The 229,687-nt window shown below is 40.9% G+C and overlaps 5 protein-coding genes and 1 pseudogene across 11 annotated transcripts; 2 read left to right on the plus strand and 4 right to left on the minus strand.

The window, feature by feature from the left end:
- Positions 1-3,042: 3,042 nt before the first annotated feature.
- LOC139161647 (LIM homeobox transcription factor 1-alpha-like) lies at positions 3,043-122,989 on the plus strand. Its single transcript, XM_070741066.1, has 9 exons — positions 3,043-3,218; positions 11,674-11,759; positions 29,545-29,731; positions 104,834-105,066; positions 108,179-108,336; positions 110,003-110,080; positions 112,232-112,367; positions 118,932-119,090; positions 120,909-122,989. Exons 1-9 carry the CDS (start codon positions 3,172-3,174, stop codon positions 121,061-121,063), a joined length of 1,239 nt encoding a protein of 412 aa, XP_070597167.1. The 5' UTR covers positions 3,043-3,171; the 3' UTR covers positions 121,064-122,989.
- CHCHD5 (coiled-coil-helix-coiled-coil-helix domain containing 5) lies at positions 103,431-143,524 on the minus strand. Of its 7 annotated transcripts, none has more exons than XR_011558143.1 (5): positions 143,445-143,524; positions 142,242-142,382; positions 141,860-142,011; positions 140,075-140,718; positions 139,218-139,392 (listed from the first exon to the last, which is right to left on the minus strand). XR_011558143.1 is itself a non-coding variant. In XM_070741070.1 (4 exons), coding segments are annotated over exons 1-3 (294 nt in total). In that variant the 5' UTR covers positions 143,447-143,524; the 3' UTR covers positions 103,431-103,502; position 141,860. The 7 variants fall into 7 exon arrangements, 4 of the variants coding, with proteins under 4 accessions (XP_070597171.1, XP_070597169.1, XP_070597168.1 ...); XR_011558142.1 differs by having other exon boundaries at positions 140,075-140,721; XR_011558144.1 differs by having other exon boundaries at positions 140,075-140,738.
- Positions 143,525-143,724: 200 nt separating this feature from the next.
- ATP13A1 (ATPase 13A1) lies at positions 143,725-195,813 on the plus strand. Its single transcript, XM_070741071.1, has 26 exons — positions 143,725-144,140; positions 148,883-148,972; positions 150,635-150,825; positions 153,715-153,787; positions 154,318-154,473; positions 156,586-156,655; positions 157,579-157,685; positions 162,828-162,957; positions 164,107-164,162; positions 164,768-164,894; positions 166,092-166,229; positions 170,614-170,734; positions 170,909-171,066; positions 173,365-173,540; positions 175,184-175,294; positions 178,373-178,498; positions 180,790-180,895; positions 181,336-181,535; positions 183,357-183,453; positions 187,635-187,819; positions 189,163-189,277; positions 190,574-190,770; positions 192,909-193,051; positions 193,279-193,390; positions 194,398-194,541; positions 195,398-195,813. The coding sequence occupies exons 1-26, from the start codon at positions 143,835-143,837 to the stop codon at positions 195,506-195,508; spliced, it is 3,546 nt and encodes a 1,181-aa protein (XP_070597172.1). The 5' UTR covers positions 143,725-143,834; the 3' UTR covers positions 195,509-195,813.
- LOC139163301 (U2 spliceosomal RNA) lies at positions 155,031-155,152 on the minus strand (annotated as a pseudogene).
- A 128-nt stretch (positions 195,814-195,941) lies between the features above and the next one.
- On the minus strand, positions 195,942-208,477 carry MVB12A (multivesicular body subunit 12A). Its single transcript, XM_070741072.1, has 9 exons — positions 208,255-208,477; positions 205,872-205,970; positions 205,685-205,781; positions 201,866-201,992; positions 201,659-201,775; positions 200,191-200,282; positions 198,002-198,063; positions 197,295-197,351; positions 195,942-197,095 (listed from the first exon to the last, which is right to left on the minus strand). Exons 1-9 carry the CDS (start codon positions 208,318-208,320, stop codon positions 197,033-197,035), a joined length of 780 nt encoding a protein of 259 aa, XP_070597173.1. The 5' UTR covers positions 208,321-208,477; the 3' UTR covers positions 195,942-197,032.
- A 941-nt stretch (positions 208,478-209,418) lies between these two features.
- On the minus strand, positions 209,419-227,660 carry DSN1 (DSN1 component of MIS12 kinetochore complex). The gene is made up of 12 exons (XM_070736794.1): positions 227,476-227,660; positions 225,867-225,903; positions 224,648-224,705; positions 222,833-223,033; positions 221,646-221,719; positions 220,625-220,697; positions 219,152-219,239; positions 217,139-217,195; positions 214,359-214,430; positions 213,353-213,500; positions 211,566-211,653; positions 209,419-209,884 (listed from the first exon to the last, which is right to left on the minus strand). The coding sequence occupies exons 1-12, from the start codon at positions 227,658-227,660 to the stop codon at positions 209,787-209,789; spliced, it is 1,179 nt and encodes a 392-aa protein (XP_070592895.1). The 3' UTR covers positions 209,419-209,786.
- Between the last annotated feature and the right edge of the window lie 2,027 nt (positions 227,661-229,687).

The following is a 229,687-nucleotide window of genomic DNA, read 5'->3' on the forward strand; positions in this document are numbered from 1 at the left end:
TTTTCCTTCTCCTTCTCTTTCTCCTCCTCCTCCTCCTTCTCCTCCTTCTCCATCTCCTCCTTCTCCATCTGCTTCTCCTCCTTCTCCTCCTTCTCCACCTTCTTCATCTCCTTCTCCTCCTCTTCCTTCTCCACATTCTCCTCCTCCTCTTTCTCCATATTCTCCATCTCCTTCTTCTCCTTCTCTATCTCCTCCTCCTCCATCTCCTTCTCCATCTCCTTCTTCATCTCCTTCTCCTCCTCCTCTTTCTCCATCTTCTCCATCTCCTTCTTCTCCTCCTTCTCCATCTCCTTCTCCATCTCCTTCTTCTCCTTCTCCATCTGCTGCTCCTCCTCCTCCTCCTTCATCTCCTCCTTCTCCTCCTCCATCTGCTGCGCCTCCTTCTCCTCCTCCTCTTTCTCCACCTTCTTCATCTCCTTCTCCTCCTCCTCATCTTTCTCCACCTTCTTCATCTCCTTCTCCTCCGTCTTCATCTCCTCCTCCTCTTTCTCCTTCTCTTCCTTCTCCTCCTTTTCCTTCTTTCTTTTATCCAATTCTTGGGTTTGTTGTTGTTTATGTAAACAAATTGTTGCAATTGCAATTGGGAAGAAACTCCACCCCCGTCAAAACAAGGACCTTGCACCTAATACTGTACTTCCATGCGTTTGCTTTCAACGCCTAATGGAAGTGCGGTTACAACCCACCTAACTAACCGCCAATTCCCCTTTAGGAACTCTGAACCCTAAGCGTGGTAGGAGGGGGTTTATTCCCAAGACCCCTAACACAAGCCTGAGTCCGACACCTGATTCCTTCTATTCTCGTCTCACCGAGGTGGAAGCGAGAGGGCTCCGCAACCCAACGCGGCCAGCGCTGCCTGTCCGCTTTTCGCGGGCTTCCAGAATGACAGGTAGCGTTATGGGTAGGGTGGAGTGGGGTGGGGAAGTACCACCGCCTGGAGGGGCTCCTAGACATCCCTTCTGGCACGCCACTTGTTTTGTCTGGAGAATTCGCGTTGAATTTTCTCGCCCCCCTTCCCCCCCGTGCAAGCTTTAGACAATAGTAGGGGGGAAGCCCTCGCCTCCCCACCTCATCTTCCCCCTCCCCCGCCTCCTTCTCCTCCTTCGCCTCCTCCTCTCCCCATTTCTCCGCCGCCGCTGAAGGCAGACGGGACCGGCTGAGGGGGAAAACAGCGTCAAAGCTCGGTAGGTTGCGAGTCGGGTGGAAAGAGGGAAGAGGGATGTTAAAGAGGTTCCAGAGGCAGAATGGTGGACTGGCTAGGCGGGAGCTTCCACCTTTGGCGGGTTAGTTAGGTTGTACCCGGACACCCATTAAGCTTTGTACCTCGCGATTTTTGGACCAACGCATCTTTTCTTTTATGCACACCGAGAGCATCCTGACCAAAGACAAATTCCTTATGCGTCCAATCCCACTTGGGCCACACACACACACACACAAATTCCATTCTATTGTAGTTCGAGGTTGGGACTGCGAATCCCGCCTAGTGGGAAGGTTGGCGAGCGGAGGGATGAGCAGCTTGTTCCGAAAAGCTCCCTTCTCTCTTCTCCGGGTTTCGAACCGCTGGAAGGACGGCTGACCGCGGGGGCGGGGGTGGTGGTCGGTGAGGTGGAGGCGCGAAGCGGGGACCATCAATCTAGTTTGTATGTTACAATCAGATGTAACTAATCATCACTCCGAGAGACACATACACACAGACGTGTAGAAGTGACTTATGGGCTCGAGAGATTCCCTCCCCCAAGGGAGTTGATTACCGTTAGAAACTTTACTTAATTATAAGGGGGGGGGGAGAGTCCCTGGATTTCAACCTGCCCCGGGAGAGTACCTACAAGCTGACGCCCTGTGAGTAAACTGGGTGGAGAAATTGCGCGTTTCCTCTCCTTTTCCTCGCTCGGGGTTTTTCCAAAGGTGCCAACCAGAGGGAAGGTTAACGGGAGGAGGGTGCGCAATAAATCTGCGGATTTTCCTTTCACAAGGCAGGGGATCGACCGGTCACTAGCTTGAGCGACTCAGGAAGAGGAGGGCGGGCGTCCTAACAGTTCGAGGTACCAACGGCTCTTCTTCTTTCGGACTCCGCGCAACACCCCGTTGCAAAGGGAGCAAGCCTAATTTGCTGGGGAAATAATACAAGGGGCGAACATTCCTTTCTGTTTTCCAGAAAGAAGTGGAGGGGGTCATTTGACCCCTGTGGAGAACATGACACCGCATTGAAGCCTGGGGGATTGCTCCGTGAGAGTCTAGCGCCCGTGGGGACGCACAATCTAGGGTAAATTCCCAGGCTTTCGTCGGAAGAACTCGCACTGCTGATGGGTAATAAATCAGGCGCACCTTTAAAAACAGGGTTTAAAACCAGGTTGCCCTGCCGTGCTAGAACCAATGGTTATCCGTTTTAGGGTTTTGCCGCCCTCCCATTCCCATCATCCCCATCCCGGGCGGGTCTTTATTTCTGCAAGATCGTTTTATTTAAAACGCGCGCGCCTTGAAACGCTCCTAATTGTTTGTTCTTTTTTTGGATGAAAGGTTGGGATTGAAATATTTGAATTGAGTGGGTTAGGGCAATGGAGGTGCATTTCCGGGGGCTTCCAAAAATCCCCCTGTTCGAACAAGTTCAGCAACAATCTCCACGCTAGAAATTAAAAGACCTCAAAAGTTTTCTAGTTGTACAAGGTGGACTTAGGGGAAAAGTGGACCGAGAGGAAAAAACAGAGAGGTACTTTTACCCCTGAGTTGGGAGGAAGGTACGTAGATTAGAAAGGTTGGTTGTTGGTCAGGGGAGAAATGAAGGGCGGCTTATAAATCTAATAAATTGAATTGAAATGGGGGGGGGAATCTAACCCCATTTGAGTGAGAAGAGAGGAAAAACTTTTTTTTCTTTTTCTTCAAATCCTTTCTTTCTAACCCCCGGGGTGGGGGAATGAAACACTTCAAAAGGAACTTTAACAAACTGGCGCATGGCGGGGGGGGGGGGGGTGTCTTCTTCTCTTTGTGGAGATCTGAGTGTTTGTGGTTCGATGCAGCCAAAAGCATCCGAAAGTAACCGTTATTCCGGGGGACCACAGGTTTGAAGGAGAACCGCGCAACTCAGCAAGGCGTCTCCTCGGCAGAAAGCCCTACTGACTTGCGAGGGTGAATTGGGGTAGGGACGCACGCCCTAAACCCGTCAAGACTGCAATTCAAATGCCGCCTTTAGGCAACGGTTGGCCCGTGCCGATGTTTTCAATGAGGTATGCATATATACTGCTCAAAAAAATAAAGGGAACACTCAAATAATACATCCTAGATCTGAATGAATGACATATTCTCATTGAATACTTTGTTCTGTACAAAGTTGAATGTGCACAACAGCAGGTGAAATTAATTGTCAATCAGCGTTGCTTCCTAAGTGGACAGTTTGATTTCACAGAAGTTCGATTTACTTGGACTTATATTGTGTTGTTTAAGTGTTCCCTTTATTTATTTTTTTGAGCAGTGTACATTTTGAGATGCTTCCTAAAGTGTGGGATGGTTGATCTATAGCTTGCCACACAAGTGTGTGCATCTATATATATCCATATTCATCTATCTCCATATCTATCTCCTTAATTCCATCTCCATATATCCATATTTATATATCGAGACATATCTACTGTATATCGGGGAGTGCTTAATTGTACTGCTTTGCGGCGTCTCCTCACACAACAATTTCGAGGAAGTTCCGGGAGAGCCCCGCTTTCGCGAGCTTTATTCTTCTCATATTTGCGAAATGGAAGCAGCTTTCATGGGAAATGGTTGATGGGCGCTTCACTGATTAAGGGCTTAAATAAGATCTCAACCCTATAAATCAGAACGCTTGTTTGTTGACTTTGCATAGGTAGTCGATTTGGCTGCGCGTTTCTCCCTGGCCATAAGCCCGTTGTTGCATGCCGCGAAGAAATGAGACCGCAACAACGCTTTCTAACATTTTGAACAATGATTCCCCTGTCCCACCACTATGCCTTCTTTCCCACATCTTTTGTAGGGCGGCTAAGACCCAAACAGATCCTTATTCGCACCAGGCTGTGCAGAGATCCTACCTTTGTTCTTCTCTGGGCACTTTTAACTGGGATTTAAAAGTGGCTGGGTACAAGTTTTCTAAGGCAAGTCAATTAGACCCTAGCCACACATATGGCAAATTGAGTAAAGATTCTCTCTGGAAATAAGAGCAAACGACTGGGCTGTTTTTATTGTAGAATAGAGAATGGAATGGAATGGAATGGAATGGAATGGAATAGAATAGAATAGAATAGAATAGAATAGAATAGAATTCTTTATTGGCCAAGTGTGATTGAACACACAAGGAATTTGTTTTGGTGCATAGGCTCTCAGTGTACATAAAAGTAAAGATACGTTCATCAAGAGGATAATAATAGTCCTGGTATTAATAAGCAATCAAATCATATTAGGAACCAGTCAATTAAAAAATGTAAGGATACAAGCAACAAAGTTACAGTCATATAGTCATTAGTGGGAGGAGAAGGGTGATGGGTACGAGGAGAAGATTAATAGTAGTGCAGACTTAGGGAATAGTTTGACGGTGTTGAGGGAATTATTTATTTAGCAGAGTGATGGCGTTTGGGGGGGGGGGTTTCTTGTGTCTAGTTGTTCTGATGTGCAGGGCTCAATAGCGTCGTTTTGAGGGTAGGAGTTGAAGCGGTTTGTGCCCAGGATGTGAGATGTCTGTAAATATTTTCACAGCCCTCTTTCTGACTCAGGCAGTATACAGGTCTTATTCCTTTCTTTAAAAAAAAGAAAAAAGAAAACATGCACCCAGATTTGATAGTGAATTAGGATGGAGGAGAGGGAGGAGGTCTTGCCACTCTTACATGCAAAGATCACTAAATATTCCCTTCCTCAGAGGTGGGGGATGAAAAACCAGTAGGAAATGTTCCTTGGGGATAGCGCAGTTCTTCCTACAGTTGTCTGAACATTTCTAGGGGCTATTTGATTATGATAAAGATGAATGAATTATTATTAATAATACAATTATGAATTGTATTCATGCTTGCATCAAAATGTTTCAGGAGTTCCCAAATTCTTTATTTTGCACACATACACAAACATACACATACGTGTGAGAGAGAGAGAGAGAGAGAGAGAGAATGTATATGTGTATGTAATGTGTGTGTGTGTGTGAAATAAAGCACACACACATACATACATACATACATACATACATACATACATACTGCTCAAAAAATAAAGGGAACACTCAAATAACACATCTAGATCTGAATGAATGAAATATTCTCATTGAATATTTCATTTGCACAACTATTCCATTTGCACAACAGCATGTGAAATTGATTGTCAATCAGCGGTGCTTCCTAAGTGGACAGTTTGATTTCACAGAAGTTTGATTTACTTGGAGTTATATTCTCTTGTTTAAGTGTTCCCTTTATTTTTTTTGAGCAGTGTATATTTATTATATATATAATAAAGCCAAGCTTCCAAAAATTCTCTTGAATGTTTGCATTTAAGCAATGCAAAATTCAAGAAAGATGGCCCTGTTAAATTTGCTGCAACCACAAAGCCAAATTTAGGACTCCACTACAGATGAGCCTGCTGGCCTTTCCAAGGAAAAAAGCTCAGAGGTGGCTATAAGCTCTTGCCTAAACTGATTGGGTCAGCAGTCATAAAAAGTTGGCTTGCAAGGAAGGCTGAATATAAAAGGTGATCTTGCAGTCCCATCAAAGCTTGCAGGAACTGTTTTTGCTAAACTAGAATGGGTGTTTCGGTTTAGAATGTAAATCCAGTTATTGTGATTGGTACAGTACGGTATTTTGGCTTAGTGCCATATGTATGATCCCACCCAATTGTGGTCTAGTCATCAAACCATAGTTAAGCAGACAAGATTTGGATAACATAAGCATCAGCCAGCGAAGCTGAAGGGAAATGGGATTTGGACAGAAAATATATTTTAGTATGAACTGGGAAAGAAAAGCAGTTTATACCATTTATTCGATTTTTTTAATGGGTTTTTTTTTTCATTTGGATAAACGCTTCTAATTAATTTTAACTTTAAATTAATTTTAAGATATTATTTGGACACGTTTATGTTTAGTCTTCCTTTAAATAGCTCAAACTATTTTATCGACTCAGCTTGTTAAAGCAGACTAGAAAACTCTCTGTCTGAACTATCAAGGAATTTCATTCCGAAGTAGGAATTTGAACTACGACTTCCCAACCTAACCCAACAAGGTCATCAGCTCTATTTTACATCAATTGCTCTGGCTCACCTACAAAATACGTCATATGAGTGAAGATAAGCTTAGGTATTTAAACAAATCCAATGATTTACCTTAAGTTAAAATGCTTTTGCATACATCTGTTTATTTGTAGTTTAAAATTTTTACAGGATCATTTATATCGGCCTGGCATTATTTTATATAATGCCTAATTTTTTTTCTTTTCTTTTCCTTTCTTTCTTTCTCCTCCTTTCCTTCTTTCCTCCTTCCCTTCTTTCTTTTCAAGCATCTTCAAGCGAGTTTTGAAATATAAATATTTAATGATAAGAACACCCTTAAATTTACTTTAGAAAGTCACCCAGATCAGAAACATGGAATAACCGCTTCACAACCAACTCGCATTTAACAAAATTGGGTTCCTACGTTTGAAACCGGAAGGTGCGAAGAGCCAAAACTCGCGGATTTTGCAATTGCGCTAAAATATTCATAGAATCTGTTTTAAAAAACAAACGCCGCACTTTAGCCATTTATCCACGAATGAAAAAATGAAAAAACAACACCCCACTCTCCTAACATTCCTTATCTGGCCACGTTTCTATTACTTTTCCACGGCATTCCAGAGAGTTGAATTCGTTGCTGTTATTGCTAGAAAGTATTTAGTCCAAATCTCTTGAAAAGATCTTAATTATTTATTTTTTAAATCTAAAAAAAAATAGAACGGATGTGATTGTCCACGGAGCCTTCCCAAACAGCCAAAAGCTTCGCCCTTTACGTGCTTCGGGCGCGTTCGAACCCTCGCGGCCCAAGTGAAATTCTCCGCCTTTGAAGAGAAAACTTCCGTTGGAACGTTTCTGCTCGCAGCGTTCCACCCACCTCTCCCCACTTCTGGATCGCCGGAGCCAAAAAAAAATCATTAAAGTGGCATAAAAGGCCAATTAATAAAATAAATAAAATAAATTAGGCAGCGGGGCATTTCTGGAAGATGTTGGCGATCAGGGCAGTGTTTGAAGGGACAAACCAGTCTTGGTTTTTCCTTTGTTTATTTATTTTATTACATTAGCTATCGCACTGATAAAAGACTCGGGAACGGGACCAAGTGATCGTAGAGAGTTGTGTTTAACGGGCTCACCATCAGTTGGAGACAGCAAGAGTTGAGGTCTTCACCCTAGCGTTCATATAATCGCCTCCAACCTCGAGTTTATCTACCCCACGCCCTTTTCTTTCTTTCTTTCTTTCTTTCTTTCTTTCTTTCTTTCTTTCTTTCTTTCTTTTTCTTTCTTTCTTCTCTCTTTTCTTTCTTTCTTTCCTTCCTCCCTCCCTTCTTCCTTCCTTCCTCAGTCTCTCCCTCTTTTTCTCTCTCTCGCCAATCAATTATTCAACTTATCTGCTGCCCCATTTAATCACCATGGTTAAAAATAATTTTTTAACATGTCCCTAAGCCTGTCTGCCTGGGAGTTCCAAAGATGCTTTTTAAAAAAGAAAATAAAAGCAACTGGACTTTTGTTTTTTTCTTTGAAGACGTTTCACTTCTCATCCCAAAATTTCTTCAAAGGGGGGGGAGGGACAAAGAAAAGTTCACTTGCATTTTTAAAAAGCACCTTTGGGACAACTATGGTGTGGAATGACAGAGAATCCCCATAGATGTTTGTCTGGCTGGGAGAAGGCTAACTGACTTATATATAGGTTTTCTCGAAGATAAATGCAGGAAACTGTAAGTAGGATGTTCTTGACAAATGTATCTTTTTCTTTTATGTACATGGAGAGAATATGCACTAGAGACTAATTCCTTGTGTGTCCAATCACTCTTGGCAAATAAAGAATTCTATTCTATTCTATTCTATTCTAATTATCCTATGCAGCTTCCCAGAAAAGCACACCTTTCATAAAAATAGGCTCCATTGAGTTAAACAGATATCCCCCACACACACAAAAAAAATAATGGGAATAAGATTACAGTTAGAATATATTACAATCACACACTTTCTCTCCTGGTTATTGGAACTGCAAGGATTCTGGAGCTGAGTTCACATAACTTACTAAGCCAGGACTGATTTCACCATGTTTACTAAATAAGCCATGTTAAAATGGGTTCACAAACCCCTGAACCACGAATAAGTTAACTGTGCTTTGATTTCATATTTCACTCTCAGATTCAAACATTGCGATCATGTTCTTGCTTTAGATTTGAGGTCAATTTCATTTGGATTAGTTATTGCCCAGAGGAATAACTTCAAATAATGAAAATGTTTCTATGAGTTCAAAGCCTCGCTGAAGAGGCTGCCTCGCTGGGTTCCTGGTTTCTTCACCCACCCTTTGCTTAATTTGTGTAGAGTGTGTCTGAATGGAGTCTGATGTGGGTACACTCAAGAATTCCCTTTAAATTGCTTGCCTGTGCAAAATGAAGCATTCCTGCATGAGCTACTCCACTGGTTTTGCCATTTTCCCACAAAGAGACACACCTAAAACAAGGAGCAAAGAATATTTGCTGAATGATTTTATTCTATTTACATTGTTATCTTACTATACAAGCCAAAAACTGGAAGTGCAAAGTGTATTTTAATTTATAGGATGCCCATAATTTGCCCTAATCAAGATCCACTATCAATATCAATGCTTTGTCCTAAAATGTTACAAAAAGCCAATGGCCTCAGAGCAGTGTGGCTGTGAGCATATACCAGCTCCTTCAGAACAGTTCAAAAGGGAAGTGAGAATCACATTGTTTGTGGTGTGTATGGTCTCTGAGGGCTCCATCCTTTTTTTCTCACCAACTAGCTACTTAAATTGGCATTAAGACAGCGGCACAACTCCAAAAAACTACTAGATGGCAGTAAAGTGGAAGAGATTTCACTGTCACTCAGTGGTGGTTCAGAGAGTTGCAGTCCAAATCTGTTAGCCATGGTATAATTCTTAGACAGGATGATTATTGCTTGTCAGGGTTAGGAACGATGGGCACTGTAGTACTACATATCTGGGGAGGTATTAATTCATAGAAAGGTAGACTTATTGTATTTGTAATTATACTTCCTATTATTATGATACTGTAATACTGTAATACACTTCTTATTACCTATTACTGTAATAAACCAACGTGGAATAAGCCTTGCTACAAGGCTCAAAGTCTACCAAGAAGTAGTGCTAACTACCCTGTTTTATGCCAGTGAGACTTGGGCTATATACAGGAGACATACTAGGCAATTGAACCACTTCCACATGACCAGCCTCGGTAGAATTCTGAGGATCCAGTGGCAGGATAAGGTGCCTGTCACTGAGGTCCTCTCCAGAGCAGACCTGCCATCAATTCCCATCCTGCTCATGAAAGCCCAGACACACTGGGCAGGCCAAGTTGCAAAGATGCCAGACCATTGCATCCCTAAACAGCTCCTCTCTGGTGAGCTGTCTAAGGAAAGTGATTGCATGGGGGACAAAGGAAGCATTACAAAGACACATTGAAAGCCTCCTTCAATCCCTTGATATTGACACCACCTCCTGGGAAACCTTGGCACAAGATCAACCAACATGGCACATGCTGATCCACCAAGTCTGCCAGACATCTGAAACCAGAAGGACATTCATAGCAGAAGACAAGTGAGCGCTCTGCAAAGCCAATGACTATGGTGCCGACACATGTCTGCCCAACATGTGGCAGAACATTTTGTGCCCATATAGGCCTTACCAGCCACCTGCAGATACATCACATACAGCCCACAACCCATTAGATGTCAAGGTCCTCTTTGAACACGATGGATGAACATTATCATAATACTATGGCTCTGGAGATGGTAGTGAATATGTGAAGGAAAAATGTTGATATTCACAAAGAAACAAATAATAATAATTCTACAATGGCAAGAACTTGCTGGATACAGTTGAATTCTTTACGACTGCAAATCTGTGTTACGGCAATTATAATTATGATTTAACCTTAGGCTCAGTCCTAGAACATTACAAAAACAAGTAAAAGGAACAGCATTTCTTCTGGATAATCACAATCAGAATTCATTTGACACTGGAAACAAATGTTTACAGCTAGAAATTTCCCATTTGACTCTTTAAAAAACTAATGAAGATCTCATTTTAATATCTCCCAGGTAACGATGTAACATATCTTTCACTCTATCTTCTGCAGACATGTTTTTAAAAGTGAGGATATTTGTTTATTATAGAGTGGGGGGACCCTAAATAGTTATGAAATAAGAATTGTATGGATTTTACCTTGACCATGAGCAGATTAATTGAACTCACTCATCACTCTAAATCACTGACTATGATTTGTTTCATAACTATAATTGCCTAGATTCACATAACATCCTAACTTCAGAGAACCTAAAAAAACCCACCAAGATCACATTACTGTTTAGTACAATACCAGAAGTTGCTCTTTCTCTTTATTTTATAGCAATAAAAAAATAACACCATTGTTTTCGTGACAACTTCAGAGAACTATTGAGAGACAGTGTTGCCAACTGATCAGAGAAAGTGTGGGACTGTTCCTAGGCTTTTAAGTATAGCATGTGATTTCTCTAACATGAATAAGATTCATAAACTCATGGAGATGAAAAAGGCAATCGAGGTTAGTTAGTAAAACAGCTTTATGCAAGAAATTATTTCACAAAGATTGGAACTACAGCCTGAAGATGGTGAATGTGATTTCGCCGAAACGTCGCATAGACATGCAAAACATTACACAGGGCAAAACCCGAACTCAGAACAATCTACATACATATACCCGTGAAAATTTACGAAAACATATATATATATATATATATATATATATATATATATATATTATATATATATATATATATATATTTTAATTTATTTATGAATTGTTTGCTGACCCATCTCACTTCAGTATGACATTTGTCCAGCTTCTGCTTCAAATCATCCAGCAAAGAGAAACTCATTACTTTCTTTGGAAATTTGTCCCACTGCTAAGTTGCTTTTACTGTTGAAAAACCTATTTAAGGTTCACCTGACGGAGAGGCGGAATCATCACCCATCTTGTATTGTGATAGCATCCACAGATTGCTGTAAACCAGGGGTCCCCAAACTTGGCAACTTTAAGATTTGTGAACTTCAACTTCCAGAATTCTCCAGCCAGATTTGCTGGCTGGAGAATTCTGGGAATTGAAGTCCACAAGTCTTAAAGTTGCCAAGTTTGAAGACCTCTGCCTTAGACCTTTCAAGATAGGAGGATGATATGTTGCCTGTAGATTGTCTATCCCTGATGTAATTGCTGGAGATACATACAAGTTATGAGGCAAGAAAACAAATGATGATAGTCCCGTTCCAAAATCCAAAACAGTCTTGAAGTAACTAGATTGTTTACCTCATTTGGAGTTTCCTAGCTGGCAGATTGAAGATAGATTCATGGAAAATGAACACTATCTCCTATCTGAGTACAGCATAAGACCATGGAAAAGATAAATGCCTCTCCTTATCACTCCTCTTTTGATGACTAGTTTCTCTTTGACAGGCCCATCTTCTGCTGCCAGGCCTGGAGGATGAAGACTGAAGAAGCCCCCTCTTGTCTGCAGCAGGCCATGCCAGTCTTGGGATATGGTAAGTTCCTAGTTTTGGGGAAATGTGTTGAGCTCCAAAGCTCATTGCTTGATAGTGAGATTGTACAGAGTACACCCTCGCAGTGGTTTTCAACCTTTCCTAATGCTGCGACCCTTTAATACAGTTCCTCATGTTGTGGTAACCTCCAACCATAAGTCTAGCTCCAATTCTCCCAACAGAGCTTTAAGATGATTGGCAGGAAGGTCAGAGGGACACCCCTACTGTAAACACCTGATTGGTCAGATTTTAAAAATATGTTCCAAGGCGCCAGAATAGAAGCTTTAGTTCCTAACACCATGGGAAATTTATATTTTCTATGGTCTTAGGCGACCCCTGTAAAACAGTCATTCAACTCCCAAAGGGTCCCGACTCCCAGGTTGAGAACCATTGCTCTAAGGTCTTCTAGTCCCTGTTGGTTACACACTAATTTGTTCCAGTTTACCATACCTTTGGGGATCTCTGATTTAACTCCCTATATTCTACTCAACAAATTATGTCAGTCCATACATAATTGTACAACTCTGTACAATCCTGCCCTCACTGTGAGCTGAGAATGGAATTCTATACTTTCTATGTTTGTGTAACATATTGAATGGGTGAATTAAAGAATTCACGAGATAAAGACTACATTCATATAATGTAGGGGTTGCCACAGAGAAGAAGGAGTAAAATTATTCTCCAAAGCACCTGAGGGTAGAACAAGAAGCAATGGATGGAAACTAATCAAGAAGCAACTTAGAACTAAGGAGAAATTTCTTGACAGTCAGAACAATTAATCAGTGGAACAGCTTGCCTCCAGAAGTTGTGAATGCTCCAACACTGGAAGTTTTTTAAAAGATGTTGGATAACCATTTGTCTGAAGTGGTGTAGACCTAAGCAGGGGGTTGGACTAGAAGATCTCCAAGGTCCCTTCCAACTCTGTTATTCTATTCTACTCTACTCTATTATATTCTATTCTACTCTACTCTACTCTATTCTATCACATTAAGCTTGGTTACTATTAACCTTGATTATATGTTAGTTGGGCATGATGCACAAATTCAACTGTTTATGATTCAATATCTGGTGCAACTGCCCCAAATAGTTAAATTCAGTTAGCTAGGTTGTGTGAATGCCAATAGTGTGGCTTAATGGAACAATATTTTCCGAAAGTCATATGATTCTAATGTGGGCCATGTCACCTTCTCGGAGTGGAATAGCTTTCCTCTCCTCAAATGAAGTAGAGGGATCTCATTTCCAAGACAGAAGTCCACACCAACTGGTGTTTGTTGTCCCATTTCTAAGTCTTTTCCTTCAGGAATGGAGAGAATAGGACCCATCCCTTGTATTTCACTTCAAAGGACAAAACATCTTTGAAGTGGCAAAGAGAAGGACCAGGAGAGACATGATAGCAGTGTTCCAATATTTGAGGGGCTGCCACACAGAGGAGGGGGTCAGACTGTTTTCCAAGGCACCAGGAGGCCAGCCAAGGAATAATGGATGGACCAGGGAGAGATTCAATCTGGAAATAAGGAGACACTTTCTGACAGTGAGAGCGATCAACCAGTGGAACAGCTTGCCTGCAGAGGTTGTGGGAACTCTGACACTTGAGACTTTCAAGAGGAGATTTGATTTCCATTTGTCTGAAATAGTGTAGGGACTGCTGCTTGGACGGGGTTGGGGGGTTGGATTAGATGACCTACAAGGTCCCTTCCAACTCTAGTAGTAATCTAATCTAATCTACAGCTGAACAGTTTTTTCTCTGCATCTCGACATAGGTCGATGCCAGGTTAGTCAAATTAGAGAACAAACTCTGACTTCATCTTCTTCAGGATAATAAATATGGGGGGGAAATTAAAGCCAGAGGCAAATCTCCCTAAAAATAACTTTTCATGCCAATGAGAAGTTTAACATTTTCACATCACTATTAGTAAAGCAGACCCAAAGCCAGTGTTCCCTCTAATTTTTTTTTTTTGGGGGGGGGCGGAAAAGTATAGTGTCTAAGTGGCAGTCCCTTCGGGACTGGGCGGCACAGAAATAATAAATAAATGAATGAATGAATGAATGAATGAATGAATGAATGCATGAATGAATGAACAAACAAACAAACAAACAAACAAACAAACAAACAAACAAAAAACCCACCCTGTTTTGCCTCAGAGAATTTCAAAATAAAATACTGTACTGTGTGTCTATAATAGTGAGCTCATAATAGGGCAACTCTATCAATATCAAAATGCCACTTAAATAGTTGAGCTAGTTTCAAACTAGATTTTGATTTTCTTTCTCTCTTCCTTACTCCCATTCTTTTTCTTTTTTTTCCTTCCTCTCTTTTTTCTATCTGTTTCTCTCTCTTCCTCTCTCTCTCCTTCCCTCTCACTCTTTCCCTCTCGGCTTCTGGGCAGGTTTGGAAAACTCTGAGTTGATGATGATTTTTAAGTGAGCGATTGCTCACTGCTCAGCTTAGAGGGAACTATGCCCAAAGCTGGATATAGGGATACAAAAATAATAAGCCAAATACTTTTAAACGCCAAAGGCTCTTTGTTGGACACAAGATAGAGCTTAGTTAAAATGGAGAGCATTGTTTATTAAAAAGCTTCCATACTATCCAATGTTTTGATTTTGAATAGTTTACCAAACCTAAGCAATTACGGTTTAATTAAGGATAAAAGTGTAGAATATACCAATAAGCAAGCAAGCAAAAAAACCCACCAAAAAACAAAACACTCAATCATTCAGCCCCATGTCATCGCTTCTTTAAAAAAGCAATATTTCATCTTTCTGTATAAAAGCCCTGTTTTCACTGCTCTTCAGAATAGTATCAGAGAGGAGGCCTTCCTTATCTCTAGAGATAAGCTGCTCCATAGACAAGTGTCAAACTCATCAAGAAGGCTCACCCCTGGGGTCCCTGATGTTGACATTCTTTCAGCCTGGCAAACTGGAATAGACCCTTTATCTGGGAGCTCACTAGGTGGGTAGATTTTGTATTAGAGTAGCCAATCTTGCAAATACCCTGATCCTAAGCCCCAAAGCCCCTATGAAGAAGATAACCTCGAATTGCACCTGGAAGCTAATTGACAACTTGTGCAAGTCCTCAGTATGGGGGATGCGGTGGCTCAGTGGCTGAGACGCTGAGCTTGTTGATCAAAAAGGTTGGCAGTTCAGTGGTTCGAATCCCTAGTGCCGCTAATGGAGTGGGCTACCGTTACTTTTTCCAGCTTCTGTCAACCTAACAGTTCGAAAGCAGGTAAAATTGCAGGTAGAAAAATAAGTAGTGGGAAGGTAACAGCATTCTGTACACCTTCAGCATATAGTCATGCTGGTCACACGACCATGGAATCATCATCAGACAACACTGGCTCTTGGCTTAGAAATGGAGATGAGCACTGCCCCCTAGAGCTGGAAACGACTAGCACATATGTGTGAGGGGAACCTTTATATTTACCTTTACTAGTCCTCAGTAGTGTTACAGAAGAGAAACAAGCCATGCTTGTTAGTACTGGAGCTCCAGACCACTGAAGTTTCTTGTTGACCTTCAAGGATGGTCTGTGTAGAATAAATTGCAGCAGCCCATACCTGAGGTGACAAGGCTACAAATGGCCTTCAGACCCTTATCTGTAAGGAGGATGACACTAGGCTTCCCTAAGCAGGGAAGCAAAACCCTTTCAAAAAAAGTTTGGATTTCTTCCAGAATCAAGAGGCTTCTAGATTTGCTCTATTTTGCCATGGATAAATTAAAACCTTGTTTCTCCATCCAATGGACTGCAATGACTGTCCACCAACCCTAAATCTTGCAAGTCAACCAAAGGATATCTTGCTTATACCAGTTAATGCCACCAATAGCCATCAACTAGAGTTGTCAAGGTTTGAACCCTTCAGCAAGTATAGTCTGCAGCTGCAATCCTGCCACTTTCTCAATAACTTACTTCCCCTAAATCTACAGGCCAATACTTGATCAGAATAATCAGGTCAAGTAATAGCTTTTTGAAGAGGAGACATGCCACTTTCATTTCAAGGTAGATAACATAATCTCCTTACCAAAGAATGCAACGATCTCCATCCACATCCACTCTCCCATCATTTTCCTGGAAGTCTTTACCATTTAGTTTGGGACAGGGATCCAATACAATGATGGGGGAGCTAAGCTACCCACTTTCTCAGGGATCCTCAGGTTCAAACCAATCTAGATGACACCACAATGTAACATAAAGCAACTCTGTCATGGCAATCTAGATGACATCACAATGTAACATAATGTAATTCTGTTGTGACAGTTGGACTTGCCTAGCCAGCATGCAAATCCATGTAAGGGTGAGTTTAATTTTCCAGAGGTCTCACAAGCCCTTCCCATTTCCCCCACTAACAACTACATTTCAAGTATGAGAAAGTGAATACTTGTTTTTTCCTCATTCAAGCCTTCCATTCTGGAATTCTCTTCCTACCTTCAAAAAGTAAAATTCTTCTTCCAATTGAGCACACCTCCAGGAGACTTCATGTACACTGAGAGCATATGCACCAAAGACAAATTCCTTGTGTGTCCAATCACACTTGGCCAATAAAGAATTCTATTCTATTCTATTCTATTCCTATCCTATCCTATCTTATCCTATCCTATTCCTATGCTATGCTATGCTATTCTATCCTATCCTATCCTATTCTATCCAATCCTATTCTATCCTATCCTATCCTATTCTATCCTATCCCATCCTATTCTATTCTATCCTATCCTAGTCTATTCTATTCTTGTGATTTCTTTGGCAGCAATTTGGAAGTGGTTTGTCATTTCCTTTTTTGAGATTTCACTCCAACACACAACCACAAACACATTTTCCAATCCTTCCTACCCTTCTCATTATTTGGTTCACACCAGGGGTGAGTTCTATTTACCTTCCCTACCAACTCGCATCTATGTCATGTCCCCGCTTTCATGGAGTGGTGACCGGAGGACCGGTTTGGAGGTGTGGCCAGCAGAGGCAAATTCCCACCATCGGTTCAGGCAAACTGGTCTGGATCTGCTGCAACCCACCACTGGTTCACACATATGTATACATTGTCGTAGCATATATTATTATCCTTTTGAACTTGAACATATCGTTAGCCACTTCAGTGTTATTTCATCTTAATCAAAGAGGCTACATAATCTTACCGAATAAACAGTAGGGCGTCTCAAGTACTAAAATTATACTTAACAAGATTTACCACTGTAAATTCCAAAAACATATAGTTGATTGAAAAAGCATACAGAGGAAGAAACCTCTGTAGTGGAAATTCCAAAGGTAGCAGACTGCTGATAGTACAAATTTGTTGTTTTATTTGTACTTTTTTCCCAATTAAAAATTTGTACTATCAGCAGTCTGCTACTTTTTGAATTTCCATTACAGAGGTTTCTTCCTCTGTATGCTTTTTCAATCAAGTATATGTTTTTTTTTTAATTTACAGTGGTAAATCTTGTTTAAGTATAATTTGGAATAATTATGGAAACTGACTTGCTAATATCCAATTTATATTACATACGGTTAGAGAAGTAATGCACCAAATATTATGATTGCTTTTTCTCTATTTTTTTAAAGCTTTTTAAAATAAATACCCACATTGTGTTAGTACTGTTCTTGGGAAACATGAGGACTAGAGACTTTAAGCAAAATATTAATTTAACTTTGGAACCTGTTTATTTATTTATTTATTTATTTATTAATCAGATTTGTATGCCGCCGCTCTACGCAGACTCGGAGACTGTTGTTGATGAGCATCCTCCCCTTCATATGTGAATATGCATGTGGACATTAATGAATCCACAGAAGGAAGTCTTGCTCCGAACTATGTTATATCCATAGTATATTAGTGCACAGTGAAGGGTGCAAGGGTACAGCAGATACCAAGAAGAGACAGAATAGATGGCAGGAGAGTATGCCTAGAAAGATTATTTATTCTTTACCTGGAAGATCATGAACAGCTAGCTGGAGAATTCTGGGAGTTAAACTCCACAAATCTTAAGGTTGCCAAGTTTGGGGACTCCCTGCAAGTGGCTGTCCAGTCTCTTCTTAAAAGCCTCCAGAGATCGTCCCTGCCAAAATGAGCCAATTTGGTTAAGGTGTTATTACAACAGAGGTCAGGAATGGGTTTCAACTAGGTAGGCATTACAGTAGAAATATTATAATAATAATAATAATAATAATAATAATAATAATAATAATAATAATAGCAACAACAACAATATTATTATTATTTTTATTATGTCAGTACAACACAGCAAACAAGATCACTATGCTGGATTTCGTATTTCATCACCAGTCGGGCGCTTCCCAAGCACCTAGGACTGCGTGATGTAGCGGCGAATTATGTTTGCCGATCCCAGTAAAGCGGCCTTTTGCAATTGACAGATGGAGATTTTGTCAATTCCAATGGTTTTCAAATGTCCGCTGAGATCCTTTGGCACTGCGCCCAGCGTGCCAAGTACCACTGGGACCACTTTCACGGGCTTATGCCAGAGTCATTGCAGCTCGATTTTTAGATCTTCGTATTTCACTAATTTCTCTAGCTGCTTGTCCTCAATTCTGCTGTCTCCTGGGATTGCGATGTCGATGATCCATACTTTCTTTTTCTCCACGATCACAATGTCTGGTGTGTTATGCTTCAGAATTCGGTCAGTCTGAAGTCGGAAGTCCCACAATAGTTTTGCTTGCTCATTTTCAACCACTTTTTCGGGCTTATGATCCCACCAGTTCTTTGCCACTGGTAAATGGTAGTTCCGGCACAAGTTCCAGTGGATCATCTGTGCCATGTTATTATTATTATGATTGTTATGATTGTTATGATTGTTATGATTATTATGATTGTTATGATTGTTATGATTGTTATGATTGTTATGATTATTATGATTATTATGATTATTATGATTATTATGATTATTATGATTATTATGATTATTATGATTATTATGATTATTATGATTATTATGATTATTATGATTATTATGATTATTATGATTATTATGATTATTATGATTATTATGATTATTATGATTATTATGATTATTATGATTATTATGATTATTATGATTATTATGATTATTATGATTATATTTGTATGCCGCCCCTCTCCGTAGACTCAGGGTGGCTCACATTAGCTTCCTTCTAGACTGGGTGTACAAGTAGGTAGGATTGTTGCAAAGTGAACCACAGTTCTGCTTTAAGAACTATGTAAAGACATCTTTTGTTCTACAATCATTCCTGACCCTTCAGGGATAAAGACCTCTTTCTCTTTTGCATGTAGCTCTTTTGCAATGCAAATTGCCCCGCAGAGTTAATACATCTGGTCAGCCTATGCTTTATTCAATAAGGTTTTACTCCTAGGTAAGTCTGAACAGGATCACAGTCTGCACAACACTACTGGATTGCCTCTGTAAGCACTGATGAGGTCTGGGGGAAAATATATCCCACTCAGTAACTCTCAAATAAACAATCTGGAAGCAAATAATATGTGGAAGGGAGTACAGAGACCATTGAAATGGTATCTCTGGGACAATTATGCCAGAGAGTTTCTACTTACGCAGCAAACCTCGGCATTTTGCTGTTAAATAAACAGGAATAACACTGCACAAGAGAGGATTATTTTCACAAAGCCCAAACCATCTCCATTTCTTTATGACTTTTAATTTCAGTCTGAGTGCAGGCATGATCAGGCTGTGGATGCAGGGAGAAAAACAGATCTTGGTGGGGAGAAAAACAGATCTTGGTTAGGAGGAAAAAAGCCACCTCCCTTTGCCCTCATTGTGGGTCTGGGTGTGTATTAAATCTGCCAAAGATTGGAAGAGAAATATATCGCGGTTACAATATCTGTGAAGAGTGAAGCTCCAAGGAATTGCAAGGCTGATTCTGATAAAACCTTTGTTATTTAGTTATGCTCGCTGCTGCTTGGTTCACTTACTCTGAATTAACTCGGATGGTGGTGGTGGGAAAAATAGGCTTTACGTGTATGAAGAAATCAGAGAGCATGATTGTCATGCCAAAGAGAAGAGGGGTCTCCTACCTTTAATAAGCAGGTAGAGGAGGAAAGTTTGAAAGGTGTTGCTTCTCCTGAGAATTATACCTTATCCATAGCAATAACTTTGCCATCACATCTCTGCCACTCTTGATGCCTCTCCCTTCCAAAGTAAAGGCTTTTTTGATGAATGTGGCAACTGGGGACTTGCTTCTCTTGTTTCAGGAAGGCACGTGGCAATAATGAGATTTGCTATTCTTTTGATAAAGCCTATAGGCGTACTCCGTGCATCGCTTTTAAACTGCAGGGGTAGATTAACCCAGCTTTCCTCAATGCGCCCTCCTTCAAATGCTTTGGGAGAAGATATCCTGGCCTTGATGTCTTGTCATGTCACGATACGCTGGCTAGGAATTCTGGGAAACTATGACCATCAACACATCAGATCGCGCGAGACTTGCTCTTGTGCACCTACCACAATCTTACCTAATCCATCTCTGTCAAATGTGCATCACAGTTCCAAACGTCTAAAACGATCTAAGATTACACGATCCTTACTAAGCAATAGCCGTGGACATGTTCAGAAACACTTGGAGGTTTGAATGAAAGCTGGCAATTGGCCACCGAAGGGACAGCACAGCAATATAAACCCACTTGGCTTTAAGACTATTTTTTCACTGTGTTAAAGGGGGGAAATAAAGATTGTGGAGCATTCTTGCTGCAAGTTTCATTTGCCAGTAATTACCATCAAAGACAACAAAAAATTTCATTTATTCAAGTTACCCATACATAAGCTAACAGCAGAATGTGCTTATTTGTGTAGTACAAACACAATAAAAAAGAAATGAGAGCTGCAATGATGTGTGCCAAGGAAAATGTTCCAAGTCAGATTCAGACATGCTCTTTCTTATGGTCCCTATCCCCAAATACTTTTCTAGTTTCTATTAAATTTTGCCTTCTCCTAAACTTTGCAAATTCCTTTTTTCCTTTTCATTTGCCCGCCATTATTTTGATGATAATATGCATGTAGCTTGAAATGAAAGGTTTGGGGAAGTTACAATTGTTGGCCCATATATATTTTGCATCATCAGGCTGAAGTTTCCAAGCTTCGTGCTGATGGTGGATGTGATTTCACCGAAACGTCGCATAAACATGCAAAATATTACACAGGGCAAAACCCGAACTCAGAACAATCTACATACATATACCCGTGAAAATTTACGAAAACATATATATATATAACAGAATGAGCACTAAATCAGAAAATCTTATTTCTAAATATATATAGATATATAGATCAGAAGTAGCATCTTTAAGGTTGAAGATGCATATTGAATAGATAATAATAACAACAACAATAATAATAACAACAATAACAACAATAACAACAACAATAACAACAATAACAATAATAACAATAACAATAATAATAATTTATTAGCTTTGTATGTCCCCCCTCTCCGAGGACTCGGGGCATTTTGGAAGTTGTTTCTTATGTTGCAGTGAAAGGCAATCAAAATAAATATTCATCTGAAATACTGTACCTTCACATGTAGAATTTAAAAATATGTTATAAAAGGCTATAAAAATATGCCTTTTTATGCCAGTAATTCAAATGCTAACGGATGGGAAGGTGTCTTTAATTCTTCTTTCACTGAGGTTGGTAATTGATAATGTACCTGTTTAATGTGTCCCTTAGATTAATATATATGTGTAATACGCTTAAACCAGATATTTGCACAGTAAAGAATTATCTTTTCTTTCCATATTCTTTCATGGATTCCCTCGTCTTTTTTATTTGATTGGAGTTCTGATCAATAGCAATAAACAATTAAATAAGTCAATTGTAGGGGTGGGGAGTTGTGTGATCATGGAATAAAAATTGAACTGTTTCCTCTTTATTGAATACCAGGTGCTTCCTTTTTGGATCAAGACAAATTAAATATTAAGTGAAACACCCCTCTTGGTTCTTTTATCCTTATTTTTCTTCCAAAATAAAAAATAAGCTATTTCAAGACAATCATGTCTGTGACCCAGTAATCCTCAAGGTGTGACTTGTAACTCAATAATTCATGTCTACATTGGCATAATTAATGCTGAATAAAGACCTATACTGTATATTGTTGAAGTAAGTCTTGTAAGCCAGGTAACCCATTCAATTTTAATTTACAACTTTTTTTCAGCAAGGAAAGAAATAGGCTAATAGATTTTTCCTGTATAAGTTCTGGCTGCAAAGTTTGTTTTTTCTCAGTTCTGCATATACTATGACCACACTTACTAGTAAAGTATTTTTAATATATTAAAATTAGTATTGGTTTACACATTGTACTGTCTTGGTTTGTTTTGACTAGACTTGAATGAATAAACTACTGTGCTTGTGTAATGCTGAAGTTTGAAGTTGACCATCAAGGATTAGCACATGAGCATAAGGGAAAGGAGGCAAACCAATCATTTAATTAATATCCTCTGCCGTGTGAAGCTATATTATATTTCTCTTTAAATTATTCAATTTGTACTAAGGCCATTTGATATAGTAGTACTTTGATATCAGTTTAGATATTTTCCTCTGGAAAACACAATTAGCTTTGTTTGGTTTTGGCTTTTCTGTATTTTTTCTGCTTTCTGAATTTATATTCTCATCTATGAATTACCATTTACATTATGCAAATGTTCCCTTCTGTATCTATGTTGCATTTCCTCTCTTTTAGAGATGGGCATGCAAGAGACTATCTCGAGGTCACGGGGGGACACAATTTTATTCCTGCTCTGAGTATGGAAATGGTTGAAACCTTTCATATATTTATTTATTTATATATACACACATACCTATATCTTAGAGGCAATAGCAGCCCAACTCACCAGAACGACTATAGGAAGCATACAGCCTAGAGTGCCAGTTTGGTATAGTAGTTAAGATGCCAGCCCAGATACCAGGAGACTGAGAGTTCTAGTTCCACTTTAAACATGGCAGCAAACTGGGTGACTTTGGGCCAGTCACGCACTCTCAGCCCGAACCACCTCACAGGTTTACTGTTGTGAGGAAAATAGGAGGAGGGAGAAACATTGGATGTGTTAACTGCCTTGAGTTACTTATAAAGTAATAAAAGCTGGATAAAAAATTAATAGATATAAATAAATACAGAGGATAAAACCCCACCCCAAGACAGCTGCATTTAAATAAATATCCAATAATGTAGGAATAACATAGCATCTATCTGGGGTTGAAAAATAATTCCATTTCTAGTCAGTAAAATTGTTACTAAACAAATCCAGATAATGGGGATCATGTAATCTCCCATCCCAAAATCCATGGAACTTGTAACTCTTCAATGCCAAGATCATCCAACTCTCTGGGGACATGCTGTTCCATAGGGCGAGCATAATGAAATAGAAGCTGCTCAGAGTCCATTTGGAGTGAGCAGCATATACATGCAATCAATCAATCAATCAATCAATCAATCAATAAGGCATGGTTTATAGATCCCGCAAGATGACACTTGCCTAATAGTCAGGGTAGACCTGGAACGTGCCTGCTGGCTTTAATGGGACAAGCAAGACAATCAGAGATGGGTAGCCCCACAAGTAACTTAGCCCTCAGCTACAGAGAGCTTTATAGGACATATGCAGCATTTTGAAATGGGTTTGGAATGATACCAGGAGTTAGTGCAGCTTCCTGAATTAGGAATAAAGACAGATACCCTCGGGGAGAGGGAATCTCACAAATAAGCTGGTCCTGTGCCATTGAGGGCTTTAAAGCTAATTACCAACCCCTTCAATCACCCCTGCAAATAAACTGAAAGCCTGCACAGCTTATCCAAGCAGTGATGTAATATGGTTGAACTGTAGGGTACCCAAAACTATGTATTCCACCAACTTCTGGACGATCTTCGAGGGTACTCCTACATATAATGCCTTGCAGTAATCCAACTGGGAAATGGCCAAGGAATGAGTAACCATGAGCATAGCTTCTCAGGAATGGGATCAGGTGGAGCACAAGATGAATCTGTGTGAATTGCTCACTAGCTCTGTCCTGAGAAGGGCAACCTTGACAAGAATCCAAGATGGTATCTCACGTAAACCAGAGAGAACACACACACACACAAAATCCAGAATCAATCAATTTTGCTGGGGTTTATTCTTCACCATGCCTTAATATTGTGGCACACATTTGCACTACTGAGGAGCCAGCAACTGGTAGAGGTGATCCAGGGCTGCTTGACACTTCAGGCCCCATGCAGCCAAATTGTGATCAATCTTTATTACAAATCTAATTTATCTCTCTTCTCAGTGGATTTTCAGTCACGGCCAGAGAGAATTATGTTGACTGGGTTAGACTTAAAAAAATATATATATATACATGTGCCAAATTCTTTCTGTGCCTGAGGCAGAAACCTCCTGAAGCATCTGTCTTTGGCTGTAGTGGTGTAAAGATAACAATATAAGAAATAATATGCTGCTCATATATAACACCAGGTGTTGCTCTACATCTAGCTAAAACTGAGTTCAGGCAGAAGAAATAAGAGCCAACAGCCAATTCTCTAAGCAGCCATGGAAAACATGTTTTGGTTGTAATTTATCAGCAAGATTCCATTATCAGCAGCCTCTCATTTGTTTCTAGACAAATTGAAGTTGAAATAAAACCTTTGAAGTCTGTTATTTAGTTATGAGAAATATTTCTGTACATGTCATCCTGTTGAACACTCCCAAAACATTTCACAAAACGATGAAATAGTTTTGAAATAAATAATTTAACCATGGAGTGATAAAACAGAATATACATCCCTATGGGTAATAGTACAGAAATTTGTGACAAATGAGACAAATAATCAGTGTGCAAATGGAAAAGAAGACTTTTCTTATGTTTGCCTCCTTATGAGAATTCCCAGGCTAGTTTATTTCTTTGTTTCAATGGGAAGGAAAGATAACTAAATTTTGTCACATCTAAAGGTTTAATTCTGCTCTTCTGTTTTAAAATAAGTCTGAATTCTGATTTATTTTTTAATTTACTCTAACATTTTGCTCCGTAAACTGTGGGTGTACTGACAATCCATTGGAAAAGCTCTAGATGTGCCTAATGAGAGTCAACTTCAGAATTTTAGAATACATTTTAATCTTGTCAATTTATTCAGTTGAACATATGCCTGCTATCAAAACTCTGGGTGGCAAGTCCCATCTTAAGAGGCAGTCCCAGCTTTCTGTCTCAAAGTGAAAAATTCCTTTCCTAAGACAATGCCTAGACTCAATTCAATGTCCTTCTTAAAACCAATGTTCTTTTTGTTTGGAACAATTATGCCTATCTTTTTTAAAAGGCCTCTTTTGCCCAGAAAACAAAATGTCTCAATTTTGATAAATATGGACAAATATGTTTTCTGCTTAACTGGCATACCACTTTTTTTGGCTTTATTCAAAGAATGAGTGAGCAGCGACTATCTTAAATTCAACATTTATTTAATGGCTCTGCTGTAATTCTGTGTTTTGTGATCTCTTTGTTAGTTGCCTCTAATTTTCCATGCACTTTCCCTTTGTACTTTGTTAATAAGTTCAATTGACTGGGGAAAACCAATAGATGAAGCGTCTGGCGACCAATGAAGCAATTGACCATTCAAGCAATTAACTTAGTTTTTTTTTAATTCATGCAACCCCAGCCAGGCATTTGCCTCAAATCTTCACCAGCAATCAGAAAACATTGCCCTGAAAAATGGATGCACCAGTTTCCTTTTTCCATGCTGAAAATCAGCAGCAAGGAGGCAAATAGGCTGATGCGTCTACACTACCTTTCTGTTTAAACCATGCAAAGTATAACATCCAACGTGGCCAGAAGCTTCGGTCTAAGCTGCTGGGCAGAGATATACATAATAAATAGAGCCTGCAAAATGGAATATTTTAAAAATGAAAATAAAAGCAAGGAAGACAAAAGCAAAAGATGTGTGCTTGATATATTTATTTTATTTATTTATTACTTAGATTTGTATGCCGCCCCTCTCCGAAGACTCGGGGCGGCTCACAACATGTAAAAACAAATCATAAGCAATCAGACAAATTTAAAATATTTAAATATTTAAAAAACCCATATACTAACAGTCATACACACAGACATACCATGCATAAATTAAACGTGCCCAGGGGGAGATGTTTCAGTTCCCCCATGCCTGACGGCAAAGGTGGGTTTTAAGGAGTTTACGGAAGGCAGGAAGAGTAGGGGCAGTTCTAATCTCCGGGGGGAGTTGGTTCCAGAGGGCCGGGGCCGCCACAGAGAAGGCTCTTCCCCTGGGGCCCGCCAACCGACATTGTTTAGTTGACGGGACCCGGAGAAGGCCCACTCTGTGGGACCTAATCGGTCGCTGGGATTCGTGCGGCAGGAGGCGGTCTCGGAGATATTCTGGTCCAATGCCATGAAGGGCTTTAAAGGTCATAACCAACACTTTGAATTGTGACCGGAAATTGATCGGCAGCCAATGCAGACTGCGGAGTGATGGTGAAACATGGGCATACCTAGGTAGGCCCATGACTGCTCTCGCAGCTGCATTTTGCACGATCTGAAGTTTCCGAACACTTTTCAAAGGTAGCCCCATGTAGAGAGCATTACAGTAGTCGAACCTCGAGGTGATGAGGGCATGAGTGACTGTGAGCAATGAGTCCCGGTCCAGATAGGGCCGCAACTGGTGCACCAGGCGAACCTGGGCAAACGCCCCCCTCGCCACAGCTGAAAGATGTTGTTCTAATGTGAGCTGTGGATCGAGGAGGACGCCCAAGTTGCGGACCCTCTCTGAGGGGGTCAACAATTCCCCCCCAGGGTGATGGACGGACAGATGGGATTGTCCTTGGGAGGCAGAACCCACAGCCACTCCGTCTTATCCGGGTTGAGCTTGAGTCTGTTGACACCCATCCAGGCCCCAACAGCCTCCAGGCACCGGCACATCACTTCCACCGCTTCGTTGACTGGGCATGGGGTGGAGATGTAAAGCTGGGTATCATCCGCATATTGATGATACCTCACCCCATGTCCTTGGATGATCTCGCCCAGCGGTTTCATGTAGATGTTGAATAGCAGGGGGGAGAGGACCGACCCCTGAGGCACCCCACAAGGGAGAAACCTAGGAGTCGACCTCTGGCCCCCCACTAACACCGACTGCGACCGGCCAGAGAGGTAGGAGGAGAACCACTGAAGAACAGTGCCTCCCACCCCCAGCCCCTCCAGCCGGTGCAGAAGGATACCATGGTCGATGGTATCGAAAGCCGCTGAGAGGTCAAGGAGCACCAGGACAGAGGATAAACCCCTGTCCCGGGCCCGCCAGAGATCATCCATCAACGCGACCAAAGCGGTTTCCGTGCTGTAACCGGGCCTGAAACCCGACTGCCGGGGACCTAGATAATCGGCTTCTTCCAAGGACCGCTGGAGCTGGAGTGCCACCACCTTCTCGACAACCTTCCCCATAAAGGGAAGGTTGGAGACTGGACGATAGTTGTTAAGTACGGCTGGGTCCAGGGAGGGCTTCTTGAGGAGGGGGCGCACAAGCGCTTCTTTATAGAGTGATGGAAAAACTCCCCTCCCCAAGGAAGCGTTGGTAATCTCCTGGGCCCAGCTCCGTGTCACCTCCCTGCTGGCCGAAACCAACCAGGAGGGACACGGATCCAGTAAACAGGTGGCAGAACTCACAGCTCCAATGGCCTTGTCCACTTCATCAGGTGTCACCAGATCAAACTCTTCCCAGACAGGTGGACAAGTACGTGCCCCAGTCACCTCGACTGACTCGTTGTCAGTCGACTCTGTTTTACAATTGGAGTCGAGGTCGGCTCGGATCCGAGCGACTTTATCAGCGAAAAACGTGTTAAACTCCTCGGCACTACTCTGTAAGGGCTCCCCAACTCCCCCCTGATTAAGAAGGGAGCGGGTCACCCTAAACAGAGCGGCCGGGCGGGATTCCGCTGATGCAATCAAGGCGGCATGGTACGCGCATCTTGCCGCCTTGAGCGCCACTTTGTAAGTCTTAATAAAAGCTCTTACAAGTGTTCGGTCAGATTCAGACCTACTCTTCCTCCATCGCTTCTCTAGACGTCTCTTCTGGCGTTTCAACTCCCGGAGCTCCTCGTTGAACCATGGAGCTCTACGGGGTCTAGCGCCTTGGAGAGGTCGCAAAGGCGCAATCCGGTCAAGAGCCTCCGCTGCGGCCTTGTTCCAGGCCTCCGCAAGAGACTCTGCCGAACTGTGGACAAGTGCCTCTGGTATAACCCCAAGCGCCGTCTGAAAGCCCTCAGGGTCCATCAGGCGTCTGGGGCGGAACATCTTAATTGGTTCCGCCTCCCTGCGGGGAAGGATTGGAGCCAGGAAGTCAAGCCGTAGTAGGAAATGGTCTGACCATGACAAAGGCAACGCATCTAAGCCCCTTAGTCTCAGACCATTACTCAGTTGCTCAGAAAGGAATACCATGTCAGGTGCGTGTCCTCCCTCGTGAGTCGGATATAATCCACTGAACTCGGCCTTGAAGCAGGAATGAAATCTGTTTGACAAAAGTTTTATGCTATTTTTTAGCTCCCTTCTAAAGCAAATGGTGGATAGTGTTGTTGTTTTTTTTAAACCCATGTGTACTGTTGTGAAGCCATTGAAGGGCTGGCATAGGTCAATTCACTGACAATCCTGATCGGATGATTCTGTATATCACACAGCCAATTCGAAATGAGCCTACCTTGCTTGTGTCAAAATATCAGACCCGGAAAGATTATCAATGAATTATCTTTTCAACCTGTAAATCCTGGAAACGGACTAGATTAACCTTCCCCACACTGCTATCCTCCAGATGTCGGATTTCAACCCCAGTCTCATTAGAGGGTGACATTTGAAATCTAGCACATCTGGAAAGCACCGAATTGTTGGAGAGCTAGATAGATGGAGGGCTGTGAGAAGATGAGCAGCAGTAATTTTTATAGTAACAATAGAGTCAGAAGGAATGAAGGGTAAGGATGATTATATTTTCTGAGTTTCGGGGTTTGTGAAGGATTTGGATTTAGATTGTTGTACTTCATTATATTGGAATGCTGACATTTATGGATGCTTGATTTGGGGATTGTTTAGAATTAATAAGTGAAACCTCTTTTTAAAAAGTAGGATTTGGACATGAAATAGAATCCTTGTGGATTTTGCTTCTTTGTTTATTCAATTTATGCCCACTCCAATTTCCAGATTCTCAAACTGGTTACGTGATTAAGTCCTTGGCTTTAGTGATCTCTCCATGACATCACCAGGAATCAAACTCAATTGAAAAGAGATTTTACTTATACCTAACCTAAAAATATTTATAATATATACTACTTAATAATAAATGCATACATAGGGCTGTATCAGAAGTTCATATCTTACAAGATCAAATCATCAAAAGTTTTTTCAAGTCTAATCCATACCATGCAAATAAAAAGAATTATGCAATTTACTTGCAGTTACACATAATTTACTTGCAGGGTACGAGTGAGTCCTTGGGACCTGTTGTTTGAGTCTTTGGGGCTTGAATGTTTTTATAAGACAGCCGATTGCAATCCTGTACATAGTAGAAGTAAATCCTACAGATTCCAATAACATGTGATTCTTAGAAGACAAGCATAGGATCACATAGTAATCATGGTAACATTCCCAGTTCAAAGGTAGAAAACAATCCCCTTCACATATTTCAATATCCAATCATGCTAATGGCTGTATTCTAAAGATCAGGGGGGGGGGGCTACAGTTCCCTATCCCTGTGCTGTATCCCAGACTTTCATCTTGAACTTTGTGGAATGTATTTGCTCATATATAAGTCTGCTGAGATTGTCAACAATTATCCTTCTTTTCTCCCAGTAGGCTCAGAATCAAAAATGCGGGAGGTTTGCGCTGGTTGCAACACCCCAATCTCAGATCGCTTCCTGCTGCGGGTGAATGAGCGTTCCTGGCATGAAGGCTGTGTGAAGTGTGCTGCTTGCCTCCAGCCTCTCTCAGGCACATGCTATTGTCGCAACAGGCAGCTCTACTGTAAGCATGACTATGAAAAGTAAGTGCCAGAAATTTGACTGTCTGAATGATTAGCTTAGTAAGAAATTCACCAACTGAGAGAAAAGGCAGGCTGTTTTCAAAAAATGATTGTGATGTATTTATATACGAATACATGTGGGTGTGTATCCATCTATCTATCTCTACCCATACAGACTTACTTAGAAGTGAGTTGACAGGTTTGCAAGTTTGCTTCAGTTGTCACCAGTATCATAGGAACAATTTCAATCTACTTTAGCTATTGGATGTCATAACAGAAACTTGCAGAGGTTGCGTTGTCATCAGCTGTCATGCACGCGGTTGTAATATCACAGGTGAACAGAGCAGCTTATTGATGGGTATAGATTGGACAACTAAAAATTTGAGAGGCAAAAACCACTTGGTCCCTTTGGTCATATTTGAAGAGATGTACAATGACATACTTTTGGTGTAAATGCCAGTGATTCTGTGGCATCTTTTTGGTCTGTTATGTATGATACAGTGTACGTTTTTGTTACAATCTTTTCTTATCTAAGGGCCATAGTTCTCTGAGGGATGAAGACTTCTAATGAGTTTATTGCTATGTGAACAGATTGTTAACAGTGTGTTGAAAGCCATTCTTGGATGGAATTTAATGAAATCTGTGTACTAGTTTTTCAGCGGCAAGCTAAATCTGAATTCTGCAGAAAATAGAAAAGCCCAATTTTTGAGACAAGTATATACTATGAGTAATAATAAACACTGTAAGAGTAAGCTTATTTTTGTGCTAATTTATTCTTCTGTGTTGAAGTTGAAGGAACTGTTTGGCAAATGAACAGGACTGCTTAGAGAGTTATTGATAGAACGTAACATGGGGTTCTCAAGTCAGTAGTGCAATACCACTACAGTTAGTATGAAGGCAGTAGTTGTTAAAATATCACAGTTGATATCTGAGCAGCTTGAGGCTAGAATTAGGAACAAAATATCAGACAAGATATTAAGGGTCCCCCCCCCACCCAGGAGATAAAAATATCTAAAAATTATAAATTATAAAGAAGGTGCAAAACAAACTGTACACGTATACAGTTCATACTTCTCATTCTGCTCCCTTTCAAGACAAATAATGAGTTCGTTATATTGTATTAATTTCATTGATTGTTATTGGCTTGAAGGCATGATGCTTGAGAAAAATCTTTTCCATAAAGGGAGTAGTGCCTGCTTCTTTAAACACTTTTCAAACCCCATAGCAGAACTCTTAACATAATCTGTGAAATATCTTTCAGAGCCAGATCTTTGCCTAACTTATGGTCACTAGCCAGGGTCATCTCTATCTTCAAAAAGAGGGAAGTTGAAAATTACAGACCAATGTCTTTATGTTGTGTCACCTGTCAAGTCATGGAATCAATCATAAACTAATCCATTACCCTTTAATTAGAAACTAATAACCTACTACTCTCTGACAAGCAGTTTGGCTTTAGAAAAAAATATTCTGCAATCTGCAGCTCTTACACTGCAAAAACATATGGACTTCACAGCTCGACTAGGGTAAGACAATAGACACCATTTATACAGACTTCTGTAAAGCCTTTAACTCAGTGATGCATGACAAACTATGACAAATCTTATGACATTTCCAGTTCCCTGAATAATTGGATAGCTTCACACAGGCAACAAGTAGTCAAAATAGGGAACACCCTATCAAACCCTGCACCTGTTAACAGCAATGTCCCCTAAGGTAGCATTCTAGGACCCACACTCTTTATACTTTACATAAATGACATTTGCGATCATATTATATGCAATTGCATTTTCTTCACTGATTATGTAAAACTATTCAACACCACTGACAATGCTGCTACCCTACAAAAAGATTTTGACTATGTGTCAGAATGGTCAAACAATTGACAACTCCAACTCTCAACTCAAAAATGATCTGTCTTACACATTTGCAAAAAAAAAAATCAGAACACAAAATACAAGCTGGGTGGATACAATCTCGTAGTTGATCCTCACTCTTTCAAGGACCTTGGAGGACTCATTTCAAATTATCTAAGTGCCAGAGCTCACTGTAATAACATTGCCAAAAAGGCACTATGAGTTGTTAAACTAATCTTGTGTAGCTTTTGCTCTGCTAATATTGAACTGCAAACTAGGGCATTCAAAACTTTTGCTAGACCAATTCTTGAATACAGCTCATCTGTCTGGAAATGTACTGCATATTAGATATTAATACAATTGAACGAGTTTAGAGATATTTCATGAGATGAGTACTCCACTCCTCTGCTCGCAACAGAATACCTTATTTATTTATTTATTTATTTATTATTTGGATTTGTATGCCGCCCCTCTCCGAAAACTCGGGGCGGCTCACAACAAGTGAAAAGACAATCCAATACATGATCCAATTAATTAAAAAATTATAAATTTAAGAAAAACCCCTATACTAACATGCACACACACAAGCATACCATATATAAATTCAACGTGCCCAGGGGAAGATGTTTAGTTTTCCCATGCCTGACGGCAAAGATGGGTTTTGAGGAGTTTACGGAAGGCAGGAAGAGTAGGGGCAGTTCTGATCTCCGGGGGGAGTTGGTTCCAGAGAGCCGGTGCCGCCACAGAGAAGGCTCTCCCCCTGGGGCCCGCCAACCGACATTGTTTAGTTGATGGGACCCGGAGGAGGCCCACTCTGTGGGACCTAATCGGTCGCTGGGATTCGTGCGGCAGAAGGCGGTCTCGGAGATATTCTGGTCCAGTGCCATGAAGGGCTTTAAAGGTCATAACCAACACTTTGAATTGTGACCGGAAACTGATCGGCAGCCAATGCAGACTGCGGAGTGATGGTGAAACATGGGCATACCTGGGTAAGCCCATGACTGCCCTCGCAGCTGCATTCTGCACGATCTGAAGTTTCCGAACACTTTTCAAAGGTAGCCCCATGTAGAGAGCATTACAGTAGTCGAACCTCGAGGTGATGAGGGCATGAGTGACTGTGAGCAATGAGTCCCGGTCCAGGTAGGGCCGCAACTGGTGCACCAGGCGAACCTGGGCAAACGCCCCCCTCGCCACAGCTGAAAGATGGTTCTCTAATGTGAGCTGTGGATCGAGGAGGACGCCCAAGTTGCGGACCCTCTCTGAGGGGGTCAGTAATTCCCCCCCAGGGTAATGGACGGACAGATGGGATTGTCCTTGGGAGGCAAAACCCACAGCCACTCCGTCTTATCCGGGTTGAGCTTGAGTCTGTTGACACCCATCCAGGCCCCAACAGCCTCCAGGCACCGGCACATCACTTCCACCGCTTCGTTGACTGGGCATGGGGTGGAGATGTAAAGCTGGGTATCATCGGCATATTGATGATACCTCATCCCATGTCCTTGGATGATCTCACCCAGCGGTTTCATGTAGATGTTAAATAGCAAGGGGGAGAGGACCGACCCCTGAGGCACTCCACAAGGGAGAGACCTCGGAGTCGACCTCTGACCCCCCACTAACACCGACTGCGACCGGCCAGAGAGGTAGGAGGAGAACCACTGAAGCACAGTGCCTCCCACCCCCAACCCCTCCAACCGGTGCAGAAGGATACCATGGTCGATGGTATCGAAAGCCGCTGAGAGATCGAGGAGCACCAGGACAGAGGATAAACCCCTGTCCCAGGCCCGCCAGAGATCATCCATCAACGCGACCAAAGCGGTTTCCGTGCTGTAACCGGGCCTGAAGCCCGACTGCTGGGGACCTAGATAATCGGCTTCTTCCAAGGACCGCTGGAGCTGGAGTGCCACCACCTTCTCGACAACCTTCCCCATGAAGGGAAGGTTGGAGAAGACTGGACGATAGTTGTTGAGTACGGCTGGGTCCAGGGAAGGCTTCTTGAGGAGGGGGTGCACAAGCGCTTCTTTATAGAGTGGTGGAAAAACTCCCCTCCCCAAGGAAGCGTTGGTAATCTCCTGGGCCCAGCTCCGTGTCACCTCCCTGCTGGCCGAGACCAACCAGAAGGGACACGGATCCAGTAGACAGGTGGCGGAACTCACAGCTCCAATGGCCTTGTCCACTTCATCAGGTGTCACCAGATCAAACTCTTCCCAGACAGGTGGACAAGTACGTGCCCCAGTCACCTTGACTGACTCATTGTCAGTCGACTCTGTTTTACAATTGGAGTCGAGGTCGGCCCGGATCTGAGCGACTTTATCAGCGAAAAACGTGTTAAACTCCTCGGCACTACTCTGCAAGGGCTCCCCAACTCCCCCCTGGTTAAGAAGGGAGCGGGTCACCCTAAACAGAGCGGCCGGGCGGGATTCCGCTGATGCAATCAAGGCGGCATGGTACGCGCATCTTGCCGCCTTGAGCGCCACTTTGTAAGTCTTAATAAAGGCTCTTACAAGTGTTCGATCAGATTCAGACCTACTCTTCCTCCATCGCTTCTCTAGACGTCTCTTTTGGCGTTTCAACTCCCGGAGCTCCTCGTTGAACCATGGGGCTCTACGGGGTCTAGCGCCACTGAGAGGTCGCAAAGGCGCAATCCGGTCGAGAGCCTCTGCAGCAGCCGTAATCCAGGCCTCCGCAAGAGACTCCGCCGAACTGTGGGTGAGTGCCTCTGGAATAACCCCAAGCGCCGTCTGAAAGCCCTCTGGGTCCATCAGGCGTCTGGGGCGGAACATCTTCATTGGTTCCGCCTCCCTGCGGGGAAGGATTGGAGCCAGGAAGTCAAGCCGTAATAGAAAATGGTCTGACCATGACAAAGGCACTGCTTCTAAGCCCCTTAGTCTCAAACCATTACTCAATTGCTCGGAAAGGAATACCATGTCAGGTGCGTGCCCCCCCTCATGAGTCGGACCCCGTACTACTTGAGTCAGGTCCATGGCTGTCATGGTGGCCATGAACTCCTGTGCCAACCCAGAGGTTTCGCCGAGTGACGGCAGGTTGAGGTCCCCCAAGACAATGAGTCTGGGGAACTCCACCGCCAACCCGGCTACCTCCTCGAGTAGCACAGGCAGGGCTTTTGACACGCAGCTGGGAGGCAGGTACGTGAGAAATAATCCCACCTGAACCCCTAAGTCCAACTTCATCAAGAGCGACTCGCAACCCGCAATTTCCGGAGCAATGAGTCCACGTAGGCAAAGGCTCTCCCTGGCTATAATAGCCACTCCTCCCCCCCTTCCCTGGGGTCGAGGTTGGTGCCATATCTGAAACCCAGCTGGGCAAATTTCAGAGAGAGGAACACCTCCCTCTGGGCCCAGCCAGGTTTCAGTAATACATGCCAGGTCGGCCTCCTCATCCAGGATCAGATCCCGGATGAGGAGAGCTTTATTGACCACCGACCTGGCATTAAGCAGCAGCAACCTGAGTCCAGGGCCAGAGTTACACTCATCACCAGTACCCAAGATTGGGCTCACAGAGCCGGAACAAGGGACCGTTATTAAGCAACGGTCTCTCGTTCCCCTGGAACGGCTAACTCTGTGACCCCCGCCATATCTGCCTCTCCCCAGCAACACAGGGATATTCCGGCCCTCTGCCACCCCAGAGATCAATGCCCCTTCCTCTCCTGTCTCCCGAGCGTCAGGTGGGCCAAATCTATCACTCATACTACTGTCGCTCATCCCATCCATACCATACTCCCACCCACCCCAACCATCACATTCATACCAATCATTCATTCCATGCACAACATTGAATCTGCTCCAATCATCCATTAATTAGAGACCCCCCCCCAATGTTAAAAAAGGATTAAATTAATAATAGATAAAAATGCTGATAAAATATGACATAGTATAAATACATATAAATAAAATAGAAAATTTCACAAGATTGATAATTAATAGTATAAAATAGTATAAAATGGTAAAAATGGTATAAAGTCAGTTCTTAATATTAATTATTAGCTAATCATCGGTTAATCAGTCGCCCCAGGTGTAGTGTCTTTGTAGGTCTTCAATATAACTTAGATCTTAAAAAGTCTTAAAAAGTTGCTGTTGCTTTTTTCCAGCCGGTCCACTAGGGGGCATGGATCTTCTGTAAAGTGCATAGAAGCCATAAAGCCAGGAAGGGGGGGGGGGGACAAACCAAGTTAGTCATTTGCAAAGTTAATATAAGCAATGTCCCTGGCCAATTGGCCATATTGGTCCCAAGCAACCAGTCCCATCCTTCACACTCTCCTCAGTGATTCCATCGTCCAGCAAGCCCATCTCCACAGTCTTTCCCACCCAATCTTCCCTTGGCACCAGCAGCTCTCACCCGCTGGTGCCATGCAGGAAGGGGGGGGCGGGAGGTTGTTCTTTCCAAATATACCCCGCCTGCAATTATCCTTCACTGGCAACAGGTCGCTCCATTTCCCCCGGTCTCTCCCCGCCTCGACGCCGGTCACTCTCACTCACCAGGTCGGGGGGGGGGGGGTCAGTTCATCATTAGCCCCACACACCACGCTCCACGTTCTTTAGCACCATCCACTTTCCTCCTTTCCTCCTTCTCCGATGTTTCTTAGCTTTTTCGCAAGGCACCGCCGCCATCTTCCGCGTCCCAGTCAGCCACCTCTCGACCCTGCGGTCCTTATGGTACCGGATTCAAAATTTTGGGCTTAGACAACTTAGAACTTCACTTCTTCGATCCGACCTAAGCATAGTACACAAAATTATCTGCTACGATGTCCTACCTGTCAATGAATACTTCAGCTTTAACCACAACAATACAAAATAGATGCAAACATATAGTAAACAGCTCCAAACTTGATTGCAGAAAATACAACTTCAGTAACAGAATGTTCATTGCCTGGAATGCACTACCTGATTCTGTGTTTCTTCCCCAAACCCCCAAAACTTTAACCTTAGACTGTGTACTGTTGATCTCACTCCATTCCTAAGAGGCCTTAAGGGCCATGCATAAGCACACCAGTATGCCTACCATCCGTTTCCTAATATTCCCTTTTATTTGTATTTATTCATGTATTCATAATCATGTTTATACTTATATCCATTATCTAATACATGCTTGATGAAATAAATAAATAACAATTTTTTAAAATTGCCTCCCTTTAGGGTTGAGTGAGAGGGGTTGGCTTAAGGCCACCCATCTGTATTCATGCCTACACCTGAACTAAAACTCAACAGTCTTCCAGTTTTTAGTCTGATACTTTAACCACTACATTAAACTGGCTCTGTAATTCTTCGCTGGTTACTGAATACATGGATTAGGTTTAGATCTACATAGTTTAGGTCAGTGCTTCCCAATCTTTTTCCTTTATTACCCACACTGCTTATTAAAGATTCCTTTTTACCCAATGTAAGTACAACTCTTTAAGTCAGTTTAAATAGCCCTGTTGTGATTGGGTAATAGGTTAATGCACCATTATCTAATGAAAAATTGCTTTTATCCAACTTGGGGTAATATGTCCATGTTTGGGAACTACTGGTTTAGAGGACTTTTGTTTCCAATTGCAATTGTGTTGATAATAGAAAACATGTCTAGTTGAAAGGCTTTTAGAACTTGGGTGAGACAATCTATTTGATCTCATAATAATAGAAATATTATGGTACATTGTTGATTTACCTTTAAACCCCAACCAACATCTTTTGTGAAAGCTTTAAAAAATTGTTTCATGTTTTATTATGTTTTCTAATGCTAGTTTAACTAGATTCTTTGCCTCAGATTCCCAACAACTTCACAATATTTTTTAAAAATTCAACTTTCTTTTCACTCAGCTAAAAGTACTTACTAAATCCCGGACATAAATTCCTCAGGCTTTTGTCTCTTTTCAAAAAAAAAAAAAAAAAAAAAGGTCCAGTGGTGTCTGTGTGTGCCTACATTACATTTACTCTGCAAATTTGCATTAGAAAAGTTGAAGATGAAAAGGGAAGTTTAACCTTTTCTCTACCAGTAGCTTCCCATTTTTCACAAATCACCCTCACCCCCAGCTGCTTTTAATTTTGCCCATGTCTTGGACTTCTGTCTACCTTGCAAACATGGCTCTAAATACCTGAACCAATAAAGGAAACAATAATTGAGTGGACTGCACTAACGTTCCTTTTGTGCCCATGCAAATCTTTTCCTTCTGAAAGTAATAAATAGGCAGGAAGAAAATAATTATTATTTTTATTTATATGCTGTCCAGTTCTCAGTTAGAGAAAAAAACCTCCACCTCTGGCTGCTTCATTACAACTAATTGCAAAGGATTATGCAAGTTTACTGCTGGTATAGCAATGTATGCAAAATGTGTACTTTTATCATTTTACATTCCCTCTCTGTTGTTTGGTGATATTAAATGCCAAATTTCTCTACTCAGGTCAAAAGAAAGAGAAAGGGAGTTCAAAGAAGATGTGACTTCTTTTGTAATAGCCTGCCCTAAAAAGCTTAAAGTGGTGTTAACTTATAAAATGCTGAATGAGTCTAAACTCTAGTCTAGAATAATCCAAGATTACACTATTTAGAATAAAAATGAGTATCAGCATTCTTTGTAAAATATAATTCTGGATATTCTCAGAACAAATATTGTGGTTAAACGTTGCTCAGCTCTTGTGTTTAGTATATTATATATTAACTGATCATGATACTTGAAGTTTCATGATAATAGTGTTGGGTTATTTAATAAATAATATATGAAAGATGAACAGACTGAACTATAAGGCAGAGTTAAACATGTCATAGGTTTGGAATCTTTGGGCTACCATAAGAGACCTAACTCCAGTGGATCCTTATCTAGCAACAATTTAGCATTCATTAGTTAACCATTTTTTTGTGTATAAGATATAAACAATATAAGATGTCTAGTGTTTTGAACTCAGCGAATGTTCCTGGTTCTTTGCACTTGACATAATAGTGGTGATTAATAGTTCAATGTACTTATTAGTTGTCGTGAAATCCCATGTAGCAGTGACATATAATGGCAAGTAATGTTTCATAGAATTTCATAGGGAATATGCAATAATACTAACTCTTAACTGATATCAAAAAAAACCATGCTGGACATCATCAGAGCTAAAGTTTAACTGTCTGTTTTGTGATGAAGCTATACCTTCTATATGCACATAAGGCTTCTTTTAATTTAAAAAGTTAAGTGTATGGAAGTCAGGCTTTTCCATGCACAAATATTCATTTTTGTTTGGAATCACAGATCTTTATTGTTAGTTTATTGAGCCGCCCCGAGTCTTTGGAGAGGGGCAGCATACAAATCTAATTTATTATTATTATTATTATTATTATTATTATTATTATTATTATTATTATTACGATTACGATTATTATTATTATTATTATTATTATTATTATTATTATTATTATTAGTTATGGAAACTTTGTAGGTCCCATATCAAAATTCATTTTCAACCAACTGTTCCATGTTGGTTTTTATTAACAGTGATAGCAGTTTGTTCAGTGATATTATTAATTGAATTGCTTTATCTGTAAATAAATGTATCCATTTATCTGTGCAGTGGATAAAAAGAAATTCATGTGAACAGTACAATTTAGAAAAGAAAAAGTACTTAAAGTAATATTAAATATGCATGCTTCAAAATCAGTTGTGTTAAGAATTGCAGTGACTAGAAGTGTTGGTGTCCTAAAGGCAAAACCAGATAAAAAAATATTTTAAAAAAACATGCAGAATTAAGTGCCTGTTAATTTGCACATCTATGTCAATTGACATTAAGATGCGAAGATTGCAAAATACAGCTTTCTCAGTTTTAAAATCTAATATTTAAAAAAATCTAATTGGGTCAAATAATTATTTTCTCAGTGCATTTTTCAGAAATTGGTATGAGTACGTACATGAAATAACTTTCAAGGACATAGAAGGAAACTCGTTTTTCTGAATACTGTACAGGAAGCCAATGTCAGGATATATTACATGCCTCATTGGGGCAGCCCTTGCAGTTACTTTTCTTTTCTTTTTATCCTATCCATTCCTGCATGGATTTGCTCTATTCTGTTGTTATCTAGTGGCCTTACTCTCTTGGTCCCCTGGGTATCAAATCCACTTTTTCATTAAGTCCTTAGTACATATTCACAGAAACAGTTGTGCAATTAAGCATTATTAGTGTCTGTATTTTATGGTCTTTCAGGGAGTCCCCTTCAACGTAGCATGTCAACCTGGAATTTTCCCTCTTCAGGTGACAATGTGCCTTGTTTTGTTTGAGCACTTTAAAATTATGTTAATCCGGCCAGCTGCCTTTGGAGGCTTTCCTGCTGAGGATAAGCCCTGGATGTTTGCCCTGAACATTTAGTGCACCCTCCTTGAACCCAAAGAATGCCAAGTGTGTACGTTTCTTCTTGCCCATCCCATCCCTTCACTCCCCTCCTTTTCCTGTCTTCCTATCAACGCTGTTGAGACTAAGCTTGTATTGCATGCTCCTAAGGGCAAGGACCTTTTTTCTTTGTTTACTGTCTAGAAAAACTGCCCTGGTTGAGAATGATTAAATAAAATTTCCTCCCTCGGTCCTCACACAGTCCTTTGCCAGCCAGTGAGAAGGATCAAACCGTATCGTAGATGTTTTTGTAAACATCCCTCCGCTTTCTCAAATGCATTATTATGGGCTCATAATGCAGGGCTTTTAGGCTGCAACTTCAAAAAACCAATGGGCTGCATGGTGCATCCTCCGCCCTGAATGTATTTCCTTCAACACTTTTCAGTGATAAGCTGGAAAAGAGCCTGCGGTAATTTGCTCACCCTGAACGTGCTTTGAAATGATTAACCAACACTCCAGATCCATTACATTCTGTTGCTGAGCCTGAAAGTACAAGGCTGGAGGAGAAGAGGTGGGAGGTTGCTATCTTCCAACATCAAGAGCTTTGATCATCGAGCTTCACGCTGGATGGGAGTACATTGACTGCAGGGGTTACATACCTTCAGCACTGTACCTTGGGGCTTCAACTACCAGCTTCAGAGTATGTTCCACAAGGCATGTTATCTGTCTGTTCTAGCAGTCAGGCCCTGTTCACTTATATAACTGTCTCTAAATTCCAGAGGGCACTAACTCTAGCACATTATAATGTTCTCCCCATGGCAGTTCTGGAGGGCTAATACAAAAAAGTCCCACATGAGCTGAGATTGTGCTTCTTGTGAACAAGAGGCCATTGAAACCACAGCTCATCTACCATTATATTGTACCTTCGACAGTGATACCTTGTCTTACGAACTTAGTTGGTTCCAGGACGAGGTTTGTAAGGTGAAAAGTTTGTAAGACGAAACAATGTTTCCCATAGGAATCACTGGAAAAGCGATTAATGCGTGCAAGTCCCAAATTCACGCCTTTTGCCAGCCGAAGCGCCCATTTTCACACTGGTGGGATTCCCCTGAGGCTCCCCTCCCTGGGAAACCCCACCTCCAGACTTCAGCGTTTTTGCAATGCTGCAGGGGAATCCCAGCATGGGAATCCCAGCATTGCAAAAATGGGCGCTTCGCTGGCAACAGAAGTCCGGAGGTGGGGTTTCCCAGCAAGGGGAGCCTCAGTGAAATCGCAGCATCGCAATCTACAATATTCTATTCAATACTCTCCCCATCTTTGTCCTTTGCATTTCTCTGAGTGCTAAATAGTAATACTGTGGTCCAGAATGCTTTAGCAAAATGATAAAAATGAAGCGAGAAAACCTTGGGGTCAATAGAGCAGAAGCAAGGGTCTATCTGAAAGTAGGAAATGCACTGCAAAAGCTGCATTTGTCCAGAGCGTCCACACAGAAATCAGTCCAGTTTCATCCGTTAGACCAGTGATGGCAAATCTTGTTTGGTTCTCGTGCCAACAGGATGTTTGTGCATGTGCTAGCATGCGCACATGTGCCCACATCCATTCCCTCCCCTCACGCATGTGCAACCCCCTGTGCTGCCCCTCCACATGCGTACAATCCCCCCCGTCCCTGCGCATGCACACAGGCCTCACTGAAGCATGGGACAGCAAAAAAATGGCCAAACGGATAAACAGGAAGTTCAGAAAAATGGACTTCCTGTTTCCCGTTGCACTATGTTTTGCACTCCAGAGCCTTCAGGGAAACTTGCTGAAGCCCCGGAGTGCGAAAAACAGCACAACAGGCAAACCAGAAGTCCATTTTCCAAACTTCCGGTTTGCCCGTTTGGACTTTTTTTTATACTGCTTTCCCTGAAGCATCTGGAGGGCGAAACAGCCTTCCCCAAGGCTGAAAATCAGCTGGCTAGCATGCACATGCATGCTGGAGCTGAATTAGGGCAACGCCTTGCATGCCCTTTGATATGGTTTCGTGTGCCACCTGTGGCACACATGCCATAGGTTCGCTATCATGGCCCTAGACTTTCTTCCAGATAAGTAGACATATAGGTCTATAAACTGAGGGGTGGATGCTGCATAGTGTAGCCCAGCTTTCTGATTATATTAAAAACCTAGTAGCATTAAAAGAGACTTTAAATTAGCCTCATTCAACTCTGAATTAGACAGAAAAAAGTTAGGAATGTTGTTGTAGCACTGAAACAACTTTCTCCTCAGCCTGCTATATTCCAGGTAAATTGAACTACTGATCGTACCACCCCCAGGAAACATAGCCAATCTTAGCTTCACTCTTAAGAAGGATATACTGTAATATATACCAAATCTTCAAAATGTTAATGACATAATGTAGAGGTGAATACAGATTTTTAAATTGTTGATGTTGTATTCTTTAAATGGAGGTAAAGATATTTCATCCTAGTGATGACATGAATCCCTGTTCAATCCGTTACCTAACTTGATGATTGATGATGGGCGACTTTAAAGCTCCTTATTCTCTTAAGGTAGTTCTTAATAGTTTATTAGAATTATCTCATTATTATGAGGCTTGGCAAAAGGCAAAAATCTGGTGGGATACAAAGAAACAGAGATAACCTTATTTTTACACTATTTTAAATATATTTGTACCTAGTAGTTATATTGTATTAGACAGTGATTATTTATATTGTTAATAATCACTGTCTAATACAATATAACTACTACCGTAGGTACAAATATATTTAAAATAGTGTAAAAATAAGGTTATCTCTGTTTCTTTGTATCCCACCAGATTTTTGCCTTTTGCCAAGCCTCATAATAATGAGATAGATAAACTCCTTCTATCCTCTTCTACCATTTCTCTCTTTTTTTTCTTCATAGTTCATTTCAAGTCATAATTTTAAAATTTCTATATATTTTTAAATGTTTTAGATGTGTTTTTACTTATTGTCTTACAACTGATATATCTAAGTATTTTATAAATAATGATAAAGTTAGTTTATTTTTATTTTTTTTTACTTATTATAAATATAAAGATGACTTCTACTTTGAGAGGAGCGATTGTTGCTCCACTAAATGTTACATGTAATGTATGTTTTGTCTGTCTTTGCAATTTAATAAAAAATATTTTTTTTAAAAAAAAAGAATTATCTTGCTCCTCCAGCCTTGTACTTTCAGGACAAGTTAATGATAGACGCTTGATGTGGTTATGACTGAAGGGAGACTGTAGATAAAAAGAAACTCAAGCACTCTAAAAACAAGAGTTATCTTGAAAAGATGTTTTGATGATCCTGGCTTCTCCCATCAGAATTAATATTATAAGGGGACTATAATTCTGGATTTATGTAGCCTTTCAGCTACATTTATGCAAAGCTCAAAGCTGTAAACACTGTTAGTTAACAATGCAGGAAGTCCTTGACTTAGGACCACAACAGACCCCCAAATTTATGTTGCTAAGTGAGACATTTGTTAAGTTTTGCTCCTTTTTTGACACTATTGTTACGTGAATCACTGCAGTTGTTAAATTAGTAATATGCTTGTGAAGTGAAACTGGTTTCCCAATTGACTTTGCTCATCTCAGAAGGTCATAAATGTGATCACAGGATCACTGGACACTACAAATATCATAAATACAGGTAATCCTCAACTTACAACAGTTCAAAGTTACAGCAGCACTAAAAAAATGTGACATATGACCCTTTTCCATAGTTACGACCTTTGCAACATCCCCCATGGTCATGTGATCAAAAGTTAGAGCCTTGGCAACTGATTCATATTTATGACTGTTTCAGTGTCCAACGGGGGTCATGTGATCCCCTTTTGCAACCTTTGGATAAGCAAAATCAACGGGGAAATCAGATTCACTTAACAACCGGGTTACTAACTTATCATCTGCAGTGATTCATTTAACAGGTGTAGCGAGAAAGGCTGTAAAATGGGGCAAAATCCACTTAACAAATCTCTCAATCACGACAGAAATATTGGGCTCAATTGTGGTCATAAATCGAGAATCACCTGTAGGAGGCCACAGCATCTGAATTTTAATCCCATGACCATGGGGATGCCCCCCAGGGCGACATGATCAAAGTGAGCGTGAAAAATGGTCATAAGTCACTTTTTTCAGCGCTGTTGTAATACTGAATGGTCACTAAATGAATTGTTGTAAATTGATGATTACTTGCAGTGAAACCAGTTTGTCCTCTAATAATTAGAATACTGAACTAAAGTATATAGAGACCTACTGTAGATACAAGACCATTTTTAGCAGTAGGTTTTGGGGGGGATCGGTTTATCCTTAATCCCAGGGTTAAGCAACATGGTTCTCTCCAGGTATTTTGAAAAAGAATTCCCATAACACATAATCAGTCATAGTTGATGGTGGGTGGATTTATTGTCTAGAACACCTGACTACAGGTTGCCTATGGCTGCCTAATTTTATTGCCAGGCTTGCTATGAGAAAAACATTAGACTTTTTTTCTGTTTTGAGCTTTTTCAGACCAAAGGTTGGAATGTGAGTATATTTAATAAATAAGTTATGAATGGGCATGGCGGGAGTTCAGAACTCTTGGCTATTTATTGGGTTTCATTTTAATCCATGCCTTACTCTTTGAAGGCATAATCTTCCCATGATCTTAAACACAAAACATTAATTAAAATCAGATTAAATATAAGCTATTTTAAATAAAAAATAAATTAGAGAGAATAAAAAAATTCACGATGCCATTAAGCAACAAGGATCGAGAGAACAGGAGGATTTTTTAAAAACCTGTTAAGAAGCAGCCACAAGAGAAATTAGTCATTTTATCTCTCAGAAAGGAATTCATAGGTTAGAGGCCAGTACTGATAAATGTCTCCATAGGTCTGTCCATTTTATTATTTTGAGCCATAGTTACTCTGACAATTATTTGAAAAGGTTGGCTTTTGGTTTGGTTTAAAAAAAAAAATCCAGTACACTTAACAGTAAATGGCATTAGTACAGTGTTCCCTTGACTTTCGCGGGGGATGCGTTCTGAGACCGCCCGTGAAAGTTGAATTTTTGGCTATGAACAGTATCACAAGCCATCCCTTAACACTGTAAACCCCTGAATTACCATTTCCCATTCCCTTAACAACTATTTAGATTATTACACACCATGTTTATTTATTAAAGTTTATTAAAAATATATTTATTAAAGGCGGACGAAGGTTTGGTGATGATATCTGATGTCATCGGGCGGGAAAAACCGTGGTATAGGGAGGGAAATGCGAAGTATTTTTTAATTAATATTTTTGAAAACCCGTGGTATAGACTTTTCGCGAAGTTCGAACCCGCGAAAATCGAGGGAACACTGTACTGAATTTGGACTGGGGTTAAATCTATCCCACCAACCCATCCCCTGTCCTATAGTCTCTCCTATATCTCCTATATCTTCTTTTCTATCTCTTCTATCCATTATATCTCCTCTATCTCTTGTATCTCTTTTATCTCTTATCTTTTCGGCTATTCTCTCTAGTTATATTTTACTCCTATATTTGTCTTCTATACTCTCTTTGATACATTCTACTTATATATATCCTCCATAACCTTCATTGTGCATTATTGTGTATTGGACAAAACAAATAAAAAATAAATAAAAACCCCTAAAATAGAATAATGTGTGAATCTGCCATCCATCTCCAAAGTATGATATGTTGTTTTGAAAAGAGAGGCCGAGGGCCCTCTATTGGCAAAAGGCCTGAGGAGAAAGGAAATGCAGAGACAGCACACCGGTCTCCTGAGAAGTTTGGAGGAAAACATTGGACATTACTCAGGAGACTTCTCTGACTCTTGGCAGGCTCCTTGAACAGTTCTCTTTTAACTGTCCAGGCTTATCTTCCCTTTCAGAAGAGAGAGCACAGTCTCCTCCTGAGGAATGACGCAAAGCTTTGGCAGCAGATCAGGACTGGGGTAATAAAAATACCAACATTTGCCCACTTCCTACAGATGTATAGTCAGAGGTCACAGGAGAGAAAGAGAGATGTACGAAGGCACAAACAGAGCTTTCATTACTTCTTCATTTAAAAGAGCTTTATAGGAAAGAACCTGGGCTTTTTACTACATCTTACATTGTAGACAGGTCAGCGATGGTGATGAAAGAAAAGGCAGAGGAGTGTCATGGGAAAGATTCCAATCCTGAACTGATGTTATGACTATAGATTTGAAGAAAGATCAAGAGGTACTGGATGGGGAGGTTGCTAGAGAGGATTCTGAAGGGCTATGTTTTGGTTGAGCCCTGTCATGCACTTGCCATCATCAATCCCTTTAGAATTGATGGATATCCAGCAGTAGATCCCAGATATGCAATTTTATTCTTTCTTTCCCATAGTGATTTCTGACAGTCTCAAAATGGGTGAGCAGTGCAGTCAGGCAGTAGGAAAAGCAAGTAGGATGCTTGGCTGTATTGCTGAGGTATAACAAGCAGGAAGAGGGAGATTGTGATCCCCTTATATAGAGCGCTGGTGAGACCACATTTGGAATACTGTGTTCAGTTCTGGAGACCTCACCTGCAAAAAGATATTGACAAAATTGAACGGGTCCAAAGACGGGCTACAAGAATGGTGGAAGGTCTTAAGCATAAAACGTATCAGGAAAGACTTAATGAACTCAATCTGCATAGTCTGGAGGACAGAAGGAAAAGGGGGGACATGATCGAAACATTTAAATATGTCAAAGGGTTAAATAAGGTCCAGGAGGGAAGTGTTTTAATAGGAAAGTGAACACAAGAACAAGGGGACACAATCTGAAGTTAGTTGGGGGAAAGATCAAAAGCAACATGAGAAAATATTATTTTACTGAAAGAGTAGTAGATCCTTGGAACAAATTTCCAGCAGACGTGGTTGGTAAATCCACAGTAACTGAATTTAAACATGCCTGGGATAAACATATATCCATCCTAAGATAAAATACAAAAAATAGTATAAGGGCAGACGAGATGGATCATGAGGTCTTTTTCTGCCGTCAGGCTTCTATGTTTCTAAAAACCAGAAAGTCCAAGTTGCATCTTGAAAAAAGCACCTTTGGGACTGTTTAATTCTACCACAGAAGCCATTTTACACCACCTCTCCCGTGTAAACATATCTGAATTCAAGACTTCAGTACAATAGGTTGGTTTGGTTATCACTAGTGATGGGCAAACCCAACGGTGTTCGGGTTCAGCAAGTTCGGACGAACTTTACGGAAAATTCGGCCAAACTCGAACCCGAACCTGAACAGGGAATCCCAGGGGGCAGAGCTGTGACGTCAGGTATACTGGCAGGTTGCTAAGGATGCCAAGGTGATCACTTCCTGGATTCCATGGAATCCAGGAAGTGATCACCTTGGCGTCCTTAGCAACCTGCCGGTGATGTCAACGCTCCACCCCCGGAATCTTTTCGTGGGAGGGATTCCCCAGCTCCTTCAAAGGGAGGTCTTCACGTAAAAATAAACATTGTTATTTTTATGAAAAAGGACGCTGCAGCGGCACTGCAAGCAAAAAGTGATCCTTTCACATAAAAATAAACATGTTTATTTTTACGTGAAAGGACTGCCCTTTGCTTGCAGCACCGCTGCGGTGTCCTTTCAGAGCCGCTGCCAGTGACGTCAAAGCTCCGAACGCCGAACGTGACCCCGAACTTTGCCCGAAGTTTCAAAAAATTTGGGGTTCGTGTTCAGCATACCGAACACCGCAAAATTTGGTACGGACCCAAATTGTGCGGGTTCGGATTGCCCATCACTAGTTATCACTTTATATTAATTAACTATATTTTCTGGGGACTTCCTCAGTTACCCAAAACAGATTCATCTATTCTTATTAGACACCGCAGGCCATCTCTGTTGGCCTTCAAAGGGTTTCTTGATGATGGTACTCCATGTGGTGAGTCTAATGCTTAGATGTTCATTTCGTAAAGGATGGAAATCTCCTCAGTTATATTCCAGGGAGATAAGCGGTGCATAGTTTGGACTTTAGTGATCTGTGCCCTTGTGAACTCTGCCTGAAAAAGATGAATTTTTCAGTACTTTCCCAAGGGAACCATATCATTTAAGTAAATAAAATAGGAGAAGCTGTCTCATCCCACTAGATGCAAAATAAATGATTGGAACAAACTAGGTTTGCCTATCCAAACATAAAACCGGACTTGTTCTCTAACAAGTGAGCAGATAGTCAGTTTTTATCCTACTCGGTACCATGATGGGGTCATCTTCTTAATACTGAAGGGGGCAGAGAAGCAAACCTTCTACGATTATTATTATTACTGTCATTTTGGTTACCTTCCTCTTTTATACACTGAAATAATGTATATCATTTTCAGAACTGGCTTAATTTTTTCCAGGGGTGGGCTGCTGGGGTCTGCAGGGGTTTCGGAAAACCTCTTGGTAAAATTCTGTGCATTTCGGAGAACCCCCAAATCACAGATGTCAGGGAGGGCAAAAAAACGGGCCTACCGGAAGTTAGGGAAGGCTGGAAATGGGCCTGTTTTGGAGCCTTCGGAGCCCGGGGAAGCTGCTCTCACCCTCCTGGAGGCTTGAGTAAAGCCACTGGAGCCTGGGGAGGGCAAAAACGCACCCCTCCATGATGCAGGAGGCTGACTAGGCCACACCCACCATGGCCACGCCCACCCAGGAACCAGGCAGAGAACCCCTTGCTAAAATTTTTGAAGCCCACCTCTGATTTTCTCCCAATTTGAAGGTCATGGCAGAGTATAGGAGTCCATTCAGAAGAAGACCTATAGCTCTGTTAGCATTTCGCAATTTCAGCCTCTGAGTCTTTCCCACGTCAGTTTTTGAGGTGGTGTAAAAGAAGCAGCCTCATCAATTGGAAGAGAGGCAGTAGAGGAAAATCCTCCTTGACGTTGGCACTAGTTTTTCTGGTTTTCAAGAAACAATCTTGAGGAATTGTCTACTTTGTAGTATGCTGTGCTAGCAGCTATTAAAGACATGGAATAGCCTAAAATCTGGAATTGAAAAAAAAAGAATATAAAAATAGCACTCTAGTTGGTAAATATACAATAATTGTAGCCAGAGACCTGAACATATACTAAAGCACTACCCCAAAAATTGACTTTGAGAATGACAGAGCAGATAGCCTCTATGCCTGGAGTGTTCTGCATTCTTCCTCCAAGCCATGTAAATTGGTGGCCAACACTAGGAGAAACAAAAGCGAATTCCACAGCTTAATGAAGCATAATTATTTTTTTCTGTCCTGTCTCCTCCTACATCCACCTTCATGGGAAGAGCCTATTTTTTGTAGTATGATAACAGGGTTGGTCTGTCTATCTATCTGTCTGTCTGTCTATCTTCTATCTAACTTTTTTCCACATTATGAATTATACTGAACTGTGTTTATGATTAGAGATTAAATAAGAAAAACAATGCAAGTTCCAAGAAATAGCAAGAAAAGGATAAAGAAAAAGAAAGTGAAGTAAATCAAGTTAAAATAGAGGACATATAGCACAATGGTGCAATATCGAGATCCGATGATAATGGGGAAAAATTATGGCTAATTAAATTATTATTATTTTTTAAAAAAACATGTTTTGGTTTCACCAGTATGAAAGAATATGAAGGGTTGCTGGACTGTACAAGAACAAATAACATACTGCCTCTTATTATGTGCCATTGTTTGAAAAAAAAATATTAAGTATATGCATACTTATTTTTATACATATTTGTTTAACAGCATCATACCTCCCACTTCAAATAAATTGAACTTCTGTCCCAGGATTCTCAGTCTTGAGAAATATACATATTGGAGAACGTCTGTTTTTAAAGTATAAAAATAAATACCACTGTCCCAAGAACCCCAAGAACATTGAAGAAAGCAGGGCATTTTTATTCCATTGGGGAAGATGTGAGGATAGAGATGATAAAACTTGATAAACTCTAAATTATTCAATTTTATTAAATAACACACCCCACTGAATTAAGTCAACTTTCAATTAACATGTAGAAGTTTGCATTGAAAAATAGTGACTTAACCTGTGAATGTTCTAAGATTGGAATCTCTCTACTTTCTGAACCCTTCCCAGTGCAAAATAGATTGGATTGGATTGGATTGGATTGGATTGGATTGGATTGGATTGGATTGGATTGGATTGGATTAGATTAGATTAGATTAGATTAGATTAGATTAGATTAGATTAGATTAGATTAGATTAGATTAGATTAGATTAGATTAGATTAGATTAGATTAGATTAGATTAGATTAGATTAGATTAGATTAGATTAGATTAGATTAGATTAGATTAGATTAGATTAGATTAGATTAGATTAGATTAGATTAGATTAGATTAGATTAGATTAGATTAGATTAGATTAGATTAGATTAGATTAGATTCTTGGCTTTCATTCAAGAGCTCAAGACTCCCTCTCCCAAATTCCTTCCACAACCATTCTATGAGTTAAGTTGGGCTGAGTGAGAGTAACTAAGTTTAAGGTCTGAAAATTGACTTAAATCCAGGCTTTCCCTCTCCTAAACCAATACCTTCACCTTTATACCACCTTGACCATGCATAGTGTATCTCAGTCTAATAAAAGGCAGGGCGAACCCAGCAGACCAGAGGTGGATTTCAGGAGTTTGTGACCAATTTTGAGTAGCTTGGAGAACTGATAAATGCCATCTCTGACTGGCCCTGCCCCCATCTATTCTCTGCCTCCCGAGTCCCAGCTGATCAGGAGGGAATGGACTGGGGGGGATGGAGATTTTACACTATCCTTTCCCTGCCACGCCCACCAGGCCACACTATGGCCACCAAGCCATGCCCACAGAACCGGTAGTAAAAGAAAAATGGAAACCCACCACTGCAATAGACTAGGGACACTGAGATTCAAAAAACAAATCATTAGTTTCTCTATTTATTTATTTTTATTTATTAAAAATTGTTTGTCACCCATCTCACCACGACATGACTCTGGGTGGCTTACCATGTTAAAAAGAATGAAACAATGCAAAAGACATGTACATCTGAATAAAAATAAGACACTATAAAAATACAAACGATCAACTATAACTAAACAACGGGGAAGGAGTAGGATGAGCGGGTGCGGGGGGAGGAGAGATCTCTTTAATCCATCAGTCATCTCCAGCATGACACCCTCATTAGAGTTCCAGGCCAACTGTCAGAGGGTCAGGAGGGTGGGAGCTGACCCCACTCAGAGATGCAAGTGGGAGGCGACGTAAGGCATTCCAAAGGGCAGGAGTAACAGCAGAGAAGGCTCTTTTTCTTCTGGACCCTGCTAGCCAGAGTTCCCTGGCTGTAACATGCCTCCCCTGTTGGCATAAGTAGGGGAGGGCAAATCCCATTAGCATGAGAGCATTCAGCAGGAATTGACTTTGTAGCAGCAGGGCTCTGCCTTCCAGCTGCCGTGGATGATGTGGTATCATATTGGGCACAACGGCATTAAATCATGGAGATAATTATGATTTTTCATGCCTTTCTAACTACATCTGCCGTGTACATAATGCCGGTGTATGCCAAGTAGATCCCTAAAATTGAAGCCCAGCAGTCAACTGTATCTATTTAAGCAAGAATATTGCTATGAGTGTTCCAGTTCCCCAAGCAGTGAGAAGTTCCAAGGGTAGTGCTTCTTTTTGTAAGGAGAAACCTCTAGAGACTCCTCCCCCTCCCACCTCCCATTCCAGTTCCAATATTTGGATATATTTACAATTATACAACTTGACTTCACACAGTTCAGCACTTCGATAAACCAGCTGATTCATTGCTTTGCATCTGCTCTCCAAAGAGATGCCCTCCACCGCCAGACAATTTCATTTTTAAAAATATCCTGGTTCAATTCTCTCTTGGCCATGTCCAACTCTTCCCCCCCCCTTTCTTTCATAGTTTGCAAAATTATCGCTTTCCACAGACTATATTTATGCCGTAATCATTCTGAGCTAAAGAAGTGAAGAGGATGGAGATGCCCTGATTTTTTTTAAGGAATGCAACCTAATAATCTGATCCCTTTAAGTCTTTCACCTTAACCTCAGCATCTTTCACAGTAATCCTATAATAAATATCCTCCATCCTGCAAATCGTAGAAGTAGTGAGTTCAGATGTTAAGTCAAAAGGTTCACACAAATGTTGGGAAATCCAATTTCCCAGCACGGCAGAATCCTGACCAGTGATTTGTATAGCAACTGTAAAGTAATCCATCACCCTTTCTGCCCAACAGTATTGAGGGCAGGCTTTATATCATCACAATGGTGCCTGGATGATGTCAGAAGAAGCTGTAAGTCACCAATGGAGAAATGTCCTTTGTGATCTATTTGCAGGGCAGAAATATTTTTGGAAGATGGTGTGATGCTCTAACTTAGGATTTTTTAGCAGAGGATTGATAGCTCTCCAAGAGGCTTTAGAATCAGCGGAACATTAAATGTTTGAAGATCCCCTCACTTATGTGTTTCCAGCCATGAACAAAATTTGCAGGTTGAAGAACAATTGAGATCTCCTTAAATATATATTTCAGGCTAATGCGGGCTTTTCAAAACTTACCTTCCTTCCTTCTCTCCTTGCTTCCTTCCTTCTTTCCTTCCATCTTTTCCTTCTATCCATCCATCCATGGACAAATCAGTAGTGTAAATGCTTGTCTCCTTAAGTCCGACGACAGTACCATATATCATAGCTATTTTCACTCTCAATCGTGAATTGGCTCTCTTTACACATCATAATTGTTTTAAATGTGATTTATTTTAAAAGTCTCATATCTAATGGTAAGCCATAAACTATGGCTTGTAGACTTCAGTGGCTGCATTTCCCATCATATACTAAATCACCATTTTAGCAGCCTATAGCTTAATGCTATAGTATATGAAATTAAGTGGCTTTTAAGGGACAAACGAGCGCTTAAGCATTTTTGCTTCAGGTACTCTTAGAATTAAATTACCTATAAGAGGTAATGTGCTGTAGTGGTTAGAATGTTTGACTCTCATGATGCAGGTTCAAATCTACCCAATTTACAAAGTTTGCTAGGTCTCTTCCCTCCCCACCTCCCATTTTCATTCTCTAGTCCAGTGTTTTTCAACCAGTGTGCCGTGGCACACTAGTGTGCCGTGAGACATGGTCAGGTGTGCCGCGAAGCTCAGAGAAAGAAAACAAGAGAGAGAGAAAGAAAGAGAGAGAAAGAGAAAGCAAGCAAGAGAGAAAGAAAACAAGAAAGCAAGCAAGAGAGAGAAAGAAAGAAAGAAAGAGAGAGAAAGAGAATGAGAAAGAAAGCAAGAGAGAGGGCAAGAGAGAGAAAGAAAGCAAGCAAGAGAGAGAGAAAGAGAGGGAGGGAAGGTGGGAGAGATAAAGACATAGAGGGAGGTAGGGAGGGAGAGAAAGAGCAAAAAAGAGGAAAGAAGGAAGAGAGAAAGAGGGATGGAGAGAGAGAAAAAGAGGAAGGGAGAGAAAGAGGGAGAAATAGAGCGAAAGGGAGTAAGAGAATTTTTTTGTCCAATCTTTTTTTAGCCCCCCCCCCTCAATGTGCCCCATGGTTTTGTAAATGTAAAAAATGTGCCGCGGCTCAAAAAAGGTTGAAAGTCACTGCTCTAGTCTACCTTTGTGAATTTTGTTGACAATAAAATGTTAAGAGGGAGAGCTGCATATGAGCTTGTTTCCTCCTTGGAGGAAAGGCAGGATATCATGGTAATAAATATATGATACTCAATCACGTAGATATTTTTTTTCCTGAGATTAATACAGAAACCCAAAGCAGCTGGAGGAAGCTGCAGTCTAGATCAAGAGTTTGCAAAGAGAGAGACACTTAACTTTTTCCTATTGGATCATTTTACTCAGCAAACTCACCCCAAGAAAAAAAACCCCAAACAACAGTTTCTCCATGGAAATGGTCTCCATTTAAAATCATTTTTTGCTCTGTGCAATACTGGTATTATAAATGCTCTCCATTAAATTATTATTATTATTTATTGGATTTGTATGCCGCCCCTCTCCACAGACTCGGGGCGGCTAACAACAGTGGTAAAACAACATAAACAATCCAATTAATAAAAACAACTAAAAAACCCTTATTATAAAAAACCAAACATACACACAAACATACCATGCATAACTTGTAATAGCCTAGGGGGAAAGGATAACTTAACTCCCCCATGCCTGGAGACAAAGGTGGGTCTTAAGTAATTTGCGAAAGACAAGGAGGGTGGGGGCCGTTCTAATCTCTGGGGGGAGTTGGTTCCAGAGGACCGGGGCCACCACAGAGATGGCTCTTCCACTGGGGCCCACCAAACGACATTGTTTGGTCGACGGGACCCGGAGAAGGCCAACTCTGTGGGGCCTTATCGGCCGCTGGGATTTGTGCGGTAGAAGGCGGTTCCAGATGTATTCTGGCCCAATGCCATGTAGGACTTTAAAGGTCATTACCAACACTTTGAATTGTGACCAGAAACCGATCGGCAGCCAGTGCAGGCCGCAGAGAGTTGCAGAAACGTGGGTGAATCTAGGAAGCCCCACGATGGCTCTTGTGGCCGCATTCTGCACGATCTGAAGTTTCCGAACACTTTTCAAAGGTAGCCCCATGTTGAGAGCGTTGCAGTAATCGAACCTCAAGGTGATGAGGGCATAAGTGACTGTGAGCAGTGACTCCCTGTCCAAATAGGGCCTCAACTGGTGCACCAGGCAAAACTCCCCTTAGGTTGGACTGCTTGTCCATCTAGGCCACTATGTCTTACTTCATCACCACCAGCTCTGTAGGACAGTAGGACAGATCTTCCTTATCACCTCTTCCCTGAACCTTCAAAATGGAAAGGCCACCTGGGCCCTTTTTTTTTTTTTGCCTACAAATCTTGCCATTCTGTGCTTGACCCAATTCCCTTCTGGCCCTTGATTCTACCAATTTGGGGAGTTGTCGGGGGTGGTTTCAAACAAATGAGTCTGCATTCCTTTTACAATGCTCCTATGGAGCTCCTCTAGATGCCTCTCAGCACTGCTCATGTGTCAGCCAGGATGATGTGTCAGCCAGGTTCGAGCCAAGTTCACCCCGGACGAGCAAATCATCTCCACATGGGACAGACAGGAGGGAAGGAGGCTCCTTGGCAGCAGAGGGCCGCCGTTCAGGTCCTTCCTGACAGCTCCTCGCCATCCCCCGCCTTTGCCTGCTCTTCCATAAAACCAGACTTCAAAGCCAAACAAGGGTGTCCAGGATGGAGGAGCTGTAAGGAGCTTTATCATAGGGCCAGGCAGGAAAGCCTCCTCCCCTTGTGAATGAGGATTTACAGGGCAGGTGCCCAAAGTCAGTGGCCAGGTTTGCTGGGGAGGGGGGGAGGAGAGCGGAGCAGGCCAAGGATTTAGGGGAGTGGGAATGCTGGGGTGGGGGTGGGCGGGTGGAGCACCAAAAAAAAAAACCCCTTGGAACTGCAGGACTGGAGCACAACATCCATCTTCTCCCTTAACATTTCATCTTTGCAGCAACAGGCTTTTCCTTCCCCCGCAGGCCAGCTGCAGCTGTCAACTTATCTCTCTCCCCCCACCAAAAATACACACACACATAAACGATTTCCTTCAACTTGTAAAGGAGGCTTTTAGCAAAAAGGTACTGGTTTTGGAGGAGTTTATTGAAGGAGTGGGGTTTATTGGTTAAGGAAGTGGACGGTAACAAAGCAAAGGCTTTGGAAAACCAACAAAAACTCATGCATTCAATTCTTCAACCAATTTCTTCAACTAGAGCTTTAAAAAAAAGACCTTGCATGAAATACTGGCCAGTATACACAATCTTTGGTCAAGCTTCTCAGATGCATTGGGCTAAAGTACCCTTAAAAGCAAGAGCACAGGCTGAGAGGTGTAAGTTGAAGATAACTGGAGATCATTGTGCTAGGGAAACTGGTCCAGATCATTCTGAACTATAGTCTATCCCATCCTAACTATAATTTATAATCACTAAGGATTTGAAATGGATGCTTGAAACCATCATTAAAAAGACACAACAAAGGATGTTCTACCTGCATCAACTCTGGAAGTTCAGACTATCCCAAGAGCTGTTGATACACAGAAATTGCTGCATTGTTACTTTGCACATACACTGAGCTTTTGCACCTAACACAAATTCCTTGTGTGTCAAATCACACTTGGGCAATAAACCTAGTTTAGTCTAGTCTAATCTATTCTACTCTGCTCTACTCTACACTACACTATTCTACTCTTCTCTACTCTACCCTTATCTGTTATTTGTACTTCTATAACTGTCTGATTTGATGTAGCAATCAAACAAGACAGATATGAACTCCAACAGGTACTTAAGATGGCAGAAAGAATAATTGCAACTAACCTGCCTTCTATAGCAGACCTATATATTGCATCAGTCAAGTAGGCTGAGGAGATATCTACAGACCCCTCAAATCATGGACATAAACTGTTTCAGCTCCTTTTCACAAGGTCTAGGGCATCATATGTCAAAACAACTAGACACAGGGACAGGTTTTTTCCCCCTTGTGCCATCACTCTGTTGATCACTTAATTCTCTCAATACTGCCTAATGACTATTAATTCTTGTAGAGTGATTGTAATATAGTGATCCCTCGATTTTCGTGGGGGTTGCGTTCCCAGACTGCCCACGAAAGTCAAATTTCTGCGAAGTAGAGATGCGGAAATAAAAACACAATTTTTGGCTATGGACAGCCAAAAACTACCCCTGCGCACCCTTTTCCAAGGCCGCGCAAGGAGCCGGGATTGAAGTTGGGGGCTGGGAGTGACGAAAGTGCGGAGGCCGGCAAAGATTGTTTTGAATGTCAGCCGCCCCCGCCCCCCCCCCCCAGCGCCTCTGGCCCTCTCGCCGCTACCACCCACCCACCCAATCCGCCCCTCTCACCGGCTTTCTTGGGGCACGGATCCTCCTGCAGCAGCAATGGCGGCTACGGCTTCTCGTCCTCCTCATTCGGCCGCTAGCCGCTCTGAGCGCTTTGAGAATGCCCGCCCCGCCCCTCTCGCAGTCGCTTAGCTGAGAGCACTTTTGTCCCAGCTGTCAGCGAAGGGGCTGCAGGAGAGGCGGGGCAGGCGTTCTCACAGAGAGAGAGCAACAGACAGAGCGAGATAGAAAGGAGAGAAGGAGAGTGAGAGTGAGAAAGAGAGAGAGAGAGAGCAAGAGGGGGGAGAGTGGAAGGTAGAGAGAGAGAGAGAGAAATGATAGAAAAACGGGGAGAAAAAAAGAGAAATGAGAAAATGATTGACGCAGAGAATGACAGGAAAGAGAGAGAGAAGTGACTCTTGGTGATGACGTATGACATCATCGGGTGGGAAAAACCGTGGTATAGAAAAAACCCGCGGAGTATTTTTTAATTAATATTTTTTGAAAAACAGTGGTATAGCCATTTCGCGAAGTTTGAACCCGCGAAAACTGAGGGATCACTGTATTACTATTTATCCTTATTGTCTTCTTTACTTGCTCCATTTATTAGGATGGTGATGATGATGATGATGATGATGATGATGATGATGATGATGATGCTATGCATGTATACTGGGTGCTTCTGTATCAGAGACAAAACTTGGCCAAATATAGCATTCAATTCTTTTTTTTTTTTTGTCATACAAATATAGTATTGTGTTGTAGTATGTTTAACATAATATAAGTATAAAGTAGAGATAGAAAAGATAAAAAAGACATTTGGACAGGAACAGTAGGCACAAAGGTGCACTTATGCCCGCCCCTTACAGACCTCTTAGAAAAGGGGAGAGGTCTATTGTAGATAATGTAAGGTTGAAGATTTTGGGATTGGGGGAAGAAACAACAGAGTCCGGTAGTGAATTCCAGGCATTGACCACTCTATTGCTGAAATCGTATTTTCTGCAGTCTAGTTTGGAGTGATTTACATTTAGTTTGTATCTATTGCATGCTCTTGTGTTGTTGTTCTTAAAGGTGAAGTAGTCGCTAACAGGGAGTACATTGTGATGTATGGTTTTATGAACAACAGTTAAATCAGTTCAGAGGCGGCGTAGCTGTAAATTTTCTAAACATAGTAATTGAAGTCTGGAGGAGTAAGGTAATTTGTTGAGTGAGGAGGAGTGGAGGACTCTTCTTGTGAAGTATTTCTGGACTTCTTCAATTGTATTAATGTCTGTTATGCAGTGTGGATTCCATACAGGTGAGCTGTATTCAAGAACTGGTCTGACAAATGTTTTGTATGCTCTGGTTAGTAGATCGGTGCTTCTAGAGAAGAAGCTGCATAGAATTAAGTTTGTGACTCTTAGTGCTTTTTTGGCAATGCTGTTGCAGGAGGCTCTGGCACTTAGGTCATTGGAAATGAGTACTCCAAGATTTTTGATTGAGTGAGGGTCTTCTGCAAGTTCAGTTTGTCCAAGTGTGTATTTAGTATTCAGATTCTTTTTATTCAATTTATTCAATTTAACAATTTAACTATTCAATTTAACTATCAGAAGCATTTATAAAGCAGTATTCTATATCCTGAACTAAGCTAACTAGAGGGGGGGGAGGGAATAAATCCTTTTATGGTCTCTAAATTTCAGCAGAACAGTATCATTTCATCACCACCATCATTTTTACACCAGCACAATAAGCTGCATCAGTCCAAATCCTCTTTTCCACTGGATAGAACTTGTAGCATCTTCTGAGCTAATCCATTTATTATGGCAATTTTCTCCAACAGTGTAGTTTCCAAAGGAGACTCCAAGACTATAATAGCTCAATTAGAGTTAATAATTAAATTTGGCTCTCTTAGTTTTGGCTTGAATAAAAACAATAGCCTCTTGTATGACACTAACTAATTATTGCCATTGTGAATGCTCATTGTGCATGCTTTATATGCTAACTGCACTTTGACTAAATTGTAACAGGGTGCTTTGCTATTCCCAGTGTACGTCTTTGCATTTGTTCTATAAGTTCCCATCGCTCATGCTGGCATCAGGGGGCGTGGGGCAGCAGGGTGGGGGTTGGCAGCATGGTGGGCTGCTGGGAGCGGGGCAGGGGGCAGCGCGGCAGGGTGGCAGGGACTGGCAGTGCAGCTCTTACCTTATTTTTCTGGTCGCTCATGACCAGCAGCTCTTATCTCCAATTTCTGGGGGGGGGGTTTGCTTCTGTGCATGCGCGGAAGCAAAAAATCCCAGAAATCGGGCGCGTATGCGTCTTCGCACAAGATTTGGCACAGAAGCAAAGAAACAGCAATTTTTACCCAAATCTCGCTGCTGCAAGGACATCAACACAAGATTTTGGCTGCTGCACATATGCAGCAGGCAAATCTAACTGCAACACCTAGAACGGCAGCTGCCCACCTGGAAATCAGGCGTGTGTGCATCTTCGCATGAGATTTCGCACAGGGGCACACTCCCAGTGCGTTCCGGTAGGGCTGAAATTGGTAGCCCACCCCTGTCGTCAGGCATTGAGTTGTGGGTGTGGGCACTCGCACATGCACGACAGTGTGCATGCACGCTCTTTCAGCACCCAAGGAAAAAAGGTTTGCCATCACTGGCCTAAGTCAGACACCTTCATTTTTCTCTCTTGAGCTGCCAGTGTTGTCCAAAAGCTTGTTAATTTTCTGCACTTAATCCACTAAAGTATATTTATCTTATTAATCATATGGATAGATTTAGCGAATTGAACAGAAAGGGTTTAAGGCTTTGGAAGTAAGGGTGCACAACACCCTACAAAAATAGCTTTCCGTATGCAACTCCCTTGTTGAAAAAGACAAAGGAAGAATTTGGGATCAATGCAGAACAGCTTTTAATGTTAAAAGGGCAGACAAATGTGGCATAATTAATGCTTGATATTAATTATTGCACCCTTCCTCCAGGAGCTTGGAGTCTGCCTTGATCATATTAGAATTGCAATAGCTCCCTGAAGAGATGGCAAAAGTTGAGAAAGAGGGACAGTCACGCATCACTTTTGGTTAATGAGCTTTCAGGACCAATGGGAATTAGAAGGGGAATACCATACAAGGACTCCACCACAACAAGGGAGAACCCATTTTGCTCCCCTCTCCCGTAAAACACCCTCAGAAGCAGAAAGGGGCAGACTATATTAAAGGAGACACCCCACATTTAAAGTGGTTCAGGAGTGAAATGCTACCGGTTTGGTCCAGTGTGGGCGTACCAGTAGCAGCAGTATCTGTTGATTCGGAGAACCAGTAGCAGTGGCAGCAGGAGGCTCCGCCCACCCACCCAGATGCCGCCATTTTCTTTTTTTTAACCCTCTACGCATGCGCAGAGAGTGAAAAAGTGCTCAAAGCGTGCATGAGGCATGCACTTCCAAACCAGTAGGGAAAGTAAGTAGATTTCACAGCTGAAGTGGTTCCTCTTAGAAAGGAAATAGAAAATGATTATAAGCATGTCTGCTGAATGGCCAAACCTCCTCACCTTAACAGTTTTGGGTTGCCAACTTCAACTCAGACACTTCCCAGCTGAGGGATTTCCTACTCCTCAATAAATGTGTAGATGTGAACAGGAATGGATGAGTAGGTAGGTATAAAACTCCAAAACAGAGGAGTATTCTTTAAATAACTTTTTAAAAAATAAACTTATATTAATTTATTTATTTATTTATTCGATTTTTATGCTGCCTTTCTCCTTAGACTCAGGGCGGCTTACAATATGTTAGCAATAGCACTTTTTAACAGAGCCAGCATATTGCCCCCACAATCCGGGTCCTCAATTGTCAAGAAACATTGCTAGCTTCTAAATATCACAAAATAACAGAATTGGAAGGGATCTTAGATGGTTTTCTAGCAGTGTTCCCTCTAATTTTTTTTGGGGGGTGGGCGGAAAAGTATAGTGTCTGAGCGGCAGTCCCTTCGGGACTGGGCGGCACAGAAATAATAAATAAATAAACAAACAAACAAACAAACAAACAAATAAAAAACCCACCCTGTTTTGCCTCAGAGAATTTCAAAATTAAATTCTGTACTGTGTGTCTATAAAAGTGAGCTCATAATAGGGCAACTCTATCAATATCAAAATGCCATTTAAATAGTTGAGCTGGTTTCAAACTAGATTTTGATTTTCTTTCTCTCTTCCTTACTCCCATTCTTTTTCTTTCTCTTTTCCTTCCTCTCTTTTTTCTATCTGTTTCTCTCTCTTCCTGTCTCTCTCTCCTTCCCTCTCACTCTTTCCCTCTCGGCTTCTGGGCAGGTTTGGAAAACTCTGAGTTGATGATGATTTTTAAGTGAGCGATTGCTCACTGCTTAGCTTAGAGGGAACTATGTTTTCTAGTCCAATTCCCTGCTCAAGCAGTAAACTCTGTACAATTTCAAACAAATGGTTGTCTAATCTCTTCTTATAAACCTCCAGTGACGGAGCACCCACAACTTCTGGAAGCAAGTTGCCCCACTGATTAATTGCTCTTAATGCCTGGAAATTTCTCCTTGGTTCTCTCCTTGATTAGTTTCCACCCATTGCTTCTTGACCTGCGTTCAGGTGCTTTGGAGAATAGGTTGACTCCCTCTTCTTTATGGCATCCCCTGAGATATTAAAATACCGCTATCATGTCACCCTGATATAACATGTTATATGTCACTCCTGTAAGCCATGCTTTTTATAACATGGGTTAATTCCCCAATCTGATTACTGTATTCGACTTTTTATGTCTCAAGAAACATCCCCATACAAAGAGCCACATGATATGTTGACATTCTACTACTCCTGCAGGAAACTGCCTCTGGACCCGATCTTGTTTAGTAAAAGTAAAGAGTAAGAAATAAAGCATTTTACGAGGAAGAGCAAGGTGTTGTTTGCCTCCTGGCTCAGCCAAGATGGGAGTGGAGGGGATCATTTCACAGCAACAGCACACTTCTTAATTGTACTCTGGGCCCATCTGAATGTGACATTTATACATTTGCCTTGATTATGAAGTTTGCCTTTTAATGTTCTGGGCTCTGTCAGTCTGCCAAACAGGGTGAACAAAGAGAGGGATAAAAGGATGTCTAATTAGCATCATTAATCATAAGCTTCATAGAGGGAGGGGAGATTTTTCCCCCTCCCCTTGAATACAGTGGTGATAGCAAAAGTTCCTGAGATATGAACAACAACCTGAATCGTTGTGATTAGATAAAAGAACTGACAGTAGAATTGGATGTATGTACCGGTTTAGCGGGCTATTTCTCTGCAGCTTTCATGTGTTCCTGAATGTAAAAAGCTGGAGGGCAGTCACTTGGCCATGATTTATTTGATTGATTGATTGATTTTATATGCCACCCATCTCTCTCTGCAAGATGAAGAGGAGGCAGAGAAAGAGGAGAAGGTAGAGGAGGGAGATGGAAATGTATACCTGTTATTCAAATTGATGTGTCCATCCCCAGAAATGCATCATGAAGATACCGTACTCACATTTCAAAGCATATTCTAATATTTCTATGAAACATTTTGTCAACCTGTCAATATTTCATTGCCAAGTAAATCAGAATCTTTCTGATGGTGATACGAATTTAATTTAATTTTAATTTCATTTATTGTATTTCTATGCCGCCCAACTCCTGAAGGACTCTGGGTGGCTTACAACAGGATATAGAAAGTAGATTTAAAAACATCATAAAAGATTTAAAAACAGTTTTAAAAATCCCATACATACATACATATCATTCAGGCCGGAATTCGTAACTACAAGATCAACATCCCCAAGCCTGCCAGAAAAGCCAGGTCTTTAATGCTTTCTGGGAGGTCAATAGAGTGGGGGCAGTCCAGGTATCAGGGGGTAGTTAGTTCCAGAGAGCCAGGGCAGCCAATGAGAAGGCCCTTCCCCAAGGGCCCACCAGCCAACACTGTTTAGTTGACGGGAGCTGGAGAAGACCAATTCTGTGGGATCTTACCGGTCGCTGGGAACTATGAGGTAGAAGGCGGTCTTGGAAATAACTTGGACCCAAACCATGTAGGGCTTTAAAGGTAATAACCAACACCTTGAATTGAGCCCAGAAACCAATAGGGAGCCAGAGCAGCTCATAGAGGATTGGGGTAATGTGAGTGTACCTAGGTGCACCCACAACCTCTCGCACAGCTGCATTCTGGACCAATTGTAGTCTCCAAACACTCTTCAGTTTGCTAAGAAATATTTTTATCAATTTAAGAAGTGTGGTAACTTTTTTGCCTAGAAGCAGATTGTAGATGAGACCCAACAGCAAGTAAATGGAATTCCACACGAATAATAGTATTCATTGCCTTCACCTTACAGTCACCGTTGCCATTATCCCATGCAGTATATTAAAATACAGTGAGTTTCCCATTCTCGGCTGCTGCAGGGAGAACACTATTCTGTTCTGCTGAGGATTCCATTGCCAGAGAAACACAAGTGATTCTTAATCTACATTGCTGCATATCAGCAAACAACTTTAAAATCTCTTTGGAGTCTCAGAAGGAGAAACAGAACTGGTCATTAAGGATGCCCAAAGGGCTACATTTAGTTGACCTATTTCATACACTTGACCTTAAACTCACTCAAGCTGTTTGTGGTACCCACTTTCAAAACAGAATATGCAGAATACAGAATAACTGAGTTGGAAAGGACCTCAAAGGTCTTTTAGACCAGTGTTTTTCAACCAGTGTGCCATGGCACACTAGTGTGCCGTGAGACGTGGTCAGGTGTGCCATGGGGAAATTAAACATGGGTCCCCAAACTACGGTGTGCATGCCAGATACGGCCCGCGAAGGCCATTTATCCGGCCTGCTGCCAGCCGCCTACATCTGAACATAAACATTCCCCTCACAATCCCTCCAGCTATCAGCGACAGGAAGAGTGGAGGCACAGGGAACGCTCACTGACCAATCACCTTCTAGGATTCATCCCGACCACTAGCGATGAACCAATAGCAGGCCGCCTCTCATCCACACCCAGGAACGCCCCCGCTCGGGCTGCCGCGCACTTGTCATTGTGTGGCCGTGGCGAGTAGTTGAAGCTGCTACTCCTCCCCGTGGTCCCGATTTCTAATCCTGGTCAGGACTGGAGATAAATTTTATTTCGGGTTGGTGGTGTGCAAAGTCCGCAAATCCCAAAGTTCCCAAGCGTGAAGACCCCTTTCTAAGCCAGCACCTTCCCTGACACTAAGCTGGCTCTTTATATGTAAAATTGGACAGAATCCAGCCAACCTTTTCTTGAACTTACTAAATAATACTCAGCCTCTTCCTTTAATGGGCTTTGAGTCACCTTTTCCACTAAGCGGGGCAAATCTATGGAAAGGAGAGGCCTACAAACAACTCCCCATTCAAGCGGTGGGTGAGCGGGAAGGCCCTCCACACTCCACAATATTTAATTCGAGGTTCACAATTTTTGAAATTGAATTCAATTGAAATCCATCTATGGCAGTTCCAGGAAGAACCGGCCCAGGGAAAGGGGTTCCCAGGCAAATCACTGAGAGAGGATTGTGACTGATACACTTGTATTTCGTTTTTGTGAAATGTTGGAGGCTAAAGTCAGAAGATGCTGCTTTTTCCTCGAGTTACTAAGGCTGCTCTCCTTAGAGATGGTCTTCCAGAACACAGTACAGTACAGTAAAAACTGAATGCTTCCAAATGGCCTTGGGGAATGATTATGTGCCTTCTCTTCTGAAACTGAGCTTTATTAATTTGTTTTATTGGTTTTGTTTACCATAATTTCTCTCTCTCTCTCTCTCTCTCTCTCTCTCTCTCTTTCTCACACACACACACACACTCTCTCTCTCTCTCTCTCTCACTCTCTCACTTTATTGAGATTTTGATATATTGTGCTTTGTACCCTGCTGTAAGATGTTGTGAGTTTATTATCATTCAGTGGCATAAAAGACAATACGACTAATTGATGCATTGATCCCAAATTGACTAATCCAGCATGCTGTAAATGCAATTCCTTTTATGGCAGACTTGGTTCACTTGTAATGCTACTTTTAGTGAAAGAAGGACCAGAACCTCCACCTGCAATCAGGATTTTGTTTTAATTTTTTTTAGCAAAGACTTGGGAAAAAATAAAAAGAAACATAACATTTTGCTACACAACATTTTGCTGAGTGATTAGATTCAGAAACTATGGCACATCGGGCTTGTATTGTTAGACTTATTAAACACTACAATGTATTTTATGCAGTTGTACAATTTGAATGTTAACTCAGATGTTTACCACAAGTTCGCAACCTGGCAAGGAGTGAATTGAACTCAGATCACCATTCATTCTTCTGGGTAACCTTGAGCCACTCAGTTTCTTCCATTAAATGTACCCCACAAGGTCAATAGGAGGAAAATGGAAGAAGGATATATATGTCTGCAGACATGTTTGGATAAAACTGGGATATTTTTTTTTAAAAAGAAGATTGTTTTTATTGTCACTAGTTATTTTATCACCCAAGGGCAGCCAGATTACATCTTTGCTGAAATTTAGATTCAATGGAAATCTGGGAAATAATCTGGAGAGTTCCCATTATTTACAGATCATATTTTAACATGGTGGCCAAATTTGGTTCCTCTTATCACCATTCCAGCAAGCCACAAAGAAGTGAAAACAAAATTTGCAAGGAAGAGAAAAATCTCATTGTTTCTGCATCTGAGGCAATAGCACTGCAATCCTATGTCCGCTACCTTGAAGAAGCCCTATTCTGGTTAGTGGATTTCCTTCAGAGTCGATATACATATGCATTGAAAAATGAAGAAATACAAGGCAACTGTCATGGATATAAACCATATAGATAAAAATTTTGCTCTGAATGCTTTTTGGAGTTGACATTCACTTGGCTCAAACACACACACACACACACACACACACACACACAGCCCCACCATAACACCTCAAATGCAGTTTCTTCTATGTGTTGCCTCCCGCACTTCTGACTGTACTGTTATGCTTTAGGCAAAATGAGTGGCACCTACTATCCATCAATGTCTTGTTGAAGGTTCTTTTTATCATATTTGTTTGCTGTGCTCTTTGCTGTGCAGTCACTTTGCATTAGCCTGTTTGCCAGAATACAAGGTAGGCGGTAATGCATTTAGGCAATTGTAAGCATTGAAGGTAATGATCGTGTGGGAGGGGACATTTTCTGCTTGCTTCAAAATCATCTTAATTACTTTACCTGTCTGTAGGTTGGTGCAAGAAAAATGTTAACAGTGAAGCATGAGACCTATCGCCTCTTCCCAAAGATTTGCCCTGATGGGGTAGCATGTCTTCATGTGCGCAGGGCAAGAAGCCAGTTTCTGTAGGGAGGAAAACTTGGTTTGGGAGATGAAGGTCATTTAGAAAGTGGATATAGAAAAAAAAGAGCAGCATTCCAATTTATCTAAAAAAGTAGATTAGTTATTTCATATTTTTATTCTAAATTAAACTACTATTCCAAGAATGTTATCTGTCTATCTGTCTGTCTGTCTGTCTATCTATCTATCTATATCTACCTACCTACCATCTATCTACCTATCTATATCTACCTACCTACCCACCTACCTGTCAACCACCCACCTACCTATCTAGCCAGCTAGATAGATAGCTATTTATCTAGCTAGCCAGCTAGCTATCATCTACTATCTATCTATCTATCTATCTATCTATCTATCTATCTATCTATCTATCTATCTATCTATCCATCCATCCATCCATCCATCTATCTATCTATCTATCTATCTATCTACCTGCCTATTTATTAGCTATATACCAATCTATATCTACCTACCTATCATCCATCCATCTATCCATCTAGCTAGCTAGCTAGCTAACAATCATCTATAACATGATTTATATAATCATGGATTAAAATGTTTCCTCTTCTCCTGTTCAGTTGTTTCAATTGCAATCAAATTTTTAAAACAATTCCAGTTTCAGAGTTGGACTGATGGGGATTTCACTACCTAAAAAGAAAATACAGAATGATGTTGTGTGTGTGTGTGTATGCCTTTCTCTGTGTGTGTATCCCTTAACCTTCAAAGCTATTAGAAAAGTTACTTGAGGAAACTGAAGATGAAGCTGTAGATACTTAAAAGAACCTCAGTTCCTAAAACCTGCCAGAAGCTCTCCTCAGAGAATAGTGATAATAAAAGAAATAACTTTACACTTAACATTGATCCTAGGCTCAGTGCTGTACATTTCTCAGATTAGGAACTTTGAATCTTCTTTCCTGAAAATCTGTCACTCAGGATAGGATGTCACTAAGAGAAGATAGACAACGTTAGATGTTGGACAACAAAATTCCAATTCAGCACACTGGCACATATAAAATAGGTGCAAACTTTCAAGATAGATAGACATTATCATTATGTAAACATTCAATGGGCTTTGAATATTATTTATTAATCATATTATCACCTCCTCTGCCTCTCAGGCATTCAAGGAAGTAAGACTATAAAAGTGCAATGGAGACTACATGAAAAATTCCAAAAACTTAAATATTCGAATAAAGATAGACTAAGGATTGTGTAGGAATAATAACCCTAATCCAACACAAATCCCCCAAATATAATCTGGAGAACCTATTTAATATCTCTATAGAAAGGGTTCTTATGATGAGTACAATCTGAAACAAAGTAGCTTCTTCTTCTATCACTCTATTAACCAAAACATACAAAACTTTCACCAGACTAATCCTTGAATACCGCTCATTTGTCTGGAACCCACAGCTCATTTCAGACATAAATACATTAGAAAGTGTCCAGAGATACTTTACAATGAAAACTTTTGCATCTCATTTGGAAATCAAGGAGCCGGGGTATGAAGGAAGAATGGAGAGGCACACACTGCAAAATGCTTGAAGTCCAATGTAATGTTTCCACGGTCTGTGTTGATTTGGGGAGCCATGTCATCTGCTGGTGTTGGTCCACTGTGCTTCATTAAGTCCATGGTCAACGCAGCCATCTACTGGGAGATTTTGGAGTGCTCCATGCTTCCATTCGCATATGAGCTTTATGAGAATTTTCCAGCAGGACATGTCACCTGCCCACCCTGCCCAAAGCACCAAAACGTGATTCAATGACTGTGGGATTACTGTCCTTGATTGGCCAGCAAATTCGCTTGACGTGAACCCCATAGAGAATCTGTGGGGCATTGCCAAGAAAAAGATGAGAGACATGACACGGAACAATGCAGAAGAGCTGAAGGCTACTATTGAAGCATCCTAGTCTTCCATAACACCTCAGCAGTGCCACAGGTTAATAGTGTCCATGCCACACTGCATTGAGGCAGTAATTGCTGCAAAGGGGGCCTAAACGAAGCACTGAGTACATATGCATTCTTATAATTTTTAGAAGTCTGATATTGTTCTATGTACAATCCTTTTTTTATTGATCTCAGGTAATGAGCTATACCTCATAATCATCACAGTCACGGCTTGAACTATCTTATCTTGCATGTTATGAATATCTCTCATATATTAATTTTCAACTTTTAAGTCACATTACTGAAATAAGTGAACGTTTGCACAATAGTCTAATTTTTCAAGTTTCACCTGTAACAGGTACAAACTCAAAGTAAACCGCTCAAAACTCGACTGTAGAAAATATGACTTCAGAAACAGAGTAGTTGATGCATGGAACTCACTACCATACTCTGTTGTTTCATCACCAAACCCCCAAAACTTTACCCTTAGACTATCCACTGTTGACCTCTCCTGATTCCTAGGAGGTCAGTAAGTGGTGTGCATAAGTGCGCCAGCATGCCTACCGTCCCTGTCCTAAATTTCTCTCTTATTAATATCATGTATATAAACATTGTTATATCTTTGATTACCACCAATACGTACTTGGCAAAACAAATAAATAAAATAAACTTCCGGTTTATCTGTTTGGATATATTTTTGTTGCACCAGGTGTGTCAGTGAGGCCTGTGTACTTGCATGGAACGGGAAGGGGGATTGTGTGCCTATGCAGGGGCAGCACAGGGGGTGCACATGGGTGGGGGGGGAGGGAATGGGTGTGGGCACATGTGCACTGGCTAGCACACACACACCAAGGGTGGGCAGCAGGCAGGACGGGGTGGAACACAGTTCCACCGGCGGAAATGAAGATGTGTGCGCAGCTCTAGCTGATCGGTGGCTGTCACTTCCTGGATTACTGGTCTCGTCTTGGCTCTCCTTTCCCCCCTGCTGCTGTGCCTGTGTCTGCGCTCCTTGCTTTTTTCCTCTTTCCTCCTTCCTGGCCTCGGATGATCTTCCCTCTCTCCTGCCCGGCTCCCCTCCAGCCTCACATGCCCCCCCCTGAGGTGCAAGCAGAAGGTGTGGGTTGAAGCGGCGCTGGCAGCGTTTATGCTTCTAGCAGCACCCATTCGCCTAGCTACCTAGCCTGAAGCGGGGGTGACCCAGGAAGGAGAGCATGGGAAACGCAAAGCAAATTGTCACCCCAGCGAGTGACACTGGTAAGGTTGTAAGTCAAGGACCACAAGGGTCTGTTCTGGGTCCTATTATTTTTAATATGTTTGTGAGTGACATAGGGGAAGGTTTGGTAGGGAAGGTTTGCCTATTTGCCGATGACTCTAAAGTGTGCAATAGGGTTGATATTCCTGGAGGCGTCTGTAATATGGTAAATGATTTAGCTTTACTAGATAAATGGTCAAAGCAATGGAAACTGCAGTTTAATGTTTCCAAATGTAAAATAATGCACTTGGGGAAAAGGAATCCTCAATCTGAGTATTGTATTGGCAGTTCTGTGATAGCAAATACTTCAGAAGAAAAGGATTTAGGGGTAGTGATTTCTGACAGTCTCAAAATGGGTGAACAGTGCAGTCAGGCAGTAGGGAAAGCAAGTAGGATGCTTGGCTGCATAGCTAGAGGTATAACAAGCAGGAAGAGGAAGATTATGATCCCGCTATATAGAATGCTGGTGAGACCACATTTGGAATACTGTGTTCAGTTCTGGAGACCTCACCTACAAAAAGATATTGACAAAATTGAACGGGTCCAAAGACGGGCTACAAGAATGGTGGAAGGTCTTAAGCATAAAACGTATCAGGAAAGACTTAATGAACTCAATCTGTATAGTCTGGAGGACAGAAGGAAAAGGGGGGACATGATCGAAACATTTAAATATATTAAAGGGTTAAATAAGGTCCAGGAGGGAAGTGTTTTTAATAGGAAAGTGAACACAAGGACAAGGGGACACAATCTGAAGTTAGTTGGGGGAAAGATCAAAAGCAACATGAGAAAATATTATTTTACTGAAAGAGTAGTAGGTCCTTGGAACAAACTTCCAGCAGACGTGGTAGATAAATCCACAGTAACTGAATTTAAACATGCCTGGGATAGACATATATCCATCCTAAGATAAAATACAGAAAATAGTATAAGGGCAGACTAGATGGACCATGAGGTCTTTTTCTGCCGTCAGACTTCTATGTTTCTATGTTTCTATGACTTAACAGTTCACTTGAACGATGACATCGTTCAAGCCACTCCCACCTGATCACAGGGCCGACAAGCCACTTCTACCCAGTCACATGACCATTAAGCCACACCCAGAAATAAGCCACACCCACAGTGTGGCAGTAAAGATTTTGGCTGCCCATTACTGACACACATACACCCTTTTGGCATGAGAACTATAAAAGGTTCTCCATCACTGGCCTAATGGATGAATCTGGACTGATTTCTGTGTGGTTATGTTTAAGACTGATGCAGCTTACTCTCTAGCAGACTGTTGTTCTTACTACATCATTCAGGAATTGCGATATAATATTTCCATATACGCATACTCCTTGACTCACAATTAGCCTGCCCATTACAGCTATCAGTTATAACAATTGTAATATACATAAGTGCACCTTTGTGCCTACTGTTCCTGTCCTAATGTCTTTTTTATCTTTTCTATCTCTACTTTATACTGTACTTATATTATGTTAAACATACTACAATACAATACTATATTTGTATGACAAATATATAAATAAATAAATAAATAAATAAAGCAAGTGATCACCCAATTCTTCACTTTCTGTTACAAAGTGAACATTGGTAATTAAGCAGACCCATTGTTTGTAAGAGGGGTGGGGGTGGTTTGGATAGAAAACCTAAAGTAAATTCAAGATTTTGGCAAAAAATGTGAGCATGCAATGACATGATGCTGCAGATAATTGTAATTGTAAATAATTGTAAAGGCAGGGCGGCTGCTGAATGCCCAAAGTCCAGTTATATGACCAGGGAGAAAGCAGTCAGAACTTGAGAAGCAACTTCATTCACTGTGTCTTTCTGTGCCTTTTCTTGCAAATTATTCTTGCCATCACAACCATATACTGTACTGTACATTTCCTATACTGCTGGTGCAAATACCAGTATGAACTGACAGAAACTGAACTAAAGTTCAGAACAGGTATTTAGTTTTCTTTTAAAGGTTAGGATATATAATCACATATATATGACATTTCGACAAGGTCCCACTCGTTAGGCTGGTGCTTTAGTCCTTGTGCCAGGTCGCCCTAGCACATTCAGATTCCTAGAGAAAAGTAAGAGAAATTATAAAAGTGACAAGGACTAAAACTTGCTGGAACTAGAAATGGACTAATGAAGTTCTTTCCTTATTGGAGCCAATACATTTTAGTAATAAGAATATTAGGTGGGGAAGCAAGGATGATATGAATGGAAAGGAAAGGAGTGGAGTGGAGTGGAATGGAATGGAATGGAATGGAATACAATAGAATAGAATCAGAGATGGAAGGGACCTTGGAGGTCTTTTAGTCCAACTCCCTGCTTGTAATTGTATTGTTTTGCATTGTACATTTTTTCATTACAGCACTTCAAAAACTCGAGTTTGTATCTAGTTTGTATCTACAATCCATATTGACCTGGTTCTTTCAGAGAGAGGTTCTCCCTATAATTTATTAGCTACTTTTTTTTTTAAGTAGACTTGCCAGGATTTCAACCCAGAGCATTTTTGCATGAAATTTATGTGATCTACCCTTGGACTTCGTTTCTACCAACTTTACGGATGATGGGTCCTGAGGGGTTAATTGCTCAGCATGACCCCGAAGTGAAAATAGGCAAGAAAGGTTCCAGAAATAACCAGAGATGCTGCCTTGTCTCAACATTCTCCAATCAAAGAAGTAAGAGCATCAGCTCACCATTGTTTTAAAAACCCTAACTCTTTTTATGTTACTTTATTTCAATTCACCTAATTATCATTTCAATTCTCCGAATAATACATAAGTAAAAAAGCAGGAAAACAAAAATTGCAATGTGTAGTAAAACCATAAAGGAAAAGTAAATTAAAAACTGCAATTAGTACAGAAAAAAAGCATGGGAAGGAGAGTTACTACCCAGCAAACTTTTTCACTGATTAACAATATTGTATTTTATTTGTGTTGTTATTTCAACTGTTTGTAGCTGTATTGGGTGACGCCTTTATATGAAGAATTTTAGAAATGTTAATACTGATAGTAAAATCAATCTAAAGTGTTCATGGTTAAAAACAAATGAAATGAACCTGCAAATGGATAATGTTATTATAAAGTCATTAAGAATGTATTACTGTACATTTACACAGGGAGTTTTTCTTATTGGGTGCTGAACCCAGGTCCAATCTTTTATGCATCTGTACAGATCTACGTTTCACTGAATTCTGCTGTATATATCATCATATAACTTGATATAATTGCCAATTTGAGGTTTACTCTGATACTGTCACTGAATTATTACTATTCTGGGACGTTTTCTTCCATCTTCATACATAGATTTTCCAAAAGAAAAATAGCTGAATTTTGCACTGATGAGGAAACTAGATGCAAAGCAATAAGGTTTATCTTAGGAATACTGCTGTCTTTCTATGCTGGGTCCATCTTTTTTGCAGCTAAAACCAAGTTCTTTCAATCATTGCACCTGTCTCATTTCATCAGCAAACAGTGACATATGTTTGTGTGTACCCACAGATACATATACCCAGGCTAACACACACTCACACACATATATAATGTGTCTATTGTTTTAGCAAGCCATTCTTTTCCTCCAGCTATCTTGCAAGATTTTTCTGGAATCTTTTTTTTTTTTAAATCATAATAATAAGAAATTAAAACTAAAAACAGTGGAGACTTTAATCTAAAACCCTCACTGGTTCTTTTATTTTCCAGTCAATATTGCTTTCTCTCTTTTTTTTGTGCATCATATCTAATCTCTCTTTCCACTCCCCTCGACTCCCCCTCCAAAGCAAAATTTAATTAAATAATTCTAATGAATGTTTAATGATGTTCTTTTGTCATTATTAAATCTGTAATATAGAAAAGAAGAAGCCAGAGTCTCACCACCCCTTTCTTCGTCTAATCTTCCCCTCTCTCACTGTCCTCTCTCTGACAACGGCTGGCATTCAGGACCGCAAACAGGAAATGAGAAAAGGAGAAACAGGATATTGAGTTTGAATACTATCTGGATCAGTAATATCACCCCTAGCTACTAAGGGAAAGGAGCCTTTCCTCATGCCGAGAATATTAATATAGCCCACCGGAGCTTGGCACGACACAGCTAAGAAATCAATAGGAATTGATTAGCTAAACCAGAAATGTTCATAACTTGAAAGATATTCTAGGCTAGCTTGGATGACCTCCGTAGCCGAGAGCTTGCAATGTGTGTATTTTGGTTAAGGAAAACAGGTAGAAAATCAACCCAGGAGAATTAGTGGGATCAATTTTTTTCTCCCTCACTGACTAAAATGGGAAATCAGTGAGACAATAATGACTGAAAAGGAGCGGGATTTTGAAACGCCATCTGTAAATAAAAAGTTTATTTTTAAACAAATTGGCTTGTTTTTTTATTGCCCTATAGAAAAGAGGAAGAGTTGCTTTGTATCTTGGAAGCATTATCAAGATACTCCAAAAGTAGATTATTTTAATATAGCTTCACACATCCCTCCCTTTGTCTTTTTAGATGTACTTCTGAACATGTAATGAAATTCAGCTGGAATCTAGATCAAACTCCAGTGGTATTAGTATTTTTCTCAGAAAAAGTAGAAACTTTGGGCAGCTCATAGGTAGTCAAAACGACCCAAAGTTTCTAGTTTGTTCTTCGAAAAATCCTAATAGCATTGGAGTTTGATCCAAATTCCAGCCCTATTTCATTACATATTCTGATAAAGTGAGTGATGTGAACACTAGACGGATTGCGGGCCATGGAGCAGGCATTAGGATTGGCTGATACACTGACAGATCTGTTTTGGATACGGTGGGTGGAAATGTGTGAAACAGACCAATAAGTTTAATACTGTATATTCCTATCATTCATCTTTGTCTCTAAAATACAAACCCAATGACCTTCTTCACTGAGGAAAGGGGGCAGAGAAAGTAAATGGTGACAATGGAACAATCTCATCTAAACACCTGAATCCATTCACATAGATCCAGTTTCAAATGGCGCTGTAATCTAGTTGTAAATACCCTTTAACATTCTCCCAGGGCTTTCAATACTTGTTAGTTGTTTTTTTAAGGGCCACAACCAAATATTTGTGCTTCAAGCATTATTGAATTTTACTGAATAATCTGACAAGTTTTTTCTGCAATCTACTTTCAGTGATTCTATTTTCAAATTATCCATACACAAACAGATATTCTGGATTTCTCTAGCCAAACAATATATCAGTTTCCTCATGCTAACATTATTCTCCTGCTCAGGATCCATGCCAAAAGTTCAAATCTGGGCAGCATGGTTGAAGACAAAGTGGCATAACCTCCCTCCATTCTTGACTCATGACCTCAAATTGGCTCCCTGCAGGTCTCCCAACTCTTAGGAGAATGATAATCTTTCTCTGGGCTGGAGGCATCTGCTGGAAGAGAATGTTGCTTTCAAGCAGTTATCTAATTCCGCTAGAAGAATAGAAGGACAATCACTCACTTGGTCCTGGCCAGCAAGGAAAATACTTTGCAATCAGTCATGACTGGTTCCATCCATCTCTAAAAGTCAGCCTGGGCACATTCACATGATTTTTATATACAATATAATTTTTAAAAGAAGTAGGACTTCCATTGCTTGGTCATAAGTACTGATACCTTCTTGGTTTCTTTTTGGACACTTCTCCAGGAATGTTATAGGCATGGATATATTGTGTTTGGATTGTGTGAGGGGATGGGAGAGAGGGAGATTGTAAAGTAAGAATTTCAGAAGCTATAGGAGAAAATGATTTATTATTATTATTATTAACATGTACACAACAATATAAAATCACAGCTGCCAATTCTTCAGGTAGTGTTGGCCTTCACACGCATCAAGTTCTTCCCAAGAATCTAGGATGTTATAATGTATTGAGGTAATATATGCACAGATCCAAACAGTTTGACCTTTGTAATTGGAAGATGGACATCTTGACAATGCACAGATTTTCCAAGGGCCAATCAGGTTTTTTGGTAGGCCACTCAGTATGCCAATAACCATTGGGAGCACTATGGCTAATTTATGCCAGAAACATTCAATTTTGATTTTCATATTTTGTTACTTTGTTTTCTATTCTAATCTCTTCTGGTATTGTCACATTGATTATCCACACTTTCATCTCTTTATTATCTAGCTAGCTAGCTAGCTATCTTTCCTCACCTTTTTTCCAAACAAGCAGTCAAGGAGGTTTTCAAAAGTTTGGAATAAAAACAGAATATAGCAATATGAAAAAATGTTAAAACTAACTATAAAATACAAAGTAAGTGCATTTGTTGGTTAAAAGTCTTTGAAAAGACATATCTTTGCTGATTTCTGAAACACTGGAAGAGTGGGAGCCCAATGTAACTTTCAAGAAGGGAAGAAAAATATTTGTAAGTGGAAGATTCTCACCTTATCAGTCAGAAAAGGAAATATCAGATAGCAAAAGTATTTATAAGAGGCCTCTCCTGGTACATTCAACAACTGGACAGAGATTCATGAGGGAAGAGATGGTTTCCTATAGTTAGGCCTTCAGCCATACAGGGCTTTAAAGGTTACTTCCAATAGTTTAAGGGTTAAACTGTAGCCGGTAAGCAGCTGGCAATCACATGAGTCTCTCAGGCCAGGTATCATATGATTCCAAGATCTTATGCCAGGTAGCAACCTAATTGCCACTTTTACATCAAGAGCAAATTCTGAATACTTTTCAAAAGGAGACCCGCATTGCAACCAAGCTGGGGAAGAATCCATCCAGAAGCTAATTATCACCTAGACTAGAAATCAAATAAATAAATAAATAAATAAATAAAGCTAATTGACTCAAACAGAGATGCAGCTAGCACACTAAAATGATGGTAGGAAGCCAGGGTGGGTTCTAACTTACCTCTCTGCTGCTTCGCTTCCTCCCATACCACGTGGCCACGCCTTGTGGGCACCATGCGCAGTGGCAACCCTTCCAAAAAAGCCAAAAACAAGGTGGCAGACTCATGCTTTCTGCGCATGTGCAGAAGAAAAGAAAACAGAAAAAATTACCCCTAAAAAATTCTTTTAAACCCCAACACACACACACACCTGAAAAAAAGATGGCAGCACTCACGGACCAGCACCAACCAAACTGGTTTCATGACATCATCATGGCATTACCAGCAGGTCGCTATCAGTTCAGTGAACCAGTCCAAAATGAGAGGAACCCACCTCTGGTATGAAGGCACTCTTTGCTCCAGCTGCAATCTAGTGAGAGGGCAAGATTTGCACTCCCAGATTGCAAATACAGTACTGTGTGCTTTTTTTGGAGGAAGTACAACTTGATCCAAACCAAGCTGAATTTTAACACTTTAATTTGATTTTGTAAGTGACAACTGCAGCTCAGTTTTGGCTGGATTTAATTTCTTTTTATTCTTCCGTTCACCCAACCCATTATTGGATTTAGAGAATGTGCAACAATAATGAGTACGTACTTATTTGAAATTGAATGATAAGAAGCAGTAGAGTTGAGCATCTACTGTTGAGTTGAGCATTAAAGGTAAAGGCAGAGGTGGGTTCCTAAACGTCTCAAAACATCGCTACAGAGTACTGCACACCAAGACAACTAGACACAAGAATAGTTTTTCCTCGAACGCCATCACCCTACTAAACAAATAATTCCCTCAACACTGTCAGACTTTCTACTAAATCTGCACTTCTATTCTACTAGTTTTTCTCATCATTTCTATCACCCATTTCCTCCCACGTTGACTGTATGACTGTAACTTGTTGCTTGTATCCTAAGATTTTTATTAACATTGTTTCTTCATTACTTATTTGACCCCTGTGACAATCATTAAGTGTTGTACCACATGATTCTTGACAAATGTACTTTTTTCTTTTATGTACGCTGAGAGCATATGCACCAAGACAAATTCCTTGTGTGTCCAATCACACTTGGTCAATAAAATTCTATTCTATTCTATTCTATCGGTTCAAACCAGTTCTATAGAACCGTTAGTAATTTGGCAGCCTGGGCCGCTGGAACTGGCAGTGACCCAGGTCTGCCATACTCCCAAGCCAGTTCTTTTGGCAGTGCCATAGGTGGCGCCATCTTGTTTTTTGCTTCTACGCAAACGCAGAAGCTTTTTTTAGTATTGGGCATGCAGATGTGTTGTGTCCCTGAGCGAACCGGTAGTAGCAGAATCCAGAACCCACCCCTGAGTAAAAGTAAAGGTTAAGTTTTCCCCTGTCCAGTTGTGTCTGACTCTAGGGTGTGGTGCTCATCTCCATTTCCTAACCAAAGGAGTCAGGGTTGACTGAAGGCACCTCCATGGTCATGTGGCCATCATGACTATATGCTGAGGCACACAAGTTCTCTTACCTTCCCACCAAAGTGATGTCTGTTTATTTACTTGCATTTGCATGTTTCAAACTGCATACCGCCTTCTGCCGCATGAATCCCAGCAACCGGTTAGGTCCCACAGAGCTGGCCTTCTCCGGGTCCCGTCGACTAAACAATGTCGTTTGGCAGGACCCAGGGGAAGAGCCTTCTCTGTGGTGGCCCCAACCTTCTGGAACCAGCTCCCCCCGGAAATTAGAACTGCCCCCACCCTCCTTGCCTTTCGGAAACTTCTTAAAACCCACCTCTGCCATCAGGCATGAGGGAACTGAGACATCTCCCCCGTGCCTATACAGTTTATACATGGTATGTTTGTGTGTATGTTTGCTTTTAATAATGGGTTTTTTAGTGTTTTTTAAGTTATTAGATTTGTTTTTACATTGTCTTTATTATTGCTGTGAGCCGCCCCAAGTCTACGGACAGGGGCGGCATACAAATCTAATAAAAATAGATAGATAGATAGATAGATAGATAGATAGATAGATAGATAGATAGATAGATAGATAGATAGATAGATAGATAGATAGATACCTCACTTCAAAACTCTGGATCACTCCCACCAGTAATTTCATGAGATTGTTGAACACCACAAGGTACAATATAAGATGTATTCTGAGAAGCACCATAATTTAACATCTTAAATGTTTAAGAATAATCCTTGAGCATCATTTCGCCGAGTCTACGGAGAGGGGTGGCATACAAATCTAATAAATAAATAAATGAATGAATGAATAAATAAAATAAAATAAAATAAAATAAAATAAAATAAAATAAAATAAAATAAAATAAAATAAAATAAAATAAAATAAAATAAAATAAAATAAAATAAAATAAAATAAAATAAAATAAAATAAAATAAAATAAAATAAAATAAAATAAAATAAAATAAAATAAAATAAAATAAAATAAAATAAAATAAAATAAAATAAAATAAAATAAAATAAAATAAAATAAAATAAAATAAAATAAAATAAAATAAAATAAAATAAAATAAAATAAAATAAAATAAAATAAAATAAATAAATTTCTGGGAAGTTCCCAAGGCTCAAGTCTGTCAAATGTGGGCCCAGGGCTCAGCTATGCCAGGCAATCTAGAATGCCAAGGTTATCCTAAGCTATGGAGAGATCCAGGAGAATGATCAGGGCTGTCCAGATAACCCTAATTTTGTGACTGCCTCATTGAACAACCAGTTGTAGTTACAACAATGATGAAAAAATAACATTGTGACTAATCCTCACATTTAGAAGCTTAACAGGTCTAGATAAGAATGGAAAGCTGAAATATGTTCATAAACACAGTCATTTAGCAAACACTTTGCTTAACTCAGCTGCTGGTTCTAACTGTGTCACTCAACCAGGACAACTTGTGTTTAGGCTATGCAGTATCTGGTGTAGAGCAGCCAACAAGGCAACCAACAATTTCAGAACTAAATCTCAGCTTGAAATGAAACCATCACCCTGATTGAAATGAACCCCCAAAATCACTATCATGCAGTTGTATCAGGTATTGTAAGGCCGCTATCACCAATTATTTTGCCTAGAAATGAAGAATGCCCTGTAAATATACAGATCTTCCAAGCCAAGGGAAAGTCTCTTTGGTGGAGGTTTTACTATATGCTGAAACTCTCTTTGGTATAACTGTTGCAAAATAATAATTGCATAATTATTGTGCAATAATTTGCACATTTCAAAGGGTGTGGGGTTTTTTTAAAGCATTTTAACTTTTGCTGGTGGCATCAGGGCCATCTATTTTAGTATTCATGGGGAATGTATTTAATTTTATAAAAATACTGTACAACAAAGCAATTTTATTAAAAGAAAAGTATTGCAAAATATCAAAATCCCACTCCCCTCTAGCTTTGATATTTAACTAATCAGATCAAATCCACAAGCAAAAGACACCTCTACCTAAACTGTAGGATATTTAAGGGACCTATAGCTTATTGTGCTAAGAAAGAGAAGAGAAAGAAAACAGAAGTGGAGAAAGTAACTTATTTTCCAACAATCATTCTGTGCATGCTAAGAGTTTGGGATTGCAACCATGTAATCGTCAATTCAATCAGATATAATGAAGCAGAGTTTCATTACATCGGGTAGAGTTCAAAGCCTACAAAATCTATTGTCTCAAGATAAAGTGATAGCCACCAGTTTGGACATCACAGAAGAAGACTGAAGTCTATTAATACCTGTGGGAAATTGTCATGCTCAAGTTGTTTTCTCAAATTTGCATTGTCTTTGTTTTAATGTGTGCTACCCCATTTCTGTGTCATATGCTTATTGTAATATATGCAGATTTGTAGGAATATTTTCTTTTATAGCTGCATTTTCCCCAACCATTTCTGAAATATCATTTGTTTTGGTATGCATTTTTTCCATTTGGAAATGGAATTTCCAAATGTAGTATTTTTGTAGATGACCAGGCTGAGTCCAAGGTAGGGGGAGGAGTCAAATGCATAATTAGTTTTGAGTTCCATTGGGCCCACAAGATATCTACATCTAGTCCACTTTGAATACTCTTGACTCTTACTGTTTTGACCTAGGCTTCCTGATAATAACAGGGCACAAACAGCTTCTCCCAAACCTCTTTTTATTGTGTAACGGCTGCTAATGGTTTTCATTAGCAGTCATCCTAAATTCAAATTTAAGAGCCGGGGTGGCGCAATAGTTAGAGTGCAGCACTGCAGGCTACTTCAGCTAAATGCTAGCTGTAGTTTAGCAATTCAAATCTCACCACCGACTCAGCATTCCATCCTTCCGAGGTGGGTAAAATGAGGACCCAGATTGTTGGGGGCAATAGGTTGATTCTGTAAACCACTTAGAGCAGGCTGTAAAAGTACTATGAAGCGGTATATAACTCTAAAAATGTTATAAGTAAAGTAAAGCAAGACTTTTCTTTGTAACGGCTGCTAATTATTGTCATTAGCATTTGGCATAAATCCAAGCAAAATCAAAAAATTCCACCAAAAAGTACTTCAGGAAAAGACAGATAACCCCCAGGAACCTTGCTCTTCCTTGGCAAGCTGCCAAAAAACAGTTTCCAAGAAACTTTTGCCAAGTTCAAACAAGAACAAAACAGAGGCTTGAATTGCAAAGACGAGATCTGGAAATGTACGGAGTTGCTTCCTGCAACTTGCCTGTCCATGCTCTTTTCTTATGTGGGAGGGGTCAATTATCCCCAAGCCTTACACCCAAGTAGTCCTTCTCCTCTGAAACCATTCTTGCCTTTTGGCAGCTCTGCGCATGTGCAAATTGAGAACAGTCTCCTCGTGTTCTTCTTCCTCACTCATGTCAGCTTCTGGAGGCTCTGGAGGCCTCTGGTACAGAGCCTTCTCCAGACTCCAGGCCTGGCCCCAGCCTTCTCGCTGTCCGACTCGGTTGCCAACTCTGTAGGCTGCTGGCGGACCACAACACTTACATACCATCAATTTGCCTTGACTGTAGAGATCCCGTTAGTATACAATAAACCTGTAGTTATTTGAATCTCTTTGCTTCCTGCTTTCTTGAGCTTGACAATTTTGCATGCATTGATTTAATTGTGAATTGTATCCCAACATTCAGGAATGGGTCAAAATTCAGGAATGGGTCCAGCAGGAAAATTCATTTCCCCATTCTTAATACCTACTGATCATCATGACTACTAGGGCTGCACAGCAATTTGGTCTCCAAACAATGCTTCACGACACGTGGTTGTACCAACCTTGCACCTGTCTGTAACCCCCTCAAGTAGTTGCATCAATCTCTGGATTTCTATAGTAATTAGAGAGAGCACCAAATACATGAAAAGGTACCAGTGTTTTAAGGCAAAAGCAGTCCTCGACTTACAACCATTCACTTAACTGTTTTGAATTACAGTGGTAGTGACAGTTCCAACCAGTTCTCGCCACTTATGACTGTCATTGTCATGCAATCAAAATTATGTGCTTGGCAAGCAGTGTGTATTTATAATTTATTTTATTTTATTTATTTGTCAAACATGTAGCAGTTTGTATAAATATAACATAAGTAAAAAGTAACGATAAAAGACAAACAATAGAACAGTAGGACAGGGACGGTGGGCACAGAGGTGCACTTATGCACACTCCTTACAGACCTTTCAGAAACGGGGAGACGTCGGCTGTAGACAGTCTAAGGATAAAGATTTTGGGGTTTGGGGAAGAAACCATAGAGTCAGGTGGTGCATTCCAGACATTGATCACTCTGTTGCTGAAGTCGTATATTCTGCAGACGGGATTGCAGTGGTTCACATTAGTTTGAATCAATTACGTGTTCATGTATTGCTGCAGTTGAAGGTGAAGCGGTCATTAACAGGAAGGACATTTTGGTATATGATTTTATGAACTACATTTAGATCAGATCGGAGGCGACGTAGTTGTAAACTGTCTAACCCCAGTATTTCAAGTCTATTTTCAATTATTGCTGTGTCCCAGGACGGTGTAGTTGCATTGCTTCTTTCACTATATTGCCATTATTGATTAATTGATTACCTGCCATCAAGTCAATGTCAGCTTTTAGTGAACATACTATATAGACAGATTTTCTCTATGATGATATGCCCCTGGTCTTTCAAACCTTCCAAGAGTACATTTGTCATTGTACTGTTTATTCTAAAACAGTCTTTCCTGTGTTACTACTATCAGAAATCTCAATCAGTGTAACCTCTCCAAGTATTCAGGTATTCAGACCAAATAAATCTCCAATTGATCCATAAGACATCAGAAAAAGCAATGCATAGACTAGACTAGACTAGACTAGACTAGACTAGAACAGAACAGAACAGAACAGAACAGAGTAGAATTCTTTATTACCAAAATTGGGGATATGAACACTATAACTGTCTGGAGATTCCTTGATGTGAAGATTATATTTCATGTTGCTTCTCAGGTCCTTTGAAATATTTTCCAGAGTTAGTTTTCCTAAGAATAGAATAGAATAGAATAGAATAGAATGGAATGGAATGGAACGGAACGGAACGGAATAGAATAGAATAGAATTCTTTATTAGCGAAATGTGGACATACTGTATAAGGAATTTGTCTTCTTGCATATGCTCTCAATGTACATAAAAGAAAAGATACATTTTTCAAGAATCATAAGGTACAAGACAATGATAGTCTGGGGACAAATGCCGTAAGCAATCAAATCATATTAGGAACCAGTCAATGTCAGTAAAGGTAGCCCTTGACCTATGACCACAATTGAGCTCAAAATTTATGTTGCCAAATGAGAAATTTGTTAAGTAAGTTTTGCCCCATTTTACGACTTTTCTTGCCACATTTGTTAAGTGAATCACTGCAGTTGTTAAGTTAATAACTCTGTTGTTATTCCCCATTGACTTTACTTCTCAGGAGGTCACACAAGGGGATCATATGACCCCAGGACACTGCAACAGTCATAAATAGGAGTCAGTTGCTAAGTGTTTGAATTTTGATCACATGACCTCTGGCATGCTACAAGGGACGTAAAGTGCGAAATACAGTCCTAAGTACTTTTTTCAGTGCTATTGTAAGTTTGAATGGTCACTAAATGAACTGTTGTAAGTTGAGAACTACCTGTAAATGTTTTGAGTAATTAATCAGGATAATAATAATAATTATTATTATTTATTAGATTTGTATGCCGCCCCTCTCCGCAGACTCAGGGGGGCTCACAGCAGTGATAAAAACAATATACAATAGCAAATCTAATATTAAAGTTTAAAATAACAATTTTACATTAAAAGCCTAAAAACCCCATTATGTTAAAAGCATACACACAAACATACCGTACATAAAACTACATAGGCAAGGGGAGATGTCTCAGTTCCCCCATGCCTGATGGCAGAGGTGGGTCTTGAGCAATTTACGAAAGGCAAGGAGGGTGGGGGCAATCCTAATGTATTTATTTATTTATTCATTCATTTGTCCAATACATAAATACATAGGAAGAAAATAGACATGTGATAATATAAAAGAGGGTGAAGGTGAACTTAGAGGAGAGGATATATGAAAGGAAGAGAATATATAAGATAGGTGAAAGAAAGGAAAGACAATTGGACAGGGGACGAAAGGCACACCAGTGCACTTATGTACGCCCCTTACTGGCCTCTTAGGAACCTGGAGAGGTCAATCGTGCAGAGTCTAAGGGAGAAGTGTTGGGGGTTAGGGGTTGACACAATTGAGTCCGGTAGTGAGTTCCAAGCTTCGATAACTCTATTGTTGAAATCATATTTTTTACAGTCGTATTACGTTTGAATCTGTTGCATGCTCTTGTGTTATTGCGGTTGAAGCTGAAGTAGTCATTGACTGGTAAGACATTGCAGCATATGATCTTGTGGGCAATGCTCAGATCGTGTTTTAGGCGTCGTAGTTCTAGGCTGGTTCCAGAGGGTCGGGGCCGCCACAGAGAAGGCTCTTCCCCTGGGTCCCGCCAGCCGACATTGTTTAGTCGACGGAACCCGGAGAAGGCCAACTCTGTGGGACCTAACCGGCCCCTGGGATTTGTGCTGCAGAAGGCGGTCTCGCAGATAATGCCAAGGGCATTTTTTAAAAAAAGAGGATCAGTTGGGAGCAAGGCAGCTTCTTTCCGAATTCTCCCGTCAAAAGGGATGCAGAATTGGAGGTTTCACCAAATCGTCCCTTCCCATTTGCCATCTTGGCCGGAACCTCTGGAAATCTCTCAACAGCCACAAAATCCACCAACCCAATATCCAAGGCTGGTGTGATTCTCTACAACCCAAGCTGTTGAAAGCTATAGAGGACAACAGCATCTCTGTCCTTAGCGGGAGAATAATTTACTCTCTTCACACCCACTTGGGGCAGAACATATTCAGCAGCCAGATTTTTGGAATGCCAAGCAGGATGAATTGTGAAATGTAAGGAGGAGGAAGTTGTCTGGTATGTTAAGAGTTTAACCTCCTCTTTAAAAAAGAAAAGAAAAGAAAACACACTACAACCCTGGAAGAATATTACTCAAATTCGGAGGGACCTCCTCCTCAAAATTTGGCCTAGTTTCCTGCTCCACACCCTTTTTATTTTATTTTATTTGGACCCACATCACGTTTCTGGCAATATACCAAAAGTGAGTGTGTTGGGGGCAGCAGGAATGCCCACACTCCTTTCCCCTCGCACACACACACATACACCGACACACATTTTCTGTGTTTGATATGACAGAAACCCTATGCATTCTGGGAGATTTTAATAAAGAAGACAGGCCTGTGAAATTTAATAAAAGAGTTCATCAGATTATACAGCGGTGGCACCATGCCACCGCACCAGCAATAATATCCACGCAGCGGGTGGGGGGTAGGTTAACCCCTTGAGGGGCAAGACTGTATTAAATCTTTCTCCAGCACCAAGCTAACGGTTCTTTAATATTTATGAATCTTAGCAGCTTTGGGAACACAAGACCGGCAGTTTGTGTGCATGAGGGAGTGGGGAGGTAGTTCCCCCCTCTTCTTTGAAGTGCCTATTTTATCTCTGAGATGATGGACTCGGATGCTCACTTATGGCATTTGCAAGCGAGCTCTGTCTTACTTTTGTTAGAGTTTAAGTAACAACGGACTGAGATTTGTCTGAAGGAATACATTTCCTGCCTCAGAGGCCCTGCCTTTTTTCATACCCAATATCTGAAATGCCTAGTAGTGGCTAGAGGATGGTAGTAAATCAGTGGGAAGCAAAAAGTACCCTTTAAATATTCACTGAAAATCTTTGCCCATTAAAAACAGAATAATGCAATTATTATAAATTTCTATCAGTCAGAGAATCTTTCCTCAATTTACTGGTTTTTTTTTCTTTTTAGAAAGGCAGATGGTTCCAGCAGAAGAACACTAGATACGATCTCCAAAAACTTGGAAAATGAACAATAGCTGTCCCAAGTATTTAAAATATGTAATGGGGTGGGTGGGGGGGGACAGCTGCTGATGGTGTACCAAAATAAAGACTCATAGATGATTTATTGAATAAATTGTATTAAGTATTAGCAGTAGCATTTAGACTTATATACCATTTCATAGTGCTTTTACAGCCCTCTCTAAGCAGTTTACAGAATCAGCCTATTGCCCCCAACAATCTGGGTCCTCATTTTAACCACCTCGGAAGGATGGAAGGCTGAGTGAACCTTGAGCCAGTGGTGTTATTTGAACTACTGAATTACAGCTAGCAGCTAGCTGAAGTAGCCTGCAGTGCTGCACTCTAACCACTGCACCACCCCGGCTCTTCTCATGCAAAAACCAATATTGAAATTGATTGCCATTTCCTTCTAAGCATTTCCTTGTTGGCATCCAATTTTGGAACATTCCTAAGAACTGTAATTGTTTCTCTGATGTTAACGAATTCTGACATGACAGTTTTCTTTTAGACTGTCTATGGATCTGTCTTTTAGACTGGCCTATAGGGCCTGACTTTTGGTACACCATCACACACACACACACACACATATCCCTTCATATGTCTGTAAAGAAGAGGGTTCCATATTGTCAACTATAAGACAAATCTCTAAGATGATATCATGTTCAGACTCACAAGCTATCCAAAAAATATAAGATGTGAAGAGTAGATAGATGTTCAGAAATTAGATAAAACTGCTTTGTGTGTGTGTGGGGGGGGTGAAGTAGTATTGCAACTCTCAATTTAAAAATTGAATGAGAAGCGAAATGTCTTCAAAGAAAAATCAGAAAGCCCAGTTGCCTCTTGAAAAAGCACTTTGGGACAACGGTGACCTGGATGACTGAGAATCTCCATGGACAACTCTCACTGATCAGGTGCATAAACCTGATGGGGCTGAAACAACTCTCACTGATCAGGTGCATAAACTTGATGGGACATCTAGAGGACCACTGTGTAGATTCTTTGTCTCTGTCTAAGGGGAATCCATGTGCTTCTATATATTGCTGAATTATAACTCCGAGCTTTTTAAATCCTAGACCTAGGCCATGTTGGCTAGGAGGTCTAGTTGAGCATGATCTACAGAGTCACCCCTTCATGATTCACAGTCTTGTTGTGATGAAAGGACTTGCGCACCTCCAAGAAACTATGAGCTAAGCCATGCAAGGCAACCCAAGACAGATAGGTCATAATGGAGAATTCTGATACTGGAGAAGGAAATGGCAACCCACTCCAGTATGTTGGCCAAGAAACCCTCGTGGGCAGTACCAAAAGGCTAAAATATGATGCAGATGATGAGCTCCTCAGGTCAGAAACTCCAAAAAATAGTGGAGGGCAGGGCTGGGTCTGGCATGCTATGGTCCAGGTTGTCGCAAAGAGTCAGACATGACTTAGCAACAGAACAACAACAAAGAATCATGGGTTCCTTACTTTGGTCTAAATAAGATCATCATAGCAGTTACTATAGTTCAAGTTCATTAGAATAGGTTGACAGAGAAATAAATGTTTGGGATAGGAGAAAAAACATCTCTAGTTTCCTGAAGGAGTCCCAGCAAAAAATCAGCTCCCAGTTAAAAAATAAATAATTGATTCATTAAAGTGGAGGGAAAATAAAAACCATTAAATTGTTGAGAAAATAGGAAAAATGCTTCCCCCACCCCATCTCTCATAGTGGGAAAATAAAGAGAAAATGGGCACAAATTAAATGACAGGGCTATTTTCCCCTACAAGTTACAGTCAAGATTACTACTTAATGGGTAAAGAAATAGGAAATAGAATACAAAAGAATAGGATTGATAGATTCATGAGAAATGTACTAGCAATAACTATAGTCGTATCTTAGTATGACTGCTTTTAAACTCATTGAATTAAGTACTCAACACATTTTGATGTGATTTTTTTGTCTTGGTACTCGTTGTTTGTTTGGTACTTGACGTGCAAGCTAGCACTTGTTGATGTCAGTTACCTTACGATTCACTAGCCTTTCCAGCCAAAACAAAGGGTCATGCATTGTTTGTTTGTTTGTTTGTTTGTTGATTGATTGATTGATTGATTGATGGATGGATTGATTGATTGATTGGATTTGTATGCCACCCCTCTCCAAGGACTTGGGGCGGCTCACAACATATCAAAACAATAAACAATATACATATCTAAAAAATCCAATTAATATAGCTAAAAAACTTTAAAAACTCTAATAACATTTTAAATCATTCATTCCCATTCACTTAGCAAGACATACTACACTCGTCGGCCAGTGGGCTAGGATTTAATGGCCCCAAGCCTGGCAGCACAGATAGGTCTTTAAATTTTTATGGAAGGTGAGGAGGGTGGGACAGTGTGAATCTCTGCGGGGAGCTGATTCCAGAGGGCCAGAACCACCACAGAGAAGGCTCTTCCCCTAGGTTCCGCCAAACAACATTGTCTATTTGACAGGACCCAGAGAAAGCCAACTCTATGGGACCTAACTGGTCACTGGGACTCGTGCAGTAAAAGGCAGTCCCGGAGTAATCTGGTCTGATGTCATGTAGGCATTAGTCACGTGATAGCTCTTGCCCTGTGCACATCCATTTGCAGTCTTATCTTAGTTTCTGTGATCATTTTGTATATTTTGTGCATTAAATTTACATTTTTCCTGGGAGAGGGGAATTGTTTGATGCATGCTATTTTTGGTACTCATTGTGCCTCCTAGAACCCATTAATGAGTACCAAAGTACTATTGTACTATCCAGGGTTGAATTTGTTACAGAATGCAGAGATTAACAATTTGAATGAACTGTTGCTTCCATGTCTCACTTGTTGGTTTCTCGTGGGTATCTAATCTGGACTGATCCATTAAGATTTGCATTGGCTGTCCTCAAGCTCATCTCTTATTTCTTCCAAGGGTCTCTTCTCTGGCAGTGGGGCTAAAATCATACAACATAGTCTAAAGCAGCATTTCTCAATCTGTTGCTATCCAGATTTATTAGAGTGAAACTCACAGAACATCTACATCATAACCAACAGCACAAGGTTGGGAATAAATGGCTAGAGAAAACTGAAATGTGGACAAAGGGACTGGAAGAAAAAAGTAGAAAGTGTTAACCCAGAAATGTGTTGCCCTGGGGCTCAGATTTATCACAAATGGCCTATTAAATTTAGGAAGTCGCTTTGGGTCTTACTAGCTGTATCTGTTTTGTTGTACAAGTTTAATTTTAACTGGTTTTTCCTTGGTCCTTTAGTTTCAATGTTGCTTGGGGCTTCTGTCCTGAAAATTAGGACAGATTCGCTAAGTTAAAGTGGTTCCATTGTTTACAATATATCTCAGTGAAAGTTGTATAGAAAGTTAGGAAGGATCCTAACAACGAGCAAGATTGTTAAAGGAACCATGGGCCCCACCTTAGAGAGGACAATTCAATATTAAAACTTATCTTAAAGGTTAAAAAATTCTAAGATGAGAGGACTGGGAAAATATTGGAACTTCAGAGAAGATTCTATAATAGAAAGTCAGAATTCAAACTCATTTTTTAATGCATCGTGTCGTTAAAGGGTTGTTCAGTCCAGCTCTTTGAAAGAAGACCACAAGAAAGTAATGCAGGGACTTCAAACCAGCTTATTTATATACTGCTCAAAAAAATAAAGAGAACACTCAAATAACACATCCTAGGTTTGAAGGAATGAAATATTCTCATTGAATACTTTGTTCTGTACAAAGTTGAATGTGCACAACAGCATGTGAAATTGATTGTCAATCAGTGTTGCTTCCTAAGTGGACAGTTTGATTTCACAAAAGTTTGATTTACTTGGAGGTATATTGTGTTGTTTAAATGTTCCCTTTATTTTTTTTGAGCAGTGTACTAAGCACATAAACAGCAGATTGAGTATATACACAAGTCCCCTGGTCCACTGTCTTTCTTTGTATTTCTAGTTCAATCCAGTAATTCTTTCTAAATTTGCCTCAATAAATGTGAATTATCATGTCCGATTTACCCATTTATTTTGGAGTTACATATTGGCTGCCTTAATGGGTTCTTATTCAACCAGATTGGATTTATTTGAGAGAAATGCTGATGTACTGTATACCTGAATGACAACTGATCACCGGAATCCAACAATCAAGAATCAAAAATGAAGGATACGCCCGTCTCTCAGCAGAGTTTGAGACCTGTCTACTCTCTTGATAGTGAAAAGAATCTGCCACAAAATGAATTTGGAATTTAGGCAGTTCTCGGGGTTCACAAAGACTATAGCAACCTTTTTTTCCTCAGGTGCCAAAAGAGTGTATGCACGCACTATCACGCATGCCCGAGTGCCCATACCCATAATTCAATGCCTGGGGAGGGCGAAAACAGTTACCTCCAACCCCTGGAGTTCCTCTGGAGGCTGGAAATGGCCTGTTTCCCAACTTCTGGTGGGCCCAGTAGGCTTGTGGTTTGCCCTCCCCAGGCTCCACGCTTCCCTGGAGCTGGGGGAGGGTAAAAACGCCCTCCCCCATCCAAAAATGCCCTCCAGAGCCTCTGTGCGAGCCAAAACCCAGCTGGCCAGCATACACATGCCAGCAGAAATGGCTCCGCGTGTCACCTGTGTCACCCATGCCAGAGGTTCACCATCATTGGACTATAGCAAGGAGATATCATTTGGGGGACAGGGGAATGGAACCAGACATAATCTGAATGGGAGATTCGCCTGTTAATCTTCTGGATCTTTCGGCAGAATAGCAATTTACAGTTTTAATAATACTGCCATATTTTCTTTAGCCAGGTTAAGTCAGTGGGAAGTGCAAACACCCTGTCCACCTTGGTTGATTTTGAAATAAAAAAATGTTATACAGTGTTCCCTCGATTTTCGCGGGTTTGAACTTCGCGGAAAGTCTATACCACAGTTTTTCAAAAATATTAATTAAAAAATACTTTGCGGGGTTTTCCCCTATACCACGGTTTTTCCCACCCTATGACATCATATGTCATCGTCAAACTTTTGTCTGCCTTTAATAAATATTTTTTTAATAAACTTTAATAAATAAACATGGTGAGTAATAATCTGAATGGTTGCTAAGGGAATGGAAAATTGCAATTTAGGGGTTTAAAGTGTTAAGGGAAGGCTTGTGATACTGATCATAGCCAAAAATAGTGTATTTACTTCCGCATCTCTACTTCGCAGAAATTCAACTTTCGCGGGCGGTCTCGGAACGCATCCCCCGCAAAAAGTGAGGGAACACTGTACTCCTAAGCCTAGAGCACCACCTGTGCCAAGGGTCCCATCTACTGGCTACATTGTTAAAGGGCCAGATGTTTTGCTCTTGTATACACTTTGAATTAGATGTTTTAATGTTCTCTAATGGTTTTAATTTTTTACTGTTTTTAGAACAGAACAGAACAGAATAGAATTTTATTGGCCATGTGTGATTGGACACACGAGGAATTTGTCCTGGTGCATATGCTCTCAGTGTACATAAAAGAAAAGATAGGTTCATCAAGAATCATAAGGTACAACACTTAATGATAGTCTAGGTACAAATAAGCAATCAAATCATATAGTAAATAGTTTGGCAGTGTTGAGGGACTAATTTGTTTAGCAGAGTGATGGCATTCAGGAAAAAAACTGTTCTTGTGTATAGATGTTCTGGTATGCAGTGCTCTATAGTGTCATTTCGAGGGTAGGAGTTGAAGCTGTTTTATTATTATTATTATTATTAAATTATTTTAACTATAATATATATTTTTATTTCTAAGCTGTCCGGAGTCATTTACTAAGATGGGTGGCTATAGAAATCAATCAATCAATCAATCAAATAGACAGATAGACAGACAGACAAGCAAGGTCACAGTTGTTTAGTACTTGGATGTGTGATAATCAGAAAATCCCATGCATATAGGCCAAAATGAAAAGTTTAACAAAAAAAATAGAAACACAATAGCAAACCATTTCTGTTCCAATAGCCAAGAGTTGTGTCCAAAGTGAGAAAAGTTTAGTTTCATTGTTATTTATTCAATATATTTTAAATTCTTTTAATAATTCTGGTGCTCATGAAGATTCAAAATGCTGTATAACAAAACCAATGGGAAACAGAATACAGATATTTCAATTATAGAGGGTATTCCTAAATAGTCTTTTCTAATTTGGTGGCCTGTAATCTTCTAGATAACTTATATAGAAACATGGAATTAAACATGCGCCTATAAAGAGTCCAAAACAATCTACTGTTTAAAGCATACGTTTAAATAAATCATCCTTGCTAGATGGCTACCTAGCCTTTTCTGGAATTCATCTACTGAAGGAGAACCCACCATCTTTCTAGATAACAAGTTCCATTATGAAGCTGCTCCTATGATTGTTGTTTTTCCCCTATCATTAAATTTTCTGTCATTCCTACTGTTTTTTCCCCTAACTTTCCTATCATTAAATCCTTCCACTTTAATCTGTTATTTTATACCTGGATTTAGGAAATGAGGGAGATGTTTCCTCTCAATTTTCTCTTCTCAAGGCTAAACATCCATCTTTCTTCAGAGGATTTATTTTCTATGGATATTTCTGAACTTATTCTGACTGAATCGAATCCTACTCAGCAAGTAGTTCTCAGAAATTGACACAATATCCAAGATAGGGTGAGATCAACATTGGTTAGGACTATTGTGAAACCAAAAGGAAATGTTCCTTTGGTCTACTGCAATACAAGGGAGTCAATCGTATTTCTTTAAGAGTTCTACTGCTACACACAATCTCAGTTTTCCAAATCCCGGTACTTTAGTAGCCTGATACCACCCATCACAAGGAGGAGATACCAACAGATGGGGAGAGAGGAATGTGAAAGTTTGCAAATAAAGTTTTATGGGGAAAAACCTTGAGAGGTACAACACCCATCCTCTGGTGTTTTGAACACATGCCAAAGTGCATACCCACTACTATAATTGGATGGACTCTTCATCCTCACAGGAGCTATCCCAGGTCCTGTAATTTTACATTTTAAACTGCTTTCTTTAATAAACTCTTATTGTTCAATAACAGGTTCTTGTATTATTATCTTCCAATGTCTATCTTCTGGCAGAGACAGAAAAAAGACTTGTTATAATTGAGTTTCAAGATGAAAAATATTAGCGTAATTATGACTTCCTAAGCAAAATAACCGGTAACTAATTCTAATTCTGTCCCAGAATGTTAGTTTGATTATAGAAACATGGAAACATAGAAGATTGATGGCAGAAAAAGACCTCATGGTCCATCTAGTCTGCTCTTATACCATTTCCTGTATTTTATCTTAGGATGGATATATGTTTATCCCAGGCATGTGTTATCACTGCAACGCATCAAAAAGATGGTATGAGCAAGTGAAGGCTTGATTGTCCAGTACCGAAACAAAAAGCTAGTGAACTCCATCACTAGCCAAAAGAATTGTTTTAACCAGGTACCCTGCTGATTTGTCAGGCTGATAATATCTAGACTATCCAGCCAGCACAGCCATTGGCCATAACAGCTGGATTCCTGGGATTGAGCCCCCTAATAGATCTGAGGAAAACTGGTTGGGAAATGTTGTTATGGGGCTTGTCTGTGTTACTTCACTGTGACATTAACAAGACAAGTTCGAGGGCTGGGGGTGGAGACTTTCCATTTGAAATCGTACTCCTCGCACTGCCATTGTTAGGAAGACTCTTGGAAATGAAAAGGCTTTATTGTTGTACTTCCAGGGTCCCTTCATTCCTTGCTCCTGGCCTGGCCTGCAATCTGGAAAGCGGCTTTAAACCTTCCACTTCAATATTTCAGGCAGCTGAGGACGGCTTTTGGAGCTCAGCGCTGAGTCAACAAACCCTCTCTTAAGCCAGGACTGCTTCATTTTGACTAAACCCTAACCAAACAAGGCGGCTTCATGAAGCACAGACTCAACAGCCTTTGAGGTGGCCTCAGGTCCAGCTTCATTAACACCTTTTAATCCCACTGGCCAATTTTATATTCTCTAAATTATCCTTCCCAGGCTCAAACGTGGGCTCCCCATGTGCTGTTGCAACAAGGCAAAGAACTCCACAAGAATGTCTTGCTCCTCCCAGGCACTTGAGAAAGTTTTTCCTATTTGGGTATGAGGAAAGGGGCCTGACTGGACCAGCTACTATAAGAGTTTGTGAGGGCCAGCACCAATAAATTAAAAGAAAAAGGAGGGGAAAGCACAAGAGTCCCAAAACAAAGCTTGCACGATTGATTTTTTTTTTAATGGAAGGGGAAAACAATCATTGAACCTGCTTTTCCGATACACAAAAAACTTTGGGCTGTTATAGTAGTCCAGCTCTTAACTGGATGAAGGTATCACACTGTTCTTTGTAGACACTGCCATAGACAATGAGGGAAAAGAGAGCCAAACTTCCTTTGAGCAAGTCATTGGCTATCCTCTTCTCTAGTGTTGGACTCCTCCGTTATTTAAAGCAGGGTTCTCCAACATTGGCAACTTTAAGTCTGGAGGATTCCAACTCCCAGACAGCTGGGGAAATCTGGGAATTGAAGTCCACCAGGCTTAATTGGAGACCCCTGATTTAAAGGAAAGGCATATCCCATGTAGAGTAAATCATAAAATGGATTATTTGAAATAATACTGCTGTCCTGAGCATCATACCTATTCACATCCAAAGGACTGGATTCTTCCTGTCTCTCATTCCACATTTGGAGGATTGTTAAGGAGTGTGCAGAACTCTTGAGTTATCAAGGGCATGCACAGAGGAAACATGGGATTCCAGCAGATATCCAGAAGATATGAGTAATTATTCATTCATACAAAACAGATACATTAAAGTGTATAAAATAGCGTTTACTTTAGAAATTGCACAGTCGAGTTAAGCAGTCCAGTCATACACATTCAAATCAGTCAATATCACCCAATACAACAATAATATTACAAGCCTGTCTTTGTTTTATACATCACACATACATTACAGCTTACAGCTTGAACACAGAGCTTAATACATCAGTCACAGTGAATCAGCAGAAAGAATAGAGTGAGCAGAGAGAGATAATCATGCTTTCTGGCTCCCTCTTATGGCCATTTGCAACACTATTTCTTAAAGCTATAGTACTTCAATACATACAGACATTCATTGTTAGCTTGTTTATATATTGCCAACCCAACGGTTTGTACATTGTACTAACATGGATGGTTTGTATTCTAACACAGATGAGGAAATAGCTTCTTCTGCTATGTCTCAAAGAGGATATAGAAGCTCAAAAAGTTATTCAATAAGCTGCAAATTTTTTATTTATTTATTTATTTATTTTGTCCAATACACAATAATACACAATGAAGGTTATATAGAGGATATAGTAGAGAAGAAATACGAGATATAGGAGAGACTATAGGACAGGGGACGGAAAGCACTCTAGTGCACTTATGTACGCCCCTTAGGAATCTGGAGAGGTCAACCGTGGATAGTCTAAGGGTAAAATGTTGGGGGTTAGGGGATGATACTACAGAGTCCAGTAATGAGTTCCACACTTCGACAACCCGATTACTAAAGTCATATTTTTTATAGTCAAGTTTGGAGCGGTTAATATTAAGCTTGAATCTGTTGTGTGCTCTTGTGTTGTTGTGGTTGAAGCTGAAGTAGTCTTTGTTAGGCAGGACATTGCAGCATACAATCTTGTGGGCAATATTTAGATCATGTTTAAGGCATCGTAGTTCTAAGCTTTCAAGATCCAGGATTGTAAGTCTAGTTTCGTAGGGTATTCTGTTTCGAGTGGAGGAGTGAAGGGCTCTTTTTGTGAAGTATCTTTGAACATTTTCCAGGGTGTTAATGTCCAAGATGCGATAGGGTTCCAAACAGATGAGCTGTATTCTAGGATGAGTCTGGTGAAAAGTTTTGTAAGCTCTGGTAAGTAGTGTGAGATTTCCAGAGCAGAAGCTATATAGGATTAGATTAACAAATCTTGAGGCCTTCTTAGTGATGTTGTTGCAGTGGGCTTTGGCACTTAGATCTTTAGTTATTAGTATTCCGAGGTCCTTGACCGAGGTCCTTGACCAGCTTCATATACAGTACCATGATGTTTTTTCTCATGAAATGCAGGATTCACACACAACATTAAGCTCACCAAAAGCCACCTTCTTATTCAACACTTTGTATCTGATAATCTGAATTTTCAGTTGAATGTGACTTCTTATACTCATGATAAAAAGTATTATAGATTATTACACTAAATATAGTTTAGCTAGAAACTAACTAAACTATATTTTAGCCTAGATTGCTCTGCAAGTCCAACTCCCGTGATTAATTTCTTGCCAATTTCGAAAGCCATGGTCAATTTATCTATGGGGGAAATGGATTATGCCAATGTGAGAAATATATGAAAATACTTAATATTGGCAAAAGTGTTATATCTTTCCACGAATCAATATTTGGGAATCTATATTCATCAGCATGAAACCTGAGCTCAAGATAAAATCTAGTGAATTCCAATTAAATCTTCCATGACAACAACTTTGTTTCTCTATTTTCTTATACTATTTTATGACAACAATGTCATCAGTGCCAGTGATGACCTGTGTCTGTCATGTTGTCCTGTCATTTTTGCACTGAACTGTGGACAATTGTATTATTTCACTTCACTGTTCTAAATGTTATAGCAACAAAAAAGGTGTGTTGAAGTTCCTAAGGAACCGTTAACACCTTTTGTCCAAATCCAGCATCAAACAATAACATAAGCAGGAGTCACAAAAAGAAAATGAAGTTGTAAGGATGCCTGTGCTTTTCATTGGAAATATTCCATTTATAAATTTGGTCATTTTAGATCTGCAGGGAAGCAGATTAAAAATGTGTTTTTATTACCTCTTATAAAAGGCTCCGACAAGGAGAAAAATAGTATAAATGTATGGAATGTGGAAAGAGCTTCAGATTGGGTAGAGAGATTTTTTTACAGAAAGGGAACCATACAGGATAAAAACTATATAAATGCTGGGAAGCATTTCAAACAGAGCAGTCAATTCACTTCTCATCAAAGATTCCATATAAAATGTTTAGAGCATAGAATGGTTTTAGAATTGGAATATGTTGGTTTCGGTTATGCTGCATTGTGATAGGTTCTGGGTATTTTGTTATTGGTTCTCTTGTTATCTTTTTTAGCCTATGTAAAGTCACCTAGCGCTACTGTGTATAACTTGTGTGGCGATATAAATCACTTAAATAATAATAACAGCAGCAGCAGCAGCAATAACCTCTCATAATTTCCTAGTGTCATTATTGTTAACTGTAGTTTTCCTCTCATAACTATTCATTCTATCCCTGGCTGGGCTGGGAAGTTGAAAAGTATCTTGGAGAAGTACCAGCAAATTGCATTGCCAAGAGAATTATATGGATATATCCAGGAAGTCACCAGAGGTCAAGCTCAACTTGGAGGGTTGACTGTACCCTGCTTTTGTTCTCTGGATGCTGGTGGTGAAAAGATGCAGCTGCTTTAAAGAGCTGCCAAACATATCTGGAAAGATCTTTAAAGATCTATTTCCATTCTGAAGCACCCTTTTTCTTTTAAATCCAAGGCTTCTACAGCCCTAATATACACTGCTCAAAAAAATAAAGGGAACACTTAACACAATATAACTCAAACCTCTGTGAAACAAAACTGTCCACTTAGGAAGCAACACTGACAATCAATTTCACATGCTGTTGTGCACATTCAGCTTTGTACAGAACAAAGTATTCAATGAGAATATTTCATTCATTCAGATCTAGGATGTGTTATTTGAGTGTTCCCTTTATTTTTTTTTGAGCAGTTTCCCATTTAATTTTATCCTACAAAAATCCTTTGAGGAAAGTAAAGCTGAATTTTGATGATTGCTGCAAAGTTGATTATGTGCTTTAATTGATATGACTAGATTTCCTATGGGTTTCACCATTACAGCATTTCTTTCTTTCTTTCTTTCTTTCTTCCTCCTTTCTTTCTTTCTTTCTTTCTTTCTTCTTTGTTTGTTTGTTTCTTTCTTTCTTTCTTCCTCCCTCCCTCCTTTCTTTCTTTCTTTCTTTCTTTCTTCCTCCCTTCTTTCTTTCTTTCTTCTTTCTTTCTTTCTTTCTTTCATGAAATTGCATTATTTCACTTCACTGTTCTAAATGTTATAGCAACAAAAAAGCTCTGTTGAAGTTCCTCAGGAACCGTTAACACCCTTTGTCCAAATCCAGCAGCAAGCAATAACAAAGTCACAAAAAGAAAACCTTGAATCACGTGATTACAAATTCTTCAGTCGGCTTGACCTGGGACTAAATCAGAGGATTTGGGACACACAGAACAACCCTTGCTGGATAATCCATTAGAGACATGTGTGGATCCCAGATTGTAATGCCACTTCCAATAATCATAGAAAAGCAATGTTTTAACAGCCCACAAAGTCTTAGCTCTGGATAGGCTAAAATGGCAGTTGTTCCATCTCGCAGGTAATACACAGACTCCCTAAGTTATCGTGTCTGTCAATCCGGCCCCAATAATATACCAGTTTTCAATCCACTGGTGGCTAACAGAGCAGCCGCCGGTTCCCATAGCAACCTAAACAATATTACCCAGGCTTAAACGGATTCGGACGATATTAAAAAAGCAGCCTCTTTAGGAATTCCTGGAGCTGAGAATTTTAATTTTGCGTAATGCGAGCTGACACTGTGTTTATGAGACACTCGCTGGCTGTTTTCTTCAATTAGTGCAAAATGGAGCGGATTTGTTTTCGAGGCTTAAGGGGGAAAACATTATTGAGTTATGGATAGATGCAGGTCACCCTGTCAGTGCCATCAATCCCATAAGATGTAAATTCAGGGGAGATTTCTAGCGAATGCCGAGGTTTTTTTAGTCCCACAAAGGTAACTACAGTGCCTCATTCGTACAAGGGGAAGAATAAGTCATGGACGGGCTGATTTCTGGGCAAACTTCAACTGTGAAGTAAGATAACTTCCCCAGTACTCCCTGAACTTGGTTGCTTTCTTTAAGATGTTTCATTACCAAAACATTGTCAGCCCTGCCCTATTGACTTTGCTTTTGGAAGCTGGCTGAGAAGGTTAGAAATAGTGATTACATGGCCCAGGCATAAATGCATGCCGGTTGCTAAGAACCCAAGTTTTAATCATGTGGTCATAGGGACGCTATAAAGGCTCGGTCGTAAGTCACTTTTTCAGTGCTGTTTTAACTTCACTAAGTGAATAGTTGCAAGTTGAGAACTACCTCAACTTACTGTACAGTCAAGAAGATATTTCACTGGTTTTGAAGCAGACAGAGTAGTAGCAAAGTGGCATTGTGATTAATCCTTTCCTTTCCTTCTTTTTTTCTTCAGAGTGCTCATTAAAACTGTTCCAGAATTTGCTGGTTCTCTGGTGGCAGCTTTCTGAAATGGAGACAGAATTTGTTTTTTAAAAAAAACACCTTATATATTTATTTGCATATAATATTTAATTAATTAGTGGTTTTACCTAATTTGTGTAGCCATGTATCTCACTGAAGAAGACTCTGGACAATGTACAAGAAAGCTGAAACAATCATGTACGTGTGCCGTATGATTTCTACCATGTTGGGAACATTTCCATAGTCAATAGCTGAGGGAGAGATGAGCCAGGTTTTTTTGTATAGTATACAGTGCCATGAAATCATTCCTGCAAAAATATGGATTACAAAATGGCAGTGAAGAGTTTTATGCATCTTACTACTGCCATCTAGTGATCACTTGGATTTTGCAGTTCAGTTGGCACAGGCATATGTAGCAGAAAATTTTTTCCTCTCCCTCTCTCTCTCTCTCTCTCTTTCTCTCTCTCTCTCTCTTTCTCTCTCTCTCTCTCCTCCTTCTATGTGTGTGTGTTTGTGTGTGTGTGTGTGTGTGTGTGTGTGTGTGAGAGAGAGAGAGAGAGAGAGATTTTGAGTTATTGTTGCCCCCTGACAACTGCCAAGCCCCTACAATTTTCTTACCAATACAGTATTACAAAACTGATTTACTCTTGCCTTCTTCCTAGGGCTGAGAATGAATGATTGACCAAAAATAACTCACCTGGCTTTGTTCTTAAAGCAGAACTAGAACTCACTGTCTCCTGATTTCTCGCCTTGTGTTTCAACCGCCACTCCAAGCTGGTTGTCATAACACTGTACTTTAATCAGTTTTATGTTTTGGCTTATTTAGTTTTAGCTGTTTTAATTTTTTTTACTTCAGTTTCTTTTATTTAAACAGGGTTTTTTTTGTTGTTATTTTGTTATTTGACTTGTGAGCCACTCAGAATCATATATGGGAGAGGAGCAACTATAGAAATTGAATTCAATAAGTAAGAACAATATTTATATCTGAGTAAGCAGTTGGCTTGTTCTTCCTTTGGCTTCATTCCTGCAGTTTATTATATTGCCATTTGTCCTTCCTGCCCCTACCCCACTTATGCTGGGGCAATCAGATTTGGGCTGCTGAACTCCAGAGAAGCAGTTGCATGGCCTACACGATCAACAAAGGATTGAAGAAAGTTCTATGTCCAAATCTGGTAGCCTTAAATGCTTAAATACAGGAAGCCAGCCCAGCTTAATAGATAGTCAGAGAATTCTATGCTCTTCATTTGAAGCTTTGATACCACAGTATTAAGCTTTCTGATTTGAAGAGTATATTTAGGTTGAAGTTTGCAGAGTTTGCGGAGAGGGGCGGCATATAAATCCAATAAACCATAAACCTAAACATCTCAAGTAGTGTACTCCAACCTCCTCCATGCACTTTGGACTTCAGTACCCCAAATTCCTCAGTCAATATGGAAGCTAGTTGCAATGTTTACCAATTTTAGTTCAGCACGTCTATAAAGGTATCAACTGAGAATAGTAGAAAACAGGTGTGATCCATGGATGTGATGAGAAAAGGTGGAGAATGATCTGTACCTTTTAGAATAATGCACAGGGACTTATGAAATAGTACTTTTCACCAACTGCTCCTTGTGGGAGGGGGGTGTTTTAAAGCAGAGCAGAAAAAACATTCAGTTTCAACTAGTTCCATCCTATACCAAAGGTTTATGTCCCAAAAATAGACATTCACTCCCTACTTACAGTCTGCTATGGCTTCTGACCTTAAGCATTTTCTAATTTTACTTAATTGGAAGAGATATCTAATTATGGATGTGAGCTTCATTTAAAAAAAGGTTCACCAAATAAGTCTCCATGGATAAGAATAACAATATCTCACTGGAAACAATCTGCTGTATGTTCTTGATTTCTTGGAATAGCATATTTCATAACATACCTTTTTTCTCTGCACCGCATGAACATTGAAGGCAGAAAGAGACACTTATAATGATTTCCCATTTATTCCTCAAAAGGCACATTGTAATGAACTTTTAAACACTGCCTCTTACCTCCACCAACAAAAGTGGACCTAGCAGTTCAGGCTTCTTACATATTTTTGGTTTCAATTTAAAAAAGCTAAATCAGGTGCAGCTTGAAAATATGTAAAAAATCTCATTAAAAAAGGTTTATTTGGAGCAATTAACTCTTTGGAGACAATTGATGAAGCTATGATTGCCAATTAATTTAGAAGCCAAAAGTGGTAGGCTGCACAAACAGATATATTGAGGTTAATTTTACCTACCAAAGTAAAATATACTGTATTTAAATGACGAGTTATTGCTGAGGAGAAAAGATAAAATTGTGTGATTCTGGCTTGAGGGTATTGGTTGAATGAGAAGAGATAGTGATTTGTTTTTGTTTTGTTTCTGTCCTGCAATGGTTTCTGAGCAGTTGGGATTACTTTATCTGAATCATGGCAAAGTGGAATTTCATCAATAGTATCTCTAAGAGGCACATATATTTTCCCAATCATTCAGTTATGTTCTGTTCAAAAATGGGTGTATCCATAACACTCCAAATGTCGCTGAACTACATTTCCCAGCATTCTTTTCATATTGGCCGATGCTACTATTATTTCTAGTTCATCCACATCTGAAGGACCACATGTTCCACCCACCAGTTTAATGTTTTCATCTTCACTAGCAAACTTGATGGAGAAGTCAGTTGGCAGATGCCCAGGAGATATGGATGGAAAAACAAGAGATTAGTTTAGACACAGAAATAAATCACTGACATTGAGCCTGGAAGTTGGTACTAACTTCAAAGAACTTCTCTGCCACTAAAACTCGTGAGATTATTGTCTGGACAATTTTATTTTTGAACAAAATTTGTCATCACTATTGCATCCAAAGTTCACTGCAAAGGAATGCTTACATGTTTGTGCTTCTTTTCTACAGCATTTTTATAGCTGCCCATCCTTCAGAGCTGAAAGATAATACATAATTCTCAACATTGTCCTCCAAATACTTTTATAAAGTTCTGATAGTTTGCATTGCCTACATTTAAGCAGGACTGCAATTGCAAAGATTTAAGGGTATGCATGAACAGGGATGTTACATTCATTTACACGTTCTTAAATCACATTCATGCTCTGAATCAACTTTTCTACTCTGAAACGGTACATATGACGTGTAGGAAGTCACCAGGGCTAACATACAATAGCCAGTAGCATTTATCTGCCACCTCTTGACTACTTGCAAACTAATATTTACCAACAGCTGACATGCAATAAGAGTGACATCCTTAGTTCTAAGAGTGCATTGTCCACTTTAGACCAAGTTTTATTTGTGATTAAAACATCTGTACACACTGTTGTTGTAAAAAAATATCATGAAACAGTTTATAATTAAATTCAAACAATTAGATATTGATAAAAGCATGTATTAAAATATTACGTAAAATATACCAAACCAAAATAAGTAGCAAAATAATAACAGAGTAAGAGCAGGTTGCTGTTGTTGCTATTGTTGTTGTTTGTAATGAAATGTGACTGCAGCATTTACCCTGGGAAAACTACTGAGTTCTGCAGCCAGATTTTGAAATAACATATGGAGAGAAAAATCCCAGCTTCAAAATGCGCCCACTTTCTCTTTTCCACCAAAAGTCTATTTTATCTTCTCATCCACATGCATTTATGATATTTCTGTTGTACTTCTTCTCCCCCAGATGTTCAGGGAAGGGTGGGTGGTTTTCTCTCCCCTCTCCACTTCATTCTCAGAAAACTCTGCAAGGTTTGGAGAGATGGTCTGGGTGACCATCTCTGGGTGAGTTTGCTGGCTGTATGGGAAATTGAATCACCCTGGCCGACGCTCTTTCCAAAAAGTGCTTTTTAATTTGCTCTGGCTGTGTCTGTTTGCCTGACTGTTCGCCTCACACCTATGTGCCTCCTCCTTTCTCAGCCGTAATAAATCCCAAAAAGAAAAAGAGCAGGCACCTTGTCTTCTCCCTCCCTCCCTCTCTCTCTCTCTCTCTCTCTCCCTCTCTCTCACACTCTCTTTCTCTCTCTCATTCTCTCTCCGTCAGAACAGTCCCAGCCTATTCAAGCAGAAGTGTAAATCCAAGCAGAGAGCATTAGGCAGGGGAATGAGCCCTCCCTGGTAAATCCTCCCCATTCCGCGCTCAGCAAGAGTTTGCTAGGAGGATTAACCCACGTCTTGTTCTCAATCCCGGTTTATGAGTTTCCCCGCTGGCTGGGAGGATCCTGTGTGTTTAAACAACAGGCTAATTAATCCTCATTTTATTACTTTCTCTTGTCAAGTGACTAAAGAGAAGCTGTCAGCTCGGTGAGCCGCCCCACTCGCGTTTGTTTAGCTCCCAAATTACTTCATCAGAACCATCTGCTGCATACGTCTTGGCTGGAGTTATTGATTTCTCTATTCAAATGCCTCGCTTATGCCAGGAGGCGAGGACATTAAAAGAAAATTTTAGGGTCATGGATCCAGGGTAGTGCTGCTTGTTATTTACGACAGGGAGGGAATGCCTCTCAAATTGACAGGTGGAGTTGTATGGACCGAATCGGTTTACAAACCGTTTGGGATTAGAGAAACCAGCAGGTTTTTCAGGAATTCTCCCATGCCAAAACTGAAAAAAAAGTAAAGTCTTTAAATTTGCAGGAAGAAGAAATAAAATACAATCTCTGAAAATACTTTGGAAAAGCACATTTTATCAATTATGGGTTATCTCCATTTTATTTTATTTTATTTTCAAGAGGCATGCCATACTTCTTTCTATTCAACATTGCTTTGGTTTTACTTTGCTTTTTAAAAAAATGCACATCCCATCTGAACCAAAGTTTTTGAATAACGACTAATTGCCACAATGATTTAAAATCCGTTTTAGTTTATTAAAGTTAAGTCTTGATTATTCAGACGGCAAGTTTCCGCATCATTTGTTGTTGCTGTTACTGCTCTTTCTAGTTCAAAGGTCCATTTTCAGGTGGCATTCTTTTCTGGCTGCAAAAGAAGGGAAGGAATCTATATAAATAAAAAATGTAAATATTCATTTCTTCAAAATCTTAAATCTCCGAAAGTTCTTCACCAATTGCTTTGAAATTTTAAAACAACATTGCATTCGAATATACATGTTTTTATATACCTATATTATATAGATGTCATACCTGTGACAGGTAAAAACATTCAGGTGCTTAAAACTTCACTGATTGCTTTGAAATTTTAACAAAATGTTGCATTTGAATACACACATACAATTTAGATCTACACACAGATTGCTTCTCACATAGACACTTATATGTTACATGTTCTAGAGCTGGAAAACCAGACAAACCTGGAGCCACAGCAATGCATGGTCAGATACAACTAGTTTTAAATAATTTTACAGTAAGACTCAACTACAAGTAATTGCAAGAAAATGTTCCAGGAATCTTTCAGGATGACAGGGTAGAAGGGAATTGCTATAGTAGACTAGATGCTGCCACCTAGCTGACATGTGTTCAATTTTTAAAAGCGAAGCCAAAGGAATTGCAGTGCATTGAGTAGTTCCTTAAAATAGTTGTCACTTCTAAATTTGCCCTGTTAACTGATTTCAGGCTGAGATATTACGTCTCCTTTCTTAGCTGCCTCAATATTTTACATATCTACCAACAATGATGCTTGTGCACTTTATGTTACAGTACAATCTGGGTGTTTTAACCTAAATGAGGTTGTAGAAGTTTTGCTGAATCAATCTAGCTGAATAGTGGAATGAATTGAAGCAGCTTAAGGGTGGAATGAATTGAACTGAACTGTGGAGAATGTATTTATTTTATTTATTTATTTATTTTGTCAAGTACGTGTTGGTGGTATACAAAGATTTAATATTATTTATATACATGATACTAGTAAAAGAGAAGCATTAGGACAGGGGACGGAAGGCACTCTGGTGCACTTATGCACACCCCTTAAATCTTCTCTGTTGAAGAATGTCCACAGAATCTCTACAGTTAAAGTAGAACGTGCAATTGCACTGAGGTTGTGATACACTATTTCAATATTTTGCCACCAAATGGGAGATTGTGTGTTTCCTTTGGGCCCTAGCTTGTCTGTTTGTGTAGCAGGGCCCATTGACAATCAGATGGGAAAGCTTGTATAAATTTGGGGGAAGGGAATGAGCTTTAACTTTAGTGCAGCTGATGTATCAACACAGAGTAAGCATGCAAACTAGAAATCTAAAAGTCTGCAGAGGAGAACGCGATGTACTGTAGCAACGTAGGTCACTTCAACAGCTTCGTGTCTTATTCTTAATTGTTTTGCCCCAATTTTTTCTCTCCCCCTCCCCTTTCCGTCAGGCTCTTCCAGACCAAATGCAGTGGCTGCCTCAAAGCTGTGGCTCCTTCCGAATTCATCATGCGGGTGCTGGAAAACGTCTACCACGTCCACTGCTTCTCCTGCTGTGAGTGCGAGCGGCGGTTGCAGCGGGGAGATGAGTTTGTGCTGAAGGAAGGGCAGCTGCTTTGCCGCAGTGACTATGAGAAAGAGAGAGAGATGCTAAGCGCCATCAGCCCGGCACCCACTGAGTCAGGTGAGAGAGGACTGAGTGACCATAGGGTTCTGCTCAATAGAGTTAAAAGAATGTCCCTCAACATGTACACAGATGGGACCAGTGATAGGCTACCAAAATTTTTACTACCATTGTGGCCGTGGCTTATGCATTTTGTTTCAACATCTTTCAGTGCAAATTGAGTGCTCTGGGGTGGAGCTCCAAATTTTGCTACCGGAACTGCGTTCCTGACCGTTCCCGTAGGAGCCCATCACTGACAGAGACCCTTTTCATCACTCAGTTCGGGTGTACCGGTAGCAGGGGTTGCCGGTGGTTTGGAGAAGGCTCACAAGGCTCCGCGCCACCAACCTGGATGTCACCATTTTCTTGTTTTTAACCCTCTGCACGTGTGCAAAGCATTCTGCATACACACAAGGGTGAAAAAGTAGGTGCGATGGTGGCACATGGGCAAAGTGTGCACTTCTGAACCAATAGGGAAGGTAAGTAGATTTCACCACTGCTCCAGGGATGGAAAGAGAGCAGTAGGATATGCTGGAAAGCTGTAAGAGTGCAAAAGGCTGCACATGTCGAAGTTGCTACACATTTATAAGAAGGACAGATCTGTACCTCCTTTCCCCATACATCTTTCTCCAGTTGCCCTGGATATTACGGTCATCATCTGTATTCCGGGGATGTTAAGGACCATCATGCTTTAGAACATTTGGATCTGGGCCAAGCATCGGAGTTTTTGTGGTTGGGCACCTGCTAAAACCTACATCTTTTCAGAGGACTCATTATTGACCCACGCCGAATTCTCATTTTTGGTTAGAGAAAATGCCTAGAATCAATGAACCGGCTCTGCTTCCCTGCAATCCAAAACTCCAATTAATTAAAGAAGAGAATAGAAAATGGCTATAATGGTCTGGGGGTGGGTGGGAAGGAGCACATATGGAATCCACATCCGAGGGCTTGCTAAAAAACCCATCTAATTATAAATTGTGCATCTTAGTAACTAACTGGATTTGAACAACAGGAAGCATATATGTTAAAAATCCTTTAGGCATACACATTAATAATAATAATAATTATTATTATTATTATTATTATTATTATTATTATTATTATTATTATTAATTGGATTTGTATGCCACCCCTCTCCATAGACTCGGGGCGGCTAACAACAATGATAAAAACAGCATGTGACAATCCAATAATAAAACAACTAAAAACCCTTATTATAAAACCAAACATACACACAGACATACCATGCATAACTTGTAATGGCCTAGGGGGAAGGAATATCTCAACTCCCCCATGCCTGGCGGTATAAATGAGTCTTCAGTAGTTTACGAAAGTCAGGGAGGGTGGGGGCAATTCTAATCTCCGGGGGGAGTTGGTTCCAGAGGGTCGGGGCCGCCACAGAGAAGGCTCTTCCCCTGGGGCCCACCAAATGACATTGTTTAGTCGACAGGACCCGGAGAAGGCCAACTCTGTGGGACCTTATCGGTCGCTGGGATTCGTGCGGTAGCAGGCGGTTCCGGAGGTAGGCTGGTCCAAAGCCATGTAGGGCTTTAAAGGTCATGACCAACACTTTGAATTGTGACCAGAAACTGATCGGCAGCCAATGCAAGCCAATAATAGCAAACATACAAATCTTCATTCCAATATAAGAGGAGTTTCTGTTCTTCTATTCTCGTGTGGAAGAAGTTGCAGGAGAAGGCAACGCAAATGAAGAATATTTAGCTCCATTCCTGCTTTGTCTTTATTCCTTTAACAATGGGGTGGGGGAAGCTGGGTTTGTGGAGTGTTTGGCCAAGTCATTTTCCAGGTTCCTGGCATCTCCTCCTTGTCATTACTTTTCTCTCCTGTTCACATGTTTACAGAAGCAAAGACAGGAAGGAGGAGGAAAAGAAGTAGCAATAGCAGATCCAAAAATTGAGCCTTAGCCTCTTTGGGGGGGCATGGCTTTGGCATATTAGATTAGATTAGATTTATTGGATTTATATGCCTCCCCTCTACGTAGACTCGGGGCGGCTCACAACAATGATAAACAATACATAGTAACAAATCTAATATTGAACAATCTAAATTACAGTTTTAGGTTAAAAAATCCAAAAGAAACCCCAATATATAAAAAACAAGCACAGTCGAATCATACACAGAAACTACATGGGCAAGGGGGAGATGTTTCAATTCCCCCATGCCTGACGGCAGAGGTGGGTTTTAAGGAATTTCCAAAAGGCAAGGAGGGTGGGGGCAATCCTAATCTCTGGGGGGAGCTGGTTCCAGAGGGTCGGAGCCACCACAGAGAAGGCTCTTCCTCTGGGTCCCGCCAGACGACATTGTTTAGTCGACGGGACCCGGAGAAGGCCCACCCTGTGGGACCTAACCGGTCGCTGGGATTCGTGCGGCAGAAGGCGGTCCCGGAGACATATGCCAAACCATGCCAGATCCTCATGCTGGGGTGCACAAATGTGCAACATTTATTTTATTTTGTCAAACAATTATAGGGTGATAATTTGTACATATAAAACATTAGATAAGTAATGATAAAAAGTAACAAAAGAAGACAATAGGACAGGGACGGTAGGCACAGTGGTGCGCTTATGCACGCCCCTTACAGACCTCTTAGAAAGGGGGAGAGGTCAATTGTAGATAGTCTAAGGCTAAAGGTTTGGAGGTTAGGAGTAGAAACCACAGAATCAGGTAGTGCATTCCAGGCGTTGTTTACTCTGTTGCTGAAGTCGTATTTTTTGCAGTCAAGTTTGGAGTGGTTGACATTTAGTTTAAATCGATTTCATGCTCGTGTGTTGTTGCGTTTGAAGGTGAAGTGGTCATTAACAGGTAGGACATTTTGGTATATGATGTCTCTGGCATCTTTTTACATTTTTTAAAATTTCAATCAGGGAAAGACATTCTCTCAATTTCTACATTCAAGACTCAATATTGTGGCAAAACCAGAGATAGGGTTAGAGTCTATTGTGTATTGTACTTAACAGAATCTGCTCCAAGAAGTGTTGTTTGGTAATATCCATTCAGAAAAGGCAAGTGGTTTGGTGAATAAAAAGATGGCTAACCATCCTTGGGTGTCTTGGAGTAGGTTTCTAGGGAAATAAGCTGGGGAATCCTTCATAATCTATGTTTTCTTTCATAGTGAAGAGTGAAGATGATGATGGGAGCCACCCACATGGCAAAGGAGGAGAAGAAGGCAAGGATCACAAGCGCTCCAAACGCCCACGCACCATCCTCACCACGCAGCAGCGACGGGCATTCAAGGCCTCCTTTGAAGTCTCCTCAAAGCCCTGCCGGAAGGTCGAGTTTCTTTCTTTCTTTAAAGCGATTCTGCCCCAACACCGAGTGGAGAGGTGACCTGTGGTCCTAAAAACATAAGCACTCTAATTTTGAAGTCACAGGTTACACAGCTTATTTCTGGGTGTGGCTTAATGGTCATGTGACTGGGTAGAAGTGGCTTGTCGGCCCTGTGATCAGGTGGGAGTGGCTTGAACGATGTCATCGTTCAAGTGAACTGTTAAGTCATAGAAACATAGAAACATAGAAGTCTGACGGCAGAAAAAGACCTCATGGTCCATCTAGTCTGCCCTTATACTATTTTCTGTATTTTATCTTAGGATGGATATATGTTTATCCCAGGCATGTTTAAATTCAGTTACTGTGGATTTATCTACCACGTCTGCTGGAAGTTTGTTCCAAGGATCTACTACTCTTTCAGTAAAATAATATTTTCTCATGTTGCTTTTGATCTTTCCCCCAACTAACTTCAGATTGTGTCCCCTTGTTCTTGTGTTCACTTTTCTATTAAAAACGCTTCCCTCCTGGACCTTATTTAACCCTTTAACATATTTAAATGTTTCGATCATGTCCCCCCCTTTTCCTTCTGTCCTCCACACTATACAGATTGAGTTCATTAAGTCTTTCCTGATACGTTTTATGCTTAAGACCTTCCACCATTCTTGTAGCCCGTCTTTGGACCCGTTCAATTTTGTCAATATCTTTTTGTAGGTGAGGTCTCCAGAACTGAACACAGTACTCCAAATGTGGTCTCACCAGCACTCTATATAGCGGGATCATAATCTCCCTCTTCCTGCTTGTTATACCTCTAGCTATGCAGCCAAGCATCCTACTTGCTTTCCCTACCGCCTGACTGCACTGTTCACCCATTTTGAGACTGTCTGAAATCACTACCCCTAAATCCTTCTGAAGTTTTTGCTAACACAGAACTGCCAATACAATAGGTTTTTAACAATAGCTAGCAGAACTTTTTCTGTAGCCTATTGCTTGGGAGAAAGAGAGAGCAGGATGTCAAGGAAAATAATTCTCATATACTTTAGGCTTTAAGTGCAGATGACCACTAAATGTTAATAAAAATACTAATATGTTGTTGCCATCCGGTGGTCTCCTGGCTCAGATATGATTGTCCTCATCTCTGGTCTCACCTAATCTTGAATCAATCCCACCTCCCATCACTGAATCCCTAACAGTTAAAACCGAGGGAATATAGTTCTCAAGAGAAAAAAGATTTTCCACCACCATAACGTGTTTCTTCTCAAAGAGGACATCAAGACTGCCTCCTCAGATTCACCACTGTGTCCATTTTCTGTTTTAAGAGCCGTGGTGGTGCAGTGGCTAGAAAGAAATCACTACTGCAGGCTACTTCTGCTGATTGCCAGCTGCCAACAGTTCGATTCTGACCGGCTCAAGGTTGACTCAATCTTCCATCCTTCCAAAGCCAGTAAAATTAGAACACAGATTGTTAGGCGCAATAGACTGACTGCGTAAACTGCTTAGAGAGCGCTGTAACGCATTGTGAAGCAGTGTATAAGTCTAAGTGCATTACCCTGTAAGTGAGGGGTCACAGAGCACAATTCACCCAAAGCCACCCTTTGTGCAGGGGGCTTCCTTATTAGGATATGAATTTAGCTTTTTTAACAACTCCTTTTCTGTTTTCCATACTGGGCAGGTGAGGGAAACATTAGCGGCTGAAACTGGTCTGACTGTCCGTGTAGTGCAAGTCTGGTTCCAGAACCAAAGAGCCAAGGTGAGTGATCATTTCTGACTTTTTGCATTTGAATGACAGTTTATCTCCAGCCAAACCAGGGAGACAAATTTCTGCTTAGCCTAACTTAGAACTAACTCATTTCCTAAACCTTCTTCAACAGCACAAATTCCAAAACAAACATGACTATTGATGAGAGTTTGGGGGGCCCTGGTTCAGCCAAGTACAAAATGAGAATTTATAGTTGTGGGTACCAACTTTATAAACAACCCTAGAGTCTATTTGTTTAACAGCAATTTCATCTGGGGAGGAATCACTAAGGGATAACATTTTATTTCCTGTTGTAAAGACTTTTTTAAAAACTTCCATGAATATTGAAGGCATTTTTAGCTATTCTATAGCAAAGGCACTCACGCCCATAGTTCCCTCTAAGCTGAGCAGTGAGCAATCGCTCACTTAAAAATCATCAACTCAGAGTTTTCCAAACCTGCCCAGAAGCCGAGAGGGGAAGAGTGAGAGGGAAGGAGAGAGAGAGAAACAGATAGAAAAGAGAGAGGAAGGAAAAGAGAAAGAAAAAGAATGGGAGTAAGGAAGAGAGAAAGAAAATCAAAATCTAGTTTGAAACTAGCTCAACTATTTAAGTGGCATTTTGATATTGATAGAGTTGCCCTATTATGAGCTCACTGTTACAGACACACAGTACAGTATTTTATTTTGAAATTCTCTGAGGCAAAACCAGGGTGGCTTTTTTATTTGTTTGTTTGTTTGTTTGTTTGTTTGTTTGTTTGTTTGTTTGTTTGTTTATTTATTATTTCTGTGCCGCCCAGTCCCGAAGGGACTGCCGCTCAGACACTATACTTTTCCGCCCACTCCCCCAAAAAATTAGAGGGAACACTGCTCACACCATCTCCCAGAATGAAAATAACAGAACACTAAAACATTTGCCAGTTTCTGCAGTTAGAATTGTTGTGACAGGCACAGCAGCAGGTCAGGGCACTCTTTGGCTGATCAGGTAGCCCTTGAAAGAGTGATGGTGTTTGCTGATGGTAAATCAGAAAAGATTTCCTGATCATGAGACCTATTAAGCGATGGAACTGCCAACCTCCTAGACCAGGGATGATGAACCGATGGCATGGGTACCACAGGTGGCATGTGAAGCCATATCTCCTGGCATGCAAGCTGTTGTCCTAGCTCAGCTCCATGTGTGTGCTGGCCAGCTGATTTTTGGCTTGCACAGAGGCTCTGGAAGCACGTTTTTGGCTTCCAGAGAGCCTCCAGGGGGTGGAGAAGGGCGTTTTTACCCTCCCCCAGTACCAGGGAAGCCTTTGGAGGCAGAGGAGGGTGAAACATGAGCCTACTGGGCCCACCAGAAGTTGGGAAACAGTCCATTTCTGGCCTCCAGAGGGCCTCAGGGGATGGGGGGAGCTGTTTTCCCCCTCCTCAGGCATTGAATTATGGGTGTGGGAACTCACGCATGTGTGATAGCAGGCGCGCACACTCTTGGCATCTGAGGAAAAAAAGGTTCGCCATCACTGTCCTGGACTGACAAGGGTCTCATCCCTGAAGGTTTTCAGGCAACACTTTACCTGGAGCAAGGGGGTGGGCTGCTACAGGTTCACCCAGATTCAGGCAGACCCATAGCTAACATTATAGCAGTTTAAACAAACCGCCAAATCACACCACTGGCTGGCCCTGCCCACCCCGCCCTTCCCCTCTCAGGAGTCTCCACGCAGCCCATTTTGGATATGAGGTAAGTGCAGGGCCGACATAAAGGCTCAGGGAGGGGGGGACATGGGCCTTCTGGAAGTTCCAGAAGTCCAAAAACAGGCTAATTTCCGGCTTCCGGAGCCCAGGGGAGGCAGTTTTTGGCTTCCCAGAGGCTCGAGGAAAAAATTCCTAAACTTTTTGGAGCCTCATTCTGCCTGGATTATCTCGATGATCTGAGGATCCCTTCTCTGGGCTTAAGGTTCTCCAAAATCCTTTCCAATCCTTCGATTCTAAGTCCTACATCCTGGGAGGTAATGAATCTGTAAAGTAGGGGCAAGTTAAAGTCCCCCCTTTCCACCCTCCATTGGTCGTCCTTTGTCTCCCAAAGTTCCCCTTTTTCCAATTTTGGAGGACATTCTGTCCTTCCTTTCCCCCCTTGCCCTTTGTTGTACACCCACCCAGATGCATCCAAACACCTCTTTGCAGATGAAAAAAATAGCCCGCAGGCAGCAGCAGCAACAGCAGCAGCAGCAACAGGAGCAAGAGCAGCTGGGAAATCCCCGCCTAGGGACAGGGAGGGGAAATGGACGCAGCAGCAGACAGAGCAATGAGGACAGTGAAGGTAAGAACCTCTCAAGAATAGCAGAGTTCCTATAGACAAGTTGGTCTTCTCTTTGGTCCCTGTTGGCTTTTCGTGGGTTCATTTGGAAACGAAACCATCTCAGTTTTCTATTCATCTGTTTCAAATATGCATTTTTCAATGAATTTTTTTTAAAAAAACCTGAATTTTAAAACATATTTTGTAATGGGAGCTGGGAGATATACAGTGGTACCTCTGCTTACGAACTTAATTCGTCCCGTGACCAGGTTCTTAAGCAGAAAAGTTTGTAAGAAGAAGCAATTTTTCCCATAGGAATCAATGTAAAAGCAAATAATGCATGCGATTGGGGAAACCACAGGGAGGGTGGAGGCACTGTTTCCTTCCAGGAGATTTCTAGAGAGGCCCCACGGAGGCTTCTCCCCACCTTTTCCAGCCCTGTTTCCTCCCAGGAGATTCCTAGAGGGGCCCCACAGAGGCTTTTCCCTGCCTTTTCTGGTTACAGTTTCGGAGGCTCGGGTTTGTAAGTGGAAAATGGTTCTTGAGAAGAGGCAAAAAAATCTTGAACACCTGGTTCTTATCTAGAAAAGTTCATAAATAGAGGTGTTTGTAGGTAAAGGTACCACTGTACCTGAACTTTAGACACAGGTCAGCTGAATCCGCAGGCGGGAGAGGGGTAGAGAAAACATAGAATGCATTTCATAAGGAACTTTCCCCTAGTTTTCTGAAGAGTATAAAGAGAAAATGGGAGAAATACTTTCAGTTTTGCAAGATTTTGCTTAATGTATAACCTTAGGATAAAGACAGTGCTGGTGGCTCCAGGTCATGCTTCTTGTATGGACTATTTGGAAAGGCTAAAACATTTGCTCCTAAAATCAACATTTTATAATAAGCTGTTGAGAAGGAGGGTTTTTTGAAAACTTTTTCATTTTGTATTTTCCAATCTGCCTATACACTTCCATACACATATACCGTACGTCATATCAAAACAAAAAAGTATACAGTACATTTCTACCCAATATATCATGACTATAAGCCACCCACATATCATGACTGTAAACCACCCTACCCAGGTTTCATGCTCTGGGGAATCCAGAGCATGATAACATGGTCTTTCGAGACTAAAGGATGCCAGTGCAAGCCACCCAGAGTCCTATTGAAGCTGGGTGGCAGATAAATACAAACAAACAAATAAATAAACAAATAAAACAAATAAATAAACAAATAAATAAACAAATAAATAAAACAAATGGAATAAATAAATAAACATCTTAGTTTTGCACCTACTGTATTTATATTGCTGTTTATCAGTCTGTTTTTCCCTCATTTCATCGCACTACCCTCCATCTTCTTCTCCTCATTCTACTGTCTCTTTCCTTCTCTCCCCCTTCCTACTTCCCTCCTCTCCTTCCCTTCCCTTCCTTTCCGTTTCTACTCTCTCTTTCTCCCTCTTAACCTTTCCATGAATGATCCTAATCATAGTTCACCTTATGTTTAACAGAATGATAGCATATACCCCTACATCTTTTAATTGCGAGAAGGGGTTTTGAATGGCAAATTTCATCACATTATTTGGAGAAGAGAGAAATCCCAAAGGGAGGTATTCCCAATCAGCCCATTAATCCATCTTCTAATCTATTTTTTTTAATTTATTCTTTGTCCAATATACAATACATATGGAAGAGAATAGACATTAAGTAATATATATAACAATAGAAAGTAAAAAGAAGAGAAGTAGATGGGAGGGAGAGAATATATATGATATAAGAGATAAGGAGAGAATATATATTATATATATATAAAGAGAGAGAGAGAGAGAGAGAGAGAGAGATAAGGAGAGAACATATATGATATATGAGATAAGGAAAGACAATTGGACAGGGGACGTTAGGCACATCGGTGCACTTATATACGTCCCTTACTGGCCTCTTAGGAACCTGGACAGGTCAATCGTGGAGAGTCTAAGGGAGGTGTTGGGGGTTGGGAGTTGACACTATTGAGGGCGGTAATGAGTTCCACGCTTCGACAACTCGATTGTTAAAGTCATATTTTTTACAGTCACGTTTGGAGCGGTTAATATTAAGTTTGAATCTGTTGTGTGCTCTTGTGTTGAGCCCAAGTATTCCTGCAAAGCTTCCTTTGGCTTTGGAGAAGTCCTTCACTTCTCTACTCTCAACAAAATACCTTATTCCAGCAGACTGGGATTAGAAAATTTACAACCACGTCGCCTCCAATCTGATATAAATGTAGTTCATAAAATCATATACCAAAATGTCCTTCCTGTTAATGACTACTTCACCTTCAACTGCAGCAATACACGAGATGTAAATATAAATCGCTCTAAACTTGACTGCAGAAAATACGACTATAGCAATGCCTGGAATGCACTATCTCTGACTCTGTGGTTTCTTCCCCAAACCCCCAAAACATTAACCTTAGAGTATTGACAGTTGACCTCACCCTGTTTTTAAGAAGGGCCACGCATAAGCGTACCACTGTGCCTACCGTCCCTGTCCTATTGCCCTCTTTTATCATTTTTACTTATGTTTATACAAACCACTACTATACTGTACATGTTTGACAAACAAACAAATAAAATCTACAGGGCTCCAGCCCCACTTAGTATTCAGATGTACATGTACAAAACCACAGCTTCCAGAATCTACTTAGAAAAATGCCACTGCTCTCACCCCTAAGTTCACAGTCTGTCTGAGAAAGTAGAACATGCTCACCCATACAACTGTGTTAACCATTCATCTCAAGCATGTAGCTGTGGTACAACGTTTGCACAATTCTATTTGTTATTAAGGTATCTAATATATCTGAATTTATAACCTGATGGCCACAATTGAGCACAGAATATATATTGCTGAGGGAGAAATTTGTGACGCTGGTGAGACCACATTTGGAATACTGTGTTCAGTTCTGGAGGCCTCACCTACAAAAAGATATTGACAAAATTGAACGGGTCCAAAGACGGGCTACAAGAATGGTGGAGGGTCTTAAGCATAAAACGTATCAGGAAAGACTTAATGAACTCAATCTGTATAGTCTGGAGGACAGAAGGAAAAGGGGGGACATGATCAAAACATTTAAATATATTAAAGGGTTAAATAAGGTCCAGGAGGGAAGTGTTTTTAATAGGAAAGTGAACACAAGAACAAGGGGACACAATCTGAAGTTAGTTGGGGGGAAGATCAAAAGCAACATGAGAAAATATTATTTTACTGAAAGAGTAGTAGATCCTTGGAACAAACTTCCAGCAGACGTGGTAGATAAATCCACAGTAACTGAATTTAAACATGCCTGGGATAAACATATATCCATCCTAAGATAAAATACAGAAAATAGTACAGTATAAGGGCAGACTAGATGGATCATGAGGTCTTTTTCTGCCATCAGACTTCTATGTTTCTAAGGGAGCTTTGTCCCATTTTCGACGTTTCATGCTGCGTTTGTTAAGTGAATCACTGCAGTTGTTCAATTAGTAACATGGTTGTTAAGTGAATCTGGCTTCCCCATTGACTTTGCTTGTCAGAGGGTCACAAAAGGAGATTGCATGGTATGTTTGTGTGTGCGTCTGTTAGTTTATGGGGTTCTTTTAAAGCTTGTATAAATTTTAAAGTTTTCTGATTATTTATGATTTGTTCTATTCTGTTGTGAGCCGCCCAGAGTCTTCGGAGAGGGGCGGCATACAAATCTAAATAATAAAATAAATAAATAAATAAACAAACTGTCATAATATGAACCATTTGTCAAGTATCCAAATACATGCAGTGATCATAAGTTTGAAAAATGGTCATTTTAACTTCGAATGGTCGCTAAATGAACTACCTGTATCTTTTTCTGAAGAGTTACCTATACTTTGGATAATTTTTTTTCCACTGAGACTTTGTCACCTGTTAAAATTCTGCCTGTTGAAGGCAGGGACAATATCTGAGGACTTAAATTGGATAAGAGACACTTTAGGCCCCAGAAGCATTATTTTAATCCACTTTCCACACACAGATAAAGAATGACATGCTAACATTTCATATTGGAGGATAAACGATATATCCTGAAAAGATGGGGTAAGGGAACCAGCACTATGCTTATTGGAAGCCAGCTGGGAAGATGGCGAATGGTGATCACATGACTCTCTGACCCTGAAACCCTCACAGTTACATGCTGGTTGCCAAGTGCCCGAATGTTGATCATGTGACTATAAAGATGCTGTGTTGGTTGAAGAACTTTTTTCACTTTTTTCGTTGTAACTCTGAACGGTCACTAAATGAATGATTGTAAGTCTGAAAAGCAAAGAGAAAAATTCTAGTCCACCGCCTCCTCCCTGTCATGAAACTTAACAACCTTTTTTCAGGGAGAGAATTTTAATATTCAAAAAAATGTCTTCATGGTTTGTGACAAACCAACAGGAGACAATGCTGGCTTGATAGTTCTTGCTCTTTAAAGAAGAGTAAAGTACTATAGCAAACATGATATAGGAGAACAACGCGTATCAACATGTGCAAAGTTTATACAGATCCACTAACCTCTAGTGATTGTGTAGAACTGGTTTATGCAATCAGATCCCTTTATTTCAATTAAACGATGTTTGCAATGACTGAACAGGACAGGGGCCAGCAATCTTAAACCCTCAAAGAGCCACAAAGACCCTAACCTGAAGCCCCCTGTTCAATTCTGGAGCCAACCAGAAATCTGGTCCCTCCATCATAGTCTCCTCCTAGTGCTGTCTACCTGTCCTAACCAAAAGCCCTATCAATTATTGAGTCAACCGGAAAATCCATCCCTTGCCATAGAGTCTCCTCCTGGAATGCCATGCTTCCCCCTCCCCAAAACCGGAAGCACATCTCAAAATTGTGGTGCCGACCAGTGACCAGGAGCTGCAGGCAGAGGGATGAAAAGGCAACATCCAGAGCTGCAGGTTGCTGAACCCTGGAAAAGAAGAACAAGAAGTTGATAGGCTTATGTGTCCATTTTAACTATCTTGGCTTCCAAACTTCCTGCAACCTGGGAATTATACAGGGCAGTGATGGTGAAACTATGGCACGGGGGCCACGGGTGGCATGCAGAGACATATCTGCTGGCACCCGAGCTCAGCTCCAATGTGCATGTGCATGCCAGCCAGCTGACTTTCAGCTCACCCAGAGGCTCTGGAAGGGCATTTTCGGCTTCCAGGAGAGTCTGCAGGGGAATGGGGGAGAGCATTTTTGCCTCTGGAGCCTGGGGAAGGTGAAAAACGGGCCTACCAGGCCCACCAAAATTTGGGAAGTGGGCTGTTTCAGTCCTCCAGAGGACCTCTGGATGGGTGGGGAAGGCCATTTTTGACATCCTTGTCATTGAATTATGGGTGTGGGCACTCACATATGCATGATAGAACATGCATACGTGCTTTCGGCACCCGAGGGAAAAAAGGTTCTCCATCATATTAATAGGGTGGTTTTGGTTTTGTATTGGTTATTCTGTTAGGGAGAGACCTATCATCTCCATAATTCCCCGGAAAATGCCATGACAGTTAGAATACATCAATATCAAATGCAGACAAGTTTTTACCGAACCCCTGTCCAAAGCTAAATTTGGTTTCTCAGCATTTAAGAGTTTTCGCTCACTCACGCCAAATTTTTATCTGAAACATGAAAGCCAGAAACACATTTAAGAATAAATAAAAATGAAATCCCTGCTATCAAGAGAGCAGTATAAAAGCAATTCCTGACTACGTGCAATACAGCCAGGTACCTTGGATAAGAAGTATTGAGTCAAATTGACTCAAGAGCTGAAAAACAAAGATGAATCGAATTATTATGAAATCTGGGAATAATTTTATATTTGGGTGGAAAGTAGAAGAGGTAATAGCTATAAATAAAAATGCTACTTTCCTAGAATTAACTTTATTTATAAAATTATGACACATAGTAATAATTTATCTCATATCTCATATATATTTTCTTCCTTTCATATATCTTCTCCTCTATTTTTACATATCATCTTTATATATATTACTTCATGTCTATTCTCTTCCATATGTATTGTGTATTGGACAAATGAATAAATAAAAATAAATAAATAAAATAAATAAATAAATTTGACCTTGGTTTTACTAAAAACTATAGAACAACCATATAATAACAGACCATATAAGTCCATAAAGAATGAATTGTTTAGACAACAGTTCAAGTCGGAGGGGGGGTTATGTTGTGTTATGTTGTGTTGCTTGTCTTATAAGACGTACATACAATACTTAAAAGAACAAATAAGTATGCTGTAGAAGGATGGATCATGTACTGTCTTATTTTAATGTTTATACAATTTTTTTAAAAAAAAATTTAAAAAAAAGTATTGAGCCATCATCTTGGTTATTATAACCTATATTCCGTTACATCCATAGTTTCTTCCATTTGTTTTCCTCCATTTGCTAGCTTAAGAAAGAAACACCAAGCACCGCGCATCTACCCAATAAGTCTCATCTCATCTTGGACAAAGTAGCTTCGATCGTTGTTCATTGTTCTCTATAAAAAGTATTATTGTTGTCAACATATTCCCCCAATGATGTTTTGCACCTTCTTTCCTATTGCTTCGGCAATTGCTCAACAGATAGTGCCAGTGTGCATGGAATAGATGGGCTCATGGTACCCTACTCCAGGATTGCCCAGCAGCAGTTGCTTCCTTTGGATCAGAACAGCTACAGCACAGACTTGTACCGGCAAGGACTCACCCCACCCCAGTTGCCAGGAGACCATCTTCATCCATACGGTGAGCTCATCTTCCGCATATCCCTTCAGTTTCTCCTTTTCAGATACCTCTGTATCAACTTGTTCTAATATAGCATTTAGCAATAGCACTTAGATTTATATACCACTTCCCAGTGCTTTACAGCCCTCTCTAAGCGGTTTACAGAGAATAAACATATTGCCCCCAAAAATCTGTGTCCTCATTTTACTGACCTTGGAAGGATGGAAGGCTGAGTCAACATTCAGCCTATTGAGATTCGATCTGCCAAACTGCTGGCAGCTGGTGATCAGCAGAAGTAGCTTGCATTACTGCACTCTAACCATTGCACCACCAAGGCCCTTGATATATTTGCAACATGCTTTTATATCATTGGACCAGAGTACCTCTGGAACCGCCTGCTACCGCACAAATCCCAGCAGCCGATAAGGTCCCACAGAGTTGGCCTTCTCCAGGTCCCGTCGATTAAACAATGTCGTCTGGCGGGCCCCTGGGGAAGAGCCTTCTCGGTGGCGGCCCCGGCCCTCTGGAATCAACTCCCCCCAGAGATTAGAACTGCTCCCACCCTCCTTGTCTTCCATAAACTACTTAAGACCCACCTATACCACCAGGAATGGGGGATTTGAGACATCTTTCCCCCAGGCTCATTATAATTTATGTTTGGTATGTATGTGCTGTTTGGTTTTTAATTATGATAGGGTTTTTAGTTATTTTTAATATTAGATTTGTGCCATTATAATATTGTTTTTATCGTTGTTGTGAGCCGCCCCGAGTCTTCGGAGAGGGGCGGCATACAAATCTAATAAATTGAATTGAATTGAATTGAATATCTTGCCCACACTATTTTAAATGTGGTTGCATGTCGCTCCACAACAGATAGGTAGCCATCAGTCTATTTTTCTATTTTTTCCTATAAGTCCCATTGGCTGTTTCTATTTTTCTCTCTCTCCCTTCAAAGGCTATCTATGAGCACCTATTGCTGCAGTGAATTGTAATGCATATGTCATACATCATCGTGTGCATGAATTCACCTGACATTGAAATTGGTGCTTTTGCAATGGTCTTGAAAATGAGAGGAAGAGGAGCAGAGGGAGGAGGCTATGCAGGGGTGGGCTACTGCCCGGACGGTGGGGGACGCAGTGGGGTACCAAAAATGGAGCTCCACCCCAGAGCACCCAATTTGAAAGATGTTGAAAGAAAATGCAGGGTGTCCTGCATAAGCCACGCCCATAGTGTGGTACTAAAAGTTTTGGTAGCCCTTCACTATGGCTTTTTCTAGGCAATCTTTTGCTCTGACTACTTCACCTCAATGGAGCGCGTCCATCAACAGTGTGATGTTGTAGCAGCTACCAACTTTCTCAGTGAAAGGGGGAATCTGGTTCCTTTCCTTTCCTTGAGCCATCACTAAGTTGGAGCAAAGAATTACAGGTCAAAAGACTCCATGACGCCATACTAATTGAAGAGTTAGAAGAATCTTGAGTGTGATTTTGTTTTCTGACCAATCAGGTTTTCTCTCCCAGAGAGGGGATTTCATTTTTTTCTAGCTTGAGAAGCTTCATCTTCATGACTTATGACTTTCCTCCTCATAAGAGAATTTAAATTCAAATAATATATATTATACTATTTGTTTATTGTTATAGTCATTATTGTTAATTGTACTTAAATAAGTAATTAATTATATTATTATTATTATTATTGTCTGTATGTGTTTGTTTAGTCTTGTTTTGTTTTTAAGGTTTGTTTATCTTTTTTGTATTTTTGTAAATGTGTATATATGTATTTTAAACTAATAATTTTTTTTCAAAGAAGAGAAGCTTCATCTTCCTTTCCTTTCCAATTTAGATTCAGAAGGTGTTTTCCATGACATGGACAGCGACACGATTGGCCATCTGGGCGACTGCCTGCTGTCTGCGGCTGAGACCAACCTCCTGCAAACTCGAGTGGGCAACCCTATCGACAGGCTGTACTCCATGCAAAACTCCTACTTCACCTCCTGACCCTTGGCTCTTCCACTTGGATATGAGCTGCGCTGGGTGTAGAAATGGGGCGAATGGCGTGGAGGGTCAAGATCAATCCATTGGGCAGAACTATTTGGACCCTGTAATACTAATAAGGCATGTGAGGCTGTCAGGCCTGTGCTCAATTATTCCTGGTCACTGAGAATTCAACCAGGGAGGACCTTGCCACACTGCCTTTCCCGTCCCTTCACCCAATGTCCTCTCAATGGGCAGTTTCATATTGTGTAGCTGTACGTCTAGCATCGTGTTCTTTGTGTTTAAACTGCAGGGCATTACACCTAATTGGTACACCAAGCACAAAAGCAGGTGGTCTAGCTTATGGTAAGGTTTCCGTGCTTTGGGGGTGCTTTTTCTCAACTTTTAGTGACATGGAAAATCCCCTTTTCTGGATTGTGCTAATGTACAGATTAGCCACAAAGAAAACAAGTCCCCCAAACTAATTATATCGTAAGTGTGACACATTAAAATGTCGATTAGGTCATATTAACTTTATGAGCTTGTTAACGAGAATGACGTTCCAAGCTCAAAATCCCAGCCTCCCCACGGAACTGCAAATTAGAGAGTTCTTCTTGGAAAATGAAACAGTTTATCGTTGTTATACATCATACCGAGTTCTATGGACCACCAAGAAGTGGTCTAGATTAAGGGCAGATAACATGGGGAGATATGGATGTCGTTTGACTCTAATTAGCTCCCCCCCCTCAAACCCCCCCCCCCCCCCACAGTCAGTGATTTGCTATGAAGAACATGATAAAATTTAAGAACTTCTAGAAGGCCGTAGATTTCCCCTCCTGAGATAGATGGAACACTTTGGTACTCAGCGTGTACTGTATAAAGATTGCTGCCCAAACTGCCTTTGAATATTTAAGGACCCTCCCATAAATCTCTCTTGCTACAAGTCAGCAATGCTTCATCCCTGAGCAAGTATCGGACTGTAGCCGTTTCTCATTTATCACTTTGATATACTTTCCGCAACACTGAAAACTATACCTCTGCACCCATCTTTCTTGTTCAGTTTTGCTGTGGTTACTAAGACTCACCAGCCAATGCTGTGTCTTCTTGATCCGAAAGAATTTTAGAACCTGGCACCAGTCAAAGACATTTTTGAAAGCTATGCACAATAGCTCAACTGTTCAGAATGGGCTCCTTAGGCTGATGCTAAGGACATTCTTCCTCTGAATATGACTGAAACTTCCTGATCTCTTGGTTGCTTCTCAGCCACAGATACTTTCCATTGACCATCTGACCCTAGCTGAAGACTTCGTGCAAGTTAGCCTCAGATACCCTTTCATTGGTAAAAGCAGCTCAGCAGACATCATGGAAATGCTTTTTTTTTTTTTTTGCCACTGTAGCATGCAATTCTGGATCATCATACCAACCACCCCCCCTCCAAGGACCCCCTTCTCTCCTGGACCTCTGAGCCACTTTTACATTCTGCAAATCTAATGAAGAGCGTGGAAGCATTTTTTTAAATTGCTGATGAGTTACCACACCGCAGGCTAACATAAAGCTTTGTAATATACCAGCAGGTAATCTGATATACAGCAAATGGGTCTAGCTGAAATGATTTTCTATAAAGCAGACTTCTGTCTTTTAGGTTGGCCACCAAGTTCAACGGTGCCCAGCCTAAGGGTCAATGGTGCACATAGCAATGTTACCCAGCAGCTCATTCAAAAGGAGATCCTAAGGATATAATTATATATGAAGGGCTGGGGTGGGGAAGATTGCTGTATGGATTTGTGGTTAAAAGGTTCTTTTCATTGTCCCCTGCCCTGTTTTCAACTTTTAACTCAAGTCACTTTCGACTAGTAAGAGGCTGCAGACATTACAATGAACAACTGTCCGGAAGGCATCACACTGTTTATCCCTGTCTTAAAATATTTAACAGGGCACTGGGCCAAGTCACAATTGTTTACTATTTCTTCTACTGTAGTTGATCTTACTGGACAGCTGAACAAAGCAAACCGACTGTTGTACCTTCATAGTCATTCAGTATGTGCCAGCATCCGTTTTGTACACAGGGAGAGTTACATCCGAGAGGAGGAAGGGAGACATACAGGTAATCCACACTGAATGATAAACGGCTCAGGCAACTCCACCATTAAGCGATGTGGTGGTTAAGTGAGACATCACGTGACTGCAAGATGCTTTTTCAAGAGGAAACAGGACTATCTGGTTTTTCTTTCAAGATGTTTTGGTTCTCATTCAAGGAGCGAAACATCTTCAAAGAAAAAAAGCAAAAAGTCCAGTTGCCTCTTGAAAAAAAAAAGCACCTTTGGGACAACCATGACCTGAATGACTGAGAATCTTCATACACGTGACTGGCAATTGATGATTCCACTGCTGGTGTCTCCATTGACCCTGCTTGTTGGGAACCTACCATGAACTGTGCAAATGGCGATCGCATGACCCCGAGGCACTGCAACGGTTGTAAATACCTGCCCGTTATGAACATCCTCATCCCAATCATGTGACTATAGGGCAGGGGTGTCAAATTTGGTCTCACGGAGGGTTGCATCAGGGTTGTGTTTGACCTTGAAAGCCAGGGATGGGCGTGGCCATGGTTGATGTGGCCAGCTTGATGCCACTCATGTCAGGGGGGGTGCACCCGTGGTGGCATGAGTGCTCTGCCATTGAAAATGAGCTTCCAAGCTTTGTTTCGGCTGAGACAGCCTCTTGCAACCTTCTGCCAGTGCTGGCAGGGCTAGGGAGGGCCACATGCAGCCCCCCTGAGCTCCATTTTCACTGGCACTGTGGACTGGTCCTTTGCTGTTTCCAGGGCAGCCCTATGAGCCAGATCTAAGCACCCCCTGGGAGCCAGATCCTGCCCCACGAGCCTTGAATTTGACACCCCTGCTATAGGGAAGCTGTGACTGTCTTAAGTGCAAAGACCAATTGTAAAATTACTTTTTCGGCACCATCATAACCTCAAATAGCCACTACACAGGGCAGTCACTGCTCAATAGCATCTGTATTATAAAGTCCATAGCGCTCCTTTCTGTTAAGCACATAGCCTGGCTTCGGATTAAAATGGCACACTGAATCACAGAAAACCCTAATTAGCTATCATTTGGCCTTCACACTTTAAAAAAAAATTTCTAGATGAAACTGCACCTATATAGTTCCTCCTTATTCCTTTAGAATCCCTAAAGCTATCCTGGGCTGTGCCTGGCAAATACAGGATGCAGGTAGCCACAATTGACCCTGGAAATTATGTTGCTAAGTGAAAGCTATTTGTTGAGTGGCTTTTGCTCCCATTTTACAACTTTTCTGGTCACATTTGTTAAGTGAATCACTGCAGTTGTTAAAATGAGTAACCCGGTTGTTAAGCGAATCTGGCTTCCGTGTAGATTTTGCTTGTCAGAAGGTCGCAAAAGAGGATAACCCTGCAATCGTCATAAATATGAATCCAGCCTCTGAATATAAATCGCATGGCCATGGGGAGGGAACAAGAGTCGTAAGTGTGAAAAATGGACATGTCGTACTGCCAACTCCTTTTTAAGAGCTCAGAATAACTGAGTTGATTATAAGAAGGATAGCAGCATAATGGTGTCCCCTGTCAATCTATCATGTCTAAATCAAAGATACTTCCCAGGGTAGGATTTAAGCCCCGTTTTTTCTTTCCATTCACGCTCCATTTTTTAATGTGTGAAGCTTATATTTTCAGAGGTTTGGCTGCAACAAACTGCTTGCAGAAGATTTACACAGAACTGACTGCTTGGCAGCATCCTTGCCCCACATTACACGGGCCATTACTGATAGTCCAGTAGTGGGCTGCTGCATGGATGATCCAGTACTCCATCCCGGTAGGAAAAATGGAGATGTGCATGCATTTTCATGTCCCTGACCCGTGCCTGCATGTGCCCGCACAAGATTCAGATTCTGTGTATGCACAGGAAGTGAAACCTCACTTGCGTGTGAGATTTTGCCAATTTGGGGCATTTTTTTGCTTCCATGCATGCGGAGAACCAAACTTGCACGCTCAATCTCTTGCGTGCAAGTGTCCTGGTGCAAGATTTTGCTTCCCATGTATACGCAGAAGCTGAATCTTGTGCCGGCGTGCACGCCTGCCAGACGCCCACACTGGTCACCGGGAGCACACTGGGAGCGCCAGCAATAGGGACCCTTTACTGTGGTATTCCTCGACTTACAACCACAATTGACCCCAACATTTCCTCGGTTAAACAAGACATTTGTTAAGTGAGTTTTTGGCCCATTTCCCAACTTTTCTTGCCCCGGTTGCTGAGTGAATCACTGTAATTATTAAGCTAGTAACAGACTTGTTTAAGGAATCTGGCTTCTCCACTGACTTTGCTTGACAGAAGGTCGCGAAAGGGCATCGTGTGACCCTAGGACATGGCAAAGGTCATAAATATGAATCAGTGGCCAAGCATCTGAATTGACCACAGGCAGACCACAACGGTTGTAAAGTTGAAAGATGGTCATAAGTCACTTTTCACAACGGGTTCTGTTGTAACTTTGAATGGTCACTAAATGGACTTTTGTAAGTCAAGGACTACCTGTATTTCTGGATAAAGCGCTTGTGATTTGCATCCTGTTAGAACTGGTTGGAATGGGAAAATCTCCCATACACAAATACAGGAATACAATGCTTAGTAAAGTTGAAAGGCCGTATCAGCTCAGCGGTTAAGGCAACAGGCTAGAAACTGAGATGTTGAGGTCAAGTCCTGCCTTCGGCATGAAGTTAGCTAGCAGATCTTGGACCAGGCCTTTTAGTCCTAGGAAAGAGGCAAGGACAAACCACTTCCAGAAAACTTGACACAAAAGCACTAACTGTACACAAAAGCACTACATATCAGAAAGACATCCTTCCCACAGAACTGAAAGCATGAAACTAGTGTGGTGTGCATGGAACAGCCAGATGAATCGTGCCCTCTGTGTGTTTATACAGCTGTAGCTTCCTCCAGAAATATTTGCACTAGATTTGGGTACAGTGAGTTTTGAAAAGGATTGCTGTCAAGCAAGCACAGAGTCATCAATGCTCTCCAGGTGTCATGCTTGTTGAAAAGAAGAGCCTCGCCTTTCCATGCCTGTTGTGATCCTCTGTTGTGTTGTGCTGATGTCTTTTGCATGTGCATTTGGAAATTAAAACAACAACAAAACCCACAAATGCCTTTCCTGCCTATGGTACACTGTTTGAATTTTCAGATCTTTGACATTCATGTTGAGGGGACGTTCCAAAAAAAGAGTTCCCGATACACAACTGGACATCAAGCAGTACTTTCATGCTAGCGTTGGCTGCTTTATGGAAATATGCACTATTTATCCTGGCAATTGGTTATAGAAAGAGACAACGGAACAATTTATAGTCTCCCAACTTCTATGGCAGTCTGTAGGGATCTGTTCCTTTTCAAAACAATTCCCCTTCTCCCTCTTCCCCTGTCAGGACCATCTCCCCAAAGTTTTTGCAAAGCACTTTTTCTGCTGGGATGTGAACAGTCCTGGACACTGTCTCCATTTCCTGACCACAGGTGACTATAGATTCTAAAGATTGGCCTAGAACAGTGTTTCCCAACCTTGGCAACTTGAAGATCTTTGGACTTCAGTTCTGGGAGTTGAAGTCCAGATATCTTCAAGTTTCCAAAATTGGGAAACACTGGCCTACAAAATACACTGGCCAATTTGTACCTTCACCTTGGAGCAGAATATCCATGTCACCCAAAAGGAATGTGTGTGTGTGGGGGGGGAGGATTAAAGATGTTTGAGAGCAGCAACTGCTACTACTAATCCAGAAGTTGCATTTTTTTTCCCTTTGGAAATTCTTCATATGAAATATTTGAAAATGTGATAATATCAGCACCCAAAGCATTTAAAAAGAGGTAAAACGCAAACCTGCATGATTATACCCGATTATGTGACTATATTATACATATATATACTGCTCAAAAAATAAAGGGAACACTCAACACATAGATCTGAATGAAGTACGGTGATACCTTGTCTTACGAACTTAATTGGTTCCGGGACGAGGTTCGTAAGGTGAAAAGTTTGTAAGACAAAACAATGTTTCCCATAGGAATCAATGGAAAAGCAATTAATGCATGCAAACCCAAAATTCACCCCTTTTGCCAGCCGAAGCGCCTGTTTTTGTGCTACTGGGATTCCCCTGAGGTTTCCCTCCATGGGAAACCCCACCTCCGGACTTCCCTGTTTTTGCGATGCTGCAGGGGAATCCCAGTAGAGGAATCCCAGCATCGCAAAAACGGGCGCTTCGCTGGCAATGGAAGTCCGGAGGTGGGGTTTCCCAGAGAGGGGAGCCTTAGTGAAATATCAGCATCACAAAAACACAGAAGTCCTCGAAACCCTACCTCCGGACTTCAGTGTTTTTGTGATGTTGCGATTTCGCAGGGGTTTCCCAATTAGGGGAGCCTTCGCCTGGCAACGGAAGTCCAGAGGCAGGGCATCCCAGCATTGGTGGCGGGTTTGTAAGGTGAAAATAGTTCGGAAGAAGAGGCAAAAAAATCTTGAACCCTGGGTTTGTATCTCCAAAAGCTCGTATGATGAGGTATCACTGTATTCTAATTGAATACTTTGTTCTGTACAAAGTTGAATGCACAACAGCATGTGAAATTGATTGTCAATCAGTGTTGCTTCCTAAGTGGACAGTTTGATTTCACAGTAGTTTGATTTACTTGGAGTCATATTGTGTTGTTTAAGTGTTCCCTTTATTTTTTTGAGCAATTTATACAGTTATATAAACATTGTATAAGGAAACAAGGCTGGAACAGTGACCATTAGCAAATAAGCAGAGGTATTTGGCCAGCAAGAGCAGCAGGCCTGAAATTTCTGAAATAAAAGTAAAAATCAGTGTGCCTTGTTAGAAGCCAACAGTTGAAGGCAGTATTTTCAGAAGATCAAAGCTGGTCATTTCACATCAGTTATTATTCCTTTATCACTTATTCCATGGCAGCTATGTTTCTGATTAATGTTTAGAAACAGAACAGCATGGGCAAGTCACTTAGTTAGCATCAGTTGAGTGGAGAGGTGGATAAATTCTGTTTTGACCATTCCGCTGTTTCCAAGACTACCATCTTGAAAATGGGAGGGCTTAAGAGGACCACAAATTACAACTATCTTACAATTTTGAGTCCTGTAAATCAGTGTTTCCCAACGTTGGCAACATGAAGATATTTGGACTTCAACTCCCAGAATTCCCCAGCCAGCGAATGCTGGCTGGGGAATTCTGGGAGTTGAAGTCCACATATCTTCAAGTTGCCAAGGTTGGGAAACACTGCTGTAAATAGCCCGTAGATAGTCCTTGAATTATGGCTGTAATGGAGCCTGCCCATCGTGGTTGTAAGTTGTGATGCTTGTAAAATGAGTCACCCATGTGACTGATCCAATTTAATGACCTTTTTGTGGTCATTAAGTGAACCAACGGTTCGCCATGGTCCAGTTTTGTCAAAAAAGCAGCATTTATTTCAATTTTTGGTACATGATGCAAAATGCGGGGCCAGTTACCATGCACCCAACATGCCCAACGTGTAGTCACATGACCAAGGGGGGCAACACTGGAACTTCAGAACCAGGTCATAAGTACCCTCAGAGAGGCCTACTGTAATTTCAAAAAAGGTTACTAAGCAACCAGTCGTTAAGTCAAAGGACTACCTGTAAACAGACTCAATTCCTGTTGGCAGAACATAGACATTGGAGATGTTCTAAGCCAGGGGTAGGGAACGTTGGCTCTTCTATGACTTGTGGACTTCAACTCCCAGAATTCTCTGAACTAGAATGATTGGCTCAGGAATCCTGGGAGTTGAAGTCCACAATTCTCTGAACTAGAATGATTGGCTCAACTCCCAGAATTCTCTGAACTAGAATGATTGGCTCAGGAATCCTGGGAGTTGAAGTCCACAATTCTCTGAACTAGAATGATTGGCTCAGGAATCCTGGGAGTTGAAGTCCACAAGTCATAGAAGAGCCAACGTTCCCTACCCCTGTTCTAAGCTGTACAGTTTCTCATCCCAGAATGCAGTTATAATCAAGAAGAATCATTGCAAACTGTTCCCTCACTCTAGAAAGAAGTGGGAAACATTAGCACAGGAATCCATAGAGCCGCTTTCAAAAACCCACAAGGACTTCCATGGAACATCAGAAAAGATCCCAAGATAGAACTTTTGCAACGACCATGAATCCTTCAGAATCCCTAGGCAACAACAAATCTGATTGGCAGAGAACACTGCCCATCATTATTAGACTGCACGGGGCACATCCATTTTTTACAAAGTTACAGCATCCTATGGAGCTCCTTGTCGTTCAATAAAACATCCATCCAGCTTTATGGGATCTTCTGACACTACTTCTTTGCATAGCCCCACATTCTCTTGAGCATCTCAAGTACAAAAAAATAAAAGTATCTTCTACTAATAGCACAATTTTAATTATTGTAGGAAGTGCAGTTCCTTTATGGATACTTATTTCCTTCAACACACAAACATAAGGAAGATTATATTTAAAAAATACAACAAGTAGCAATTCTATATCCAAATATTTCACTGATCTAGCAGTATGGTTTTTTATAAATGAAACTACGTGGCAAACCAGTAGGGCTACCAGCAACAGCAGTACCTTGTCATGTAGATTATTGTTTTGCATGATTTAATCCTTTGGAATCTTTAAACCTTCTTGATCCCATGCTGGGTTGCACAAACCACAAACTTTGTTTAAAAAGTAGTAGCCATCTGTATGGATTTGTAGGAATCTATAGACACAGAGACATGGTTTTATGAGCAAAGCAGTTCTGAGCTATGAAGACCTTTTATCTGGGTATGAAGCCTCAGTGTTCAGAGACCTGTTCTCTTTGGGTATGCTGTTCAGATCCGTCTCTCTCTCTCTCTCTGGGTATGTTCAAAGATCCGTCTTGTTCGGGACTTGCATTTATTTTTATAGAAATTTTCTTTGTGCACACAAGTATAAAGATTAACTTTACCATTTTAGTTACAATGGTAAGTGGTTAATATATAACACATAGTATACAGACAAATCATATCAAGTTTTTTTCTAACTAGATGAGTGTCTAATTAACTTTTTGTCCTAGACCAGTGATGGCAAGTCTATGGCACGGGTGCCACAAGTGGCATGTGGAGCCATATCTGCTGACACGCGAGCTGTTGCCCTAGCTCAGCTCTAACCTGCATGTGTGTGCTGGCCAGGTGATTTTTGGCTCACACAGAGGCTCTGGGAAGGCGTTTTTGGCTTCCAGAGAGTCTTCAGGGAGGTGGGGGAGAGCACTGATGCAGTGATGGCGAACCTATGGCACCTGTGTCTCACACAGAGGTTCTAGGAGGGTTTTTTTGCTTTCAGAGGGCCTCAGAGGGGAGGGGATTTTTTACCCTCCCCCAGCTCCAGGGAAGCCTTTGGAGCCTGGGGAGGGCAAAACATGAGCCTACTGGGCCACCAGAAGTTGGGAAACAGGCCGTTTCCAGCCTCCAGAGGACATCCGGGGGGTGGGGGAAGCTGTTTTCACCCTTCTCCAGGCATTGAATTATGGGTGTGGGCACTCGTGCATGTGCAATAGTGCACACGTACGCTCTTTCGGCACCTGAGGGGAAAAAGGTTCGCCATCACTGTCCTAGACAAACAGAAGAGTGTTTAATTACCTTAGATAAACTGAGAACTGAGTAAATAATCTTTACATTAAGCAGGATGGAGTCAATATTAACCAAAAGACAGCCATTCTACATTCTTTGACAAATATTGATAACAACCTACATGGATTATTATACATATTCCTCAAGGATGAATTGGACAACATAGCCTCATTTTACAGGAGCAAAGGGGGTGGTGAAGAGACACACCATGCAAAACAGTGCAGCATTAAGAAAAGAAGTTCATTGGTTAAATAATGTGTAAAGTAGCTATTAGAAAAATGCTGCAAACCTTTGTTTGTTATTGATTATTTGCACCATTCATGTTCTCACTCACTCTCTCGTAGCTATTGGCTATATATATATATATGCTGAATTTGAAAATTAAGGGAGACTAGGATAGATCTATATATATAATGTTTGTTTGGGGGGGACTTTTTGGGGAGGCAAGCTAGTTTGCATGTGTGTGTGCAGTTGTGTGTGCACTGCGCACACAAATGGAATGCAGTTCCCTACACTTGCCTCTGTGCGGATTCAAAGACATTCCCTTGCCAGCAAAGAGAACTTGGACACCAAAAGGCCTTGTGCTGATTTATGGACATTCTCAATAGCAAACAAGAAACGGTGTGTAAAATGAGGACATTTTTCCGCCTGAGGAATTAAGGCAAAGCTGACAAGTTGCTTGGCAGGAGATGGCAATTCAAGGCTGCAGTGGTTCAAGGCAATATCCCCATCCTGGTCTGAGGTTGTGGGATGGGAAGTTGACCCAGAGGAAGAGGGAGGACATAAAACAAGTCACTCTTCTGCACTAATGCCCATTAACACCACCGCCCATTTAGAAAATTTCATTATTAGCTTTCATGTGATTTATGTTCCTCCAGGCAGGAAATGAAGCAAGAGCCTAAGAAACCTGCACCTTCAGTATAGATTCCTTCCCCCCAAGTTTTCTACATACAGTATTGGAGGCTGCTTCTCAGAGGTTGGTCATGATATATGGGAATTGTATGCCTTTGAAACCAAGAAACCAGAACAAATGGGTTCCTGTTCCCCATCCCACCCCAAATGCCAAAGCCCCCAGCTAACCAATTCTTATTTCTGTGGTTGGCAACTACAGACTTTGCATTCTCCACAAATTTTAAGGACTTCAGTTTGGGGGGAGTTAACAATCATAGTCCTCGATTAATGATTAATGACTGCCCTGTTTAATGACTTGTTTATAGTTACAACTGAAAAAAAGGGATCAGTAAACAAGAGCTACCTATATTTCCTTCCCGGATAAGCAGCACTACAATAGAAGGCAGAAAAGGAGTAAGAAATACATACTTATTCAAAAAGAACAAACCGATTTCATGGCTCATTGCTTCAGTTCTCAAGCAACATCATGTAATCCAGTGTTTTTCAACCAGTGTGCCGTGGCACATTAGTGTGCCGCGAGTCATGGTCAGGGGTGCCGCGAAACTCAGCAAGAGAGAAAGAGAGAGAGAGAAAGAAAGCAAGAGAGAGAGAGAGAGAAAGAAAGAGAGAAAGAAAGAAAGAGAGAGAGAGAGAAAGAAAGAGAGAGAGAGAGAGAAAGCAAGAGAGAGGCAGGAAGGGAGAAAGAAAGAGGGATGGACAGAGAGGGAAAGGAAGGAAGAGAGAGAAAGAGGGAGAGAAATAGAGCGAAAGGAGGAAGAGAGAGATTTTTTTTGTCCAAACGTTTTTTAGCCCCCCCACTCCCCTCTGCTCAATGTGCCCCATGATTTTGTATATGTAAAAAATGTGCCGCAGATCAAAAAAGGTTGAAAATCACTGATGTAATCAGTCAGTGACCATTTGAATGAGGAATTATCTAAGTTTTGAGTGGCTGCCACAGGGGCGATGTAGTCGCATCACTCTTCCGGCAATGTTCAGTTGTTTGTTTACCCTCGGAATGGGGGAGTCCTTAGGAAAAGGCGTTCTGCATTGTGGGGCCCAAGACCTTGCTCTTTGTGCTTGGCCTGTGTGATCCACAGACCTAACCGTGTGTGATTTTTTTTTCTTCCTTGTGGGGATAAGTACAAGATTGTGTTGATGTTCCACCACCACCCTCTAACCTTGATGACCTTAAACATCAAATGACAACAATGATCAACTGAGTGGACTGTGATATGCTGATATGCGCCTGGGAGAAATTCTCTTATCGCATTGATGTTTGCCTGTGCTGCAGGGGGTGGCCACATTGAACGCTTGTAAGGCAGGAAACAAAAGTTGACTGTGAGTAGAATACTTGTGCCTTTGGTGTATTACTTTTCCTTAATAAAATATTGCATCATGAAATCGGTTCATTCTTTTTTGAATAACCCCATATAAGCCAAAAGCATCAGATAAGGAAAAATAACGAAACTACTTATATCTAGTTCTTCACATCTTTTTATCCTTGCAAATCATCCTTGCTTCCACAATATGTCTTTAAAACTTCATTCTTTGGGACAAATCCATTAATTCAAACCAACCACAAACGTTTTGCATTTGCCCCTTTCTCTTCACCTAGGTGTCTCCTGTATTTCTTTTGCAATTTGATCCTCATGCATTCTTGGTAAGTGAGTAACTTTGGTGGAAATATACAAGAAGCCTTTCCTAGGCAAAAGGGCTGAAATATCTTTAAGTCCTGAGAAATGAGATAATATTTGGAAAATGTTCAGGCAGGTGCATCCTTAATTCATAGTATAAGAAGATGGAGGAAATACACATACTCAGATTTTAAGTCTCTGTTAGACAGCCAAGCTGGATGAAGATAGTTTTAATCTTCCTGTGAAATTACCCTGTTTCCCCGATAGTAAGACACCCCCGATTGTAAGACGTATCGGGGGTTTCAGGGGGGTCGGCTAATATAAGCCATATCCCGAAAGTAAGACATATGTCTTACTTTCGGGGAAACACGGGGGTATTGCCGCCTCCCTCTCATCTAGCTGCGCACCGCCTCCTGCCCACTTCCGCGCGGCCCCCCCTCCATACATCACCGCGTCTGCCGCCTCCGTCTGATCCAAATGAGCGCCGCCTCCTGCCCACGCCTGCGCCGTCCCCCTCTCCATACGTCACCGTGTCTGCCACCTCCCTCTGATCTTAATGAGCGCCGCCTCCTGCCCACTTCCACGCCGCCCCCCCTCCATACGTCACCGCGTCTAAATGTTAATTTTATGGTTAAAACAAAAAATTCGACAATTTTTTTCCAATATAAGACATACCCCAAAAGTAAGACATAGTGGGGCTTTTGGGGATAAAAAGAAAGTAAGACACTGTCTTACTTTCGGGGAAACACGGTAATTTCCTGGTCCTTAGTGATGCTGACATTGATCCATAGTCCTTACTGCATCCAACAATTAGCTGCAACCCTGAGCCAATAACATGGCATCAGCTACTTTAAAAAACCTGCATGTACACTCGCTTCCCCAACTAAGATGCCTCTATACCAGCGTTTCCCAACCGGTGTGCCGCGGCGAGACATGGTCAGGTGTGCCGTGATGCTCCCCGCCCGATCTGCCCCCTCTCCTCCTCTGCCGCCCCCTGCCTTGGGGCGCGACTTCTCTCGCGGCGGCGGCGGCTTCAGCTCCTCGGGACAAAAGCGCTCCCAGCCAGGGGGCTGCGAGAGGGACGGGGCGGGGAAGGGAAGAGCGGGAGACCCCCAGACAGAACGGCTGAGGGGAAGGAAAGACAGAAGGAGGGAGGGATTGAGAAGCGAAGTCAGGGAGGGCTGAGAGAAAAGGGGAGCGGCGCGCGCGCGAGAGGGGGGGGGCGGGCATTACTGAAACGAACGGAGAAAGCCCTCTCTCGCAGCGAAAGCGCTCCCCGCCCCCCCCTCTCTCGCGCGCGCCGCTCCCCTTTTCTCTCAGCCCTCCCTGGCTTCGCTTCTCAATCCCTCCCTCCTTCTGTCTTTCCTTTCCCTCAGAAAAGGGGAGCGGCGCGCGCGCGAGGGGGGGGGGCGGGCATTACTGAAACGAACGGAGAAAGCCCTCTCTCGCAGCCCCCTGGCTGGGAGCGCTTTCGCTGCGAGAGAGGGCTTTCTCCGTTCGTTTCAGTAATGCCCGCCCCCCCCCCTCACGCGCGCGCCGCTCCCCTTTTCTCTCAGCCCTCCCTGGCTTCGCTTCTCAATCCCTCCCTCCTTCTGTCTTTCCTTCCCCTCAGCCGTTCTGTCTGGGGGCCTCCCGCTCTTCCCTTCCCCGCCTCCCAGACTTTGCCTTTGCCACCCCCCACCCCTTTTTGGGTTGGCAAGGAGTCCTTTGCCGCATCCCGCAGTTCGCTGCTCTTTCTCTCTCTCTCTTTCCCGTGAGGTGGGGGAAGGAAAAAAAAAAGCAAAAAAACCCTCAGGCTCGTCCCTTCAGCAGTGAGGGAGGGAAGTCAGAGGGCGAGGGAGCGAGGGAGCGCTCTTGTCCTCGGTGCCCTCTGCAGCGTGCCTTCCTTCTTCTTTGCCGCCGCTGAGGGACGGAGAGAAAGATAAAAAGGAAAGAGGGAGGGAGAGATAGAAAGAAAAGAGATAGAAAGGAAAGAGGGAGGGAGGAAAGAGGGAGGGATAGAAAGGAAAGAGGGAGGGAGAGATAGAAAGGAAAGAGGGAGGCAGACAGAGAGAGAGAGAAAGAGAGACATAGCAAGAAAGAGAGAGAAAAAGAAAGAGATAGCAAGAGAGAGAGAAAGAGATAGCAAGAGAGACAGAGAGACAGAGAAAGAGAGAGAAAGGGATAGAGAAAGAGAGAGAAAGAGACAGAGAGAGAGAAAGAAAGAGATAGCAAGAGAGACAGAGAAAGAGAGAGAGAGAGATAGAGAGACAGAGAGAGAGACAGAGAGAGAGAGAAAGAGAGAGAGAGAGAAAGAAAGACATAGCAAGAGAGATAGAAAGAGAGAGAATGAAAGAGATAGCAAGAGAGGCAGAGAGAGTAAGGGAGAGAGAAAGACATAGAGGGAGGGAAGGAGGGAGAGAGAAAGAGCAAAAAAGAGAGAAAGAAAGAAAGAGGGATGGAGAGAGAGAAAGGAAGGAAGGAAGAGAGAAAGAGGGAGGGAGAAATAGAGTGAAATGGAGGAAGAGATTTTTTTTTGTCCAAACTTTTCTTTAGCCCCTCCCCCCGCGCGGCCCCCCGCCCCCCCCCCCCCCCCCGTTCAGTGTTCCCCAGGATTTTGAAAATATGAATAATGTGCCGTGGCTCAAAAAAGGTTGGGAAACACTGCTCTATACTCACTACACTTTTTATACATTTATCCATGGATCAAGCAAATAATCCATATTTGTCATATTCTCTGTTAAATCATTCATCAAGCGTTCTATTTTTATCCATTTATGCTTTCGATAGTCCTCCACTTATGACCACCATTGAGTCCTAAATTTCTATTTCTAAGTGAGACAGTCATTAAGTGAGTTTTGCCACATTTTACAACCTTTCTTACGACAATTGTTAAGTGAATCACTACAGGTCTTAAGTTATTAACATGTATGGTAAGTGAATGTGGCTTCCCCATTGATTTTGCTTGTCAGTTGGTCAGAAAAGGGGAATCACATGACCCCTGTAACTATCATGAATAGGAGCCAGTTGCCAAGCATCCTGAGTTTTGATCATGGGACTATGGGATTCTGCAACGGTCATTAATGTGAAAAATGGTCATAAGTCATTTTTTTTCAGTGCTGTTGTAAGTTTGAACAGTCACTAAATGAACCGATGTAAGTTGAGGACTAGCTTAAAGAACATTTTTTCTATGCTTTTTCTTAATCAACAAGTGCACAATAAACCTTGTCAATTTTAGATTACTAAACTGCCCATATAAAAAGCCCTTTTCAATGTTGATTATTGTCTCTTGCAGTCTTTCGATCTGATTTCTGACAAGTATCTCCCCAGGAATCCATAATAAATTAATTTCACAGGAGTTTTACATTCACACTTGGTACATTTTCCTTTTTGCAAGAGAACAAAATTAACATGCCTCCAATTAACAGGCATGGATATAGATTTCATACACACGTTAAACAAGTTACATGGTCACTCCATAATCATGAACTATGAACATAATCATGAACTATGGTCACTATGGCCATCCCCATCTTTGAAAAGAGAAATCCCAGTCTAATAGAAAATTACAGACCAATCTCTCTATGCTGCGTCACATGCAAAGTCATGGAATCAATCATAAAACAATCCATTACCCCCCCCCCCCCCCCCCCCACCTAGAAACTAACAACCTACTTTCAAACAAGTATTTCAGTTTCAGGAAAAAATTATCCTGCAATCTACAACTACCACACTGCAAAAACATATGGACCTCAAAACTTGACCAGGGCAAAACAATAGACACAATTTTTATAGATTTCTGTAAAGCCTTCAACTCAGTGGTTCATGATAAACTACTTCTGAGACTGAAATCCTACGGCATCTCTGGACCTCTACATGACTGGATAACTGCATTCCTGTCAAACAGATAACAAGTGGTCAAAACAGGGAGCATCCTGTCTAATCCCGTTAACAGTGGTATACCTCAAGGCAGTGTACTAGGACCAACACTCTTTTCTACTCTATATAACCTTTGCGATCACATCACAAGCGACATAATCTCTTCACCGATCATGTAAAACTCTTCAACACCACCACCAACACTGCTACCCTCCCAAAAGACCTTGACTTATCAGAATGGTCAAAATCTTGGCAACTCCAAATCTCAACCAACAAATGCTCTGTCCTACACATTGGCAAAAATAATCAAAGCACCAAATACAAGGTGAATAAACAAGACCTTGCAGATAACCCTCACTCTGTCCAAGATCTTGTAATACTCATATCAAATGACCTAAGTGCCAAAGCCCACTGCAACAACATCACCAAAAAGGCTTCAAGAGTTGTTAATCTAATCTTACGAAGCTTCTTCTCCAGTAATATCACACTACTAACCAGAGCATACAAAACCTTCACCAGACCAATCCTTGAATACAGCTCATCTGTCTGGAATTCACACCATATATCAGACATACACATATTACAAAGTGTCCAGAGATATTTTACTAGAAGAACCCTCCACTCCTCTACTCACAACAGAATACCTTACACAACCAGACTTGAAATCCTGGGCTTAGAAAGCTAAGAACTACATTGCCTTCGGTACAGCCTAAGCATAACTCATAAAATTATATGCTACAATGTCCTTCCTGTTAAGGACTATTTCAGCTTCAACTACAACAATATACAAGCACACAACAAATACAAACTCAAAGTGAACCGCCCCACTGTAGAAAATACGATGTTAGCAAAAGTGGTTAATGCCTGGAACTCATTACCTGACTCTGTGGTTTTGTCACCAAACCCCGAAAACTTTAACCTTAGACTGCCCACTGTTGACCTCACCTCATTCGTAAGAGGTCAGTAAGAGGAGTGCATAAGCACACACTAGTGTGCACACTCTCCCTGTCCTAATGTTCCCTTTTATCCGTACCCATCTTATCTATATAAACAATGTTGTATCTATGTACCGTATATTACAAATACGCACTTGACTGAATGACTGACTAAATAAATAAATCACATTCACAATATAATATTTTTGCAATTATGCTATCACTATTTGCGGCTTTTCTATTTTCCAATATTTTATAGTGTTTGTCATCTTCCTTGTATCAAGCTTCTGATATAGCATTAATTTCAATTTCACTCTTCAACAAATCACCAGCATTCTTCTACAAAGGTCTAACATATGTCTTGCATTTAACTTCAATTTAATTCCAAACTATTCAGCACTTAAAATCTAAATCCATTCACTTTGCTCCTTGTTTTATTCTCCCAATCTACTTCAAATTATTATTTTTTATCAAAATCTACATTTCCTTCCCTCTTCTAATCATAATGCCTCCATAGCCTCTCTGACCACATTCTTTGCAGAATATAGTATCTTTGCAAAAATATCTGCCCTTCATCCTCAACTTTTCTCTCTCTTGCATTTTTTCTCATCCATTTTTCCAAAACTTCATTCCACTATACATTCATTTCTATACTCTTTATTAATGTAGCCCCATATATGTCTCTGCAATATCTCTTCCCTCCACTGTTCTATTTGCTCCCCCACCCTTCCTTACCCATTTTTTAAGATCTATTGTTGATTCTAGCAGAGAATGGTCTATTCACATTCAGTACCTCTCAATACCCCAATATCATTCACTAATTATTTCAATCTGCCATCATAAACAATCAAATCAATCATCCTTTTAGCTTTACAGTCATTTTTCCATGCATATGTAGATTGACATGCTTAAATCTTTTCTTTTCTAAAACAGCTCTCCTCAAATAGTCACCATGGCCTTTCAATATTAGGTCTTCATTTCATTATCCTTGCACATTTCTTCAAGTCTCCTTACAAATCATTTCATCTACCCTATCATGACAATTAAAAATATTGTGTAATTTCCCCTAAAACTCGTATTTCACTAGCTAAGTGATATAAGCAATGCACTGACACATATAATACTACAAACATCACTCCAATAGTATTCAAATTTATGAATATAAATCCAGAAAGAAGCTTTGGCTAGTTAAGACTGACAACTGTTGAACTTCATTATTGTAATGTTGCATTTGATGTCATTTTTCGTGTCACCTTTTACAACGCAGTCATAAAACAAAGAATCAAGAACGTTCTGGTGTTTAGAGAGTGCCCTCTACTGACTTCAAATAGAATTAAAATACAGTACTGTATTCATGTCTCCTCTTAATCAAATTTGTACTCTAGTGCAGTGTTTTTCAACCAGTGTGCCGTGGCACACTAGTGTACCGCGAGACATGGTCAGGTGTGCCGCGAAGAAGGAAGCTCAGGTTCTGGTCTCGCAACTTTTTGTTGAGAGAGTGAGAGTGAGAAAGAGAGAGAGAAAGAAAGAGAGAAAGAAAGAGAGAGAAAGAAAGAGAGAGAGAAAGAGAGAGTGAGTGAGAGAGAGGGAAAACAAGAGAGAGAAAGAAAAGAGAGAGAAAGCAAGAGTGAGAGAGAAAGAAGGCAAGAGAGAGAGAAAGAGAGAGAAAGAAAGCAAGAGAGAGAGAGAGAAAAGGAGAGGAAGGGAGAGAGAGAGAAATGAGCAAAAAGGGGAGGAAAAAAGAGAAATGAGAAAATGATTGAGGCAGATAATGAAAGGAAAGAGAGAGAAACAACAGAGAGAGAGAAGTGACTTGATTTAAAGCATATGATAAAAAGCACCCAAAGAATAAGAGAGAAAACCCCCCAGCCCTCACCTGTTTTTGGAAATGGTTCAAGAGTGTGTATACACACACACACACACACACACACATGGGTGGGGAGGAGACAGGGATGGAAAAAGAGAGGAGAGTGTCTTAGGGTGTCATTTTGGTTGGTGGTGTGCCCCAAGATTTTGTAAATGTAAAAAATGTGCCTCGGCTCAAAAAAGATTGAAAATCACTGCTCTAGTGACCGAGTGGCATGAACATGTATTTTTCTTAGTAACAATACAAAATAATATTTATCTGTATCTTCTTTGCAGATTTCTCTTTGCCTTTCCAATCTATATTCGGTGGTAGTATATGGTGACTCTCCATCTAAGAAATTAAGTCTGACTCTGTTTTAGATTTTTTTTTTCAGGTCAAACTTGGCTAGATGCTGCCCATTAGCTGGGCATAAACAGGATATCCAAGGCAAGTCTCACAGTACATGAGAGAAGATTACAATGCTTTCAGAGAATTTCCATGGCAAATTAAGATTATTTTTCCTTCTTCTGTTCATTAATCTGCCTGGATCACTCTGCCTTGAGCCATAGAACAATGCAATTCTGTCTCCGAAATTGGATCCGAGAAGATTATTCAGGATCTTTGCAATTTACTGTATGGTGCCTGCAAAAGTTCCGGCATAATAGAATATCCATCCCAGATACCTGGGTTTGTAAATTGAGATTCAATTTCAATGGGCCAAGCAGCCCATTTTGGATGGCTGCAGAAAAATGAATGATGCTGAAGGCTGGAAAAGATATCTTCATGATGGGTAGGAAGCTGGTGCTATTGCTTGTTGAATTTTTTAGTCATAATGCCACTTCAAGGAATTGCAAGGTTTCTGCTGAAGAAATCAAAAGGCTGGATTGTGAAAAAAGGAGAGAAAGAAAATATACCCAAAATAAAATACAGTATTACCCTTCTAAAATTCATTAGTAAGTTAGACCTCTCAGGGTCCAAAATGAGCATATTTCCGAAATGCAAGATAAACAAGCAAAGGATTGTCATAATCTTTCAGTCATTTTGCAAACTAGTTTGTCAAGTGGTCATTGCCTAATCATGATTAAACTACTAAGTACTTATTAAAGTACTTTAGATTTAGATTACTTTGGTACTTTAGTATTTCACAGTTCAAGTAGGTGACCTAATTGAGTTCACTAAGTATCTTCTAGGACACGGTGTCAAAATCAATGACATCACATGACATATCATGACTTTTTTGCTTTGTAGAGCAGGGATGGGCATGGCCTGTGCATAACGCATCTGGCCCATGGACCATCAGTTTGACAAGCCTGTTCTAGGGGGTATTTTACTTCAGATAGATTAGGTGATGTGAAAAAAACCTGAAAGATGGGAGGAAAGCGAAGAGGAGGATGGACCCACAACAGTAATGACTGCATTATTGGGTGATTTCAAGGAACAGGTTAGGGATAAAACATTGTGGAGGAAAAAAACTATTATTGTGGTCACTGGGAATCAAAAGCAACCTGATGGCACATAATCATCAATCAATAAATATAAAAAGTGCAATGTATGATTTTATCAATCTCTTATGCATTTGCCTAGTTGGTGAATGCAATGAAGTTCATCAGCTACTACTTTTCACCCTTTTTAAGAAATTTAATTCAGCAAAAATTTCCATGTTATGTGCAGAAATGAGAATAAGAGGACAATAAACGCTGATAGAAGTTCTTTTTTTGGCCCAACCACTACCTCTCAAGTTTCACAGGGATGCACTTTGGTCTTGGGGCAAGGGAACAATAATTGTTCAATTATATTTTGGACTCTTGGGACCCTTGTAGAGGAATAAGATATTGTTACTGATTGTGTCACATATATGTCAGTTATTTCAGCTTTTCTCACCACAACATGCCAAATGGCTGCTATAATGTGGGCAAGATATGCAATAAATGAATTGTAGATTTATACTATTTTATTTATGAATACATACATATACCAATGACCAATTTAGAGGTACCAACCTTATGTATTCAGTTTCACCTGGTCAGCGCAGAGGAGAAACTTCTGGAGTTGTTCAGAACATTTGACTGAAGAACTCGGATTTGTCCGAAGGCACTCCTCGAATGCAGCAAATGGCTCAGCACAATCCTGGCGAATCTTCTGAACAATTGGGCTACAATAAAAGCCCCATAGATTTATAATTTTTTTAAAAATGGACAAAGAACAGTGCAGGAACTTAGTAAAAATAATGGGTTACATTGTTCTCACAGCTAGCAAGCTGCAGTGGCTGCACACAGAAATGTTATGAAATCTACAGGCAGATAATGGAGTGAACGTTCCTCAATTCCTCAAAGCTGATTTCCCCACAAAGGCAAAACCGCACTCTAGCCCAAGGGAACTTACTGGGATGATGTACATTTGGCCATATCAAGTTTGAGTTGGTGACAGTCCTCCTGCCAGGAATAAGGGTTGGCAGTCACACACCGGCCGTACTGTTCTGTTTCTTTGTGGCAGTACCTCAAGGTTATTTCCAGAGCTGCCTGCCTGTTGAGAGGGAGACATGTTTAAAAAAAAAAAAACCTGAATGTATACTGTGCCTTTCCACCAAATAACAACAACAAAAGAAATGCAAGAATGTTTAGTATACCTTTAAAGCAATATGAAGAACACATGGAAGTGGCTATTTCTAACTGATTTAAACACTGTTCAGGAGCTATTTTACTCACCAAAAACTGTATAGAACAACTAGTTCCCCCTCGGTTGGTATTTCAAAATTTAATTTTCTCTTTTTCTCACTCGGGCTATTACACAGCTTTCTAAGGGCCGTGCATAAGTGCACCAAAGTGCCTTCCGACCCATCCCATTGTCTCTCTTATATCTCATATATATTCCCTTCTATCCCTATATCTTTCTTCTATTCTCTCATTGATTTATTTTATCCTATATTCTCTCTTCTTTCTCTAATTCTATTTCCTCAAAAGTGTCCTCTAAAGCAGTGTTTCCCAACCTTGGCAACTTGAAGATATTTGGACTTCAACTCACAGAATTCCCCAGTCAGCGAATGCTGGCTGGGGAATTCTGTGAGTTGAAGTCCAAATATCTTCAAGTTGCCAAGGTTGGGAAACACTGCTCTAAAGTGTCCTCTTCATTGTGTATTATTGTGTATTGGACTAACTAACTAACTAAATAAATAAACAAACAAACTTGCACAGTTTCCAAAGATAATGTACATATTATTGCGTACGTTTTCCCACATCACCGCCCACCATTTACTTCCAGGAGTTGTCAAGGTCACCAATTCAGACAGCTTTAAAAGGAGATCCAGCAAGGCTGCTACTTGTGATGATAACTGTATCATCGCCTGTAAAAGTAGCAAGTACTGGAAATCCGCAGCCAAATTGTCGCCGTCTGCCTCTCTCCTGGTTTCCCAAACCGATCAGGTTGGCACCTGCAGGCAACAAGTTACTGGGTTATGTGTATATTTAATCCGACGATAAGTGTTATAGATTGAAATCTCTGCGCAGATGCAAGTTAAAGACCGAAGAAGGGGGGGAAAAAGGTTTTCCCTTAGATCAGGAAAAAGGGCTTTGGGGAAAACACACTCACATGCCGCTAAACCACACTCGTTTCTTCCTTGTCCTCAATACACATGCTTCCTCCCCCTGCCGGACCTCCTCTGCGCATGTTCAAACGAAGCCACGGCGGGGCGGAGCTTTAAAACCCAGTCACCAGGACACAAGAAGAACGCCTCGCGGATTCGCGCACGCGCAGTGGGGATGCCGCCGCCGCCGTTTCGCGGAAGGCCACGTGTATAGCTCATTCATAAAGGGGCGTGAGGTTGGAAGCGTTGGAGCTGCGAAAGGGGCCACGCATGCGCAGCTTCACCGCCCAGGCCGGGAGCATGCTCGCTCAACGCGATTCATTGGTGTCTACCCCGGAAGTGGAAGGAAGCCAGCCCGAAGCGAGCCGGCGGCGGCGGCTGCTCCCGGAAGAAGGATGGTGGCAACGGCGGAGGCCGGTCCTGGGCCGGGGCCGGGAGACGAGTTGGTGCAAGACGTGATCCCTTACCGGAGGCGATCGAGTCTGCTATGGGGGACGGTGTTGCCCTTCTGCGTCCTGTACCCGCTCTGGCTGTGGGTTTGGGGGACCAGCGCCTTCGCCTGGGCTTGGGGCTCAGCCGCCGACACCGAGACCCCTGAAGCTGCGTTGCTTTTCCTCGCCGCCATTGGGGTCGTTCACCTTCTCACGGCTTTGGCCGGCCTGTGGAGCGTCAACGTCCACTGCTTGCTCTACTGCTGTTGGGTCAGTCCCGCGCCGGGGAAGGGAGCGGAATGATGGGTGGGCGAGTGGGCTGATCACATTTGCACAGATTGTAGTTGTTTTCTCTGCCTGGGAGCTTCCTAAGATCAGATCGGGGGAAGTGGGGAAAAGCAGTTTCCTCCACCCCTTTCGCAGGCTTTACAGGTGGTCCTCGTCTTACAATAACAGATAGAAACATAGAAGATTGGCGGCATCATGGTCCATGTAGTCTGCCCTTATACTATTTTCTGTATTTTATCTTAGGATGGATATTTGTTTATCCCAGGCCTGTTTAAATTCAGTTACTGTTCCCTTTAGTGACTATTCGAAGTTACAACGCACCACAAATAGTGACTTTATGGCCATTGCAGTGGTCCCATAATTTCCATTTGGATGCTTGACAGATGAACTCCAATTTTATTTTATTTGATTGATTGATTGGACTTATATGCCGCCCCTCTCAATGGATTCGGGCGGCTTATAACATTTCGATAAAACAGATACAATATATAATACATTTCTGAGCCAATTAATAGAATAGTTAATTTAAAAATTATCTTAAAACTGATCATTGAAATCGAACAATCACATGCATACTACTACATCCAACATATTTACTGGGCAGAGATTGGGGTCTAGTGATCCCAGACCTGACTGCATAAGTGCGTTTTCAGGTTCTTACGAAAGGCAAGGAGGGTGGGCCAGTGCGAATCTCTAGGGGGAGTTCATATTAGAATTGCCCCCACCCTCCTTGCCTTTCGTAAGCTGCTTAAAACCCACCTCTGCCGTCAGGCATGGGGGAATTGAGACCCTCTTCTCCCTAGGCCTTTACAATTCTATGCATGGTATGTATGTATGTATGTTTGGTTTTTTATATTAATGGGTTTTTAATTGTTCTAACATCAGACTACTATTGTACACTGCTTTATTGTTGCTGTTAGCCGCCCCGAGTCTCCGGAGAGGGGCGGCATACAAATCCAATAAATAAATAAATAAATAACAGAGGCCCGGGCCCCCCACAGAGAAGGCTCTTCGCCTAGGACCCACCCAACGACATTGTATAGTTGATGGGACCTGGAGAAGGCCAACTCTGTGGGACCTAACCGGATGCTGGGATTCGTGCAGTAGAAGGCGATCCCGCAGGTAATCTGATCCTATGCCATGTAGGGCTTTATAGGTCATAACCAACACTTTGAATTGGGTTCAGAAACCAATTGGCATCCAATGCAGTTTATTTATGACAGCTCAACTCGTATTTATGACGGTTGTAGTGTTCAGGAGTCACGGTGCCCTCTTTTGACAAGCAAAGTCAATGGGGAGAACCCAGAATCATTTAATAGCCAACCTTGCTCATTTAAAACTGAAGGGATTCGCTTAACAGGTAAAGGGCAAGAGAAGTGGTAAAATGGGATGAATTCAACTGAACAGTTTTTTCACAGAACAACCAAAATGTTGGGCTCGATTGTGGTCGTAAGTTGAGGATTACCTGTACTTTCTTGAAGAAGGTGTTGGTGCTGAGGTGTGTCTAGAGAGATTCCTTGCATGGGGGCTCTGGAACTCACTGATAAGATGGCCAAATTTTGCACTTTTCTCCTGACAGAGGTACCAGGAGTGAAGCCCATTCTTCAATCCAAATGCTGTTGAGACTGAGAGTACAGTTATAGCTGCAAGCCTCATGGAGTCAAAGGGATTTTACTTCTATATTGTGCTTCTACTTGAGGCTTTGTTGTGAAAACATACACTTGCTGAGGCACACACTTTTGTTAAGCTTGCTCTTGTTTAATGTCCTGACTGTAGTTTTAATGTGCTCAACTTATATGAATAGGTTTCGTTTTGCATGTAAAGGCAGATTATTCTACATGCATTGCTTATTTTGGAATCTAGGGATGTAAAAGAATGTGACAGAAAGTGGTCATTTGAATTTTAATGAATGTAATTGAATTGGAAGTAAAATCTGCTTGAGATTCTTTTCTTTAAACTCATTGATATGGACGGGATATTTTAGATTGCCTGTTTTCCTTTTTTAATGGTTGTGTTTTTTAAAAAGAATTGTTAGTTTTAGTCATTATAGTTTTATTTAACATATTTTTTGTAAACTAGCGTGGCTTTCTCCAGGGAAAATAGGCTTAAGCTTTCCCCTCTTCACAACAGTATTAATAACTTGGAAGTTATGGTGTTTCTTGATTGCCAAATGTTGTGAGCGTTTGCTTATAAAAAAAGAAGTGATTCTATTGAAGATTCTATTGTAGAATCTATTGAAGATTCTATTCTATTGTGTAAAAATAAAAGGGAAAATGTAACTGAGCATATCAGTCATTTCCTGGGTTGAACTTGATGATTACCTATTGAATGACAATTTCTCACCTTTATTCCTTTTTAAACTTCTCTACAATATTTATCTTTCATGAACAATTGAGTATTTCCCAAATTTCCATTCTTGGCAGACATAATATTTTTCTCTGGAAAACAAATTGAGTTTTCCAGGAGCCTGTCTGTATCAACATATACATTAGTATATTTCAGTGCCCAGTTTGGAAATTACAGAATAACTGATCAAACTGTCACAATACCATAGAGACTTAAAAATAGATTTCTAGCTTTTTTCTTTGGAAAATTAATATAAATATAAATGCTGCTTATGGTTCTGCTGTGTTAAAGCTTCATTGCAGTGAAGAAATTTGTACAAGATAGGATGCTAGTTCTTTGGCTAGAGGGTTGTCTAATTTCTGATAAAGATTAGATATTGTCAGACTATTGGATGGTCTACTGTTAGGAATCATGATAATAATTTGATTTTACCTGCCTGTTTAACAGGAGTCATGTGACATTACTGTAGTTTTGTATAGTTTTCATTGCTGTCTTTGAAAGAAGATGAAAAGTAATTCATGGGTATATATTCAGTTTGTTTTCCAAAATCAGAACAAAAATTGTGCATGACTGAAAAAGTATTATCAGTTGGAATGGACAATATTGGTTAAAATGAATTGGTATATTTCAACAGTAGAACAACAGACCAACTGGAATCATAATCTGAATTTAGTAACTGTTGGTGTCAGGGGTGTTTGCCTTTAACAAAGCATGTACCATAATAGAATATAGCTAACAATTATTTTGATCTTAGGACAGGTTGATTTAAAGACAGATAATGAAATTAGCTTTCTGCCTCTTATTGTCATTGTTCCTCAATTATTTTCTTACCTATAACCTCCTGCATTGTTTAGAACAATCTTTTGGACCTCCTGGACAAGGTCATAATTTTAAATCCCACAGACCCTACCTAATTCATAATTATAAGTCCTGCAGACCATTAATATGATTTTTTTTAAAAAGATAAATACATTTGTAAAATAATGATCAGAGAACTGCACCTATTTAATATAACAAAATTATACATGTTTACTTAATTATAATAACATTGTAAATGCTTATTTAATAATAACAAAATCTTTAAAGGTGTTTAAATTGTAACAAAATTATTAAAGTTAAAATTATAAAATTATTATAAAATTAGTAAAGTATTCCAGAGCTATAGCTGTAATCCCGTCCCTTTCCTTTCCTTTTTTTCTTCTTTCTTTCTTTCTTCTCCTTTCCTTTCCTCCTCTCCTCTCTCGCCTCTCCTCTCGTTTCCTTTCTTGTCTCTATCTCCTTTCTTTCTGTCTGTCTCTGTCTCTGTCTCTCTCTCCTGGCAGCAGGAGAAGGAAGAAAAAGTCTGGGAGGCTACGTAGCCCAGCGCCCCTCTTGTCTTTGGCTCTGGGACCTTCTGGGGCCAGGCAGCATCTTTTTTTGAACAGACAGTGCATGCGATAAAGTCATAGGCTAATACTTGATGGACTTCTTTTGAGGAGAGCGTTTCAGAAATGAGACACAACTTTAGAAACAGTTTCTCCCTGATGCTACTCACTTAGCCCAGGGATGCTGCCTTTGATGAACAAAAAGGAGGGAAACTACAGGACCTCTTTGCAAATAAATGGTGTAGTTAAATGAATCCTACAAAATGATTGCATTATTTAAATTTCTACTATACAAAGTGACACTTATAAGGTAATTGGTATGGTAATTGGTTACAGCTCAGTGGAAATAATCAATGAAAAATTGTGTGTATATATATATATATATTAATGAAATATTATAGTAAAAAAGAATCTACGGTACTTTAAATTTATGGTTAACATAATTGCAAAGTCATAATAGAAAGCAAAATTTTAAAAAAAATTGCAAGGATTTATCTTATTTTAGCATTGCTACTGTATGATCACATTCATATCACTTAGTTGCATCAAATTTTTGCTCTGTTGTAAATGACCCTTTTTTTCCCTAAACATGTACTGTTTTTTTCCCAACAGCATCTTTTTCCACTTTGTACACACAAAGATTACGTAACTGTCTAAAACTTTAAGGGCAACTGCACGTGGGCCAGTCTCGTATTAATATAATTTTAGTTGTCTTAAACATGATTAAATATAAATTTACAATTCACATTAAACTGAATATTGGATTCATTTAGTTTTTAGTGTAATTTTATTAGATTTATATGCCGCCCCTCTCCGAGGACTTGGGTGGCTAATTATTCCGACACACTAATGGCAACCTACCTGTTTCAAGTTTAGATCAAATCATATAATTAATACAAATGCAGCTTTATCCCAAACGGTGGATGTTTCTTCTCTCTTGTGGAAAAGATACTAAATATTGTTTAATTTGGTCCAAATTTTAAAGACTGATAGTTCAAACTATTTGTCTTTCAGGTGCGCAGTCCAAGGAAAGCCACCTTGGCTAAAGTTGTGCCAACTCCAAATAATGGCTCTGCAGAACTAGTACCACTCCAGCGAGATCAGGTGAGAAATTAAATCAAAGTGTTCAGTTGAGGATAGTTCCCTTTTCTCATCAATTTATTACGTCTTATCTAAGTTTGCTGATTATGACTTAGTACTTTGTGCAAAGAAAAAATTAAGGTATGGAAATATGGATTGATCTCAAACAGGATAGGAATGTGCAACTAATGGCTTGAATCCTGAATTGAATCCTCACAAAGAGAAAAGCTTATTTCAACCATCCTTTCTAATTTAAGGGAAGGAATACCTTACTATCCTACTTTCCCTTAAGTTTCCTTCCCATCTGCAGCACTTGTCTCAACAGATCACAATTGCAGTAACTATACTACTGGAATAATATTCTAGTGGTACCACGAGTTCTGAGTGGGAAGGATGTAAAATTTGACAGAAAATGTATCTTCCCACTTTTCCACTGATGCAGTGATGGCGAACCTATCGCATGGATGCCACAGGTGGCACGCGGAGCCATATCTGCTGGCACTCGAGCCGTTGCCCTAGCTCAGCTCTAACATGCATGTATGTGCCAGCCAGTTGATTTCTGTCTCACACAGAGGTTCTGGGAGGGTGTTTTTTGCTTTCAGAGAGCCTCAGAAGGGAGGGGATTTTTTACCCTCCCCCAACTCCAGGGAAGCCTTTGGAGTCTGGGGAGGGCGAAATATGAGCCTACTGGGCCCACTAGAATTTGGGAAACAGTCCATTTCCAGCCTCCCGGGGGCCAGGGGAAGCTTCTTTTCGCTCTCTCTAGGCATTGAATTATGGGTGTGGGCACTTGCGCATCCACGATAGCATGCGCCCATGCTCTTTCAGCACCCAAGGAAAAAAAGGTTTGCCATCACTACTCTAGCAGATACAAATGTTTGCTTTTACAAAAATTTAATTCATTTCTGACTAGCAGCTTTATTCTTTTTAAAGCTGCAAAGTCACTGCTGGGTGGTGTGCTGGGTTGTACAGGGTGCATTCCAAAAGTAATGTAATATTTTTTAAGTAATTTATTGAACAGATTTGCACAAACACTTCAAATTCTTCAAAGTACTGTCCTTGGGCCTCTACACCTTTCTTCCAGCAACTCTACCATGACCGATACGCGCCCTAGAAGGCATCTTCAGGGACCTCTCGCAAGGTCTTTGTCACGGCTGATTGGATCTCTTCTATGGACAAAAAACGGTTTTCCTTTAGGGCTGGGAACAAAAAGAAGTCTGCTGGGATGACGTCAGGACTATAGGAGGGGAGGGGCAGCGTTGGTGTTTGGCCAGGAACTCGTGGACTCATAGCACGTTGTGGCAAGGCGCATTTTTCGTCCATAGAACAGATCCAATCAGCTGTGACAAAGAACTTGCGAGAGGTCCCCGAAGACGCCTTCCAGGGCGCATACTGGTCATGGCATAGTCACTGGAAAAAATGTGTAGAAGCCCAAGGACAGTACTTTGAAGAATTTTAAGTGTTTATGCAAATCTGTTCAATAAATTACTTTTTTTAAAAAAAAATTGCATTATTTTTGTAACACACTCTGTATTTCTTGCTGTAGCCTTTATGTTTTCTTTGGCCTGTTGTAGCAGGGAAACAGTGGGCCGCTTCCTCATAGTGTGTCACACTTAATGGCAGAAATCTCCGAACTGACTCCATGTACACAGAAAGTTGATTTGTTAATTTGTGTGTCCCTTCCAGGGAGAAGATGGAGAGGAGATTCTTTCCTTTGAATTTCAAAAAATCAAATACTTTTATGAGCTAAGTGAAAGCAAAAAGTTCCTTCCTGTGGCATTTCCTGTGGAGCAACCATTGCAGTATTATCAAAATGCTCGTGGTTACCAGGAAGATAAAGAAATCAAAGCAGCAGAAAAAAAATATGGCACCAACAAGTAAGTAGGACAAAGGTGGGCTACAGTATTTATAATATTTATCATAAACTTCTTAATACGGGAATATCTAAGTCCTTGACCGTTGAATATTCAGCTTAATTAGCCTATAGCTCTTGACAGTGTGTTAGTGATATATTACCTAGCATTGATTGCCAGACGGATATGGAATAGAAGTTTCTAGTTAATAATTCATAATGGCAAAAAATAAATATTTTATTGCTTCTTACTGCACTTCTTTATTAAGTGATGTGCTTCCTTTCCACAGTTCTATCTGACTATCTATGTTAACGTATATGTCTGCCAAATAGGTTTTTTATCCCCCAACACTGACTTACAATTCTATCATTTGTAAATTAACTAAGATGAATATAGACACCTAGCACCTCCATAAGATTAATTGCTCTCTATCTTGCCAAGTTCAATTTTATTCCACTCTTATTCCATTGCATGAGGTGGGTCTACGACAACTTGCCACAGCCTACTTGTTGTGGTCAACTTGCTTTGACCAACTCGCCAGGGAACAACTCACGATGGCCAACTTGCCACGGGATAAGAGTTCCATTTAATATTGAAGAAATAGTGGAATAGAAAAGGGTGCCATGCAATGCAAAAGTTAAAATAATGTTTAATTATTTAAAATAATTATTTTAAATAATTTAATTATTTTAATTAAATAATTAAATTGAACTGTTGAATTGTCCCGCAGTGAGTTAGCCATGGCAAGTTGGCCAAAGCAAATTGTTCCATTCTGGCATGAGGTTGCACAAATCCCAAGCCCATTTTACTCATTTTCCTGCCTTTCCACATTCCCAATAGCCCTTCTTTCCATCCTGTATGTCTAGAAGAATTCATGGAAAAAAGTGCTTCACCTCATTCATTCATCCCTTTACAACAAGCTGTCTTATCCTACTTAAACAGCCACTGTGTTCAAGCATGCCTTTGTAATTTAAACAACAACAAAAAAACCTCTCAAAGGCATGGATCTGCTTTCCTTACCCGACTGTAAACACAATTTTTCCCATTATTCCCACTTCATAACTGTTCTGCCGGGCTCTCTGATAGGAGCCTCCCGAAAATTCAAGGATACAAATTTCAAACACACACACGTTTGAAAATTCAAAACAATGTTCTTTATCACAAAAGTCAAAATAAACTAAGCACTCTTTTTGTATTGCAAAGAGCACTCTTCCCAAAACAACCAGGTAGTCTGTACAATTTCCCTTAAGCAGTCATTAAGTACTTAGCCAGCAGCTGTGGAGAAACTTCACACCCCTTCTTCCAAGGAAGGGAGACACACACACACGCTGCTCTGCTTTGGTTTCAAAGGTGTGAAATAGCAACAAAGTCCAGCACACAAGATTCCTGACGAAAGTGCAACAGATATTCTTCCACAATGGCCAAACCCACATGCTGCTATTTATAGCAGCAGCCCTAATTACTGGAGCCCCACCCAAACACAGGTGGCCTCCCTTATTTCCTGTAATATGTTCTTACTTGGTCTCTTCTACGCATAATTCTGCGCTTGCGTGGGTCCAAAATGTCATCATCTGAAGCTATAGAAGATAAGGAAGATTGACTGCCTTGGCTGTATGCCAAGCCCTCCTCTGCTGAGTCACTCCCATCTTCTTCGAGGAAACTAAACTCTGAACTGATTCTGTCGGCAATAACACAGGCCTGTGACATGTTGACTTTTCCCCTGCATCCACCTCCCCATTCCCTGGGGCAGGAGCTGGGCCAGAGCCAACCACAACAATAACTGTAACTTTCTTGTCTTAAAAGAAAAAACAATAACCCTCAACAATAACCCTAGCTGTAACCCAGTTTTCCTAAACTTGGCACTTCCCCAGTATCCCGAATTACAACTGCTTTTGTTCTTACCCAGTGTGCCAAACATTGATGTGGACTGGAGATATGGTAGGATTTTCAGCCACAATGTATATGAAGGGATCAGATTAGCAAGGGCTGCAAAAACAAATCAGTAATGCAAGCACATCACCGAGTAGGAAGAATTCAGAACCTGTCATTGATATTGACAAAATTGAACGGGTCCAAAGACAGGCTACAAGAATGGTGGAAGGTCTTAAGCATAAAACGTATCAGGAAAGACTTAATGAACTCAATCTGTATAGTCTGGAGGACAGAAGGAAAAGGGGAGACATGATCGAAACATTTAAATATGTTAAAGGGTTAAATAAGGTCCAGGAGGGAAGTGTTTTTAATAGGAAAGTGAACACAAGAACAAGGGGACACAATCTGAAGTTAGTTGGGGGAAAGATCAAAGGCAACATGAGAAAATATTATTTTACTGAAAGTAGTAGATCCTTGGAACAAACTTCCAGCAGACGTGGTTGATAAATCCACAGTAACTGAATTTAAACATGCCTGGGATAAACATATATCCATCCTAAGATAAAATACTGAAAATAGTATAAGGGCAGACTAGATGGACCATGAGGTCTTTTTCTGCCGTCAGTCTTCTATGTTTCTATGTCATGAAAATTAAAACTGCAATTCTCCCCCCCCCCAAATATTCCAGTGTAATTATTTAATTAGTTATTAAGTAGTGATAATTATCTACTGAGGATGAAAATTGTGAGGTCTGACAATGACAACTGAGGAGCCATTTCGGTTAAATAGTGCCTGAAGCTTTAAAGTTCTGAGCTTTGATGAAGCCAAAGTGAAAATAGAAGAGAGCAAGAAATGGGTATGGAAAATGAAACCTTCAGGATCCAAAGCAGAGGTGGAGAATCTGTGACCGTCCTGACAATATTGTCATAATCTCCCAGAATACTGAAAGTTAAATGCAGCAGAACCAAAAGTTTTGCAGATTGAGTGGGCTCTAGAAAGGGTGAGTTGCTAAAGTGAACAAGATTTCTGCTTTTCACACAGGGCAGAAATGGTTGTGCCAGAATTCCTGGAACTCTTCAAAGAGAGAGCAACAGCTCCTTTCTTCGTCTTTCAGGTAACAAAAGCTGTTTTCCACGGCACAACATCGTGTATTTATTTTTTCATTTTTTGCTATTTGATTGTTTCTTAAATTGACAAAGAGATAAGCAAATGCTGCTGTCATTCAAAGCTGTTGTAAGCATTTTATTTATGCAATTGGCTAGCTAGTATGGACTTGTTTAGACGTCCTCAGCAAAGGAAGCGGAAATATTTATATATACACTGCTTGAAAAAATAAAGGGAACCCTTAAACAACACACTATAACTCCAAGTAAATCAAACTTCTGTGAAATCAAACTGTCCAGTTAGGAAGCAACACTGATTGACAATCAATTTCACATGCTGTGGTGCACATTCAACTTTGTACAGAACAAAGTATTCAATGAGAATATTTCATTCATTCAGATCTAGGATGTGTTATTTGAGTGTTCCCTTTATTTATTTTTTTGAGCAATACTGTATATAAATATTTCATTGTGGCTCCTAACTTCCCAAAAGTTGCCAAACAGCGTGATCTCTAAAATCCTTTGATTCTGTTTTTCACAGGTGTTCTGTGTGGGCCTGTGGTGCCTGGATGAATATTGGTATTATAGCGTCTTCACTCTTTCCATGCTGGTAGCTTTTGAAGCATCCCTTGTCCAGCAGCAAATGAGGAACATGTCTGAGATCCGAAAAATGGGTAACAAACCGTACATGATCCAGGTAAGCAAGGACAAAAGATGATGCGATTCAAGTAAAATGTGAAGGCTCCAGGGCTGCCTCCTCCCCTCTCCCCCCCCCCATTCTGATGAACAGATTCTAACAGATTCTAATGAACTGTTAGGTTCCAGAATGCTGGAGGTCCCGTTGCTCAGGGTGATGTGAATAATAGCTAGTTGCTGTACTTGCTAAGTGGACTTGCTAAGAAAGAGGAGCTGTCAGGAAAAGCCGAGTGATTGATATGTGGGACTTTCAATAAGATAGGAAACATAGAAAAATAGAAGACTGACGGCAGAAAAAGACCTCATGGTCCATCTAGTCTGCCCTTATACTATTTACTGTATTTTATCTTACAATGGATATATGTTTATCCCAGGCATGTTTAAATTCAGTTACTGTGGATTTACCAACCACATCTGCTGGAAGTTTGTTCCAAGCATCTACTACTCTTTCAGTAAAATAATATTTTCTCATGTTGCCTTTGATCTTTCCCCCAACTAACTTCAGATTGTGTCCCCTTGTTCTTGTGTTCACTTTCCTATTAAAAACACTTCCCTCCTGAACCTTATTTAACCCTTTAACATATTTAAATGTTTCGATTGCCGGAATGTTAGAAGCTAAAATATTAAACTGATAAGAACAAATACTGCACTTGATCTTAGCCAAAAGGCCGAGAAGCAATATATAGAAAGGTGCTTAATTATCAAGATATTTTTTCATTTGTCATCCAAATCTGTACATTTTTCTCCCCTTCCAGTATTCCCTGGCTTCTGAGACATCTCCATTTTTCTTGCCTTTGTAAATGTATTGGTTTCTTCTGGGAAAGCAATGACTAAATTTTGAATAAATCTAGGAACAGGCTAAATTTACAGAGAAAGTGTGTATTCGCTCCATCCATTTTTTTTATTCTTACATTATATTACTTTTATGAACAAGTTCTTTTGGTTAAAAGTACCATGAAAGTTACAGTTGTACATCTCCACCCCATGTCCAGTCAACGAAGCAGTGGAAGTGATGTGCCGGTGCCTGGAGGCTGTTGGGGCCTGGATGGGTGTCAACAAACTCAAACTCAACCCAGACAAGACGGAGTGGCTGTGGGTTTTGCCTCCCAAGGACAATTCTATCTGTCCGTCCATTACCCTGGGGGGGGGAATTATTGACCCCCTCAGAGAGGGTCCGCAACTTGGGCGTCCTCCTCGATCCACAGCTCACATTAGAAAAACACCTTTCAGCTGTGGCGAGGGGGGCGTTTGCCCAGGTTCGCCTGGTGCGCCAGTTGCGGCCCTATTTGGACCGGGAGTCATTGCTCACAGTCACTCATGCCCTCATCACCTCGAGGCTCGACTACTGTAACGCTCTCTACATGGGGCTACCTTTGAAAAGTGTTCGGAAACTTCAGATCGTGCAGAATGCAGCTGCGAGAGCAATTATGGGCTTCTCCAAGTATGCCCATATCACTCCAACACTCCGCAGTCTGCATTGGCTGCCGATCAGTTTCCGGTCACAATTCAAAGTGTTGGTTATGACCTATAAAGCCCTTCATGGCACCGGACCAGAATATCTTCGGGACTGCCTCCTGCTGCACGAATCCCAGCGACCGGTTAGGTCCCACAGAGTTGGCCTTCTCCGGGTCCCGTCGATTAAACAATGTCGTCTGGCGGGACCCGGGGAAGAGCCTTCTCTGTGGGGGCCCCGACCCTCTGGAACCAGCTCCCCCCTGAGATTAGGATTGCCCCCACCCTCCCTGCCTTTCGTAAACTCCTTAAGACCCACCTTTGCCGTCAGGCATGGGGGAACTAAAACACCTCCCCCTTGCCCATGTTGTTTTGTTGATTGATTGACTGTGTGCCTGTTTTTTATATACAGTATACTGTTTTTATGAGATTATTAATTTAAATTGTAACTAGATGGGTGGGCATTGGATTTGGTATTATGTACTGTACTGTTTTTTTTATTATTATTGTTGTGAGCCGCCCCGAGTTTGCGGAGAGGGGCGGCATATAAATCCAATAAACCTAACCTTAACCTAACATACATAGGTAGGTGTTTTGCTTCTCCAGAGCTACTTCAGCCCAAGAATCCAAAAGATTAGTTTGCTGCCTCTTTCTTTTTCAGGTTTACAGAAACAGGAAGTGGCGGCCAATTCCCAGTGATGAAATAATCCCAGGGGACATCGTTTCAGTCGGTAATGGAGGTCCCTTACCAGGGATGAAATTCAATATTTTTCCCTACTGGTTCTATGGGCATGGCTTGGTGGACGCGGCAGGGGAAGGATACTGCAAAATCCCCATTCCCACCCCATTTTGGGGCCAGTCGGAGGTGGTATTTGCCAGTTCTCCAGAGTCCAAACTATTCAAAATTTCTGCTACTGGTTCTACAGAACCTGTCAAAACCTGCTGGATTTCACTCCTCTTCCTTACTTGTTGCAAATAAAGTACTACCTACCTTCTTTCTATTTTAAAGGGTTTCTGGCTTTTGTCTATATTCAGATACTCCTATATATCAGTAAAACTGCCAGGTATTAAATGAAGATTAGGGCAGATAGAAGTCGGTCCAGAACTTGCTTGTAAAAATGTTGCTTGGGCCTCATTGAAGAGATTCAAAAGGCATATAACATACTAGCAAAACAGGATCGATGTGCCAGCAACTTTTTCTTGCTGTTCAGTGGGAAAATCATCCTTCATTCGTGCTGCCTAGACAGGCTGAGCTTTGCTAAGATGAGGAAAGAAGAACAGTTTGCAAGTATTTCACAAGTCTTAGAGCAGTGGTTCTCAACCTTTTTAATGCTGTGACCCCTTAATACAGTTCCTCATGTTGTGGTGATCCCCAACCATAAGTCTAGTGCCAGTTCTCCCAACAGAGCTTTAAGTTGATTGGCAGGAAGGTCAGAGGGATGCCCCCACTGTAAATGCCTGATTGGTCACCAGAATAGAAGCCTTAGTTCCTAACACCAGGGGAAATTTGTCGTTTCCCATAGTCTTAGGTGACCCCTGTGAAATGGTCGTTCGATCCCCAGGTTGAGAACCACGGTCTTAGGAGTAATCTAGATCCTGACTAAGTCCATCTTTTCTCCCAATTCCTTTCTGAGCATTCAACTTTTTATTCCAGGCCGCTCTCCCCATGAGAACCTTGTACCGTGTGACATGTTGCTGCTGCGAGGAAGGTGCATTGTAGACGAAGCCATGTTGACAGGAGAGTCAGTCCCTCAAATGAAGGTTTGTGTCAGGGTTCCAAGTAATAGACTCATAGGAAGCAAAACTCCAAGGCGGGTAGGTTCCTCAAAGAATAGTTTTATTGGATATATCATATTGACACGTATCTGATGAAAACTGTCTCTGAGGGCTCCTGTGGTTTTCACTTAATTAAAGGTAAAAGTTTTGTCATTTTCTCAAACAATCAGTCACATGGTCCAATCATGGAGCGGTCTGGTTGTCTGGGGACATCACCCCACCTTCCTCTCCCCAGGTGTGAGAATGTCCTTGGGTCCCAAGAGAAAGTATTTTGTTTTGGCTACAAAATCCCAGCTCTCTAAAATCCTCCCCTCCTTATCCCTCAGGATATGTTTTGGTCAGATCAGCTTCAGGGTTGACAGTTTGCCTATCAATGACTATAATTTGGTTGAGTAGTGTTGTCAGAAGGCCATGCTGTACAAGCTGTTTCCTTGACTTAGAAATGGAGTCAGGATAAAGGGGAAAGAATGAAGTCAGGTAGACTGCAAGAATCATTGTAAAAGTTAAGCGAGAGAAGAGACTAAATGATTTCGCATGAATGTAAAGTATGAATTGAAGGAAGATTATGAAGAAGTACCTTCTGATATTGGAAGAACCAACATTGCCAGTCGGTTGATTGGGTGGGGTGGGAGGAATGACAGGGTTACATTTTTTTCATGCAGAGAGAGGAATTATTAACACAAGGATAACTGCTAAATGTAATTACATTTAATTAGCCAAATGTAATTGAAATAATTGAGAATGCTGGATGATAGGATAAATGGGATGGTTGTAATGCACTATAGTAATAAATATTGGTATTTACATTTCTTACTCAGCAAAAAAAAAATTTAAAGAAAAGCATGCCCAACTACAAAAATTAAATACAGTGATCCCCCGGTTATTGCGTCCCCGACCATTGCGAACAGGGTAATTCGCGATTTTTCAACCCGGAAGTCAAAATACCATCTACGCATGCGTGCCGGGCACGCATGCGTAGATGGCAGCGGCTTCCCTGGGTCTTCCCCCTCTTGCTGGCATCAGCGAGGAGTTTCCCCACCGCCCACGCAAACTCCTCGCTGCCGCTCGCCCTGCCCACGCCGTTCGCTCCCCCCTCTTGCTGTCGGGAGGGCGAGAAGCCCTCCCCAGCACCCGCTCGCCCGCCCTTCGCCCTGGCGGAGAAATTCCAGCCCCCACCTGGTCCCGCCCGATCCTCCTCCCTGAGGCAGCTCGCCCTCCCATGGCCGCTTCCTCCACCCTCTATTGCAAGCCTCTCTCCTCCCATATTCTGCCCCCCTCCCAGCTTCCAAGCCGCATTCGCCTTCCTCCGCCACCACCAGCATCCAGCTCCCGGCCAAGCAGCCAGGAAAGCCGAGCCGGGCGTGGCGGGGAACATCGGCGCGGGAGGCAGGAGACGGCCGCCGTCACCGCCATACGCGGCTCGGCTTCCCTGGCTGCTGCTCCGGTCGCCCGATCGTCTCCTGCCTCCCGTGCCGATGTTCCCTGCCAAGCCTGGCTCGGATTCCCTGGCTGCTTGGCCGGGGGGGGGGGCTCGGCCGAAAGGAGCTGGAGACGCAGAGCTGAACACACCCCTTCATCCCCAAAGGCCGGCCTTTTTGTCTGGGAGGGAAGATGACGTGCCGGTGGCACAGGGGCGAGGGGCGGGAGGCAAATCGCTGCGTCTCCAGCCCCTTTTGGCCGAGCAGCCAGGGAAGCCGAACTGGGCTTGGCGGGGAACATCGGCACGGGAGGCAGCTTCTGCCGGACATGGGCAATGGGCGGGACAGAGAAGCGGGGAGAATCAGGAGGCTCCTTTGGCAGCTGGGGGCTGCCTGGCTTTGTTGTTTTGGCTGCAGCGGGTGCCAGGCAGCCTCCAGCCGCCAAAGGAACCTCCTGATTCTTCCCGCTTCTCTGTCCCGCCCATTGCCCGTGTCCGGCAGAAGCTGCTGCCTTATTGCTCTTTGCCGGCGGGATGCAAAGTGCTGGGGTGGGAGGGTGTCCTGACAGCCCCCCCACCCATATGCTTCGCCTCCCGCCGGGCAAGAGCGCTCGGGTGGCAACTTCTTCTAGATACGGGCGATGGGCGGGACAGAGAAGCGGGGAGAATCAGGAGGTTCCTTTGGCGGCTGGAGGCTGCCTGTCACCCGCTGCAGCCAAAACAACAAAGCAGGGCAGCCCCCAGCTGCCAAAGGAGCCTCCTGATTCTCCCCGCTTCTCTGTCCCGCCCATTGCCTGTATCTAGAAGAAGCTGCCACCCGAGCGCTCTTGCCCGGCGGGAGGTGAAGCATTGGGGTGGGGGGGCTGTCAGGACACTCCCCCACCCCAGCACTTTGCATCCCGCCGGCGAAGAGCAATCAGGTGACAGAAGGCAGCCGCTTGGGCCGAGAGGAGCCGGCCTTGATCCGCCAACGCGCGCTACGATCTTCCGGGCCAGCCAGGCTCAGCGGATCAAGGCCGGCTCCTCTCGGCCCAAGCGGCTGCCTTCCGTCACTGAGCCTGGCTGGCCCGGAAGATCGTAGCGCGCGTTGGCTGCAGCGGCGAGCGATTTCGCCGCCGGTGCAGCCAACGCGCGCTACGATCTTCCGGGCCAGCCAGGCTCAGCGGATCAAGGCCGGCTCCTCTCGGCCCAAGCGGCTGCCTTGATCCGCTGAGCCTGGCTCGCCCGGAAGATCGTAGCGCGCGTTGGCTGCAGCGGCGAGCGATTTCGCCGCCGGTGCAGCCAACGCGCGCTACGATCTTCCGGGCGAGCCAGGCTCAGTGACGGAAGGCAGCCGCTTGGGCCGAGAGGAGCCGGCCTTGATCCGCCAACGCGCGCTACGATCTTCCGGGCCAGCCAGGCTCAGCGGATCAAGGCCGACTCCTCTCAGCCCAAGCGGCTGCCTTCCGTCACTGAGCCTGGCTCGCCCGGAAGATCGTAGCGCGCGTTGGAGACAGGCTTTGAGTTTTGGCTGCGGGGCGAGGGAGTTAGGAAAGTCCTACTTCTCCCCCCGCAGCCAAAACTCAAAGCCTGTCTCCTGCTGCCCGGTTTAGCCAGGACACGAGCGGCGAAATGACTTGGAGGAATGGTTTCAGCTTCACATTCCTCCAAGTCATTTCGCCGCTCGTGTCCTGGCTAAACCGGGCAGCAGGAGACAGGCGGTGGGCTGGGAGCCGCAGGCGAAAGGAGCTCGGGCATTGTTCTCCGGACCCCGCCCGCAGCCTGGAGAGGGAAAGGGCCGCCGCGGGGCTGAGCGGGCGGGGTCCGGAGAACAATGCCTGGCGCCGCGCTCCGATGCCCGAGCTCCTTTCGCCTGCGGCTCCCAGCAGCACTTTGAATCCAGCAGCTTCTGCTGGATACGGGCGGTGGGTGGGACGAGCAGCGCGGAAGCCAGGGGCTGTGGCAGCTCGCCCCCCCATCGCCCGTATCCAGCAGAAGCGGCGGGATTCAAAGGGATTCAAGGCTAACTTCTGCGCTTGGCTTGAGGACTCAGCTCGGAAGCTGCACGGGTGTTTTAAAAGGTCTCCGCCGGCATGGGGGGCTTCCTACCACCTCCCGAACCCCCAACTCGGGTTTGGGGGGGTGCTAAGAAGCCCCCCATGCCGGCGGAGACCTTTTAAAACACCCGTGCAGCTTCCGAGCTGAGTCCTCAATCTTCGGCTCCTCGCTAGCGCTGCGGAAGTAAAAATACCATCTGCACATGCGCAGATGGTGTTTGTACTTCCGCAGCGCTACTTCGCGAAAACCCGCTCGTTGCGGGGGTTCCTGGAACGGAACCCTCGCAACGAGCGGGGGATCACTGTACATCTTTACAATGAGCCGGGGTGGCGCAGCAGGTAGAGTACTGTACTGCATGCCACTGAAGCTGACTTGTAGATCTGAAGGTCAGTGGTTCAAATCTCATCACCGGCTCAAGGTTGACTCAGCCTTCCATCCTTCCGAGGTGGGTAAAATGAGGACCCGGATTGTGGGGGCAATATGCTGGCTCTGTTAAAAAAGTGCTATTGCTAACATGTTGTAAGCCGCCCTGAGTCTAAGGAGAAGGGCGGCATAAAAATTGAATGAATGAATGAATAAATGAATAAATAAATAAACTCGCTGAAAAAGCATTACACACTGATCCTAAAAGCATCGCAATTTTGGCCGAAATAAAAACTATCAACCATGAAATAAATTTAATAACTCAACACCAACTTACCCAAAAATTAAAAATTGCGAAACAAGTTCATTTTGAATCTGCCAACAAATCAGGTTTGTGGTTGGCCCTTAAACTGGCCCTCCAAAAACTAGATAAGAACATGACACTTTGGGACATTTGAAAGCCACCAACATCGATAAAAGAAAATATGTTGGCATTTTGTTCCTTGTTTCTCACTGCAAATGAAATTAAAGTGAAAAACGGACTAAAACAGTTACTTCTCATCTTATACTTTTAAATATTCATACAGGATGGCATACATTTAGGAAAAATGTACAAAATACACAAAACTGACACGTTAGGAAAAAATGCAATTATTATTAAATATTATTTAATATTAAATATCAGAACACCCACCGCGTGTATTAAAAACTCTTCGTCTCCCCATCTTGGAAAACTCCATTCCTTGCAATTTTATAATGTTCTATATATTCAAATTTTACATCTGAAATTATTCAGTTTTAATATTTTATTGTATTGATGAAATCATGTAACCACTTCGTTCCTCTCTCCGAGGGAAGTGGGCATTTTAAAAGTTTGATGTATATAAATATAATAAAAGCTGATCAAAGAAAAGTTCAGACTCTGTATTGCAGCTTCCCCATGGAACTTAAAAATTATGCTTTCTCTAGATCAGGGCTGTCAAACTCCTGGCCCAAGGGCTGGATGTGTCACACGCTGCGCAGGCCACTCCCGGTTTAGCAAAGGGGGGGAAGTATTGATATGTCACATGACACTGCTGTGACACTGCGAGTTTGAAACCCCTGTTCTAGAACATAATCTAACTGATTTTGGGGGCAACTCTCATTTGAATGAGGATAATTCTTGTATTCTAGAAAATGCATTATTTGTGTGAGCAAAAATATAGATAAAGAGAATTCAGCAAAGATTGGCTGCTTACGTCTCTGCCTATCTCAGAAAAGTTTGTGTTACTTGCTTATTGGTAACGCTCAAGTTCTGTGTTGTCCTACAGGAGCCAGTTGAGGATTTGGATCCTGATCATGTCCTGGATATGCAAGCAGATTCCAGGTTGCATGTCATTTTCGGGGGAACAAAAGTTGTGCAGCATATCCCACCGCAAAAAGCCAGTACTGGCCTGAAACGTATGTAACAACTAAACTAGTGGGGACAAAATTGGGAGCAGGGCCTACAAAGGAAGAGAAAGAAGAAAAAATCAATACATTATAATCAATACATTATAATTTCCCTTAGTAAAATATTATTTTCTAGAATATTCTACTCATATAGTGCTTCTCACATCACTTTTGTTCGATTCTGAGAAATAGTGCAACATATTGACTGAATTTACTGATAAATATAGCTAGTGCAAGCAGTCTCTTTTCTGTAATTTATAACTTCTGTCTTTTTCATTTGATATATGATGACTTTTTAAATACAGTGATACCTTGTCTTACAAACTTAATTGGTTCCGGGATGAGGTTCTTAAGGTGAAAAGTTTGTAAGACGAAACAATGTTTCCCATAGGAATCAATGGAAAAGCGATTAATGCGTGCAAGCCCAAAACTCACCCCTTTTGCCAGCCGAAGCGACTGTTTTTGCGCTGCTGGGATTCCCCTGAGGCTCCCCTCCATGGGAAACCCCACCTTCAGACTTCCGTGATTTTGCGATGCTGCAGGGGAATCCCAGCATCGCAAAAACTAGCGCTTCGCTGGCAATGGAAGTCCGGAGGTGGGGTTTCCCAGCGAAGGGAGTATCAATGAAATCCCAGCAGCGCAAAATCACCTAAGTCCTCGAAACCCCACTTCCGGACCCCTGTGTTTTTGCGATGCTGCAATTTCACTGAGGCTCCCCTTGCTGGGAAACCCCACCTCCGGACTTCCGTTGCCAGCGAAGCGCCCGTTTTTGCGCTGCTGGGATTCCCCTGCAGCATCACAAAAACACGGAAGTCCAGAGGTGGGGTTTCCCAGCAAAGGGAGCTTCAGGAGAATCCCAGCAGCGCAAAAACGGGTGCTTCGCTGGCAACGGAAGTCCGGAGGCGGGGCATCCCAGCGGCGGCGGTGGGTTTATAAGGTGAAAATAGTTTGTAAGAAGAGGCAAAAAAATCTTAAACCCCGGGTTTGTATCTCGAAAAGTTTGTATGATGAGGCATTTGTAAGACGAGGTATCACTGTATATTGTAGTGTTCACATTTGCTGGGGATGGGGAAGGGTACACCTGAATTCCCCATTTAAGCTTTATAGAGATGATTTATAGAAATATACAATGGTGGGTTTTTTTTCTCCCTTCTGCAGCTGTTGATAACGGGTGTGTGGCCTATGTTCTGAGGACAGGCTTTCATACTTCTCAGGTAAGAACCTCTGTGCTTTTATGTGAAAGCAGTCATGCATCTTCATCCTGGGGTTCCAGCTCAAGAAGCAGAAGTTATAATTTGCAGCTCATGATTCATTCTTCCTGACTAACTTACAAATCTAAGACATATATCTCCACTACTCAAAGTCCTTTAAAAATAGAACTCGAAGTAAAGATGAAATTGTGACAATGTGATTGTTGCGGTTTATTTTAAGGAAAGCTAAATCATCTGAGCAAATATGGAACAGTTTTCATGTCTTCCATCTGCCTTGTACTATTTTGTTTCATTTGATGCTTTTTAAATTCCTAAACCTTTATAAAATGTTTCTTAAAACGTTACAGGTTTTAAGGGAGTGGTTTGCTGACAGGTTTTGATAGCCAAAGTACATTGGCTTTTTTTTTTTTTTTTGCATAATACTGAAGGGAAGGATGATGAACAGTTCCATGAGTTGCAGTTCAATATGTCTAGAGTACTCTAAAATGGGGAAATTTTCTCTGAGGATTTAGATACCAGTCACATCCCCCACTCCCCCCATTCGGTCAATAATTCATCAGAACTGTTTATTTCTCCTCCCCTTCTCTCTCTCTCTCTCTCTCTCTCAGGGGAAGCTCTTACGTACAATCCTCTTCGGGGTGAAACGGGTAACAGCCAACAACTTGGAAACTTTCATCTTCATTCTTTTCCTCCTTGTCTTTGCAATTGCTGCTGCAGCCTACGTATGGATCGAAGGTAAGTTTGGGCCTCTCTAATAAAGAAGAGAATATCGCATCAGTAGGAATGGCAAATGTGTTGATGAGCTACAAAAAGGGTTACTCAATTAAAATGGCTGCATTTTTAAAGGGAAAGATGTCTTATTGATTTGGTTGCTTTATTGAGGAATTGTTCTTTGCTGGATTCCACAGCATTCTAGAAGGAATGTGAAAAAAACAATATTCTTGATATATTTTGAGATTGATCAAGGGAAAATTTTCAATTGTTTATTCTTCAAAAGGTTCAATATCATGCAGATGTTATCCATGTTCTGCTTTGGGCCTACTGGGTCAGAGCAAAGAAGTCCCCACAAGCAAAGGATTCAATTCAAACACTTTTATACAGTTAAAGATGTGTTGCATTTTTAGGAGGATATTTTTATTATTTAGATATAGAAGCAGATTGTTCAGTTCATGTTGGCAGAGGCCCCACTCAAATAGACCAAGAGATAACAAAACAGAGCTGATTAGCCATTCTTCCTTGAGATAGATTTCACAAATCACACACATACCCTTACAGATCTCCAGGTTTCTTTTCTTTTTCATTCACTGGCATCTCTCCATGACTCTTAAAGGAGCCACAGCAGTTTCTCAGTACAGCAGTTCTGGAACTCCAGATCTGAGTCCTCCACTATAACGAATGTTGAAACTCCATGCCTCTTTACCCAGAACCCTCCCTTATATACAGACTAGGTGTGGTCAACTCTTTCCTAGAGCTATACTGATTAAACTTTCTTTCATAGACTCACTTTCTGAAATTTTTCCGATAAAGATATTCCTGTCAACGTCTTGACCTTCTGACCCGGGCATCTAATGGGGGCTCCTAACCCCCTATGTCTCCCTCCTCCTTGAGTCCTCAGGGTTTCTGCAGTCTCTGGAGGTTCCTCAGGTTCCAACTCTCCCTCACTCTTGCTCTCAGACTGAGTTGTCAAGAACACTGGTCTAGGGTGCCAAAACAGACTTGGTTCATCATCCTCAGAATCTATGACTAACCGACCCGGTCGTAGACAACTCAAAACAATCGGTAGATAGTCTGATCTATACATTAAAACTTTGAGGTCAGAAGACACTTGATTTCCCCTGGTGTACTTAGTTTCATTGTGCCCTTGCATGTGTTCTGGGGCTTAGCAATCTTAGTCATGATATGTAAATGTGTATCTCTGTTCCTCTTTCCAAGGCACTAAAGACCCCAGCAGGAACCGCTACAAGCTCTTTCTGGAATGTACTTTAATCCTAACCTCAGTTGTTCCCCCTGAACTTCCCATTGAGCTTTCCTTAGCCGTCAACACCTCACTCATCGCTCTTGCCAAATTATGTAAGTTCCAAGTCTCATGGGAGAATGAGGTTGAAAGTGTTAAAAGTTTAAAGACAATGATATTTGTGTTTCTGGCTGGGGCATTGTGGTTTGTGATACTACGGCCTTAAATGTAAAAAATGTGGTTTCTAAAACTATTAGCAAACTGTAAAGGGCTTTCAAGTATTTCCTTCACCGGATCAACAAAGCAACTGAAATCCTCCCTTGTAATCTCACATGAATTTAAGATGACATGAGGATTTTTCACTTTGCACACCTACTTCTTGCCCTAATGCAACCTCTCGAAAAAATTGACCTGACACTCCCAGAATTCCCACAAAGCATGGACAAACAGTTCCAGGAATAGTAATTTAACGCTAAATAGTGGGGGGAGTTTGTGAAACCATTTTGAACTCTTTGTAGTCCTGTAGAATTGTAACTGACAATGTGTCAAGTCCTATTAATAGAGATTCTAGTTAAATAAAGAACTATGCCACATTTTTACGGAGCATACTGAGACAGTGTTAATTAGCGAAAAATATATCAGTTTGGTTAGGGGCAGTGAAAGGCTATGAAAGTTTTTACTACCACACTGTGGGCGTGGCTTATGCGGGACGCTTTGTATTTTCTTTCAACATCTTTCAATGCAAATTAGGTACTCTGGGGTGGAGCTCCATTTTCTCTACCCCACTGCATTCATGTCCCGTCCTCCCCCGTCCCCCGTCCGGGAAGTAGCTTATCCCAGGTTAGGCGATAAATTAATTGTGATGTCTACTCAATGATTCTGAGTGGTCCTCCCCTGTTAAAAAAATACCACATGGTGTTGGTTGCTGCTATTGGATTATGCTCTCAGCTGCACACGTTTCTGGATGACACACACCTCCATTAGAAGAGATCTCCAAGTTCTCTCTTGTTGATGCTTATGACACTGCAGTTGCCAAAGATGTTGGCCTCTATGAATCCACTTTCAGGTAGATAGTGTGGCAATTGAGCATATGCCAAGCCAGGACATCCAAGGGAAGATGTCCAATTGAAGACCGCTCCTCAGATAAGCAGAACTAACAATCTGCAACCAACTACAAAGAAACCAAAGTAGATCACTCCCTTTGATCTCTGGCTTGATATTGCACAAATAGTTTCTCCTTATGGTCCTTGCAAAAGAACCTGTTTAAAGCATTAAATAAATTTGTAATAAGGATTAACAAACCCTGGAATGATTATAGAGAAAGTCTGTTTTATATAGAAGAAAAAACAGACTTATAAAGTTGACTTTATTCGATCAGGGATAAAAATAGATACAGTGATACCTCGTCTTACAAACTTAATTGGTTCCTGGATGAGCTTTGTAAGGTGAAAAGTTTGTAAGACGAAACAATGTTTCCCATAGGAATCAATGGAAAAGCAATTAATGTGTGCAAGCCCAAAACTCACCCTTTTTGCAAGCTAAAGCGCTCGTTTTGGCACTGCTGGGATTCCCCTGAGGCTCCCCTCCATGGGAAACCCCACCTCCGGACTTCCGTGTTTTTGTGGCGCTGCAAGGGAATCCCAGCAGGGGAATCTCAGCAGCGCAAAAACGGGCACTTCACTAGCAACAGAAGTCCGGAGGTGGGGTTTCCCAGCGAGGGGAGCATCAGCGAAATCGCAGCATCACAAAAACACGGAAGTCCTCGAAACCCCACCTCTGGACTTCCGTGTTTATGTGATGCTGCGATTTCGCTGAGGCTCCCCTCGCTGGGAAACCCCACCTCCGGACTTCTGTTGCTAGTGAAGTGCCCGTTTTTGCGCTGCTGGGGTTCCCCTGCTGGGATTCCCCTGCAGCATCGCAAAAACACGGAAGTACGGAGGTGGTGTTTCCTATGGAGGGGTGCCTCAGGGGAATCCCAGCAGTGCAAAAACGGGCGCTTCGCTGGCAACAGAAGTCCGGAGGCGGGGCATCCCAGTGGTGGCGGCTTGGGTTTGTAAGGTGAAAATAGTTTGGAAGAAGAGGCAAAAAAATCTTAAACCCCAGGTTTGTATCTTGAAACGTTTGTATGACGAGGGGTTTGTAAGACGAGGTCTCACTATATATTGTTATTCTGGTGGATTTTTTCCTGGTTTTAATAATACCTTACTGCATTTGCCTAAAATAAATATAGTGTAAAAGATTTTTCCAGTAAATAATTATGTAGTTCTAATTTTATGATACTTAAATTGGTTTTTACACTTGTTTTTCTTTTAACTAAAGTAAGAAGTTTAGATTTTTTTTAAAGGGAGAATTTATTTCTTTTTGCTATGTTTAACTTTGTTGGGGAGGGGGTTGCTGCTGCTAGCATAGTGGGATTATTTTATACTTGTGAAATATGGATATGCCTATAGAGTGGAGATATGGGATCTGTATTTGAAGGGTAGACGTTATGTAGAATATTGTGTATTGAGCTAGGTTTTTTATAAAGAGGAAATGGTCCCTTTTTGTTTTGTTAAATTTAGATTTTTAAATTTTGTTTACTTCAAAACACTGGGACAATTTTGGAGTGGCCAATCAAAGGTCTTGCCCTAACCCAGCTGGAAAGTTACAAGTATGATCTGTCATGTAAGACAGTGCAAGAACATAATTGAGCTGAAGTAGTTTTGTGAAGTGGAATGAGCCAGAATACTGAACTAATATGCCAGATTTATTAGCACATAGAGGGAAAGATTGGCTGAAAGCTGCTAAATGAGGCATTCCCTAAAGTGGGGAATTTTTCAACAAATATTGACTCAATACCTTCACTAAAAAGCCAGTCTTATTATTTTGTAATCTGTTTAAGCCTTAAATGAAACTCAGAATATATTGTAGGTTGCAAGGTCTAGGATTTTGGATATTTCTAAAGGATTAACAAAGTTTGAATACTGAAGTTGGAGAAGGTCACCATAATAATTCTCAATGGATGTCCTTAGACTGTTCCTGCTTAAATTATTTTATTATCCATTGGGATTTCTAGGTCATTGGGTTGAGTGAAAAATATATTTCCTTATTTATATGGCAAGAGAACCATAACTTTCTTCTCTGCTCCATTCCTTCTTTCATTTTGGGGGAATCAAAATCATACTGGCCATATTTTCAGGTTGTCTTATGTGGTAGCCTGGGTTCATTCAGATATACAGTAGTACCTCGTGATATGAACCCCTCGTCATACGAACTTTCCAAGATATGAACCCAGGGTTCGGAAATTTTTTGCCTCTTCTTACAAACTTTTTCCGCCTTATGAATCCGCCGCCCGAACGCCAAACCCGGAAGTTCGGCAAAAGTTCGGGTTTGGGTGGCCGCCGAGAAGCCCCGCCGCCCGGCTGTCGCCTTTTGAAACAGCCGGGGGGCTACTCAGCATTCTCCCGAACGCCGAACCCAGAAGTTCGGCAAGAGTTCGGGTTCGGCATTCAGGTTCGGGAGGACGCCGAGAAGCCCCGCCACCTGGCTGTCAGCTTTGCAAAAGAGCCGCAGAGCTGTCGGCCGGTCGGGAGGCTCAAACGGAGGTGGGGAATCCCAATAGACGTCCTTCCTGGAGTCCACATTTCGGCCGGCCAGGAAGGACGTCTCCGTGACATCAAACCTCCGCCCATGGAATTCCCTATTGAGAACGCTGAGAAGCACCCGGCTGTTTCAAAAGATGACAGCCAGGCGGCGGCGCCCAGTGGAGCGCCATTTTTGCGGGGGGGGGGGGGGGGGGTTCTTGCACGCATTAATTGATTTTGCATTGCTTCCTATGGGAAACATTGTTTTGTCTTAACGAACTTTTCGCCTTACGAACCTCCTCCGGGAACCAATTAAGTTCGTAAGACGAGGTATTACTGTATATACGATGGAGATATTTTTTAATTGGTAAATACAGTGGTACCTCTACTTACGAACTGAATTCGTTCCGTGACCAGGTTCTTAAGTAGAAAAGTTTGTAAGAAGAAGCAATTTTTTTCCATAGGAATCAATGTAAAAGCAAATAATGCGTGCGACTGGGGAGGGTGGAGGCCCTGTTTCCTCCCAGGAGATTCCTAGAGAGGTCCCACAGAGGCTTCTCCCCGCCTTTTCCGGCCCTGTTTCCTCCCAGGAGATTCCTAGAGAGGTCCCACAGAGGCTTCTCCCCGCCTTTTCCGGCCCTGTTTCCTCCCAGGAGATTCCTAGAGAGGTCCCACAGAGGCTTCTCCCTGCCTTTTCCGGTTACAGTTTTGGAGGCTCCGGTTTGTATTTGGAAAATGGTTCTCGAGAAGAGGCAAAAAAATCTTGAACACCCAGTTCTTATCTAGAAAAGTTCGTAAGTAGAGGCGTTCTTAGGTAGAGGTACCACTGCACTATATGAGTGAGGGCAGAGTGAATAGAGGGTATTTACAAGAAGTAAAGAAAAATCAGACTTTTTCAATTGCATGCTCACCCATTTCTGTCTTTTGTCTCTTGCAGATGTTTATTGCACAGAGCCATTCCGCATCCCCTTTGCGGGCAAGGTCCAGATTTGCTGCTTTGACAAAACTGGCACACTCACCAGTGACAACCTTGTGGTGAGAGGTGTGGCTGGGCTTAGGTAAATCCAGGCTGAGGGAAGCAAAATGGTTTGGAATTTTTTTCGGGGCCCATTGACTTATCCACAGTTTCCTTTTCGTAGTTTCCTGATCACAAAAGAGATACCCACAGGAATTAGTTGTATTTAAGTTGGGAGCCAATTGTTTGAGCCTGTGGCCTTTTGATCTTATTGTAGAGAGGGAAAAGAAGTGACACCTGTATCAGACATTCCAGTTGAGACTCATCGGGTCATTGCCACATGTCATTCCTTGATGCAGCTGGACGATGGAACACTGGTGGGTGACCCACTGGAGAAAGCCATGCTAACTGCTGTGGAGTGGACTCTGACCAAAGGTAGGCTGGATTAGCTCCTGAGCGCTCAAAAGCAGCTTTCCTTGCCCTCTGTTTTATAGGACCACAGGCGTTTTACAGAACCATGTAGTCGATTTTCTGAATTGCAAGGAACAGACTTTATTTGGACCATCTACTGAGAATGTGTCTTGAATACGCAGAATAGCTTTTCTCAAAAATTGGGTTATCTGCACTTTTGTTGTTGGAATTCGTTAATTTTAATCCTACATTATCAGCCCAAAGTAAATTCACTGGCCATATAAATAGTAGCTGGGAAACTCACAGTAGGTGGACTTTAAACTCTTCCTTTAAATAATGGTCCATCGAGTCATTTACTGCCTGGATTAGTGTCTGCAGTTGGACAAGGTTTTTCGGAATTGGATTGCCCTTGTCTTCTTCCTCGGGCTGGGAGAGTGTGGTTAGCTCAAGGTCACTCAAGCTGACATTGTGCCCAAGGAAGGATTAGAATTCACGATCTTGTGGTTTCTAAACAGTTGCAAGAAAAGTGGCAAGAAAAGCAAGCAGGAGAAACGATTGCTAGCTAAATGATGTACTGATGGGTCCTGTTAAAAGCAACTCCAAAAGCAGCTTTTCAAGATTTAAGAGTTTCCCACAAAAGTGCAGTTGATGTGCTGAGAATATCAGTGTCATGTTGCCTATTCAAACATCTGTTATAATAGCTTTTTGAGCTCAACATTAAATATTTCCTACTTTCCCTCTACAACTTTTTAATGAATACAAATATTTTAAACATCTCCTTAACTTTTATGTCACAAGATCCTTTCCCCTAGAATGTATTATTGTTAAAAACCAAATCAGATATAGAATTCTGATCCTAGTCATTTTAGACATAATTCACAGTTTATTACCAAAAAGAAAAAGAAAAAACCTTTCTCTATCTCTTTCCTTATGCAAAAAAACAAAAGTTCTTTGCAATGTAAGTGAACCAACACTTAGAATTACAGTGGTACCTCTACTTACAAACTTAATTCGTTCCGTGACCAGGTTCTTAAGTAGAAAAGTTTGTAAGAAGAAGCAAATATTGCATGCGGTTGGAGAAACCACAGGGAGGGTGGAGGCCCTGTTTCCTCCCAGGAGATTCCTAGAGAGGCCCCACAGAGACTTCTCCCCACCTTTTCCAGCTATGTTTCCTCCCAGGAGATTCCTAGAGAGGCCCCATGGAGACTTCTCCCTGCCTTTTCCAGTTATAGTTTCAGAGACTTGGATTTGTAAGTGGAAAATGGTTCTTGAGAAGAGGCAAAAAAATCTTAAACACCCAAGAAAAGTTTTTAAGTAGAGGTGTTTGTAGGTAGAGGTACTACTGTACATGCTTTTCCCAATATAAGTGTGTACATCGCAAAACTTTACACCTTTCATAACCAGTTCACCTTGGAAAATATTCAAATCACAAATTTCACAACATTCTCTATTATAATGGAGTTGGCAATATCAGTCTAGCAAAACCTGCTGATTGAAATGTCCTACTGATCATGCCCTTTTGCTGTGCATGTCCTTGAATGCCTCCACATTTGTCTGTTGTTTTGGTTGGGTTTTGTGCCTTTAAATCTTTGAATTCTAATGACTGCCTGGATTAGTGCCTGCAGTTGGCCAAGGTTTTTCGGAATCGGATTGCCCTTGTCTTCTTCCTCGGGCTGGGAGAGTGTGGTTAGCTCAAGGTCACTCAAGCTGACATTGTGCCCAAGGAAGGATTAGAATTCACGATCTTGTGGTTTCTAAACAGTTGCCTTAATCACTACACCAAACTGCAAATATTCTATGGATCCGCTGCCTGAATTCTTACCATTCTTGATTCTGGAAATTCTGCAGTACATTGAATTTATACACTGCTCAAAAAAATAAAGAGAACACTTAAAAAACAGAATATAACTTCAAGTAAATCAAACTTCGGTGAAATCAAACTGTCCACTTAGGAAGCAACACTGATTGTCAATTTCACATGCTGTTGGGCAAATGGAATAGTTGTGCAAATGAAATATTCAATGAGAATATTTCATTCAGATCTAGGTTGTGTTATTGGAGTGTTCCCTTTATTTTTTTTGAGCAGTATATTTGATGGGTCTAGGATGCCTAGTTTCTGGAAGCACCTCTGCTCCTGTAAAGAGATTACATGATAGGGTCCCATGGTTGAAGAAAGGAAGAAGGCGTTCTCCTGGCATTTAGATAAACGGTACAAACAAGGGCTCCTTTTGTCTCCAAACCCACCCAACCCGGAACCCAAAGGGAAGATTACCGCTTGCAATGTTGAACCCTTTCAGGATTTCCCGATCTCTTTGTTTTCAGATGAGAAAGTTTTCCCCCGAAGTATTAAAACTCAGGGACTGAAAATTCACCAGCGCTTTCATTTTGCCAGTGCCCTGAAAAGAATGTCGGTCTTGGCTTCCTATGAGAAAGTCGGTTCCACTGATCTGTGTTACATTGCAACTGTGAAAGGGGCCCCGGAGATGCTGCATAAAATGGTGAGCTCTTGTCTGCAAATTCCTTCCCTATGTGCATGTGGTGTTATTGTTTTTAAAGGTAAATGGTTTCAAAATATTTCACATGAAACAGTATATATATTTTCATAAACTTTTTTTCAAATTGTAAATATGAACATAATAGCTGGAACGGACCTTGGAGGTATTCTAGTTCATCTCCCTGGTCACTTGGCCACTGTCTCACCCGGTTTCAGCACTCTATCAAAACATCGCTCCTGCACATAAACTTAGTCTGGTTGACTCAGCTTTGTAGCAGTCATTTAAAAATGTCTCTGACCGATCGAAGAATTTGCCTGCTCCTCTTGGTCGCCCAAGATGCCTCTCCTTCTTCACCGTCCCTACAGGATGATTCTGGTCCAAAGACACCCCCAACAACAGTTCATCAGGCTGGATTTTCACAGGGCTCATCGGAGCCTGCTATTTTCCAGCCAGTCTCACCAGGGCAGTTCCAGATTTTCCTTTTCTGCATGGGAGATTCTTAATGGCTTTTCCATAGCTGCACAAAGAAGCTTTCATTTGTTGTGTGTGCCTAATTGTTGATGATATTTTAGTCGGTCAAACCAGATAGGGTTGGGAAAGAAAACTCCCAACTACACCATTGCCACATACAAGTGGTGAAATCTCTGTAATAACTTCAGAAAATCATAGCGTGCACATTTCACCTCTACCCATGCTTCCATTTGAATGGCCATCAGTTTTAATTCCAAGTCTTGTGAAAAAAAATTCAGAATAGGATGATGCAATATTATCGTAAATGGGGATGCAGTGAGAACAAAGTCTTGCCAGATTGGAATGTAATGCAAGTAAGTTAAGTGTTGCACTCAATGATCAGCTGTGCTGCAATACTCTGGAAAGGAGAATAAGATGGAGGCGGTGTTCTGTTGGTGGTTACTCCACAATATCTGATCTGCTATACTGACTCTTAACTTGATTTATCCATATGCTTTCCACTTCAGTTAAATACAACTTCCTTGACTACTGAGAGACTAATATTTCATAAAGTTGATAAAGCCTCTTCATAAAGCCAACTAAACTAGTACAGGGGTGAAATGCTCCCGGTTCACTCGTGCCTTTCAGTCGTCAGAAAGCCAATCATGAAGGGCGTGTGAGGCTCCACCCACCCATGTTGGAGTAACGTTTTGCAGAAGCTAGCCCACCCAGATAGCCAAAGCAGCTAACCAGCCTGCCTCAGACCAGGATATCAGGAACCTTTTATCTTGAAGATAATTGAAGACACAACAGAGTTTCTTAGGAAAATATTTACTTCTTTCATAGCAAACCTACACTAACTATTTATTTATGTATGTATGCATGCATGCATGCATGTATGTATGTATGTATTCGGGGTGGTTTTATACCGCCCTTCTCCTTAGACTCAGGGCGGCTTACAACATGTTAGCAATAGCACTTTTTAACAGAGCCACCATATTGCCCCCACAATCCGGATCCTCATTTTACCCACCTCGGAAGGATGGAAGGCTGAGTCAACTTTGAGCCGGTGATGAGATTTGACATGTGTGCCCTTTCTATCTCCACACCCTTCTATGTGAATGCAACTGTGAGTTGGCTTAATTATTTTTCTTTCAGCAGTATTTGTTGTAACGGTTGCTGTCTTTTTTGTGCAGTTCTCTCAGTGCCCAAGTACCTATGATGCTATTCACACAGAGATATCACGTGAGGGAGCCAGAGTCTTGGCCCTCGGCTACAAAGAGTTGGGGCACCTCACTCATCAGCAGGTAAGTTTCAAATCTTCCCCCACTGCTCATATGTGCCATAAGATACATTGGTGCTTTGGGACATATACGGTAATCAATGAACGATGCTGTGACTAACACAATAATCCCATTAGATTTATAGGTAATGGTTACATGCTCCCTTTTTAAAACGGGGTGTTCCTTCCATTTATGTCCACACTTTGGGCTGGGGCCGAGCAGCGGGAGCAACCAACTTAATTGAATTATTCCATTTTCTTCTTGGTAGCAAACCATACTCTGCATATTCTGAAGATCTCATTGAAGACTGACAGAAGAGTAAAGCCTGTCAGTGCCTCATATTTTTTTTAATGTGAAGCCTCCCTCTCCTCTCATTGGGGGAAAGAACTATAGAATTCTAAATAAGCAGAGGGAAGGCCGCCTCTCATTTATGAGGCAAATTTATAACGTGGTCTGCTTTTGAGGGACACGGGTGGTGGTGGCTTAGGCCACTAATTATTGCAGACCTTCCTAAAAGGTGAATTTCAGTGATGGGATTCAGACCATTCGGACCGGTTTGCGTGAACTGGTTGTTAAATTACATTAAATTAAATCCACCCCCACTATCAAAGTGGCAATGGAGTGGCTGGCTCCAGAGAAGGAGGAAGGCTGCTTTCCTCCTTCCCTTGTGCTGAAAACTCTGTTTCCTGTTTCTCTATTGCAGTGTAGCGCCAGGATCCACTTTGATAGCAGGGCAGTGGGGATCCCTGGCTGAATCAGGGTCAGGTTGGCTGTCACAGGAGGCTCGTCCCACATATGTAGCGGAGCTGGAGGACGGAGATGGCCAACCTGATCCCGGGTGAACCGGTTGTTAAATTATTTGACTTCCACCACTGACATGAAGCTGTACTCGAAAGGCGAATGGCACTGTGGCTGTAACAGATGCACAAGGCAACGGGGAAGGGTGAGGGAGTTAGAAAGAGACCAAGAGGGCAGAATAATAAACCGTAGAAATGTATTTATTCATTCATTCATTCATTTATTTATTTATTTATTGGATTTGTATCCCGCCCCTCTCCGTAGACTCGGGGCAGCTCACAGCAATAATAAACAATATATAACAAATCTAATAATTTAAAAGAAACACTAAAAGCCCCATTATTAAAAGCAAACATACACACAAACATACCATACATAACTGTATAGGCCCGGGGGAGATGTTTCAATTCCCCCATGCCTGACGGCAGAGGTGGGTTTTAAGGAGTTTACGAAAGGTGAGGAGGGTGGGGGCAGTTCTAATCTCTGGGGGGAGCTGGTTCCAGAGGGTCGGGGCCGCCACAGAGAAGGCTCTTCCTCTGGGTGCCGCCAAACGGCATTGTTTAGTTGACAGGACCTGGAGAAGGCCAACTCTGTGGGACCTAATCGGTCGCTGGGATTCGTGCAGCAGAAGGCGGTCCCGGAGATATTCTGGCCCGATGGCATGAAGGGCTTTATAGGTCATAACCAACACTTTGAATTGTGACCGGAAACTGATCGGCAACCAATGCAGACTGCGGAGTGTTGGTGTAACATGGGCATATTTAGGGAAGCCCATGATTGCTCTCGCAGCTGCATTCTGCACGATTTGAAGTTTCCGAAATGCAGGTAGCCTGGCCTTAGATAGCAAAGCCTTTCTTCGGCGATTGCAGTACTGTACAGAACTGTACAGAGCAGGGGGGACCCTCTGCTGTCGGTGGAGACCAGGCAATGAGCAAGCAATATTGAGAGCAGCAAGCAAAGAAAAAGCATGAATGGGGCAACTAGTGTGAATTAGAATACGATGAGTGTGTTCTGTGATGTGAATCCTTCTACATTTATTATTTATTTATTAATTAGATTTGTATGCTGCCCCTCTCCAAGGACTCGGAGCGGCTCACAACAAAAACAATACAAATCCAATACTAAAACAATTTAAAACCCTTAATATAAAAACAATCATACAGACCATGCGTAAAGTGGAAGCAACCCAGGGGAATCAATTTCCCCATGCCTGACAACAAAGATGAGTTTTGAGGAGTTTGCGAAGGGCAAGGAGGGTGGGGGCAGTCCTAATCTCCCGGGGGGGAGTTGATTCCAGTGGGTCGGGGCCGCCACAGAGAAGGCTCTTCCCCTGGGTCCCGCCAGAGGACATTGTTTCGTCGATGGGACCCAGAGGAGGCCAAAATGCAATGCACTGCAAAGTTTAAACTGAGAACTAAACCCCGAGGACAGAGGGTTTCCAGTGAATTTAAAGAGCAGAAGATAGACTGGAGAAAAGCAGGGATTGGAGGGAGGGAATGGGGCGATTGTGTTGGAATGGGTTGTTCTAGGAAAGGCAGAGGTTTTATTCATGCATAGGTTGTATTCATGCATTGTATTATGGCGTGGTTTGTGTTGAATAAAAAAAGCACATTGGTTATTGCATGGGATGCAATAGCCCCAAATCAATACAGTAGTCCCTCGCTATACCGCGCTTCACCTACTGCGGCTTCACTTCATCGCAGGTTTCTGAGGAAGCCGATCGGCAGATTTAAACAGCCCGCCGAACTCGATCGACAGGTTTTTTAAAAATATATATATATATCTAAAATTGTAAATACTGTATTTAAATACTGTATCTAAAATAAATACTGTGTGGGAAGGGTTTATAAACACTTAAAACAATGAAAACTTGCCAAACAATTACAATATAAATACTTAAATAAGTACTATCAGTCGATAAATTCCCCATCGCGGATTTCACCTATCGCGGCCAGGTCTGGAACGTAACACCAGCGATAGGTGAGGGACTACTGTAACCGATTTTAAATCAAGACTCACTTCGGTATATTATTAACTCAGGACAAACATGGCATAATAATCATGAAAGAATCATAAACCCCGGAAGTCATATAAAGATGTTGCAGTAAGAAGGAAAACAAACATTTAAATGTCATCTGGGTTCATTTCTTAAATAGACTTTATTATGTGACTTTTAGGAAGGTCTGCAATAATTTCCAAGTTATCATTTATGGGGAGGGCAGGGTTTGAGGTTGGGGGAGTGTTTGTTATATTACTGTAAAAATGCCTGAGGCTATAATCAGCTTTTGTGTTTCCTATCCAAAGGCACGAGAAATAAAACGGGAGGCCCTGGAATGTGACTTGAAGTTCACAGGCTTCATTGTGGTTTCCTGCCCTCTTAAAGTCGACTCGAAGCCGGTTATCCGTGATATACTGAACGCTTCCCATTATGTGAGTTGTGGCTGAGAAAGGAACCAAGCAGAGAGGCCAAGACGAAATTTTGAGCCAGTTTTACACAGTTTCACAAGCCTTCCTAATTCTTCATCCCCTCCTCACACATTTAATAATAATAATAATAATTTATTGGATTTGTATGCCGCCCCTCTCTGCAGACTCGGGGCGGCTAACAACAATAATAAACACAACATGTACAATCCAATAATAAAAAAAACAACTAAAAAGCCCTATAATAAAACCAAACATATAGACAAACATACCATGCATAACTTGTAATGGCCTAGGGGGAAGAGATATCTCAACTCTCCCATGCCGGGTGGTATAAATGAGTCTTGAGTAGTTTACAAAAGACAGGGTGGGGGCAATTCTAATCTCTGGGGGGAGTTGGTTCCAGAGGGCCGGAGCCGCCACAGAGAAGACTCTTCCCCTGGGGCCCGCCAACCGACATTGTTTAGTCGACGGGACCCGGAGAAGGCCAACTCTGTGGGACCTTATTGGTCGCTGGGATTCGTGCGGTAGCAGGCGGTTCCGGAGGTACTCTGGTCCATTGCCATGTAGGGCTTTAAAGGTCATGACCAACACATTTGTTGGATCTGCACTGCTCTTTTGTCACCTCCTCCAATCCAAAGGGTCGAAAACATAACTGTTGGTATCTTTTTGTCTCTGTGTTCTTAGATAAATTGGCTAGGGCAGCAGAATAAACGAACAGCTAAGCAAATAAACAACAACAACAACAACCTGCATGAGCAGATTAAAAAAACAAAACCCACCCAGTCAGGCATCCAGCTTCCCTTAGGAAACTGAGCAACCCTTGGAGAGCTCCCAGGCCTGCCTGGAGTAGCCCTGCCAGACTGTTTTGTTCTCAACATCTTTAGGAATACAGTGTTCCCTCGATTTCCACAGGGGATGCGTTCCAAGACCACCCGCGAAAGTCGAATTTCCGCGAAGTAGAGATGCGGAAGTAAATACACCATTTTTGGCTATGGACAGTATCACAAGCCTTCCCTTAACACTTTAAACCCCTAAATTACCATTTCCCATTCTCTTAACAACCATTTACTCACCATTATTACTGATACTCACCATTGAATAAGACACTTAGTGATCCTGATATTTATAAACATAATTATTTATTAACAATAATCATATTTTTTTTGTTATTTATTTGCAAAAATTATTAGTTTGGCGATGACGTATGACATTGTGTGGGGGAAAACCGTGGTAGAGGGGAAAAAACGCGAAGTATTTTTTAATTAATATTTTTTGAAAAACCGTGGTATAGGCTATTCGCGAAGTTCGAACCCGCGAAAATCGAGGGAACACTGTATTGCTACTATGGAAGGTGCACAGTTCTTTTGGATAGTGTAGTATTTCTCCTATTTGGAATGGAGGACAAAGGCAGCAAGGGCATTCTTCCTTCTTTATCCCATTGAACACGATAGGAGATAGGATGTCCTTAATTGAGAGAAACAGAGGATCAAAGCCATCTTTCCAAAATTGCTTGGAGAGGGGAAGAGGAAACATACTGATCAGCATCTTTAATTAGCACAGGCCAGTATCAGGGTTCTAACTTACCTCGCTGCCAGTTTGTTCTCTCCCACACCACGTGGCTGTGAGTGCCAGCATGTGCAATACCAAAATGTGCATTTTTTTTTTAAAAAAAGGCAAAAATAAGATGGCAGCGCATGTGCAGTGCCGGAAACTTAGCAAAAAAATAGCAAAAAATAGCAAAGAAAAAATAGAAAAAAATAGCAAAAAAAATGCCAAAAAACCCCCAATGGTGGCGTCCACAAACCAGACAGAATCGACTCCTTGATGTCACCAGGTGGTTTGCTACCAGTTCTATAGAACCGGTACAAACCAGGAGGAAGCCACCTCTGGCTAATATGCTGCTGTCAGGGTTCCAAATAGCATCCAAAATTAAATCAGAGTCTGAGTCAAAGTATTCCTCAAAGTCCCAATTTATTATCATAGTTCACCCATCTCCTTCAGTGCAGGTGCAGAGGTGCAAAGACAAAGGATGACATTTGCTTTCTAGAAATAATTTGTTATGACTACAGGCTAACAACCTCATACAATCCCCCCTCTCGTTTTCCCACAGTAGAAAATGCATAATAGAATAGTATAAAGTGTGGCAGGCCAAAGACTCCAAACAAAATGGCTTCAGCCTGTTTATGCATGTTTATCACAGACTGCTTTTTCAAGCAATGGTTTTAGAGCAGCTTCCCTGCATGTTGCCTGTAGTCAGGTGTGGCACAAACCTGCCCTTTAACCCCACTCTACAGGTAGTGATGATCACAGGTGACAGCCCACTGACCGCTTGCCACGTAGCCCAGGAGCTGCACTTCACCCAAAAGGAGCAGACGCTGATTTTGCAGCCATCTAGTAAAGGTAATATATGTATATAAATGTCTCTGGGAGGAAGAAGGGAGGGAGACAAGGCAAATGCTGCCGCCACTTTGCACAGAGCATGTGATCACTTTATGCAGCATTTGCTCTGTAGGACAATATGAGCCATCACCTAGCCTAGGGGTGTCAAACTGGCAGCCTGTGGACCAGATGTGTCAGGTGCAGGCCACGGCCACCCCAGCTCCACAAAGGGCAAAAACGTGATACATAACGTGATGGCAATGTGACAACAAGAGTTTGAGCCTCAGAGTCCATAAGTGCTATTTCGGTAGTTGCTGCTGCCTGTTGTTTCCTATGGCTTTCCACTGGATGATTACTTTTCAAGCTGTGTCCAGGAGAATTATTCCCTTGGTATCACAACACTATTATTTCCTGGATGAGTGCTCCCAAACAGACAAGCTTAATTCCCTTCTCTGCTCTAGGTTCCGGTTGGAAATGGCAGTCCATCGACGGCACTATTGTCCTCCCAATTGCCCCAGACTCCCTGCGGGAACTGACCAGCAACCACAACCTGTGCATCACAGGGGAAGGTCTTACTCATCTGCAAGCTACAGACTCGCAGCTGCTGCTTAAACTCATTCCACACATCCAGGTCTTTGCCCGTGTTGCACCCAAGCAGAAGGCAGGTGATTTTTTTTTAATCTTTAATGCCCAGCCCAACTTTTCCTCGGCTGATGGACACAAAGATCGTGGGGTGTTTATTCTATATGCCACGAAATACTGTAGTGGTAAGGTGTTAATTGTGCTCTGCAGTGGCAGTTGAGAAACCGGCCTTCCAGCTGGTGGTGGTGACTGCAATTCCCAATTTCATTTCAGCAGGTAGTCCTCTACTTACAACCACGATTGTGCCCCAGAATCCTGTGGATGAGACATCTGTTTTGCCCCATTTTATGGCCTTTCTCGGCCAAAGTTATCAAAGGAATCACTGCAGTTGATCAGTTAGTAACCCAGATGTTAAGTCAATCTGACTTTGCTTGTTAGAAAATCGCCAGAAGGGATCAATCGCATGACACAGCAATGGTCATCAATAGCAACCAGTTGCCAAGGGTCTGAATTTTGATCACATGACAATGGGGATGCTGCACAGGTCATAACCTGGCCGAGTCCACGGAGAGGGGCAGCATATAAATCCAATAGATAGATAGATAGATAGATAGATAGATAGATAGATAGATAGATAGATAGATAGATAGATAGATAGATAGATAGATAGATAGATAGATAGATAAACTGTGAAAACCAGTCATAAGGTGGGTTTTTTTCCAGGTGCCATTGTAACTTTGAACGATCACTTAAAGCACTTTTGTAAGTCAAGGACTATTTGTGTAGTTAAAACTAGCAGGGATAGGACTTGTATTTGAGCAAGACCCGGGACTTATTCCTGTAAATTCACAGTGTACTCCTTGGATTATTGCAAGATTTTAAAAGGAAAGAATGGAGTAGATGTTGGACAGAGAGATTCCAGAAACACCATGAATTTCTATCCAATGGACTGTTGTGTCAATAAATGAGGGAGAGATTTGATACACAGCGTTAAATACAATACAATTTCATGCAATAATTCATGCAAATGAAAACATTTCTTACCAGGATAATTTCTGTGTTCATTGTTGAAAAAATGAATGGAAGAACACATACCTATCTAAATACTTACGTATCGACTATCATACTGTTTTCTTTCAGGGTAAGCAGTGCTACATAGGAAGCAAAACAAATTGACTCAGTATGATATATCCCATGTATTTTATATAAGTTTGTTACAGCCACAAATTTTAAGCTAAGCAGAGCTGTGGCCTTAGTGGAAGTTGTTTTAAGATTTCAAGTTTGCTGACTTGGAATCAGACTCATCTGCACATCTCTGAAATGATTCAATTTACTAAGTGTATGTATTTATTTCCTGGCCGGTACTAACCCGGTGTAGGTCTTTCGTTTATTCATGACTGCTAGACTTCTTTTTTTTTTCATTCCATGAGATCAACTTTCAACTGGTCATTTAATGACTGACTGAAGTTATAACTTGCTTCCCCAGAGCTACCTATAACCTAATTTTGAAGTTAGGACAGCTACACACATTCTGCAGTCAAACAATTGCATTTTGGGCATTTGGGCAACTGAATCACCTTTATGTTTTGTTAGCGGCATTCCATGTTTCTATGACCACAGTTTGCAACTTTTTTGCCAGTTTCTAGCAACAAAAGTGCCCATTGGAGAAAATGACCTTTCTTAACAACCGCTACCAACCTCCCGCCCCCCCCCCAAAAAAACCCAGGTGTAGTCACATGGTACCTTGACTTATGACTGTGATTTCTTATAACCATAATTCTGAACTTAATTACAGTCATAAATTGAGAACTATCTGTAGAGTATTGCAAATGTTGAGAACCTGTGCCCTGGGCACGTTTTTGCAAATTTTCTTTGTTGATGCTTTATTTTCCCATTATAGGAATTTGTGATCACAACACTGAAGGGACTTGGCTATGTGACTCTGATGTGTGGGGATGGCACTAATGACGTGGGGGCTCTGAAGCATGCTGATGTGGGTGAGTGTAGATTCATTTAAAAAGTGTTATTTTGATGGAAACCGGGCCTGTTTGTTGTTTTAATTGCTTTAATTACCATGTTGGCCTTCTCCGGGTCCCGTCGACTAAACAATTTCATTTGGCGGGACCCAGGAGAAGAGCCTTCTCTGTGGCGGCCCCGACCCTCTGGAACCAGCTCCCCCCAGATATCAGAGTTGCCCCCACCCTCCTTGCCTTTCGCAAGCTCCTTAAAACCCACCTCTGTCGTCAGGCATGGGGGAATTGAATTTTTTTTCCCCTTCCCCCTAGGCTTATAGAATTTATATATGGTATGCTTGTTTGTATGATTGGTCTCTTAAATTGGGTTTTTTTAGATTATTTTTTAATATTAGATTTGTTAGAAACATAGAAGTCTGACGGCAGAAAAAGACCTCATGGTCCATCTAGTCTGCCCTTATACTATTTTCTGTATTTTATCTTAGGATGGATATATGTTTATCCCAGGCATGTTTAAATTCAGTTACTGTGGATTTATCTACCACAACTGCTGGAAGTTTGTTCCAAGGATCTACTACTCTTTCAGTAAAATAATATTTTCTCATGTTGCTTTTGATCTTTCCCCCAACTAACTTCAGATTGTGTCCCCTTGTTCTTGTGTTCACTTTCCTATTAAAAACACTTCCCTCCTGGACCTTATTTAACCCTTTAATATATTTAAATGTTTCAATCATGTCCCCCCTTTTCCTTCTGTCCTCCAGACTATACAGATTGAGTTCATTAAGTCTTTCCTGATACGTTTTATGCTTAAGACCTTCCACCATTCTTGTAGCCCGTCTTTGGACCCGTTCAATTTTGTCAATATCTTTTTGTAGGTGAGGTCTCCAGAACTGAACACAGTATTCCAAATGTGGTCTCACCATCATTCTATATAGTGGGATCATAATCTCCCTCTTCCTGCTTGTTATACCTCTAGCTATGCAGCCAAGCATCCTACTTGCTTTCCCTACCGCCTGACTGCACTGTTCACCCATTTTGAGACTGTCAGAAATCACTACCCCTAAATCCTTTTCTTTTGAAGTATTTGCCAACACTGAACTGCCAATACAATACTCAGATTGAGGATTCCTTTTCCCCAAGTGCATTATTTTACATTTGGAAACATTAAACTGCAGTTTCCATTGCTTAGACCATTTATCTAGTAAAGCTAAATCATTTACCATATTACAGACGCCTCCAGGAATATCAACCCTATTGCACACTTTAGAGTCATCGGCAAATAGGCAAACCTTCCCTACCAAACCTTCCCCTATGTCACTCACAAATATATTAAAAAGAATAGGACCCAGAACAGATCCTTGTGGCACACCGCTTGTAACCTGACTCTGCTCAGAATACTCGCCATTAACAATAACTCTCTGATGTCTACGCTTCAGCCAGCTGAAAATCCATTGAACTATCCAGGGATTAAGTCCAATCTTCACTAATTTATCTATCAGCTCTTTATGTGGAACCGTATCAAAGGCTTTGCTGAAGTCCAGGTAGGCAATATCCACGGCACCACCTTCATCCAACACCTTTGTGACATAGTCAAAGAAATCAATGAGATTAGTCTGACATGATTTGCCTTCAGTAAAGCCATGCTGATTTGGGTCTAATAAGTTATTGTTTTTTAGGTGCTGATTTATCCTCTTTTTGAGTAGAGTCTCCATCATTTTAACTACAACTGATGTCAAGCTAACTGGCCTGTAGTTACCAGCTTCTTCTCTACTGCCCTTCTTGTGAATAGGCACAACACTGGCCATTCTCCAATCCTCAGGAACTTCTCCTGTTAACAAGGATTGGTTAAACAAATCAGTCAGGGGGGTAGCAATGACAGATCTGAGTTCTTTAAGAACTCTGGGGTGGATGCCATCTGGACCCATTGCCTTATTTATCTTTAATCGTTCAAGTTCTTCTAAGACATCGGCTTCTAAGATCACTGGAGCTGAATCCGTACAGCTGGAAGCAATGCTATATCCCTCTATAGTATTATTTTGTAAGGAGTCTTTTGAGAAAACTGAACAGAAGTAGCTATTGAAATGGTCAGCGATCTCCTTATTCCCATTAATGCATGTATTATTCCCGGTACTAAGCTTCGTGATGCCGCAGTTTTTCTTCTTCTTATCATTAATATATCTGAAGAAGGTTTTATCCCCCTTCTTTACAGATTTGGCAATTTCTTCCTCTTTTGAGGCTTTAGCAGCATATATTATCTGTTTCGCCTCCTTCTGTCTCATTGTTACATTGCTTTCTTTATTGTTCGGAGAGGGGCGGCATACAAATCAAATCAAATCAAATAAATAAATAAATAAATAAAATAAGCCCTCTGAAAAATAAATCCTTCCCCAAAAATAAGCCCTCCCTGAAAATAAGCCCTGGTAGAAAATATTTAAATGCATGCACAGCTGGTCTCTGCCATTTCCTCCGGTTGGGGTCAGGTATACAGAGCTAGAAATCAGGTAAGACAGCAAGAGGAGCCCCATCTTGCTCCACGCGCCCCAAAATAATAAGACCTCCTCCCAAATAAGACCGAGCGCTTATTTTGGAGTTCAAAAAATATAAAAGTCTTATTTTCAGGGAAACATGGTATTAACTTTCTATGAATTGTAAAATGAATACTTTTTGGGGGGGGGGGGGTAATTCAGAATTGTATAATTTTGAAGTGATTCATGCACTCATTGGAGCCATGAGAAGCATTCAAAATGTGTTGCTGTAAATTGGATGTTATCTGCTGGCCAATTATAGTCTAAATTATTTAAGTGTTACTGTCTTTCAACTGATTGGATTACTTGATTAAACTCTTTAGAGTTTCTTCCCAACTAATTGTTATCGATATTTCTGCAAGGTGAATCAATTGGTTTGATTAAGTCCTGTCAGTGCAAAGTTAAACAAATCATCCTATTTAAATTTACTTATTTATTTAAACAGTAAATTTATTTACTGTATTATATTTATATTATATTTACACAACCAAAGCAAAGCTGTAGTTACGCTTCAAAATCTCTGTTAAAAAGATCAGTTTTTATAGGAGGTTCACCCAGAAAGTAATGCACCACATTTTTTTTCTTCAATATTTATTGACCACAATACAAACAAGAATAATGTTTCTTCTACACTCCCTATTTTTCCATCCAATCTCCGTCTCATTCTGTGACCTTCCTCCAGCGAGACACAAGGGCGTGTATGCCCTGTTGGTACCACTCCTTGTTCTGGTCACGAAGCCTTGGAGCTCTGCCGAACCGTCTTCTAATGACCTCACCCTCTTTGCCCAGTGACTAACCGTACTTCTGTCGACTGCAGATTCTCCATAAACTATACACAAACGTTTGTGAATGTCCCCAACAGTTTTTCTGCGTAGTGCGAAATTCAATGATGGCACGCTGCTTGTAACGTACATCATTTACAAACACCATTTTGAAACACTGCTGCAGCTACACTATCTATCTGAAGAAACACAAAATTTACACATGTAGTCCTGACAATTCAAATAATGTATATCTAAAGTTTTGCACTTGTACCATTACTGTAGACTGAGAAAAAAAATGTGGCACAGTGTTCCCTCAATTTTCGCGGGGATGCGTTCCGAGACTGCCCGCGAAAGTTGAATTTCCGCGAAGTAGAGATGCGGAAGTAAATACACTATTTTTGGCTATGAACAGTATCACAATCCTTCCCTTAACACTTTAAACCTCTAAAGTGCAATTTCCCATTCCTTTAACAACCATTTAGAACATTACTCACCATGTTTATTTATTAAAGTTTATTAAAAAAAAAAATTTATTAAAGTCAGATGAAAGTTTGGCGATGACATATGATGTCATTGGGCGGGAAAAACCATGGTATAGGGGAAAAAACCGCAAAGTATTTTTTAATTAATATTTTTGAAAAACCGTGGTATAGACTTTTCGCGAAGTTCGAACCCGCGAAAATCGAGGGAACACTGTACTTTACTTTCTGGGTGACCCTTGTATTTCGGCATTTAAAATAGTTGTGGGTTTTTTAAATTCCATAAATGAAAGCAGAAAGAATTATTATTAGCCACACTTCATGATCAGTGGTTTCTGACCCATTAAAACCTTCATACTTTGCCCCACTTTCATCTGCCCTGAAAACAGCTCACTGCAGCACATTTGTGTCATCAGGAATATGCTTCATTCTTGCAGGTGTGGCTCTACTAGCCAATGCCCCAGAGCGAATTCCCGAGCGCAGAAAAAAGCCTCGTGATGGAGTAACTGATGGAAGACCTCCTACCACTTCTGCTCTGGCTGGGAGCAACATGAGGCCCACCTCCCGAGCTGCCAAACACAGGCTCATGACTCTTAGGGAGGAACAGCTTGCTGTACAACGAGTAGGTTGTTAGATCTGTTTTACTTCTCTTGTCTCTCGCTGGTGGCCTCACTTATACTTCTGGGATATCCTTTCTTTTTGTGAACTGCCAAGGGGAAGAAAGGGGATAGTGGTGAGGGGAAATACAGAATTCCCATCTGCAAATCCTTATTTGGTGGAGGTAGAAACAGTACTCAAATAAATTGGAATTGTACGAATTCTAGCTCAGCACAGCTGGAATTTCTTAAATTCCCAGTGCTTTCGGATTAAACAGGGCTTATGCGCTTGTCTTTCCTTTTCCCGGAGAACAGCTTTTCCAAATTGGGGTTCCTTCTAGAGCAGGGGTGTCAAACTCGCGTCATCACATGACACATCATGACCTTCCCCCCCCTTCACTAGACCAAGTGTGGGCGTGATGAGCACATGACGCATCTGGCCCGTGGGCTGCCTGTTTGACAGCCCTGTTCTAGAGATAGAGGTAGTCCTCGATTTATGACTGGTTTTTTTTGTTTTGTTTAATGATGGTCTGGAATTGAAACAGCCTCTGAAAGGTTGCTTTTTGGCCCTCGCACAACATTGTATCACCAGTCCCGCAGTTACATGGTCGCGGTCTGGATGCTTGGCAACCTATTCGTATTTAAGGCCAATTGCAAGCGTGTGATTCTCGGTTGGCTTCCCCCCCAAAATTAATGGGGAAGCCAGCAGGGAAGTTTGCAAACTGTTGGCCCTTGCTATAAGGTCTCCCTGTTGTCCCCGAGGGCTGGCTGAAAGAGCTATCTGCCTAGGGGAGCTGAATTCCTATGTTGGGGTGCAGAAACAGAACTCAAATTCTGAAGATATTGCAACCTCCTGGAGAAATTCTTTGTGCATACAGAGGGGAGCTGAATTCTTTTAGCAGGCAGCTTCCAGAGGCAAGAGAAAGTCAAAGTAAAAGCAGAGAATGTAAAGGCAGGGCAGTAAAGTAAGGCGGCTGGGATGTCTTGAGGACAGGGGAAGTTCTGGGAGACCCAGCACAGCTCTATTTCGACTCTGGACAGAGTCTGGAAATCCTGCGTGAATTTTGGCAGGGGGAAAATTTCAGCTCCTGAACAAGAGCCTCCTGAAGCATCCCACCTTCCTTACTTGGGACTTGGCTTAATGAAGTAAGATAGCTTAACAACCACAATTGGGAGTGCCGAGACAGCGGTCATTGAGCAAAGCAGTCATGTGAGTATCTCGCTTAATGAATATTTAAGTATTAAGATTCCAATCCAGATTGTAAGTTGAGGACTGCTTGTTGTGCTATGGATAGCTTGATTGGAAGCCCGCTGTACATTGAACAAGGATGTTTCTCTCCCACCCACCCCCGCCTCTTGTTTCTGGCAGGAGAGGATCAGCCAGGTGCTAAAAGATTTGGAGGAGGATCAAGTACCCATTGTGAAGTTGGGTGATGCCAGTATTGCAGCTCCGTTCACCTCTAAGCTTTCCTCTATACAGTGCAGTAAGTATAGGAAGAAGAAAATGTATGCTTAGGATGGAATGTTGTGCATTTTAAAGGCGCACGCTTCATTTTTACAGCAGTGGCATATATACTGCTCAAAAAAATAAAGGGAACACTCCAATAACACATCCTAGATCTGAATGAATGAAATATTCTCATTGAATATTCCATTTGCACAACTATTCCATTTGCACAACAGCATGTGAAATTGACTGTCAATCAGTGTTGCTTCCTAAGTCGACAGTTTGATTTCATAGAAGTTTGATTTACTTGGAGTTATAGCCTGTTTTTTAAGTGTTCTCTTTACTTTTTTGAGCAGTGTATTTCATTTGGAAGTTTTTTATTATTATTATTTAAAGTTTATTGGTTAACAAAAGGTAAATGGGGGAAGGGAAAATGGGGTACATAAATTTAAAAAGGAATAGGAATAATTATTACATGATATTGTATTTTGACGTATATATCTTACTTTGTAACAACAATTCAATGTACACATTTATATCTTATTACTATAAATACTTCATTTTTCTATCTTATCTTATTATTTAAAAGGTAGTAGCAAGTAGTGATAAGGATAGTAAGAAAGATATTTATAGAAAGGTAGTTAGGAAGATGGGTTTACGATTTTATAAAGTATTTGTAAAATAATAAGGAAGGGAGAAAGGGAGGATCTGCCTAGATGACAGACATTATCAGGAAATACGACATGGTGTAATAATATGTTAATGGGTGTGTCAGTAATATATCAGTAATGAAAATAATAAAAAAAAGGGAAAGAAAAGAAAATATATTTATGTAAGTATTGGAAAAGAGAAAAGCTGTGATTCAGTTAGTATAGAATAAGGTAATTAGTTGGATTATATTGTTATCGCGTGAACGGTTGTTTAATTGAAGTTTGGAAGTTTTACAGCGAAAGTAGCTAGTGACCAGGGTGATTTTCTTTGTATGCTATAACCAGCAGAATCCTGCATGCTGAAGAAGACTTTTACTGTATCTCTTAAATCTAAGCTGTGCATCCCAACTTAGAAAACCTAGATTGAGAGAAAATTCATTCAATAGAGCAGACTTGGAAGGAACAGTGTTTTATTTATTTATTTATTAGAGTTAAAAGGGACCTTTTGCAGGTTATCAAGTCCAACCCCCTGCTTAAGCAGGACATCCTACCAGCCAAATGACAGTCCAATCTCCTCTTTTCACCTTCTCTGGAATTCCAGAGGTCTCTCTAGACTGAAGGGCAATGAGAAAAAAGCACAAAGTAAACAATCTTAAGCAGAAACCTTCTCTCCTCTTCTGCAGTCTGCCATGTGATCAAGCAGGGCCGTTGTACACTGGTCACCACGCTTCAGATGTTCAAGATCTTGGCATTGAATGCGCTCATCTTAGCCTACAGTCAGAGTGTCCTTTATTTGGAAGGGGTGAAGTTCAGTGACTTCCAGGCTACACTGCAAGGCTTGCTCCTGGCTGGCTGCTTTCTTTTCATCTCCCGATCCAAGGTATGACAGAAGAAAGATGCCTTGTTGCAGGTTGGAGGGGAAGAATTGTGGTCAATGGGCGAAGAGTCCATCTGCGATTAAATTTGTTAGAATTGAATAGACTACCACCCCCATGAGTGGGCAGTGAGCTGGCCATATAATTTGGTTCTGTGGCATGTAAGGATGTGCGCAAAACCAAAAGAAAATGCTGGTAACTGTTTTCACTTACCAAATCATTCATTCAAGTCATTGTTGCAGCCATCGCAATGTCCCCATCATCATGTGATCGCAGTTCGGGTGTTTGGCAACCGGTGCATAATTATGATGGTTGAAGCACCCCATGGTCACAAGGTTGCCATTTGCAAACCTCATAGCTGGCTTCTACCAAGCAAAATCAGGGAAAGTCAGCAAGCAGGAAGTCACAAGTCGTGTAATGTCACTCTTAAACATTGCAGCTGGAACTGGCAATAAGATGCCCTGGTCACCTATCATCACAATTATGTGCTGCTTAGAGATGCCAGGTCCTGTTGTAGTTGATAAGTGAGAACTATTTACTTTCCCCACACCACCCCAGCTAAGAAGCAGTAACCCCAAACCATATTTTAGGAACTGAAGTTTAGTTTCAGTGGAACAAAACTCAAAATATTCCGACTGTTTTTATCCTGGGGTAAAATTGGGTAGACATCTATGCTGAACCAAATTACAGAAAATTTGACCCAAGGAAATAGTTTTAAAAATAGCTTGGAAACATTAAACTAATTCACCTACCCCAATAGGAAACATTGTATATATGCATACTTCAACCACTGAAAAATAAATTTTAATTTAAAGTTTACTTTAAAATTTAGCATCAAAAAATGCCTGCTGCCCCTCTCAATAAAAGAATAGGACATTTTCTCTGAGATTTTGTTTGTTTGGATTTGTTTTAATTTTTTTTAAAAAGAATTTCATATAATTTTCATGGGCCCTAGATCAGGAAATAGATATGACATTTTCTTTGCCTTTTGTGGTGTGTATGTATCTTATCTGCCTCTAACATACCCTTATCAAAATTAAATGTATTGTTCATTGCTTATATTTTTGCTTGCACATACAGTGGGGAAAAAGTATTTAGTCATCCCTCAATTGTGCAAGATCTTCCACTTAAAAAGGGGATAACAAAGGCTATAGTACAAAGTATTGAGATGTTATTGCCCAAATACTTAACTTTCCACCATAATTTGCAAATAAATTTGTTCCAGATCAGACAGTGTGATTTTCTGGATATGTTTTCTCATTTTGTCTCTCATAGATGAGGTCTACCTATGATGTCAATTATAGACCACTCTCATCTTTTTAAGTGGGAGAACTTGCACAATTGATGTATGATTAAATATTTATTTTCCCCCACTATATCTGTTAAAACAAGAGACCACTGGCATTCATTAAGTTGCACCAATAACATTAATATAAAAGTAAGAAGATCACCACTGGTTCTGGCTGCAGCAATGACTTGATTGTATAAAGTTGGGGGATAAAACAGCACCATCACAATGCTTCAGTACAGTATATTTGAAACCAACACATTTTGTTTCACACTCAACAAAACTGCAAGTTTGCTCTGGTCTCGAAACCTTTCGAAACCCATCTTTTGCCTCATGCCAGGAGCATCCAAAACATATAATCCAAGGTTGATGGTTTCAACGTCATTTTCCACCCAACTGATTTTGGGCTAGAATCCCTCTCTCAGCTCTTGGAAGAAGGCAAGGGCAAACCAAAACCTTCCAAAAATCCTACGTGTCTAAGCCAAGGGTCTCCAACCTTGGCAACTTTAAGACTTGTGGACTTCAACTCCCAGAATTCTACAGCCAGCAAAGCTTTGAAGTCCACAAGTCTTACAGTTACCAAGTTTGGAGACCCCTGGTCAAAACTGGCTTTGAAAATTTATAAGAACTACTTAGTTTACAGCACTTCTGTGTGCAAAATGGATTGAAAATGACAAAGATGGGCTTCTCTTTTGATTTCTGTCTCTTAATTCTTCCAAGCAGTTGACAACCTTTTCTATGGGGCAGGGGGTAGGTGGGATGGCTCATTTTTCAAATGATTGCAGGATAAGTGAATAATAGTCAGACTACAAACTTCCTGTGGAATTCTAACCTTGACCTGTTTCTTATTTCCAGCCTCTGAAGACACTCTCCTCAGAGCGCCCACTCCCTAATATCTTCAATCTGTACACAGTTCTTACAGTGCTGCTCCAATTTATGGTCCATTTTGTCAGTCTGGTATATCTGTATCGAGGTGCACAAGCCCGCAGTGAGCCCAAGTGAGTGCTGCTTGGATTTAAATAATGAGGGTATAAAGTAATGAAGTAAAAATGCCGGAGTTGTACGGAAATATAGATGTTCTCCAAGATATGTGGCCTTCAGATCCCAGAATTTTCAGTGATGTTTTCATAATTGTGTGAGTGGGAAGTCAGGTCATCCAGAGGATACTCAAGCAGGGAAGGGCTGGGGGAAAAAAAATATTCAAGACTCTTTCTGTTTCTTTAAGGAAAGAAGACTTTGTGGATCTCTATAAGGAGTTTGAACCCAGTCTTGTGAACAGCACTGTTTACATCATGTCCATGGCCATGCAAATGGCTACATTTGCCATTAACTATAAGGTAAGATGTGCTTAGTTTTTACAATTTCATCATTGCTAATACCTATCTCCTGATTCATATAGTGCTAGGACTATATGAATCAGGACTATATTTCAGGTCTTGCATTGCAAGTGATATGCAAAGCTGTAGGTGCTATGAAACCAAATGTTAACAAGACATTAGAGGAAAAACTTCAAACACCTGACTATGCAGAACAAGGAGAAATATGACGATTGGTATAGATCGGAGTGTCAAACTCACAGCAGCATCACGTGACCTATCGGGACTTTTTTCCCCTTCAATAAACCTCACTTAGCATCATGTGTTTGCGAATGGGTGGGAAATTTGATAGCCCTGGTATAGATCATATGGCTGAGCCCATTTTGTAATTTGAATGTTGTTAATGGTTTTGACTGCCAATTTTAATTTGGGTGTTTTTTATTTTAGTGCATTTTAATTATTAGCCACCCAAAATCATATGTATAAGATGGGCAGCTATATAAATTAAACAGTAGGTATTTATAGAGACTGGAATAAAGCCCAGATTTCAGAATGTTGAGGTGCATTGCCCCATCTTAAGTGGGAGTAGAAGAATAAAGATTGTGTTGTAAGTAGATTAGATGGTCCTGGTGGCAGTTGCATACATAATGAACTTAAGCTTTTACAAAACTCCCACTTAATCATGAAAGGAGATCAAAGGTGCCATGTCCTTTTAGCAATTTCTCAGTCCTATTTGACTAAGATAGGTTGGATACAAACTTGCACTTTCACCTATAAGCAAAAATATTTGCTCCCATCTGTCATAAAGCTCACGGCGAAGATGAGACTGTTGTCACATGTAGCCACAGCATTATGACATGAAAATTATGACATGAAAATACCTGTTAGTATTGTAGAGTCTCTTGCCAAAGGAATTATATCTTAATCAGCAATAAAATAGATAAAAGTTTTTATTAGTATGCTGTTTCTTCTCCTAAATTAGTTATATGGTTTAGCCTTCTTTCCACACCTTGCTTTTATTTATCTAGGGCCACCCATTCATGGAAAGCCTAAGGGAAAACAAACCTCTGCTATGGAGCATCATTATTTCAGGATTAGCAATTGTCGCCCTTTTAACTGGCTCCTCCCCAGAGTTCAATGAACAGTTTGGACTTGTGGAAATCCCAACAGAGGTGAGTAAACAAGATTTTTGCTAAGCATATCCCCCAATATCCCTTTTTTCCCAGCTAGTTGTAAAAAATAAATAAGAAAAAAACGATACTGTTAACACAGGGTTTGAGAACTTCAAACTTTGTTGAACCTGGAGGTGTTTTAATGAGTACTTTGCTTTCAGCAAATGCAAAGTAGTCTCAGGGGACTAGAAGGTCCACTGTGTTATGATTCAGTAAACTACTCAGCCTGCTGCTTGGCTATAACCTATCTTAGAAAAAATGTTTATTTGATGCAGGGACTTGGGGGAATAAAAAAAATAATGGGTTTTTTTTGTTTTTGTTCAGGGCAAATGATAATTGAGGCAAGGAATCGTGTGTTTGCGGGGAAGAACTGAAAATTACCTAGACAAATATAGTAAGACCAAGTCTAGGCAGCCTTGTGTATTCCAGGTGATTTGGAATAGAAGCTGCAGGCCTATCAGTGTACTGAAAACAAGAACTATAGGTGCAATTGGAAACATTTAGAAATCTTACCTTGGTCCTTGGCTAATTATATTTTTAAAACTTGTGTTGATTTTCTGTGAAACTATTGGTAATAATTTTTAAAAATTAGCTGAATGAAAGTTGCAAGGTTATATGCTGCTTATAGTTACCAATAATGGATTTCTGTCTAGTAAATTTATGAGTGGGACAGATGACCAGCTTACTGAATTCCTTGCTTACTGGATTTTGGTATCACATAAGCAGCAAGATCAGCTTCCATCATTATTTCAAGACTACAGAACAGTTTTCATACCAGGATTGATACATGCTAGATTTGAATGCAATTGGGAAAATGTTCTTTTTTTGGTACAGCTTGTTTATTTTTCTATTTCAGTTTAAACTAGTGATCACTGGAGTTCTGGTGACCAACTTCTTCATTGCTCTGCTCATAGACTGGATTCTGCAGTTCCTGTTAGGCAGCACAAAGCTCAAAGTGCCTTCTTGAGACTCATTCTTCTCCCTTGGCAGATGTGAAGGACAGCCAGAAAGAGACGCCATCGAAATACAGCACTACGAAAGGAATATTTATTCTTTGATAGCTGTTTTATTCCAGTTGGGGACTGGCAAGCAGGTTTTTATTGTGTTAAGTCTGGAAACCACAACAAAAGTTGTGCAAGGGCCTACATTAATCTTCACAGGTCTGCCAAACAAAGCAGCAGTTGTTAACCTTTGTACTGCCTCTTCACTCCTCCTAGAAAGGTGGTCATGAGATTTGATAATAAAATGGCAATCAGTGCGTTTTGGAATATGCAGGAATGTTTTTCTTTGATTTAATATATTCTCAGTTCCCACCTCCCCTTATGAAATTTTGACATGATGGTCATATTTGCAATTCTTTAAACAGATTTCTGCCTAAATAAGGTTGCTATGGGGCAATATTTTTCACTTTTCATAAACATACTTTATTAGCAGAAATACATGTTTCAGAATGAAATAGTCAGAAATAAGTACAGAAATAACTTTGCTGGTAGAATAAGCCTTTTATTTTTAAACATTCAGAAAGAAAGTAGATATGCTTAGAAAAACTATGTACAGTGGTACCTCTACTTAAGAATGCCTCTACTTAAGAATTTTTCTAGATAAGAACCAGGTGTTCAAGATTTTTTTGCCTCTACTTAAGAACCTAAGCCTGGAAAAATTTCCCAGGAAATTTGAGAGCGGCACAAAGGCCTGGCCTGTTACCTGCCATTCCCCCTTTAATCCCAGCCATCTGGGCTGCCAGAGGAGCCTTTTGGTGGCACTTAAGGAGGCTTTGGCAGTCCAGAGCGAACAAAGCATTTTCCTTTCTCTGGGCGCTTGGACAGGGAATAAACTTCTGCCAGCGCCCAGAGGAAAGAAATGCTCCCTTCACTCTGGGCAGCTGAGGAGTCACCACAGCTAAGGAAAGGTACCAGCTACAAAGTGAGTGAGCGAGGAGAGGGGAGCCCTTCAGCATGGGAAGGAAGAGGCAGCAGGTAGCAGCAGCCAGTGTATGGGAGGCAGCCTTGCGCCAGGTGATTTGGAGGTGCGTGCTCCTCTTCGCCGCCTCAGTCCCTTTTATTTTTAAGCCTTAAAGTTTGGGATTTCTTTTTATTCACCTCACCTCCTTCCTTCGGCAGCGACTCTCCTCCTCTTCTTCCTCCTCCTCCTCCCACCCAAATTCCGACCTTTTGTCTTTTTCCTAATGGGTTTGCACGCATTATTTGCTTTTACATTGAATCCTATGGGAAAAATTGCTTCTACTTAAGAACGTTTCTACTTAAGAACCTGGTCACGGAAGGAATTAAGTTCTTAAGTAGAGGTACCAATGTAGTTCTACACGTACCTATAACAAAATATTGCATCAGCAGGATTATACCAGTTTCAGCTAGTAAAGCAGTGATACCCCAACAGCACAATCCCTTTGAGGCAGTCACTTCATCAGCTTAGTTGAATCAGCTTGACCACCATAAGCCCCGAGTGGAAAGAACTCTCAAGGAAACGACTGATGCTATGAAATGGTGGGTGGGAGTCTCGCAGCTGCAGTTCTTTCAACTACAAAGCTGTAGTCGTACTGTAGAAAAGCAAAAAAATAAGGGTACAAAAAAAGCAAGATCTTCATATTCAAAACCAGAAGGACTTGCAGCTCAGCTATAATACATGAACATGTTTGTAAGGAATTGACACATTTGATTTTGCTAGGCAAAATTGTTTAGCTGTGATCTGAATGGAACAAGGATCTGAGTCTGAATTAATCTTAAATTTTTGCTTACCTCTTTCTCAATGTCAGCAAGAGATTTGATGTGGAGGTTTTTAAATATAGAAAGTGCCTAGAAAATAAAAGCAAATATAACAATTAGCCAATTAATCTGGACTAATTTATAGAAATTATTTCCATCAATATTGATAAAACTGAAATTAAAATTCTTACTCCAAAACAGCTACATTAGTAACATTTAATCTAATTGAATTAGGTCAGAAGAATGTTGAGAAGTCTTCTGGTAAGTTTTTTAAAAAGTAAAAGTAACTTGACAGCCAGTATATTATCTATTTCATTAACCAGTCATTCTTTTAAAGTGTATTCACTGGATTTTTCCATATAATATACCACCTGTGTGCCAAGGCCATTTCTACAATGCTGGCTGGGAATACTGTAAGTGGTAGTTTCAAGTAAGTTGGAGAAAGCCAGACATTTATTAATCTGAGAATGGAACTCAAGACTATACCATTGGGGTGAGGAGTTATTTCCATATGTATCTGGAACGCCTTCAAGCTACTTCTACTTTGGAAATCTCATTCTAGAAGCTGACTCTATTCTGGACTGACATGGCCCAGAGACAATATTTTTTGCAACGTTTCATTTCCAGAATAATGAAGTTTGCATAAGGAAGTAATAGATATATGTTCCTAGAAAAATCTATACTTTTCATCTATTTTTGTCCTTTACACTGTTGCATGACTCTTAACAGAAAATACTTACAGTGGCACGAGTGACATTGTTCTCAAACTTAGGATGCAGAGTAAAGGGGACTCCATCTATGGCTAAGAAGGAAACAAACACTCCGGTTCAGATTGCCAAAAGGACAAGTAAGAATATTTTAAAGAGGCTGATTATTTACAGGTCATCAAGGCGACACGCAATGAATCATAATACAATAATAAAGGGTTTAAAATGTTATATAAAATGTAATAAAATATATTCAAACACCCACATTACCGAAACATCTTCATATAGATTTTTCTAAACCCAAGAAAAAGCAACACAGAAGGCTCTTTCTCCTGTACTGTACAAGAAATCACTCTGCAAAAGTAATGTTTTCAAGCCAATAATTAGAAAATGTGACACAATTCCCAGGATGGATATTCTAAGTGCAATAATAGATGGACAGTGTCGGAAGCTGCATCACTATTTGCAGCCTCATTTCAATAGAATTACAGAAAGCTGCAAAACAGACAACTAAAACAAGAGGTAGTCCTCAAATTATAGCCATTTAGTGACCATTCAGAGTTGCAATGGTACTGAAAAAAGTATCATGACCATTGTGGCATCCCTATGGTCACGTGATCAAAATCTGGATGCTTGGCAACTAATTCATATTTATGACAATTGCAGTATGCTGGGGTCGTATGATCACCTTTTGCAGCCTTCTGACAAGGTTCATGGAAAACCAGATTAATTTAATAACCCTGTCACTAACATAACAACTGCAGTGATTCACCTAACGACTATGACAAGAAAGGTTATAAAATGGGACAAAATTCTTAACACTTAACAACTTTCTCACCACAGAAATTTTGGTTAAGTCAAGAACTACTGTATTTTATAGGCCAAGAAAACAACTGGACAATTAGTGTAGGTTTTTTTCAATGTTCAATTACTATATCATGTTCCACTAATCAGGCTATCAACCTTAAAACTGACCTCTTATAAGCTAGACTACCTCAGAAAGGCTGAAGCTGGTGTCAGTATTGCTATGAGAAAAATCTGGGGGTAATACAAAATTAACAAGCACTATAAAGTTGATCTTTCAGAGTGCAACTTCTTCCAAAACACATTGCATCCCAGTCCCCATGATCATTCTGGCCTGCATTTAATTTTACTTTGTTCACTTTAATCTAGAACCTTATTAAATTTCAACAAATATAATGTAATATGACTAAAGACATTAAGCACATTAAAAGCATCTAATTCCAAATACATTTCCAGGTGCTTCATATGCCAAAGCATATATAAAAGCATGCCTGAGTCTATTCTTTTCTTGTTCACATTTTAGGCACGGTCCAGTGGCTTTCCAGAAGTAAATCTGAAGTAGAAGCATGGTGTACCAGCTGAAACAAGCCTAGATTGGGGCCAGATAACATTCTAAAATTTTTAAAATTTGTTTCCTGAAAAACTGCAGACTATCTTAAACAACCATAAGGACAATTTAGAGTGTTTTGGAATATTTTGAATCTAGAACAATAAATTTTACGCATTCCAATTATTAAATAAAACATCAAATAAAGATCTAGTCCTATAGTCTGATTCTTGATAGTCAGTATAATCCAGATAGGTTAAGAGCAGTGGTTCCCAACCTTTTGGCCATGTCCCACCCTACATTTATAGGCCGCCCTGAGTCCGCGAGAAGGGCAGCCTATAAATGTAATTAAGTAAGTAAGTAAATAGGTAAGTAAGTAAGTAAGTAAATAATAAACATCTCTAAAATCCTGATCCCCCCATATAATTCTTACTATTCAAAAAGTGAACTCCTACCCACATGAAAGAAGGCTGAAAGGCTTTAACTTGGTATAAACAAAGTTCCAACTGCCCTCATTAAAAATCAAATGAGCCCAATCTTAGGAACCATTGCTCTAGAGTTAAAAGGACTGGCCAATTTCAAAACTGCTTTCCTCCTGTAAGCAAACAACAGCATTTTCTTCCTGTGAAGATATATTAATCTTTAACCATGGCACCTGTTCTATCCTGAGAAATGTAAACAGAGCAGTCATATTACTGGGTTATATATAACAAAAGTTCACATTTCGCTTTAATTATAAAAAGACCTATGGGACGAATCGTGCCAAATTTCAAGAAAGAATAAATATACCCCCTGGATTAAGTTCAGTTCTATTATTCTTTCTCCTGTAAAAGCAGTATATGCTTCACCACCTTGAACAGAAGGTACTTACCTGAAATACCACAGGCATTTGACGTATCATATATAGATTCATTTTTCTTAATGGTAGCTTGCCTTTTGGAACCAATAGATAGTGTGTCTACACTGAAAGGATTAAAATGAAGAAACACATATAGTCTGTTAGTAGATTATGAACTGTATTGTTTCAATCATTCCTCAGAATTTTTATTAGCTTTCACAGGTGTTTGTAGAACCTCAAAAAACAAATCTTTGTTCTACCAGGATAAATCTACCCCTATAAGTAGCAAAATTCTGGTTCATTTTGTGCAATGTGCATTTGCCCACAAATAGTTATCAACAATTATTGATGTTAGGGGTTAACATTTTACGGAACATAATTTCATGGGTCAATTGACTGCTGCCACTTTTATACAACTAGTAAATATCTGAGCTTGCCCTTTTCTTCATCAGAGGTATGACATGAGGTTTAATGAATTTATTTTATGAGTAAGTTTCAGTAACTTTTAACCTACTACACCAAGTAAATTTATCCTTGCTTTTCTAAATAGAACGTCTAGTTTCTCTCTATTGTTCTCCACTGTTTAAGACAAATTCTAACATGGGTACTTCCAGAAGTAGACAAACAATGATTATTTATTTCTTCATCTAGCATTCTGAGGTGCAATAGCAACAATCCCAGGAAAAGTCTTAATGTTAAGGACTCTCATCCCAACATTGCTTCAGATCCTGTCTTTCTGATGCTGTTATCCAATCTATTTCTTTAGTCCTACAAACCCTACAAAATTATCTTGGTTCATATCTAGTCTGAATAATGGATAAACTATTGGAAGCAGCCAGCAGTATAGTTACATGGCATAATGTTTTTTGCATTTTGTATTAAGATACATTACTGAAAAAAACACGACAAAATATACCAAAATATATACAGGTAGTCCCCGACTTATGGCAGCTCGTCGTAAGCAGAGTTTGGTGTAAATTGGAATATTCCGATTTTCACGAATATTCCGACTTAAACGGCAGCAGCGGCTTCTTCAAGGAACCAACAGCCGGCGAAGCCTCCTGCTGTATGTTTGGGCGAGGGGATCTCCGTGATGGGCGGCCTCGGAGGCTGCCACAACACAGCCCCGAGAAGGACCGGCTGTTGGTCCCTTGAAGCAGGTCCTTCTCGGTGCTGCTTTGCTGTAGCCTCCGAGGCCGCCCACCGCAGAGATCCCCTCACCTGAATGGAGGCGGCAGCAGCCTCCGAGGCTGCCGCAACACAGCATCGAGGACCGGCTGTTGGTCCCTTGAAGCCGCCACCACCTCCGTTCGGGAGGGCATCTCCGCAGGGTCTGCGAAGCCGCCGCCCACCGTGGAGATCCCTTCGCCCGGAGGCGGCAGCAGTGGCTTCGAAACTGTCCCCGGTTCGTCGTAACGACGAAACGTCATACGTCGGGGACAACATGACCTGGGGACTACCTGTATGTTCTATTATATAATGAAAAATGATCAAAACTTACTTTGATGTTTCTAATGAAAGTTGGTTCATTTCTAGACTAAGGCTCCTTGGTTTGGGAAGGGGTTTAGGCTTGTTTATGTGTTCCTTTTTACACCAAAGGGCAAAACCACTTATTTCCCTAGGTGGGAGGAATACAAATAAAGATTGTTAAATCTTTCAAAGCTGTGACAATGTGTGTGAGAAGAGGACAGAGATACTAGCACCTCACCCAATGCGTATGTAATTTGGGATCACTTTGCTCTTGCTGCTTAGCATGATGTCACACACAGCTGTTTCTGCCACACCCATTGGTATCAGCTTGACACATAGCCTCCTCTTCTTGGAGACGGAGGTTTCTACAATAGGAGGCAAAAAAAATAAGGCTGCATTCAAAGGACATTGAAATGACAGGCATCCAGCCTTTGGAAGTAGGGAAATCACTCTATGCATCCAAGAAAGGACCATGTACAAGCTAAACGTAATTTTTTGATTGATAATGCTTGAACACAACCCCATTTAATGTAGAAAATCCATACATTATTCCATGAAGGCTATTTTACATAAACTTCCATGTCATTTCCAAATGTACATAAGTACATCAGATGTTCTAAATTAAGACAGAAAATCTTTTTGCAGTAGGAGAATGCATTTTAAAAATTAACAATATCCTGCAATGGTCATGGGAGCACAGTAGGAAAAAGTTTTGGTTTATTTTCTGATGGATTCAGTAAAATAGAGGCCTTCAACCTTTCTTACTTAGAGGTAGTCCTCGACATAACCATTTGTTTAGGTACCAAAATTATGATGGTGCTGAAAAAAGTTAATGTTTAATGTTTAACAAGATTTGTATGCCGCCCAACTCCAGTGGACTCTGGGTGGCTAACAACATATAAAAACAGTAGAAAAATTACAATATCAAAGTAAAATGTAGAAACAATCAATAAACCTACTAATAACATTCATACATTCAATCATTCATTGTCCCAGGCCCACCAGAAAAGCAGGGCTTTAATGGATTTCTGGAAGGCCAGTAGAGTAGGGATAGTGCGAATCTTCAGGGGCAGTTGATTCCAAAGGGTTGGAGCTGCCACAGAGAAGGCTATTCCTCATGGCCCTGCCAACTGATATTGTTTGGCAGATGGAACATGGAGAAGACCGACTCTGTGGGCCCTTATTGGCTATAGGGAAGTGTGAGGTAGTAGGCGATCCTGTAAATAGTCTCGTCCTAAGCCATGTAGGGCTTTAAAGGTGATAACCAACACCTTGAATTGTGTCCGGAGACCAACTGGTAGTCAATGCAGCTCTCGGAGAGTTGGAGTTATATGGGAGTACCTTGGTACATCTACTATGGCTCGTATGGCTGCATTTTGAACCAGCTGTAGTCTCCAAACACTCTTCAAGGGTAGCCCCATGTAGAGCGTGTTGCAATAGTCAAGACATGAGGTGATTGTTGTATTTATGACTGCTCCTCACACTTACAATTGTTGAAGCTCCCTGGGTCATATGAGCACAATGTGGACACTTGGAGACTGGATTGCACTTACAACAATTGCAACAATCCAGAGTTCATGTGATCACCTTTTGAAAACTTCCAGTCAGCTTCTGACAAGTAATATTAACTGGGAAGCTGGCAGGCAAGGTCAAAAATAATGGCCATGCGATACTTTGCTTAATGACCGTGATGATTTGCTTAATGACTGTGAAAAAGTCATAAAATTGGGTGGAGTCACCAGATGCCTCACTTACACTAATTAACAACAGATGGTCCAGATTTAAATGTGACCCTAAATTGAAGAGGATTTTTCAAATAATTTATAGGACTGCCTATAAAGTTTCTCTTTATAGGCAGTCCTATAAATTATTTGAAAAATCATATCAGATTATCTTGTGTTGCTGAATATGTGATTATGGGGATTTTTGTCAAAAGTATGTTTATGGTGCTTTAAGGGCCACCTAAGGTCCTGCAAACCCGCCCTTAATCAAAATAGCAAATTATTTTAAAATTTACTAATACAAACATCCAATGTAGAATATTTAAAGCACTAATTGTTTTCACATGATGTATGTACATTTCATGCATGTAAGTTTCTTTAATGACAAAGAGCAGCCAAACCTATTATAAAATGCTACACATATGGAAGATGCATGCATGCTTAGATGCACATCCACACACACACACACATACAACATTTGAAGATTCAAGGGCTCTTCCAATTGGCTTTATGGAAATGATTCAGGAACAGAACACAATGTATCTAGATATGAACTAGCAAACTTCATTTTCAAATACTATAGAATTTAGCATGTGAATTATAAAATACTCCTATAATAATAATTTTCCAATGACTAGTTTCATTTTTGGGGTAAGTTTTTTTGGGGGGGGGCTAGGAATCACTATAAATAAATTTTAACTACATAAATGGTTATGGTTATGGTTTGGTAAGCTTATGCATTTAATGAAATATAATTAATTTCCTTTTCCCCCTCTAAATTTAAATTAAAATAAATTACACATAACTATGTATGTTTAGTAAGTATTCAATTAGCATATGAAATACACGTTTTTGTATTTTTTGCATGCAAAATCAATCTTTTATATAAAAAAAAGAATATTAATGAACATTTGCCACAATAATGAAGTTTGAGAGTTTGTCCCAATCACAAAGTTACATTGGAACTAGATCTAAGCATTACATTCATTTGTACAATTCATCATTATAAAAGAAGAAAAAAATCCAGTGGCAACATACATGGCATTGGGCCAGATTACTTGCGGGACTGCCTTCTGCCACATGAATCCCAGAGACCGGTTAGGTCCCACAGAGTTGACCTTCTCCAGGCCCCATCAACCAGACCATATCGTTTGGTGGGACAAAGAGGAAGAGCCTTCTCTGTGGGGGCTCCGGCCCTCTGGAATCAGCTCCCCCCGGAGCTGCCCCACCCTCCTCGCCTTTTGTAAGAGTCTTAAGACTCACTTATGTCGCCAGGCTTGAGGTAATTAGATTTGGCCCCCTGGCCAATAAATGTGATGTATGACTATGATTTGATTTTGTTTGATTGATTTTTAATATATTGGGTTTTTAGTTTATGTAATTTTTAATTATTAGATTTGTCTTTTTATTTACTGTTTTATATTATATGCTGTGAGCCGCCCCGAGTCTTCGGAGAGGGGCGGCATACAATCCAATTAATAATAATAATGATGATGATGATGATGATGATGTTGCTTTATCACAACTGGGAATGGCAGAAAAAGGAAACTGAATTCATGACTCACACAGCTAGTTCTCAACTTATAATAGTAATTGGGACTGGAAATCTGTTCGTAAACTGTTAGAGCTGTAAATAAGGGCACCTTTATAACTAGTAAGTAACTGTCTGGCGTCTTTTAGGACTGTCATTAAGTAAACCCATTCTTATGAATGCTTTTTTTTTTTTTGCCAAAAACTGGCAAAAAACATTGTAAATCACAGTCATATTGCTGCAGAATGCCACAACCAATCATAAAGTTGACCCACCCAAAATGCCATCTAATGACTTCTGCAAAAGCACAACCATTAACAACTTCTGGGAGTGCTTTGGGGGCTTTAAAACATCAGCTGGGAGTGAATTATAAGCCATAAAGCACTCATTTGGTGGCCACTGTAACTTTTAACAGTCATAAAATGACTGGTCATAAATCGAGGATTACCTGTAATGGAATCAAACACAAACATGTACAGATGAGCACTTCTCACTTTAAGGAGCGGAAGTACAATAACAATCACAGCCATTATAGCATCTTTTATTAGAAAATGGAAATAACCCCCATTAGAGATTCTACAGTAGGTCACATTCATTTTTTCTTTCTGAGACTTCAATCATGATTTTCCATATTTATAATAATTATAACTTGCAATATTCAGTAGTTAGTGCTACAGGTTAGCTGTTATGATTGCACATGGATCTTCCCTAAGCTACATGCCACTGTTTAGGAGAAGACATGTCAGATTGCTATAGGTTTAGAACAAAAGAGAATAAAATGAGCCAAATAGCCAGGCACACTCACTGAGATCCAGAAACTCTTTAACATACGTATATCCAGAAGGTAGTGGCGTTTTTTCACTCAGGATTACCACATCATATAGTACATCCCCAGTTGGATTCTGGAAAGAAGCAGATTCCAAAATAGTCACCAACCACACTATCTGCACCAAGCCTCAATTTCAACCTTCTTAACAAAGTGTGCTTCTTACCAAAGAGTCTACGGATGCAGTAAAGCAGAGGTAATATCCATATTTTTGTGCAAATCCTTTTCCAAAGTTAGCAGGTGCTCCTTCCACAGTTGCTGTGATCTAAGAAAAATGAGAGGGTTGAGGGGGAGACTTTTATGAAGCAAGGCAAAAAAGCACAAGCAAGAATTCTCCCAATATAGGTAGTCCTCGAGTTACAAATGTCATGGAACCTTCCCATTCTATTCGTAACCCAAGAATTCATGGGAGTGAATCTCATACTTTGAACGTGATCATTCCCCTCCTTTCGCCCATGCATTCGCTAATTGAATGCATGGTTCGTGAAGTGCACATGAGGTGCAAAGATCTAGCAATCTGTCTCCTCTCCATCGTCTCAGCTGTGTGCACCCCTCCAGAGCTCCATTTGGGGCGTGTGTAGGCTTGGTCCGGCACTGCAGTGCAAAACGGAGCTTTGGGGGGGGGGGGCAGATCTTGTCAGCTAGGGAATTCCAGCCCCATGGTGGGATAGTCAACAAATAAATTTAACAAATAAAATAAAATGTGACAGAACCTATGAGGAAAGCCATTTTTGCAGGGTGAATAAAAATTGATGGTTTTTTAAAAAAAATTAAAAAGCAAGATTTTTTTAAATTTAAATCCAGATTCCAGATTCCCTCCATAAATTGCCTCATTTAGAGGGCATTAGAGTAGCCCTAATTGGATCCCATTACTAGATCCAATATTTATCAGGTAGTTGTTATATTACAGCAACTCATTCTTTGAGTTGAGCATTTGTTGGACATATCCCATCCAAATCCTAGCAGCTGCCATGCATGATTAAGGGTTTGCATAACACCCCTCGATCTATCTTTAGACACAGCAAACAACTGAATGCTGTAGGTGAGCTGACATTTCATTCCTGTTAAAAAAAAAAATCATCCAGCATTCTATGTAACACCGGAGAGAGTTAACCATGTGACACCTTATCCTGAAGGATCCAAAGGCTGCAACTCTCTATGACAGGAGTCTTCAAACTTGGCAACTTTAAGACTGTGGACTTCAACTATTTACGGGACGCATACCTCCGAGAGATCAATAAGATCACACAGAGTTGGCCTCCTCTGCAAACCCTCAACTAAGTAACGCAGGTTGGTGGGACCATGGGGGAGGGCCTTCTCTGTTGCCGCCCCGGCTCTATGGAATCAACTCCCACCCTACTGGCTTTACCGGCAGGCCTGGGGGCCATGAATTAACAACTATCATTGGCCAAATTGTATGAATGGTATGCATGCATGCTGACTGTATAGTTTAACTATGGGTTTTAATTAGGGTTTTATAGTTTAGATTGTACATTTGACTTTTTATTGTTTTTGTATTTTATATAGTTGTAAGCCGCACTGAGTCTTTCGGGACTGGGCGGCATAGAAGTCGAATGAATGAATGAATGAATCCACAAGTCTTAAAGTGGTCAAGTTGGGTGACCCTTGCTCTATGAGGACTGGGGCAATCCTTTCAGGATGGACCCAGCTCTTGTAGATAGCCAGGAATGCATAGTGTATATACTGTGTATGTGTGTGTGTGCGCAGATGATACATAAGAGGGAGAGAGAAATAAAAACCCATTAAAACGTCAAGCAGGATCAAGGGAGCAGTTTAAACTATGGGCCAAGATAAACTGACTAAAGTAACCACGGTTATTTCTGTCCCAGAAACCAGACTGAATTTTGGCTAACGGGAATGGAGCCATTACTAATCATGTTTATTATTTACCTTCATTCATCGGGAAAGCGATTCACGCAAATTTAGGGGGGGGGGGGGGTCCACCTTATTGCAGAGTTTGTACAGAGTTAGTTGAAGGCTTATAACCTTCAAGGTATAACAAATATTATTTGTTTAAAAACTGGCAGGCGGCTCAAGGAAACTTTTCCCTTTCTGTACCAAGTACTAAGAGGTCAGTGAGGGGCGTGCATAAGTGCCCCAGAGTGCCTTCCGTCCCCTGTCCTAATATTTCTCTTTTACTAGTATCATGTATATAAATATATATTTGTATACTACCAATACGTACGTGACCAAACAAATAAATTAAATAAATAAATAAGTAGTTATCAAAACCCGCGTTTCAGGGTCTGGAAATCTCCACTCGAGCTTCCAACTTCAATAACTCTTCCGTCTCCCCCCCCCCCGCAGCCCGTTTTTAAAGAAAGGAGGAAGGCAGAAATAAGGAAATAGGAAGCCAGAGCGGTGAGAAGGGCCCGCAAGGTAAAGACAGTAATTCGGAATTCGCTTCCTTCCTTCCTTTTGAGCCTCCCTTGAAGTAAAGAAAGACGGCGAGCCTCGTCGTCGCCCGAAGAGCGGTCGTCCTCAAGAGACGGGGCGCTACAAGGCAAGACCGAGGCTGCTTTTCTCACCGGAATCCAGCCAGCAACCGGCACATTAGACGAAGTCCAACCCAGCCCGGTGAGCGGAACCGTCATGCCAGCTTCTAAGACGGTTCGACCGTCTTCGGATACAGGAAACCGTTAAAGTACGAAAATGAAGGGGAAAAAACCGTCCGCGTAACAACAGCGTCCCCAGTCAAAGGAGCCGAAACAGAACGAAAAGTCCTCTCGAGTTGTTAGACCCGCCTCTCAGAACAAACGAGAGGCACCACGTTAATAATGGAGCCTGCTCCGATTGGCCGGCACTTCTGCGGGCCCACCCAATGAAAAGTTTGCGCTTGCTTTTGTTTGGTTTCTCTTCCTCACAAAACCGGGAGAACGTTGTGCGCACGCGCCACGGACGATCTTTGTGGGGAGGGCCCTTTTTCTTTTTTCAAAAAAATCCTATTACTCGCACTTTGGTCTCACTTTGAATTTAGGAAAGGCTCGTTAAAGCAGAAATTCTGGAGTAACATCTTTAATGTTACTGATCCGAATGCTAGAGGGAGGCACAAGTTTAAGGGAACCCCATTTAAATGTTTGATTTCTGCTTAACAAGCAAGACCTAGATCAGCGATGGCGAACCTATGGCACAGGTGTCAGAGGTGGCACATGGAGCCATATCTGCTGGCACATAAGGTCTTACCCTAGCTCAGCTCCAATGTGCATGTGTGTGCCAGCCAGGTGATTTTTGGTTCGCCCAGAGCTCTGGGAGGGCATGTTTGGCTTCCGGAGAGTCTCTGGAGGGATGGCGGAGGACATTTTTGCCTCTGGAGCCTGGGGAGGGTGAAAAACAGGCCTACCAGGCCCACCAAAGTTTGGGAAATGGGCTGTTTCAAGCCTACAAAGGGCTTCGGGTGGAGGGAACCATTTTTGCCATCCCTAGGCATTGAATTATGGGTGTGAGTACTTGCATATGCATAATAGCACACACACATACATTTTCGGCACCCGAGGTAAAAAAGGTTCACCATCACTGACCTAGATCATTATGGGTGACTTAAAAGAAAAGCTCTATAGGAAGATTATGCTCAGTCCGAATAAAGGATACTATATCCACACAGAAAATCCACTGAGAGGGACGGCATACAAATCTAATAAATTATTATTGATTATTAATTGGGGAAGCTTAAAACAGAATATCGTAAACCATGGTAGTGTAGCATCCTCCACTATTGTTTATTGCATATTAAATATACAAAACATGGATGCATAGATACCTACTCTTCTGAAATTCTTCCCCGTTCTCCCATGGAATTTCTGTTCCAGGGGTTGAAAGAATATACATGGAAACACAGAATGAAAAGCTGCTGTATCTGTTGTTTTCTTCCTCCTCACAACCCACCCACTACCATCGGTGGAGAGATCATCTTCTTGCTCTTTTCATCAGTAACAATGGCCAAGCCAATATTTAAGTTGCTATGGCCTACATAGATGTTTCCAAAGTCAGTTTTAGAAAGTCAGATGAAGAATGAGACAGTCTTGATGAAATGCTTCTTAGCAAAATGAAACTGAAACTTTCTTTAATCTTTTGGAGGTGGCGGCACAGATGTATTTGTCTGGAAAAGCTTAAGAAGTTTTCGGGCTGGTGATTTCTCTAATCTCAGGAAAGTTCTAGAGGCTGAAATAGAAAGAATGTTGTATTAATTCCAGATACTTATGCTATTAAATGAATGTTGGAGGAGAGCAAAATCATGGAACCTAACAAGATATTAAAAGTCTTAACATAGACTGCTGACCTTTATGATCATGTAATTTATTGCAGATGTTAAGGATAGTTGTTGGAAATGTGACATTTCTTTTGGAGAACGTAGCATTTTCTACTAATCAAAGAATACAGCAATGTTTACTATAATAGGGGAGATTTTCTGATATTTTGCAATAATTTATTATTTATTAATTAAATTTGTATGCTGCCCAACTTCCAAAGGACTCTGGGCGGCTTACAACAACAATAATATGTACTGATAGTATAGTAATGAATTTATTGGCAAACCTGTGACTATTGATAATATAAAATGTAAGACAGATACTGTACTTTTATCTTTTTCTTAGTTTGTATGCTTTGTTAGATATTGTTTAATTTGTTTTGTTTTGGTTTCTTTTTATTAATTTAAAGTTTTAATTATAAGGATGTTAAATAATAAAAATATTTAATAAAGCTTCCATACTTGTAGAAAGATATATGTCATTTTTGCAGTCTAAGTTAATTGTGGATTCAGACATAATAATAAACTATAGTTAAAACTACAAACAAGTTTCAAATTGTGATTTTGTTTTCTACGATGTATTTAGGCAGAAACTAAGCAACACATTGGGTTGGCGTTGCATGAATTGCTAAAAAATCTCTATAAATTGAGACACATATCTTCCAAACTGTTCCAAACAATGATATATCTAATGTAAAATCAGCCTGAAATGTATTTAACCTTTCTCATATAATGTTTTCCATTCCCAATGGATTTATTAAATCGCTTAATGTAACATACATTTCCAAGATTATATTATTATAATCTGAATCTGTTACTGTAACATACCTTTCTAATGTGCAGTGCAGCAGTTTCTTTTAATGGAGAGAAAAATCAATATGACCTGATTTGCATTAATATCAGCAATATTGGTATTTACAGGTGGATCCAGAGTAATCTTGCCACAAACCAAAAAACCTAATTCTGTTTTACAGAAAACAGAAATATAGTATAGGAAAATGAGATTTTCCTAATGCTCAAACCATTGTGACAATGTCTTATACAGTACTACTCTGTAAAGTTCCCCAATTATCCAAACAATTTTTCAGGGTAAAACAGTAAGTGTTCATGTGTTGTCAGCTTCCATTCTATAAGTCATGACAAAAAACTCCAATATTAATAAAGTTAATACAATTACATTCTATAAGTTTAACATTTTCCTTACTATTACAATAAAATAGAATTTAACTTCCAGTGCTTGGTGATGGGTACATTTAAAAATCTAAAACCTTATAACAATAGAGCTGAAAATCAGCTTGAGGATGGAAGAATAGAAAAAACTCACTTTCAACATTTGGGTTACCTGAAATTAGACTTCAGATAGATCAAATGTGTACATTACATATAACAAATAAACCCGTTTGTAATTTATATGCAATTATTTTTTGTTTTGTGCATTGAGTAATATGTATTAGGCAGGGTCTAATACATGGGAGTCATGCAGTGTAGAAATGTAATAAATATACAAAATAAATCTTTAATATGAATGAGGGGAGAAAGAACACCCAGAATTTGTTCCAGTTATACAAAAATAATAGCTACTTCATAACTTACCAAGTTGTGTCGATAGTTTCTGGAGATATAATGTAGTATCTTCCACATAGGTCTGACAAACTTTCACCATCTGACTGATTTCATCAAGCTGAAAAGAAATATAATTTAAAAGGTGACAATTCAGCAGAGATGATCTATTCTGACCTTTTAAATGACCAGTTCCCTCTATTATTCTAAATTAAATATTACTGTGGTGCATCATTCAGCAGATTCAAGCAAACAATGGGAAATGTTTAAGTTCCCTCCTTCTTAGACTCTTGGTAGCCTCCTTCCAGACTTTTATTCTAAACTCAGCAAGGTCTGATTGAAAGATTTATCTATTTTGTCTTGGAAGCTCATTATCACTTACAATCATCTGACTCCTTCACTCAATCAGAAGAGAAAGCAAGTTAAATTATCCTGCCATTCTTTATCTCAAGATTCTGAGTGGCTAATCTCCCATCCCTAGCTTTTTTCCCAAACTAGCAGGCACAGAAAAATCATACAATAACTCATTTAAATTGATATTCTCAAATATTTAAAACATTCAAGTAATCTGTGAAATGCACAGAATGAAAACAATGATAAAGAAACAGCACAATAGCAATACATAACTACTGAACGTGATCAGTAGTAAAAAAAAAAATTAAAAGCATAGAAAAAATGTTTTCGCTAGGAGTTTTGTTGTTGATTTCCCCCTTCCTTGTGCAATACCCCTTTTAATATCCTCTGTTATTAATGTACTTATCAATTTATTGTGCTACTTATACCAAGCTTAAAATACTATCTGTAATTCATGTTACAAAAAAAATCTCTAGAATCCTGCTTTCATTTCTTACGAAAACCCTCAATACTATAAAGGAGTAGAAAAATACACATATTTTTCATTTTAACGGGCATTCTAGATTCTTCCTCTCCACTCATTCTGTAGGTAAAGTCTAAACCAGGGGTCCTCAAACTTGGCAACTTTAAGACTTGTGGACTTCACTTCCCAGAATTCTCCAGCCAGCATTCTCGCACATCTGCTTATTTGTTTTGGCTTTTTTATTTCTTAGAAAAATAATGTTGGGTTTACTTTATAATTTGAGCTTTCCAATTTTATTGTTTGGCCTTGTACTCTCTCCTAGGCAATCATGACATAATTCCCAATTCTAGCACATTATTCACTTTGAGATTCTTTCATATCGAGAAATTCCTAATCATTATAAAAATCTCCAAGCCATGCTATCATTTAAGATAGCTTTATCTACATCCTCACTCTCTGTTCCTCATACCCAGGAAACATGTTGCCTCTTTCCCTGACAAGTGCACTGTCCAGTGCCTTTCTACTTCAACAATCTATGTTTGGTTATCATTTTACCTCTGTTATAAGGTTTTCAGTTTCTATGTTTTTAAAAAGCATGTACAACAGCAAGCTACCCACACGCATACTTTCTGGACATAACTTGATCCATCGGTTTCTTTGACAGAATCTATTGCTGGGAATTCTGGCCATCTGGATTATCAAGTCCTCCAACTAGGCATTACCACTTGCCTACTGTTTCAGGAAGGTGGAGAAGAGCAAAAATGTATATGTAGTACAAATGTTGCTTCAAGTGAATTGCTTCAAGTTCTTAGAGGACTGAGAACTGCTTTAAGTTCTCAGAGGAAAGAATTGCGGGCTTTCAATACCTGGCTCTTTCCCTCACTTAATTATTGCACCATTCCTAACTGTCTTTTTAAAATTAATGCTAGTTAATAACATTAATTTTTTAAAAGACAGTAGGGAATGACAAAACAATGGTACAATAACTGTTGTCATCACTCACCACTCCCTGTAGGCAATAAAAGACTTCTCCTTGACAATCCAGTATTTTCTGATAGTCTGGCTTGGCTTGAAGTACATGGGCTTGGGATGTCCCAAGATAGCTGCAAGATTCCTCTGGTGCTTGTTTCAGCTCGCATGACTCTAGCTGCCTTAAAAGATAAAAAGGAAGATCACAACCATCAGGAAATGGTCAGTAAATTCACTATTACAGGGTATGTGACGATCAGATTCTGGCCTAACCCTCATTTATTCATTCTGGGTTCCCACTCCTGCCTTTTTTCTCAGTTAGATGCCAGCCACCAATTCTCAACAATATCTGACTCAGCAACAGTCTTTTTTTTCACCTTTTTGGGGATGAGAAGGGAATCCTTCTCTACATGATAAAAAAAAAAAACAAATCCCTTTACTGGTACAATATTACTATCATGTTTGTTGTATGTTACCAATCCTGGTGTAACCCTTAAGAGACTTCAAATCCCAATGAACAATTATAAAGTTAATAAAATAAGGAAAAAATCTTTAAAAGCATTAACCAAATTATATATTTATCTTGACCCCTTAGTTAAAAATCTTTCACGACCCACAAAACTGGACCTGCCTCCTTATCTTCAACAATCCCCAATCTCTTGTCTTCCCCTTCTAGAAGTTTCCAGCTTCCCTTTCTAATGAGATGGTTAGCTATTTCTTAGCAGCTAGTCACTCAAAACAGTATCAACTATTGCTTCCCTCTTCAGTTCAACCACTGAAAAATGCAGCATCAACACATTTTTGATCAGTTCACATTTTACTATCCCTCACTCAAATTGTTAACTATTTTGAAATATTAAAAAACACCAGTTTTAATGTTTAGGGTTTACCTACTAATGACAATTAAAATGTGTGGGCCTGCCCATACTCCCTTTTTTCTGTTCTTGTCCATTAGATTACATTATATAAATCTTATAGCCTTTAACTTTGTAACCCTGCTTTCAGAATAATCTAAGGATAAAAATAGCCAATATTCTAACCTGGATATTTCTTCCATTTTTTTCTGGTAAGATAAAAGTAGCTCATCCCAAGCTTGATTCTCTGCTGAAAACCTGTTAAAAATATAGATTATAATTAGCTTCAGCACCAGAGACATTAGTGCTGTCATTTGCTGTCATTAACTTGAAGTAGCCTTAACTGAAAGGTCTCTTGAGAATTGTATATGGCACTACATGGTCCATCAATACTGTATACACTTGGTCTTCCATATTCTCCCGGGATGATCATAAATCAGTTCCATTCAGCTAAGACTAATAAAATTACGGTAACTCAATTTTGATGTGATGGAAACAGATAGAACTAGTCCTTAGTTTTAAACAAGTTTAGGAATCAGATTTATGCAAGTGCTTACATGATACATTATGCAATGTTCATGAGGTCTTGAGCATTATTATCTACTTTAATACAGGAAGTCTATCTTAAGATTTTATAACAATCTTGCCTATAATACATAACTACTCTGAAATGCTGGAGGGGTTATTATAATCAAAATGGAATTTTCTTCCATCTTTAAAAGTTCAGTCAGTTTTATAGTTTCTTAATGAACATGGTTCAGGGATGGATGATATATGGCTTATAAACCAAATACTGTAACCTCTTCTTGCTTCCAGTTTCATTCTGTTTTAATAGAGAAATAACAGACCTTAACCAATGAGGGTTTTTAAAGTAAATTTTTAGTAAATTAATAAATAAATACTAACAGGAAAGCATTCTTTAAAGCTTCTTTCCCTTGGAGGAACAGAAAATGACATCAAAGCATTAAAAGGCTCAATGAATGATTGAATAGGCTGAATTTATAAATAGAAAATGCTTATAAAGCACAAAAGCTTTTATTAGTCCATGTTAGACAAGCATTGCAATTACATTATAAAACATACTATATCAGATTTATTTTGGGGGGGGGGGGAGTACAGAAAACAGTGGGCTAATGTTACTTGGTACTTCACAAAAGAAAGAAAGAAAGAGAAAGAGAAAATAAACAGTGGGGTTCCAGAGAAAAAGGCACCATGGAAATTGCTGGGGAATTTTGGTTTCAATTACTCAAGTAAATTTTGTTCATTAAAAGCCTGAATAACCTGAATAACCTTCATGATTAACACCTCAGAGTCTTCAGTTATTTCAACCTATTGCAGCAGAGGTATGACTGCAATGAGGCAATACAAACATAATATTCAAGTTCTTCATGTCTTCTTCACTGGTTTCCGGTTTTTCCCCAGTCCCAATTCAAGATGGTTGCTTTAACTACAAAGCCATTTACAATTTAAAATCTGAAAATTCATCTCTTCCTACTCATAACATAATTTGAAAGACCTGCTCAGGAATGCCTTTCAACCCAGGGCCATGTTTGTCATCTCTTTTGGCACAAGGTAAATATTGTTATTTTCCCAGAATTTGTGTTTTAATCCTACTGTGATTCTTATTGCATTCTCTATTTAAAGTATTAATTTTATTTTGCAGATTTTGTTTTGTATTGTATTCTTGTAAAACATCTTTGGTTTTATTAATGGCTTCCAACTTACTGTTTTAACTTCAAATGTAATGTTAATTGCAAATTGTTTGGGGATTCCCTTTCATGGGAAGCTGTATATACATGTTTTAAATAAATACACATTTTTATTCTCTCTCATGTGGGCATATTATTGATATCTTAAGAGGAAGAGTCCATGGTTGTTTGCACTTGTTCCCGGCACAAATTGCACATTGTCACTCTACTTAAAGCCTTTAATCATGCATCAACATTATTATGCTAATGAGAACAAATATGCTTAAGGTTCATTCTCCTTTGCATGGTGATTAGTTCAGATATAATGCTGAATTATGTTTAACCATGAGAGAGAAAGAAGAATTTGAACCAGATGGGAAATAATGTTTTAGACTATAATCTGATGGCTAGGTTTAATACAGCACTTTAGGATTGTCACTATTTTAAGGAAGCTTCCCTTTAGAACAAACTAAGCAGTACTTAATGACAAAATGAAAAGACTTTCATTTTAGAACAAAGATAAATTACCGTAATCCTTTACCACTTTACTGTCCAGGAAAGGCAATCTTTCCCTAACTAGGAGTAATAATTTGTTCTTTGACCCCCCCCCCAAGGGTTATAAAAGTATGGCAGTGAAACAGTGATGTAACTGGAGGACATAGAATCTCCTTTTTTATGGCCACACTTCCTGTCGTAAAATATTACTACGCTAAAAAGGAGGAAAAAAGCGTTCCCTAGATACTTTCATCAAATTTATTCTCCCTTGAATATTACCAAGTTGGTCACTGCAGGGCGTATGTCAGTGATGGCAAACCTTTTTATTCCTCGGGTGCCGAAAGATCGTGAGGGCGTACTATCACACATGTGCGAGTGCCCACACTATAATTCAGTGCCTGGGGTGGGCGAAAACAGCTTCTCCCACCCCCCAGAGGCCCTCTGGAAGCCGGAAACAGCCTGTTTCCCAACTTCTGGTTTGCCCCATAGGCTCATGTTTTGCCCTTCCCAGGCTCCAATGTCTTCCCTGGAGCTGGTGGAGGGTAAAAATGCCCTCCCCCACCCCCCTGGAGGGTCTCTGGAAGCCAAAAATGTCCTCCAAGACCCTCTGTGTGAGCCAAAAATCAGATGGCCGGCACACACATGCATGTTGGAGCTCAGCTAGGGCAATGGCTTGTGTACCAGCAGATATGGCTCCGCATGCCACCTGTGGCACTCGTGCCATAGGTTCGCCATCACTGGCCTATATTATTACAGCACATTTGGGTTTGGAATCGATCTTACCTTGCAATGGCATCCTTTAAGGCAGTCACTTCATTGAATGCAGGATCTGACAGAGCACTAAAATAGAAGATGCAGTGATTTTAGACACTATTTATAGAAAACCACAAATTGTGGTTTCTGTTTTTTCTATAATATGCAATTCTTAGGCAACCTGCATACAACAAAGAGAATATGTGTAGCTTGGGGGTGAACTGTTGGGTTATTGTAACTCTCTAAGCTTTGTCATCTAGAAAGCAGATCTAAAGTTTTAGTGTTTGTGTGAGAATGTTACTGCTTCTATCACAATCTTAGCTAATCTTAGCTAAGAATCGTGAGTACTGACTTAATGGGTATGACTAAAGATTTCTTAATATATTTGTCCATTGAACCAGAAAGCAAAATTGATGAATGTCATGATTCTGGGTTTCCAGTCCGAGTCTCTGGAGAGGGGCGGCATACAAATTGAATTAATAATAATAATAATAATAATAATAATAATAATAATAATAATAATAATATTCTTTTAAGTTGCATATGTGTTTGTGTAGTGATGCTGCAGTGATTTTTTTGGATATTTCTGGATCTATAGACATGAAGAGTTCTATGACATCGAGGAAAGTCTTCTATTCTTAGGTCCTTGATATTGTGGAGGCTCTGTAGTGGAGCATTAATAAGAGTATTTCCTCCCATCTGCAAGATGTCCACGTTTCTGGTGAATTTTTTGGATGCATTTTAGGTTGAGAACTACCGGTAGTTATTTATGGGACTGTAGGATTCTTTATGCTTATGGCTTTCCATACATATTGTGTTCTGTTAATAACAGTGATTTGGTTTTATCTGCTGGGATGATAGTGATTTTTCCTGAAACAGCATTACCACTTTGAAGAGTGACTTTAGCAGGCAAAATGGGCAAAATATACAAATATCCCATGTACAGGTAGTCAACTTACGACCACAATTGAGCCCAAAAGTTGTGTTGCTAAGTGATTTGTTAAATGGGTTTGGCTCTACTTTACAACTTTTTGGCCACATTTGTTACGTGAATCGCAGCAATTATTAAATTAATCTTTCTTAAGTGAATCTGGTTACCCCATTGTCTTTGCTTGTCAGAAGAAAGCAAAAGGGAATCACATGACTGCAGGACACTGCAACCATCATAAATGCAAGTCAATTGTCAAGCTTCCAAATGTAAATCACATGACCATGGCGATGCTGCAACAGTCATAAATATGAAAAATGGTCATAAATCGCTTTTTTTCAGTGCCTTTGTTACTTTGAAAGGTCAGTAAATGAACTATTGCAAGTCAAGGACTACATGTACATACCATTCATTCATTCATTCATTCATTCATTCATTTATTTGATTTGTATGCCGCCCCTCTCCGTAGACTTGGGGTGGCTAACAATAATAATAAAACAACATATAACAAATCTAATATTTAAAATAACTAAAAACCCTTATTAAAAACCAAACATGCACACAAATATACCATACATAAATTGTATAGGCCTGGAGGAAAGAAATATCTCAATTCCCCCATGCCTGACGATAGAGGTGGTTTTTAAGGAGCTTACGAAAGGCAAGGAGGGTGGGGGCAATTCTGATCTCTGGGGGGAGCTGGTGCCAGAGGGTCGGGGCCGCCACAGAGAAGGCTCTTCCCCTGGGTCCCGCCAAATTTACAATATAGTCAAAAGCCTAGGAAGGAAGCAAATCGCCTAGATAGAATACATCTACTCCAGCAATTAACCATGATAAGCAGGAAATAGCACCCCATGAACAATCAGGGAAGAAACAATTGTTTAGTCAAGAAATCATCAAAGAGAAAGCCACATCGCCACCAAGACTGACAGGTGTAAGATAGTCAGCAAACTCCAGTCTACCTTGCATTGATGTTACATAGACCAGTAATTAAATGTCTGCAGGAAAATAACCAAGCTCAGAGATCACCAAGAATTCAAGAAATATGTGTCAGGTACATGACTATAAGAACTTGTTTTAGTTGAAACACATTAAAAAAAGATTAGCCATTTTACCATTTGGGGTCATCAAAGCATTTCTGCACAAATCCATCCAGGATCAGTTTCTCTGTATGGAGCATCAGCTCTTCTGAAAGTGAGCTCACTAGAAAAGATAATGAAAACCGAGAGTGAATAGGATGAAATGCTATATAAGAGATCACTGAGTGGGGGGGAAATGAGCTTTCTGTGTTCTACTAAGATTGAAGGACAAATTTCCCTGGACTTTTGTCTACCACCATGATTTTCTCTTGAAATACATAGAAAGAAGGAAACATTGGTTGTACAGTGTTCCCTCGATTTCCGCGGGGGATGCGTTCCGAGACTGCCCGCGAAAGTCGAATTTCCGCGAAGTAGAGATGCGGAAGTAAATACACTATTTTTGGCTATGGACAGTATCACAAGCCTTCCCTTAACACTTTAAACCCCTAAACTGCAATTTCTCATTCCCTTAGCAACCATTTAGATTATTACTCACCATGTTTATTTATTAAAGTTTATTTAAAAAAATATTTATTAAAGGCGGACGAAAGTTTGGCGATGACATATGACGTCATCGGGCGGGAAAAACCATGGTATAGGGTAAAAAACAGCAAAGTATTTTTTAATTAATATTTTTGAAAAACCGCGGTATAGCCGTTTCGGGAAGTTCGAACCTGCGAAAATCGAGGGACCACTGTATTCCTAAATAAAATTTCAATTCACATAATGGGATGCCAAACGTAGTGTATAACAGAATCAGTGTTAGAAAGTCAGGCGTGAAAGATCAGAACTACATATGAAGTTCCAACTGAATTTATTTACTGCTAATCATGCCTATGCACAGGAATCTACTCAACTAATTGTCAGCATTATCTTGGTGTTAGATGAGGATCAACACAATTCAAGAGAGGTTGCACTTAGTCCATTTGTGGCCATGTAGACTCTAGATCCCGAATGTCAAACTTGATTGCATATGTAACGCATCTTGCTGAATTGCGAAGTTTTTGCCTTTGCAGAGCCAGGGTGGGTGTGGCTTATGTGTAATGCATCCGGCCCACAAGCCACCAGTTTGACAAGCCTGCTCAAGACTGGTTCCTCAGGTTTTACTACACCTTCTATAGTACAAGAGTTTATATGCCTAATCAGTGTCCTGCTGATAGACCATTGGTCCACGTTTCCGAATCGGTACTGGTTGCAAATGCCTACATGATAAGTTTGCCAAGTTAACACATTTAAAAATGAAATATGGCAGATTTCCTTCAAAATTATCTGTCCAAAATAATTTGGACTGTTTTTTAGGTTGCTGAATACGTGCTTTAAGATCAAACAGTCTTGACCAAATTGTTCTTCTGTTGAGACATAACCAACGTTGGAGACCCCTGCAGGTTTTCAACATGTGCAGATGACGGCGTGCACGAGTGACATTTATGAACCGGGAGGGAAGGTAAGTGTATTTCAACCCTGGACATAACCCTTTCTCTCTTGAGGTACACCATACATAAAACTTACCATTCTGCTGAAAAGTTTCAAAATTAAAGCCTTCCATGTGCCCCAGAGATTGCTCAAGCTTTCGGGCAGAGTACTAACAGGAAAGAAAAGATTTAAATTTGAATATATTTGATCTTTAAATGTTCGCAGAATCCATGCTAAAATTTAACTTTTCAACAATGCTGCTAAAAATAAGAGAACTTTTAACTATATACTTAGTATGCACTGCAACCAAAAACCCAATCAAGTTCCAGTAATCAGAAATGCACTTATTGTATTAATCAACTAGTTCTCAATAACCATGTCAATAAAATTAGCACTTTCGATAATAAGAATTCCATTGCCAGATTACTTCCGAGACCGCCTTCTGCCGTATGAGTCCCAGCGACTGGTTAGGTCTCACAGAGGCAGCTTTCCCAAGGTCCTGGCAATTAGACAATATCATTTGGCGAGACCTAGGGAGAAGAGCCTTCCCTGTGGGGGCCCCGGCCCTCTGAAATCAGCTCACCGTAGAGATTTGCACCGCCCCCACCCTCCTCGCCTTTCACAAGAGTCAAGATTCATTTATGCCGCCAGGCTTGGAGCGATTAGATCTCAGCCCATGGCCAACAAATTTTTGTATGGTTGTTGTTTGAATGGGTATGACTGATTTTTTTATTAGCATAACTGGGGATTTTAGATTGTTCGTTTAATTTTAATCAATTGGATTTAATTACGGTATTCTGTTGTTTTTATATGTTGTAAGCCGCCCTGAGTCTTCGGAGAGGGGCAGCATATAAATCCAATTAAATAAATAAATAATAATAATAATTAATAAATAAATAAATAAATAAATAGATAAATAAATAATCCAGACTCATTCTGATAAGAGCCTGGTTTAGACAGTGGCTTGTGCACTCTTACAATATGTAGGTCAACTCCTTGCTGCATTCATCATGCTACCATCACCACTGTATCCACACTGATTCAAAGCAAAACCCTGTGTAGTCAGTCACCACTTTTCCACAGTGACAACCCCATTAAGATTTAACTTGAACTTTACCTGGAAACTAGAAAGGAGGAGTGCTGCCATTCTGTCAGCCTCTGGCAAATGCAGACTGATTGCCTTACTCAAGTCTGAAAGTTCAGCAAAATGGTATCATTTCAGTTTGGGAAAATTACAAATTTCAAATCTCTGAGTCTGCGGAGAGGGGCGGCATACAAATCTAATAAATTATTATTATTATTATTATTATTATTACTACTACTACTACTACTATATTTTAACAATTGAACACTATGCCTAATACTTTTAGTCAATTTACATTTTTACAATCCACAAGCAAAGTTTACTAAACACAGTGGTATTTATCTCTGAACAGGTAAGCATTATTACTAGAACAAAGCCTTCCTCTAACCTGGTGCTGGATGAGAGTTGATATTCACCATCTTTAGAGAAGACCAGGTTGGAAAGTAATAAATTAAATAGATAAATAGTAAATTAAAAAACAGCACTTTATGCCCCCAAATTTTTCACAACTTTATTAGTAGTAACTTCATTACTACTTCATTTACTTGGAGTTTATAAAGAGCATTTTTTAAAAATCATAGTGTGATTATTTAAGGGCAGGTGAACATTGTTTTAGACTAGAAACAGGCAATCAGTGGCCTGTAATATAGCACCACAACATCTTCTCTGTAACAACTATTGCCACTCAAAATGGGTAAAATTAAAAGTTCTGAAAATGTGTCTAGTATCTTGGTAATCTAAGAATAGAGGAGAGGAGAGAGGAGAGGGGAGAGGAGAGGAGAGAGAGGAGAGGAGAATAGAATAGAATTTTTTATTGGCCAAGTGTGATTGGACACACAAGGAATTTGTCTTGATGCATAGGCTCTCAGTGCACATAAATGATACATAAAACAAAAAGATATGCATCTAAGAGTGCACAGTCTTTAGACTAAGGCATACATTCTGCTAAAAAAAGCCCAAAACTTCAGTACACAAAAAAGTAAACTAAAACTTTCAGTTCTTCCAATCTAATGTTGAGGATTGTTGCCCTGGGGAAGGAGAAAATCTATTTTTAAAATACTCATATTAAACCCATATTATGCAGCAATCGGATAGTTCAGCAAATTTTAGGGTGCCATCTGTTTAGGGATAGTTCACATAGCTTCTTCCAGAACTTGACTCATGTTGTCTTCCTCCTACCAAATTCATCCTTAATTGTTATTTGCTTCAAGGAAACATACCCAAAATATCAAAATGAAAAGGTGGCAGTGACCTCCGGGGTTTACCACCTAGTTTCATACTGAAGCGACTCATGGAGCGACGTGCAACTTTGGGGCTAGGGAGCTGTCCAAAAGATTCATTAAATGAAGTTGAAGCACAGTGTATTTCAGGATCAACACCCTGTGAGGATGCTTTTTCAAGCCCCTGAGCACACTCGTTTTCTACAAAGAAGGAAAGTAAAGAAAACATGTTTCATATAAAAACCAAAATATTTCAAGGCAAAAAATCCAGCACTTATTTTCAATTATATTAATTTAAAATTCATGCAAACAGGATGTAAGCTGAGGGAAAGGATTCTGATATATGAATAGGCTAGCTATATACACGCACAGAGTGTGTGTGTTTTTCTGTCAAATCACCCTAGTATACTCAAATACAGTGATACCTCGTCTAACGAACTTAATTGGTTCCGGGAGGAGGTTCATAAGGTGAAAAGTTCGTAAGACGAAACAATTAACAATTAATGCGTGCAAGCAAAAAAAAAAATCGCAAAAACGGCGCTCCGCTGGGCGCCGCCACCCAGCTGTCACCTTTTGAAACAGCCGGGCGCTTCTCGGCATTCTCACGAACACCGAACCCGAAAAGTTCAGCAAAAGTTTGGGTTCCGCGTTCAGGTGGCCGCCGAGAAGCGCCGCCACCCAGCTGTCACCTTCGCAGAAGAGCCGCGGAGCTGTCGGCCGATTGGGAAGCTCAAACGGATGTGGGGAATCCCAACAGGGAATTCCATAGGCGGAGCTTTGACGTCACGGAGACGTCCTTCCTGGCCGGCCGAAACGTGGACTCCAGGAAGGACGTTCATGACATCAAAGCTCCGCCCATTGAATTCCCTATTGGGATTCCTCACCTCCATTTGAGTCTCCCGACCGGCCGACAACTCCGCAGCTCTTCTGCAAAGGTGACAGCCGGGCAGAGGCGCTTCTCGGCAGCCTCCCAAACCCAAACGCCGAACCCAAAATTTTGCTGAACTTTCGGGTTCGGCGTTCAGGAGAACGCCGAGAAGCCCCCCAGCTGTTTCAAAAGGTGGCAGCCGGGCGGCGGCGCTTCTCAGCCAAACCCGAATACCGAACCCGAACTTTTGCCAAACTTCCAGGTTTGGCGTTCGCGACGGCAGATTCGTAAGGCGAAAAAAGTTCGTAAGAAGAGGCACAAAAATCCCGAACCTCGGGTTCGTATCTCGAAAAGTTTGTAAGACGAGGGTTTCGTATCACGAGGTACTACTGTACAGGCTTCTTATCCTACCCATGCTACGTATTATAGGAATCTAACTAAAATACCCAGAGATTGCCAATTTATGGATCAATTTCTAAACCAGCACATCTCAATCAGCCCAGGAGTTATTATTAGCACTTTCACACAAATTCTAAATATTAATTCAAAGAGAAATGATAAGACTAAATTGATCCACAAATCAATTTATGGTTTCCCCCACCCCATATTTCTTTTGTCTATAGTATCATATTTTCCCCAAAATAAGATATCCCTGGATAATAAGCCCAATCAGGCTTTTGAATGCATAACAATAAGGTCCAGTGCTTATTTCAGGGTTTTAAAAAATATAAGACAGGGTATTATTTTTGAGAAAACATGGGTACACATTTGTAAGTTGAAGGGATTCGTCAACTTACCAATGGCCCTCACATTCTGCTAAACTATGGTTTACTTTATATGGCTTGTTGAGGTGGGTTCACACATTGCAGCAAGCTGTAATTGACAGTGACACATACTTTGACGAAGCAGTAAAGGAAGATCAAACAAGAAAATTATAATCCTTTTACCCAAAGCTTCAGCATTTTCTCCACATACAGAAGCAGACTCCATGTCTTGAGAACTGATCTGAAACAAAAAAAATGTGTATTTCTCAAAAAACATACAAACATTAGATTCTTTTACCCCCACAATCATTACATTAGAAAATAAAAATTACAGTGGTACCTCTACTTACGAACATAATTTGTTCTGTGACCATGTTCTTAAGTAGAAAAGTTTGTAAGAAGTATTTTTTCCCATAGGAATCAATGTAAAAGCAAATAATGTGTGCGATTGGGGAAACCACAGGGAGGGTGGAGGCCCTGTTTCCTCCCAAGAGATTCCTAGAGAGGCCCCATGGAGGCTTCTCCCCGCCTTTTCTGGCGCTGTTTCCTTCCAGTAGATTCCTAGAGAGGCTTCACGGAGGCTTCTCCCTGCCTTTTCCGGTTACGGTTTTGGAGGCTCGGGTTTGTAAGTGGAAAATGGTTCTTGAGAAAAGGCAAAAAAATCTTGAACATCTGGTTCTTATCTAGAAAAGTTCTTAAGTAGAGGCGTTCTTAGGTACAGGTACCACTGTATCTTGGTGTTTCTGCTGTGATAGAAAAGCTCAATTGTTTTATTTCTCCAAGAACATTCTTATTATTCAAAAGATTCAGGACGCTTGAAGATTCATGGGGGTTTTTGCTGAACTTTACACAATACAATTGCTCTCCAAATTAGTCTGATTCCATTAAATATTTATCTGGAGAGAAGATCTACAAGGTATAGAATTCTCACATGATTTACTGCTTCAGATTACACAAAAGACATACAAATGGGAAACAAATATAAAAATAAGCAAAATATTCTATGCTTAATAAGAAATGCATAAATATTTCATCCACAGCTCTTTAAAGATCTCACTTCATTTAACTTGGTACTCCTTTTTTCCCTTAGGTAATAACCAACCCTACTTAAACAAATTGAATACATAGTTGGGCCTATCAGATGATATCCAGATTATCAGCCTAATTTTTGCATTTCAATCCCTGCACTGTAAAGAAAAAGGAATTAATTGCCTTTGTTAAATATGCAGAGACTGTTCTCTTTTATAAATGGTTCACATATCTTGGCCCTCCATTAGATATTGAATTATTGACTATTACTGCAGAATTGCAGGAAAATGTATGGCTTAATTTGAATAGTAATATTTCTTACTAAAGCATTAAAAGTGCTATATGTTTTAAAACTTGTAGGTAATTTCATTACCTGTTGAGCCAAGACCTTTGGAAGAATACCGTCTGTGCTGAAAAGTTTAACAATAAAGAATTCTCATTAAGCCTAGTTTCCTATCCTTCAAAAACAAAGTTAATTAAATAACTACAGTGAAACATTAATTTTAGGAATTTTGCAGATGTTGGTTCAGTATCAATCATTATGTGTCCAGTTATCATCCTCATTTTTTCTAGCAACTGCAATATAATTTATGGAACTAAAGCCACAAAACGCAAATTCAAAGTGAGGCTTTGATAAAGGAGAATATTTGAAGCTCGGGGTTGACTGTGAGAGATCCTTGGTTAGCTTGCTTGTTTTCTTGCAGATTTTTCATTTCCCAAACTAGGTAACATCAGTCCTAGCAGTGAGGCTCCTGAATTGCCTACAAAGAAAATGTCAGCGAGTACAGCCCATTCAAGCAAAATAAAGTTTTGTTTATATTTACCAGTGGGCCTTAAACAACCGCAAGACCAAAAAACCCCATGAAATGCAAGGCAGGAATGGCCAAGAACCTCGGATCCATTGAACAATTGACTATAAAGAGGTCAAGAGGGCTACCACATCCAGGCTGCAAATATCCAGAGGACTGCTAGACATATAGTGGTTGCAGGGATCATCATAATACATATATATTAGGTTTACATTGAAGACATTAACAATGCCACCATGCTGCAACCGCAGAAAACCGCTTCAGTCAAAAATATCTTGGTAAATATTGCAGATAAGCACAGCTTACTTTTTGCACATCGACTAACTATCTATCTATCTATCTATCTATCTATCTATCTATCTATCTATCTATCTATGTCTATCTATCTAATCTATCTAAAATCAATCAATCTACCTACCTACCTACCTATCTATCTAGATGTGTATGCCACTAACTCCTGAAGGGCTAAGGGCAGTTTACAACCAATTCATTCCTTTTCATTCTCGGTCACTTTCCACTTTCAGCACCGAAAAAATATAAATACCAGTAGTTCTCAATTTACAACCACAATCCAGCCAAACATTTTGATTGTTAAGTGAATGTTGCCCCACTTTACGACCTTTCTTTGTTCAACAAATCACTGCAGCTATTCAGTTAGTAACCCGGTTGTTAAGTGAATCTGGCTTCCCCACTGACACCCTTCATCGGAAGGTCCCAAAAGGGGATCAGGGGACACTGTAGCCATCCTAAACATGAACCCGGGGCTAGGCCTCTGAATCTTGGTTACGTGACCATGCAGCTGCCCACAACGGTCGTAAAAGTGGAAAAAAAAAGGGCAGAACTCACTTTTTTCGGTGCCGCTGTCATCTTTGAACGGGCACCAAATGAGCGGTTGTAAGTCGAGAACTATCTGTGAAGCGATGTGGCGTCGACCCCCCCCCCCCGCGCGAATGCTCGGGTGTCGTCCAATTAGCTTCTCCGTGGTTAGAGAACCGTAGCTGGACTTCTCCAAAAGGGGAGGGAGGGTCGCACTCGGTGGAGGCGCCATGACGTCACCGCGTGGCCACCCAAACCGACAATTCGAAGACTGGAACTGTTAAAAAGCAACCGGCTTCCCCCGCCAGGATTTCAAAGCGCCCAGGAGAGCTGGAAAGATCAAGCCTAACCACTTACTCAGCCCGAACGGAGCTCCTCTTCCTCCAACTCCGCAACTCCTTTCGCCTTCGCCGCCTGAATAAAATCAAACAAGCCCGCCACGGCACATGCGCGTTTACAGCCTGGCTGTCCTCAGCCAAGTTTTCGAAGACAGGCGGGGTTTGGTGGTTTTTTTTTTTTAAACCAGGGGTGCTTGGGCGCATGCGTACTATTTTTTTCAGCCGCTGGCTGTGAACCGTAGAGCCAGAACTGTTTGGGGAAGAGGGTGTAACTTAATTTACTAGCCTCTTCTCACCAGGCTTAGGTTTATTAGACCCGTTTGTGTCACCTGCAGGAGCAAAGTGTCAGAGAGAGGACTAAGACAATTTTGGGGGGACATCTAATACCCCCCCCCCTTTATCCGTGGCCCATATAATCCAACGCGTTGGAGGAGTCTGGTTAGACAAGTCACCTCACGACATCTCTAGCGCAGAGGTCTCCAACCTTGGCAACTTTTAAGACTTGTGGACTTCAACTCCCAGAGTTCCTTAGTGAGCAAAGTCCACAAGTCTTAAATTGCCAAGGTTGAAGAGTTCTGCTCTAGAGGCTTATTTCATCCCCTTGCTTGTTTTGCAGTGTTCGCCGCATGAATTTTTTTTTAATGCTTTTATTTGGAAATCATAGAATTTTAACGAGAAAAATATTGTCTTCAACTTCAACCCCGAGAGGAAAAAACGCTTCACCCGCTTTACCTCCGAGGAAAAACGAAGAAATTCTGGATTTCTGCACTTGTACAGCGTTAGGTTTTTTCTCAGCCAAAAATAATGGAAGTTTAAAAAAAAAAAATCAGGTTTCATTATATACGAATGTTAATTCTTTTCATATTAAACATTGTATTATAGAAACTTGTTGCCGTTGCAGGATGAAGGAGAGTTAGTTTTTCTTTTAAGTTACCTGTCCCCACCCCGCTTCTGCCTAAGCCTGTTGTATACAAAACCATTCCCCCCCCCACATTGCACACAAAAAAAATCCCATTGCTGGCCTAATAACAAATTCCAGATTTCTCTAGGCAATTCTCATCATTCCAGCATATCAGGAAATCAGTCCCTTTGCATGTTTTTATATCATAAGCCGAAACATTAGATTTTTAACAATGAAACTTGTATTAACTTCTGTATTACAGTGTCTCACATTTTCATTTTAAAACAAAAATAATGTTAAGTTACAACTTATTTCAAACGTAGATTTTTAAAATTTGCATTTAATTTGTTGGGTCTTCTTTGTCATAAGGATCTTAAAGGATCCAGGAAATACAATGTCACATCCAACAATTTATTATTAAAACTGCTGGAGAGGGGGTGGGGATTGATGAGCTCTAATACTTAATGGTAAAAACAGGATCAGGGGGAAAATGAAATCTTTCCTTAAAAAAGGGGCTAGACAGGAAAGGTCCTAAGAAATTTTGAATTCATTTCACAAAGTTAAAATAAAATATATTTTATCATGTTATGAGTCCCAAAGTTGCTTTTCTTAGAGGCAACTGGACTTTGTCTTTGAAAACATTTCAGTTTTTATCCAACAACTTCTTCAGGCTGAAGAAGTTTTTTGGATGAGAAGCGAAACATCTTCAAAGAAAAACAAGAAAGTCCAGTTGCCTCTTGAAAAAACACCTTTGGGAGAATAATGACTTGGATGACTGATACTTTCCACAGACACTTTTAATCACTTATTCAAACAAAGGATACTTTAGCTTAATAGTGCCTTTTTGGTCTCCCTGAACTCAGTATCTGAATGCCCCCAATTCCTTTGGCAAATGTCAGAATAGCTAGAATATGAGAAAAGAAATTGAGGTGACTATGGGAAATTAACACATTTAAATCTATGTCAGGCAACAACTAAAACTCTGTTTTTGTTTTTGTATTCAGGAACAGCTTTGTGCCCAAATGCAAATGCCTGTTTGAAAGATCTCATACCAGGGAAATTAGAAACTGCTTTTGATGATGAACCATCATTGCAGGACCTGAAAAGCTATGTAATTTATCCACTTCAAACAAATTGCCCCTACTCCAAATAGTCTTAACCAGCTGATCTGACAACATGCTAAAGAATATCCATATAGTTAAAAGGCATAACCAAAAAAGATATGATCCTGCTGTCCATCATTTTTAAGCAAACAAGTTGAACACAGTAAAAATATAGCTATTACCAACTATCATGATAACTTTGAACTCAAGGAAGAAATGAATGCTAA

Source organism: Erythrolamprus reginae, chromosome 2 (assembly GCF_031021105.1).
Source record: "Erythrolamprus reginae isolate rEryReg1 chromosome 2, rEryReg1.hap1, whole genome shotgun sequence".
NCBI lineage: Eukaryota > Metazoa > Chordata > Lepidosauria > Squamata > Dipsadidae > Erythrolamprus > Erythrolamprus reginae.

What these genes read in the sequence shown, in the direction of transcription:
- LOC139161647 (XM_070741066.1), top strand. Translation starts at nt 3,172, where the DNA reads ATGCCGCCTTTAGGCAACGGTTGGCCCGTGCCGATGTTTTCAATGAG. An exon ending in CCTCAAAGCCCTGCCGGAAG is followed by an intron (nt 108,337 to 110,002) that starts GTCGAGTTTCTT and finishes CATACTGGGCAG; the next exon opens with GTGAGGGAAACATTAGCGGC. An exon ending in GAGCAATGAGGACAGTGAAG is followed by an intron (nt 112,368 to 118,931) that starts GTAAGAACCTCT and finishes ATTGCTCAACAG; the next exon opens with ATAGTGCCAGTGTGCATGGA.
- CHCHD5 (XM_070741070.1), bottom strand. An exon ending in GCCAAATGTACATCATCCCA is followed by an intron (nt 142,012 to 142,241) that starts GTAAGTTCCCTT and finishes CTTTTATTGTAG; the next exon opens with CCCAATTGTTCAGAAGATTC.
- ATP13A1 (XM_070741071.1), top strand. Translation starts at nt 143,835, where the DNA reads ATGGTGGCAACGGCGGAGGCCGGTCCTGGGCCGGGGCCGGGAGACGAG. An exon ending in CAGGCTTTCATACTTCTCAG is followed by an intron (nt 164,163 to 164,767) that starts GTAAGAACCTCT and finishes TCTCTCTCTCAG; the next exon opens with GGGAAGCTCTTACGTACAAT. An exon ending in TTTTCATCTCCCGATCCAAG is followed by an intron (nt 190,771 to 192,908) that starts GTATGACAGAAG and finishes TCTTATTTCCAG; the next exon opens with CCTCTGAAGACACTCTCCTC.
- MVB12A (XM_070741072.1), bottom strand. Translation starts at nt 208,320, where the DNA reads ATGACGGTTCCGCTCACCGGGCTGGGTTGGACTTCGTCTAATGTGCCG. An exon ending in TAAAGAGTTTCTGGATCTCA is followed by an intron (nt 201,993 to 205,684) that starts GTGAGTGTGCCT and finishes CTCCTATTGTAG; the next exon opens with AAACCTCCGTCTCCAAGAAG. An exon ending in CCAAATTACATACGCATTGG is followed by an intron (nt 201,776 to 201,865) that starts GTGAGGTGCTAG and finishes CCTCCCACCTAG; the next exon opens with GGAAATAAGTGGTTTTGCCC.
- DSN1 (XM_070736794.1), bottom strand. Translation starts at nt 227,660, where the DNA reads ATGCGCCCAAGCACCCCTGGTTTAAAAAAAAAAAACCACCAAACCCCG. An exon ending in TTTTCATTTTGATATTTTGG is followed by an intron (nt 221,720 to 222,832) that starts GTATGTTTCCTT and finishes CTGAACTTTCAG; the next exon opens with ACTTGAGTAAGGCAATCAGT. An exon ending in GAAACTATCGACACAACTTG is followed by an intron (nt 209,885 to 211,565) that starts GTAAGTTATGAA and finishes TTTCTATTTCAG; the next exon opens with CCTCTAGAACTTTCCTGAGA.